Source organism: Engystomops pustulosus, chromosome 5 (genome assembly GCF_040894005.1).
Source record: "Engystomops pustulosus chromosome 5, aEngPut4.maternal, whole genome shotgun sequence".
Taxonomy (NCBI): Eukaryota; Metazoa; Chordata; class Amphibia; order Anura; family Leptodactylidae; genus Engystomops; species Engystomops pustulosus.
Window position 1 is genome coordinate 55,322,355 of NC_092415.1, and position 288,358 is coordinate 55,610,712.

The following is a 288,358-nucleotide window of genomic DNA, read 5'->3' on the forward strand; positions in this document are numbered from 1 at the left end:
GGTTGATTAGTGCTGTCTGGACAGTTCAGGCAACTCTTTTATGAAGTGAAGGCTACATTTAAGGCTACATTCATATCTATTTTTTTCCCTCTGTTGAAAGAATACTGGCCTACATTTATCAAAAAAAATCAAACAGTTTGCCTGTGAAATGTTCACCAGATTCATGAATTGTGATGGATGTTCTGCATGAATCTGGCACACCCTGCACTGCTCCGACACAGTGCACCATTTTTATTTTTAGGTGCATCTTTGACATTTTGCATACAACATAATTCTGTTGAACGATGAACAATAAATGTGGCACACGGTCCATTTGTGCTCTGGAACATCCCTTTCAGTTAAGAATTTTGTGTTGTGTTGGGTATAAATACATGTGCAAGCAGTTTGCACTGAAAAGTACATGTAAAGTCAGATAAAAAACTGCTGCAGTGGATTTAATAAAGGTGAACCACTTTTTGTCAAAAATATTCCCTAACCATTCTTACAACAGAGGGCAGCAGGGTATCCTAAAGTATATTCATACAGTCGGATACGTACTTTGGTTTAGCACTTGCCCCATTAAAGCTCATGCTGAGACAGTTACATCACTGGGGAATACTCGCAGAATACTAGGCCCAATGTATACTAAGTAGACAGAGGATGCCTCCGCCTGCCTGTATAATTTTATGAAGACATTTAGCATGTACATCGGGAGCTTTCCTGGCATTTATGCTGAACATGTGCAGAAAACATGATTTCAATGTAGCCTGATATCAGTGTTTTTATAGACTGATATCACTATATTCATTACTCCTGCTCTGTGACTTCACTGTAGTTATTATTATAGTATTTCTATGTGGTGAAATCAATGTTTTCATCACCACTGTAGTGTGACATCACTGTGTGTATCTATGGAATCCCTATGTGCAAAAGTCTTTTTGAAGTGTTCTGTGACAAGTGTCATGTGACAGTGGGGACGCCATGATTACTACTTACACCTTTGAGTAAAATTAAGAATTACAAAATTGTGTATGTCTATTGTATTTGTCAGGGAGTTCTCCTTAGGGAGACTTGTAGGTAGCCATTGATGATGCCCAACTAGAGGGATTCTGGGAAATATGCAAAAATGTTTTCCAAGATTGAACATGGAAAACCATGCCTCTTTTGCTACCTTGTAGGCAGCCCCCTGATCATTAAGCATGACTTTCAGGAAGGCTAATGGCATAATATGGGATTAACCCTTTACAGACCTGTCCCATTTTTTGTTTTTTTCATTTCCATTTTTCACTCCCCACAATCAAAAATCTATATCTTTTTTTTGACAGCTCCTTTTCTGCGTAACAAATTGCACTTCATAGTGATGGTATTTATTCTTCCATGCCGTGTACTGGGAAGTGGGAAAAAAAAATCCAAAAGCATTTGCACCGTTTCCTTGTGGGCTTGGATTTTATGGCTTTCACTGTGCGCCACAAATAACCTGTCTACTTTATTCTTTGCGATTACGAGGATACCAAATTTGTATAGGTTTTATAATGTTTTCATACATTTCCAAAAATGAAAACCTCCTGTACAAATTTTTTTTTTGATTTTGCCATCTTCTGGCACTAATAACTTTTTCATACTTTGGTGTAGGAGCTGTGGCTGGTGTCATTTTTTTTACAACTTTTGATGAAGTTTTCAATGCTAGCATTTTAGGGCTGACCCCTTTTTTTGAATTTTTTATACTTTTCAAAATGGCAAAAAAGTGTAATTTGCATATTCGGGCGCTATTTTCCATTACAGTGTTAAACACGGTGAAAAAACGTTATCTAATTTCTAGAATGTCACGGGGAGCGATGATCTCCAACAAGATGGCAGCTTTGCCGGCGGTGATGTGTGGGCTAGCACCGATCATGGGTGTTACCAGTAAGTCTTTGCTGTGATATGCAGCAAAGACTTACTGGCTATGGAGAGGGCTCAGCCCGTGAGCCCTCTCCGTGCATCCGCAGCCGACCTGTGACGTTCTATAACCTCACTATTACCTTGTTAAAGGGTTACATCACACCAGTATATTTATTCCAGAAGAAACAGATTCACTACTGTACACAGTTTTGACATCTTCATGTCTCTTCAGTACAGTGTAGGGAACTGGTTTAGCTGAGTGAGAGGCTTTTGACTAGGTTCAGGGAGTAAGGGTTCTCTTTATGGAGCAATCATATGTATGTCTTAGTCAACCCTTAAATATGCAAAAGAGTGATTCTGCTTCTAATCACTGTTCTTATTCAGAAAATTGCACTATGCAGGCTGCAAATGTGACATTGAGGATAAGGATAAGCAATGCAATGCAATCCAATGCTCTACGTGAATCAGTACACCCCTCTTGCTACTGATAGCTGGTCATACAAAGTCACGGCCATTTAAAACACCCCACATAAAGGTTCAGGTAGTGGATATGAGTTTATTGGTCATAAATCGCTCATCTTATAGCCTAAACATTTCCTCAAAAAATACAACTATGTGTCTCTTAAATGTCCATTTGGAGACTAATTGCAAATCTATGCATTGTATGTCTATTTGTTACCTTATGTGATGTTATAGTTGTGACTTCTATGCAGTTAAATATATTATGCTCAGGTCTAAACATATCTATGTTGTTTTATTTTTGGCACATGAACCATACAACACACTGGATAGCTGACAAACCATGATCAAATAAATAGTTGGACAGCTCCCCCTAGGATGAATGTTTTTATCACATCCATTGTCCGACATTTATCAAAAAATAGTGCAAACTGCATTATGTACAGTGTGAAGTGTGTGACAGATTCATGAAATGTGTCACATGTTCTTCATGAATCTGGCGCCCCCTGTACTTCTCCGGCGGATTGCACCCTTTTTTTCTGGTGCACTTTCTTAATGGTTTAGAATTGTGGCGCATGATCCAACTGTGCACCAGAACGCCCCTATCAGTGCACATTTTTTCTCTCTTGTCGGACACAGTGAAGCTGTGAAACAAAACTGGTGCAAACCCCTTTAAATACATGTGCAAGCAGTTCTTTATAGTCCAAAATCAGACAGAAAACTGGTGCACATGCTTCAGTAAATATTGGTAATTATCTCTACCTTGATCATAGAGGTCCCTACCTGATAGTTTAGCCTATCCAGCTTGTAGGCTCATCTATAGGATACTCCTAGTGGTAATTGAACATTATATGAAGCAAATATTCAGTAGTTATTAGGGAGATATATACCCGTCGATTAGATCTAGCCTAGAAGAGGTTGTAAGTTTACATCTTGTAGTAGCCGCAACCAATAGAATCCTTCCAGTTAATAGGCTGGTATTACACTTTCACTACATGAGATGTAAATTAAATATACCCAATAAGGGTTTGGTGGTGAATTACAGACACTTCATTAGTACCTCAATACCACAGTTATATTTTGGACCTATAGCTATCCAGGTTAGAAACAGAAAATAGAAAAAAAAAGAAAAAAACAGCAGCACAGTAGGCAATCACAGCAAGGAGTAATCCAGAAATCCACTGTAGTATAGCAGAAAGCAGGCAGCACTCCAATAGACATATGGTGACGCAAAGTGGCTTTATTCACCCAATATAATGCTCTGGAATCAGCTGACATTTTATTTACACTAATGGTGCCTTTTTTACGTATGTGTATGTATGTGCAGCTGTTCTGTATGTGTATGTATGTGCAGCAGTTCTGTAAGTGTATGTATGTGCAGCAGTTCTGTATGTGTATGTATGTGCAGCAGTTCTGTATTTATGGGCAGCATTTCTGGATGTATGGGCAGCAGTTCTGGATGTGTATGTATTTTCAGCTTTTCTGTATGTGAATGTATGTGCATCCGTTCTGTTTGTATATATATGGACAGCTGTTCTGTATGTGTATGTATGTGCAGCTGTTCTGTATGTGTATGTATGTGCAGCAGTTCTGTAAGTGTATGTATGTGCAGCAGTTCTGTATGTGTATGTATGTGCAGCAGCTCTGTATGTGGATGAATGTGCAGCAGTTCTGTATTTATGGGCAGCATTTCTGGATGTATGTGCAGCTGTTCTGTATGTGTATGTATGTGCAGCTGTTCTGTATGTGTATGTATGTGCAGCAGCTCTGTATGTGGATGAATGTGCAGCAGTTCTGTATTTATGGGCAGCATTTCTGGATGTATGGGCAGCAGTTCTGGATGTGTATGTATTTTCAGCTTTTCTGTATGTGAATGTATGTGCATCCGTTCTGTTTGTATATATATGGACAGCTGTTCTGTATGTGTATGTATGTGCAGCTGTTCTGTATGTGTATGTATGTGCAGCTGTTTTGTATGTGCGTGTTTAGCAACAATGCTGTAAGTGTATATACTGTATGTGCAGCAGTTCTGCATGTGTACGTTAGTGCTGTATGTGTATTTATGTGCAGTGTTTAATATGTATTTTTGTGCAGCAGTGCTGTATGTGTATGCATGTGCAGCTGTTCTGTATGTGTGTGTTTGTGCAGCAATGCTGTATGTGCATTTATGTGTTTATATGTGTAGCGGTGCTGTGTGTGTATATACAGTATGTGCAGCAGTTCTGCATCTGTATGTTAGTGCTGTATGTGTATTTATGTGCAGTGCTGTATATGTATTTTTGTGAAGTAGTGATGTATGTGTATGTATGTGCAGTAATGCTATATCTTGATGTATGTGCAACAGTACTGTGTGTGTACAGGCAGTCCCCTACTTAAGAACACTCGACTTACAGACAACCCCTAGTTACAAACGGACCTCTGGATATTGGTAATTTATTTTACTTTAGTCCTAGGCTACAATAAACAGCTGTAACAGTTATCAAATGTGTCTGTAATGAATCTATAGTGTTAATCCTGGTTCTTATGACAACCCAACATTTTTAAAATCCAATTGTCACAGAGACCAAAAAAGTTCTGGCTGGGATTACAATGATAAAATATACAGTTCCGACTTACATACAAATTCAACTTGAAAACAAACCTACAGACCCTATCTTGTATGTAACCCGGGGACTGCCTGTATGTATGCGCAGCAGTGCATTTGTGTATGTGCAACAGTGCTGTGTGTCTGTGCCTATAGTAACACAGCCAATAATAATAATAATAATAATAATAGTAATCTTTATTTATATAGCACCATCATTCCGTAGCGCTTTACAGATTCTGGGGAAACATACAAATAAAATAAGACCTTACAGAGTAACAACAGTCATGTGAAACAATAGGAGTGAAGGCCCTGCTCGCAAGAGCTTACAATCTATGAGCATGTAGTGGGTGACACAAGAGGTATAAGAGCTTGTAAAATGTTCCAGCCATTTTTAAAGGAGAAGAAATTAAAATAATTTCATAAATAAAAAATGACGCTGCTTGAACCAGTCATCAGCCACATCTTATATATATACAAAGTCCAAGTTAGTGGGACTGCAGAGAAGCATTTTCCGGATAAAAGACAGGAGGAGTACTCAGAATTGGTTAATAAAGAGTTAAAGTTGCATGCGGTTAGTGAGTGTGATAGGCCTGTCTAAATAAATGAGTTTTAAGAAAACGTTTGAAGCATTGGGGGTAAGGTATGATCGACTGGGGTAGGGCATTCCAGAGAATTGGTGCAGCTCTGCCAAATCTCTACACTCCTAAGGAAATACCACAGGAGGTAAAATGTTTTCTGATTTATTCAATTTTTTGGAGTAGTAACTATTTCATATTGTAAAACCTTCCGTATTGTAATAAGCTATTTCTGTATGTACATCTTTTTTGGAAAGACCTTAGCAGAACAAAATTAAGATGAATGTACACATTAAGCAGAAGTAGGTTAATAGTTGTGGAACTGGTGAAAGAATCATATTCTGATGACCGATCACCGGCAATAGAAATTTTAGATCATATAATTGTTCATTATAGATTTTCAACATGGTGGACTTTAAAGAAAAGTGTTCATAGCCTAAGGACTAGATACATAACATGATCAACTTTTATTCCAGACTCTTCTAGTTTGTTGTTAACAGACCCATTTCTCCCACACGGCGGGGTGGGCACTGGCCCAGTACATTAAAAAAACATGTGTACGCTCCCTGCAATTACTCTTTTCCCCTCTTCTTGCGTCTGTCCGCTCTACTGGTATAGAAGAGGGGAGAAGAGGAGCTGCAAGGTGCGCTGCAAGGTGAGTACTGAGATTATTTTTCTTTAAGTTCTGGGGGCAGTGTGCTGGCTACCTATATACTGCGAGGGGGGCAGTGTGCTGGCTATCTATATACTGGGCGGGCAGTGTGCTGGGCTACAAATTAGTTGCAAAATAGAATAAAACATATAGTACAGACATTGCAAGGTTTGAAGTATTTTTTTCATTTGAAATAATCATTTTCTCCTCCAAACTTTGCTTTCATTAAAGAATGTTCCCTACAGCAATTACAGCATTGCAAACCTTTGGCATTCTAGCTGTTAATTTGCTGAGGTAATCTGCAGAAATTTCACCCCATGCTTCCAGATGATCCTCCCAAGTTGAATTGACTTGATGGGCACTTTCTACATACCACATGGTCAATTTGCTCTGACAACAGCTAAAGCAGTTGAGATCTGGTGACTGGACTGGCCACTCCATAACAGATATAGTGGCTTATTTACTAAGGGTCCCGCGGCCGCAACTCCGTCGGGTTTTCGGGGATCACGCCGTTGGGACAGCTATTTAGTAGGCAATTGTGTCGCACGTGATCGGATGTAGTTGCAATCGTGCTGACTTACATGCGACACAAATCGGGGGGAGGGCCATCGGATGATCTGACGGAGTCGGACAAACCACAGGATTTAACTCCGTGAACTCCAGCGGATCTGAGCAGGTAAGCGACACATGCAGGATAACCGGCGCACAATCTTCTTCATCGGGATAAGTAAATGTGCCCCATAATGTCAGATGCCTGCTTCTTCCCAAAATATGTCATGCATAATTTGGAGGTGTGCTTTGGGTCATTGTCCTGTTGTAGGATGAAATTGGCTCCAATCAAGTGCTGTCCACAGGGTATGGTAGGGTAGGGTATAGTGTTGCAAAATGGAGTGATAACCTTCCTTATTCAAAATCCACTTGACCGTGTACAAATCTCCCACTTTACCAGCACCAAAGTAACCCCAAAGTAGACCATCACATGACCTCCACCATGACAGATGGCGTTGGGCATCTTCCAGCATTTTTTTTAAGTTTCAAAGAACAAAAAATGTGATGCTCCTGATTCTCAACCAGCTCAAAGGAAAGCCAGTTTTATAGCTTCTCTAATCAGCCAAACTGTTTTTAGTTGTGCTAGCATACTTGAACAAGGAGGCAGATTTATCAAGCTGCCTAATAGTAATAATGTACTTACTTGCCCATGGCAACCAATCACAGCTCAGCTTTCATTTTACCAGTGTTCATGAATATTTTAAAGGGGAGCTGTAATTGGTTGCCATGGGCAACTAAACACATTCTTACTCTTAGGTAGCTTGCTTAATCTGCCCCATTGTACCATTAAACCACTGGAGTGGTGGTTGTTGGAAATGAGCCTACATAAAGCTAAGTAGATATTGCATTAAAAAGCAGATGTTTGAAGCTACAATAGTTATTTACTACATTAACAATGTATACAGTGTATTTGTAATTCATTACATAAGCTTCATTGAAAGAAAATGTGCTTTTCTTTCAAAAATAAGGAAATTTCTAAGTGACCGCAAACTTTTGCAAGGTAGTGTATATAAGGGGAGGGCCCAGCGCCGGACTGGCCACCGGAAGACCAGGAAACCCTCCGGTGGGCCCCAATGCCACTGGTCATGTGTCTGCCGTGTCAGGGGGCAACCACCTTATCAGGTATTACCCCTGAGCTCTGGCGCGGAGTGCCGGCGCGATCATAGTATCATAGTATATAAGGCTGGAAGGAGACGCAAGTCCATCAAGTCCAACCTTTAAGAATTAAATAAATGTTTTATCCCCATAACCCATGATATTTTTTCTCTCCAGAAAGTCATCCAGGCCTCTCTTGAACATGTACATAGAGTCCGCCATAACAACCTCCTGCGGCAGAGAGTTCCACAGTCTCACTGCTCTTACAGTAAAGCACCTTTGTCTATGGTGATGGTAAAATCGCCTCTCCTCTAGGCGTAGAGGATGCCCCCTTGTCCTGGTCACAGGCCGAGGTATAAAAAGATCTTTGGAGAGATCCTTGTACTGTCCGTTCAGGTATTTGTACAATGTAATGAGGTCTCCCCTCAGTCGTCTTTTTTCTAAGCTGAATAATCCCAAATTTTTTAATCTGTGTATTCTAGTGTATTCTAATTCCCCCATTCCCCTAATAATCCTGGTTGCTCTCCTCTGCACCCGTTCCAGCTCTACTATATCCTTTTTATACACTGGTGCCCAAAACTGTACACAATATTCCATGTGTGGTCTGACCAGGGATTTGTATAAGGGCAAAACTATGTCTTTATCATGAGAATCTATTCCTCTCTTGATACATCCCATTATTTTATTTGCTTTAGCAGCAGCCGCCTGGCTCTGGTCACTAAAATTAAGTTTACCATCCACCAATACCCCCAAGTCCTTTTCAGCTTCAGTTTTACTAAGTAATTGACCGTTTAGAACATAATTATTGTCACGGTTACACCCGCGATCCTCGGTACGGATTGAGGGTGTACCCGTGCCTGCTGCCGCGGTCCCCGCTCCCCCAGCTCTCACTTACCTCTCCAGGCTCCGGCCTGCACTCTTGCTCCCAGCGTGTAGGCCGCATGCTGCTTCCATGCAGTCGCATGCTCCTGCCACTAGAGGGAGCGCGCGCGGACTTCTCCCAGCCTTAAAGGGCCAGCGTCCTCCTTATTGGCTCTGGCATTCCAGGCTCGGCTATATAGCCTGGCGACGCCCAGCATCCCCTGCCGGATCTTCAGCTCATTCTACTGAGGAGAAAGCCTTCTTGAGCGTTTCCAGACGCCTCTGAGTTCCCGTGTTCCCGAGCGTTTCCAGACGCCTCTGTGTATTCTGCGATTCCCGGTTTCCTGTGTTCCGTGTTGTTCCCCTGTTCTGTGGCATCCCGTGGTCCTGCCTGCCTGCCTTCCCGTGGTCCTGCCTGCCTGCCTTCCCGTGGTCCTGCCTGCCTGCCTTCCCGTGGTCCTGCCTGCCTGCCTTCCCGTGGTCCTGCCTGCCTTCCCGTGGTCCTGCCTGCCTGCCTTCCCGTGGTCCTGCCTGCCTTCCCGTGGTCCTGCCTGCCTGCCTTCCCGTGGTCCTGCCTGCCTGCCTTCCCGTGGTCCTGCCTGCCTGCCTTCCCGTGGTCCTGCCTGCCTGCCTTCCCGTGGTCCTGCCTGCCTGCCTTCCCGTGGTCCTGCCTGCCTGCCTTCCCGTGGTCCTGCCTGCCTGCCTTCCCGTGGTCCTGCCTGCCTGCCTTCCCGTGGTCCTGCCTGCCTTCCCGTGGTCCTGCCTGCCTGCTTTCCTGTGGTCCTGCCTGCCTTCCCATGGTCCCCGTGTCCCTACCTTGGCTGCCACCGTGGGCCTAGTCGCACCCGTGGAGCGACCTGGTGACTCCCCGCCGCAGCAAGTCCATCCCGCTTTGCGGCGGGCTCTGGCGAAGACCAGGAGTTCACTTAGACTCCGCTCCCGGGTGTGGCTAAGGTGGTTATCCCCCCCGGTGGTCCAGGGAGTCCACTTACTTAGTCCTAAGGGACTAATCCCCATAGACTGTGACAGTAAGATCCGGCCATGGACTCCGCCAAGGTCATGATCTCTGCCAAAGCCATGAACAGTGTCAAGGATCCGTACCAGCTTCTGGGTGACTTTCCCAGCACTATTGCCCAGCAGGCCCAAGAGATTGCTGCGCAAAAAGAACTCTTGGATAAACTTGCTGCCACCCTGCGGATTATTGCCTCCCAGCAGCAGGCTCCTGTGACTCCTCCTGTTGTTTCTGTCCCCCAGCCATGTTTTTCAGTAGCAAACTCTGGATCAGATTTTTTGATGCCAAACAAATTTGATGGCAACCCCAATTTTTGCAGGAGTTTTGTCATCCAGTGCTCGTTGTACATCAAGCTGACGTCCTCCCAGTCCACCCCCGAACGCACTAAGTTGGCATGTGTTTTTTCTTTGCTCACTGGTGAGGCGCTGAACTGGGCTACTCCTCTATGGGATAGTGGTCACCCGGACATGGTTACCCATACCAAGTTCCTGGCAAAAATCAAGTCCAAGTTTGAACCACCTCAAGTTCTACCACCTCATCTGTCCTGCGTGGTTCCGGTGGCCCCAGTGTCTCCGCAGCTTCCCATAGCTGCTCCCGTGGCTCCGCAGCTTCCCAGAGTTGCTCCAGTGGCTCCGCAGCTTCCCATAGCTGCTCCGGTGGCTCCGCAGCTTCCCATAGCTGCTCCGGTGGCTCCGCAGCTTCCCAGAGCTGCTCCCGTGGCTCCGCAGCTTCCCAGAGCTGCTCCCGTGGCTCCGCAGCTTCCCAGAGCTGCTCCCGTGGCTCCACAGCTTCCCAGAGCTGCTCCTGTGGCTCCGCAGCTTCCCAGAGCTGCTCCCGTGGCTCCGCAGCTCCCCGCAGCTGCTCCCGTGGCTCTGCAGCTTCCCAGAGCTGCTCCCGTGGCTCCGCAGCTTCCCATAGCTGCTCCCGTGGCTCCGCAGCTTCCCAAAGCTGCTCCCGTGGCTCTGCAGCTCCCCGCAGCTGCTCCCGTGGCTCTGCAGCTCCCCGCAGCTGCTCCCGTGGCTCTGCAGCTCCCCGCAGCTGCTCCCGTGGCTCTGCAGCTCCCCGCAGCTGCTCCCGTGGCTCCGCAGCTCCCCGCAGCTGCTCCCGTGGCTCCGCAGCTCCCCGCAGCTGCTCCAGTGGCTCCGCAGCTCCCCGCAGCTGCTCCAGTGGCTCTCCAGCCTCCGCAGCTCCCCACAGCTGCTCCAGAGACTCTCCAGCCTCCGCAGCTTGCCAATGCTGCTCCAGAGACTCTCCAGCCTCCGCAGCTTGCCAATGCTGCTCCAGAGACTCTCCAGCCTCCGCAGCTTGCCACGGCTGCTCCAGTGGCGCCCCAGACTCTGCAGCTTGCCACGGCTGCTCCAGTGGCGCCCCAGACTCTGCAGCTTGCCACGGCTGCTCCAGTGGCGCCCCAGACTCTGCAGCTTGCCACGGCTGCTCCAGTGGCGCCCCAGACTCTGCAGCTTGCCACGGCTGCTCCAGTGGCGCCCCAGACTCTGCAGCTTGCCACGGCTGCTCCAGTGGCGCCCCAGACTCTGCAGCTTGCCACGGCTGCTCCAGTGGCACCCCAGACTCTGCAGCTTGCCACGGCTGCTCCAGTGGCGCCCCAGACTCTGCAGCTTGCCACGGCTGCTCCAGTGGCGCCCCAGACTCTGCAGCTTGCCACGGCTGCTCCAGTGGCGCCCCAGACTCTGCAGCTTGCCACGGCTGCTCCAGTGGCGCCCCAGACTCTGCAGCTTGCCATGGCTGCTCCAGTGGCGCCCCAGACTCTGCAGCTTGCCACGGCTGCTCCAGAGACTCTGCAGCTTGCCAGTGCTGCCCAAGTGGCGCCCCAGACTCCGCAGCTTGCCACGGCTGCTCCAGAGACTCCGCAGCTTGCCACGGCTGCTCCAGAGACTCCGCAGCTTGCCACGGCTGCTCTGGCCACCCCTGAGGCTGCTCCGGTGTGCATAGAGCCGACCCAGCCTGCTTCCCAAGTCTTTCCGGTGCCTTCTCTCCTCCTAAGGTGTCTCACCACCAAGAAGAATTGGAGGAGGCGAAGAAAGAAGGACAGCGGGCTGAAGAAGAGAAGAGGGGCCCTAAGGGGAGGGGTACTGTCACGGTTACACCCGCGATCCTCGGTACGGATTGAGGGTGTACCCGTGCCTGCTGCCGCGGTCCCTGCTCCCCCAGCTCTCACTTACCTCTCCAGGCTCCGGCCTGCACTCTTGCTCCCAGCGTGTAGGCCGCATGCTGCTTCCATGCAGTCGCATGCTCCTGCCACTAGAGGGAGCGCGCGCGGACTTCTCCCAGCCTTAAAGGGCCAGCGTCCTCCTTATTGGCTCTGGCATTCCAGGCTCAGCTATATAGCCTGGCGACGCCCAGCATCCCCTGCCGGATCTTCAGCTCATTCTACTGAGGAGAAAGCCTTCTTGAGCGTTTCCAGACGCCTCTGAGTTCCCGTGTTCCCGAGCGTTTCCAGACGCCTCTGTGTATTCTGCGATTCCCGGTTTCCTGTGTTCCGTGTTGTTCCCCTGTTCTGTGGCATCCCGTGGTCCTGCCTGCCTGCCTTCCCGTGGTCCTGCCTGCCTGCCTTCCCGTGGTCCTGCCTGCCTGCCTTCCCGTGGTCCTGCCTGCCTTCCCGTGGTCCTGCCTGCCTGCCTTCCCGTGGTCCTGCCTGCCTTCCCGTGGTCCTGCCTGCCTGCCTTCCCGTGGTCCTGCCTGCCTGCCTTCCCGTGGTCCTGCCTGCCTGCCTTCCCGTGGTCCTGCCTGCCTGCCTTCCCGTGGTCCTGCCTGCCTGCCTTCCCGTGGTCCTGCCTGCCTGCCTTCCCGTGGTCCTGCCTGCCTGCCTTCCCGTGGTCCTGCCTGCCTTCCTGTGGTCCTGCCTGCCTTCCCATGGTCCCCGTGTCCCTACCTTGGCTGCCACCGTGGGCCTAGTCGCACCCGTGGAGCGACCTGGTGACTCCCCACCGCAGCAAGTCCATCCCGCTTTGCGGCGGGCTCTGGCGAAGACCAGGAGTTCACTTAGCCTCCGCTCCCGGGTGTGGCTAAGGTGGTTATCTCCCGCGGTGGTCCAGGGAGTCCACTTACTTAGTCCTAAGGGACTAATCCCCATAGACTGTGACAATTATACTTTTTGTTTCCATGGCCCAAGTGCATAACTTTACATTTATCTACATTAAACCTCATCAACCATTTCTCTGCCCATCCCTCAAGCTTCCACAAATCCCTCTGTAATGCTAAACTATCGACCTCAGTATTTATTACTTTACACAGCTTAGTATCATCTGCAAATATTGAAACTTGACTGTGTAAACCCACTACAAGGTCATTAATAAAAATATGATGATTGAGTTCCGGTGCGGATGCTATTTCCTCTGCTGCCGGAACTCATAATTAGCTCTCCCATACCGCTCCATCGCCGAGTTCCACAGAGTGCTGGCACGGGTACCATGACTTGCGACGTGTGCACGATTTCCTCTGCTGCCGGAGATGCTGCTTGCATCTGCCTGCACACCTCGGCCTCTGCACACCTTGGCCTTCGTTCCGGAGGAAAGTATAATTATTTATTTTTATGGACCGGGACCATACTGAGCTGCTGGACTCTGGACTCTGCTGGAGGAGGGGGGTCATATGAGCTGTCGGAGGTCTAAGACTATACTGGCTGCTAGGAGGTGGGGAGGTTAGAGGGACTGTGACTGTACTGGCTAATGATGTGGGCCCTGTGACTATAATGGCTAATAATGGGTGCCCTGTGACTATACTGGCTAATTATGGGGGCCCTGTGACTGTATTGGCTAATGGTGGGGGACCTGTGACTATATTAGCTAATAATGGGGGTCCTGTGACTGTACTGGCTAATTATGGGGGCCCTGTGACTATACTGGCTAATTATGGGGGGCCTGTGACTATACTGGATAATGATGGGGGCCCTGTGATCATACTGGATAATTTTGGGGGCCATACTGACTAATTATGGGGGCCCTGTGACTATTCTGGCTAATTATGGAGGCCCTGTGACTATACTGGCTAATTATGGGAAGCCTAAGACTATACTGGCTAATTATGCAGGCCCTGTGACTACACTGGCTAATGATGGGGGCCTTGTGACTATACTGGCTAATTATGGGGGCCATGTGACGGTACTGGCTAATTATAGAGGGCCAATGACTATACTGGCTAATGATGGGGGCTCTGTGACTATACTGGATAATGGTGGGGGTCCATTGACTATACTAGCTAATGGTGGGGATCCTGTGACTATAATAGCTAATGGTGGGGGCCTTGTGACTATAGTGGCTATTGGTGGGGCCATGTGACTATAGTGGCTAGTTGGCGGCTTTGACTATACTGGGGGTGCTTTGACTATACTGGCTACTGAGGGGGCTGGTACTATACTGGGGGGTGGGCTGTGAGTATACTGGTTACTTTGGCTACTGGGGGTGGGCTGTGACTATAGTGGCTACTGGGGGGTGGGCTGTGACTATACTCGCTACTGGGGGGGAGCTGTGACTATAATGGCCACTGGGGGTGGGCTGTGACTAAATAATGGGTACTGGGCTAATGGTAGGTCCCTGTGACTATAGTGGTTGCTGCATAGCTGTGACTATACTGTATGTTGGGGGTTGAATGTACTGCCTGCTGGGGGGCCCTGTGACTATGTTGGCAACTGTGGGGGCCCTGTGATTATAATGGCTTCTGGGGGGGGGGGTCATGTGACTGTACTGGGCTGCTGTGATCCTTTGCAATAACGGCTGCTGTGGAGCACCTTGTCTAACTAATGCCTACGACTAAAGTTATAGTAGTGGCTACTGTAGGGGCACTATGCCTAATTGAGTACTGAGTGGGCATAGTGATTAAATTGGCTTCTGTGGGGGCACTGTTAATGTTTCAACTACTGTTTATATAGAATGGAACCTAAAATGTTTGCATTGCAGAGAGAAGTTGTGGCGACTTCAATATGCTAACAATTAAAGTATATGCTGGTATTTCCCCAACACTCACAATGCTGCAGCATCTCCCTGTGCTGTGACTGCTATTTTCTCCTATGAGGAGAAGATAAGTCTGTTACTTACAGAGCTACAGCAGCAGTACATAATACATGGAGCTACAGTGGCAGTACACAGCCATACACAGAACTACAGCCACAGTCAACAGTCATACATTGAACTACGGCAGCAGTACACAGCTATACACAGAGCTACAGTCACAGTACACAGCCATACACAGAACTACAGCCACAGTACACAGCCATACATGGAACTACAGTCACAGTACACAGCCATACATGGAACTACAGCCACAGTACACAGCCATACATGGAGCTACAGCTGCAGTACAAAGCCATAAACAGAACTACAGTCACACTACACAGCCATAAACAGAGCTACAGTCACAGTTCACAGCCATACATGGAACTACAGCAGCAGTACAAAGCCATAAACAGAGTTACAATCACACTACACAGGCATACACAGAGCCACAGTCACAGTACACTGCCATACAAGGAACTACAGCCACAGTACACAGCCATACATGGAACTACAGCAGCAGTACGCAGCCATACACAGAGCTACAGTCACACTACACAGCCATACATGGAACTACAGTCACAGTACACAGTCATACATGGAGCTACAGCAGCAGTACACAGCCATACCTGGAGCTACAGCCACAGTACACAGCCATACATGGAGCCTCAGTACACAGACATACATAAAGCTACAGCCGCAGTACATAGCCATATATGGAGTTACAGCCTCAGTACACAGCCATACATAGAGCCACAGCCTCAGTACACAGCCATACATGGAACTACAGCAGCAGTACAGAGCCATACACAGAGCTACAGTCACAGTAGACGGCCATACATGGCGCTACAGAGGCAGTACACACCCACACATGGTGCTGCAGCCACAGTCATACATGGCGCTACAGCCACAGTACACAGCCATACATGGAGCTACAGCAGCAGTACACAGTCATACATGGTGCTACAGCCGCAGTGCACAGCCATACATGGAACTACAGCCACAGTACACAGCCATACATGGAGCTACAGCCACAGTACGCAGCCATAAACAGAGCCAGAGTCACAGTACACAGCCATACCGGGTGCTACAGTCACAGTACACAGCCATACTGGATGCTACAGTCACAGTACACAGCCATAAACAGAGCTAGAGTTACAGTACACTGCCATACCAGGTGCTATAGTCACAGTACACAGCCATACCGGGTGCTACAGTCACAGTACACAGCCATAACGGGTGCTACAGTCACAGTACACAGCCATACATGGAACTACAGCTACAGTCACAGTACACAGCCATACTGGGTGCCACAGTCACAGTACACAGTCATACAGGGTGCTACAGCAGCAGTACACAGTCATATATGGAGCTACAGTCACAGTACACAGTCATACATGGGGCTACAGCAGCAGTACACAGCCATACATGGAGCTACAGCCTCAGTAAACAGTCATCCATGGAGCTACAGCCGCAGTACATAGTCATACGTGGAGTTACAGCCACAGTCTAGAGACAGCCGGGGTCCAGAATACCGGAGTGGCTGGCAGTTGCGGCCTAGGCACGCTGTGGTCACGGTGCTTGGTATGGGGACCAGAGGGCTGTCCTACAGCCTGGCAGGTCTCCAGCAGGTGGTGTGTGCAAAAAATATGGAGGGAGAGGCTGATGTACTTGATCTCCTTGGGGCAACCCCTTAATGTCTCTAATATATGTCCCTGGGTAATTGATGGGGAGCCCTTTGTGGTACAGCCATATCCAGGGAACAGACGGAGGCAACATTGTGCAAAATAACTCATGGTTCTTTATTAGAACAACTGCGGGCCAAACGATCTTGTAACACATGCCGGATTGTGGGATATTCCGGATTACTGGAGTGGTCATGGAAAGTGATCCTCAGGAGAAGTTCACTAGCCTGGTGGGAGATGCAGACTGGGATGTAGCTGTGTTCAATTGTGGAAGCTGCAGCTTGTGTCCTGGGTGTTGCTGAGTTCTTTGTACAGAGCTAAATGTGTGCTACACACTATCTCTCTGGTCACTGTCTCTGATGACAGACCTGTGCTCTCTAGGGAGAGCTGGTGGTAAAGAGCTGAGGGCTAAGACAGACTCTCTGCTCTGTAGAAACACCTGGGGCCTAAGAGAACTAGTCCCTCCCTGTCCAGGGGTTTTGTGAGTTCCTGAATGACAGTAAAGGGGGATTCTAAAATTCCAGAACCATATTGTCACAACCTGAAAGTTTTGAGCAATGTCGGTGGATTATGTTGGCAATGTTAAGGCTCTGTGAGTTGTAAGTAATAACCAAAGGGATTCTGTCAAATTGTTTTGTTTCCTTCTTAGAGGTCAATAATTCTGATCTATCCATCCTATCTACTTTGTGTAAATTATTGTCAATAATTTTTTTAGGGTAACCTTGTTGTGTGAACTTATTTGCCATTGCTGTCACATTTTTCTGTAATTTTTGTGGCTGGCTGGTTATTCTTTTAACCCTTAATAATCGACTGTAAGGTAATGATTTAATGGTCGTATGTGGATGGCTGCTCTCAACACCAATGTGTTCCTGTCTATTGTTTTTGAAAATATGTCTGTTTCAATGAGACCCCCAAGTATCATGACTGAAACTTCTAGAAATTGTAACTCAGTGTTTGAAGATACCACAGTGAGATTAATGGTATCATCGACCGTGTTAAAAAAATTGTTTGGTGCCAGTCCACAGGAGGAAGACGTCATCTATGTACTTTCAACCCCTCAGACAATGGGGCACATGTACTAAGGGTACGCGGACCGAATATTTCCGTTTTGCGCCGAATTGCCCCGGGTTTGTGACGCATCGACGCCGGTTTGCATGCATCAAAAGAGGGGACTGCATGTATTAATCCTTTATGGAGGTATTGTATACATGTATACATATGTTAAAGGGGTTGTCCGAGTTTTGAAAAAAAACTATATGTGGCCGGGAGCGGGCTGCCTAAAACAATAAAGATGTATCCAGCGCTGCTGTCACTCCGGTCCGGGCGCCATGTAAACAAACATGGCCGCCGGAGCAGCGCTGCATTCAGCTTCCGGCCGGACCCGACAACCTTCCGGCCCCCATACACAATGCTGTGTATAGGGACGGATAGGCGTACCCGGCCACGGCCGGCCGGAAGCTGCATGCAGCTGGATACCAGAGGGCACCGGAAGGTAAGTACATCTTTATTGTTTTAAGCAGCCCACTCCCAGCCACCTATAGTTTTTTTTTCAAAACTCGGACAACCCCTTTAAATCATTTGGGATACTGTATATATGGACTGGAACTGTTTCTGTATGAAACTTGGTTCTAGTACTGTACTTATGTATTCAATACACACGTACCAAAAATACTTTATCATACTTCACATACTGACCTTTTTAAGAAAATATATTTTTTCAATTTAAAAACTAATCTCCCCATGATTAGAAATCTCCAATCAATAATCATGGTATTTTAAGTTTTGGGGAGAGACATTCCTGCGTCTGTTCTGTCCCCTCTATATTATTATGACACAATGAGAAGAAGCTCTTTTCCTGAAAACTTTGCTGTGTTCATTGACGTCATATTTCAAATCAATCATGTCACATATTTTCCATGTTTATTTACTAGTGTGATTTGAGGAGGGTTGTTGGTGGTTCTGGCATAAAGACTATGGCGGCACAGTGGCTGAGTGAGTAGCACTTCTGCCTTGCAGCGCTAGGGTCCTGGGTTCAAATCCCACCCAGGTCAACATGTTCATGTTCTCTCTGTGTTTTCTTGGGCTTCCTCCATGTCCTCCGGTGTCCTCCCACACTCCAAAACATACTGGTAGGTCGATAAGATTGTGAGCCTCATTGGGGACAGGGACCAATTTGACATTCTTTGTGTAATCTGTGTGCGCTATATAAATAATTATTATTAAAGTCTAGGGGGATGGAGCATGAAGTAGAGAAGTCTGAGGAGGATCATTTGTGACAAGGACGAAGTATTGAGGTGGCAAACTTTTGTTCTACACTTTTCTTGTTTTTGTTAAAATTGTATCAGACAGATGTTGAGTTTGGATAAAATCTGCTATTTTTATGAACTTTATGCTAATGGTCACAGCCACTTTTACTGTGAATACTTTATGATACTATATGAAACGGCACAGATTGACATTTTTAGGAAAATAAATGATTAATTTAAAAAATGTCCTCCATTCAAAAGGCACAATATCCGTATAATATTTCATAAGAATCATGTATTGATAGCAGTTCCACGGCCACCATGTTTATTAGTATGAGGAGGGCAATTTCTTATAAAGTCTGTAGGATGGATTAGAGGGGTGTAAGGAGGATTGCTATGTGAGGAGCAGGATATGTTGAGTTTGGCCAAGTCCTATAGTTTTTTTTTTTTATATTGCATCCGACAAATGTAAGTTTTGGATAAAATCTGCCAATTTTACAAACTTTAGACTAATGGACATCTTTATGAATCTGTCACATACTGAGATCTTTAGGAAAAGAATAATTAAGAACCAATCTCCTCCTGATAATCCATCCACTAAGATATTTATAGGGTAAGACCTGTGTGCACCTGTTCTGTCCTCACTATATTACTAGGAGAGATTCTCCTGGTGCGGTCATTGCCGCCATATTTCATATTAATCCTATATTGATGGCAGGAGCCCAGCCACCATGTTTATTGATCGGTGTGGTAGCGCCTGTCGGTGGGGGATGGAACATGTAGTAGAGGGGTGTGAGGAGGACGAGCACCTCACTGACTTGTATGTGACGAGACGGTGACAGGGGGGAGGAGGAGCCGCCGCCCGGGACTCCTGCAGCCAGCGCCTTGTATTGTTATCAGTGTGTGAGGAGCAGGAGGAGGAGGAGGGAGAAGGAGTGCTCCTCCGTGTGATGCTCTAGCGGGAGAGCAGCCTCGGCCGCGGACTGACTGCCTGCCATCTCTGCACAGCACAAGTGCAGCCATCCTGCTGGAGGACAGACAATAGGCAGAGCATCTCTCTCCAGCGGACTCCTCCCGGGATCTGCAGGATTGTCTGGGAATCAGCCAGTGTGTGTGTGTGCTGGGCACAGGGTGCACGGATCAGCAGCACCTCCTCTGCCTGCTCTACATCTCTGAAGCCATCACCTCCCCGGTCCTCATACACCATGTGCCGAAGAGTGTGCTCCCTGCTGGCGGCCCTGCTACTGCTGCTGCACCAGGTAATGGGCTGCCCCCTGCTGCTGCGGCTCCTACAGGCCTCCTGGGGTGGGTGACTGGTCCCCATGGGATTGGGATGCACCTCCCATGCACCTGTGTGTACTGGGCTGTCTATGGCATGGACCTGACACTGGGTATCATGTGTCCTGCCAGTCTCTCTCTGCTGTACACCAGATTTCCATGATCCCTAACTACCCACATGGCACTTGTAGTCATTGCGGTGCCCACCACATGTGTTATACCCATGGGGGTAGCCACACACCAGAAGTGCCCTTGTGTCACCATGGCGAATGAAAGGATTACAAGACAATCTGGTGCCGCTGCCCCCCGGGGATACATGTGCCTGCAGCTACTTTACAAGCTCCTTCCTTCATGGGCGCCTTTGGACTGTTACATTACAAGTAGCAGAGGAGGATAAGCTGGTACCTCTGCTAAAACGCATGAAAAGGGGGCAAAAACGCTGGCTGTTGGCGACTGCAGCACAGATGGTGCAGATCATCATTGCTTAATACTATTTGTAAGGAGTAAGGGGGCAGATCCTCAGTCCCTATGACTCTTGTGCATCTTTCCAATGTGCACCTATTGCTTGGGGTATTATGCAGCGAGAAGTTCTCATGATAGCGGTGGCCTTTCCCATTTCTATGGGGCGGAGGTCTTAAGGCTAAATGACTAGCTCTTTGTGTGGCAGGCATGTTTAGCGTTTCTTTGTGTGATTTTACATGGTGACAATAAGGTGGTGGGAGTGGTGTCTACTTACCCCCTCCCATCCATTATTTAGTAATGCCCATAATAAGCTTTATTTCTATACTTGCTGCATTATTTTCTTGCCTTTTTGTGTGCGGTGGTTCTTTTCGCCTTTGTTTTCTATCAGCCGAGCTCCGGCTTCTGTGCTGAGTACTGTCCATGGTGTTTAAACTGGAGCCAGCCGAGCCGTGGGGATTACTTACAGTCTGCCTCCAGGTTTTACAGTCTATAAGCCATAATGTGCTGACTGGCTTCCTGCTTTTATGCTCTCTCCACGCTGGGCTTCTGCAAAATGAGAATGATAGGGAAAGTCACTAAAGTCACTGGTGTCTCTCCAAGGAGACACCATAACTCAGCGGCTACCCTTGGAGGTGCACACTAGTCCCCAAATGAGAAGTGATTAAAAGCAACCACTCTAGCCACAGAGTAGTCACTCGTCTAACCCACTAACCCCGACTATTTCCCACATGAGGAGGGAATAAACTTCTTTACTCCTGACTGTCGCAGCCAGCGTGATAAATGTGCTCAGCGTTGTGTGCGCTCCAATCCGTTACATGAACTTTTCTCTGGTTTATGTAATATTACATCCACACTGATCGCTCTTATCTCATTCAGATCCCTCATAGACAGTAATCACCCCATAACAAATCAGAAACTTATTCAGGTCCTATAGGCGTCTCACTGGACACAGGCTGGACATGTTCTTAGGCCCCACTCGTCAAAGCAAGGCAGATTTTTCTTTACTTACTATGAGAAAATGTCCAATTGGATTATAGTAATCTCCTAGACTCCATAGAATCGTCCTTTCCCTGATGAGTGAGGAATAGGGCTGCAACGTTCAAGATTTTACTCTAATTCCATTTTTTCTGCACCAGAATTAGTTTGTGTCTGATAAGGAATGATGTCTATTTGTCTTCAATAAGAAAGGACGTGCACTCCTGAGCATGTGACATTTTATTTCTGGGGATTTAATGTGAGAAGGTGACAGCTTGTTGGGAGATTGTAGATAAGCTCTTATGCAGGGTAAGTTTAACATTTGAAGCCGAGCAAACAGGAAATGGACTTGTGTTTCATCAGTATCAGGGGCATCAGGACGGCTACAGCTCTGGAATTTCATTTCCCCTTAGTGGTTTCGCTCCACATCATATTGGCATGTGTCATGTAACCATTTTATTTCCCCCTATACACTATATATGTTTATTAGGTCTTTTTATTACAACACATTTCCTAAATAAATGTCATAAGTCAAGTTTATCGACAAGGACACGATAAATCCTAAAATATTTGCCCTTTTATAAATTGATGCATTTTACAGTCTGGGGCCTTCAGTTTATTCACATGAGGTTGGAGGAAATACATTGTAGGTTTTTTTTTAGCTTTCTTTTTGGCAATGTGCTAGAATTGAAATACATGCACTGCAAGATTTCCCTGGAAATAGTCCACAGTTGACGTGCAGGGATTTCTGTTCAGAGCTAAAGAAATGAATTATTTTAGTATCGGGGAGAAAAAAAATAAGCATGGAAATAATAGTATTATTAATAATAATGAAACAATTTTAGTAGCAGAAAACCGTAATGAAATTTTAGTAATCACAAAAATAACGAATCATATAATAAATGTTAATTATTAAAATAATCATTAAAAATATGTATATAAGACAAGAATAAAAATAGTAGAGGTGCAGCAGTGCGTGTGATTATGGGTGGATTACTTGCAATTGGGCATTGAGGTCATACAGGGAATATGTATGTAGTATGTAGGTATCACTTACAGTCATTGTACCCTGTCACAGACAGGTTTTGGGTTGCAAATATGGTCTACTTGATATGGAAATAGAAAATAGGAAATGTTTATAATAAGTTTCTATTATGTGCTAAATAAATAGTATGGGTAATACAACACTGCAAGATATGGATTAACCCTCCAGCGAAGAATCATGATAATCATAAACTTTAGCAAATCATAAATTTACTGCTAAACCGATGACTGGATTATATAAGAAAAACAAGTAAGTATTCTAAGTATTAGTAAAACATAAAATAGGATATGGCCAGACAATAATTCTTCCTTCAGTACTTGTGCAGCAGATGGCAGGGGCTAGCAGCAAGCACAGAAAGGGATTATTGATCCATATGGAGTATTGGTCATTGTGTGTACACTGGTTTCCTGGCGAATGACATTACTTACGAGCGCAAAGAGAAGACATTTCTTCTTCTATTTCTTCTATTTAGCTACAGACGTGCAGTTTATTAACTTTTCTTACCTAAATTGTGGGTTTCTTGATACACAACCACCAATTGTTCCTGACAGTAGGACACAATGCATGCTGGTAACTCCAGTGCTCAGAGACTAATCATTGTTACAGAAGCCATGTTTCATTCATCAACAATGGGTAAAACATCTATTTTTTTTATGGATAACAGCTTTTTCCATCAGAAAGTTTGGTAAAGCAGATAAAATTTACTAACATTACACATAAGTGGATCAAAGTAATCCATACGATGTACCACAACTTGGCAGAGCCCCATAGTAAAGATGTTCTTCTCTGTAGCCAGACTCTCTTGTAGCTATCACACATTTTTGTTAACAAAAGTATAGAAATGTATTTGAGGCAGAATGTTTTAATTTACTTTTTGTTTTTTATTTAAAGAATAACTGTCACCCATGTACACACCCTTCCCCCGCAAACCACTACCAGTATGTTTTAGATGTCTTTATAAATGTTCCATTTATGTCTCTATCCATTGGCTTAGAGCCACCATTCTTCTAAAAAAGACTTTATTGATGTCCTCTTTTCCAGTCCCAGGGGCAGAAAAGTGCAGTATACAGTCAAGCTTCCTTGCCTCCTCACTGATGCTGACATTGCTTTCCTGGCTGAAGAGAATTCCTGATGGTGGGGGAGCAGGGAGCTTAGTGTTAGTAGGCTCTGCTCCTCACTTCTCCCTAAGGAATTCTCTTTAGCTGGGTTAGCAGTGTCAGTGAGGAGATGTGCAGATCCCCTGGAACAGAGGACATTAATGAAGTTTGCTGGTGACAGGTGCGCTTGAAATTGAGTCTATAAAACATACAGGATATGTTTTGTATATTTTTTTATTCCTAACCGATCCTTGTCCTATCTTTTCTCGGCATACGGCGTCGTGCAGAACTCACCGCCTTTTCCCGGCGCCGCCGTGCTACGGTGCGGCGGGCAACGGCAATGTTAATGTAGCCTTAGACTTTTATATTCAAGTCATTCTAGCTGATCTCTATGGGTCAGACTACCTGCACATGAACAGGATCGACAGTGGCCATTGTGTCATTAGCATGTGAGGTCCAGCCATGTACCATTGACAATAGTAAAAGACTTCCCAAGTTACTAACCCGGACAGGAATAGGACCTGCTTCAAATGTGCAGCTCTCACACGGTGCCACGGAAACCCACGGCACAATATTCGTTGCTGTGCAGAAAGCTGCAGGATTGATTATATTATTGCATTTTGGTGAATCAAAGGAATGACTGTCTATGTAATACATTCACAGGCGGAGTCAGCCAAAGAGACAGCCACTGTTACATCTATCTACATGGATGGCTAACAAGTACAGATAAGGGAAATAGTCTATATTATTGAGCATGCCTAATAGAGGCACAGAATGAAGAATGCCTAAGAGCAAGAAAACCGCCTGCAAATGTTCTAGTTCTATGTTGGATGCCATGAGCTGCACTGTAAGGTCTGATAATCCAAAATTGGACTCAACCTTTGTGCACCTTTTGCCTCTGAGTGATTTGTAGAAGTGTAGGTGACAATGTCTGGTCGGATACCTAGAGTAAGACACTTTACAGATAAACAGTCTGTAACTAGATTGAATATATAGGAACATGGCTCATTTACTGGTGGCAGTGATTGTGAGGGGGTCCATTCTTGTGTTCAACCCCCTCCCCCCCTTATACATTATTGTTTTGCATCATATCCCCACATACTAATTTGTAATTCTTATGGCAGCAGTTTTATTGTTATTTTGATCGCCCAGTTCCCGTACTCTGGGCAAGGATTGTGGTGGTCATCTCTCAAGGTGACGGGTCCATATTGGCCAGATCAGACAATAGTTAGCCAAGGACGACCCATTGATGTATCAGAGATGTATTGCGGTTCCATGTACTAGACAGATATTACTCCTAAAGAACAGAATACGACATTTCTGAGCAGGATTTTGCTGGTTGATGAAGCTCTTTTTCAGGTGGGTGTCTCCCTTTCCGCAACAGTCTAAAATATTTTGTCATATAATAAAAAAATTATATGAATCCTTCCACTATATTCCATAATTTAACAAGTGTAGGAGAAAAGACTTTGCCTTTCTTGTCATGAAAGGATGTGAGGCATGGAGATTGCAGGCGTCCCTTTGTCATCCTAAGTACTTGGGGGAAAGTAAATGTAAGTGAAAAGCCATTGTAAGGTTGCTGCTTTCTGGATTCAGGTCTTGCTCTGGAGATTTCCATGGTGATGTTAGCAGGGGAGGAGAACTGCACCTTTTACTTTCTGTGGCATGGAGAACAATGCATTCCAGCAGCTAAGCTGTATTATTACCTCTTTGTATCATGTGCCACAATCTACATTGCTTTGTGTTTGCTTAAACAGGATCTTTGAGAATAGGACAACTTTTTTTCTGTACAGTAAAGCACTTTCTATTTTAAAGATGTGAACAAAACCTCAGGGGGGCTGGGGCCAGGGTTAGAAGAAGAAAAAGAAGGCATATTTCCCCACTATGGCTCCTGATTCCCGAATCTCTGATACTTTCTGGCCCTATGACACAGCTCTTGTGACTCACTGGAACTTTTGTTCAGACCCCGGGCCCAGATTCCAGAACTACCACAGCAACGCAGGAACCAGGAGTCAGAGCAGGGAAAATACGTATTCTTTCTTTCTCACTCCTGGCACCTGGAAAACCCCTTTAGGAAAAAGTTTTGTGGGACACAAGAAGTATATTAACATTTAGTTTTTATAAACCGCACCACCGCTGTCCATAGGTAACTGAGTCCAGCCATATTCAAGTGCGGCTAGCTTAGATTTAATACAAGCACAGCCTGTAAAGAAGAATAGCACTCTTATTTATTATTTATAATTTCTTATAAAATATTATTGTAAAGACTTTTCCTTAATTATAAGGTCAAAAGTCGACATAAACATCTACTTTCTAGCACAATTCATTCAATCTGAAGACTCAAAACCAGAGGCCTGCACTGGGACTAGCAGTCACAAGACCCATGTGATCTTGGGAGAGGTCTTGGTGGCCCTATACTGTATCTTTACATGTAAAATCCAAATAATCCTCTGTTCGTGCCTCATAGTTAAAACTTTATCTATCGTTGATGATTTTCTATCAATGAAAATATTGTAAAATATTAATTGATTCCATTTCATATTGATGGTGTCTTTTAATTGATAAAATGGGTGGCTCTAGTTCTCAGCCGCTCTTGCCTTTGCCCAAATTTGATTATTTTAAGCATTATAGAGTATATCAGGATTTTTAGGAAAATTGGAATGGGGGGTTATTTTGGCTAGTACTGGTGTGCCCTGAAAAAGTCACAATCCCTGGTGCAAGCCTAGGAATTGAAACCGAGGGGTGTGGAGTGGCCCTTGCCAGGCTGTGGAACGGGCCCGTGGTGGCGCATTTGCTAAATCCTGTTCCTGATGTGGGCCATAGTGCAATTCTACACCAGGCAGGACCTATTTTTTTACATTTACTTCAAATATAGAAAATAGATAAATTAGATTCAAGTTGCTTTGGAACACAAACACAACAGGTAATCACCTCAATCACATCAAGACATAATGGGAAAACACCTGACAAAGGTACCAGAAGTAAATTCCTAGTTGCATTTACTACTTCACTGATGGGGTTTTATGTAACTCGTGTTTAATAGTGATAAGAGGAAACAAAATAATAATCATTATATCCATTCTTTAGTTTATCTTCTGTACTCATCAAATGCCTGAATTCACTTTAGGGATTCCCATGCAGTGAATGAAATAAGTATATGTATTATCAGTAGGTACAGCGCTGTGCCCACCAGCCCCTAGTCATTCATTCTTTGCAGGAGTTGTATTATAGGGTAAAGGCTGACTTGTATTTATCACACTAACTGCGTAGGACCATCTTTCATCCTCACATGAATTTAATAAGTGATTTCTGTAGCAGCTGTCACGCTAGTATATGACAGCAGGGAGAAGCAAAGGCAATCTTGGTGCAACAAAATGGCTTATACTAGACAGCAACAGTTGTCAATGTTTCATATAGAAGTTCTTGTGCGATAAATTCTTATTTCTTTGTATGAATATAATATTGTAGCAAGCATTCTAGAAGAATGAATTAGTTTCCCCCCCCCCCCATTTGGATTAGTTAAAAAGAGTTTTTATGTTTTTGCAATAAAACTTTTTAACTTTAAAGGCTCTGGTTACGTCCTAGGTTTACTGCGCGCACCTCCACTTCCACATTGTTTGTGTTACATCATTTCATAAAACATTCTCTGGGTAAGTTGCCAGGACAGCGATTTCTAAATGAAGAGTACATGGAACTCATTTTTTGGATTTTTTTCTCTGCAGCGTCTTGTGACAATGTCAAAACTGCATTTGGCTGTGTCCACATATCAGTCTGCGTCACTCCAGTTGTTTTATGCCCAGGCTGGACATAACTGATTACGTTTTCATGAACTCTGTGCACCAATCTGGCATCCGTGGATCGGCAGGAAAACAGTGTATGCTGCATTTTTCTTTCCATTTTCTTGCCAAACATTCGGCATAAAGACTGATGATGCCAAAACAATCTAATAGGAAACTATTGGATCAGCTCTGGCATCAGGTTCCTTCTCGTGTTTCACAATATTGCTGGAGATGGTTGGATTGGTAATAGATTGTCTAGTCAAATCTATGTATCCATCTATTCTTCTGTCTATCAAAAAATGAAAAAGCATGTACTGTACTGAAATAAGGCAGTCCCTGGGTTACGTACAAGATAGGTTCTGTAAGTTTGTTCTTAAATTTGTATGTAAGTCGGAACCGTATATTTTATAATTGTAACTCCAGCTCTTTGTGACAACTGGATTTTAAAAATGCTGGATTGTAATAAGAACCAGGATTAACAATAAGGCTTAGTTGCAGAGACCTTTGATAACTATTACAGACGACTAGGGGTCGTCTGTAAGTCGGGTGTTCTTAAGTAGGCGACCACCTATACTAAAATATTGCATCTGCAGACAGAATAAGCTTCACTTTTTCATAGATTGTGAATACTGCCTTTTCAGTTTTTATACACTCTATCTATTTATCTATATTTCATAAATAATTTAGCTGCACTAGTTAAGTGGGTGCCCAGTCAAGGATTGATCAGTCCCTTGAATTATATAAAAGAATAAAAAGGTGGCGCTCCAAAATTTTTTTGCTGTAATCCCAGCAAGAACTTTTTTGGTCTCTGTGACAATTGGATTTTAAAAATGAATCAGGATTAACACTAAAGCTTCATTACAGACACCTGTGATAACTGTTACAGCTGATCATTGTAGCCTAGGACTAAAGTACAATAAATTACCAATATCCAGTGGTCCGTTCGTAACTAGGGGTCGTATGTAAGTAGAGTGTTCTTAAGTAGGGGACCGCTTGTATATAAAATTCCATTATTTAACTTGATCTTGGATCTGGAGTGGTGCCTTTTTCTTTGGATCTAGCCATCTAGCTAGTCAAAGGAATGGGCAGCATACGAGTGCGGAAAAAAATCCCATAAAATTATTTACTTACAGAGATGACTTGATGTCTAGGTTATTCAAATTGAGCCTTTCTCAAACCTTTTTTTAGTGAATCTACCTATATGTATCTATGGTTCTGTCCATCTGTCACTTGCCAGGTGCAATGTACAGTGGCCAAATTTAGTTTCTTGGAGTTTCATGGAGCATCTGTTAGCATTCACTTTCCTAAACCTTTCTGGTTGTTATAGAGCTGCCTTTTTAGAGTGCCTGTGTCCCATGACATTCTTGCTTAACAATGTGGAGCTTAATTGGATTGATATTTGGCCTTTTTAAGCAGATAGGTCTAAAAAAAAAGTGAATTTGAAGTTTGTGCGATAAGACACGGTGTGTGTGTCTGCAAATGTTTCTCAGCTATGACATCGTTCCCGCTATTACTAGGGCAGGGGTAAAGATGTCACAATTAGAACTTGCTATTAATTACGGTCTTCTTAAAGTTAACATGAATGTTCTGTACTATGGAAACTTCTGTTTCTTCATCTACATCACAATTTTCTGTTAATTGGTTCCGTGGGGAGAATTTGGTTTCTATTCCATATGTTGGACTTAGTTTAGAAATTTTACGTAGAAAACTGTCATTAGTTTAAATAATGTTCTCTAAATTCTATTATTTAATTTTTTTTAATATCATATTCTGATTGATACTTCAAAATTGAAAATTGTTCAGAATTAATACTCTGCCTTTAGTTTTAGTTATGGCCCCTTAAAGGACTACTGATACGTACTTAGTTGCCATCAATGTATTTTAACATTTTTTACCTTTATTATATAAAGGATTTTTAAGGCTTTAGATATTGATAACCTATTTTTATTGTGCATTGCTGGGGGCCATACTAGGTTACTAGTATCTGATCTGATATTGGTGATCTATCTTAAAGTTAGGTCCTCAATTTCTGAAGCCTGAAAACTCCTTAAAGGACATCTACCACCAGGCACACTGACATACTGGTGTGTATGCCCCTTCTGGGAAGGCTAAAATTATGCAAATGAGACTGAGGGGCTCCATTAACACATATGGTGCCCCGAGCCCCTCAGGCTCATTTGCATCATTTTGTAAATTTTTTTTTTTTTTGTAAAACAAGGGCATTAGAAGCTAAAAGAAGGGCAGATCCTGCCAGAGGGGGCACACACCAGTATGTCAGTGTGCTTGGTTTACAGACCTTGTTCCTGGGGATCCTGGTGGTAGATGTCTTTTAACCTCTTAACGCTCAAGGATGTATATTCCTCATGGTGTGCTACTTAAATATGCGGAGGGCTAGCATTAATCAATTAATGTTAACCCTTTGATTACCGCCAGCAAAGCCGCCATCAGCATTCAAAAGCTGGGCGCCCCCATCTTTGTTTTGACATCATGGGGAGCAACAATCTGTTGCTTACTTTGTAAAACCTGAGGCTGGCTTGTTTTAACACATCTATTACAATGTGCGATTTGCAAATTGGAATAGATGATGTGGAAAATCCTCATATGCTGCTATAGTGTAATATGGCAGTATATGGTAGGATCAATCAGACAACCTAGAGTTAATGTATCCTAGGGGGTCTGAAAAAATAGTAAAAAATAGATTAATAAAACAAGTAAAAATAAACAAGTAAAATCATCAACATGTTAGGTATCACTGGGTCCCAAAATGTCAGATCTATCAAAATTTAATAATGGTTATTCTCAGCGTTGAACCCAGTAACGGAAAATAGCGCCCAAATGTGCGAAACAACACTTTTTTACCATTTGGCAACATGTAAAACATTTACAAAAGTGATCAAGTGGTTGCACAGTCTTCAATGAAATGAAAGGCAGCAAAAAAAAGTCAGCTCATTTCGCAGAAAATTACACCTTACACAGCTACGTACACCAAAGTATGAAAAAGTAATTAGCGTCAGAAGATGGCGAAACTTACATTTTTTTCATACACAAGGTTTTCATTTTTTTAAAGGTATTAAAACACTATAAAACCTATATAAATTTAGTGTGCCCTTGATTGTAAACCAAAGAATAAAGTAGAGGTGTTATTTGGTGCGCACAATGAAAGTCATAAAAACTGAGTCCTCAAATGCATTTTTTTTTCACTGATTTCAGTGCATTTGGAATGTTTTCCAGCTACAATGTATGGGATAATAAATATCATCACCATGAAGTACAATAAGCCCTCATACAGCTCTGTACATGGCAAAATGAAAAAGTTATAGATCTTTGAAGGTGGGGAGCGAAAATGAACAAAAATACTGCCCCTTGAGGGGTTAAGGCCAACCACCTTGGTAAAAATGGAAGAAAAAAATTAGCTCTTTCAGGTTGAGCTAAAAATGTCATTTTCTGGTGCACTGTGGGATTTGCCAACATAAATGTTTTGCACATAAATGAACGTGCAACAAGTTTGCATATGTATTTATGTGCATAGACGGGCAGAAAACTGGCGCAAGCCATTAAGTATAGTATTTGAGCTCTTGACAAGAAGGCGGGGCTTAATGAAAAAGTTGTGTGGATTATTAAAAAAGTTTTGTGCATCAAGTTGCGCCAAGCTTGCAATAAATTGTTAGTGTCACCTTTAAAGATGCTCTAAGTGTATTACTGCATGAGCTACTTTGATGATCTTTGTACCTTTTTGGACTTATGGTTAGGCTTCTAAATATTAGTCAGGAACTCTACTTTTGCCTTTTTTAAATTTTTATATGAAAATGGCAGCCATGCATCATAATTCTTATCTCTGAAAATAGGTAGAGTAATATATCCATTCCTTGGTCTTGGTTATGCACAGTATAATAGTATTATATAAGACGGGCTTCTGGGTAGCTCACTAATGTTGTTGCTATGAATTATCATTTATATTTTCCCTTGTTTGTTTATGCATTTTTGTGTTATTAATAGTTTTTGCAGTTTCAGTTTAGTGAACAAGTGATGTCTATCACATGTGAACAATTTTTTTTTGATTTCTACTCTCTACTCCTATAAATTATGCATCAGAAAAAGTGCTTATCTTTCCAGAGCTTTTCTGGTTCCATGAAGAATCCTAGTGGCGCCTCTTCTTGACTTACTACTTCCTTAATGGACCAAGGCTCTTTTTCCTTGTGCAATAAGCCATGGAAGAACCACAGAGATGTCACTGGATTCTAATGAATTCATGACTTAAGTAATGAATGGCTCATCCAACAATATGGCTCCTTCTCTGTATTGAAGACCCTTAGCATGCATCTGTATTCCCCTAGAACATAGCAAAACACAACAGAACAGAAATTGTCTTATTGCTATATTTAATTTTCAGTTGTTAATGTGGATTTGAAGGAAAGCAGATGTTGTTTGTGCATTTACAGTGCATTGGCTGGCTTCACGCGTTTTACTTTATCTACATATGTGAGTGATTCTGGTAATATCAGTGGAAGGAACCTGTTCTGTAAATGTCTGTGTCAGGCGTGTTGAAACACTTGGAGGCGATGCAGTTTTTAAGTAAAGTAACAGACAGTGTGATAGACAGACCTCACAAAGTAGCTGGCCTCAAGAGCTTCTCAAAGGCTGTTATCAACAAGCAAGTCTGGAATAAAGCCAACGTCTCCGATCCTTCGTTTATAAACTTGAGACGTGGGATGTGAACATTGATGGCCACTTTATATCATGTTTTTTGTAATGTGTGTGTGGGGGGCAGGATATTAGCTAATTTACAATTATACCATATTTTTCGGACTATAAGGCGCACCGGATTATAAGGCGCCATCAATAAATGCCTGATAAAACATCTAGGTTCATACATAAGGTGCACTGGATTATAAGGTGCACCTGATTATAAGGATGAATGGCCAGCAGGTGGCAGACCTGTGCACAGTTCAAGGCAGCTGTTGTCTGTCAGTACGGTTCATATATAAGGTGCACTGGACTATAAGGCGCACCTTTGATTTCTGAGAAAATAAAAAAAATTGTGTGCGCCTTATAGTCCAAAAAATATGGTACATCTATTAATAGTTCTGCTCTGCTTTCTTCATATGTAAAGTGAAGCCTCCTATTTTTTACCTTAACAGCCAGACATCTCTGACCATAAAATGGCTGCAGATAGAGGGTCATGTGATCTCTTATTCTCAAGTATATACGATATATATATATATATATATACACACACACACATACCGTATATACTCGAGTATAAGCCGACCCGAGTATAAGCCGAGACCCCTAATTTTACCATCAAAAACTGGGAAAACCTATTGACTCGAGTATAAGCTGAGGGTGGGAAATGCATTGGTCACAGACCCCCCCAGTATGAAGCCAGCCTGCCCCCAGTGGTATACAGCCTGCCCCCAGTAGTATATAGCCTGCCCCCAGTAGTATACAGCCAGTCCCCAGTAGTATACAGCCAGTCCCCAGTAGTATACAACCTGCCCCCAGTAGTATACAGCCTGCATCCAGTAGTATACAGCACTGCCCCCAGTAATATACAGCCAGCCCAGCATTAAAAGAAAATAATAAACTTATATACTCACCCTCCGGTGGCCCTGACGCGCAGCGCTGCTCCCCTGATGTCCGCGCGGGTCCTCTTCCGGCTTCCACACCCTCTTATGTCTTCTCTAACTTCGTGCAGGGCGCCGCCATTGTTCTGCCCCGGACGGCACCTAGTATGACGCGCCGCTGCTGATGTCATACTAGGCGCCGCCTGGGAGAAAAACAATGGCGGCGTCCAGCACGAACTTAGAGAAGACAGAAGACGGCGCGGAAGCCGGAAGAGGACCCACGTGGACATCGGGGGAGCAGCGCTGCACGTCGGGGCCACCGGAGGGTGAGTATATAAGTTTATTATTTTTTAAATATTTTTTAAGTTTAAGTATATGTATATTGACTCGTGTATAAGCCGAGGGGACGTTTTTCAGCACATTTTTTGTGCTGAAAAACTCATCTTATACACGAGTATATACGGTAATACTTGGGGAATTTGTTATTACATTGTGTGGTTTCTTTTATTACTCTTTAATACTGCAACTGCAACAAAAAGTCTCCAAAAGTAGCACAAGAAACCAGGCAACGTGGTGATAAATAGGATTTAGGACTATAGGATTTAGGATGTAGTAATAGTTTTAAGTAATAGGATTTATATAGAAAACAAAATATGGTACAAAAGCATATTGGGCCTTTAGAGTTGATGTTCTCTGTAATCATTTCATGTGGGTTGGCCATCTCCAAGCACATGTATACGGGAAGTCCCTGGGTTCCGTACAGGATAGGTTCTTTAAGTTTGTTCTTGAGTTAAATTTTTAAGTCGGAATTGTATATTTTACAATTGTAGCTCCAGACAAAAAAATTTTTTTTCTCCCAGTGACAATTGGATTTTCAACATTTTTATGTGTAATAGGACCAAGGATTATCAATAAAATGTCATTATAGACATCTTACAGTGGGCCAGTGCAGCCTGGGCCTTAGTGAAAGCATCCAGAGAGCTTCCCCAGAGGTCACAGGTGGCAGAGAGGTCCATATGTAACTAGGGGTCGTCTGTAAGTTAGCTGTCCTTAAGTAGGGGACCGCCTGCATTTTGTAGGACACTTTATAAGGTTTCCAGACATTCCTTTCCTGTTGGCCAGCAATCTGTAATTTTTACACAAAATGCAGTTTTTATTCATATTTTATATGCAAATGACCTTCTTGGTGCAAAAGACCTGGGCTGTGTCTGGTGGCGCACAATTTTTCTTCTTTCTCCCCTATTTTTCTGCAGCGGTATCCATCATTATGCAAACGGAAGGTGTTGCTTTCTCTAAAACAACCAATCCCAAGGATCCAGGAAAGTTATCTCTGGGAGGCTTATAAAGTGCCATACACAATCCTGCTTTTACCGAACGATGAGTGCAGAGGTCATAGACTTCTGTAGCCAACTACAGGCGGTCCCCTACTTAAGGACAACCAACTTACAAATGGCCCCTAGTTAAAGACAGACCCCTCTGCCCACTGTGACCTCTGGTGAAGCTCTTTGGATGTTACTATAGTCCCAGGCAGCAATGATCAGCTGTAAGGTGTCTGTAATGAAGTTTTATTGATAATCCTTGGTCCCATTATAGGAAAAAATTTTAAAACTCCAATTGTCACTGGGGCAAAGAATTTTTTTGTCTGGAACTACAATTATAAAATATACAGTTTCGACTAACATACACATCCAACTTAAGAACAAACCCATGGGACCTTGTAACCTGGGGACTACCTGTGTCAGCTGTAGAAGTGTCTTTGGTTTTGTTGAGAGGTCGTCATTCACCCCAATAGTCTGGAAATAGTCCTGGTGGGATTACTAGGAGCAGAAGCCTCTGAGTAAGACAACTCCCTTAATAACCCCCCCCCCCTCCTGCCCAAAGTAATTAGTGTTTTGTAGTAACATGTAAAAATATTACAAAATGTAGGTTTTAACAAAAATGCTAACTTGCTATATTCAGCTATCATAAAATATAGCTTTACTGGTGGAATTTTTCACTTTGGTGGTTAACGTTTTCTGACTATGAGGAACCCATGAGTAAGGGATATGGTGATAGTCCAAGGTCTGGTGTACAAATTGAGATCTTTTAAAGCCCTGTATAGGTATGACTTCTGAAATGGTATTAAAGCAACATAACGTTATGGTAAAGGTATGGGGGTCCACGTCATGGATGCATTTATAAGTTGTACATGTTTTTGTGTGCTCCCATGACATATTTGATGGAGTTATTTTAATTTGAGAAAAATGTGTGAAAATGAGGCTTAAACCTCAGGGGGCTGGAGCTAAGGTAACAGGATTTATCCATGAATTAGTGTTAAATAGCACAGTAGGATTTGCTGCTGGATAAAATGAAAAGCAGCCTTCCACCTACATATTAGTTACTACAAAACGCTCCTAATGAACGTACTGCACAAATTATTAAAGATAAGGGGCATTTGCGGCTCTGCTTTAAAACCCCTTTGATTTATTTTAAATCTGTTTTCATTGCACTTATTTAGATAATGAATGAACAGCGTGAGCAGAGGTCTGCAGTCAGTGCCTTTAATTATATAAGATCTTGTGCTGCCTCAGCTTCCTCTCAGTCTCACAAACACACTCATCATTTTAGAAAGGTTCTCAGTGTGGATGTTACTCTTTACCAGCAATATTCCGGCCTCTGAAATCAGTAAACTAAACGTAGCCTGGGTTCACATCATGTCTTTTTGAGATGCTCAACATATATGCCAGGAACATATACAGGGCCTTATACTGACAAACAGAAGCATCTTTTTTACCTTTGTCTCTACAGTATACGTATTTTGTGCAAAACACAGGAAAAACCCAACAAACTACGTCTTTCCGTCCTGCTGAGGCCATTGGAGGCAAAGGGGGACGGATGCAAAGTATTGCTTCCACCCCAGCCTCCGCTGAGCATATATATCACTGAAAGAAACAGCCTGAAAATTAGCAGCAACAATAAAGCCCCTTCTACACTGGCGTTTTTCACGCGCGAGTTCTGCGCGTGCATTTGACGCGCAGAACTTGCATTGCACTCTGTCCCATTGTATTCAATGGCTCTTTCTCCATTAGCGTTGTTTTTGATGCGCGTGCTTGCGTTCGTTTGCACGCGCGTCAATATCGCAGCATGCTCTATTTTTGCGAGTCACGCGCAATTTTCACGCCCCATTCAAGTCTATGGAGATGCATCAAGAACGCATTGCACTCGCAATCATTGCAAGTGCAATGCGAGTGCAATGCGTTTTAAACGTAAGGGTTGCTAGGTGACCAGAATAACAGTATTTCCCCTGCTCGCGAACGATCATTTAATTAAAAAAACACAGTGAAGAACAGTGAAGAATAGAATAAAACCAGTGAACACAGTGAAAACAGTGACCACAGGATCATTTAAGAGAAAAACACAGTGCAGAACACAGTGCAGAATAGATTACAGATGTTCGGCACATCTGCTTACTTGTCAGGAGATACGCGCGGAACGGTGCGGCCAAAATAGCATGTGAAGAACAATATATATGTGTGAAGAACACATTGCAGATGTATTTAAACATCTGCAATGTGTTCTTTACACACATATATTGTTCTTCACATGCTATTTTGGCCACAACGTTCCGCGCGTATCTCCCGACAAGTAAGCAGATGTGCCGAACATCTGTAATCTATTCTGCACTGTGTTCTGCACTGTGTTTTTCTCTTAAATGATCCTGTGGTCACTGTTTTCACTGTGTTCACTGGTTTTATTCTATTCTTCACTGTTCTTCACATCTGCTAACTTGTCGGGAGATAATATACACGGGGAACAGTGAAGAATAGATCGCAGATGTTTGCAACTTATCAGAAGACATTATTTTTTAATTAAATAACCCATTTTAATCCCAAACCATGGTCCCTTTGAAAAATGCTCGATTCTCCCATTGACTCGCGCGTGAAAAATGCGCCGAAAACGCAAAAAAAACGCTAACAACACGCGCGTGAAAAACGCAAAAACGCTAATTACTCCAAGGAAAAATGGAACAAAAACGCAGCCAAAAACGTCAGTTTTTCACGCATTGCACCCTGACGTGAAACGCAACGCTAGTGTGGAAGAGGCCTAACTGGTTAGTGTTTGCTGCTCCTCCTGCCTTTAGGGGCTGAAACAGGACGATGTACCGCACTGTAAGGGCACATTGGGAGTACGACCAATGTATCCTCATAACAGAGGACACAGTGGGGCACATTTACTTACCCGTCCCTGTTGCGTTCCCCGATGTGCATTGTCCGATTGGAATGCACTGTGCCACAATTCACTAAGATCGTGTGCCCGATATGCTGCATGTGTCACTTACCCGCTCAGGTCCGTCAGAGTTCACCTTCTTCTTCCTGGTGCATGTAAGTGCTTGTTCTTGTGACACAATTTAAATGTTAAATACCGCGCTCGTCCAAATCAGTCGTCCCCCAATTTCTGTCACATGAAAGCCGGCGTTGCTGCGCCAAAATCCAATTACGTGCGACACAATCCCCTTCTACATTCCTGTCCCAGTGGTGCAAATCCCGAAAACTTTGGAAATGCGACCCCCGTACCCTTAGTAAATAAGCCCCAATGTGAATGCAGCCTTACAATTCCTTTACTTTCCTTATTTCTTCATAAACTGGTCCTGAATAATGATTAGTCTCTGAAAATTTACTACCCAGTTCCAAGTCCACAAATTCTGCTTTCCGGCACTTTCATGTTCCTGAACAAGACAAAATCTTGTTCATATCTATAGTTATCATGTGGCCATTCCCGCTCCAGTTACTATATTTAGGAACACAATCTCTTCCCTTTTGCCTTGTACTTGTTGTTAGCTCCACACTGAGATGTGATGTAAATGATGTTTATGCTTTTATTTTTATAAAGTCTGTTAATGGAACATTTCTCTGGGATTTGTAATGCGTTGGGTTTGTAATGTGTCGTTACATATTTAGTTGATGTAAAATACTTGTCATGTTCATCCTTCCTCGGGTCTGGCTGCTTTGTTTTTGCCATCTGCTTATATTTATTTTTGTTGGTTTTTTTTTCTTATGAAAAAGTACATTTATTTTAGTATCAGTTGTTATCATTTTAGCTAGAACGAAGGATAACAAAAAAAAACAATAATTTTCCAATTAAATTGGCAGCTAATAATTGCTTATAATGGATCCATGTTATTCTTTTGTATATTTTAGTGTTATATTATACTATACTATACATTTTGCATAGTATTCTGTAGTATTTACTAGAACTGAATTATGTCTCCATCTGCAATGGAGTTTTTGTTCCTGATGTTTCCTGATCACAACATTTTTTATTTTTTTGATGGGTTTTCTAAACATTATACTCTATTATGCAGGTGTTTTTATTCCTTCCAGGTTACAAAAAAGGGTGTGACCTTATCCATTTTAGGCTTTTCTTACATTACAGTGTCATCTGATCCTTTTTTTCTGTAATATATAATTTTATAGAATAGATATTATTCTGAACCTACTGAACAATGCAGTATGTGGTTACCAAGGATGACTCAAAAGTGGTGAAAAGCATTCCATTACCCATAATGCGATCCATTGTCAAATGACATAAGTATGTTTTTTTTTATGGAAGAGGACTAAGTACAGCAATAGAGACTCGGAGAGAACTGATTGGATGATGAAAGAGCAGAACTAAAAAAAAACTTTCCAGGAATAACATTTCTCTAACAATATTGTATAATGTCATAGACATGTATTAATCTACTTACTGTAGGATATTGTAGTTTTCTCCTACACCCAACAGATTGAATTGGTGCCACGTAAAATTATCTATAAAATTATTTCTATACAGTAATTATGATTTTCAGTCTGTTTCTGTGTACCAAAGGAATATATAAAAATAATATGTTAATGGAGAGCAGTTTTAGAGAAGAACAGAAATCCCTCTCTTTCTTAGAGGACACAAAATTGTCGAACCATTTTTCCATCTTTATGTTTTTCTCGACTATTCTGTAGAAGTGAGTGTAAGTCATGACCATGGGGCTTGGACCACTTATCTCCATAGTGCTGCTCATGTCCATTCTACAAAGTGCACTTCCAGCTCGCTATGTTTCTGCCCACTAATGCAGAGATGCTGTAGTCGAAATGGCTTTCTGTACACTTCTTCCAGATGTCCTGCAGAGTTTTTCAATGTAATGAGAGACTCCTAAAGTTTTAAGTACAATAGAAAAGAAAATAGAAGTAAGAAAGTTGGTAGTATTGATTTATGCGTGGTCACTCCACTGTGGTCAGGATGCAATCGCAGTTGCCTTCGGATCTTTTTCATCATTTTCCAGTGCAGAAATCTTTTTTCGTTTTCCGCTTCTTACTGATGAAAGTCTGTGAATGCAACTGTTGAGAAAGTTGCAATCGATACTTTAGCTCGAAGCAGCTGATTTTCTTGCACCCCCTTTTCTGAGTACTGTTCTGTTCTGCTGTGTCCCCCAGAAACCCAGACTCTTATCCGGGATATTTCCTTTTTTATTTCATTTTTAAGTGAAGTTGACATTTCCAGAATGACATCCTTCTAGTCGGTATTGTAGATACAGTTTTTACAAAAGGAGAAAATCTTCCATTTAAAGATCTTTTTTTTTATATTGTATTCTTTTTAAAATTGACCCTTCTTGAGGTAAAGATGAAGCAGGACACTTAATATTCATTATTGAAGAAAATCGAAAAGACGTTTTTTGAAAACTGCTCGTTCACTTGTTTGGAAGAATGAATAGACACAATTTATATTGTTGATCGGTCTTTGGCAGTCCTGGTTGCTGTCAATTTCCTTTTAGCCTCTGACTGTATGGGTAAATGTCAAATCTATTTTCCCTTTATTTGTGTTTATTACATTTTCTATGCTGTTTTGCAACCTTCAAATAAAGTCTTTCGTATTGTGCTTGTTTACCTTAATTTCCTCTCGTTTTCTAAGACTTGCGGCCAGGAAATGGGAAATTCTTTCTAGACTCTTATCTTTTGAAAGTTTTTTTTCCCCCTCCATGAAGTCTTAATGAGGGATTGTATAAGGACATAGTGAGGTCTTTTGTTTTGTGGAGACTGGAAGCGGAGCAAGTGAAAAGAATTGAGTGAGATTTTTATTTATGCCCATGAGCCTTTGTTTTTGTGAACATTGTGTGAATTGACAATGGCAGTGGTTAGTCATTTGCAAATTCTGTTAAAATGAAAAAAAAAAAAGACAGAATAAAGAAAATAAATGGCTATACACCATATATATTTATATAAGCCAGAGTTGTGTCTATTGTAGTTATGCAATGAACAATGATTTCAATTCATCAAAATATTTTAAAGGAAAAATTCAGAAAGAGAGATGTTAGAACAATTTACTCCGTGAATAATGCCCCTGTTTTTTTCTTATTGTAAAACTTCTGGTAAAATAAAAAGATATTTTTGTTTTAGAAGTTTCTTGCAAGATATTCTTCCTTTTACATGTAGGACGTCCATGCCTTTATCTTGGAACCCAATGGGATGTTATGTGTCATAATACACACTGTACACATCATAATGCATATGACATTTTCTAACGGAAACTTTCTGAGTTACTGCTGCTTACTTAACCATTCCACTGTTGACATTGGAAGATTTTGGAATATGTTTTTCAAAATCTTCAAAAACCAGAACATTTCCCAAATAAAAACAAAAATGTAATGGGAACAAGGTTAAAAAGTTTGTTGTTTTGGCTTTTGATTTTTGCTGTGTAAGTTTTTGAGTTAAAATCTTCTTTCCGATGATAGTGGCACTTGGGCTAAATCTCTCCAAATACCAAGTTCTCTCAACAGTCTTTTTGTCTGACACAAATACCTACCGTATATACTCGAGTATAAGCCGACCCAAGTATAAGCCGAGACCCCTAATTTTACCACAAAAACCTGGTAAAACCTATATTTTGTTTACTCAAGTATAAACCGAGTTTGGGGTTTCAGCACATATTTTTGTGCTGAAAAACTAGGCTTATACTCGAGTATATAAGGTAACTGTTCCTTTGTTATTCATGCTTTTTGAAGGTAAAATATTTGGATTGGGGCCTCATGCACATGAGTATCTGCATCAGGACCACATCAGGGCTTCAAACAACGGGCCATGTGCAATGTTTACGGCCTGTATAAAATCGGTGGTTGACGCCTACTCACACCACGGGCATCCATCAAAAGTGCATGCACTGAGCCTTACCGCACCATGACCATTGGGGTCTGTGCGGCTAGCCGCTATTTATCTGAAAAATGTGTACATGAAGTCTAACATCTAATCTTACACTTTTTTGGGTCAAATTAAGCTTCCTCATTCCACAAAAACCTTTATTTTCAGTTTGACTTTTTTTTATACCCAATGTTAGCAATTACATAGACCTTGGGATTTGTCAGAACAAATAATACTGCAATATATGTTCCTATCTTATACCATTGTATTCCATAGAGCCTTATATAAACTTCCAGAATATTATGTAGCTGGTGGTGTAGATCTTACAATCAAAAAGATATAACCCCTGTAGGTGTTGCTGACAAGATGTAATATAAAAGTAATTACTTTTTAGAAGTATTTACTTACTGAAGAATGTATTTCTAATCATCTTATATCTGGCTTTCCCGTGCTTCTCCAAGCTCCTCTTATTGTTCATGGAAATTGCTTTCACATTAATTTAATATCATCATTGGCTCAGCCAGCTTCTGTCTAGATTTGGAAATCTTTTGTCTTATTGTTAGCATTTGCTCTCTGTAGAAGGGCCTCCAATTCCTCTCAGGTGGAATTTAATCACCATGATCCCAGTTCTTTGAAGCATTCCCAGTGGGGAAGCAAACCACTAGAGCTTCTCAAATCCACTTTGGCAGTGAGAAGGCGAAGCCAGTCTGCATTAAGCTCAGCTTGCTCCTACTAACTAATTCTTTGGCTTTTTGTACTTTAACCTGTTAGACGAGGGCATAAACTATTGTGATATTTTTTTTCCAGACATTTTTTTATATAGAGTCTTATTTCCTTGTTTTGAAACTCTGAGTATTTAGTAACAAGCAACGCGTCCTCGGCCTTCAAACGTTGAAAGAAATGTATTCTTCCTAATGGTTTCGTTGCTATAGATGTGCACGTAGTCTGATTCCTGGTATGTATGAAAGGAAGAAACTTTATTAGAAACATTATTAGGGAGTTGGAGACTCGGTGTAACTGCAGCAAAGTGATTTGTGTGGAAGATAGAAGAGTAGTAGCTCAAGGCATAGGGTTGTGCTCCATTATGTTGCTTTGTACTAAATAAAGAAATACACAAGGTTTGAGAAGCTTCTCTCTGCTAATAGCTTATAGTGGCCCAGAGGCATGAATTTACAGAATAATATAATGCTGGTTTCTGTGGGGCTCCAATGCAAAGTGAGAAAATATGTCTAGGTATCAGGTGAGGTCAGTCTCATTAAAGTTACATAGTCGGGAGGATCAGGATGAACCTCTTTCATCAACCTTCATTTTTCTCTTCTATTAAAGGGAAATAACTGATTTCTCTTTCTATACATAAAACCGAGAATAATATGATAATAAACACAGCCCCTCCCAGCACATACATGGTAAATAATACTTGTATAATGTCATTTAGAGCTCTGCTAATTACTGCAGACATTGCAGTAGGAGATATCTAGGTATTGTCCTGCCAGGACCTTTTCTTATTATTGACACTTAAGAAGTGCTGTTCTCTGCTGTCCTCGCCGAGCTCTGTAACCATTGATTTACAATGTGGGATCTTCTGGTTCATGAATAAGTTGCAAATGTCTTGTTGTATCCATTATGAAGCAGAAGCGAAGAGCGATGTGAACCAAGAAAACGTATTTAATCGCCTCTTAGTAATGTGAGAAAGGCAAACCCTCATAAGCCCCTCCAAAGAATAAAGAAGACGCATGGCTCTTCTGACGTGTCTGCTCTACAACATAATTGTATTACCTATAATAGTAGAATCGTTGAGCATCTTTTTATTAGAACGTTGTGTTGCTCCCCATTTATTCTTCATAGTGTGACCATTGGGGGGTGTCTATCACATTTCCAATCAGAGCTGGAAATCTGCTGAAAATAGAATAAAAAACTGCAACGGAGACTAAATATTTAGCAGGAGGATAATAAGATATAAAACATGAGAGGTAAATAGAACTTTGCAGAATGCTGCAGATTTTATGCTATACTGGGCATGTGGTCGGACTAACTATTATTTAATGCCAAGTTAAATGTAGGAATAGAGTAAGTATGTATTCCAAGAGAAATCACTATAGCACATTGCTTGCAGCTTTATTGCGCTCTTCCATCTGGATAGTCTCTTTTTTAAAAAAGAGGACCTGCAGCCAGTCATTTGATCACCACGGGTTCGGCAGCCGGACCCTGGACTGTTGGCTGCTTTTGCCAGGGCCAAACGATGGGTGACTGCACATTTGTGCTGTAGGAGAAATGTGAAAATTCATAGAAGCCATTTAGATGAATCAGACATAATCTGATAAAGATTACCTAAAATAGATCACATTGATGAAATATCAATTAACTATCAGAAGAGTGAAATGCCTTGTCTTCTTCAGAGCTCGGGTATTTACAGCTAGGGTATATTTTGTAGCAGCTGTTTGTGCATTTCCCTCTCACATGGATGGAGCCTGCAGTACTGGACACAGCCACTATAGATGTCTAACACTATGCCTGCGCCTTTTAGATGTTTCTATTTACTTGTGTTTTAATAGTATTATGATCATTTTTAGCTCTCTCTTCATTTGTTATGTGCCATCTGTTGAAGCCTTCATGTGTAATAAGAAAAGTCCTTTGATGTAAAACCCAGAGCTTTGGCATATAAATATTGGCTTAAGGGACTTGGATTTTTACCCAAAAGTTGGCCACAATCATTGATGCCAGTTCCAGAATAACGGTGCCATTCCAGTTAAATGTAAGGAATTGCCAGCTATTCATAGTTTGTGATGAAAGCGTTAAAACATTTACTATAAACTATACCGGATTGAGTGACCATCATCAATTGTTCATGTGCCCATACCGATGATAGCGCCATGTACAGTATATTGAAGCAAAAGAGCGTCAACTTAATGTATCATTGACTGGTTCTTATTATGGGCATGACAGGACCCTTACATCGAGGAAGCCTTTATAGCAATGGCTCAGCACTAAGGTGGTTGGAAAAACTATTCAGAGATGAATCTTGTGAATTAATGTAAACCTACCAATTGATTTGATACATTATGAAGCAAACGTAGCTTGAGACTGCTGTAGCTACACTGATTCAGGAACATATCTGAGTGGTTTTGCTGATAAAACAGATATAACATTATAATAATGAACCTCTGTCTCTTCTATGGCTGGTTCACCGCTTCTCCTAGCAAGTGAGTTATTCACTGCAGGAGAGGATGATGTAATCCCTGGGTTTTGCCTGAAGGCAGAATAATCAGTTGCTGCACCATCCCCCAGCTGCTGTGTATGAGTCATCCAGCTCAGGTTGATAAGTTATGTCTTGACTAACCTCCATTTGTGATTACAAGCTCAGTGTCTAATGTGTTTATATAGGCAGCCAGCCTGACCCAGCTGTACCAAGGTCCTGAATGATATAACAGTTTTTTCAGCAAAACCACTCAGCTCAGGAATCCAACCAGGACATAATGGTGCTGCATCAATCTAGCTACAGCATTCTCAAGGTATCCCCGAGCAGGTATCATTTCCACATTTCAATGCCACTGTTATGTAATGCTCCTGTGCTGGTGACAACAGCAAAAGACTGTTTGGGCTGCAAACTCAGTCATGTCAAGTTTTTAGTGGGAACAACAGTTGACAGTCTGGCTTGTCAGTTGACAGTCTGGTCAGAAATGGTTATTGGTAGGAATTCTATTGGTAGAATTATCATAGGCCATTGTCATTTATGCTCCAAAAATGCTGATAACATATACAGGAAGCTCATAGGAAGTTTGTAATTAGGGTCATTGGTCAAGTTCCAGTATTTTGTCATGCTGGAAATGAAGTGACAGTGTGCAGCGATTATAGTCATTGTCAAAACAGACTTCTTCCCGCGAGAGACTCCAGACTGTCCTGTCTAGAGTCCGGTCACTGGAAAGTCTCAGGCCCATCACCTGCATTCCTCCAGTGACAAAGAGCAGGCAGGACCAGACTCCCAGAGAGAGCGCAAAGCTGTCACTTTTCTGTCTCATCTCGCTGACAAATTGCACAGAATTCTTTAAATATTCAGCATTTTGTTCCTCAATAAGCAAGGACATACTGATTTATTTTTTTATATACATCAAATCTTCTCCGGTAAATTGCCGTTCCCGTGCTGCATGGGTGTCATCTACTGAATTACATTTTTATTGACAAAGCCCGCAGCTAGGTTTCGATAGATTTTAAGCTCTTTTCGTGCCCACACATAACCTTTTTTGTGCTTTATTGTTTATCCAATGACAGAATAACCATTAAAAGCTTTTGCTTTCTTAGCTGTTTTCGAAACCCCTATTCCAAGGCCAATCTTCTTTTAGATGTTTTCTCATGTATTGTGCTTCTGAAAGGTATGAGTGTCAATGCCAGAGATTTTTGAGCATTAACAACACAAAAGTCCCTAAACCACTCTTTTTCACTGTGTTGAAAAAACATGGTTAGAGATAACCCCAAAAGAGTTTAATGCCATTTCGCCTTGAAATTAAGTAGAACTGAGGTAAAATGGTAAAAGTTCTATGTTGGCTGGGTAGCACGTTTCAGGCAATTATCGGGTTTCCTTCTGTCTCTTGTTCATTACCTTTTTGAGAACATTTTAAGATGCTTGTCCGGAGTCTTTGGCTCTGGCTTGACATTTAGAGCATCCTTGTCTGATAATAAGTTTGTAATGGTGAAATGGTTTCTGCTAGCTATATCTCCTCCGGAAGAATGTTTTTGCTCTCCCCTATGATTCCACTTAAGGCTCAACAACTGCTAAGTTCAATTGTTAAAAGAAGCAAGATTGTTTAGAGTTTAGATCTTACCAGACATGTGGGATTTGTTTCTTCCATTCCAGTTATCAAAAAGTTTAACCCTTTGCCCCCACATTTCTAATTGTGAACCTTTTAGAACCTAAACGAGCCGTTTATTCGGAGCCGAAGCGAAAAAAGGTTTTTTTTGTGGAGTGAAATGTCTGTTGATAATGGTGCGTGTGTTTAACAGACGCTTTCTGTTACATTTCAGGGACCAGCAGAAGCACTCGTGGGATCCAGAATATGCAAGACAGGATTTCTTGAGGATGTTTATCACGCTAGTGTGTTCAGGAGCGTACGTGAAGGGCAGCCTCTCCTAAATGGTAAGGTCACCTGGAAGAACATCTTTATATTTTTACAGTTCTACATTATATTACAGGGAAACTAACATTCCCCTACTGTAAGTACAATCGCTATATATACAGGCAGTCCCCTACTTAAGAACACCCAACTTACAGACAACCTCTAGTTACAAGCGGACCTCTGGATGCTGGTAATTTACAGTACGTTAGCCTTTGACTACAGTAAAGAACTATAATAGTTATTAAATTTGTCTTCCATGAAGCTTTATTGTTAATCCCCGTTCTTATAACAATCCAACATTTTTAAAATCCATTTGTTACAAAGACCAAAAAACATTTGGCTGTGGTTAAAATGATAAAATATATAGTTTTGACAAACCTACAGAACCTATCTTGTATGTAAACCAGGGACTGCCTGTAGTCAGAATTACAGAATATTTTGGAGGAGTAGATGCTTTAGACCACTGTCCTATCCTTAAATTTTTATACAGGGGGTAGGGTCAAGTCGATTGTTGCTACCAAAATGTAGTTAAACCTTTTGGGTTTATTCACCAACAATTGTCTCCCATGGGTTTACACTTTATTGAGTCTGATTGGACAACTTTTTAAAGGCTGGTTACAACGTGGCGCATGATCTGCCACAGTCACCCAACCCTCTCAACCCTACACATTGTGGTTTTATCTGTTTGGTGGACACAGAACCCATAATGACCAATTACCTTTTGCTAGATGTTGGACTTCCGTCATTGGACACACATTTAAAATGATCTAAATATTATAGATGTTTGTCTTTAATTTTCAGTATTGACTCCTGTCTCTCCATGGTCGTAGTCCTGGCTAAATCAAAAAATTCAGAGCAGAACCTATTCCTTCCCATGTGTGTGGCTCAGGCCCTCTTTTTTACTGTCATGGGTTTGTGAGTGGACCTCAACCCCCATAACACATGGGCCGCAAACAACAGACCGGAGGACTTTTTTTGGCCCAAGTGCAGCCTATGGTCGTGGGCATGTACACTTACCACAAGTTACCTACACTAACTAAAGGTCTGAAAATATTTCATTGTCATTTTGATGATGAAGGGCTCAGACAGACTATTGTGTATGATCAATACAATGCTTGGGTAATTGTTACCATGCTGAGACTTTATAAGGTTGAAGATTGTTCATTCTTTAAATGGTGGTTAAATACTGTAAATATTTCTACCTCCATAAACACAATTAAATAAACAATAGTTGTTCCATTGTCTCAAGTACACACATAATTCAGTCTTATTGAAAGTATTTCAGGATTCTCCATGTACACAAACACATGTAGAGCAGTTCACTATAGGAATCTACACCTGTAGCTCTTTCTTTGTTTATGGATTTTCCTGTAACAAATGAGTAAAGGAATCGCTGAATGTTTTGCATAGCATTTCCTTGTCATAACCATGAACTGTATTATCTGACACATCTAGAGTGTCTGCAGAGCTCAATTTGTTCATGTTGTCATATTAGTATTTTTTTTTACTATCTTGTTTGCAAAAATAACATTTTGCCGGTATGGGAGTGTAGTTAGGATATACATCTTGTATCTAAGATTGTATAGAGCATATATGTATAAGTATAACATGCATCTTAAAGCGTAACCGTCATTTGAAATCATTTTTTTATATAGTGTCTGGGAGGATGTAGTGAACATTTTTCTAATGGACTTTATTAACAAATTTTGATTTGTTTGTAAGAAAAACAGGCTACTCTTTCCTATAGAGTTGTGTATTCCAGCCTGTATATTGTGTGTCTATGGAGGCTGCATGGGCTCACATCAAATCTCCCTGTGTTTGGTTAAACAGCTCTGGTAGTGAGGATTAACCCCTTCTCTTTCAGCTTGATGTTTAAAAATTATGCTCATAGTATATTGCAGATAGGGAAAGAGATGAAAGGGTTTACACTCACAGAGATCAGTCCTGTAGACAGATTTTCCCTAGCAACGTAAAAGTAACATTGTAACTAGGTGGCACTTTGCAGCCTGTTACTTTACAAACTAAGGAGAGTTTGTTAATGAAGTATATTAGAAAAATGTTCACAACTATCCCTTCCCCACAGTATCAAAAATCATAAGAAATGACGGTTACTCTTTAAAGATTGAAATGGGTATTTTGTGGCCCAATTACAGTTATTTTATGATTACTTTGGCTAATAGCTATGAATGATTTAATTGCCTTTAAACTACTTACCTATGTGTATTCTAGAACATGTTAAATTTCAATGCAGTTCTGTGTCTGGATCCATCTGGAATGTGCTAAATCTTTGTATCCAAGGGTTTTTAAGATGCCATTTACATCTGATGAAAAATTGTGTAAGAATCTCCGGTGGAACATAACTTATTTTGCTTAAAAATTAAGTTCTATCTATTATATTAAGTGTAGCAAAGTTGATGCTCTAGCGAAAAATCCATAGCAGAAAACACTGGGTAGACCTTGGATAGCCTCAGTGTTCAGACCTAGTGATCAGAAGCACAAGGTACCATTGAACTGAACTGTCCGTCCATCACCAGAAGCCATTTTTCAGATTATCTTTTGATTTTTTGGACTATGTCGGTTTACTCTTTAGTTTGATTATGCAAACACGTCTTATGGTTATTTCTGTTATGTCTGTGAGATTGTTGCTGCTTAGTTCATTTAGATGTGGTGGTGCTGATAAAAAGGTTCAGTTTCCTGCGCTTTGAAGTAGATTATAAGGACCAATCTCTCTTCCTTTAGCTTCCTATCTTGCATATAAATCTTGCTAGATGGATTGAGAAGGTGCCAGAGGAATGGATTCTTGAAACAAAAAGCTATAGACTTGATTTACCTTGACTGTGTATAGCTATATCTCACAGTAATGATATTTTCACGTAGCATTTTGCATTTTTCAACTGTAATTGAAACTTAAATGCAGGAGGAAATGATGAACGGAGATGTTTTCTGAATTAAGGTACTCAGTTCCTCCACTGCTTTAATCGCTTAATGCATACATTTATAAAGGGTGATCTGTTTGGAAAAAGAAGTGAATTTCCTATGAGACCGGATCTGTCAGGTTTTTAGGGAATTAAGGATAGATAATTCTATCCTAATGCAACAGTCTATCCTAATTTAGTTTTTACTTTGTCCATATTAGAAGATAGAACTCAGGTCTTTTTTGTCAATTACCAATTCTTTTTAATTAGGCAATAGCATGCAAGTGCACTTCTTGGTAATAAGCTCCATTAATGGCCCAGAAAAGCATTTTGTTTCATGACCACAAGTGACATAGCCCTCCATTATAAGGCTCGCATTAATGAAACACAACTTTCATTTAAAGGGCACTAATCTAACCACTACACTCGTGATGTCAGGGAGTTTTTTTCTTGTGCAGCCCCTTTTACAACCCAACAAACAAGTGGTTTTTTATGTGGTAAAGACCAGATGTGATATCAGAATATAAAATAAAAATTGTATTGTTCCACACACAAGTGTCATCTCATGTTATAAAAATGTGAATGTTAATATTCCGTGTTAAATTGTCCTGCACTACTTAATGCCCAACTGAAATCTTTTTTTAATATAGGTGGGAACTTAACATTTATCAAATTTATAAATGAATATTAAATCGGTGTCCTCTAAATAAATCAAAATCAGGTAGTCAAAAGCTAACCATACATTTTAATAGCTTTTATAGTGGACTCCCCCATATACATTTTTGGCTCGGTAGCAGCTTTCTCCCATAGTCATGCATGCCTGAGATCATGTGTCTTGAAAAGGGAGAGGTAAAAAAGCTTATCCACCTGAGAACTAAGAGATTAAATGGTTGAATCCCAATTGTCCAATCCTCATTCCAATATACATCAACATTCAGGCAGTGTCCAAGTACATAAGAAACCCTCTTTTTACTTGGATACTGCCCGAAAGTAGATGTATTTGCCAACCCAGAAAATCCTTTGAACATTAATGGCTAATTGACTGCCAATACACATCTAATATGTTTGATCATCTTAAAGGAGTTATCATGGATCAGCGGTATCTAAATACAGGGTTCAGAAGATATACAATTGGCAAACACCCTATATTTACTCCTTTCAAGGGTAGACGTCACTTCGACAGGCTGCAACTGCTGCAGGAGCAGATACGTGGCTTTTACAAAATGACACCTCGTAAAAAGATAGATCGGCACTCACTTTATCCGGTTAAAATCTGGTAAAGTTTTACTCATCCAATGAAGAAGGACAGCACAGGCACCATACAGTCATAAAGATTAGGATGACATCGGATGTGTTTCAGACCTCAACAGGTCTTAAGTCATAGATACCATAGAAGAAAATAGTGCAGGCTGATATGCCGGTGAGGGACGATGCAACTCTGAAGCAGAGATGGGGGGGGGGACTGTATAGGTACTAAAAGTAGGAGGCCCATAGTGGTATTTCTGCTCACCACAAAATTTAAGATGGCATGTGATTGAATGTAGCGTGAGCCGCTGCTGCAATCCTTACTGCGAGGGGAGGGTATAATCAGAAAGTTGCAAGCATCAGGAGCGCTGCTGCCACATTGATTTATAAATAGAAAGTACATGAACACAGGCAGCTGAATGCAGAAGAGAATAATAAAAAACTGATAGTAGTTCTTATGGCAGGACAACATCACTAAAGTCATGGAGAATGGGTGGTCTGCACATCTTCATGCTTCAAACTTCCCTGTGTGTTGCTAAAATTATACTTTGTAAGTTGTCAATCAGCTTAGTTAATGAAAAAGTAGACCTGGTAAGCCAGTAATGGAAAGCCGGGTCTAGCAACAAGAATATACAGCTAATTTATTGGAGCTGCAAGTCGAGTTTAATCCCAGCCTGCCTGCCTGAATTGTCAGTAATCTTCATTGGTGCTTGGAAACAGCGCTGAGCAGCAGATAACCAACTAATTAATTCATTTCTAAAATAGAATTGCCATCAGCAAGTGAATTTAAATAAAGAAAGAAGAGTTTAAGTTATGTGCCGGCAAAACATACCTTCTACAAGCGAGCAGCCATTATATATCTGCACACAGGAACATTTCTTCCATTAACAGGAAAAAATGACTATTCTAACACTACTTTTTATTAGTCTTGCAGGATATTGAAAGAACTCATCAGTTTCCACCTTTAGGGATATTGGATAGTTCAGCTCTGTATGAAAATGATAGCCCAGTATTTATGCCACTATATCAAAGAGACCTACCTGTTGAGTTCTTTTAAGAAGATAATCATCTACAAGTCTTTTATCTGGAATATGCTGGGGAGTTGCACCACTGGGATGCTGCCATATCCATATGTCGTTTACATAGTTTAGATCTGCTACGAATGAAAATGTACCTAGTTATTAGGCTGTACTTTAGAGTTTTCCCTTTCCTTATATTTTATGCAGCATCTAGATCTGCACAAGCCTTTGTTTAGGAACAGGTGTAGACTGATGCAGGCAATGCTGCTTTAGTTCTCTGCCATTCCCACCCAAAACGCCTTAGAAATTGCTGATCAGAATTATGTCCTTACAGATACTAATTACCACAAGATCCTTGGACAGAGGGCAACAAATCACAATAATATATAGCAATTTTAAATAAATATATAATTTAGAGAAGTTGACCACCCTTGTCATTCTGAGAGGCCCATCACCACTTTCTTCTGATACAGCTACTTTAGTCTTTGAAGTGGTCATTAGCCCATGAGATAAGGAATTTAAAATTCCCTATCTGATACAAGACGCTTTTATATTGGAACATTTGAATTGTGTAGGTATCAGACTAGTTACAATATATGAAGTAACTAGCAACAAGGAAGATGGTAACCTTTCTAAACATGGTGTCCTACTGTCACTGTGCCCCCATGCAGACAGCCACTAACTAGATGCCATTGTGACAATAACCACTATAGAGATGACCTTATGAAGACAACCACTAACTAGATGCCATCATGAAAACAACCCATGTCCAGATGCCCTCATTAAGACAGCCATTATCCATTGGCGGTTATACACTTTTCATGTGACCTTCAGAAAGACAACTTGTCTTATTGAACCTGGTGGTCTCTTGGATAGCCAGTCACCAGTTAAAGGGGTTTTCCCAGAAGACAAGTTTCTTATATGTACTCAGGATAACAAAAAACACATTCTCTAATTTACTGTAACTTCAGACTTAGGGTTGGGCGCCATCTTGGATTTTTAAGTAAGATCGTGCAGATGAGATTTCTGTGTCTTGTGCATGTATCCATGCAATCTAATGGATCTCATGCATCTCTGATCTGTCTCATCTCTCTCTATGTGTCAGTGTGTTAGTACAATCTCAGAAGCCAGATAAAAGTGTTTATACACCTGTAGTCTGATAATCTAACCGCATTTTCACCTCACAGAACTAGATGGATCATAATGTGTCTGCTTAGAGAGGCCCCTCCCACGCCCTGGGATTTTGCACTGACCAGCATAGAGAGGAATAGGAGCTAAAACAGCAATAACACTGAGTAACATTGTAAAGTTAAAGTTATCCGGGTTTAAAAAATTTTTTATGGCCGGGCTGGGGAGGGCTAGTTAAACATAATAAACATGGACTTACCTCCTCCGGCGCCGCTGATGTCCCGCGCCGCGGTCCCTTCGATCCGTGCCCCTGTTTGTTTACAGGGGCACAGAAGCCGCGCACAGGGAGCTTCCGGTCCGCGATGTGGACGGCTCCTCCCATCCGTCCCTATCTCTCAGCGTTGTAAGCGCTGGGAGATGGTGCGCATGGGAGCATCCGGCCGGCCGGAAGCTCCCTGTGCGCCGGTGTAATGAAACCGGCGCACAGAGAAGACCGGCCGCGGCGCAGGACATTGGCAGCACCGGAGGAGGTAAGTACATGTTTATTATGTTTAAATAGCCCATCCCAGCCCGGCCAGAAGAAATTTTTTAAACCCGGATAACCCCTTTAAAGTTAAAATGCTCTTTATTGTGTTAACATCACCAGGGGGTTTTGAGATGTGAGAATTTTCTTTCGTGGGGAAACCCCTTTAATGGCCACCATGTGAAGCTACATTTACCGTGTGAGCTACCATGAGAGGCTCCTGTTGGGGCTCCTGCTTCGCTGTCCTGATAAGACAACCCCTTTAATATCTTATGATGCTGAAATCTTACCATATTACTATCATTGTATAATCATCCCCTGCGGCAGTGACGAACGATAACACTATAACTAGTAAATGTGAGGGAGATCTAAAGAACTTACAAAGGTAATTATTATGCATAGTATATGCAGATGAGCAATCCATCACCGAGCAGTTTTTCCAACCTATATTTAATTAAACCGTCATTACAGAACATTATCTTTGCCAGCAAAATATTTTTTGCTTATTCATCATGTGAATACCAATGACACAAGACAATGGCAGCCTCTTTCTTGGCACTTGCTTCTCTGCCGTGAAGAAAATGAAGGGCAAAGCTTTCCCTTGAACTTCCTGTTGTAAAAGCTGTATGATTTGTGTGAGAGGAGATTCTTGTGAGAACGTAGTGTGCCGTGCACCGCTGCCGGACTGACTGCTTAGTAGCCTTTTCTTTTACCCAGCGTTCTCCAGTCATGATCTGAATGTAATGAATGAGCCTTATGTGTAACGTGCAATGACTTCCTATAATCTAGCGGGTAAATATGCCTGTGTTATCTGCTGTGGCATCATGGCTTCCGCTCATAACACAGCCTTGATAGCTATGCCCCATCTGCTTTCTAATGGCTCACGACACACACTGATGGATACCTTTGATTTATAATGAGGTCTGTCAGGGTTTCATTGTTTCCAGGTATTTTTGATGGCAAGAATAGCTACAGCGTATACTGTTATTACCATCATAAAGTGAAGGCATATTGCTAGGATATTCCATTACTTTATGATCAGTAGAGGTCTGTCCGCTGGGACCCGTGCTGATTCTGAACTTGAAGGGGCTACAGTATTAGTATATCATTGCATCCCGCTTTAAAGTTTGTTAGGCAGCGGTCTGGACACCTTGCCTTGTGCCGCTTGACAAATAGAGGCAATGAAAAAATACAAAAGTGGCTTTTATGAGTCCAGTGTATTCATGGGGGATGTGCTCACTCTGCCTTCACTTGGCCCCGGCTGCTGTGTATATAGCAGTCACTAAAAATTCAGGTCAGGATCAATGTTAGCTAGGGCTTTCTTCTCTTTGGCCCTCCTATAAACTGCATGTGCTGCTTTTACACATCATTGCCTGTGAGCAACCAAAGCAGCGTTTTCAAGCCACTGAAATTTCTTATGTTATCTTCCCATGCTTGTATCTTACAGAGAGAAATAAATTCTTTCTGTAATGTCTACCTCCTGTAGGCACACACTGATTATTAATAGACTATTCTGTTACCAAAGTGGAAAAAAAATTATCTGAATTGTTTTATTCTATTTCCAGTTGCATAACCTTGTGGTATAGTGATTTACTGTATTTCTTAATTTTTATCATTTTTGTATCACATTTGCTTGAAATATATGAACAGATTTTGCATCAATTTACAATTAGCAACTTCATAGCTTATATTTACATACAATGTAGGTGGACCTTGCCAGAATGCTCACTTGAGTCACATGGTGTCTCCTGTCTTCAGTGAGTCACTGAGTTACTCAGCCAATGTCTCCAGTAGCTACCTCTTCCACCCCCCCCCCCCATTCCCCTTTCCCATCTTTAACACTCACTTCAGTCACAGGGAGGTCTCCTATCTTCATTGAGTCACTGAGTTACTCAGCCAACGTCTCCAGTAGCTAACTCTTCCACCCCCCATTTCCCCTATCCTCTCTGAAACACTCACTTGAGTCACATGGGGTCTCCTATCTTCAGTGAGTCACTGAGTTACATGCTCAACGTCTCCAGTAGCTCCCTCTTCCACCCATTCCCCTATCCCCCCTGGAACACTAACTTGAGTCACGGGGGTCTCCTATCTTCAGTGAGTCACTGAGTTACATGGTCAACGTCTCCGGTAGCTACCTCTTAAACCCCCCATTCCCCTATCCCCCCTGGAACACTCACCTGAGTCACATGGGGGTCTCCTATCTTCAGTCAGTCACTGAGTTACATGGCCAATGTCTCCAGTAGCTCCCTCTTCCACCCCCCCCCCCCCCATTCCCCTATCCCCCCTGGAACACTCACTTAAGTCACATGGGGGTTTCCTATCTTCAGTGAGTCACTGAGTTGCACAACCATCATCTCCAGTAGCTCCTTCTTCCCCTCTCCCTTCTCCATTGTGCAGAGAGCAGAAATCTGTCACTAGTGATTTGAAAGAGGATGACCTAAGGAGAAAGGAATTGGCAATGGTGGAGCTGATGGAGACGTTGGCCCATTCACTTGCAGAAGATAGAAGACGTCCCCTGTGACTCGAGTGAGTGTTCTGGCAAGGTTCCAGCTATTTTTTAAAACTACATTTTATGTGAATATAAGGAAAGCAACTCTTTAAACCATTTGATGACTTTCTGCAGGAACCTGTCATTAGGTTTAAATGTGATAAGTTCCCTTAAAGAGTTCCATATAATCTGTCTCTTGTGAAATCTGATGATTGTCCAAAATTATTATTAGTCATTTCCTACATCTTTGTCCCACAACCATGATTCATCATTCTCTCAGCATATCTGATTGTAACCCTTATGTGGGTTATGTTCACACACTGTGCTTATTCTATTGCCTTCTATTGTTTATTTAAAGCATCTTAAATCTGCATGCGTTTCTATTCATTGTAATGACTCGCTTGTTTTTACTATGCACTTTGTGTGAGAACGGACAATACATTGAACATGTCAGGTTTTCAGAACTAGAAGTTCCAAAATTAGAAACTTCCCCTTCTCTACATTTTGGCTGACTAATATTTATCTAGTGTATAACTCATGTATTATGATGCATGTTCTTTTTCAGTTCTTTTCTTGCTGCGCTGTCACAATTGACAGGGGATCAGAACATAATGTTTTTGCTATTATAAACTATTTTGTTTCGTGGTGGTGGGGCTGAATCCCCACTTCCCGAAGGAACAAGAGTGGATTTATATTAACCAAAGTTTATTCACATGGCGTATAGTGAAGCAACAACAGAGTATTCACAGGGAATATTGTGACAAGACAACAATTACAGCCAATTATCATGGTTAATTGCTGTAATTAAAAAATCATTATATTGTATAATAAATTGGGTCTACAGCAACTATAACGCATACCACTATAACAAATCCTACCTGCCAGATTTTGTAACAAAACACTACAAAGTCATGTTGCTACTGGCAAAAACACATCGCAGTGGTGTATCTGATGCCATTCCTTCAAGGCCTTAAGGTACTATCCAAGTGCTGGAGGACCACATGTCAAAGCTTACAGTTTTACAGTTCAAAATTTGGCTTTTGTATTTATTTTACTGTCATTTTTGTTGCTATCATTAGTAAGGTCTAATATGTTGTTTGCAAAACAACCCAGTGGGAATAAACACCATTAGCTGATCGGCTCCAAAGTCAGCTCAATATAGAATTGTCTTCTATTGGACTGTACTTGTTGGCTTACGGTAGTTTAATCCAGGTAAATATGGCTAAATTCTCTGGAATTGTATAATTTTTTCTCCATGTCCATTTTTCCCCAATAAATCGCCTCTCTTTTATTACACCACACACCTTTTGCTATACTAGTCAAAACTATCTTGATAAATCCAGCACAAGGCATTTTAAAAAATTTTCTCAGGCCTATGAGCTGAGTGGCCGCACTGCTCTGCTTTGTCTCTCACTGTGTCTCACCGCACTGAGACCTCTATGGGTGCCATGAGCTGGCCACAATTTGTGCCTGCCGGCAGATTACAACCCCCAATAGGGGTGCATGAATGGAGCCGTAACCTGACAATGTCATAAGTTAGGTCAGATGCACAGAACAGTGGAATAGAATGGACGGCACACGCTATTTTACTGGACCATGTGACCAATCCGTTAAGGCGTGTTCTAGTCAAAAATGTGTTTCAAGGATCAATCATAGACTATACGACATGAGGATCCGTGAAAAATAAATGCCAGACAGATGCAAACTGGCTGTAAAAACGGCAGGTAGCCCTACATATCATATAATGGACAGGACATTATAACCTGTATACAGCGAGTGTAACAATGTACAATGTATTGGCTATGTTTTTGCAGTAAAAGGTAAAATCAAATTCCAGTTTTTTTTTCTAGCGTACAGATTTTTGCAAAACTAAATGCAAATCCAGCATCATTGAAATGTTAATTTAGCCAGGTCTTTCCCAGTCCTTAGAACACTCTTGCGTATTTCTAGTGCTTTCATTTATTCTACAATCTGTCAGTGTGATATTTGCATACAGCCTGTCAGGTGAATTTTGTTTGCATGTATAATCAATAGATACTGAAATCCTGGTGTCAAGAAATGTTAGGAAAGAGACGCAAATCAAATGAAGTGCTTGTGCTAAATATAGAGCGGGCTATCTTTTCATATTGTTTACCTAGTCATCCATGTTCTGCGATTGTTTTGAACATGTTGTAGAAAATAATACACCTTTTAGCTGTTACGGGATTTGTAGGGTGCATACATGAAAGAGGAATCCCTATAAACGCATAAACAGAGCATTGGTTCAGTAAACATCTATTTAGGGTGATGACAATATTATCAGGATGCTGATCATTAGACTGGTTAGAGGACCTTGTGTCCTACAAGCCACATAAAGAAATTACATAATCATTTCAATTAATTTGACATAACTGTAAGTTGTTGTAAATTTTGTTGTAAATCAGTACGTATAAGGCCGATGTGTCCTTAAATCATACGGCACATACGTATCCCATTGTATGCTTATACGGGACACGAGGGGTGGAGTAAACAATGGCAGCAGCTGGTGATTGGCTGCTGCTGTTGTACAGGGTGTGTCCCACCATCCTTATATGGGCAGTGACATCATTGAAGTCCTCCCTCCTGCTCAGTGGCATATTTAATGAAGCTGGAGGAGCAATGAAATGCGCTACATCCGCTCCCCATAAGCTTCTATTGCCTCTGCTAAGCGTATACCTTGCTCAGCAGGGGGGAGCTGGATGGAAAGATGTAGCTTGCAGCATCTTTCCATTCTGTGTTTTTAGTGGACCTTTAGTGGTCAGATGGAGGAAACAACTGTGCCTCTGTCTACCTGTATGTCAATGTCAATGTGTACGCTCAATGTTTTTCAGTTTTTCCTTTCTCTTTTACTTGCTACCTAAATATGGATATTTCCTATTTGAAGGATCACAAAGGTTACTTAGGGTAAGGTGACACATTCTGTTTTTATGCCAAAACAGGGAGTAGATTGAAAATGAATGGAAGTATGAAAAATTGCACCAATTCCAATATTCTGCTCATTTGGAGCCGCAGGCCACAAAATTGGAAGCCCCTGGTGCATGGTATAAGAGCCCACAAAGGTTGCCTAGAGCATGCACAAAAACTTGCTCTACCTGTACATATACCTAACAGGTTTTATATTATAATTAAATGTGAATGCAGAGAGTTTGTGGTAGATACACTGGGGCACATATATTCATGTGTTTTGCCTGTTTTTGTTGGGCAATCCCAGGGTTTTTTTCTTTTGCACCTGTTTCTTTTACCCTAAAAATATTTTTCAACACTGGCACCTTTTAGATTCCCCCTACTGTCTTTAGCCTGCCTTCCAAATATAGCTGTCACAGGCATCCCCCTTCACGGAGGCTGGTCAAGGTGAAAATGATGCATGGTCTGTTTTGACACACTGATCTATAGGTGATGGTCAGCTGTGGTCTCCTGTGACATCAGGTCGTGAATACCATAGAAATCAGTGATCCTTGTAAAATTGACATTTTGTTCATGTGGAGAGCACAGAAGGGTTGTGCTCCTCTTACAAATATGCTCTTCTAAAACCGTCCTAAACCTTTCCAGGCAATCCCCAATCTACAGCAAATCTCTGCCATACATGTGCCATCTCCGGAATCTATAACTCTCTGTGTTCTGTCTATACTCAGATCTAAACCTGTATGTATGACTTCATATCTAAGACTCTGCCTCCTGGAAGATAAAGTCATAAAAACCTAGAAACAACAGTAAGAGTAAGATGACCCTAAGCAACCCTTACAACTCTTACTGTACTTTATCATTAATGAACATATGCATGTAAAGATACAGACAGATGATGCCTTCCTTTTCCTAGCACTGTATAAAGACCGCCGTAGCCTCTAAAGGAGCACTTAGCTATCTGCCTGTGTATATCTGCGCTAGAAGCCAAATCATAGCCTCCATTTAGGTAGTTATTAGGCCCAGAACTGCTGTGGTGTGCGGATGAACAAAGCCCTCTTTGGTGGAAAATCCTGTCGAAGTTTGCATTTTATAGCAGCTGAAAGTGTTATTTCACTGTTTTTATTCTGGTTCTCTGCAGCTGACTCTGCTATAAAAGCTATTTACAAGGTAAACAGGTCAGGAGGGGAACAAGTCTCACATTAGTTAACTGATAGGGAAGGGAATGCAGCAGACGAATCAAGACTTTCTTCTTGGCCGGAATATTCCGTCTTCTAATAGGCAAATCCGTGCGGTAAATAAGCCAGATTTATCAACACTGTCGCTAGGGACAGATTCCAGAGCGTTGTAAGATTTCCCATTGATTTGAGCCTTGCTTATCACATATTCCATACTGCTAACCAATTTCTAATGTGACAGATGCAAACATTGACTAGCTATGACCTTTTGTCCAGGCCATTTGCATAGGACACACCTTTAACTACAAGAATTACACCCATTTGACATTTTTTTTCTCAGGTTTAAAAAGGCCAATTTCATACCTGCATTTGGCAGGTTCCTTTAGACATATCCTTACCAATAGCGGAAAACAAGCTCCTGAAGCTCTATTTTTCATAGGTTAAAATACAAGGTGCATAGTATTACAGCGAAGTGTTATGGGTGCAGTGCACTCTTCATCTAGACCTGGATCTACATATCGCTGCACTCAAAACGTGTTACTGCACCTTGTATTTTAACCTATGGAAAAGTTTTAGAGAAAAAGCTGGATTCCATAATAAATTGTTTGGAAAAGGAATGAGGACCCTGCCCGCAAGAGCTTACAATTTAATCCAATCCTTTGTGCATTTACACGACCACTCAACATAAATGTCTCAGTAGTTATGTTTTTCCTCTCCTTCTATGTCCTGAAATAGAGAATGAGGGTCAACCCATTCTCCGTGGACTGCCTCTACGTTACATGTATCTATCTGCAAATAGTTTACAGATAGTAGATGTGTCCCACAAAGAGGTCCCAGTGATTGCGGAAATATAGAGTTCTCAGGTCACGTCACCCAAGCATCTCAGGGAGCCTCGTATTTTAATTTATGTAGCGGTCCATCCGGTCACCTGCTCTATGCGTCCTGGGAGGGTGGGAACGCTAGCGCTACAGGGGGAGTACCTCCGGGTAAGTAGCATAACCCTAATAACTCTATACTTTTTTTCCTGGCATATAGGTTCTTATTGGGACACATCACTAGACTGATGGTAGATGTCCTTTAAAGATAATGTCCCCTTTTACAATACCTGACAGCATGATATTTTTAATGTATTTCTCAGTGATAGAGGTGCAGTTACTGTACTGTAGGGGGTGAGTTTCTGGTGCACTTCAGGGATCCTGGATACTGGATTCCTGGGTATAGGAAGACTTATGACCTCTGCCTACTGCTGTCCAGGGGGTCAGCTTTTGTCTTTTTGTTTCTTTTTTGGTTAATTCCCAAAAGTTAAACTGTAGGGAAATCTTGGTTGGGGATATGTCTACCTTGCCTGTATTGCACATTCCCTAGGAGCTGTTTAGTAGTATAATAAAGGCTCCTTTGCTGCTATTATGAAGCAGACGCCTGCTGACTAGGAAATGAGTGTCTTTAGTCTTTCAAAACAATCGCAAGGAAAGGGGATAGATCACAAAAAGAGGTAGGGAGCCGCAGCCATAGCGGGGTGTGTGATGGCTGCATATACTTCCTTATTATTTCTAATCTATGTAGGTTAAAATTGTCACACACATAATAGTCATTCTAGGGCATTTTTTTAGTGAAATCCTTTATTTCCAGATACTTGCTCGTAGACACTTTAATGGTGTCTGACAGAATAAAAGTTCAGCGAAATGTCAAAATACTATTACAGTAGATGAACTTTCTGTCTCAAGGTTGTGACATGTAGGCACAGAACTTTCTATTAATACCTTGTATGCGTTTGGAGCTACACGAAATCTTCAATGATTTATTGTGTTATCCTATCGCAGATAATGGGCCACAGAGCTTACTACATTACAAGGAAATTGTTGTCTTCAATGTTGTCCCCTCATTCATTCGATTACATTCACATATATACAGCACAGGTTGGAAGACAGATTCTTTACAGTTCATTTTTTAAAAACTTTTTTCTTTTTTCTGCATCCTGATGCTACTTTAAGGCAGTTTCTTGGACAAAAAATGATGACCTTTGCTTATAGGTCATCAATATCAGATCAGTAGGGGATCTGACAACTAGCTGCCAGATAATCGCTTGTAGTTTTCAGATAATCTCAATGTACTCCAAGGCCGGCTACACATGACGGTAGTCAGTCTGTCATAATGGACTTAGTGCTGATCAGATTTCACGGACCGTGTCCAGGACAGGATGTGATTTACGATGCAAGGATCCCCACAAAGCAGCAACACCAGTGGCATTTTTCAGTCAGTGTAATTTCTGCTTTACAATGTCGCTTGTTGCGGGTATCACATTTTTCTAGAAGGCTAGTTTAAGCCGTCCGGAGCAACAATTGTACAAACTTTTACTAAATTTACAAAAACAACATTTCCTATGTTACATTTTAAAACACCAATCTATGATACTTAGTTAAGGAGCCTTTACACTGTGTTCACACATGTTTTTTTTAACCTCATAACCACAATGTGTGAACAAAACCCGCAAACACACGGCATCGGAGAGACAATGCAGGGTAGTCTGCTTTCTCACCGCTGCAGAACGCCGCCTGATTGAACCTGTTTTCACAGCAAATAAGGGGATGTTATATCTGAAAATACCTCTCAGGCAATATGTCTTGTGATATGTTCTCACGTATATAGCGTGTTGTCAAGAATCCTGTTTGCATGGATTTTTTTTTTTTGCCGTAAAAGTAGGAAACAACAAATATGTTGGCCTTTAAATCCTCCGGAGAGAATTGTTATCTTCCCATTTGTGACTGCTGGCATCTAACTCTTTGGTGGCTGTTTTATCTGTTGAAGTAATAAGATCTTCCCTGGGCAGAATTAGAATGTAAATAGCTTTTATACGATGTAATGTGATAGCAGTGAACTCTGCAGCCATTGTGTAAGTGGGGACAAAGGAGTAGAATATCTGAGATGGCCATACCGGGGCTGGAGATAGAACGTAGCATCTGCATTGTTTGTGGAAGTTCAGAAAAGATCTAGGAGAACAGTGCTTTCATAGTGTCCAGGGGGCCCTGAAATTCAGTGATGTTTTAGAGGTTTGACATGTTCATGTTATTATGTTATTATTGTCATCTTATTTTCCATTTGTTCAAATCCATTTTGCTTTTCTGTCGCTGTTCCTGACTTGGGACTCTTTTATAAAGTGTCTCTATGCCCTAGGATTCTCAATAGAAAATAAGTCAAATTTGAAGGGTTTGTCCAAGGTATCAGGAAAGGTGTAGTCTCTTCTTCCCCATCCACACAGGAAATGTCACAGCTCAGGGCACTCAGGGTTCTTCTTATAGAGGACATGTCACCTATAAAAACGGCACTAGCAACTGCTTACTAAAGAAAGCAGCTCCTAGTGCTAAAACAGACGCAGCAGTGTTATACTGCTAGCATTATCGGAAAAACCTCCGATAACGCTAGCAGACGCTGCCCGATGTCCATCGTGCGTCAGTCACCGCCCCTTAACCCACCCCCAGTGTACATCACAGCAGTGTCTGCTAGCGTTATTGGAGGTTTCTGATAGGTGTAACACTGCTGCGTCTGTTTTAGCACTAGCAGCTGCTTACTTTAGTAAGTAGCTCCTAGTGACGTTTTTATAGGTGACAGGTCCTCTTTAAAAGACCAGGAGCATCACTCGGATATCACTTGATTAAAGATCACTCCTTTTGTTTATTTATGTCATTCCCAACTTTTCAAAAATTCTAATAAATATACTCCCCGGACATCCCCTTTAAAAGCTAAATTGTTGACTTTCTTGATAATTTCACATATTTTAATACAATGCACATACCACATTATGGATGATGGATGATGGATTCTGGGCATGGCTTCCCTTACATATACCAGGAGCTGGATAACTAATAAATATGCAGGACGCAGCTTGGTTTTTACCGTGTTGGGTTTCATGGTCCTGAGCACGACAGAACATACTGCATTTTCTTTGTTTTTGCTTCTGACGTGTGAGACTGAACAGGCCGCTCTGCATACATGGCTGCTTTCTTTAATGCACTTCTTATCAGCACATATGTTTTATTGTAGGTCATTACGTGCTCTGGACAATTTAGTAGGATAGCAGCGCTCATTTTCCAGGCACCACTGATTTCAGTCATCCACAAAACATTTTTTTTTTGCCTTTTTACAAATTAGAGCTCATTGACCTGGCCTTAGGGGACTGGTAGAGATCAGTGCTCTGCTTGTTGGATCAGTCTCTGGCTTGTTCCGGCTTTAGTGCCTCAGTATGTTCGCTTTTGTTTCTGAGGTCAATATGTTCATGTAAATCATGAGAAAAGCCTCCTACCCAGAACCCTTGCTCAGTGAAATCTGAAATTGCTACATATTTTTTTTTCAACCACACAGTCTCACATGGGAATTCTTTGTTCCACTGAGGAATGTTTATTCTCCATTGATATGAAGGATACAATGTGTTTTCCTAACCCAGTGGTTTTCAAAGACTGTGTACTGGAATATAAATTATTCCTTGGTAGTGACATGGGTTGGTATCCCCTTAATATATAAATATGTGTAGTATATACAGGATCTCAGTGGTCATTTACCATTGGAAGTTATATAAGTAGTTACTCGCTTTGTCAGAACCATGGAAATGACTTACAATTTTAATGGCAGATAGATACGCTATTTTGTTTTTTGAAAAACCGGCCTTTTTCTTTGTGTAAAACAAAGTAACATCAGTACAAGTGCTTCAGTCTACTGCTGCCTTCTTAAAGGGGTTTATCCAGCACAGCAGTTAAATATCATGACTTCTTTCTTCCAAAAACATTGCCACACTTGGCCATGGTTTATGCTGCAATTGCAACTCAGCTATATTGAATTTAATGAAGATTAGTTGTAATACTATCCATGGTCCTGTGTGAAGCTAGTTTTGGGAAAAAGCAGCCATGTTTTTCAACCCCCTTGAACAAGCCCTTTTTCTCGTTCATGTTAACATTCTTCTCCTTCTCTGTGACTAATAGATCATAGACATAAACGCCTCTATTTCATGTTCAGTTTCTGCAGAACCTCTTTTTCATTGGTCACTTATTTATGTAACAAAAAAGAGTTAATTCCGATAACTAGCGTAAAAAAAACATAAAAATAATAAAAATATATTTCCTTGTAATGTCCCGCTCAGCACCACTGCCCCATCCCTTCTACTTCCTTTTCCAATGTCTTCTTGGTGACAGTGTTACTTTCACAAATCATGTGACCATGTAGCCAATCAGTGGCCTTTATACTTCTGCTGAGGCCAATGATTGGCTGCAGCTCTCACTAGAATGATGCAGGTTAGATGATGGGACCTGAGGAAGGGGGGGGGGCGTGAGACCAGCAGGGTATTTAATAGATGAGTATTTTGTAAACTAAATTATTTATTGATTTTTACATATGAATTGGAAGATAAAACATTACATAGAAATGTACAAATTAATTGTTGTCAATGAAAGAAGTATATAAAATAAAGGAGGAACGAGTACAGGTATATAGTACACACCAATGACATTACAATTCATTAATCACAAGCTTTTTACAATTGTACACATATTGAGAAGGAATCTGCAACTAAATATAGCAGCACATCATGTGACCCATGTCCAAGATGATAGGGGATAAGGAGAACAGGGAGTGGAGGACAAAATCTGAAATATTGGTATGGAATGGGAGGTAGGCTCGTTCAAGCTGCTGGATAATTTTTCATGATCTGATATTATTCTTGCTCGTAGAGACTTTAGTATACTTCTATATTGTAGTGTATGAGTCAGGGAGGTACTGCTAAGCAAGACTCAGTATGAATACATTGCCACACATTGGCACTAGTCCCAATATCACGACGTCCCCAAAACCTGCTGTGCTCAGGAAATAGAACAGATCCGTCTGCATTCCTGTAAATTAAGTTACATCTGAAAATTACACTCCAAATGACTCCAGATTCAGTTTTAATTGTTTGTGTGGTGTAATAATAATATCTGTAAATTTTATGTAAATAGCTAATTATCTATCTAAAATAAGGATGCAAGCCATTAGCATCGCGCTACGTTTACAAAGCATTATCATACTTTGATTTCCCACCGGCAAACGTTCAGAGGACAGACACATTACCTAGAAACACAAAGATAATTATTTAAGAGATTGAGAGATGTCCAAGCTAAGTGCTATAATCTAGGTATTACGATAAGGGTTTAACATAGTTGTCATGATTACAAGGTCTGTTGTATTAATATTGTGTGGCTTTAAGTTCTCCCTCAGCCTCCCCAGCCAGCTGCTTCTTACTCCCCCTCACTACACATTTCTCCGCAATGACAGGATGTGGAAATGTGGTTTGGTCACACACTGTACACACTGGCATTTGCACTCATTTTATCTCGCAGACTGTCTTCCAGAATGTGTTTAGCACCCTGACTAGAAGAAGCTACGTTATCAGCCACATTCCAAGGCTTCTTAGCATTCAACTTTTGACTTCCATTTCTCATTCCTCGCTCATGTTCCTTAGATTAACTGGGAAGGAATATTAAAGGAGTATGTATAGACGAATAGATAAATGATACAAAATAAAGAGATATCTGTAAATATGGCATGTGTACGGCCATGCACAATATATAGGAATAACCTATAGATATTCTGGTCAGTAATGGCTGCACAGATGCTCAGTGCTTAGTCTTGTTGTCTCTTAGGGCTGGAGCCCGGTGCTGGATCTGACCAAGGACTCTTTCTGTATGGTGTTTTTATGTTGTCTGTGTCATGTCAGCTTGGATTTATTTTGGATGCTTCACATACTCCCATGCTCCAATATTATACTAAAATTGATATAAGTGGGCATTGGGCACAAGCATTCTCTCTGAGCTTGTCCCTGGCATCAGTGTATTACTTTACTATGTCCATTGCATTTTGTGTTACATCTCTCTCTACATGTAGATCATGCCTCTGCATGTCTATTCATCAACTTTATTAGCTGTTTAGCTTTTTGGGGAAAGTTATATAAAGGTGGTCATAATCAGTAGACTTTTGAGCGGCAGGTTGAGCATGCATCCTATCGGCTATCTCCGACCCTCCCATTTATGAGCTAAGTGAACCAGGTTCTGATATGTTTTTCCAAAATGTAATGATCTCGATTTGATCTTTAAGGAGATTCATTAAAATGCGATCATAGGCATCTGGCAACCTCTCATTTCCCCCATAGTTGGCAGGGAGTGGGGATAAGAAGATGTTTGGTTCCTAGCTACCTTGTGCCGTGGCTTTAAGCCAGAATTGGTCTTTTCCATAACGTTTTCACCAGTTACAGTAGGTTAGTTACATTTACAATGTGAACAATGTAAAAACAATGTAGAAACAACGCCAAGATGTTTAGGTCATACAGTTAATGAAGTGTCATGTGGACTGATATTCCTGATGACATAAGTGCCTAACATGGAAAATGTGCAGATAACACTTATCAGCATATCGCAAATCCGTAAGCTAAACCTCAAACACTGTGTGAGGTGATAATTGGGTAGGTTAGTACAATGAATACTGTGACATCTCTTGCAAGTGAAACATATATTAATTTGTTGATCTGGGTATCATAAACCCTTTCTTCATTGAGCGTTGAGGTGAGTGTAACAGTTTGTCTCACTTCTTCCAGAAAATCTAACACAAAAATGATCCCACTACTTCACGATTCTTCCTCAGGTTCTTAGAGTAAACAATTATAATGTTTTGCTATAGACAATCGGTGAATAAACTCTAATTTTTACTAAAAAAGAGTCAAAGGAGGAAACACAAGAATCCCAGCAATCTCAAATAACAAATCTCCCTCTTCATTCTATATAGGTTGACGGTAACAAAAATATGTGAAGAAACACCAATATTGTTAAGTATTTACCCAATGTACTGTAGAGGTCGGAGTGTCCTTCACCTTAGTCTAAAAGCCTCTATACTATTAGTAATGTGCAGTTGCCTGTCTGCCTTGGCTTTTCATGGGCTTTTCAGTGATAACATTCCCGTGCCATACTCAAAACGAAATCCTGTTTTCCGATCAATTTTTTGTTGCCGTCTTGATAGTCATACAATAACAGCCCTTCTGATGGTGATTGCAGATCTAAAACAGCAAACTGAAGGGATGGAAAGCTTCATGTGGTCATTTTTTAAAATCTGAATTAGGCTCAAAAAATTGGTGTTTGCTACAATAAACAGTTATTTTCAATACAGATTATTCTATGAGAAACCTTCCACCTTCTAATGTTCCCCTGTCTTTTTTAGTTAGTTGGATGTCAGTGTTTTGTTTGTATCTTTGCGTCTTTGTGTCACATTAGTGTTTTTCCTTGTATTTCGCCTTCTTCCAGATGTTGGCGCTTAATTTACTATTTGCTTGCACCTAAATGGTTGTCAAATATTGCACAAAAACTGCAATCCCCACCAGACTTAGGAAAGACATGGGTTTTGCAAAAATTTTCCCCCAATAATTAGCAATATCATTACATACCTCATAAACCCAATGTTTCAAGCAGTCTAAGCCACTATGGTACATCTGACGGGCTGTGGAGCTCTCAGGATGGTCTCAGAACTGTGGCAGCCCCCCATAGCTTTTACACTATCTAATGTATACATTGTTTAGATTTTTGCTCATATTGTGTATGCAAAGAAACATTTACAAATATAAGCTGTTCCCCAATGCTACCTAATGGCATTTGTCCATCGCTAATATGCAGAAATCTATTATCTTTATACATAATCACAGAACTCCCCAGATACAGAACAAGTACAGCATATTGTATCTTGTGGTAGGATAAGGATTCATATTTCACGTGCCATATTTAACTCCCTGCTGACCCATGTGTGGTTCCCTCCATCCCCAGCTGACACTTTCCAGACCCACTAGCTACATTGTATTTGTGTCTTATCTGTATGCGTTCTCTCATAAATACACTGTTATGTGACACAAAAGACGTCTGTTCGGCACCATTTGCTTTTTAATATACTGCCGTTGGCATTTCAGTTTTGTCCCTGCAAATACTAGTAAATACTACTACTAATACTAGTAATGACATATAACGTGGAAAGTTACCATCTGACATTTATCTGCGGTGCATCAACAATCTTAGAGAATTATGCCTGACTTGGCAAAAAGGGCATCTGTGTGAAGTGATCAATAAAATGGGAGCCCTTTGTTTGCGAGATCAATACTCTGTAATGAAGTATGCGCTCTATTTCTCTGGTGTGGATCAGTGCAAGAGACAATAGTATATCCTCTGTCTCTCTGATCATATAACAAAGGGATATCTACAGTATCCCTACTTCTTCTTTATTTCAATCTACAGATGTACGCTATCTATATGTCTATCTATCATCCATCTATCTATCTATGGTTATGTATTAGAAAAAAAAAATAATATATATATATATATACCCATCTTTGCTAAAACATTACCAGTGACTAATGTCATCATTTGCACATTTGCTATTTAGTAGTTGTATCCCGGTTTCCACATCCAGTATCCACCTTGCTTTCTGTATGACAGGTCATTCATCTTAAATCAAGTTAATTGCATAAATTCAGCGATTTAGTGTTAAAGCGGATCTAAATCTGCAAGATTGTAGTATGAATATCGCAGGTATGAGGCGTAATGAATATTGATGCGGATATATGGCATTCTTCATTTCATTTCAGACAAAGCTATAAAACATTCTTCTGCCACGACCATGACATCTAGAACAGAGGACTGTTATATACCTTTGTATTCAATCAGAAGTCCAATATATTCTTAGTTATTTTACCTTTGCCATAGCCGCAGGGCTATAACTTGTGGGGTAAAGGTGTTGAGGTTGATTCATAAGGTTTATTTTTCTCTTATAACACCAGTGTTTGGGGGTCTGGTACAGATTTTGCAATGATTTTGCAAGCTTCATTAGGTCTCTGTATAGCAGAAATGTTTTGTATGAAGCATACAGTACATAATCATGGACTAAAGGAAATTCAGGACATAATGTTACCCAGTATATGGGTTTCTTTTTTTGACTGCAATTGATATAATTTCAGGGTCTCCATTTTAATTGTTGTGATTGGCTGCAGTGGTGACCTGAGCACAAAGTGTCATCTCTGCGATGTGTGGACCCGAGAATGGAACTTGAATTCTGTGCTGTTCCAATTTGAAACTGTGCTGCCCGAAACTGCCCACCAATAGGGCCTGTGACTGTTGCTGGCACTGATCATGGGTGTTAACCCATTAAATCGGTTTCAGGGCATTTAAATCCCAGCGACATGTGGACAACGCTATTTTGGGGAGTATAATAGCTCCCTGTAATTTCATCGGTGAGTTATGATCCTTGCTAAAATGGCGAAGCTGCTATATGCCGATGGCGGATGTTATTGACAGGGAGGTTGAGATGGATCTGAACCCAAACTTCTGACTGAGGAAACAAACCTGCAACGTTCCGCCCGGGCCTAAACTTTGTGCAACACTGAGCATGATTTCTAAGGTTAAGGGAACATGTACGTTTTATGTTCGCGAGGGATGTCAGATTTAGACCTTTTTATTACAACAATGAGCGGTTTTTTGGTATGACAGTGAGGCAGACGTGATCATGTGGTATTTGGTCAATGTTCTTCTTACCACACAAATGATCCACATCCCTTCAGTGGAAATACACAGGGAGCAGACATTATTACTCAACTTATGGTATTGACATGAAAAATGTCACCTTCTGCAGACCAACCGTGTATAATTATAATTCATACATGTCTAAAGTACTGTGAGATTTATACAAACTTTATACAGTCTTCATTTTGTAGTTATCTTATCAAAAATGTTATCAAGCAGTAGTTGGGTATTCACCAAATCCACATGAACCCCTATGAAGTCAGACACAACGAGCAATTCCAGTCCTGTGGTTTATTTTCTCTGTATAACAAGATCCTCTGGTCTAGCATTTAGGAGTATGGGGCCGTATAGCTGGGAAGTGTTAGCATGAGATCATTAAAGGCGCACCAGATTGTTGGTGTGAATAATGTTGAGGTGCTGGGAATGTATAGGTCTCTTGTCTGATCTGCCTTGTTTCCCACTGTAATTTCAGTGTGAAACAAAATGCACCAGAGCTTTCCTGGCTTGTCTGCTCCGCTCAGAGATGATCCGTTACGAGTCAGCTATTGTTTCCAAATCTCCTGATGAATGGTCTGTGCCTGCTTTTTAGCATTATGCCTGGAATGCTCTGATTTGCCTCAGCTCTTTGTAAAAACCAGGTCATGTGAAAAACAAAAAGAATGACAAATCTGAGTGAATTCTCTTATGTTGTTTGGGCATTAGTGACGTCATGGAACTTTGTGTTTAACAGGTCTGATGTTTTGCTGAATGTCCAAAGTAATTGGCATAAAAGAAACGTGTTGTGGGGTGAACAGATCTGTTCACAATTTAAAAGGGGGCGTCCTATTCTGCTTGTGAATGAAAAATATTGTTCACAAATCTTTGTGTGTACCAGGAACTTTTTAGAACTGAACCTACCGTATATGATTGTTGTCATCAAGGGGACAGTTTTTTCAGACATTCCAATTACTGAATGACCGTTATTTTGACCTGGCTGATTACAGAGAACAATAGATCACATATAACCGTCAGTAACACACATAAGATAGACTATAGTCTATAAGATATAGGGCGAGAATTAGAGTCTCAAATGCCTGAAAAGTTACTAAAATTAGGAATACATTTTCAAAAGTCAAAAGGTGTGCTTATAAAAAAATAACGTAAAATATCATTGGAAAAAAATCAAAAAGAAAAAAAAATATATATATTGAAAATATTTTTTTTTTTAGTACCATGAATAAAAAGAAGATACATTATGAATGGCAATATGTTTGTTCTTAGAACCAGGACTACAATACAGTTGTGGTAGAAGTTTTTAACAGCGGATATTTGTTTATTTTAAATTTTTTTATAACATTATCCTGGCATCATCATTTTATCATCGTGCCCGATGAATACCTCCAATCATAGACCTGATGTTTTGTAGCTTAAACACTACATGTTTAACACTAGTGGCCTAGTCAGGAAAAATGTACTTTCCTTTAAACTTTAAACTTTGTTTCCCGAGTAAGAATTTCATTGAACAGACGTTGTGATATATTGCATGGAATCTAAATCGATTTTTCTCATACGCTAAGAGAATAGGAGTATTCATATTTCTTGTACTACCATTAAGTAGCTACAGAATTGTGAAATTGCAACAAATTACTGATAAAAGCAGCAAATGTATTCCATGGAGTCTGCAGCACTAAAACTTTATTTATTAACTTTCATAGGAGAAACGAAATGTAACTAATATGCATTTTAAAAGTACTCGCAGCAAAACCCTACTTATGGAATCAATAAAGCATTTTAAAGAGACGCGGACAGTACAAAACGCTCGAAAAGAAATGTACAAATTACTTTCCATCAAGTTCAATGATATTGATGGGAAACAGGCGCTGATCGCTGATGAAGGAGAAGGGGCTTTAGAATACTTGTGTTTGAACTTTACTAGACATAACATTCTGTTTCATTGATCATTTCCACCCCGTGTGATCCGCTGAAGGTCAATGTTAATTGCATGTTGCAGTTATTGGAAATGTTAATATGGTCACTAAGTTTCTAATCATAAACACATTTGATAGTTGCTTTTTTTCTCCCATTTCTCTTGTGTGGGCAGAGGCTGGTAAAATGTCTCTATATTATACTGTCATTATAATGACACTTGTCTTGGATTTTGGATTTTTATACTGGCATTAGAAGGAATTTAATAACAGCTTTATGTCACTTTTTTGGTGCAGAAAAGTTGCACGTTATGGCTCATAACGGCTTTTATGAAAAATCATGAGAATGTACCGTGTGTAGGGTTTAGCTGTTACAAATATCACCCGATCCTGTCGGTCCAGAGTGCATAGATTAGGTGATGGCAGGACTGAGGCTTGTATCGGAACAGGGAAGAGGGGGGAGTGAATAAATTAAAAGACAAAGCACTCTGAGGAGCTCTAGCCGATGTACCCCAGACTAATTAGCATAATTTTTATACCTTTACATTGACACAATCGAGTTATAATAAAAGAAGTTCCTGAGGAACTTTTTGGTAGGACACGTCTACCGTCAGATGTCTTTTAATCGTAACGCTATAGTGTTTGTAACATATCAAACTATTATGCAATACTTGGGTCCTTCTATGGTGGGGAGTCTATTCAAGGTGGACCATTATTATTCAAGTCATGTAAACCTTCCTCAATTTCCTTACACATTGTTATACTCTTCTTCTCTTTTTCTGATTAATAATCAAGGCAACAGAAATAAATGAATTACAAAAGCGCTACTGCCTATAATAGTGTGTAAAAGGGGAACATATAAGCTAGGTTTGCCCTTTGGGACATTTATAAAACATAACTTTTTAGAAGTCCTCTGTGGACAAGTTGGGAAACTAATGATTTAGAGTACATAAGCAGTGGAAGTATACACCAGAGCTCGTCTTCTGCGCCGCCTTGTATTCTGTTGATTAGGTAAATCATTTCATAGCGCCAGAGGGCATTTCTCCATTCCAATTGAATAAACTAACTGTAGCAGCCGCAGGGGCCTTTAAAAGGCAGAGTATTAGCAATAAATGTAATTACTAGATGCAATACAGTATCACCATTATGAGTATAGCCAAAAAAGAAAGTTAGAATTTTGGGTAATTTTTCTCATGTAAAGTACATCTTTTCATGGATTTGAATCAATGTAAAATCTTTATTTGTTTTAAACACATTAAGAAGACCTGCCAATCTCACAGTACCTTGTACTCTATATGTAAATAAAAGATTTCTAGTTTGTTCATCCTCATGAATACAGTCACAATACCACTTGCTGAATTCATTTTTACTCAAAGATATTCCCTTTTCAGAAATATGATCATGGTTTAAAAGTCCTGGCCCATGTTTGGCCTGAATTTTACAGTTTTGGAACCATAGATGTTTCAGCATGTTGTGAAAAGTACCAGATTGAAATACAGTGCATAATGGACAGTATTTTTATTAGATTTTTTAGCCCATTAGCACCATTTTAGCTTGCAGTTCCTGATCTTTCCTTAAACATACTGGAATGGGAAGAGGTAGAATGGGAAAAGGGGAATTAATTGATTGCCGACACTGATGGTGTTAGTCTCTCTTGAGAAAATGTTTGGGCACAAAGTAATTCTCCTCCTCATAGGCTGGTGAATAGCTCTGACACACATTAGAGTAGGCTGGTACTTCCAAAATCAAGAGGTTTGCTTGGCACAGGCAATAAAACAGGTCATTACTATTATATATATTAAAAGAATAATAATTTGTGACCTATTTGTAGGACAAGCCATCAATAATTGATGGGAGTTTACTCCTGGTCCCCACATTTGGCTCTGTACTCTCTGTTGTGGCTAAAAGATTTTACTACAGCTTTGGCTCCAGTAGAAGTGGATGGGAGCGATTGCTGTTCTTACAGATTTTGGCCACTACATAAGGCATGGAGCCAACTGGTTTCAGTCCCATGCTATTAGTTTATGATGGTCAACTCTATGTCCTGTGTTCAAAGGGAGTGGGGAGCCATTGTCTGCCCCCACCTCATCAGAAATGATGACCTATTGTGTGGATCAGGAAGGGGTTTACCACATCTTTTTAAAATGAAAGCAAATTTTCTAATTTTTGAAACCAATATAAACAAGATTATCCCGTTTTTGTATGTAGGCACATAGTAAATCCTTTCAAACTAAATCAAAGCTCAATTTATCTGGGCATGAGCCTTTGCCTATTTTACTATTTGTTGTCAATGGTTATTTTAAGATAAAACATTATGCTACATTTGTGGAGTAGTGGGCAGCATTCGGGTGTCTCTGGATATTCCATGTAAATTTTTTATGGATGCATTATGGATCGTGTTGCCAACAAGAAGGAGAGAAGAAAAGATTAAAATGTAAATCTGTAAAAAGGTTACCATTTGCGGATCTAATGGTTAGGATGATGTATGGGTAGGTTTTATGCGTTAGTAAATCATACGTCGTAAATCTAAGCTGACACTTCCACTTTAAATAATATCCTTGAAAATAGAAGTAGCATTTACTGAACGCAGCTCCATCATCTCCATATATATACTGTAAATATGGCCACCTTTCTCTAACTCAGCAATTTTGCAGATTTTCCAAAAGCTTATGTATGCCTCAACGACTACAACAGATAGAAAGCTTTCCCTTTCGACTTCCCAGTGGTAAATGACTCACTTTAGACCATAAGGAAGGGACATCAAGAGTGAGAGCTTTCGTTTACAATCTCGAATTCGGGTTTTCAAATGCGTCTTTGGTCAAGCAGTTAACAAATGTATTTTAAGGCAAGTGTTAAGAGTTACTGAGCTCTGACCTAAGTGATCGTTGTCTTGGAAACTGAATAAGTTCTGGAAACGCCATAATAACTGGTTTTCAGTTTATTGTAGCGTATTAAACAACTATATTAACCATGTGTTAAAAGTAATTATGAGCTGTTAAAGAGACATTTTCTGCTTTCATGTAACCTTTCTGTTTTAAGTCACTGCACACTTCATTTTCTATGAATCAGACCATGTGGGTCATCTTGTGAGGCTGTTGTATTTATATCCATATACATACAGTATATATCTGCTTTTATAATTAACATTACTGGTTCCACTTTTATAATTAATATTACTGGTGTCACTAAAAGTTCAGAAAAGTATACCTGGCTCCCTGCAAGCCAACTGCATCGAGTCATGAGGCGTTGGAGTCCCTAGTGTCATCATCATTATCTCCTCTACGTTCTACTATCTCTCCCTCCCCTCTTCCGTCATGCAGATGTGAGCTGACAGAGATTTGCTTGGAGCACTGGGTCAGCTACTGGCTGCATGAGTGAGGGGAAGGTGAGTGGAAGGAGGGAGTAAAGAGGAAGATCCAAGAGAGCAGATGATGATGATAATAATTACAGCCTTGTAACAAACACCTCCATGACAGGTTTGGTTCAAAGAAAATCTGTCATCATGGAGGTCATTTTTACCTGAAGACATGCTCCAATAGCCGTCGGCATGTAAATTTTAACTATGCCTTTGTCTGAAATATGACTAAATTCAGTGCGTTTTAATCAATTATCTTTACCTGCCTTCCTGCCAGCAGCATGTGGGAAGTCCCGGGGAAAGAGATGGGGTGGGGCAGTTCAAATGGCACAAGTCATCTTTTCCTCAATCCCTCCTCCCCTCTTCCCCACTCAGTGAACAGGAGAGAGGCCCATGAGTGAGGAGGAGGGCTTGAGGAGAAGACAGTTTGTGCCATTTGAACTCCTCCCACCCCCCCAGGGCTAAAGGCATTTTTGAAAAGAAAATACCATAGGCTACGGGAACTTGTCTACCTCCCTGATGACAGGTTCCCTTTAAATCTCTTCATTCTGGGTGGTCCTATTCCATAATTGACAGAATTCCCTGAATAAGTATGTATACAAATATAGTTGTCAATAACTGAAGAAGATACCTATTGGACTTTTAAAGGGGTTGGCCACTTTATCTCATGTTTTTGTAATGTGTATGTAAATGTGGGGGGCAGGCTATATAGCAATATACATCTATTAATAGTTCTGCACTTCTTTCTTCCTATGTAAAGTGAAGTCTCTGGTCTTGTACCTCATCCAGATGGAGGGTCATGTGATCTCTGTCCATGAACAATCACATGACCCTCCTTCTGCGGCCATTTTATGGTCAGGAATATTTGGCTGATGAGGTAAAAGACAGGAGGCTTCACTTTACATATCAAGAAAGCGGAGCAGAACTATTAATAGATGTATATTGCAAAGTGGCCAATTCCTTTAATCTCAGATTGAAAAGATATAAATGCATAAAGGTTATAGTTACAGTAATACTGAATGTTTCCCCGCCAAATGTATATTTCAGATGTTATCATTGCAGACACTGGTTATCATTGGTATTTCTGATGGCATGAAAACCGCAGCCTGCAGTACTGATCATCAAATGGCTGAACTCCAATTGACTCCATAAAGAGTCCATTTGATTCCTCAGGATTCAGTAGCATCAAAGTGAAAATGGGTCATCAGAGCTGTGGCGGTTGCCATATAAATGTAACCCATAGTGGTAGTGTGAACAGTATGTAAGATCCTTTATCCATTCATTTTTTGAAATGTTTTGTGTGAAAAGTATGGAGCAGATTGTTGGTAAACACTAAATGTAGCAGAGAATTGTAAGCGGCCTGGTAAGCTCTCCAAGTGACTAAATAGATATTGATTGTCATCCTAGTGTCTATTATAGCTCTGACTGCTTATTATCAGATGAATTATTGGTGTTTCTGTGTCCACCACATGGCCGCTGGAAAGTATGTACATCTGTGCTATCACATCTATGTTCCAGCTATATATTCCTAAATATAGACAGATTGATTTGGTTATTGTTGTACTCTACATTCAGTGTTATCCTTCATAGTGCTTTAAAAATGAAATCATAACATACTTTTTATTACGTGTTTTGTTTTCTAAAAAAATTTTTTAATATGAAGTTCATTGTATGTCACAGAACTGCAGGGTAATCTAAAGTTTCATGATTGGTAACAAAAGACTTTAGGGCCCCCATACAAACTAGAGCGAAATCAGACCAAATCCTCCAATCTTGACAGGACTATGGTGCTGTGGCTGGACTGATTTCTGTTGAATGTGTTTGTCCTGGTTTACTAGAGTTACACATTTAAGGCTCATTCATACTGGCGTTCATGGGGACGTACATGCGGCCGCAAATTTGAGGCCGCATATAAGTCCCCATAGACGGCGGTGGCGGTACTGTGGCACCGATCCGCGCCGTACACTGCAAAAAGATAGAGCAAGCTTTATGTTTCTGCGAGTGTGCGGCTGTGCGACGCTGTTTCCATTGGAGGGAGGAGGGGTCACCTCCTCCTCACCTCCAGCACACGGCGGTATGCCCACACGGCAGGCATACCGCGTGTGAATGAGCCCTTTCCAGGTTAGAAAACAAACTGATAATGCCAATAACTATGTACAGTAAATATGTTCTATGTGTTATTGTTTTTTTTGGAAAATCTTTTAAGTAAGTTTTATATATCTTTTATGACCTCCAATTGAGCTTCAAATCCATAAATTTTAACATGGCGAACATAATTTTCCTTCTAGAAATACACTATAAACTAAGTACGTATATAACCTTTGTGGATTGTCCTGCGCTCTTTTCTTTACATTAGGGGTGCCCTTGTGCTGGTTATGTAAACCTCTCTGATACTTTTACACTGAAATCCATAGTACTTCTCATGGTATTAATTGTTTAATGTCACAGTTAAACTCATCAGTACATTATGGGGTTGTTTTTATTTTTATTTATTTATTTATACTTTTTATTATTATTATTATTATAACCTCTGGGACCAATTGGAAAAAAAATATAATGAAACTGTACAACCAAAACCAAAAAGAGCAGTGATAGTATCCTTTATTCCAAGTTATTATAGTTGATGGTACATGAATGATGCAAGTGACTGGCTGCTGTAGAGGGGAAGGGGGATTACTAAGGTAAGCACTGTTCCTTTTTTTGTCTCTCTACCCTGTATATAGAATATATTTCTTAAATCCAAATAATCCCATACACATTCCAACATGGAAACAGCTCTGCTTTTGTCACATGTCTAGTTTTACTGTAGACTGTAGTCATATGTTATGCTCATAGTATTCATGGATATAGATTTTCATCAGTGGCCATTGTTCAGTTTCTCTTTTACCATTTTTAGTGATTGGAAGTTTACTACAAGGTCTTGGCAACGAGGAGCCAATAAAATCCAGGTTGGATTGTGATCCATAATAACACAATACATCAGTAACTATTAGATTATGGAGAGCTCAGATTTCATTAGGTACACTGTTTTGGTTTCCATTTTTCAGATTGTAGACACAGCAGAAATTGGCAAGAGATCATTACTTCAGCCATCCTGCAGTCAGCACAAAAACATATTATCAAAGTTGCGGAGTATATTCCAATGATAAGAGATGCATTGTAATAGTGAAGATAAGCCGGAGCTCACAGGCCGTACAGGAAGAGTCTGGATACATTCATACCCTCACATGTTCGGAAAAGCTCTATGACAAGTCAAAAAAAAAAACCCACATCATTATGGCCGTCTTATAATTACCGGTGACAGCCGAGCTGTCTGTCCCTAATCACACATCACTCAATGTAAAGAGCCGCTGCAAAACAATGGCTATGTGATGATAATGTAAACCACTTGCAATTATGTTATCTTTCCTTTGCCTTTCTGCAAACCTGGTCATGCATTGCAGAATCATTTCTACGTGCGGCAATAGTACATTCTCAGATACCGCACACAAATCTTCCCTTTGTACTGGAGTAAGTACAATGTGCCGTCAACGCCATTCAGATTGTCACACTTAATTTCCTTTGCTTGCAAAGAACAGCAAGGAATCGAGAAAATTTCTTGGTAAATTATACCCAGAAAAACACACATGCATAGATTTGTATGTATAGGGCAGATAGCAGTGCGCTGCTATTACTGTTCTTACAAAGAGGGTGAAGGTGGCAACAAGGATTCTCGACAGATCGGAGTATTTTGGTGGTTTAATAAACCGTTTATTGTTAGGAGGACAATTATTTTGCAGGCACATTTATACAGATTTCCCAGTCATTCAGACTGGATATAAATATTCAGTGACAGCAGGCGAAAGAAGAATGATCCTTTTAGGAAGATTGGGTATATATTGAGGCCACTTTTTGGCTGGCAATTACATGCATTATGCATGGTGAGTGTACCGTGTGCCACTGCACCGTGACGGAGCCGGGCGGCCAGGCCACGCAGGATATACCCCTCCCATCTTCACCTGGCCGGAAACTTCCCCTGGTTTTCAGCCAGTGAGAAGCACATGGTAAAGATAAGATAAGATAAGATAATCCTTTATTAGTCCCACAGTGGGGAAATTCACACTGTGTTAAAATAAAGTTAGATAGGATAGTTTTGGGCTCTATCAGGTTTGTTGGTGTCTAATGCTGGATGAAAAATCCAACATATGATTAGACTGTGTGGTGTTCTAAAATATCTAAAACTCATTTTGACATGTTTATTAAAGTGTAATTAAACCTTTGATGCTGTTATTCATTTATTTCAGTAGTGAATTGAGCAGTAAATGTCATATGTTTTCTGGGATGGGCTTAGGAAAACTGTGCCTTTAAGTTACCTTTAAGGCAGCCTCCTTAACATCAGATATAACTTTCAAGAAGCCTAGTGACATCATCTGGGGTAAAGAAAATCTACCATTTCATTTCATGCATTATGAACCAAACATACCTTGAGAATGCTGTAGCTGATGCCACTGATGTAGGCACATATCTTGTTTAATGACTGAATTGAGTGGTTTTGCTGAAAAAACAATTATAACATTCAGGATAATTAAGCTCTGTCGCTCCTGTGCCTGCTCCTCCCTTTTCCTCTCACATTAGTTATGCACTGCACCAGAGGATGATGCAATTACTGTATTGTGCCTGACAGGCAGAGGTAATCAATCGCTACACCATCCCCTTGTTGCTATGTATGAGTGACCCAGCTCTGGTTGATTACTCCTGTCTGTACAGTTAAGCAAGCTCCATGTGTAATGTGTTTATGTATGGCATCCAGCAGCACCCACCGTTCCCAGAGTCCTGAAGGTTATAATTGTTTTTTAAGCAAAACCACTCAAATCAGGGATTAAACAAGATATGATTCTACATCAATGTAGCTACAGCATTCTCAAGGTATGTTTGGTTCATAATGCATAAAATCAGATGGAAGATTTCCTTTAATAACTAAACCAGTGTATCTATTCCAAAGAGAACAGACTCCCAACTGTGGACCTCTCTGTCTTAAATGTTTTTGCATCTAAAATCCTGTGCACAGCACAAACCTAAGGAGAGGAGTCTTATAGTTAACCTTTTCCATACCTACAGAATATTTCCCTTGATTCATCTAGATGAATAGAATAGTTTTTAGACACGTTTTTGATGTTATTATAATTTGTGTAAAAATGGGCTCGTCTTGCTATTAGACAGTATTAGTACATCTGCTCCTCTTTGTCTTTAGCTATTGTAGCACATGTATCTAGGAGTCCAGGTTCCCTACTCAGGTCATTCATTCCGAAGCTAAAATGAAGAAGTAGATCTAGAACTATAGGACAGCAAGATCTGTGGATTTTCTAAATCATTGTTCTGTCATTCAGAAAACTGTTGAGTGGTGCTTTTCCGGTGGCAATGCACCATAGATCAGTGCTACAATACAAAGTTCCATGTTTAGCTTAGTCTTGGCCCTGTTTATTTCCTGGATCAGGCAACATAAACCATCTAACATGTAGTTTTCAGTGTTTATCTTTGAAGATTAAGTTCTCCATGTACCATGTTTTATGTTTTTTGTCCTTTTTTCTTTTTTTTTTACTTCAAAGGAGATGCTAGTCCTTAATAAGTAAGAAGAGTAATCATAGCCCTGGGTTGTCAACAGAAAAAGGAAAGCAGTGTGTTGCCATCACTTTGTCAAAGAAATTTTTTTTAACGCCACAAAGCAGACAGTATAACAACGCAATGGCTTTATGAATAATAATGACATGTAAAGAGCGAGAACAATGGCAAATGAAGAAAATATATGCAGATGGCAGACTCAATCACTCCCATCGTATTCAGATGGTCACATTGTAGACTTCTTATACTCATCTTCTATCCAGACCTGAGCACTGGACGTCATCTTTCATTCTTTGTCTTGGGGGTAAATATGAAACTGCTGTAGCTTCTACCATCAAGAAACCTCTCCTAGGCTTGAAATGTGTAATAACAATGTGACCCTACCTGCATTATCGGGCTGTAAACATTGTATGTCACCCATGTATCATTGGTCCATGTCTGACTGCAAACTGCGGCAGGGATAGGACCTGCTCTGAGTTTCGGCTCTTGGACTGCTGGCTCACCCAAGGAACTGTGGAAGCTATAAATTAGCACAGACACAAATGTATTTCTATGGGCTCACACACATGGCTCCACTGAACATGTATGTGAGCCCAGTGCTAGAGCTGCAAAACGGAGAGCAGGTCCTTACAGGTGATGAGATACGGTCTGCAAACGCAAGTCCTTGTGTCTTGCTTGTGGGCGCCATTTTAATTTTTCTTACAAGCACCATGTAAAATCCCCCAGTGCTGCCTCTTTAAATAACGCTTCCCCTTCCTGTGACATTGCAAAAAATAGCTGAAAATCCGGAATCTAGAATTTTACTGTGTATCATTTTAGTGTTTTGACATTGTGATACTAAATTACTGAATGACTTTAAATTTTATTAGAATATTCATCCACTTAACCAATTTATTTAGTCCTGCCAGGGTGTCATATAAATACATTGCTTGTAAAATAACGTAGAGAAAAAAGTGGGGCAGCTGTCTATTTATCAGGAAAATGATTTACTTGCTTCTAGTCTTTAGAAGGAAAGACTTCGAATTAGAGAACTTGAAGGTCGAGCAATGCTTCCATCTAAGAGGGAGTGGGAAGAAGAGAGCTTCAGTAAACAATGGCTGTTTCCATGAGAACCAGGGATGATGGATTAGCAAATCTTACATTACAAATAGTCACATTTGCAACATAGAATACTGGAACATTTAGCGATAATTTATGAAGATAGCATCTTGCAGATTCATCCGTTATGTACATTTCAAGGTGAATGTTTTTTACTAGATGCATTTAATATTTAAGTTGCTTTAACATTGTGTTTAAATGAATTTTAGTTGGTATTAAAAATAGTCAATGGAATAGCTACATGTGCTTATTTGCTTTGATATTAGTTATAATCAGAGATATTTGTGTGTTACATTTGGTCTGTAAATAAATGAGAGGAAATTAAAGACTATTGACCCGATAAGCCGCCATTGGTGCAGTGCCCTAAAATGGCCACCGTATATAATTAAAAAAAGGAATTTACAATATGTGCTGGAGTTGCAAGAGTTAGGAATACTTGCCTCTAGCTGCTTATTTAGATGATAGGGAAAATCCTAGGTCTACTTAGAAAGTCAGAGTAGATATCAGGCACATTTATCAGGACTCTTATGTCTGAAATCTGGCGTACAAGTCCTGAAGTAGGCGCGCGGCCATGAATTGTGCCTATTTCCCCGATATGTGGGCATGACGGGGCACAGCTGAAGTGGGCCGGGATCCTACCCTGCTCCTTTGCACCAGTTATAAGTGCAGGCTATGGTGCAGTGTTATGTCAGCCGGGGAGAACATCTTATGCTGGTGCACTTAGTGCCAGTGTATGATAAAAGTGCCCCATAATGTTGTCACCCAACATGTTGAGACATATTTTGTTTTTCTTTTGTTCACAAAATTTATTACATTGAATAACTCATTTTGAAGGAATCATCAGCAACGCTCCCCATGTGCTAAATCTGGTTGTGACATTGTGTTTTTTGGATAAGATGACAACCCTGTTTTGTATAAAACATATAGAAACATTTTAAGGAACACAAAAGTGTTGGAGGCGTAACATAATTCAACAACAGGAGATGGTATAGTCTTTATAGCACACAAATAAAAAGGCCTGGTGTGGGTTCTGCAATGTAATGCTAATGATATGTTTTCTCAAAATAGTATCTGTTCTCTAATAATTTCTACCTCTAAACAAAACATGTTACCTGCTGAAAAGATCAGAAAGTTAACGTGACTTAAAGAAGAGATTGCTTCAATGAAAGCATTTATATAAAAAGTAATGTGGAAAAACGTATACAGTCCATTGTTTATGGAGACGTATAATCTCTTAAAGAAATAGTCACCTCACCGATCCCTTACCACTCTACTGCTGGCCCTTACTATTTGGTCCTTCTCGATACAATGGATATGGATTCTCATCCGATGAGTGACCTCCGATCCATGGCATCTACTGATTGGCAGCATTTCCTGTCTCTCAAGTCGGAACAGGAAGTAGAGACCCAAAAGGCAGTGGTGCTGGATTTTCCCATCAGTACTGAAGCATAGATCATCCACTGCATTTTTCATAGATATTTCTGCATTTTTCCACCCATGTAAGTGGAAATCCTGTCTAGTTGACATTCCCTTCTCCCTGTCTCCAGTTTAATGTAACAGCCATGTTAATGAGAGGAATTAGATGGGTAAATGACCTGGAAAGGGATATTTTGCGTACAAATGGTGGTGTAAGCCGTGCAGGGTTTTTATACAGGGGTTTAGCAGTGCAGAAAATGTACTATAGGAATATATTAGTTATTATGGCATTCTCTATTTAGCTTTTAGTATTTGCGAGAATCTATTAAAAGTATGTGAACTTGTAAAACAAATGTTAGACGTGGTAAAGAGGCTTTTGTGTAATGAAGAGCTTTCGCTTTTTTCCAGGTCTAGCTTGTTGTTAAGTAGCGCCCTTAATGATAATTGTTTTGTGGGCTGCTAAGTGGCACTTGTGCTGGAAATGAATGCTCCACTTTATACTTATGTTAGTGAGCCATGTAGAAGGGAAGGTCAGTGAACCATAATCAATTGATCCTGCAAACAAAGTTCAGAGACCCATAATGTGGTTTGATTCTGTTATTTAACAGATATCTTTTCAGATTTGTGGCTGAGGTCATGGAGATGAATCGGATGAAGTTAGCAGCGCTGCGTTGCTAATGTAATTTTATTACATCACACACATGACTAAAATATCCGAGGGCAACAAAGTTATGCCAACGAGCGGGCTAAAAAAAAACCACACACAACAAAACTATTGCTTTAATATTAACATTCTTCCTTGGCAAATTGGAAAGCTGTCTCTTCACAGATGCTCGGAGTAAAGATTATTGCCAATGTAGTCAGAAATTCTGGGTAACACTATGCAAATGAACACTCACAGCTTATTACTTTATTTCTCCTAGTCACCATTAATCTCTGGCTTTTATGCATGCCATGCTGATACAGCTTAGAATACAGCTAAAGGAAATTTGCATTTGCTAGAAAGCTTAATATACATTTCTAATCACTACTTCTTCCTGACAAGAGCGACCTTGGGGTCCCGATGACTGGAACGGGCTGAGGTTCCTTTTAATTCATATAAAAAAAACAAAAAAAAAAATAATTTTTGTAAAGCAATTCACAAGCAAAGAGACAAATCCTGTGCAATTACAGCAACATCAAATAATCATATATCAGGGATAATTGGTATATGTGTTAAGTCGAGTCTAAAGAGAAGCCTAAGCTAAGTCTAAGCTCATTTAGTAGCATTTTGTCTTATGTAATAGTATTTGGACATCAAAATCAGGTATATTGTAGCCTCGTAGTTTCATGCCATGGGGAGAGGAAGCCGCTTCCAGACAGTGGCTTATCTCTCAGAGAACAAAGGGATCGGGCAGAAAAACCCAGCTGCCCCATCCTTATCTCCATGGAGGCATATATATATAGTTCTTTCCGCACCAGCCACTTATTAGAAGATTAGCTTTACTACAATTTGCATATTGCTCCTTCATAAAACAAACATGACGAAATTCTTGACTTTTCCAGCTATACTTAGTTCTACACCTGTACTGCAGGAGGCGGAATCCTCTCTTATGGGCAGTTGTTGTGTTCTCCATGCTCTCCATTCCCATAGGGCATGGTAATACACTATGCTGTACACTTTTAATACAGTAGATTTAATGCTAAATAGTGTTATTTTCTCATTAACAAATAAACATGTAGGAAATACATCCTACGGGTGGACAATGAAGCGTTGTGATCTAATCTTCATATCGTCAGGAGGTATTACACATACATGTTTCTAGAGGGTACTCAGCGCTCTTTATGGCTGCAGCTGTATCATTTAACAGACTGCTCTCACCAAACAGGGGCTATAAAACTCAAGTTTACTTTCTTTGTTGGCTTTTTGCACCTAAGTGATATCCCCCCAATTCACTGTAAAGCTTGAATGCATCCTTAATTCTCTTTGATAGCACTCGCCGCAATAAACTATGCTACACGAAGGTTCAGGGCTGTAATTGAAATGAACTTTTATTATACACATTAGTTTCTATGTGCATGTAGATGTGTGGCATTACACAGGCTTCTCGTCTGTTACAGCTGCCCCTTTAAGAGCAGCTCCATGAATCTACAGTCCTTTTCCAGTAGACGATGCATTTATATAGTGTGTTGAAATTGTTTCCTTTAGTGGAGAGAATTACAAGTGGACATAAGGTTTAAGAATAGCTGAAGATCCTAGATTTTGGATGCACTTTATGTTGTGTTGGGTATAGCATGAAATTACCACAATTTTGGAATAAAAAATGGCGCAATCTTTTACAAAATCCTATTGCCCTCAGCTGTCTCTGGCACACTCATAGGGGGGCATTTATCTTATCTCTGTATGTTTTTCTGTCTGCTTCTTTGGTAATTTATCAATCTCACTTTTTCCTTTTGTTTTTTTTTTCCCTCAGATCTCTTTTTGAGACTTGTGTTACAAACGTCGCAAAAATGTCACACAAATGTCGCAATTCATTTCTTTCCATTTTCTAAGTTTTCCTTAAGTATGCTTTTTTGCGCCAAAAAAAGTTGCAAATATTAGGCAATTTGAAATGATAAATGTCATCTGCGACATTTAACACATCTGGAATAGAAGATAAATGTGTGTTACTGATGAAAAACAAATGTCCGGATGACATTTCAAAATGTCCCCAAAAAGGTGCAAAAATTGCAAAGTGCCCAAAAAAATCTCATAAAAAAGGAAAAACAGGAAGAACAGGAGTGAATGGGAGCGCCAGAGATACCTTAGTACTGTGCTCTACAATTTCCCAAACTCCCATACTATTGAATGAAGCGGAAAGACACAATGGGGCACATTTACTTACATTCCTGAAGGAGTTTCTAACGATAACGCCCTGTGCCGCTATTCACTAAGATCATGCACCCGATATCCTGCATGTGTCGCTTCCCCGCTCAGGTCTGCCGGAGTTCACCTTCTTCTTCCTGGTGCATATAAGTACATTGTCTTACGACACAATTTAAAAGTTAAATCCTGTGCTCAGTCCAAATTAGTCGGATTGTCCGACGGCCTGCCAATTTGTGTCACAATCCCAGCACAGATATCTGTTAAATACCTGTCCAAGCTGTGCAATCCCCGAAAAAGGTGCACAGTCTGACAAAAGTGAGTAGCGCGACCCTTAGTAAATGAGCCCCATTCTCTACCTGCTGTAAGTGAAAACTGAGGATTTTTTGGATCGCTTCTAATGATCTTAGGGGTCCTAGTTGGTCCATCAGATTGTTACCCCCAACCTTGTTGATATGGAATAACATGCAGCCTCCCAAAAATTCGAAACCATTAGTAGTAAACGAAAGCTTTTGGAAACGTGGATGATGGCGTAGTCTTATCCTGCATTACCTCTGCCAGTGTTATTATTTTGGATCATTGAATAACAATATACATGTGTTTATTTAGCAAGAATATAACTTTATTTTAGAATTGGTCTACATAGATGACTGTGAGCAGTAAATAGTAAACTACACATGATCGCCACCTACTAGTCTGATGCCCGGTAGATTACAAGTAGTGTATACACACTGGCAATTCTTCCCTGTGCTGCAGCGTTTGTACATGTGCAACTTTTGTCTCGTATAAGAGCAGACAGCAGACGCTTTGCTCCAGGCTGATAAAAGCCATCACTAGTATTTTACATTTTTATACTCTGGATTCCTATTTTCATAAATATGTATTAGTGAGTATATGTGAATTGAACATGATTTTTATGAATATCCTGGTTGCCGCACTTGAATTTCCTGCCCGAGACTTTAATCTCTTGCAGCAGAAGCCATTGAAATGTCACATGATGAATGGCACAAATACATATCAGCGTGTTTCTGACTCCTGGCGTAGACATCCCTTTACTGATCGGCTCGTTTTATCTATATTTGATCTTAAGTATATTTATTAGAGTTTAGATTTACCTTAATATGGCGTTCTATGGGAAGAGGCATGTATGATGAGATTTATGGACTAATGTATCAGCAGTAAAAGCAAAAAATTCTCCACACTCATCTTAAAGATTGTAAAGATAGAGAATGAGACAGAAAAAAGGTTGTTAACCCTAAATATGGTCAGACACTCACCAGAGATGGAAAAAGCGAGTTTGGAGGATTAGACGTAATGCTTGAGGTATTTAGCATTGTGGAGACAGATTTGTCGCTTAGGTGTTTAAGATGCCGGAGAATGTGCACGCGGTGCGTATTAATATGACCATCATGCCTCAGTGCAGAGGTCAGCCGGGCCGGGCCCCTTCTACGCTGAATGGTACCTCCATGTGAAATTCCTTGCACTCTTATCATGAGCCCTGGCCTCCAGACAATACGAGTAGACAGTGAGTGGGCACTTTAATCTTGAGTTTTACCAGAAACCTCATAGTTAAGCTCTGAAATCATCAGCCATTGTACAAGTGGAGCCGGTTGACACCGTTATCGGTGTGACAGGATTTTACAAATACTTGAATGTATAGATAGTGAATCACCCTGATATGGTTCTAAGTTTATCCCGGGGCTTAGAGGTGTCACATATTTCATGTATACTACACAGAAGTTCAAGTTGAGCTTTAATGCTATTTTCTATTTGCCGTTATGTCTAATCTAAGGCATCTCTGAGCTACAGAACAAAATGAATAATAGTCAAAAGATTCAGTGTTGTAGTAAATTTGGCGGGTTTTTTTTGGGTTACGAGGAACATTCTGCATTTTACTGCTGAGCCAAACCAAAAGGCTGATTTACAATGACCTTGAAGTAGAGATTGTGCCATAATGAATCTGTAGACTTGGATGTCACCGACTATATTGTAGTAAAGTATGGCTATCGTTTCTAAACATGTCTAATACATTTTGTACACAATCATTTTGTTACCCCAGACGTCTGTGTCATCAGTCTATCTATAGGCAGTACTCCTAAGCAGAAATCAGGTGAAAAGAGGTGGTTTTACTTCCTTACACTACACAAAGATCACATCTTTTCACCTGTTTGGCGGGCTACTTACCTCTCTTCATATAGGTCTGTTTCTCCGGCCCTATTGTAACTTGCACCCACTTTTTCCATTTTGACCTTCCAGTGCTGCTTTCTTATTTGTATGTATCTATCTTTATTGTATAAATAATGATGATATATTTATTGAATAGGTGATCACTTTCTAGTGGTGGTCATCGGTCATTGAGACCTGATCTGACCCAAGAACTGAGCATTTCCTCCAACTCTGTTGCTTTAAGGGAAACCTTGTTCATGATTGATTCGGGATCTTGGTGTCATCAAATAAAGCTGGTTTATCAGAAGAATTCATTTAAGTGTCATAGACCTAATACACAAGGTAATTCATAGAGAAAATTTATTTATAAATACTTGTTTAAATGGGATGAGAATAATTAAAAAAAACAAACATGGCAGCTTTCTTCTATAAACAGCCCCTGTCCTGTCCATGTGTTGTGTGTGGGGTATTCCATCTTTGCTCCATTCATTTTGACAGAGCTGAGCTGCAATATTACACACAACCAATTAACAGGGGTCTTTCTGTTTATAACAAAAAGGCGGCCATGTTTTTATTATCCTTTGTAACCAATATTAATGCAAATCCCCATGTATGCCTTCTTATGCAGGATTTCTTTTGGTTTTGTACCTTTGTAATAAAATATAATGTAACAAAAAACAGTATTGGTACCATGTTATGTATTTGTGGGCCTCCGGACTCCCCTGGCAGTGGATGTTGGAGGACATAAGTGCTGAGTATGCTGCCAAACACCTGCCGCTTCCTCTTGCTCCTGTTTGGCTGCAGATCTTCTCAATTTATCTGTGCTGAGCCTGAATTTATGTAGGGGGTAAAGGCTTGGAGAGATAACAGTCACCCAAAAAAGTGTCCATCTGACAGCTTTCTAATATTACGTAAATTATATGACCTATTCCTTCTCTTTTTCTATCACCACCATCAAAATAAAAGAAAAACACATGTAAAAATAGAAACTGTGTTTTATTAACATGTGGTACACCAATGATGTTCACTGCAGACTGCAGTACTTATGTGTTTGCTGCCACAATGCTGTAGAAACAAGGTTATAGGGCATTGTTTTCTGCATCTGCTCATGACTTTACCTTCACCCTACCTGACCCATGAACTGATTGACCTTATGTGTAGTATAGTGTACATGCACCTTGCGCTTGACATATGGAGGAGTAAGATCTTTGTTATGTCGTCTTTAAGCATATCCTTATTTGCCCTGAGGTTCTTCACATTTGTATGGCTCTGGATAAACAAGCCCTGGCTGGGAGATCTCCCGTCCCATGGATTCTTGCTTGTTCAGCAGTGCAGCTTCATGGCAACATGTGACTGCGTTAGCTGACTGCCTATTAAAGTGATACTGATTGATGTGACACGGCCATCCCTGGGGCTGCAGAGTGCAGCAATGCAGAGACAAAAGGAGCAAAATAGTGCCTGTTCTTCTTGTGCTCAACACCACTGTTGGACAGATTGAAGAAGACAATAAGAGCTTTGAGTTCAAATAAACTGGCCATGATATATGTGCACATGTTATGCACCGAGCTAAGGTGCACTGCGGCTTTATATTTCCACATCAATTCTCATTGATGGTAGAAGGCGGATGTCCTAATTCCTTTCCTGTCAGATAAATCCCACAGAACAGAATGCGCATTGATGACTACTCTCAATATTAACAGAGTCAAAGGCTTCCCAATGCTGGGGGACGTGGGGGGGAGAGATAAAGTTTGACATGACCGATACACATTATCGTTGTGTTGTGAGCGTCTTAGCAATTAGCAGTGAAGGATCCTGTTTAGAAGGCGCATCAATATTGTCTAGTCAGTATGGCAAGCGCTAGTGCCAGGGAATATCTTAAAATGCACGATAATGTGTTTAGCGGGGGGAACCATTGCGAATTAACGCTATGAAAGATACATTCTCTGCAATGTTGATGTCTTGTTAGTCTCCATAGCAACACATTGCACAATTTTGCGTTTGCCTAATCCAATGTAAAGGTTATTCTGTCTGTGATCTTAATCCCTTTGAAATAGAGTTCATATATGCTGCAGAAGAGGGAAATGTTAATGCATGTGTAGTATTTATATATACAGATCTAAGAAACAGGTGAAGAGGTAGAAAATTGGATAATACCTGGATTTATGCACCAATATTTGTATATATAGAGGCGCCACCATTGACTCATGGATGACATCACTACAGTATACGGATCCTCTTTGCGCTTATGATGAAGTTTTACTCTGGATTTGTAAATCTTTATTTTCTAAAGATGTATACATCCCCTTACACTGGAGGGTAGGACGTATCCCGCTGTAGGCACATACTGTAGGTTACGTTTTCTGTTCCTCCCCATGAAAGAGGCAGCTCACGATGTTCAGTGTGGACATTTATATCATTGGGGTCCTCCCAGAGTGTACTCATATAGGTCCTCCCAGAGTGTACTCATATAGGTCGCTCAGCAGGAATGAGCATGATGAAAAGATGTAGCCTGCTGCGCCTTTCCATCCAGTATTTCCTGCAGTTTACGACAAGTACTACTCAGACCGTGGCACAGAAGATGTGGAAGTCATGCATGAAGAAAACATGGTGGAAATGTAGTCTGCGTTTGTCTGGATGGTGCTATCCCTCTAGCACCACCTTTTGGAAGGGTTGTTGTTTGACTTTTAAAGGAAATCTACCATTAAAATCAAGCCTGATAAACCAGGAACAGTTACTCATAGATCCAGCACTGTGACTGTGGTGATCTTCTGATATGTGTTATCCATGGCTTCCTTGCTTCTAAAATCAACTTTTATAATTATGCTAATGAGTCTGCAAAGCTATTGGGGGGATGCTCCCAGAGCCCCACCATGCTTCAGATTTACAGGCTGTTACAGTGTGCAGGAGCCCCTTTCACTGTGTGCTGGAACTTCCTCTGCTGCAGTGAGATTACATCAGACAGCGGGAAGGGAGGAAGTGCTGAGGGGGTAGGGAGGGATTGTGAAACAGTTTAACAGTCTGTGAATCTGCAGGATGGAGGGGTTCTGGGAACCGCCCCATAGTCTTTCAAACCATTAGAATAATTTTAAAAGATGATTTTAGAAGGAATGAGGCCATGGATAACAAATACAAGAAGATTATCACTGACCTGGGATCTATGACTTAGTGTCCCTGGTTTATCCGTGCTTTATTTTGATTTCCTCTAAAGAACCTTGTGAATCGGGATTGAGCCAAACCAATTCTAGAGAGCAAATGATCCACATTTTTTAGGTGTTTTGTTGCTTCTTGAGGGAATTGATAAGTGCGAGGGCAAGGATTTGGATCAAAACTGAAATGAATATGAGTTCAAGCAATCCCTTGAAACCATTTTTTTGGAGAAATACACATTTATTTTACTCCTCCATTATATGTCTCAGAGCTATGTATTAAGTGTCAAAAATGGGATATGATCATATCAAAGCATAAATGCCTTCCTCAATTATTGTATAGAATAGGCCTTGGGTTAGGTTAGAATGGTTAGTGCAATATCTACATTTGTACGTTAGTAAAATCATATTTGATGCTGTCTAGATAAAAAAAGTACTAGGAAATTCAGAAATACACAGACTGTTTACCAGCCAGGGAAATCCGAACATTAACAAACACATCAGAAGTGTCTGCACTGTGATATGTGCGGTGACTGGCAGCACTAGACACAGGATAAGTTGTTAAAATGTTTTTACATACAGCAGTTTCTGCCTACAACAGCCATTTACTTGTAGTTAGAAATTCAGAACCTGGGGATTGATTTGTGAAAGTCTGAACATTTCACCAGCCTGTAAAGCCTGTGCTAGCTCCACGCTTTTTAACACGATGCAGTGGAAACAAGAAGGAACCACATAAAAAATAAGAAGAATGTTCTATTGTAGAATCAGAAATTGGACATATCATGTGAATTATAAATTATGCTAAACAATTGCAAAAAAAATAAATAAAACATTTCTATGTGTGTGTCAAAGCTGTCCATATCATTGCAATTATTTTTCCAGTTGGAATATTTAAAGGGAGCCTGTCACCAATATTTCCCCATTCCCCACAAACCATGCACAGTACTTTTTAGATGTCCGTATACATGTTTCACTGATACTTCTATTACTGTTCTAAAAAAGACTATTATTGGTGTCTACAGTCAAGCTACCATGCCTTGTAACTGAGGCTACTGCTACACTGCTACCCATGTCCCCCTAAGGCAGTGGTGGCGAACCTATGGCACAGGTGCCAGAGGTGGCACTCGGAGTCCATTGTGTGGGCACTCAGGCCATCCTCCCAATTTCACCAAACAGGACCAAATCCACCAAATCTTCCTGCAGTCCCAAGCAACTTAAGAGATGCTGCTCTCAGCGCTATTTTAAAGCGACAATTCATTGGCTGTTTGAAACTGCAGGAAAAGTGAGAAGGTGTTGAAAGAATTGCATTCTCTTTGGAGGTTATCCTGCTGGACCCACCATCATTTCCCCACCTTCTTTCAACTGTAATGGTGGCCTTAGGAGAGCCAATACAATTGAATGATTTTTAAGAACTTGTAGCAATAAATAAGTGGATTTAGGTTGTAGTATGGGCACTCAGTCTCTAAAAGGAATGAGGGAGTAGAGCAAGAAATTGGCTGTTGGCTCACTGAAGAGAATTCCTAAGGTAGGAGGGAATGAAGGAACTGATTTCTCTTCAGCGAGTCACACACAGCCATCATTTTTCTCAACTCCTCATTCCTTCGGGGGTCAAGTATTGCGGTGTCAGCCTCAGTTAAAATGCAGGGTAGCTTGACTGTATGCTGCAGCTCCCCCGTCTCCATGACTGGGTCTTTAGTAACAGAGGGCATCAATGTCAAGACATCTAGGTACTGTATGCGAACTATGCCTAATCTAATGACACCCCCCCCCCATATTATTCTATCATTACATAAATATCCATGCTTATAAGTTTATTTACTATGTTTTGCTAATTATAGCAATAATTCGAGTTGGCATGTTGTTATCGGCCATTACATAAGCACTTGTAGAGGTCAGGCTCAAAGTTGTAATTGAGCGTGCAGGTGGATCTGTTTCATTGCACGGGGCAGGTTTAATTTGGATAACCCATATCTGGCCATACTGCTCCAATTAATGAGCTTTGGGCATGTCCTGAAGCAGCTGTGCTCCCAAATAAATAAATAAAGCTCCAGTCTATCATGAGGCATCCATGTTGGCACCGCACCAAATGTGTGTAATTGCATTTCATCTGTTCCTTACCTCGACAGCTGGACCTGTGAAGTTGGACACTTGCACAGTTTGTCCTTCAGCATCGGCTGAACAATTCCAGTGGCTTAGATTGCAATTAGTGGATACAGTTAATGAGGACATATGCTGTGAACAAATAAACACCCTAAAAGGAGTTAATATTTACAGACCTGATGAGTCTCTGGCTGGTTGCTCTGACTTTATTGGTGGGTAGCATTGTCTCAATTCTTAGAACTTAAGAAAGTCACCTACATGGTCACCTGCTAAAGTGGCCAATGCTTTTAGCTGAAAATAGTATTTTTCTTCAATGGCCTACTAGGCGGAGAACAACTAGTTAGAGGGCTTACTATATCAAGCTGAGATATTTCATGCTGTTTCTCTACTAATTGTCCATGTCTGGGAAGACATTCGACTGAAAAAAGAAACTTTCTTTGAAGACAAATGTAATATGGACTATGCTGGAAAGTGAATGAAAGGTGCTATTTTTATTTCCCTCTTGGAAGAAACAGGAGAATGGTCTTCCGAGCGCGTAAGAGGAATATTAAACAAAGAAAATAAAAAAGCATCCTAACCCTTCCTTCCTTTATCTTCTCCATCTTTTCCATAGGTTCTATTTTGTCCTAGATTTAGGACTGAGAAATATTAAATTAACCCATCTTTGTGTGGCTCAGGAGATTACAAATAAAGGCTGTAAGACAACTGGCTGGAGCCAAAGTCTTTCTGTTATGCTTTGTATGTAGAAGGGTAAAACAATTGTTCCCTCTCCCTTTGCTAAGCCCTAACTCGACTAGAAGAATAGATGAGCTATCCCTTGCGCATACATAATTGCCGAGGGCATGTGAATGTGTGATGTATGAAGAGAAGTGCTTCTAGAGTCTTCTGGCAGTGACTTATATCGATTGAACAAAACATTTGGGGAGTTAATTTCTAACTGACCTTATCTTGTTCTCCCTCGATATCTGCCATTGTAGGAGAGTTGGGGGAAGTCAGTAGGCATAATACACATTAGATAATTGCCTAAATCCCGGTTTTCATCCGTATGTGTACGTATGACAATGTATCTGTACCGTGTCCATATAAATTATGTTGGGCTGGAAAATTATGAAAAATTAACTCCTCCCTCCTCTGTGGGATTTTTACAAGGTCATTTATGTTTGGATTGTGCATAAAATACTATCATAAACTATATGGGCAATTATTTTCATGTATAATTTTAGTATTTATTTTAGATTTTGTCTTCTTTTTAATATACCTGCTTCCTTCCCCAATATATTAGTCTCACAAGTGCTCGGCACAATTCTGGGTGCACTCAGTAAATGGGATAGTACGGAGACTTGGAACCAATTTAAATGCAGGGAGATAAACCTGTATGAATATTGCTCGCACCTATATGACATCCTTACATTGGCTGCTCCTTATGAACATTTTATCCTCTTTACATCTATAAAATCACACTTTAATTCATAAAGCTCCCAGGTTTCCCAGTAGTGTGCAATATTTTTTCCTACAAGAATTATGCTGATATAATTTACATTTGCTTCACATGTGCCCAGAGAGAAGGCGCCCTGATGCACGCTCACCCAAAGTAATACCCTCCATCATATGCATATTATCTTTCCTGATGTATTGAGCCAAACATAATAAGTGAAACCAATTGTATGATTAATATAACATGGATTAATCAATGAATGTATACAACATCGAATTCTTAATAGGCGCTAAATATTCAGACATGGAAAGTATTAATGGATTGCACAATAAAACGTGCTAATTCTTCGCCACCATCATCCATCATATTATTGACCGGCGTCTTCCTTTAAGTCTCTTTGGAGCTATTTCTATAATATGAACTCATGCTACATTTCCGCTGAATATACTCTAGGCCTCATGAGATGAACATTTGTAATATGTTTCCTCTTTTATTAAGGAAGATTTAGTCTGTTCTTCAGAAGCTTCCCATGATGCCTGAATGTTAAACTGCATGACTGGTGAGCCTGGAGATGGACATTCTCATCATATGTCGCATATGAAGCACATGCTAATAATAACTACTATAGTTGCCACATAAAAAAAACATCTAAGACTTTCCTCCCCTCAGGAAGAATAGGGAGTGCTACTGTTAACTCCTAGTAACTGGCAAATGCTTTGCAGACAAGTACATTGAATACCTCTTTAGTATTAAGATTAATCTTGTGGAGCTGACACTGATCATCTACTAATCTATGAAGATTGATAACGCTGGTGTAGTTCCCAGAACACATAATAGATAAAGTTTTGAGATAATCTATGAAGTAATAGCAGAACGAGTAATTTCATCTTATAAAAGCAATGATGGGTAGCAGAGCTTGTAGCTGTGGAGGAGCTTAGGACTTGGCTATAGCTGCCCTTTACTACACTGACTGATTTTTACAAAATATACCCTTATATAACATACAATAGTTGCACAACAATTTTTTGAAAGTGGTAAATCAACTAATATGTATCAGGGACTCTTTAGCCCCATGAAAGATTGTGCCGATGGATTGAGATATGCCCATTCCTTTGGGCATAGTCTACCCAACTCTACTGAGGATGTATCACTGAAGTATCTCCTCACTTTTAGACTTCTCTACATCCCTTATCTACTAGTATCCTTTCCACATTCCGTTGACGTTTTGATTCTGAAATATGAGGTTTTCCCCATCTTTTCAGCACAGTCACTTGCATAAGCCCCTATGGCAGTGGTGGTGAACCCATGGTATGGGAGCCAAAGGTGGGACTCAGAGCCATCTCCTTGCCCAACCAGGCAGTCACCCAAGCACATAGTTTGCCACACAGGTTGAGTGCCTAAAGGCATCATCATGCTCTACTGGCCATTCCAGCATGTGCTGCATTCAGCACTATTTTAAAGCAAAAAATCCTGGGTTGCATGAGGAACAAGGGGGTATGGACAGGTCTGGATTATCATTGAAGATCCTGCCTGGAGGTACCCTGGAGGGAAGATACAATGATAATCTGTATTTCCACTCCTTCTTTCAACCGTATGGATGTCCTCAAGACACCAATACAATTGAAAGCCATGGCAGAGCAGGGAGCAATATGTTGCTGATTTAATAGTTGTGTAGTCACTTTGTGATAAATAAAGTGTTTTGGGCATGTAGTTTGGGCACCTGGCCTCTAAAAGGTTTGCCATCATTTCTCTAGGGCAATAAACACATACAATGTCGGAGATTGATCAAGTGAACAGCTTTTTTTTAAGTCACATTCACTGTATTCTTTATAGCTGTAATTTGCTAACTTTTACAAAAATAGGAATTTTGTTTACTCTTATCTTGCCATGGAATGTTATTCCCAATTATGTCTAATGCGTAATTCTAAAGATATGGAAAAAAAATATGCGAGGACACGGACAATGTGTACAGCTAAAATAAAGTGTTTCTTAAGATCAGAATGGTTAACTTCTATAAAACTTCTACATCCCAGAATGCTTAGTGGCACCCTAAAAATAGCCTAGAAGAGGTCATTAGGAAAGTTTATAAATCTGAGGCAGTAACTCAATTTCAAACTCTAAAGCATCTAAAGCTGTGTACAACGATAAAGTAAGAAATGTGACGCGTGTTGACATTACTGCTATACAGCTTATCTTCTTATTTACTAAACACAGCACCACGAACGGGAGAGGGAGTTTGCTTCCTTATGGAAGATGGGAAAATAAGCTTTTTCTGGGAAAGGAAATGAAAGGTGAAAGTGTCACAGATACACTCTTGGGGTCCGAGTGTTGAATTGCTCCCTTTCCCATCAATCTGATGTGATAAATCCCAAGAGAATTCAAGTGGAAGTGAAACTGTTCTTATGTAAATGGGTGTAGAGGGACTATAGCACAGTATGACTGCACGGGAATGACCTTTCAGGCTGTAGCTGAGATACACGCTGCATACTGTGAATTTAGAAGATGTTATTTTTTACGTTGATGTTAACAACTGTTATGTTGCGAAACAAGCAGCAATATCTAATATACTACCTTCAAGGAAAGGTCATGTTATCTTATACATCCAGTAAACACTTCATGTACATGTAGAAGTAAAAAGTTGTAAGAATGCTCGGGAAGATATAAAGCTAGTCTGAATTTAGATGAAGGTCAGTTCTAGTAGGTTGTTTGCTTCTGAAATAAACAGAGAGGGAAAACCCAGCAGGAGTTCCCTTTAAATTAAAGATTAGGTTTTAGATTAAGTTTTTTTTGGTTTTGAAGGCTTAGTGCAGGGGTAGGGAACCTATGGCTCGGGAGCCAGATATGGCTCCTTTGTTGGCTGCATCTGGCTCTCAGACAAATCTTTAATACATAGTGATGGCTGCTGTGTGTCTCTTAGACTGATCACTGGACACAAGCAGCGATGTTACTGCTGCCTACGTCCTTTGCACAACCCAGGTGCCATCGCCGCCATCGTTTAAGCTTGGGTCAAAGAGAAGACCGTGGGAGCGATGATGAGCTGGCTGCAGGGAGCACTGGTAAGTGAATATTCTTTTTTTTTTTTTTTGCTGTGACTACCTGTCTACTGGGGGGCCATGTGCTCTGGCTACCTATCTACTGGGAGTATGCACGGTGGCTATCTATCTAATGGGAGGCATGTCTACTGGGGGTATGTGCTCTGGCTACCTATATACTGGGGGCATGTGCTGTGGCTACCTATCTACTTGGGGGCATGTACTGTGGCTAACTAACTACTGGGAGTATGCGAGTACCGGCGCACACGCGCTGGCCAGCCGGGTCGAGAAACCGGTAAGTGGTGAGTGGAGAGGGGCACTGGTGGGGCACGGGTGTGCCTGCTATCCAAGATATAGATCGCAGAGGCACCACTGACACTGGGACTACCTATCTACTAGGGTTATTTGCCTATGGTACAGCTCATACGGAATAACATCTTAAAATATGTGGTGTTCACGGCTCTATCAGGCAAAAAGCTTCCTGACCTCAGGTTTAGTGCCTTAATCTCACATAACTTTCAGCAGACACTAGTGCTCTGTCCATATCCAGTAATAGACACGAGGAAAAATCAGGTGATACCTTTTTGAGACTGAGTATATCCGATGGTGAAGGTTTTATGTTTTTTTTTATATTTTAATTTGCCTATTGTGTATATAACTAGCTAAAAATAAAGCTCAACAGCTTCCATTACAACTTTTTGTTCCACATTCAGAATTTAAAAAGTGTTAAAAAAAACTTTAGTGTTTTGGGTGATAATTAGGGCGATATTTAATTAATATTCCTATCATGAATTGACAGCTGGTTGTAACATTCCTTACATATACTTTAGGTACTGAGTAGATAGGAGTATATAGAGATGAGCCGGGGTAGGTGGGGTCATCAACTTACACCCATTTGTCAATTTATTGTTTTCTATGAATGACAAATTAACCTAGTAATGTAAAGTACTTTAACCCTTTGTTGGGGGATACAGAGCTTTGTGTGAGGAAAATGCATTTGCAAAAGGACATTGAGTTTGGTCACTTAGTGATGCAGTTGTTATGAAGACACATAGTAGGTAGCACAACATGCCCTTTACGTCCAGATTGAAGGAAAACCTCAAGGGATGGCATTGTGAGGCACAGGAACGTTAGTCTGATTATGGAGCCAGAATTGCTAATTATTGTTGTTTTAACCCACAGTAATCATTTGACCTTCACAAGTAAATAAAAAGGGATAAACACATTAGTGATGTTTATTCTAACAATATCAGCTTAATGTTCAGTCCAATTCTGAAAATCAGAAAGCAATGTGCCTAGCGCTTTATGGTTTCCAAACACAAGGTTACAAAAACATAGTTATTTCAATGCCGTCAATTAGACGTCTTCTATTGAGTTTGCACATTAAGAGCAGTGTGGGGTCTGGGGACGTGATCTGTTTAATGTACGCACTTGTGCCAGACAGCTTTTTCCTTGGAAACAAAACGGTGTCATTTTCTATGTAGTTTGGTCCAATTAGAAAATTTTGGGTTTTAATGTGGTTGTTTACAAGAATCTTACCATAAGGCAAAAGTAACATCTAGTTAAGTAGGGTTACCCAACATGATTGAAATCAGATTATAAACCTCATACACACACTTAAAGTAAATATTATTTCAAAGAGCGATGCTTTACTTGCCAAATGTGGTCCAACTGTGTATCTAGTGATTAACTATTTCTGTCAGCAATGATGGTGGATCAGCAAAAGTTTTGTGTGGAATGTGTGGGCTATCTGCAATGCATGAGAGATATAGTCCCTCAGTGAATTTGCCAAGCGTTGTTGTTTTGTCCATGGAAAGGCTAGAAACTGCCTCATCATGTGGTCTGAATTTGGGATCCCTGACACTAGACTAAAGTATTGGCTGTACTTTCCTTTATAAAACTAATTATGCAGCTGATCCTATCCGTGTTTGCAGATCACGCAGTCTTTTCTGCGTGAGCAGATCTCACATGCCGATGACACACGGGCCACAGACAACGGACCCCAAGTCTTTTGTTTGTGGCTCAATATTGTACATACAATTCTCCATCTGTTCCAAATATGGAATAAATGGCACTCACCACCGCTGATATCTTCTTATCTTTATTTCATAATCTTGGTGCTGTACACTGAGGGATACATAAAGTGATGGCTGTCGCATCCCTCCCTAACCCTGTACAGCACCAAGATTACAAAATAAAGTTAAGAAGATATCAGCAGTGGTGAGTGCCATTCTTTGCTACCAAGTTATATGATAACAACATAACCCACAAAAAAGTTGTTACACTCCGGTGTAGTGAGCAGTACTAGCAGTGACCACCCTTACTATTTTAATTTTGTTGTATTAACCTACAGTAAGTGTACCAGAGGATAGCCCCATGCATGCTCAGTGACCTCTTTACCTACATGTAGGGTCACCACTTTGGCTTTGGATTTTTCCGGTGGATGCACTGTGGGACAGGCCATAAAGACAGGCACCACTAGCTCAGGGGGACCGTAGCAAGTGGGTATTACCAGTTCAGAATATAGTAAGTCACATTTTTCTTTTAGTATGAGTTTAAAGAATGGTAGACAACTCATTAAGTTGAACTAGCGACCCCACCTCAAACTGTATCTCCGGTAAAAGGAATGTAATATATGCTGTATTTATTTTTTTCAAAAAGCCAACTTATTATTTCAGCACAAGTAACATTCATAGGCAAGAAATTTCCAGTATTGCCACAAAGCCCGGCCTAAATGAATTAGTTGTGTTCAGTCGATTACTCGGCAGGGTAATAGTTGGTTCTTGCAGTAGTCATTTTCATAACTACATTATATATGGATAATTTGATTTGAGTCAAAATGTGAAAGCAGAGTCCAGCTCTCCCCTTCAGTACGGTTACAGCTCGGCTCTTGCTTTGAACTTGAACGCTGCAAATACAACTTTCCTATCATAAAATTCAAGGGCAGCTAATCCAAGGAAGAATCCCAGGCAAGGGCGCAGCCATAAGAAGGACTCGTTCTGCTATAATCACACATACAAACAAAGGCTGGGAATTAATTTCACTGCATGACAGGAATAAGAAACCTCCATATATAGGCAAGGCAATCTCACCTTTTTGGAGTGCTGCCTGCCTTGTGTTCTCTAATCCCTAATACAAGAATAATAATGAAGACCAATATGTCATGTTTATTAGGTACAGGGCTGCAGATCAGTATTGGCTCCAGTACAATTGGCTCCGGCTAGCGGTGTGAGGGCGTTTCTTAGTTTTGTTACAGTAATTTATCGTGCTATATTCTAACAAGACAGAGAAAGTGATTCATAGAACAATGCTTGTGTTTTATGAAATGGAAATGCTAGTGCGACACAGTTATCTTTACTTTCAAGCATGGGAGGGGAAGTTTACATCTCCATTTGTTATGCTGATATAGCACACTCAATTAGAGAAGGGCTTAACCAGGGCTTTATATTTCACAGTGCAGAAGTATAGATAATTCACTTGTTTTTCCTCTGGGATGGCTAGTGATACATGTTCTGTCACCTGACACATAAAGATTGAGCAAGACATCTCCTAGTACGGGAAAAAAAGACCAATAAATTAAAATATTAAACCGTGTTGATGTGAGGAGGACCTGTCGTCACTTCTGATTAAATAAATGTATTTGCTGTAACAATTCTGTGGCATATCTCTGAGTTGACAATAAGGGGATGGGGATGGGGACAATAAGACTATAAGGCACATTTACCGTATATACTCGAGTATAAGCCGACCCAAGTATAAGCCGAGGCCCCTAATTTTACCACAAAAACCCGGTAAAACCTATATTTTTTTTACTTGATTATAAGCCGAGTTTTGGTTTTCACCCCTTTTTTTGTGCTGAAAAACTAGGCTTATACTTGAGTATATATGGTGCTTACCTTGTCCGGAGGAGTTCACAGCAGCGCAAATCCGAAAACATCAGAATGTCCGACGAAAATGCGGTCTGCGGGATCCTTAGTAAATGAGCCCCTATGGGTCAGCTCACCCAATGACTAGTGGAATGGTAACAACCCATTTTTCAAATTATTCATTTTTTTTTTGGGAGGACTAACACAGGGAAGACACAGCATAGGGTTCTAGGAAATTATTCTCCAGAGCTCATATTACATGTTTGATATGTACAAACATGGCAGAAGTGGTCACAAGTCACCCTTATTGGCCAATATTGAATTCTATAGGGATTTTCGGGGGCTATAAATATAACAAATGTACTACACTCACCATCCAAATCCATCTGGATCTACTAATAATTGTTTAACAGCTTTGGTCCTTAGCACTAAATGTGAACACCATAAAATTGGCTATGCAGTTGAATATTATAGCACAGAATCTTCCTTGAAGGATAAGAGACCATTTTATGCCATGGATATGTTGGGAGGGAAGGCTGGAATCCATGCGCCTACCCTGCTTATACTGCTGTAAGTGCTGTTCTGGTCTCCTCATTTACAGGTATCGAGTTTTGCCTCCTCTGCCAAGACAAGGTTAAAACATGTGTTTTTAATATCATTCCATAGTTCTGTTAGGTGCATATCATTTTAACCTGCATAATAATATTTCTCTAATCTCCCTATTGAGAAATGCTGCATTGTACACAGGTGCGGGCGTGCAAGGCTTTTTCTCTGCTTCCTAGATGTGGAGAAAAGAGGAACAGTGTTTTCAAGGTCAAAATGTTCTTTGGAAGCTTTCCAAAGTAGAAAATATACTGGAAAGTGATAGGACAGATAGAGAGGTATTCCCATTAAGTGTTATGGAAAATACTGCTCCAGCTTTGTTATAAAAAGTTCATTTATTACCAATAGTACCTGGTTTAATCTCACAAGGGATTTGTGTTATCTTTTTGATATCTGCTTATGTAGCTTTATTGTCGCTATACAGTTTATTTAGTTTGACCATTACTAGATATAAGAGATTTTTAAAGAAATGTCATCCAGGACCCTCTCAAACATGTACAAAGTATCCGCCATAGCCACCTTCTGGGGTGAGAGAGTTCCAAAGTCTCACTGCTCTTACAATAAAGAATTCCTGTCTATGGCGATGGTAGAACCTCCTCTCCTCTAGGTGTAGAGGATGCCCCCTGTCTATGGTGATAGTAGAACCTTCTCTCCTCTAGGTGTAGAGGAGCCCCCTGTCTATGGCGATGGTAGAACCACCTCTCCTCTAGGTGTAGAGGAGCCCCCTGTCTATGGCGATGGTAGAACTGCCTCTCCTCTAGGTGTAGAGGATGTGTTAGGATTGGTACACAAAAGACAGGGGATAGTGTGCCCTGAGCTTGCCCCAACCTCTGTCCCTTCCTATAGCCCCCCCACGCTAAACCGTGGGGCGACTACTTGAAGACTCGAAATATTCTGGGTAAGTGTGGGAAGGGGAACACAAACAGACTGACAAACATAAAACATAAAAGAATCGTAAACAAGCCGGAGTCACAACTAGAGGGTACGTCAAAAGCAGAATCAGTAAGCAAGAGTCAAAGTCCAAAACTAGCCGAGTTAGCAACAATATAGATACAGATACAGAGCAATACAAACTAGCAGCAACCAGGTGGAGAAAGGGATTTTCAAACACTGGCACTGGTGACTAGTGAAGCTGCAATTTATGCAGCCAGAACTCCACCTCCAGAACCTGATAGGTGCTGGACAGCATCTGGGAATTAACCCCTCATGGTGCAGAAACAACCAAGCACCAAGCAGAGGTTCAAAGTCCCAGCCACTCCTAGACAGCGCGAGATCTTAGCAGCCGCTGCCCAGGACGAGAGGTGGAGTTTGCGCGGATACGCGCCGGGGTTCGGAGAACGCTGCTGGTACCACCAGAAGAACCAGAAGTCCCAGCAATCTCCCTAGCGAACCTGACAGTACCCCCCCCCTGACGGGGGGCCTTCGGACCCCTAGATCTTAAAGATGGCTTCTGAGGGTAGGTCTGATGAAATAACCTGAGTAACCGTGGAGCATGAACATCTCTAGCCGGAACCCAAGACCTATCCTCAGGACCAAAACCTTTCCAATGGACCAGGTACTGCAGGGAGTTACCTACCCATCTGGAATTCACCACCTTTTCCACCTCAAATTCCAGATTCCCCTCCACAATAGATGGAGAAGGAGGGTCAGAAAGAGGCAAAACAGGCTCAACATAGCGCTTCAGAAGACTCTTATGGAAGGTGTTATGGACCCGCCACCCTGCTGGAAGTGTAATCTTGAAGGAAACCGGGTTAACAATATGAGTAACAACAAACGGACCCACAAACCTGGGCGCAAACTTCAAAGAGGGGACCTTCAATTTAAGGTTTTTTGTTGATAACCACACTTTATCCCCCACCACAAACGTATCAGATTTAGTGCGCCTTCTTTCAGTTTGTTGGACCATAGAATTTTGTGCCCTCTGAATATTCTCCCGAACTTGTGACCAGAGCGAGCGCAACTTGGATGTAATGGCTTCCGCTCGAGGAATATTAGAGACAGGCACAGATGAAAAAGAGAAACGTGGATGAAAACCATAATTGCAGAAAAACGGAGATACCTGTGTGGACGAACTACAGTGGTTATTAATAGCAAATTCTGCCAACGGAAGGAATTTCACCCACTGGTCCTGACTGTCCGAGACAAAGAGTCGCAGATATTGAATCATCTCCTGATTCATTCTCTCGGACTGACCATTAGACTCAGGATGAAACGCTGAGGAGAACGACAGATTAACTTCCAGTCTAGAACAAAATGCTCGCCAAAATTTGGAAACAAATTGTACGCCCCTATCAGACACAATATCATCTGGTATACCATGGAGGCGTACAATGTTCTGTATAAACAAATCAGCCAATTCTTCAGCTGAAGGTAACTTTTTTAATGGAACAAAGTGTCCCATCTTGGAGAAACGGTCCACTACCACCCAAATCACTGTATAGCCTTGAGATGCTGGCAGATCAGTGACAAAATCCATTGACACTTTAGACCATGGCCTGGTGGGAACTGGAAGCGGAAGAAGAGGCCCCTCAGGACGTCTCCTGGGAGTCTTTCCTCGCGCACAGACCTGACAGGCTTGGACAAATGCGTGCACATCATTAGTCATGTGAGGCCACCAGTAACTTCTCTTTAAGAGATCCAAGGTACTCCGCATTCCCGGATGACCTGCCAATACTGAGCAATGCGTCTCCTCCAACACTCTCAAACGACAAGAAAGAGGAACAAATAATTTGCCTTCCGGAAGGTCTTTGGGTGCAGATTTTTGTCCTGCTAAAATTTGAGAGGAGAGGTGGGAGGAGACAGCTGCCAACACAACACCTGGAGACAAAATATTACTGTCCGTAGTCGCTGGAAGCTCAGGAGTCCCGAAGCTACGGGACAAGGCATCAGCCTTCACATTTTTTGACCCAGGTCGGTAGGTGACCACAAAATTAAAGCGAGAGAAAAACAAGGCCCACCTAGCCTGACGTGAGTTCAAACGCTTAGCAGTATCCAAATATACTAAGTTCTTATGATCTGTGAGCACAGTTATCGGATGAAGAGCTCCTTCCAAAAAGTGTCGCCAGACTTCAAATGCCCACTTAATGGCAAGGAGCTCTCGATTACCAATATCATAATTCCTCTCACAAGAGGAAAACTTTCTAGAGAAATATGCACAGGGCCTAAGTCTGGTGAGAGTGGAGGACCCCTGAGACAACACTGCACCTACTCCTACCTCGGAGGCATCAACCTCCACAACAAACGGTAGAGAGAGGTCAGGTTGAACCAAAACTGGGGCTGACGAGAATGCCGCTTTTAAAGTTTCAAACGCTGAGCAAGCGGCAGGGGACCAGTTGTTTGGATCAGCACCCTTACGGGTTAGATCCGTGAGGGGTTTGGCGATCACAGAAAAGTTCTTTATAAAGTTCCGATAATAGTTAGCGAAACCTAAAAATCGTTGTAGGGCCTTAAGATTGGTAGGCCGAACCCAGTCCGTGAGCGCCTGAACCTTACTCGGATCCATCTGTACATCAGAGGGAGTCACAACATAACCTAAGAAGGAAACCTTCTGGACGCAAAAAACACACTTTTCCAGCTTAGCGAAGAGGTGGTTTTTGCGCAACCTGGTAAGTACTTGGCGGAGATGTTGCTGGTGAGAAACCATATCAGGAGAAAAAATCAAAATATCGTCTAGATACACCACCATAAACACACCGATGTAATCATGAAAAATGGAGTTCATAAAGCCTTGAAAAACCGCTGGGGCATTACTCAAACCAAAGGGCATAACCAGGTATTCAAAGTGCCCCAAAGGTGTATTAAATGCGGTTTTCCACTCATCCCCTTCTCGGACCCGAATCAGGTTATAAGCCCCTCTGAGATCTAATTTAGAGAAAACTTGGGCCCCAGAAACCTGATTTAAGAGATCCGGGATCAAGGGGAGGGGACCTGAGTTTTTTACCGTTATCTTATTTAATTCTCGATAGTCAATACACGGCCGTAAACCACCATCTTTTTTCTCAACAAAAAAGAACCCGGCCCCAGTGGGCGACTCAGAGGGACGAATATGTCCGATTGCCAAACTCTCATCAATATAACTCTTCAGTGCCTCCCGTTCTGGTACCGACAAGTTATATATACGACCCTTTGGCAATCTAGCATCAGGAAGAAGGTCAATTTTACAATCAAACTCCCTGTGAGGAGGAAGGACTTGGGACAAGGGTTTTGAAAACACATCTGAGTAGTCCGAGAGAAAACCTGGAAGACCCTGATCTTCCGTCACTACTGTACATAGTGAAACTCTGGTCAGGTGCTCCTTACAGAGAGGACCCCAATGAACCAGCTCCAGAGTTTCCCAATTAATTACCGGATTATGGATCCGGAGCCAGGGTAGACCAAGAATGACATTTTCAGACAGGTTTTCCATAACTAGAAAAGAACACCATTCTTCATGCATAGCTCCTACCATAAGCTTTATCTGCGGGGTTCGGAATTTGATCAACCCTGCCTGTAGAGGGGTCAAATCCGCACCCGACATCTGGATAGGAGTGGACAATGGAATCAATGACATGCAAAACTGAGAGACAAAATTATAATCGATTAAATTAGTCGCAGCACCTGAATCCAAAAAGGCGCGACCAGTGCAGGAAACAGACTGAAACTTAACCGTACAAGGTAAATACATTCTAGACACAATAGGGAGTACCTGAGCTCCTAAGCAGTCCCCCCGACTACTGCTTAGGAGCGGAAGTTTTCCTGCTGCTGCCTTTTGGAACAGGTGTTGATCTGATGATCAGGACTTCCACAGTAGAAACAAAGATGGCGTCTTATTCGATGTTGCTTCCGCTGTGCAGGAGAGTCAGGTGGGAGAGAAAAAGCCCAATTTTGCGGATCCCCACGCAACAGGGAAATTACCACGCCCACCCTTTGAATCTCTGTGCCCGATGAACGAGGGCGTAAAGAAAAGTAAAGTTTACAGCCCTCCCGAAATGAAAAAAATTTCTTACGGTCACCAAAAAACACGTCAGGGAGAGGAACCTTAGGTTCAGGCGTGGGTGGCAGTGGATCCTGCGGTGATGTCTGCCGTGGAACCTGCATAGATTCCTGAATTTGGAGACGGGAAGCTAGATCCTGAACAAGCTGAGTTAGGGTCTGGACCTGAGCGACCACAGCTGACAAAGGCTCCATGGAAGGAGAGAATGTAGCAGGTCGGATACAGGATGCAGACCTATGTGTGGCCAGTGTTTCTGTTAGGATTGGTACACAAAAGACAGGGGATAGTGTGCCCTGAGCTTGCCCCAACCTCTGTCCCTTCCTATAGCCCCCCCACGCTAAACCGTGGGGCGACTACTTGAAGACTCGAAATATTCTGGGTAAGTGTGGGAAGGGGAACACAAACAGACTGACAAACATAAAACATAAAAGAATCGTAAACAAGCCGGAGTCACAACTAGAGGGTACGTCAAAAGCAGAATCAGTAAGCAAGAGTCAAAGTCCAAAACTAGCCGAGTTAGCAACAATATAGATACAGATACAGAGCAATACAAACTAGCAGCAACCAGGTGGAGAAAGGGATTTTCAAACACTGGCACTGGTGACTAGTGAAGCTGCAATTTATGCAGCCAGAACTCCACCTCCAGAACCTGATAGGTGCTGGACAGCATCTGGGAATTAACCCCTCATGGTGCAGAAACAACCAAGCACCAAGCAGAGGTTCAAAGTCCCAGCCACTCCTAGACAGCGCGAGATCTTAGCAGCCGCTGCCCAGGACGAGAGGTGGAGTTTGCGCGGATACGCGCCGGGGTTCGGAGAACGCTGCTGGTACCACCAGAAGAACCAGAAGTCCCAGCAATCTCCCTAGCGAACCTGACAGGATGCCCCCTGTCTATGGTAATAGTAGAACCTTCTCTCCTGTAGGTGTAGAGGATGCCCCCTGTCTATGGTGATAGTAGAACCTTCTCTCCTGTAGGTGTAGAGGATGCCCCCTGTCTATGGCGATGGTAGAACCACCTCTCCTCTAGGTGTAGAGGAGCCCCCTGTCTATGGCGATGGTAGAACCGCCTCTCCTCTAGGTGTAGAGGATGCCCCCTGTCTATGGTGATAGTAGAACCTTCTCTCCTGTAGGTGTAGAGGATGCCCCCTGTCTATGGTGATGGTAGAACTGCCTCTCATCAAGGTGTAGAGGAGCCCCCTGTCTATGTCGATGGTAGAACCTTCTCTCTTGTAGGCGTAGACCATGCCCTCTTGTCCTGGCCACAGGCCTAGGTATAAAAAGATCCTTGGAGAGATCCTTGTTCTGCCTATTCGGGTATTTGTACATTGTAATGAGGTCTCCTCTCAGTCGTCTTTTAAACCCAACTTTTGTAATCTGTCATATGAGTACATTTGGACTTGGTTATACATTATAGTTCAGTTGTACCATGCTGTAAACAAAGGTGAATGGCGGATGGAAAGCTTTTGGATTCCAATTTGTAATAATAGTACTGCAATTGTAGGGGCCGGTAGGATTAGTCTGTCCGTTGTGACATAGAATCAAGCAGAAGCTACTTTTCGGTAAAAAAGATCACTAATTACACGGCTAGGGCTGCTCAATGTTATATAAAGACGCTTTATCGCTTTTACCCAGTGCGGAAACTAGATCTGTCATGTCACTCTGACACCAGGGACTTGCTTCTTACCATTAATAAGGGCATTGTAGGGAGCATGGGAAAATAAGTATTAAGATCGAAGAAGTCAAGTAGTAGATTTCATTAATGCTATAAACACAAGCTCCGCAGTATGTAGTGAGAGTTGTATCTGACTTATAGCAAATTAACTTGAGAATAGCGCAGCAGGGGCTTTCATTTTCTGTTACCTCTATGTCCCTTTCTAGCTAAGAGTCATTTATCTTGGAGGTAAACGTGTGTACAGGGTAACAGTGTGTCTTCAGGGACATTGAATGAAGGAGCCACACATAGAGGGTTGTGCCTGGCATCCAGCTGTGCTGGAAACCACAGCTGGTCCCATTTACTGGACTGAAGGTATATTGCAGCTCTCTGTGTAGCAGGTTGTGGATATGTTGATGTGAACCATAGAAGGGTGTTGTCGTAATGTCTTTCCTTGATGACCATTACATAAGTATGTTAGATCTGTGTGGCTGCCAGAGTTTATTTATCTTGTATTTATTCCATAAATGTATCATAAAATCATCTTTTATTCCTAGGATTGCTAGATGTCTCAGAGGTGAGAATCCCACCAATCACAAAGTACGAGAGATATTCCATTCCATTGTGTGATGCAAAGAACCGTTAGACGGGCAACTGGAACTGGGATTTATACAGTGCTCAAATTCCCAGATTCATTACTGGTGACCATTAGCTACTAGACCAGCACTTCAAGAAGGTGACCACATTTGTCTCTACACAAGAGTAGAAGTGGGGCTTGTTGCTTGACAGCCTCCCTCATTTAAAGTCTACAGAGACTAATGATTAGTGAGTCCAGCTTTCATTAGTTCTATATCTTTTCCCTTCCTTGTATCTGCCCAATCACCCCTATCTGTTTCAGCAATTATTATGAGCACACCCTTTGACACATATCCTATTGAGGTCAGCAAACACAGTCCCCTACAGGTTACCAAGACGGAGGAGGCAGTGTGGCATCAACCTTTTCGCTCCTGGTTATTTCTGCTCTTTTACACAGTAGGTCCTTATCTGTATGTTATCATAAGGGTTATACAGATATTTTTTTCAACGTCCATGGTGTGTTGGCAAAACATAGCTTTTGACAAAATGGGGCACATTTACTTACCCGTCCCTGTGCATTCCCCGAGGTGCGCTGTCTGACGAGAATGCACAGCACGTAAATCAGCGGAATATCCGACAATAGTGTGTTCCGCTGACCCTTAGTAAATGCGCCCCAATGTGTGTACTACAAGGAATTTCAAAATACATTTTGGCATGGTTTTCTGGTTTGCAGAAGAATTCTGAAATCATAGAAGTAGCCAGAAGTCTTGGTAGTGCTCAGGCAACCACTTGTGAACAATTTTGGTAGCATCTCGTTGTCCATTCCATGGGCCTAGTGAAGACAGTCAGTATGTCTGAGTGCACTTTGTCTCCAGAGATGGATGAATACCACAATTAAATGAGAGTCTCTTCAAGGGGTATCAGTGGACCTAGAGAATACTAAAAAAAACCTTTATCATAATGCTGCTGCAAATAACTGGTGTACATCTAAATATGGTGGTTGAGTGTCAGAGATTTAAAGTCTGATAAGCAACACCCATCCAGTCGTGGAAGCTCACAATATGATGCTTTGGATAAGTTAAACCTTTGTCTCAATGGCAGATGATGCCCCATAGATACCACGACAAGTAGTTGAAATGGTTTAGTTTGTCCATTTATGGGAGAACATCAATGACAGAAGCCTATATGAACTGTGCTGCGTCCAAAGCACTGCCACCCTTGGCTGATATCCGATGATCATACCTTATTAAATCTTTTCCTCTTGACTCAACTGTTGATATATGTGCATTTTGCTGACATCCTACCTTGTAACTCATGCAATTTGCATATGACATGTGGATTTGCTCATTGGCTCCGAGTGCCTGACATGGACCCTGTATTTATATATATATTTATAAAAATATATATAATCTTCTGTTGATTCATCCGTATAAAGAAATTCAGATCCCATTGTCCCGCAACCTTTTACTCGACAGGATTATTGATTGATAGCTCAGGCCTGTATTATAATTTGTATGTTTTCCACCACTCGGAGGCATATTAGTCGGCTCTCCGGATTTCTCCAGCACAGATATACCAAAGGAAGTTGATAGAAAAGGCTTGTTTTGATTAAACAGAATAGTATGTGAAAGGATGTAATTTCATACCGGTATGCCACATTTAATGGGAAAAAAAAAGTCTGCTATATAAAGAGATTGTATCCTGCTGAAAAGGAAGGTCTGCCCACTTACAAGACCTCTTGCACAAATCAGTATGAGGCAACCTTTTATACAATGAGAAGCACATTCTGGCCAACCTGCTAATTTGAATAATGTGTAGTTTCACCTTTCTGACTACTGACTTGTAAGTGCCACGTACCGGAATAGGAAGAAAACGTCCCCACTCATTCCACCATCATTAACTTAGCAAAATGTTGTGTTTTATTTATCTGCAGATTGCAAATCTTGTGCTTTTGTTGCCTGCTGATTTTGATTTTTTTTTGTTTTGCTCAGGGTTTCAGGAAATTCTAGAAATTTTGGATGCACGTTTCATCCTTTAGAGAGAAAGGTTCCATTCTGCCCGCTGGTGCAACTAAGCTCAAATTATGCAAGCTGGCTAGCACTGATCGATTTGACACAGTTTAAGGGCTTGATGATTAAAGTACGGGGGATGGGCACAGCTTTGTCGAAACTCACGGGACGCTATACTGCAGAATCTCACCTTAAGTGTATTTTATTGGATGAGATTGTCTTACAGCAATTTCTTTTCCTGCAGAATGTTAAAGAAAACACGTCCTGTAATAAGATCTCATTCTAGTGCAAGTGTTTGCTGAGTGGAGAGGAGGTTATTGTTGATTTAGGCTCGGCAAGGATTGTTTTATTTTTATGCTGGTGTTAACATAGTGGCAGTAGGCTTTTACTGTCAGCTATTAATGATTTGTAAATGAATGTCTTTGTTTATGTGGGAAATTTATTATACAGTCATTTAATTTGTAGAATGGAGACCTGCCTTGGCAGCCATCACAACACACAAATGCAAAATGCCAACGCGTCTTGTAAGAGTTTATTTTCCTGTTAGCACATATTACCATATTGATGGGTTATGAATATTTAGTGGGAACTCGATTGCCCTCAAATTCCTAAAGCCATTCTCACGATTGGAGGTCAGGGGAGGACTGGTATAAGAGGGCAGGGTGACAATTATGTTATGGGGCACAGAGATATTGTAGACATATACCACTATGAGGGTGGGGCTTCTACTACATATATATATATATATATATATATATATATATATGTGTGTGTGTATATGTAGTATGTATACAAAATATCTACTACAGATATTTTAAATAAGGAACCTGTGTCGTTGAGTCTCAGATATGAGAGGCACATTATTACTAGAGGTATGGGCACTTTATCACTAAAGGTATAGGCACATTATTACTAACATTTTAGGCATATGAGTAAAGGTATAGGCACATGAGAAGAGGTAGAGGCACATTATTACTAAAAGTATAGGCACATGAGTAGAGGTATAGGCATATTGTTACTAGAGGGATAGGAAGATGAATTGCGGTATAGGCACATTATTACTAACATTTTAGGCATATGAGTAGAGGTATAGGCACATGAGAAGAGGTAGAGGCACATTATTACTAAAAGTATAGGCACATGAGTAGAGGTATAGGCACATATGTAGAGTTACAGGCACATGAGTAGAGGTATAGGCACATTGCTAGAGGTATAGGCACATCGCTATTAGAACTATAGGGGCATGAGTGGAGATATAAGCACATTATTACTAGAGGTATAGACACATCACTAGAGGTATAGGCATATTGTTACTAGAGGGATAGGAAGATGAATTGCGGTATATGCACATTATTACTAGCACATCACTAGAGGTATAGGCACATTAAGGCCTGGTGCCAGCACTGGGCATACCTGGGCAAGTGCTGGAGCCCAGAGCTGCTTGGGTGGCCCACATAAGGCTGTACATAAGGAAACCATGGGGTTATGGAAGCTGTATCTAATGAATCCATAGGACGTGAGGGGGAAGGGCTTATATAAAATAACCATGAGGGGACTGTTTGGTCTGATAAACGAGGGAATATTTTAGGACAGGAGACTGTTTTAGTTTCTGAATTTTGAATGCTGCCACGTAAGTTCAATTCAAAGGGGCCCAATGAGTCTCTCTCGCCCAGGGGCCTTCTAAAACCTTGAGCCAACCTTAGTCACATTACCACTATAGGTATAGGCACATTACCACTATAGGTATAGGCACATTACCACTACAGGTATAAAAACATCACTAAAAGTATAGGCACATTATTACTATAGGTATAGGCACATTACCACTATAGGTATAGGCACATTACCACTACAGGTATAAACACATCACTAAAAGTATAGGCACATTATTACTAGAGGTATGGGCACATTATTACTAGAGGTATAAGCACATTATTACTAGAGTTATAGACATATGACTACAGTTATGGGCACATTATTACTAGAGTTATAGGAACATTATTACTAGAGGTATAAGCACATCCCTGTGTTATACGTGTCTGCTTTAAATAAAAAATGAGCAAGGATGACAGGGAAGAAGAAATATAGTCCCAGCTGAGAGCATCCTCTTTCTTTTCCATTCCTAAGTTATGGCACAATAGGGCACTAACATTGATTTTCCTGATTTTGGCTTTCTACTAATGTGTGTTAATGGATAGTGGCAACAAGCAGGGGGTCTAACTCAACCGGGCTTGACATTTGTAAAAATAAAGTAAATTACATTCAAAAAAGATTTGTACACATTGATGTTATGGCTATTGTATACAACATAACCCCAAACATCTATTATTGATTCAGTTCCAAAAGGACAACAAATGCTTAGAGTAAAATGAGGATTGGAAGAGTTCTGATTGGTTGACGACAAGAATATGTTTGTAGATTACTCTAATTATGTTATCAAAAATGCCAAAGAGTAGTGACGGAAAACAATGCAAGCATAAATAGAAAATAAAGTATACGGCATACCCCTGGGCTGCAACACCTTTTCTTGCTAAATCCATGCAGTTCACCAGGTCTGGTAACAAGGTTGTAAAATTTGCCAGATAGAAAGTAGCTTTAGAACCTTCAAGATCCTTCTATGTGCTTCTCACTCCACCCAACATTATACTCAATAAAAAGTAATGACTTGGATGACAGAGGATCAAAAAACCACATAGACCATTGTAAATATTTATTATACTCACAAGATAAACATGTAGTATGAAAGGCACCTTGAATAAAACATACTCACAACCAACCCCACAAATGGCTTCTATGCATGTCATCAAAGCCTAAAAGATTACTGAACTCCCCAACTATGCTTATAATTTAAGGGCCTTCTTTGGTATGAAAAATTGGAAAAAAAACTTTTGCTAAGAGCAGGAAGGTTTGAAAAAAAAAACCCTTTCCTATTCAGCCCCAGTGCGTCACTTTGTCCACCTACCTGCATTGATAAGAAAATGTACTGTACACACACACAAGCACAGTAGCCCACCACTAGGATATTGGCTCCACTGGTTACGTGCATGGATGGCATGTGAGACTTGCCTGCCTCTAGAACTCTGTTGGTCAGAGAACAATAACTCTCGGACACCCCTTTGACTGTTTTAAAATATTTAAAAAATATTCAGATCCAGTAGTTTATTGGTTTTGTGCCTAAGTGTTTTAATTCATTGAAAGCCAGTGATGCTTACTCCCTAATTCCGTTGCCGTAATGATATCTGACTTACTACTGTCACCCTTCGTGTTTTTGTAGCAGTAACCAATTTCCTTAATTATGTGTCAGGTTCACTTTGCATTTTGACAGATCCCTTACATCTACTTCTTAGCCCTTATTGTGTGCAATCTAGCCAATCAGGCATGTAGATATTCCTGGCTCTCTATGTGTTGCTTTGTCTCGCACCTTCGCAGCTGTCACTCTGTCCTTTGCTGACTCTACACAAGCCTAATTCAAGTGTCTCAAGTTAACAACTGGATGTGCCAATAAATGTGCTCTGTGTGAAGAAAGAGGTTTAACTTTTTGTAAACACGTTAAATTGAGGAATAAGGAAATTAAAGGGGACCTTTCACTGCTTTACTGACTTTATTACAATATTTGTAATGTGTTTTCTTTTATTCAGCTACATTATGACTAGATTCTAGAACTACAATTTTTTAAAATAGACATTTAATATTTGTTATGTTCCACATAATAGGGGAGATTTATCATACGCTGACATTCCTGCTCCGGTGTATGACAAAGTCTCTGGAGCCACTGGATATATCAAGAAGCTCCAGCTTTTTGAGGTATCTGGCAGCCGAGCTGCCCAGCGTGTATTTCTATACCAGGTCCAACCTGGCATAGAAGTGCATAATTAATTATCGACCCTCCAGCTTGCATGCCCTGCGCCGGGCCACTCCACCGCTGCCCACAACCTCTTCACACCATCGCTTTGTGGTTCCCTAGCAATTGTGATTATTTCAGGACATCTTAATTTCTGACAAAGAAGCCCTGATAAATGTCCCCCAATGTCTTCATCTGTGAGCCCGTTTTGTGGAATACACCACATGAAAAAGTTGCAAATCTGGTCGCAAGCCATGGGTTTTTTGACTTCTTGTCCCTATGCTCACTTTTTAAAAAGTGGGCAAAGTGGGCCCAGATTTCAATTCTGGCACACAAGTTCTGCGACAGAATTACTAAGAGGAAACTCTTGGTAATTCCGGGGTCTTACACACCAGGAGCATGATGATTACAACTGGCGCAAAATGCTTCATTATTAGTACATGGACCCAATTTGTTTGCCTTCTTTGACAAGAGTGGGGGAAGTGAGGGAAAATCCAAGGACTGTAGATTATGATGTCACAAAAGTCTCTTGAAAAAAATCTACAAATCGTCCAAAAACAACTAAAAGATGTATAATCTAAGACTCAAAACAAACTCTGCTCCTATTTTGGACTATCATAAAATTTAGGATTATGTTTTAGGATAGCCCAAGATACATAGCCCAAGTACTGTGCAAGGACGCTATATGATAGGTTATGTAATGTATTTCTACTTGACAATAAAGCTGATAATCCCCATATTAAGATTCCTTTAAGTAGCACTTGTTCTGTGGTCAACCCAATAACTATTCCCAGTATGTAAAATTCATGTATCCACTCAGTAACTCTTGTAGTCCTTAGTAATCCCGGACACCGGTATACACTTTGTGCCCAACGAAAAGTCTCCGGCTCATGAATCTGACTTGCATGTAACAAAGCATTCAGTTACCGGAGTGATTTACGCAGAGATAAAACCACCGGGCAGCCGCTGCCTCACACATGTAATCATTTAGTTTGACATTTTCCTGTAATGGTGAAATTAACTGATATCCATCATGAAATGAGTTGTTTGCCAGATATTAAAGATAAGGCAAAGCTTGATATATTATTTGTTTGACCACATCTGAGTTCTGTGCTGCTTATTAAAAACTCTTTGATCTAAGAGCTTTGCAGCGTGTGCCGTATTGTAGAAGCTTCTGTAAAATTGAAATCCAAATGCTGTACATTACTATGGTGCACAGTGTGAACCTGCATCTCTTGGCTTTACATCAAGTCTGTGGTTTGGGCAAATATGTGGAAATCACTTGTAATTTTCTGCCTTTATCTTTCATTGTAACGGTCTCTCGCTGACTTCTTTGTAACAGAAACTTCATGTTGGGAATGTCTGAACCCATGCAGGCTAAAATAGTCAGTTTAAGCGTTTTACCCCCAATCATGAGTATACATTGTGGAATATTACAGCCGCAAACAAATTCACCTTTAATAATGTATAACTATGGCTGTGGAATTAAGAGAGCGCACTAAACTCAAAGAAGTGCTATTAAAGTTGGCCACAAATGTAACAATATGAATTGAGAGTCTTTCGACACCAAACTCCACATTGTTGGGTCCCAGTGTGATTCTGATTCTGTTCCCTATTTTTACTCTAGGTGCTTGGTCATTTTGTAGGAGGACAGTACATCCAGAGAAGCTATATTTTTGGACAACTATTTTTTTAGTGGTTACCTATGAGTGTGGTGTATCTTTCACATTACTATACGTCTATGCTGTCTTTTTTAGAAACACATTCAGAAAGCCCAGTACGATTGCTGCATTCTTCACAATATAAAATTTCCCTGAGGGAGCAATTTCAAGAATGTCAAAGTGGCACTACTTTCATTGGTACACATGGCACCAGACATATTTCAAATGTCTAAGAGTTCTAGGATAAAACGTCTTTCTGTGACAATTCAAAGCTGCCATATTAAAATAACAGGATTGTCTCTGTGAAGCGCAGCAGAAACTGCACTGAATTATCCTTTGGGGTACCTGAATCTTCTTAAAGGCATCAAACAACCTACAAAAAAGTATATGTCTTAGCTCTTCTCCACAAGAAAGAAAATGTACTCTATAAATGAAATCTACCATCAAAATCCATCATAATAACCCAGGGACACTTACTCATAGATCCAGGCACTGTGACCGCGGTAATCATCTTCCATTTGTTATCCATGGCCTCCTTCCTACTAAAAGCAACTTTTCAAATTATGCTAATGAGATTGTAGGGCTACTGTGGCGGTTCTCAGAGCCCCTCAGTGCTGTAGACTCAAAGGCTGTTACACTCTCTCACCTCTCCCTCTGCCCGATGTAATCTCATTGCAGCACAGGATGTTTCAGCACAGAGCGAGAGGGGAAGTGCTTCTGCACACTGTCACAGCCTGTGAATCTGCAGCACGTAGGGGCTCTGGTAACCGCCCAAGTAGCCTGTTAGGCTCATTAGCATAAGTTTAAAAGTTGTTTTTACAAGAAAGGGGGCCATGGATAACAAATATAAGATTAACACAGTCATGGTGCCTGGATGTATGAGTAATTTTCCCTGATTTATCTGGCATGATTTTGATGGTAGATTTCTTTTAAGAAGTTACCCTACTAGTCATTTATTTTCTGTATCATGAAAGGTTTTCAGAAATGTTTCCAGGCTCTTCATTTAGTTGAAAGTTTCCTTGAAAGGTTGCTTCCTGTACAGTAGATGGAAATAGAGAGATGTTTTTCTTCCTTGTGGAGGAGAGCTAATTTATAAATTTTTACTTTTGAATCATCCATGGACATTGTTACTGCCAGCTATACATTATATTGGGGCGGGGGGAGTCTATCACTTCCCCCAAGCATTCTTAATGGTTGGTAGCATGTGAAATTCCCATTTTAATCATTATGCTAATGAGGCAGTTGGTGTACCAAGGTCAAGTCCTCAGCACAACGAGCACTGTTATTCCCACCCGGACCACTCTCCTCTCCATCAGATAAGCAGGAGATTTGTCTTGTGAGAAGCATAGGAAGAGTCAATAGCAGGATATAATGTATATGATGTGGATCTTCTAGGTGTTGCTGGTGGGACAATACTTCCAGGACCACCAGGAACAGTCTCTGGGAGTCTGAGAAGTATTATGGTCATTAATATTGTCTTATACTTATTATTAAACTGGTTTTGCTGTAAATGTCTGATCGTTAGGGTGGTCTCCCCCATGGTTGTCAGAATGGAGGAACGCTGTCCTGTGGATGGGGGATAAATGTCATTAATATCTTGTCTATGTCAGGTTCTTTCTTATTCCTACTTTCTGGTCTGCTCATTTTTGTATATCTGAGGCATGCAAACTTAAAATAGACCTTCACAGTGCTGTGAAGAATCCCACGCTTATCATGCATGGGTTTCTCACATTTGTATCCTCATTTCCTTTCTTATTGAAATGGAGTAAGACATTCACAGACCAAATCATTTTCTCTCTTTCCTCTAAATATTTGAGTCCTTTCTACTTATCTGATCCTTGTGCGTTTTATCATTACATGCTCATTCTCCACATCACATCAGCAGCAGATCTGCTTTATCATGCTTTTCCTTACGTGGCTGCACATCCTTTGTATGCAACGCTTTGCCTCTCCTTTCATCCTGGTCTTTGTCTCTGCTGCATGGAAATTGATCCCTCATAAAGCACAATATCAAATTCAGCAACCGGCAAAGGGATAACATTTCAAAGGTACGGTGCAGGCTGGAGAGAGGGCTGCAGGATGAGAAAGTTGTCTTGCTGACTTAAACATGGATGTTTAGCTAAAATATGAAAGCTGACGACACGCTGTTAAATCCCATTGTTCATCCCATCTAAAGAATTTCACATTGTGGATAACCTCCAGACCTCTGACTGTATGCAAAGCAGGAGGCTTCAATGCCGCCATTGTGCTGCCAAAGTCTGGGATGAACAAGAGCAAAAGCCCAATCTTACTGGTTGTGTCAGACATTCAAATGGAGTCCGGGAGAGAAAGGCTCTTTGTGACTCAGTTCCGTTAATTAGACCTAAATTACCATCTTTAGTGGGTAAATACAAAAGATAGTAACTGGACCTCTGCAAAGCCACCGAAATTAAGAATTCTGATGTGATGAGAACATGTGCTGAGGAACTGAAACTAAATACTGCTAACACTGCCAAAATGCCAGCACTGGAGGGTTTTTTTTTTCTTTTTGCTAAGTGGTATACTATTTCTTTTTGTCTCAAGAAAAGAGAAAAAAAAGTTTGCTTCTTTTTTTAGAGCGGTGCTGTACGGCAGAACTGAGCCTCTTCATTTTTCATGTAGAGTTACTCTTGCTGCATTTTTTACTTTAATTGCAATCACAAGGGTATTCGCTGTCTGGGAGTGTGTGACAAATGTGCTAGTCTGCTTTATATAAGAACACGCGTGCGGACGGCAGCGTGCGCCGACGCAGTCAGCTCTTTATTCTGCCACATACATTTTCACATGCCTTTATTTGTTTAGGTGAAAACTAAGTGCAACATCCCCCACCGGGGCCTAGCCCTTGAGGTGAGGCCTGGAGACAGCCGGGGCTCGCGGTACCGGAGTGGCTGGCGGTTGCGGCCTAAGCACGCTATTGTCACGGTGCTTGGTACGGGGGAACCGGAGGGCTGTCCTACAGCCTGGCAGGTCTCCAGCAGGGTGGTGTTGGCAAGAAAAGATGAGGGAGCGGCTGCTATAGCGGATCTCCCTGGGGCAACCCCTTAATGTCCCGAGTGTGAGTCTCTGGGTGATGGACAGGGTGCCGGTGATGAGGGTAGTTGTAGTAGCAGGGACCAGACGGAGACAGAAGTTGAAGAAAACAACTTACAGTTCGTTTATTGCAACCGGCAGGAACTGCAGAAAACGTGTCTTTAACAGGTGGAGTACTGGAGAGGTATTTGGAGGGAGCCACAGGATGTATTTCACCAGCCTGGATGTAAGAGCAGGCTGGGAGGCAGCTGTGTCCTTAGAGGAGGCTTCAGCTCGGTCCTGGATCTCTTCAGGTATCACCCTTGAAGGTAGGATGATACCCCTTTTCCTCACTACACTAGCTCTAGTCTTATCTTCCACTTCAGGCAGGGGCTAGGCTCTTCCTGCACTGGTCTGGTATGCTAGAGACTCTGAGCTGCTGCTCAGCTAACTACTCTCTGCTTGCGTCCTGCAGACCCAGAGGGCCTGACTAGGACCGGTCTCTCTCCTGAGAGAGATTTCTCTCTTTCTCCTCAGAGAGATTTCTCTCTTTCTCCTCTAGAACATTCCAGGCTAGGGGGTTTTATTACCTCCCTTTGGTCAGGTGGTGGCTGCTCCTCCAATTACCTCTCAGTGCACAGAGACAGGATGCAACACATATCATTGGATAATAGAAATTACATCACATATTAACATCTGCCTTGCCAGGCAGGATTAACCACTGCAATTTCCCCTTTGATCCTATAAGGACCATGTAGTGCAATGTGGTGTTACCCACAGGTGGGACGTATTCGCAAGCACTACCTCGCCATTGCATCGGCGAGGGTGTTGCATACCCCGGGGGCAATTGAAAGAGCCGCCCTCGGCTCGACTACAGATGTTTTGGGGCACAGAGGGGGCTAAGGGCACTTCTGGGAAGTGCAGGCTGTGTGAGGTGTAGGGACAAACCGCCCATGGTCCTGGAGACAGGCACCTGGGTTGGTGTCGGACTAAGACAAAAAAAACATGTAGCTGTATGACAGTTGGTCGCTGACGCCATTAAACCGAACTGTACAGTAGGAAAGGTGTGGTGTCATGTCCTGTAATCCACTCCTTGCACCAAGGCCTGTATATTTGTTTGATCAACGCTTCTTCCCTGGCGGCAATTATATGGTGTCTATCTGCATACATTGGCATATGCGACACGAGTACCTCCTGACTGGCATCCTTACCCATGTATGGGTGGCATCCAGGTGCTATCGGTGTAACACCCCCGGTCCCCTAAAGACCCGCAGTTTACGGACTACCCCCACGTGCAAACCTCAGTTTGAGGGATCAGGTAGCGGTCAGTGTTTTACACAAAAAGACGGTCCGACACAGCCACACTACAACCTGAAAAGCCTATAAAAGGGTTAATGCAAACTACTGGCATATATGACAGTGTGCAACAGGTTAGCAAAATCACATTGGCTTAGCAGCCCAATGGGTACACGTCTTATAACATAACGTTACAGAGGTAGATAGGCTACTCAGGGTAGCAAGATAGCAAATGTCTCTTTTCCTGCAAAGAAAAGGCATGGAAGTGCAAGCAGAATGTCCGTACCTAAAAAGGAAGGCATTAAGTGCAATATAGTAGTCAATAGCAATAGCAACTTTTCCCTGGAGTATCTGGCGAAAGTCTCTCAGAAGGTCTCTAGTGACAAAGTCCATCTTCTGGGTACAGCCCTTGATGTGGGGGAAAAGTGCAATGAAGAAGCAAAGGGTCTCCTCTATGTGTAGAGGGACAGAGTCCTTTGAAGAAACTCTCTGCTGTGGCAGAGGAAGGGGTGCTATCATAGCACATGACAGTGTATAATCTCTTGACTGAGATAAATAAGGGTAAGAGTCTCAGGACAGTCTCTGGCTCTTTGGGGAAAATGGAGATAAATACACATATATTTACAATGGACAAAGTACCTGGAGAGGGCTACAGCCCTTCAGGGATTAGTCAGTATCACTGGGTTCGGCAAAGGCAGGATCCAGCTCCTGCAGGGAATCCTGTACATCCTCAGCGGGAGTAGGTACCGGCTGGGGACACCCGGTGGCAGCAGTGGGTACTGCAGGTGCAGCAACATCCTCCGGACCTTCAGGGGAAGGAGCGCTGTCGCCCGGGGTGTCGGCTGTTCCAGCCGGGGGCTCAACTGAGCCAGGGACCACAGAGGGGTCCAGGAAAAAATAAACGGAGTCCAGCGGCCGCGCCGCGGCTCCTTCCAGCTCCGGTTCTTCCGGGGCCGGGTCATCACCCCATTGGTAACCAGCCAGGGGAGATGCGGGCCTAGATGGAACCTCCGGACAAGGTTCGCTAGCTGGGATGTCTTCTCCCACAGAAGAGCCGTGGGACCTGGCAATGCTCCCGGCAGGGGAAACGGTGGGGGTGGCGCCCTGTATCATGCCCGGCCCATGGATGGCAATGGGACCCGTACTCACAATTACTGTGGATGGGGCATTCACGTGGGTCACCGCCCGGGGACTTGCAGCCGAGGAGGAAGAGGTGTTCGGAGACTCCGGCCACTCGTCGTCCTCATACCAGTCGTCCTGCGGGAAGTAGCGGTCCTCGTCGGAATCGGGGATCCGGATCACGCCAGCCGCCCAGGGTCCTCGAGGTCCTTCCTGCAGGGAGAACTCGATGCACTCTCCCGGCTTCAGGTTGTGCAGGCTCTCCGGCAGATCAGGTCTCTTGACGGACCGGCGGGGTATAAATACTTCCCGTCCGGTGTAGTCCTGGGTGGCGAAGCCATAGCCCTTCCGCTTGTCGAAGAACCGGACCATGCCGGTGGTGCGGTTCTTCTCGACCCAAGCTCCAGCTGTAGATCGACCGGCCATGTACCGCTGGGCCTCCTTCTCTCGGCGTCGCTGGTCCGAGACAGCGTCTCGGAGTCGCCGGCGGGCGGCCTCACCTCGGCCTTGAGGCTGCGGAGGTTTCGGTGCTGGGGCTCGTGGCTCCGGTTCAGGTTCGGATCTCCTTGGACGACAGGTAGGTGCCGGAACAGGAGCAGGAACCACCGGAGGGTCAGGAACCACTACAGCGGGGCTAGCAGGCCGCGCAGCAGGAGTAGTAGGCCTCGGAGCAGGTGGAGCGGCCACACTAGGCCCAGGCGTTGGCTCAGCAGGAGTCGGGGCCTCCCCACGTGGCGCCTCCACGTGGACCCGCGGTACCGGGATGGTAGCCGGGATAGGGACGAGGAACCGCCCGGGTGGGATTTGGTACTGCGTCACCGTTTGGTAGCATGTCCTGGTGACGAAGGCCCGAGTCAATCCTCGGTGCAGCCGATGTCCAGCGGAGGGTCTTCGGACGGGCTGCGCAGAGACCACCACCATAGTCTCTAAGACCTCATAAAACTCCGGACGCTCCACAGGAGGGAAAGGCGGAGGACCCCACATGGCGTTGTCCTCTCTGTCCAAAGTCCACTCCAGTTCTGGCGCTTCTCTGAGGCAGGGCAGGAAGTCCGCCTCGAGCCAGTGGGAGGAGTCCGAGTCCTTCCCGCCAAGAGCTGTGGCGGGCTCTAATTTTTCCTGCGCCACAGGAGGCGGGGTTCGCGCGCTTCGCGCGTGGGTGGAGCTTGATGCGTCATCTGGGTTTCCCGCCAGTGAAGGTTTTGGCGGGCTGGAATTATTTGCTGCGCCACAGTTTCTGAGGTAAAAATCTTCGGGCGCGGCAGCGCCGGATGTAGCAGAGCTGGTACAGTTCTTGCCAGGATTAACCTCTGGAGTGCGGGAGCGGCGCTCGACCGCACGTGGCAGCAGTATAACACAGTTCATTCCAGAAACGTACAAGTCCTTAGGCCTAAACCCGGAAGGCAGCAGGGTTAGGCAGCACAGTCTTTTAATAAAGGAAAGTCTTTAATGCCGTAATAAGGCACAGAAGTCTATATCCTGTTCGTGACGCCACTTGCAACATCCCCCACCGGGGCCTAGCCCTTGAGGTGAGGCCTAGAGACAGTCGGGGCCCACGGTACCGGAGTGGCTGGCGGTTGCGGCCTGAGCACGCTATTGTCACGGTGCTTGGTACGGGGGAACCGGAGGGCTGTCCTACAGCCTGGCAGGTCTCCAGCAGGGTGGTGTTGGCAAGAAAAGATGAGGGAGCGGCTGCTATAGCGGATCTCCCTGGGGCAACCCCTTAATGTCCCGAGTGTGAGTCTCTGGGTGATGGGCAGGGTGCCGGTGATGAGGGTAGTTGTAGTAGCAGGGACCAGACGGAGACAGAAGTTGAAGAAAACAACTTACAGTTCGTTTATTGCAACCGGCAGGAACTGCAGAAAACGTGTCTTTAACAGGTGGAGTACTGGAGAGGTATTTGGAGGGAGCCACAGGATGTATTTCACCAGCCTGGATGTAAGAGCAGGCTGGGAGGCAGCTGTGTCCTTAGAGGAGGCTTCAGCTCGGTCCTGGATCTCTTCAGGTATCACCCTTGAAGGTAGGATGATACCCCTTTTCCTCACTACACTAGCTCTAGTCTTATCTTCCACTTCAGGCAGGGGCTAGGCTCTTCCTGCACTGGTCTGGTATGCTAGAGACTCTGAGCTGCTGCTCAGCTAACTACTCTCTGCTTGCGTCCTGCAGACCCAGAGGGCCTGACTAGGACCGGTCTCTCTCCTGAGAGAGATTTCTCTCTTTCTCCTCAGAGAGATTTCTCTCTTTCTCCTCTAGAACATTCCAGGCTAGGGGGTTTTATTACCTCCCTTTGGTCAGGTGGTGGCTGCTCCTCCAATTACCTCTCAGTGCACAGAGACAGGATGCAACACATATCATTGGATAATAGAAATTACATCACATATTAACATCTGCCTTGCCAGGCAGGATTAACCACTGCAATTTCCCCTTTGATCCTATAAGGACCATGTAGTGCAATGTGGTGTTACCTACAGGTGGGACGTATTCGCAAGCACTACCTCGCCATTGCATCGGCGAGGGTGTTGCATAAGAAATGTAAGTTCTGTTTTGTAGACAGTAGGGAAAAAATGCAATAGTGGGAACAGGAGGGCAGAAATGCTGCAGTACTCTTGAAGACTCCATGCCAAGGCCATTACATGGAACCTGTATCAGGTTTTGACCTTTTTCTATCTGATGATAGGTTCCTATAGCTTACAACACCCAGAAACCAAACATATACCGTGCTGTTGAGTACAAAATAAAGTTTGACATTGTACCTTGCTCATTGTCAAAGAAGAAGGGTGGCCCACAAAGCATCCGAGTCATCAAGAAGGGGGGCGCATTGTGCACCAGCGTATGATGAAAACTCCACCAATGTATCTGGCAAGCGGCTGCGCTGGAAGACAACTCTACACCAAACTATGCTTGGCATAGACATGCGCTATAAACCTTTGTCGGAAGAGGTGGCAGAGCCCTCTTTACACCAGGGGTGTAAGGGGGAAATAGCAAGGAATTGCAACTATTTCAAGGCTTGTATATAAAAAAACTGGTGTACAAGCCTAGATAGATGTCACCTATCCTGTAAATTCTTCCATACATATCCCTCCTCTCCCCCTTCCTTCAAGTAACATAATTGACTGAGCTGTTCATATCTGCCTCCGGTGCATGTGCATCAGGTAGTGGAGTACACAACTAGGCCTATATGTATAGAGACAGTGAAACCGAGGTTTAGACTCCATTGCTCATTGCACATGCCCTACAATGTATGACTCTATTCACACTTGCTCTAAGGTTTCAGTTTTTCATCATGATGGAGCCATCATACATGTAAAAGGGTTTGTGAGGTAATGAATACTGCTGGAAGCTCAGCTGTCAAAAAGATAATATGCAGTTGTGAACAGAGCTACAAACATACTGGGCAGATTTATCATTAGGCAGGATTATACTACAGTATTTGGAGCTTTTTAGAAGCCTTTTGCTCATCAGTTTTATCAAAGAAGCTTAGACAGTATGAGGTGTGTCTGCAGTGGATGTGTGACTTTTTGGTTAAAAAGTAGCAAATTTATTGCGACAAGTACTCATGTTTTTCCTATTCCGATGAGTGATTGGAGTGGATTTGGGGGTAAATCAGTGTAGTCACACATCTGTCTAGAACATCTGTATTCACTGGATAAATCTGAAGTATAAAGTTGAGTGAGGTGGAAAATTTGGAGCAAATCAGAACAATCAGACAATTGTGAGAGATTCTGAAGACAGAAAACTGAAGTGCAATGATATATTACAGCCCCCCCCCCCCTCACCACCACCACCACCGACAAGTCCATTTATCCGCGCAGCATAAGCACAAGGCCGGCACACTCTCACTTGGAAGTCTCTGCATGCTGGCATTATATATATTACAGCAAAGATGTAATGATTAGAAGCTACAAGTAACAAAACCATCAGTGAGAAGAAGATTATCATGTAATTGCCACACGAATACGAAGCCAAATGAGCTTCAGGAAGTGGGAGCCCGGGGGTCGCATACTCGGCAGCAGGTTAATGAGGCTTTTAATATAAAGAGTTAAATGATGTTTTTGTTTCACGAAATTTAAAGTAACTGTGGATGCATTTTAGTTTTGAAATCCTTATATATATATTTATACTTTCTCCATTCTGTATCTTGGTCAGACTTTGTTATCAGAGCTAAATGTTCAGTCTGTTGTGCTTGTGCGGGTGACATTATTCTTCTGCCAGGGAGACGCCCTTCTGTTATAGTTCCTTGTCATTGACAGAAAGCAGCGATTAGTACTTAGTACGAGACAAGTATGCTTCCTTATAAGAATTTTTTTAGCGTGAGACGTATTATAAGCCAAGTTAATATTGATGAATGAGCCCTTTTGATGTAACGTTTTCATATATCTCTTAATAACCTCACTTAACAGACCTTCTGATGAAGCATTAGTAGAGTCACGCTGCTACATTAAGCCGTGATATCCTCTGAAGCCATCCCGTCTTCCTTATCTCCAACATCTTCAGCGTGCACACATTGGTAGAAGGAATATGTGCGTTTCTGTTGGCCAGCATAGCAAGTAGAACCTCAATTGTTGCCGGAATCTCTTTGGAGGCTGGCTGTCACTTACCACTCGGCTTCCAGCAGGCAATCCAAATTATGGGGTGTGAGTTAATGAAGTAGAACAGCGATTTGTAGCTTTGCTTCCCAAGAGGCTCTGCTGGAGAAACATTCCTTTTACTGCACGACCTCCCATGGTGGTCCAGCTTATTACAATCTCTCCAGGTCATTCTGGCCCGGCTGTTAAACTGCTTATATAGAAGAAGATAGGAAAGCTCTTGTCTATCACACAGTAAAAAAAACTGCCTTCTACAATTTACTGATAAACACATACTTTACAGTCTGGAAAAAGGTGTTTTTTCATGATTTTAATATACTTTCTAAAAGTTTGTAAACTTTTCCAGAAACATAATTTCTTTATAATAATAATTACGCAGCGCTGCACAGAGTTTGTCAAATCGTTCCCTGTTCCCAATGGGGCTCACAATCTAATCATATGGCATTGGCTTACTGCAAACTGTTTATATGTATACTGACCAATTGTAATTTAATATACAGTAAATATTTGACCTATAGCAATAATATAAGCAGATTGAATACATCACTTCTGTTAGGGACTCATTAGGGTTTGCACAGAATCTATGATTCAGGCTATTTTTTAAAACATCATAATTTCAGAAAGGTTTTATTAACAAATGTGATACGCACTTGCTCAGTTCCCTGACATTCTCTGTCATCCTTGCCAGTCTAACTTTATAAAATCCGTAGCGTTCCCTACATGGCTGCAGCAGTCACATGTGTATGTGTAGGAGGTAGCTGGAAAAGGAGCAATGCCACGTGTGGTGTGTACTTATCATGACGGAGAAACAGGAGTAGACAAAGAATCCGCACGCCCCACGTTAAAGGTGCACCAGAAAAAGTTGGTGCACTCTGGCGGAGAAGCGCAGGGGGTGCCAGATTCATCAAGAACATGTACTAGAAATCCTGAATCTGGTGCCTCTCACACTACACAGGTAAACTGCACATAGTACATACTGCACTGGTTTTAGTAAATGTGTCCTAATGGGTTTTGGCTCTGGACATGGGCCTTCATCGGGTTCAGTAAATCAAATAACTAATAAGCTTTTCAAAGATGTCTATGCTATTTGATTTACTTAACCTGATGAAGGCTCCTCTCCACAACTGAAATGTGTCATCACCAAGTAAATAATACCTCCAGACATGTGCATGTGTGGTGTGTCATCATTGTAGGAAGTAAGAAGAGACTGATGAGGACTATTAAAGCCGCAGCACTTGAGCGGCATGTAACCAGAGAAGTTTTTATAGGGTTTCATGCCAAGTCATGCATGTGTAGGACACTACTTCAGTGTATGAAGTAAAGGGAGAACTACTATTACACTAGAGCAGCATGCCATTTAAAGAGAACCTCCCATGCAAATTAAGAAGGTTTTGACTTATGAAATCCTTTATATATATATATCTATATGTTGTCCAGTCTGTATCTTGGTCAGAATTAGACCAACAATTTTTAGCTAAAAGAAGGCTTTCAGTTAGTTAATAGCAGCACAAGGGTTCTGGGTTCAAGTCCCATCCAGTTTGCGTTGTATTTGTCCGGGTGCTCCAGTTTCCACCCACACTCCAAAACACACTGGTGGGTTGATTAGATTGTGAGCCATATGGGGACAGGGACTGATTCGGCAGGGTCTGTGTAGCACTGTGGTATATATTGGCGCTATATAAATAAAGGAATTCTTAATAGGGATCTATTGGAACCTGTCACTAGCTGTATTTGTGAAAATGTGCCGACCCCTTTAAGAAGTAAAGGTAGTGTCCCCTCTCCCCTTTTTACCGATTTTACATATCACAAGAATCTAGAGGATACCCAACAATTTTATAATGTACAAAGTTTTGGTTCTTCTGTCTAAAGCTGTAAAGCAGATATATTCTTATTTGTTTACTCTTTGTTGCCTTTGTAATTATAAGATTTACTTATTAAATGAGTCTTGCTGTGCAGTACTGTATAATCTCCCCCCATGCTGGGTAGTCACACCTTAATTACGGGGTGAACGGCAGCAGTTGTTTCGTCTCTTGTGTTTCTTCTTAGCCCTCCGTGTCCTTACCACTGAAGTGTTTCTGCTGAAAACCGGTTATATAGTGCTTTGTATAGACACATGAACCATCCGTCTTTTCTAATGAATAATTAAATTTCCATATGGCAAGTCCAGCATTGCAGCAGATGCAGCAGTTGCTGAGTGCATCGTTCATTAGACTGGAACAGTATTTCTCTTCTTCAGACCTAACCATTAAAGGAAATCTAACACCAAGCAGTTGTAACAAGGGATGAGCGATTATTTATCCTCTGAGACCCTTCTGCCACCATGCTTTAATATACTAAAATCAGCAAGCATCCTACCTGCTCTCTGACATGGAATAAACAAACATACAAATCATCTTACCAACAGCCCCACCCCTTGTCTGCAGAGAGTCTACTGGATTGGAAGAAAATGAGAGTTTCAATTGGCGAATATATGGCTACTCTGTTTCAAGCAACTTTTAATCTGATACCAGCTCTATATTCCTATACTAAATGAGCAGTAAAAGTCTTAAAAACTCCTTTCCTCCTCCCTCAGGTTTCCAAGAGAACTTTAAAATACAAAATACTATACATCCTCTCAAAGTGCCCGGTTAACGTAAAGAAATAAACCTGATCACACGACCACCTGTTGTCTCAATAGTTAAGCTTTCACTGTTATATGATAGGTCATTAAAGGGGTTGTGTCACTAATAATATTCCTCCCCTATCCACAGAACAGGCTGTGGGCACTCTCAACTGTTGGACCAAACCGCAATCATCAGACAGGAGGATTTCACAAGTTCCCTTAATCTGCTCCGGACTTCATCCATCCTATTAGCAACTGCCATAGTGTGATAGATAATTCTGGAATTTCTTACAGGGCCAAAGCCCAGAAGTCCCCGAGTTGTGGATCAGGTCAAGAGTACTGGCAATCCCCCATTCTGTTGATTATGGGAGTCCAACAACTGAGAACCCTTTATGATTATACATGTATCCCCTATGCTGTGGAGATAAATCTTTTTAATGATACAACCCTTTTAATAGCTGATTTCTATTGCTTAGCACTTCTGATGATCTTATTTCCGGTATGGACAGAAGCGTAAGTAGACTGCTATCTATGTGTTATAGTGGTCCTTCTGGTGCACTTTGGGCACAGCTTTCATTCAACTTAATGAGAGAAGTCCTTGAGCCAGGGCTCCACCCCATGTATGGAGCTGTCTGTAGGGTAGCACCATGGACGTCATGAGTCGCACCTCCACTGATCACCTATTAGTAATCTATCCTATGGTTAGGTCGTTAACAGAATCATCCAGAAGAAAACAACTTAAAAGGCTCCGTAGAGCTTCTAAATTCAGCACCCCTCTAGCAACACAACATGTTGACTCTACCAGCAACCAAGAGAATTGTTAATGTAGCCTAAGGTTATAGCACATCTTACAATTTGAGATTAGAACAAGATACATAGATATAAGATACATAATAGATAGATAGATGATAGATAGAATGAACAGTCTACTCATTTTAAGTTTATTTTGTAAAGTGGATATTTTCTCTGATTATTCGCAGAATTCTGCTCATTTCCATTGTTGTCAGGTATATATTTGCATCAGTTCTCCTACTATAATAAATTATTGAGTGCGGGTTACATGCTGAAGGCAGCCCTAGGGGGCCTCACCACACACATAACCCTCTCTCTCTTATCTCCGAAAGTAAGACAAGGTCTTGAACTTTGAAAGTTTTAAGTTTTGGTTGCTTTTTAATGAATTTGTTAGCAGCTTGTGATTTTATAGTCATTATTAATAAAATGCAATGGGGTAATCTTATTGGCATAGATGTTTATAATTTTACAGATATATATATAAAAATTTCTGTTTCTTTTTAAGTTTAACAGAGATTGCACATACGTTTTACTGAAAGCCACTGTCATAATATAGTGTAGCGGATTATTGTAGTGGTCTTGTCATGTGGCATATCAGGGTTTGGCTATGAGATGCTATGGCATGCAGTTTCTCAGGGACAATACAAGTCTGGGATATTATACACCGCACCGCCTCCAGCACAGAGCTCTAATCCATGGGGCCCTGGATTATCATCTGATTGGAGTTAATATGTTCTCTCTCTGTGTTTGTGTGACTTTCCATCCCGCACTTCAAAAAGAGGCTGAAAGGTTAATTTGGAATTCTAAAGGTGATGACAATCTCTGTGCTGCGCTGCAGAATATGTTGGTGCTATATAAACTAATAAAAGAGAGGGTCAGCTAATAGCTAGAGAAGACTCATCTATATGTTTACTGTCAGAATACCAGCATTTGATAAGAACCAGGAGAGTAACCACAAATGGCGGGGGGGGGGGGGATTTAAGTCTTAACAGGGTTGTCTGGGATTCAAATTTTTTATATATGGCTTGGGGGACATAAAAATAAGAAAACAAACTCCCACTTACTGTACACCTGCCCTTGCTCCTGTTCTCCCGTGGCGGCTGTCACTCCTGTTTGTTGTGTTTGTATACAGAGGCCATTGGCAATTTCACGTCTGCAGCAACTGTTTACATGCGCATATACAGCTACAATCCAACTACTGTACAGAAACTCATGCAGGAGCGTGGCTGTATATGCACATCCCCGCCGGGCTCTGCTTGTAGATATATACAAACACAAGTCGGCAGTAACTTATGCAGCTCTGCAGGAGCAGGGGTAATTTTTATTTTTAGAGAACCCCCTACCATATATAACAAATGTAATAATCCTTCACAACCCCTAAAAGTGCAAGGTGTGCTGGATATGCTATGAGGCTCAACCTGATAGTATATCTGGGCCTGATCTCTGCCACGTCAGGACTATATACTACCACATTACTCTGGTTTTGAAAAGTAGTATTCTCACATTTGACCCTTTTCTAGTGAGTCTTCTGGTTGGCCTTTTAGGAGTATTATAACAATGAATAGATTTAAGAGTCCTAAACGTTTAGCTCTGTGCTGTTCATAGTGGCCAAGAACTGAAACTACAGCCATTACTGGGTCATGAATGTCCGTTCCCTGTATAACTTGTCCTTTCATGATATGTAAGGGAACAGACAAATATTTTGATGCCAATTATGAAACATGCCTAAATAAACAACAGCGTTATTATTTATTTCCATCTGTGACAGCGCACATTTTTTATGCTTTGTATCTGTAATATATGATTGACAATTTAATAAGGGTTGGTTCCACTGGAAACCTTATTTTGCAGACAGATATCATCATAGGAATAAACATTATTATCATACATTACCTTAATATCCAGAGATACAGAGATCATTTCCTCATTTCCTACATCTATTTCTAGTAATAAACGGAGTAAATATTACAAATACTATGTATGTAATACGTATGTGACGTATACGGTCTCTTCTCGCATTGGTCAGTGTATCTAATGACACAGGAAGTGCATCGAGGTGTTCTCCGAATGTACAAATCATATCATGTAGTCATTACTATGTGTATAGCATAGCGGAAAATGCTGACATCCCAGAAACAGAAGATTCCTACACATATACAGTTGCATGAAATATAGGGTTTAATCTGACACTGCCTTAGGCCCAGTAGTGATTTATTATAATGAATATCTTGGATCATAAAGCCCTTAATCCGTCAGGATTTGTGAAGATACAGTAAATGTTGCCCTCAGTCAAATGGTCAGGTTCTGTGACATTGATTTTGTTAATGAATATTGCAATGGTGATAGAATATTGATGGTGAGATATTCCATGGAGGCTGCTGAAGGAATATGGGAAGAAGTCTTTACACTAAGAAGATGCTAGAGACATGGGTAAAGGTTTCGGTGTATTCGTCTAGGTTACATGTTTAGGATTATATACATAGAAATGTAAAAAAATATATATCACAGGTGCAGATGAGCGAATCTTGCAAGATTTTGGAAGATTTGATTTGGGTCCAAACTGATGTTGCTCCAATTGACCTGGAAATTGATATATGACGCCCACCCCCCCTCCTTATTCTAACACCTCTACAGGCAGTCCACGGGTTACGTACAGGATAGGTACTTTAGGTTTGTACTTAAGTTCAATTTGTATGTAAGTCAGAATTGGTTTATGGAACTGGTACTGGAACTGGTGTATGAAGTGGTTTATTTGTAACTGGAATATATTATTACAAACACCTTAGGGCTTATCATTGCAAACAGATAAGCATCCAGAGAGCTTCCCCAGAGGACACAATGGGCAGTAGGGCCCCTCTGTAACTAGGGATTGTCTGTAAGTTGGTATTTCTTTATATAAATGTCTATTTTATTTTATTTTTTCAATTCCCTCAGTTATGAGATGAATGGCAGGTTTGTCCAAAGCAAATCATAAAAGATACTCAATTTGGTGCATGGAAATTCTTGGAACCAATGAATAAATTAGCTCATCTCTAGTCACAGGTTACGTCAGTGCACATCCCTGTTCATGATTTCTGTTATGGAGGAGGAAAACGCAAAGCAGAAATTGACTCTAGCTTATGGTTATTAAACTGAATATAGGTGTGTCCTTTAGAGATGTCATAAAGCTCTCTAGTTAGGTGATGATTACTTAAGGGTAATGCATTGTTTTTAGAGAATCCTTCTCTTTTCTCATGTCTTCTCAGTAATACGGACAATTAAAAGCTTCTAGATTATGTTTCTTTGATGGGCTTGTGTGGTGGCATCATCCAGAAAATCAGCTTTGAAGTTAGATGTAAATTGGCTTTATGAAGTCAAGGAGGTGGAGAGTTTAACACTGAAGTCAAGCTCTCCCTGCTTCTGAACGCCTTCTCCCCTGTGATTGACATCATGTGCGACCATCAATTACAGTGGAGGGTGCGTTCTGAGGCAGGGTAAGCTTGACCTCAGTGTTAAAATCTCTGCTTCCTTAACTTCATAAGCTGGAGGTGCCTTGATATATCCAGAGGGGTGGGGAATTGCAAATGCACTAGCATATAATACATAACTCCCATAAAATTTATGAAATAGTTGTGAAACTTTATTTTTCAGTACATTTTCTTCAGAAACCTCTCAGTGGTTAAAAAAACAAAGCTCACTTTACAAGTCCCCAACAATCCTGTTCCTAGGCTCTAACTATTGTTTTTCTACATGGAAGAAGCTATGCTGCTGCACAGGCCCATTCCAATTCTGCCTGGGTCTCATGCTGGTTTTTATGCAGACCAAAAAAAAATAACCCCCATCTGAATTAGCCCTACAGCAGACACACATCCATGAGATTCACACTCTTATTCATATTTTTCTACTACGTTAGCATTTTGTTATCTGATTTAGTATATTTATAGATGACTCAAGTACAGCGCTTCTTATCTTGAATTTACAATGGTGAAATAGGGAAAAAATATGCAAACAATAGGGGAGATGTCGCTCCCCCCATAGCAGTAAGGACTGCACATCCTACTTGTCCAGCCAAGTCCTACAAGGAACATTGCTGGTTTTCTTTAATTACAGAATATCGACTGCAGTCAAGTGCTTTGTGTTTCTGACAGCATTTTAATTGTCCTAGCATTTAGGTGGCCTCAACTGGTAGCAATACACAAAGATAAAAAGGTGACGTGTGTCAGGATCGGCGCTATTGTTTCAGCTCTACTGCGGTGCACACTCAGCATGACAACGCTACATTGATTTTACAGCTGGATAGCTTTCTCCGAAGCTGCCCTGGAAAGGATGACAATTTTTCATTATTACTAAAGCTGGAATCATTGGAAAGCCAATTCTGCTTGTGAATATGTGAATATACTGTGCTAATATTAGGTATTGGAAATTTCTTCCCTTAAAGGGAACCTTTCACTACCTCAGAAATAAAGGTGACATATAGGTTCTATACATTGGTTACTATTAGATGCAGGTATCTGAAAGAAGGATAGATAATTCCTGATGGGACTCCTTGTAAAGATATTGAGTCCTTATTACCCCGCCGAACAATATGGAGAGCAATGTGTTGGGCTGGGTGTTCAGGACCTTTATTGACTGTCCTAGAAGCACTGTCGGGATATTCTTATTTTATCTTTTTATTCTCTCATGTGGGGCAGTATCACTTTATAGGTTCCCTTTCAAATTTCAAGTTGTGAGATACCTGACCACATCTTTAGGGCACTACCATGTTAGTTCAACACATAAAGTACCATATTTTTCGGACTATAAGGCGCACAAAAAATCCTTTGATTTTCTCAGAAATCAAAGGTGCGCCTTATAGTCCAGTGTGCCTTATATATGAACCGTACTTACAGACAACAGCTGCCTTGTACTGTGCACAGGTCTACCACCTGCTGGTCATTCATCCTTATAATCAGGTGCGCCTTATAATCCGGTGCGCCTTATATATGAACCTAGACGTTTTAGCAGGCTTTTATTGATGGTGCGCCTTATAATCCTGTGCGCCTTATAGTCTGAGAAAAACTGTAGTATTCTGGACAATGAAGAACTTCTGATTATACCTTGAAAAATAAGATAAACCCAAAGTCTCATCAACTTTATGTTTTGAGCTGACCTAAGAGAAATATGTGGCTCATGTTTCAGACCAGGACTAATAAAAAGATGAAAATCAACTTCTGCCGTTGAAAGCGCTAAGGATTCAATGAACATGATCTTTCTTATTCATGAGTTCTCTTCAGAAGTGCACAGGGATGGACAGAGGTCTTACCACCCACTGAGGCATCTTCATCTCCAGCCTTTTTACATCTCTGTAACACAATCAATGTATCGTTGTCTATCATATCTTAGGATGAAAGCTATGTATATGTCAGGCAGATTCAAGATGACTTTTTTATTCCTAAGCTGTTCACACGTTGAGATAATGTCAGCCAAAAGCACAGAGCTGGATGACTAATCTTTGTGGGGTTTGAAGACTCTTCCCCAAATCGATAATGTTGAGCGAAATGAGAATAGGGATTATTATTTTTTACATGGAATTTATCTTGAAAGGTGACACATCTGTCAGCATCTTACCCCCTGACCTCTCGCCGACAACAAAGGTTGAAATGAGCATATGTCTCTATAGGGAGGGGGTGGGGGTGGGGGAACTTTCTTCCACATGAATGCTTGCGGAGCAGCCATTATGGATACAGGCGGTCCCCGACTTAAGAACACTCGACTTACATACGACCCCTAGTTACAAACAGACCTCTGGATGTTGGTATTGTGCTTTAGTCCTAGGCTACAATAATCAGCTGTAACAGTTATCACAGGTGTCTGTAATGAAGCTTTAGTGTTAATATTAATTCTTATGAAAATCCAACATTTTTAAAATCCAATTGTCACAGAGACCAAAAAAGTTCTGGCTGGGATTACAATGATAAAATATACAGTTCCGACTTACATACATATTCAACTTAAGAACAAACCTACAGACCCTATCTTGTATGTAACCCGGGGACTGCCTGTATATGGACATCTTAAGTAGGTGCACCCTGTCTTCTGCCAGTGCTAAACCTTAGATTTCTGTAGCAACTCAACTAGACCATAACTATTTTATGATGGTTTCAGAGCTGGAATAAAAGTAGTAAAGTGTAAGTGTTGTGAAGTAATATGTATATATAGGAATGGATTATCTTATTTATACTGATGTGTGTGGGGTAAGGAGGGGGGGCAGAAGACACATCCGTCTCTACCCACAATCGGTCTGTGGTTGGAGCGGGTGGACACGGTCAGACGTAGTTGGCCATGTGTTTATGTTCAGGAGCTGTCACTGCAGTCTTGACTCTCTTTCAGTAGGAGCTATGGCTATAATATGGACATGGAGCCAAGTGCTTATGGCCCAGTGTTTTGGAAGCGCTCTAGTGTCCCCCAAAGCACTTCAGACAGATTTTCACATTTCTAAAATGAAGCTTTGGCATGAAGGTAGTTGTGTCATGTGTGGGCATTACCCTACATACAGTAGTTTGTTATGGTAGGTAAATCATGGTGAGGGATACCTTTTAGGTCAGAACCGAATATTTATGTTTAAAATGTAAAAAATGAATGAATCCATAAAAATACCTCAAATAAAGGATGTCCTATAAGGGTCATATACAATGAGGGACTAGATTAAGACAAATTCCATATGGTCATGCTACTTGGCATAATTAAGTTGGTGAAATGACACCTAATGAGATGCTACGGTAGTCAATACCTTGTTGTGACCTTGAGTTGCATTTTGCTGATTGGGGCTTTTGTGGGTTGGGCTGTCATGAGTTACATGCAGAATCTCCCAGCTGAATCGGTGAAGGTTAGCTCCCAGCAATGTCGAATCCTGGAAAATCTGTCTTTTTGAGCCCTACTTTACCTTACTTAGTCATTGCACTGACAAACAACTTTAAACCTGGCTCTGTCGCCACGCCAAAGAAAGTGAGGTTGAGTTCAGCACATTAAAGAGTTGCCATAGCAACACCTAGAGTTTTCTAATCCTTTTTAAAATACTTTATGTGATTAAGAGATTTATGGGCAGATATAAAAGACGAGTCTGTTTGTTTTTGTCATTTCGAGTACTACATCACCCCACTTAGATTGTGCTGGTAATTTTGCTTCTCTAAAGCGGCTCAGCCTATGTCTCTGAAATTTTGTTAATACATGTTATTGTTCCACCAAATTCTGGGCACTTATGCGAGTATCAAGAATATCCATGGCAACGTCATGCTGTAAAGGTTTGCTTGCTGTGGAACCAGCCTTTAATGTTTTTTGGCTAGCACGCTCAGAAGAGATTTGGTGCGTCAAATATATTTTTGATGCATGATTGATGACTTCATCCACTCAATTTCAGGCTCCACTAAGTGAACAGATGTAACGAATATAAAAATGGCCGAGCGTTTGGAACCCAGCGTGTTTATGTATATTTCTTGATAAATGATATCACCCCCTTAATGGGAGGCCAGCTTCTATCTGTGCTCTGGGATTGATGCATCGGATATAGAGCCAGCTAGCAAAGAGGTATGCAGGTATGTATAGTGCTAGATTTATTATAAAGCGGGATGAACGGAGCACAGGATAGTGGAGCGAGGATTTAATCAAGCTGGCACCGAAAGACGGAGGTATGAATATCATGTCTCTTCTCTGCCAGTACAAGATATTAATGAAACTGTTTTGTGGTTGACAGATCAATAAATGTACTATCCTGTCTTGGCGACTGCATCGCCTCTCTTGTTTAAAGGGGTAGTCACTGCCAGGATATTTTGTAGGGGACTGATGGCTGAGAAGGTGCAGAAGTTCTTTTAATAGTTTCTTTGTGCAGTCTATGCCCTGGGTAACTCTGTTTAAATGGATAGGACTTTATTAAATGTTGATTCATCACTGGTCAGGGGACGTTGAGTGCAGAGATTAGTGCTTAAAGGGGTTGTCTCCCTATCCATTAGACGGTGGATAAATGTCTGCTTGCTAGAGGTCTTACCTGTTTAAACTGCTTTAGTCACAAGATCATGGGCTCACAAGTCCTCTGAAATCTGGTGTCTTTACCTAACCTGTGCTTCATTCACTTGTATGGGACCTCCAGGACACCCCTCCTCTTCAGCCTCACAGCAGTGAATGGAGCACAGGACATGTGCATTTGAATTCCAATACACATGCCACACTTCTGGGGACTTGTATTACCCAGTAGGTAGGGGATAAGTTTAACTTGTGGCTCAGACTGGCCAACTGGTAAATCCATTGGTCAGCCCTTGAGCTAGATGGGGCAACCCCAAATGAGCAGTGCATGGCAGAGGCCTATTACTGTAGCATTTATACCTGAGACTTGAGACTGTCAGCAGGATCCTGATAAGCCCCCAAAGACAAGAAGAGTCCAAGGCAAAGCTAGAAAGAAAACTAAAGATTTGATATTAGCTGTCTGGCTGTATTTGCATGGAGCGGTTTATGGTGGGCTGCCATAATGGATTTTACAGGTGACCATAAGGCATCCCAGTCCAAAACTGTGTGGGACAACCTCTTTTTAACTACTGCCCCTGAATGTGGATTAATGTAGTTTCTGTAATTATGTACCAGATGTTTGATCATTTAGCATGGTATAATAACATTATAGTATTTATTTGTGCTTACAATGGACAAAGCATAAAACTATCCCAGGAGTACCTCTACAATGTGTACTAATGTCTTATACCCTTATATCCATTGCTGATACTGTGTTTGTTGGGAATCTGTTGATGGTTGTTGGCTTATTGGGTAGAGGTTTTTTTCTTATAAATCTTTTTGTTTAGAGCTCTTTCTGACGCCAGACTTTTTCTATCCTTATTGGAACATTAAAATCTGTGGGGCTGTGAGTAATAATAATACATGTGATGCAGCTTGTGTTATTGGAAGACTCATTATAATTGCTGGATCTCAGATCTAGTTTTTTGGGGGCCAGTTGCCCACTCCAGGCCTTAACGTATCATCCTAGTGCTTTCATGTTCTTCCAAGAAGCAGCTTATTGTCCTGTACAAATTCCGTAATGAGCAGAACATACTCCAAATAGCTATTTAAAGAGAAGGCAAGGCATGTTGTTTTTGTTAGTCGCCTATTCATCATTTCAGAAATCTAATAATTTTTATGTATAGAGCCAGAATTATCTCAAATCATAACTATTACAAAGAGGATAAAAATGGAACATAAGACAATGACACACAACCTTCTTCATTGTATATTCGATCTATTAAGGCTTAAGATAAACAAGATGCAACATTTTTTCTTTAAAAAAGGGATCTTTATTTTAGAGTTTTGTTCTTTTAAGTATGTTTCCCTGATTATTGATGTCTTTCTTCACAACTGGCTTCACAACAGAGGTCTTCAACCTGTGATCTATTCACACAACCGCTGTTTTACCATTAGTGTCCTTTTTTTTCGAAGGACAGAAAGTTAGAGACTTCATTCTGAACATGACCTTATACTACAACTCTTTGGTGATTTCTTTAACAGGAATCATTAAGGTTAGGGCTACTTGGCCAAGTAACCCTTCCATTTCCCTTCAGTTGCCCTTTCTTTGAGTTTCCTTTGGCTACCTCGTTCCTTATCCACAGATAATTCTACTGCTGCTTCGGAGTGGTACAGTACTATTGCCCCATAGCCATATGTGTCTGAAGTTGTCATTCTGCCCTGACGATAGTTAAGAAACTTAACTAGAAATAATATACCGTATATACTCGAGTATAAGCCAACCCGAGTATAAGCCGAGAACCCTAATTTTACCATCAAAAACTGGGAAAACCTATTGAGTCGAGTATAAGCCGAGGGTGGGAAATGCATTGGTCACAGACCCCCCCCCCCCAGAATGTATACAGCCTGCCCCCAGTAGTATACAGCCTGCCCCCAGTAGTATACATCATGCCCCCTTTAGTATACAGCCTGCCCCCTGTAGTATACAGCCTGCCCCCAGTAGTATACAGCACTGCCCCCAGTAGTATACAGCACTGCCCCCAGTAGTATACAGCCAGTCCCAGTAGTGTACAGCACTGCCCCCAGTAGTATACAGCACTGCCCTCAGTAGTATACAGCACTGCCCCCAGTAGTATACAGCACTGCCCCCAGTAGTATACAGCACTGCCCCCAGTACAGCTTGCCTACAGTAATATACAGCCAGCCCAGCATCAAAAGAAAATAAAAAACTTAAATACTCACCCTCCGATGGCCCCGATGCGCATCGCTGCTCCCCCGATGTCCGCGCGGGTCCTCTTCTGGCTTCGGCGCCCATGTTCTTTCTTCTCTAACTTCGTGCTGGACGCCGCCATTGTTCTCCCCCGGACGGCGCCTAGTATGACGCACCGCTGCTGACGTCATACTAGGCGCCGCCTGGAAGAAAAACATGGCGGCGCCCAGCATGAAGTTAGAGAAGACAGAAGACGGGCGCGAAAGCCAGAAGAGGAGCCGCAATGACATCTGGGGAGCAGAGCTGCAGGTCGGGGCCATATAAGTTTATTATTTTTTAAATATTTTTTATGACTGTATGACTTATGTATGACTCGTGTATAAGCCGAGGGGACGTTTTCAGCACATTTTTTGTGCTAAAAAACTCGGCTTATACACGAGTATATACGTTACCTTTAGTATCTTTTGGCAAATCCTCTCCGCCTTTGTTAGCACCCAAAATACATGCATCCTTGGCCGATCACACATAAATTGTGAATGAAGTGTGCTCCTGTAGCTCATCTATCCTGAAAAAAAAGATCCTAGACCCTTATTCTCTCTATTGTCATCATTGGGGTACAGTTTGATCACCCCCATACACATTGGGAACAACAGGTGTGAGCAAGGATAATCTAATGTTTTTTTTATTTTTTACCTAAATATATCCGATATTTATCAGTGTCTTAATTCTTTAGATGTTTTCCTACTTAGAAGAAAGTTTCTTTCTCACCCCGCCCCAGTCTTTAATTAAAGGGCATTTTGTAAAATGTCATGTGTTTGTATTAAAATTCATATTCTATTGATTTCTGACAGTCTACTAATTCCATTATTTTATGCAGTCTGGGTCTTAATAGCCTCTGTTGGTTGACTGTTCGGAAATATAAAGCCTGTTTTATATGAATATGCATAGCTTAACATTAATAATGTCATGTCACACATTACCACTTCACATCCACAATAAATCATTTGCTCAATGTGCTTGTACTGCTCCTCTTAATCACCAGTGTTGTGGGCATACCATCCCATAATTATCAAGACCTTAACTATAGCGGGTCACAGGGAAAGTAAAAGGTTCATTTTCCGAGATACTTTAAATGGTTTAAAGTTTACAAAGATTTACAGTGTGAACTTGTGTTACTTTGATGTTAATGATCCTCATTCTAAATGCTGTATCCCATCTTTAAGGGAACTTGTCTATAGAGTTTATGTGGTCAAACCCTATCAGTATTCATGTGCTCCTATGGAAGTAAATGGAAGCTGAGATGCAGTAGCATGACATGGCCACTGCACAGTGTAGTAAGCCGTCTATTTCTGGTGTCAGATGCTGTACCGATGGTCATTGCTCTCAATGCTGGTGTCACAGGGGCGTCAATTTGCCAGATTGGCCACACAGCCTCCAATCCAGCAATAGGTCCATGTCGGGACGAACCTGAACCCCCGACTTGAGCCTTAAAAAAAGCAAGCCCATTCATCTTTACACATGACCATGGACAGAGTTTTTTCCACTGAAAGTAAGCTTCCTTTAGAATGACATCAAGCAGAGATCTTGAAAACCGGGCGTAAATAATACAGAAAATATATAGGAATTTTGTATAACTTTTCACGACACAAACAATATCAATTAAGTGCTGAAAGTAGACAACCTCTTTGAAGTCCTGTAAAATCTTTTTTATTACTGTTTTTCTTTTTAAGTAGAAAATAAAAAGAAAACATCCTGTGCCATTCACCCATAATCATGTGTGCAGTATTAGAATCGTGAATATTCTCCCAGGGTCCTGGCTATGACTGATATCCTGCTTGGTGCCAGCCGGATTGACTTATAGGTGTTATCCTTATTTAAATAGGATTTCTGAAATAGTTCTGAATGTATTATAAATCTGGATTTTCTTACCTGGTTGGGGATTATATCAACATTCGATAATCGGTGGGAGGTTGTGTGTACAATACAGCTAGGACACAGCAGATACACATACCGGAAAGTAAAATAAATAGACGATTAGAAGCGGCAAACACTGAATGGATTAGATAGAGACCTTTTGAACTGGTATTTCATTCACTTGTTTAATCCCAAAATGAGGGTTAAATCATTGCACAGTGCAGGCAGTATGGCAGCAGGACCATGATAACGCAGAGCAGGGTGTCCATGAATACTCTTGTTTCTGATCGGCGGTGTACCGTCTTAACACGAGGAAGGCTTTTCTTCCCAAGAATATTTTTACTTTCTTTACTTTCATATCTCGTAATCTCAAAATATTGTGATTATCTCTACGGTCATAGAAACTGCAAGCTCTTAAAAATAACCCAATTTATACCCATAGCAGAAGTATCGTATCACTTTTTTTACGTTGTTGGTTAGAGGTGCTTAAGTAGACATTAATATTTATGTTTGGTAGGAAAGGTTCCAAAAATCCTACGTGATAGATGACAGCGGAGGAGTTTGTTTTCAGAAGTTAACATTACAAGATTATACATAATGTTTTTGGCATTTCCTGAAGTGCGAAGTGTCTGTAATTGTTCCCTGCAATGCCCTGAATTATGATAGGCCTATTAAGGCTTAGTTACTGGGGTTTTGTCAGTCTGTTCCTGCACTTCTAATTTATAAAGCGTTGGCACTGAATATATTACTCCAATTTAGACTCGATTAATCCTGAAACAAATTTGTCAGGTTGGGTTGCAAATTTGTACTAACTGTCATAGTAGGGTCTCTTTTACATGTGGATGTTATGTCTTCAGGAGCGCTCTACTTTCTCTAGTAAATGTACATTTGTAGGTTTTTAAGACACTCAGACAGACAAAGGTTAGTAAAAAAATGTTCTTGAATATTTAACAGTTCTATCGTTGGTGTGTCTGGTCGCCTTCTTACATCATCTCCATGGTTTTGCTGTGTTGCTTGTTTGGCGCAGCGTTTGGGTGTACTGGGTTAATAATGGAGTGGGGCTACAGGGAGAGCAGTGGCCCATACCAAGGCCCTTTCATTTGCCTGTAGGTGTTCTTACACGGGTGCTTGTGGTGCCATTCGCAGTAGTTTGCAAAAAACCCTATGGTATTACCTTCAAACCAATTACATAATTTGTGGCTTAGTATTCATAGCCAGTGGTCATACACCAATAACAACTTGTTAAATTAACGATTATTCTTAGGTTGTGTTCACATGTTGTTTTTAGAACATATGCAGTGTGTAAAGCAGGAAAGCTCCCAGTATATGCACTGAATACGTCCATAAGCTTATACCGGCAGATGGGGGCTTCATTTTGGTCCCAGTTTGGTCCGTACATGTTGCGGGAAACACAGATTAAAATAGCATAGTAGACTTCATGTAGGAAAATACAGTGCTGTATATGTTCAGCTGAGGCCATAAGAGGCTATGCGGGGACGGATTCCACTATATTGCATTAATCCCTGTTCTCCACTGAGCATATTTGTGGGTGTTCCCTCAGTGATATCACTGTGTAAATACGAAGAAACCCTGAATATTGACAGCAGCAAAACATTGCCCGATGCTGATGTCTGCCATTCCTTCAGCTTTCAGGGGGAAGGAGCTGAACAGGAGGACATATACCACTGGAAATGCTTACAGTATAACCATACAATATAAACATACAGTATAAGAATAAAATATGAGCATACAGTGTAAGCACACGGTATAAGCATACGATATAAGCACACACTTTAAGCAAACAATATAAGCATACAGTATAAGACTACAATATGAGCATAGAATATAAACATACAGTATAAGCATACAATATATGCATACAGTATAAGCATACAATATAGTGTAAGCACAAGGTATAAGCATAGCAAAATAAGCATACAGTATATGCTTACAATATAAGCATGCAATATAAGCACACAGCATAAGGACACAGCATGAGCATACAGTATAAGAACACACTATAAGCATAAAATATAAACATACAGTGTATGCACAAGGTACAAGCATACAATATAAGCATACAGTATGAGCATACAATATAAGCACACAGTATAAGCATACAGTATAAGCACACAGTATACGCATACAGTATAAGCACACAGTATACACATGCAATATAAGCACACAGTATAAGCACACAGTATGAACACACAGTATAATCATACAGCGGGACATACTGCTGCCCTCTGATGTAAGCATACCTCTGGAATTCTTCTGATGCATTCTTACAACATAGGAAAAAGACAAGATGTAAAAGTCCAAACACGTTTTTGTCTATGAAGTCATTTAAAGTGAAGATGACTTTGTAAAGGCACTGATCACAGCAATCTTTTCAGATTTATCTTTTTATGGATCTTTTTTATTTATAGATAAAACCAGCTAGATTGTGATGGTCGGCTAAAAATGTTGATTTCTCCTCTGAGCATTTTCTTTGGTGGAAAAAGTACATTTAGTCGAGTGTATATGGGCAACCCTAGGACCTTGACCTAATATAGGGAAAATAGCATAATAGTGGGGTAGTGTATGATAGTGTTTTATTATGACTTTTCAACACACAGTGCATGGAGTAAGGGCTTGTCTCTCACTGTATCCTACTTGCAGTATAAAGGTGATATCTTACGTTTCCATGGCTTGTAAATCCTACAAAGTCATGGCACAGAATGGCTTGGAGGCTGACTAATGGACACCGCTACAGATTTTGTACTACCCACTGCAATAAAAATGATACAGATCAGCTGCAAACTAATTTAGTCCATTTTTTTAGGAATACAGTACTTTCTCTGTGGGATAAATGAAAGTGTATTGAAACATGGTGAAAGCTGAAACAAAAGACTGTGGGTGATTTATGAGAGGCTGAGTATAAACCTGTATCGGTTTCGCTGCATACATGGAGGACATTTAGGAAAAGCAAAGCATAGAAAAATCTAAGGAGTCACAGAGAGAACAGTTTGATCCTTTGGTATAACATTGAAAGGGATTTCCAGGTTATAGCTATTAATCCTTAGAAGAGGTCTTTTATATGAGATCAATATGGGGTCGTCATTTGGCACCCCCACTAATAACACAGGTGATGGATCTGAAAGCACATGAGTTTTCTTATTACAGTTCCCCTATAGTCTGGTATAGAGTCCTGGGTCATAGTCATCTGCTAACTATGAGTCCATTAATGTTCTGAATAGCAGCCTGTCCTGACACACAGTGGCGTAACTTGACGCTGATGGGCCCCAGTGCAAAGTCTATGCCAGGCCCCCCCAACTATAATGTATGGTTCATAGTACTAGTCTTCTCTTATGGAAAAGTGAGACCTTATGGGCCCCCCAAAGCCTCTTGGGCCAAGTTGCAACCGCATCCTCTGCACCCCCTCAAGTTACGCCCCTGCTGACAGATGGATAATCTTCCCACCCACTCCAAAAAATCGGAAGAGGACCTTGATGTTGTCTCTCTCTCTCTCTCTCCACAATGACAAAAAAGAGCTACTACGTCTCCCCACCCCAAAAATATGATGAGAACATTGATATTGTTTCTCTCTCCAGGAAGGAAGAAACTAACAAACTACTTCTTCTCTGACTAATAGTTGCATTCTCCTGCCCAAAAATAGTTTTCTTGATGTGGTTGTCAACTGGTCTTCGACATGTAACAAGCTCAGTAGAGGGCACCATGTCTTGGCTTTTTGCTATCTGTACCTGCCCAAAAATAGGACATAGTCAGCAAGATCCATTCCCTTCCAGACAAAGCCCCATACCGCATTGTTAATGTCATGATTAATGTATGATGGCTATGGCGTTCCATGTCTGTAGCTGCGCCTATTAAATCTCTGTCCCTGTACAGTAGTTACAAAGTTGTTTGCAAACTGCTTCATAATATATGGAGGAAACTTTAGCCTCGATCCTTGTTTTTTTTTAATACACACATTAAAAGAGAAAATGCCATATTGAATTATTGGTTACAAGTGAATGTTCTGTTTTTGTTCTGTTTGGATAATAAGGTTTTATAACAACCTCCATCCAGTGCAGTTTTTATTTGATTCCAGCTATATAATCCTGACATACTTGTGGCTTGTAATTACCAATTAACGCACTGCCTCGTGCCAATCTTTCTCCAGAATTATTGCTATAAACATACAAGGAAAACAAGTTTCACATTGCAGCCGTATACAGCATGTCCAATTAATGTCTCCCGTTATGTGCCTTCTGCCGAAATGACTATACATGAGATGAGGTCAATGTTTCAGAGACTTCCAAGGCTTAGCCTGATAATGGCTGTGGTGTTTTCATATTCCGCCTCACGTCACTTTCATCTTTAATAATTCTGTGTCTACCAGAGATTTTGATATGTAATGATATGTAGGAACTGTATAGGTAATTTTCTCGCCCAGTGTAGCTGTAATCTCACAAAGTGGTGGCTAATGGTCGCCTTATGATTAAAACCCATACAGCTGTTCTGCTGTGTTTTATCTTCTCGTAATACTTGAATATGATGTGTAAAAACTAGTGAAGACTAAAAGTATTCCTGATGTTCCTACAAATCACTTCAGATCACAGTTTTTTTCCATTGTACATTACATCTGACAGCTGGCATCTGATTGACTTAGAGGATATATACAACTTTTTGTATGCACTAGTTTTAGAAATGTTTTCAAAAACATTGTCACCAGGTTTTACTTGATTAAACTTCCAGCATCCTCAGGTAGGGTATAAAATATTCTTTCTACCAATCCCTATTTTTTGATAAATTTTGCTGTTTTATCTGTAATCAATTTCACAGTCATAGAGCTGAAGAGAAGCTGAGATGAGTCACTTTAAAGGCTGGAGGGCGGGTAGGGGTGTCCTATCTTAACATCTATAGTGCCTATAAATATGGTTCATGATATACCATATTAAAGATAAGAATCTCTTCTTTCAAATCATTCCAGGCATATGGTTCTGTGTTTTACAGAACACGAGACATAGTTATGAGTGCGAATTGCAGATCTGGTTACAGCCTTTTGGTTTTCTCTATCAATCATTCAATCTATCTTCAGTTCTGTACCTCAAATAACCAAAATAATAATAATAATAATAATAATATTAGCCTGATCTGAAGATGAACATGGTTTTAGGTTCTATTGAGCCCAAGATAACGGCATCTGAAGTGAGGTCCTCCCTTTAGCCTCCAAAAGTGACTCATTACCATATGACTTTGTAGGTTATTTTTTTATAGGTTAACTGGCGAGATTTAACAAGAGCGAGGGCATTCTAGAAATGATATATCATACCCTACCTGAGGTGGGGGAGGGTGATAGTAAAAGCTATTGAAAAATTCCATTAAGGGGAACAGTTAAGTGATCTGTCCTGACAGAGAGCCGCTTATGATAGAGGGAGGAATGCGGAATTCTCCGATATAGTTTTTTTTTTAATTTGGAGAAGATTTACTAGCAAAAAAAAAAAAGGAAATATGAACAGGACTCCTAGGAGAGTCATCAAGAGTCCTGTCTACCCCGCCCACAACCTGTGAATGACAGTGACTGTCCTGACCCACTCATACACAGTACTCAGCCGCCTTACCTGTAATTGTGCTTTGTATTACCCCAAGTAAGCTACAGTAGGAATATAGGACTCTTACTGTCTCTCCTAGGAGTCCTGTCAGGGTTTCTTCTTCTTTTGACTGCATATAAATCATAGAAAAATATATATATACATTTCAATAAAATATAAAAGAAAACTTTATACATCAGTGCTCCATGTCTCTCCCTTAATCGTATGTTTTATCATTGCTCTCAAGCAGAACAGAAAAGATCATCTGACATATTCAAGTTAAAGAAACATTACATAAGTATTTGCTGGCAGAGTCAACCAATATGGATCCACTCAATATTTCATGTCAGTGGAGGCCCATAGACTTTACATCATCAGAAGGATGGAAGAGCATTGTTTGGATCTGTATATCATCTTTTTGATCACCTTTTACTTTGACTTTTGTGAAAACTCCAGGAGGGATGTTGTGATGATGTATAATTGAAGACAGATCTGCAGCGGAGGCGTAGAGTGTGTTTTCTTTATGGCGCTGCATTGTGTCTTATACAATCCTATAGTAGCTGGGGCTGTTATACTGTAATACGCTACATAGTGGGACTGATACAAACACCACAGTGTCTGCTCAGCATCACAAATATACAGACGCCTACTGGAAATATGGGGCAAGACAGAGAAACAATATACCTATATACCGCCCTGAACCATAAGCCTTGTTATTATAGCTCTTTTATTACATCATCAAGTACATTTAACAACAAGTCCCACCTATCAGGCCTCCTGGATGCAAATCACCGTTTTTAATTCAAAATAAAATAGGCACCATACTAATGTAAAATATGTTATGTAAAATAAGGTAAAAAAAACCCAACTTGATGTTTAACCAATGTAATAAAAAGGTCAATGCTAAACAGGCTAGCTGTATACTACATAGAATCATTAAATACATGAAGCTTCGCATGGAATCGGCTTCTCCGTCCATTTTCATTCATTATTCTGTGTTTTCACTCACTTGATAGAACATGTGGCCTGACATTGGATAGGCCTTGCTTTCAATTTCATTAACCAAAAAACCCCAGAATATAAAACTTTTATAGCTTGTTAGTAACAAACACCGTTCAGTGTCAACAGTCTATTAGGGTTTTCTCAGGATTTCATCCTGCTTCCTCTATGGTGCCGGAGCATTATGGGCATAGTTAAATATAGGATGGCTGGGATTTAGGAATTCTTGTGGCTGGGAATTACTTCCACTTTGTGTGGCAGATACACATTTTTGTGTGAATACGTGATACTTAACAGTTTTGGCTTTGTGCTAGGCTCACCACATGCAATCCAGCATAGCCTAGCTGGCAGTCAGCCATTTATAAAGAGCTTAAGCTACGTCTTACACTGCCCGTCCATTGTACAGCTATTGTAACTCTACAGGACGTGGCTGCGAGGTGTCGAGGAGCTTGGCGTGCAATGAAAAACATATCTTCCCCTAAAATACTTCTAAAAAGATGATAAAATAGTCAACACATAATTATCTATTATATGCTAGCACTTGCTTTTATATGGAGACATTTTTCTTGTTTTTATTTGGGTGTTATTTTTCTTATAATTAGGCTGTTGTTAAGTAGAGTAATTATAGAGACTGGAGCGTTTTTCTGTAGATTTATAGGGATACTGTACTATATAGATCTTCTGCAGCTAAATGATGATCCCTTTCAATGACAGTGAGAATCTCGTGTTAACAGCATATTATGGCTTAAAAAATTCTCCATAGATTTAGGTTAAATGTCCCAGTGGAGTGCCTGGTCCTTCGTGATCTGTGCCGCACACTTACTGATTACGTCCTATCATCTTTGTCATTTCCATGCCTAGGGTATGTGTCCTAATGTCTAGAAGAAGCCATCCTTGTTGGCAGCTCGCTAATACAAAGTTATTAATGAAGACTTGTTCATTCTTGGTTGAAGAATTTCGTGCCGGCCCTCGGCAAATTTACTTTATTGTTCTTATATAAATTTCTCAAAACAAAAAATGCATTTGTTGCCAGCTATTCTGCTGCGGCACGCAAAGCTCGCTCTCTGACATTCACTTGGATGAGCAGGTGAGGGCTCTAAATTATATCTATTTCCGTGCCATTAAATAAAAACAAATCTGTTCATTGGATGCACAGAGGACTGCTTTATTGGTTTATGTTGTTGACTATCCCGTCTCAGAGCAATTTCTTTGGAAAGAATTGTATGAGTGTGTGTGTTTTATTCCTTCGTAAAGTGCAGCGCAAGCCTTTTTAGGAGTAAATTGGCTGGAAGTGCTGAACCAATATTATTAGTCTGTAATTTTGGGGGGGAAAAACTACACATATAAATATATAGGGAAAGACACAGACATTTGTGGAGTGGTACAGATTTTAAGAGTTCCATTATGTTCATGGGTTCTGATGAAATTTTTCTTTGATTTCTGTTGAACTGGTGAATTTGTTTCTGCAGTTAATATAAGACATATCACACATATTGCTCCTCTTGTGATATTTTGTGCCGAGGTGAAAAAAAAGGTGTCAGTTGCGCCAAAAAACTGAAAAAAAAATGTTTTGCACCACCTTTATCAAGGCTTTTAGAGAAGATTTTTGACACGTTCTAAATTTTCCGCTGAAAGTTAAAAACTAAATCTGTATATAGGACTTGTTCACTTCTCATCAGTTTTTTGTATCATCATCTGCTTCAGTTAGTGTGAGGGGAGAACACACAGGAGTGGAGCTTATCTTCTCATTCTACCTTGTCTCTGTGTATTGTTCATACTTGGTTTTGGTTCAGGCCTTTAACGGGCCAAAATTCAGTCGCATCATTTACATATTGTGGATTTTACAATCCACGTAATAGGTCAATTTCCGAACAATCTCTGCAGCCTTGGAATTGGATTTTGTAACCACTTGCCTGGTCCTGTAACACTGCGGATGTAGACTTACTGTATTTATTTTTGTTTACCATTGCAGTCAAATATGTCAACCATAAATTTGGGCAAAACTATTTGTACCACGTTCCAGCAGAGATAAATAAGACAGAATCAGGCTTCACTGCCTAGGTGCTCCCATCTTGTGGACTTTGTTGTGGCGCCTTTGTCTCCGCTTACTAATAAATACTGCTGCATGCACCACATTGTCTTCATCCGTTCTTCCTTATCTTGTACTTCCATCCTGTATTTACCTGCTGTAAATCTGCACCCAGCTACCAAGAAGCCTATGCAGTTGTTCTATGGAGGGCTATACATAAAATTGCCATGGTGATAAAGTGAAGAGATAAGGACAATGACTCAAAACACAATGACAGCTGACACATTAAAAATGAGAAGTAATAAAGGACACGAAAGAAGATCAGGAGTAAAGGGCATACATTTCTCAACTGTTATATATATAAAAAGTGTATACTTTATTTAATATGTAGGTTTTTTCTTTCTGAACATTTTTTTGCATTTCTTGTTAAATTAATGAGAAACTAACTCCCCCTCCCATCTGTATTTATCTCATTCTCACTTTTCTCAATATTCATCACATAGCTCTGAGGGTCAACGTCAGTACACTTGATAGACTGTATGGAAACCTGTGCACGTTTCTAGATGTGATACATATGACAATGATATTACAGAGGTAATGTATGAGCCCAGGCATAATTAAAGAGCAGTTAGCTGTGAAATTATTGACCAGGTTTCCAGTGAGTAAACATGAGGACTGTGATTCCTTACTTTGGACTCATAGATGGAGGCCTTGCCTTATTTATTTTTGCTCATGGTTTCTCCTGGATGGTCAACCAGTAGAATACAAAAGAGTAAGGTTGGCCAATCAACCTAAGTATGAAGTAACCAGCCAAGTGTGGTAATGTGCCAGACCTTTCCCAACAGATGATGTTGAGGGAAAGAAGTATAGCCCACCTTGTTGGGTATTTCAGCACACTTGATCTGAGAGCACATACAGGTTCTCCAGAACATACTGTATAGAAGAGTGAGGTCCAAGAAGCCTTCGATATTACATCTGTAGAAAGCCATCTGAATTCCAGATTGTTCTGTAATTGCTGTTATAACCAATTCAACATTGCCAAGAAGTGTTCACCTAAAACGGCATTTTCCAAGACTAAAATTCATAGAAACATTGAATACATTTTTTTGCATTAATATCCAAACAGAGCAAGTTTGATTTTGGAAAAATGTATTTGGAAAACTGACTATCATATCTCTGGCAAGTAAAATCCTCCCTTGAAGTGCTAGCTATCAATGAGTGGGAAGAGGAACATTGCATGCGAAGATGATGGATATGAGGGCACTTGCATCATCGGAATAAAAAGTCCAGTCTTGGGAAGTGAAATGTTCCATTGATTTTGGCCCACTGCCTAGTGGCTGAAAAATGAACAGCTATACTTTCACATCCAATTTCAGTAGTAGAGAATCTAGCAATGACTGAAGAGGCAAAACTGAGTAATCTTGTTTGATCAATTGAGTAGTTAACATTCCATGATGAATATGTATTCGCACATAACTATGAGAGAGCGAGTGGACAAGATGTGCGTAGAAAAATGTCGAAGGCAACAGGTCGATGGATGGACATGCTTACAGTCTTTAAAAAGTCATCTTCAATACCGGTATTAAGAAGACGGATTATTGGTGGTACGCATTTCTGAGTCAGTATTTTATTCTAATATAGCTAAAAGTTTGGATATATCCATAAATGATATTGCGTCTCTAATTTTGGTCCATTGCTAGTATATAATTCATCACAATCCAAATTGAGCGAGCTCTACATTGGTCAGTCAGTAAAGCCCGAAAAATCGAAGCATCCACTATCTGCACAAGAACAGGTTTCCCTTAGAATTGAAATATTTTTAGTGAATGACCCCCTGCAGATTCCAAAAAAAAAAAGATTTTTTTAATGGAGATAAAGGAGAACAAGTTGAACAGTTAAATGAATGTTTGCTGAGTGGCACGAAAATAACAATAAAGAAAGTACAACACTTGCGTTGCCAAGAACCTGTCAAATCTTGTTTTGCGAACCGACAAATTTTATAACATCAAAAACCGTGCGGAGTAGAGAGGACAGACAAGATGACTAACATACTGACTACAGCAGGGAAAACAATAAGGAAGCCGCGACGACAGAATAATGTGTTTAATAAATGTGTGTGCGTCCCATCCTGTGTGTAATCTGCTGCTTCTCTCTGATGCTTCAGTCACTCATTTAATAATTACATCCTCCTACATGGGGCTTTGTGAGATCTGTTGTGAAAGGCTGTATTATATAGTATATGGCACATGCTAAGGAGACGCTAATGCATTTCTACAAGGAGAAAGCAAAAAATATACTGTCACTTGGAATGGCCATTAGTATGTATACTGTATACTCTAGAATACATGAGTTTTCCAGGTAAAAATATTAATAACATATCCATGGAGTAGGTCCTAAATATTGTTATGGTGGGAATCCAACACCCAGCACCCAAATTCACTATTTGCTCTGACCAGATACAGCAGATCAGCTGTAATTCATTTCGAAGCTGAAGTAATTCACTTTAGCCGCGACACGCTACCTATTCTTTATTTTTTAATTAAACATTTTTATTACATTTCTTTTTCCATACAAAATTATTTTACAGGTTTTACAAAGTAGAAATAACATTAATATTCATACAATATCAAGAGTTCCCCCCTTTCCTTTACACGGTTAGTGCATGCCTCATGTAAGTCTCTTATTTCCCGTACACATCTCATTAAAATTATATTACCCACCCCCGCCCATTGTCTGCCAAGGTGGGGGGGTGGGGGGGGAAACTATGTAACTGTCTTCCAAATTTGTTCCCACCTTTCCAAAGACCCTATTTTCTCAAAATATATTTTTTCACAATTCCTGATTTTACCTCTCAGGCCGCTCCATTCCCCAATAGTTATATTTTACCTATTCTTAGGAAAGGCCATTCATATTTTATCCAAGAAAACCACTTTAAATCTTGTCTGGATCCAAGGACTCTCCCACACCCTTGACTGGTTCTCATTGAAGAATGAAGGGGAATAAAATTCTTCATAATACTTCCCAATACATACATCTGCTATCTGTTACACCAAATTTGGAGATTTGGAGAAATTCATACGCTTGAGGGTTACCAGATGACAACTATGGGGCAGGCTGATCTGTCATAGTCATACATGGGACACCAAACTACTAGTCCCTTATTTTACTGATACATTCACTGTAAGGAACTATCACCTATTATAGCAATACAATTCTGTGACAAATAATACAAAGTTGTCAGAGGACGCTCGTCATGGTGCACTGCATAGTCTTCCCTATATTCATATTCTGTTAATGATGTAGCATAAATGAGAGCAAGATCTAGAGATGTAATAGATAACGGCACTGACTAGTAATTAAATAACACTATATACACAGCATAAGGTGGTCGCCTCCTCTGTGTGGCTAAGCACACCCTTCTGATTGATGGTAACATGGCACATAATTACGTTTGTGAGGTTCTTCTGGTGCAGGTATATGTGAGGTGCAGACAGCTGTCTGCCTGAAGCCTTGCAGAGCATTGTTATCTCCGCTACATAAATTAATGTGTTGGAACCCAATAATGAGATTACTGCAAAATTTTGATTCCTGAAATAATAGTCATTTGCCTCGACCTATATTGTGAAATCTTATAGAACCATACAGCATCCATTAACACTTGACAAGTTGAAATGCTTAAAGTCCCTTTTCTACTTAATGAATTTTCTTATGCTCCCCAGGCTCTGTATGTAAGTAGGATCATTGCCTTTCCATCATCTTCTAAATAAATGGGAGTTTTCCTCTTTATTTGATACAAATATAAAGATGGAATGTCAGGATTCAAGGAGATTGTGTGGTGTGAGTGGCAGGGCCCTGATTTCAAAGGGATCAGTGAATCAAATGTAATGCAGGCTTTGTTTGAGTCACCAAATCTATGTTTTGCTGACGGCCAGTATTTCTATATAAAAAGCTGCATAGGCATTTCCATTAAACTGAAGCAACAAAAAGCAGCATCTCCATTTTCATCCTGGCTCGCCTTTGTGACTTTGCTCAAAAGGGAAAGGGTTATTGTAGGAAGAATACAAAAAAAGACAACTGCTACTCAAAGAGGAACTATTCTGACCCAACAACACCATTTATCTTAGATGTGACATTTCCCCTTTAGGGCACATTTGTATTCTAGTCGCCTATGAGTCTTTCACATTAATAATGAATTGTAATATGGGCTTGGAGAAAAAAATATTTAAAGTTTAGAATATAGAAAGATGTTTTATGTTAAAAATTGGCATGGCTAAGTATATATCCATGTGTGTTATTTCTAGCAGAACTTAATAGTTAATCCATACAGGACTCCTAAGAGAGATATTGACAGTCCTGTCAAGCCCATCCATGTGCACTGGGTGATGGATCTCTGTGTACACATTGTTCCTGGAAGAGAACTGGGGTAAAAAGGACCACTATCTATCTCTGTATGTGTGATGGGGAATCAGGAGCCCCGTCTCCCATCACTGTATATGTGACAGGTAAGCAGGAGCCCCCTTTCCATCTCTGTGTGTGTTATGGGTAAGCAGGAGCCCCCTCTCCATCACTGTATTTGTGAGGGGTAAGCAAGGACCCCCTCTCCATCACCATGTGTGTGATGGGTAAGCAGGAGCCCCCTCTCCGACCCCCACTGTCTATCACTGTGTGAGTAGCAGGTAAGCAGGACCCCCAATGTCTATCCCTGTGTGACGGGTAAGCAGGACCCATACTCTCTATCATTGTGAGTGTGATGGGTAAGCAGAGACCCCCTCTCCATCACTATGTGTGTGATGGGTAAGCAGGACCCCCACTGTCTATCACTGTGTGAGCAGCAGGTAAGCAGGAGCCCCAATGTCTATCCCTGTGTGACGGGTAAGCAGGACCCATACTCCCTATCATTGTGTGTGTGATGGATAAGCAGTGTCTCACTCCCTTTCACTGTGTGGTGGTTAAGCAGGACCACCACTGTCTTTTCCAGGTTTTATTCTGCCTTTTACTATTTCCGCTATCATATGGAGCTCCCCATTGGAACAGCATAAATCAGGAACCTTTTCCTCTTTAAAAGTTCATTACCACAGTGTATTTCCCGTGTATATACATAGGTCAAAACGTCTTCTTCCTTCTCAAACCTATAATCCAATTGGTTTTAGTCCTGTTCCTAGAGAGGTGTCAATATCATTGCACATAGGCACCAGCGGTGGTCACCTCACTACCTCATGAGCTTCTGCCAAGCTAAGACTCCAGTGCTAAGAGCAAAATTGGTCCTTAAGTAAAAGAAAGTGCTATTAGACGTAGCAACAAGGGCACGAACAGATGTTGAAAAATTAGACAGCATTGTCCATTAAAGGCTGAGTGAAAATGTTCTGTTTTTGAAGCTTTTTATCGGCGTTATGTTCTGCAGGGTCTATCACTCGGTATAGCAGCAGTGTATCTATGCAGGGCACGTCATTTCTGCATTTTGGGATTTTTGCACTTAATGATAATGTGCCATCTGGTGGTGGAAATACTTAACCTGTGCTATAGGCAGCGTCCTGATACATTTACATCTTGTGGTAGGAGGCAAGGAAAAGAAAAATGATATTTCTGACATTTTCAGGCCCAATACATATCAGTTATGACTTTACTACTCTGTTTATTAAAGGGCGATGCTTATTTTTGTTATTACTATGGGAATACATAACCAGGGTTTCCATATGTCAAGAAGCCCTGGGTCTTCGAGAGATCCAGCTAATATCGCGCACCATCCATTGTTACCCCTTTATTGTCCTTCTCTCAGGAGTGAACAACATTTGAGATGGTAACATTAAGAAGAACTTGGTTCACTTTTTAGTCTTTTGGTTTTCCCCACATGCACCATAGAAAAACTCCAATCTTCAAATAGAAAAGAGAAAAACAAAACCATTTGGGAAAATGTGAAGAGACTTTATGATGTGTATTTTTATAATGTGTCGCCCTGCCTCACCGCACTAAACATAAAATGTTGTAATTAAACATTGCACAGCCACAGCAGATCTTGGGATCATAGATTTTACTATGGCATCCAGTATATAATCTGCATGCTGTGGTATCTGTAACAACACGCTCCTTCTAAGTTATGTCGCTATTATGGCTTGTTTTGGCCTCGGCTAATTATAGTTTCAAGCAACATTTTAATGACCTCCATTTCGACACAGAACATTGTGCTTAACATCTTGTGTTTTTACCCACAGGCAAATTATGATATTTTTTTCCTCTAGAGTTAACAGTCGGTGGTTCCTAAATGGGATTGAAGAAAATAATGGGAATATTGTTTATTTGTTAGGACATTTAGCTGGTCCTGGATGCGGGGGTAATAAGGCCATATGGGTACACCAGCTGCAGTAAGGAAGACGAGCTCAGTATAGCGCTCCGAATACCGCCAGATATTCTTCACATGTTCAGATTAAGCTGCTACAGATGTGTTATTCAGCACCTGTAAAGGACGTCCCACAAACACATCTTTCTGGACACTTTGAACTTCTATGAGCTATCGATTTGTTTTGCTTTGCTCCTTTCTGATGTCCCTGTCAGGTGAAGGAAAGACCTTTAGAATTCATGTTTTGCATCACGACATTTCAGAGAAAAACGGAGCTGCATCATTAATATAAATAAGTATAGTCGTCTGCCTGCTTAAAGGGATCCTCCAGCCGGAAGAAAATCTGTTGTATGCCTGAAAAATTGTGATTGCTTTGTGTCCTTACCAAAAAAAAGCAGACAGGGTTTAATACAAGATATGTTGGTCATGGTAAATTCTTATAATCTTAGCCTTGCACTACAACAGTTTATCCCTATGAAGGGAAAAGATGTAACTTTTATCCCTGTAGGAAAATACAGATATCGTGTTTGAGTCTTGAGAATGAGACCATTCTATGACAATGTTAGGACAGCAGTGCCTAATGTTTTTTTTCTGCAAATTTCCTACATATGAGGGCTAAAGGGAACGGTATTTCATGTCTAGTAAAGTAATATTGGTCCCCACACAATTACGGTAACATTGCAGCTCCAATTACGGAAAATTAGCTCCAAATCTGGTTATACAGATGTATCAAATACAACTTGTACCTTAAAATCTGCAAAAGTACGGTATCAGAAAGAAAACATTGAAAAACATTATCTGCAATCTTAAACTTTGCTACATTTGCACTAAAGACACCTTTATTTCCAGCACTTGTGCTTGTATTTTCAATCTGGAAGATACTGGGGGAGATTTATTAAGCTGTCTGAAAGTCAGAATATTTGTAGTTTCCCATGACAACCAATCACAGTTCAGCTTTCATTTTACCAGTGCTCATGAATATTTTAAAAGAGAGCTGTGATTGGTTGCCATGCGCAACTAGAAATATTCTGACTTTCAGGCAGCTTGATAAATCTGCCCCACTGTCACTAGTGGTCCATGGCACGTGACACATGCCATATAATACAGTGCTAGAAAGTGTCCATTTACAAGCATCTCCTGCCTAGAATTATGGAAAGTATGGGAAATTACAGCATAAATGGCATAATTGCTACATATCTAGTCCGCTGTTTACACAACAAAGTGCTGAAACCAGTGGTCTCCATCTCTACTTATTGCTGCTTTCTCCATTACCAGCCTCTTCTTCCGGCACATAACAATCTAGGACATGTTCTGTACAAGATATTGATGCAACACCAAAAAACACACATTTTATACAATGTTGAAAATGGCATCAGGTTATAACTACCACTCCTCAAGCCTAGAAAAGGGAAGAGACCAAGGTTTGTTACATGATTTCACTCAATAAAATATAGAAAAAAGCCATTGTAAAAAAAATACAAAGCCATTTATCAAAATTCAACAACTGCTGCACACTCCCTTGGCAGACCACAAATCGGCACATTTATTATAGAGTTTAATAAGTGACAGCCTCCTCTGTGCTCCCCTGAGCTACACATTACAAGCTGCAATATATATATATATATTGCAATACAGGCAGTCCCCGGGTTACATACAAGATAGGGTCCAGAGCTTTGTTCTTAAGTTGAATTTGTATGTAAGTCGAAACTGTATACTTTATAATTGAAGTTGTAGACAAATTTTTTTCTTTTGCCCCAGTGACAATTGGAGTTTCAAAATGTTTGCTGTAATTGGACCAAGAATTATCAATAAAGCTTCATTACAGATACCTTACAGCTGATCATTGCAGCCTGGGACTATAGTAAAGCATCCAGAGAGCATCTGTAACTATGGGTTGTCTGTAAGTCGGGTGTCCTTAAGTAGGGGACCGCCTGTATATATATTTTCTTAAAAAGAAAAAAAAAAGAAACTGCAGCTACTGTTCCTAAAAAAATTGGGAATAACAGTTCAGTAAAGCTGGTTGTGATTTATCTGATGGAATGTAGGTGCCTCAAATATGTCCACAGCCAAGGAAAGACTTGAAAGGGTTGTCTGAGTTAAGAACATTTTTTAATTTGTTTCCCAAAATATACTTTCCCCTTGCTGATCCAGTGCTGCACCTTCCTCACTTCACATTTGCCAATCAGGGCAGAGCATTGACTTACCGTATCCAGGCTTAACCCCTGTATGCAGCCCGGTGTAATTACAGTATGTGACAAAAATAAAATATTGTTGCTACAGACAATCTAGGTCATACACAGAAACAATGCGTAGGGTTTAATTGGCACCCAAATGTCTATAGGGGAATAAACGACTCTTCGCGACCATGCATTGTAAGCCGGTTGTGACGGTTACTTGTTGTTGGTACATTACATACTAATGAGTTCCAGTGAAACAAGTTGTGTTCTCTTCTTGTTTAAGGGTTCCAACTTATTAAAACCAGTTAACACCTGCGTTGGAGAGTTCCAGTTACTGTCTCCAGTTTTGGAGACCTTAATGGAAACAAAAATGGAAGAAGCTATTTTTTTTCCCCTATAAATAGCAGAACCTGCAAAATGCAGGTGTGAACTTAGCCTAAGATAACTAGATGGGACATTGATGGCTACTGTTCCTTGCACAAGTTCTGCCTACATTAAGAAGAGAGGGCTGATAGCAATAAATGTGACCACCTACCTTTATAAATAATATCTGTTTTTACACTACGCTTTGCTCTATAGTGTTGGAATGTGGCCGTGTACATAGCCTGTCATATTAAGCCTGTGATGGAGTGGGAGAGTCTTTGGCACGTAACAGGTTAAACCACAATTCTTCGGGTTGCTCTGGGAGAAGAGGAGAGCAGTGGTTGCAGCACAACCTGTACTCTGTCAGAGTAATTTAATTATGGGTAGTTAGACTTCTGTGTAATTTGTTAATGGCCATTCCCTGCACAAAGAGCATAATTTTGCCAGGGCACCGGCAATTTGATGCATTTTTCGCAGGGTGCTGTCAAATGAAAGAGAGTTTTCATTGAATTTCATATTGTGCTTTAGCCTAGAGGGAGAATATCAATGAAGCAGTGAGAAGTCCTCGTTTTTTGGACTTATTAGAATGCATGCAAGAGCGAATGGCAGAAATCCCCTCTGTTTTGAGAAAAGTCTGGTATGAAATTGGACATCTCAGATCAAGACATGCAGGGATTTTTTTTTAACTCTGATAAAAATGTTTTGACGGCTTATTACTTTTTACCACAACCACTTTTTCTTCTCGGTATATATATATATACATATATATATATATATATATATATATATATATATATATATTCCCTTCTTTGCTTTAAAGCTGAACAGTTTCATTGTCGCATTTCTCCACTTCATTAGCTGCTGGCATTTCTGGTCTAAGCTGCTTCTTCAGTTCTACATTATGCCTAACGGGCTTTATGTATTCCAAGCTTAATGAACTGTTGTCTAAGGATTCTGAAGGGAAACATTCCAGGAAGCAAATAAAAAAGCAAACCCTTTGTAAAAATCTTTTAGCTTCTTGATCTATAAACAGTGCATTTGCTTAGCTGTTTGCGTTTGGTATTTTATCTTTATTTTTCAGCTTTGGTAATTGTTTTGTGCTGTCTTGCTTGGTTGTTTTCATATATCGCTATTTTCTGTATGTGTTCTTTTTATGTGTCGGGTAGACAGTTTTGTGCATGTGCAGATCTACCAAAGTGACAATAAACAGGCAAATGGAAGTGAAGGAAAATTGTTTGTTATGCAAGTGTGTAAGATTAGGATCATTTTATACATTTTGTGGGACGGCATAGAAAAATATTATTAACATAGTGGCCATATAGCTTAGAAATCTATCAAACATTCTAACACTCTTTAAGAAGACAGTGATTCCTTCCAAATACATGACTTTCCCTAAGGGATCACTAAGGAGGGAACAACCTAGGCAGCAATTAATCTTCCTTATGACAAAGGATCACTCATGTTGTAATTCAGCATGTCCGAACCTATGAACCCATTCATACCCCATAACAAGGTCAGTCAATCTTGCCGAAATTCCCCTTATGTGTATTACACTGTTTTCTAGGGTGAGAAATGAGTCTTATTGTCACTGTGTCTGTATGTAGAAACATATTTCAGTTGACTACACATATGATATATGTTGTTTTTTAGCAATTATCGGTAATGGCAGAAGTCCTACTGCCCCTAGTATAACAAGCTGATGATTGTTAATAACCAGGTATTCATATTTGTTTCTATGGAGTGATGTTGCAGAGCCGATATGAAATATTAATGGCATGACTGATCCATCCTCTTGATAATAGCCCAAAGACAAGGCCAGCTAACCCATATAGACAGTAGATTGATGGTAGATGTCACTGACAACTAGTTTGATGCTTATTAATGGCCTGCTACATCACTAAGGAGTATTTATTCCAAACCCCACTATCAGTATAAAGCACATGTATGGACCTTAAATCTGTTCCGACAGTATTGTAGCTCTTCATATGTCTTTGAGGGTTAGTTAATTTCTTGCTCCAAGAGGAAAGGCCCAAGAGGCACTTGGCAACCTGCATTAAGAAGGAGCCTTCATGTCCTTCATTCATCATTCACGTTTGGATAAATTCTGTATGGAAATATGTTTAATAATATAAATAATTGGGAACAATACACAATGGCATTCTGCAGGAAGGTTGCTTAGAATTATGCTCCTTTTGTCAATGTTTCCATGGAGCTATGTACAATATTTGTTTGTTGGGTCGGTCTCAAGGTATTGTACTCCTTTGTTCTTTGCCATCATTTCTTGTTGTATTATGAGCTTTCTAATCATGTAATGACTAAAGACAGATATTCTTGTTACTGTAGCAGGGCATTCTTCAGAAAGAGCATCTCCTATCATAAAATAAAGGAACAGCACATGTATACATAGGCTTCTAGATGACTTTCTGGGACTTACCATACAAACAGCAACTTAATCAGCAATGAAGCAACAATTCACATCCAGGATGAGTGTATTCCAACACCGGTTTTACTCCAATATGAAACATGTGGTGGAATGAACTCATCTTGGATTTGGAGTGCAGTTTCATTGCTCATTTTGTTACTGTTTGCATCCTGTATCATATTGTACCTATCCATATACTCTTATCTTATTTAGTTGGCCGTATGTATGTTTATAGATACTGTACCTATCCATATACTCTTATCTTGTTTAGTTGGCCGTATGTACGTTTATAGATATTGGACCTATCCATATGCTTTATCCTGTTTTGTTGGCCTATGTATGTGTATAAGCATGTATCTGCATTGCCTATGCCTTAGCATTGAATACCTTTTATTAGCCAGAGAACTTATTTCGAGTTGGGCTCAGGTTCTTTGTGTTCTTGTTATATGTTTTATATTGAAGGCTTTTTTTAATACGTGGTTCTCTACTGTGACAGAATTAAACATTACATGACTTGCAAACGTTATATATCTTCTAGTTCTATGGTCAATGCAAGATGGGGCAGCATTGAAGCACTTGCAAAAAGCAAGTAATGGACACGTCACAATATGTGTCAGATAACTATTGTTTCCAAAGCTTTTCCTCCTTTTGAGTGCTTTTTAGATAGCACATAAGATTACTTAGTGACAATAATAATGATAAAGCCATGATCTTTTCTTTTCTTCCCATTGCCATGCTTTATTAAGTAGGTCAGTACACAGTCTGAAGCGATGGAGCTAATAGATGTAGTTATTAGACTTGTTCAGGAGTCACTTGTATGTGCCTATTGTTATATGGCCCTGAAATGTTTCCTGATATTCTGTCTCATTGCTGATCTGTAACATACAAAACACAAAGAAAGATGTTTCCAAGCAGAAACAAAACCCCCCACATGGCGCTCTGCCACCTGCCTTTAACACTGGACAATATCCTCTCTTGTCAAGCAATTTTCTTAGCCTTGAGGGTTTTGCTACAAGTCTATAAACTGTATGTTCTTTGTTCACATAGTAATATGCAAATAAAAAATCCATTGAGCTAAAAAATACTTTAAAATTAGTGAGCCTGACATAAATCCATTCACTTCTTTTTTTAGAAGGAAGCAGATTTTTGTGAAACACTGAATATTAGAAGAATATTGTATTCCATATTGTATTGTGTAAAATCACAATAATTTAGGTACAAATCTGAAAGAATACTTATATCAAGCCTGGCGCTTGCTTTGCCGGAGAGAAGATGCGCTGAATTAATTATGAGGTATATTCTTAGTGACTCTGCATGAGGGTGCATCTCCTGTGCCTGAACCTCACATATATGCCTGCTATTTCATGGTGGAGTACGTGATTGTAAGACACCCAGCTCAAAGTGGTGGTTTTTCCATTGGGGAAACCCATTAGTCAAAAATTAGAAAGGCACAGAAATCATCATCCCTCTCATGAGGACTTGCAACCACCATGAATGATATGATCACTAACTTATTTGAATGGGCATCTGTAAAAAAAATTTGATTTGGTTGTTAATACACCTGTTTTACAGCAGGGTGGTCGCTCTGTAGTTGATACTGTTGTATTGTATCACTGGGGTCTTGGGGTTGTTGTTAACGGAGGATAAACGTCAAAGCACCATAGTAGCGTATTACTCAAATTCAGCTTTAGGTAGACTACAAAAGAGATACAAAACCATCAACAAGAGGTGGCCAAAGAGGAGATGGGTACTAAAGAGAAAAACTCCAAGGAGAACAAGATACAATTAATAGTGCTAAGGAGGAGAAAGTTTGGAATCTATTAGAAAATCTATATCCAAATATCCTCAAATAACTTACAGGGATATGTCCCTTCTGTACAGACAGCTGCCCTCACAAAACCATTACTCGAAAAAAAGTTTTTGTAATAAGGTGGAAGAACAAAATCACTTGTATCACTAAAAGCCATAGGGTATCATGAAAAAAGGGAGAAATTGGTGTTGGACGGAATAGAGATGAATAGTCCAAAATCTATTTAAATATTTAAAGATTCCCTCTGCTTTATACAAAACAAGCAAAATTACCCATTGTTTAATTTTGTATATTATGTATCCCTTATATTAGGGCTACTTAAATATTACACAAACAGGACCAATTCTGCAATCTGCTAATATAATACTGGAATATGTAATATCAAAGTAAATGGGGTAAAGTGTAGTATTTGATGTACGGTACACTGACTTTGTACGTTTTTTCCTGCAGTAAACTATTACAAGACGTGTTTTTTAGCTGCGTCCAGTAGTTAGTTAATCTACGATGTAGTTTCTCCATTGCTTCTTCAGTATCATTTGAAAGAGACTTGTATATCCCTTCTGGCTTTAGACATTAAAGGTTAATTCATGGTATTCCATATGTTTCCTTACCCGGCTGCTGAATTTCAAAACATGCCCTTGACAAATGGGGTCACGGTGTAAGGTCACATTGTTAAGGGAATGGAAGTCACTTACTGCAGTATGACACTTTCAACCGTCTATTCCATTTTAATGTTTCCTTATGAGAATGCATTGTACATTAAGTACTGGATACAACAAGCTTTTTTTTCCAGCTGGGAGCAGATAAAGACAGTCACTTAGGCTCCATGTATGAGAGGAACTCTGGTTACTATTAGAGATTATTCTTTCAGAGCCATTCTCCATAAGAGGTTTCCTGAGCTTCACAATAGTTTCCCGTATAAAATGATAAGTAGTGGTAATATGTTGAAGTAGGCCATTTGGGTAAATATCCCTTTGCTCATAAAAATCTCAGAATTGTTTATATCAAAGTCATTTTGTGGGAAGTCTCGAGTTTTGCTGTTCTCACAACGTTTCCTAATTCGATTAAAATGTCTATTTCCTGTGCCGGATCGGCTGCAGCCCTGTAATAGTGCGTGCTTCAGCATTTTTATATAATACTTTTGTATATTGAAGTGTTAAAAACCTGCGGCACTCATCAGGGTGTTTTACATTTTACCAACAAACACAAAATGTTGTGAATATTTTATACCGTAGATTTAAGTGTAAGTACATTTACAAAGTAAATAGAAAATACCTAATTATGGCGACACTGTGTTACCCGGCAGGAAAATCTAAGGCAACAGTACACAGAAGCTGGCTGTACATAGGGGCTATAGATCATGTGAGTGCCTTGAGGTTACATTTTTTGTTTTTCTGTTGTCCTAATGACTTGGGGGATGAAGGGTTAAAAGGGTTTTCCCTTTTTCAGTGATTGATTATCGTATCTTATAGTTGATATTAGAAGTCTGATTTAGTCCCCATTAGTCTCCCCAAAAAAACAATGAAATGAATGGAGCGGCAACGTGTAGCCGCAACTTTTGTGCAATTCATACAAGGACAATCACTAGTAATTGGGTGAATCCATCAACCCAGCACTAAACATATTTTCAGAGGACAGATACAATATACATATTGCCTTTAGTTAAAGGGTTAGACCACTATCACTAAACTTAAGTACAAGACCCTAAAAGGGTCATCCATGTAGTACCTACCTCTGGCAAAGTTTTTGACAAGCTGCAGCAACCCATCGGCAGCAGGACCTGGGACTTGCTGTCACGTCTTTTTTAACCGGCTGGTTTCCGGTGCATGGAGGTGGGCATTCTGGTATTATTGTACGCTATCTATGATGACCACTCCCATATCAGTGGTTCGATAAGTTTTGATCCATGCAGCTTTACACAAACTTTACCATGTACTATATGTATGTACTATATGGGGGACCCTATTAGGGCTTGTACTTACCCTTGTAAATTGTAATGATAGTGACCAACTCCTTTAAAGGAACAGACAGCTGAAGTTATAATAATTCACTGGGGCACATCCAGCTTATATGTTTGTAATTTATATATTCTTATATATTATTTAAATAAAATAATTATCTGTTAAAAGTTCGTGGATTTGGCCGGACTTAAGAAGAGTTATAAAACATGATTTCCACCAACAACTTAGAATATTGGACCTAATATTATGAATGATTCATCATGTCCGATTCACCAACCTAGCATATTCATGATGAAATTGTAATGGCAGTATCTCTGATTTTTAGCATTTATTCTTCACCTTACTCCAGATGAGTTAGTGTTACACTGAGAGGTGATGTGAGAGCAGAATAGCTGGCAGTATGTAGGTAGGATATTCATTGAGGAATAGTTTAGAAACCATCAGTTAACGATCCTCCAATCCACTTGTGGTTCTAAATGCTCCATCTCAGGCAATGATTCTGTCGATAAACATGTCATCTCCCAGCCAGCATTATCTCATTTTTTTTTTTGTTTCACCTGAACAGATATTATTTTCTGCATTCCAGTGGAGTATTCCCCCTCTGCTTTCTCCATTGATTAAGCGATTGTTTTACTGCTATCTATAAATGCCTCTGGTTCTGACTCCTATTCTCTGCTTTTTTTTTCCTAGTGATGTTTACAGATTGCGGTGCACAAAGACGGATAAAGTATGCAACTAGTAACCCGACTGATTTTCGGATCGATGGCGACGGGGTGATATTTGCTGCAAGAACCTTTGACATTTCGCCTAAAGAGACAGAGTTTTTGGTGTATGCCCAAGATGAAGAAACCCAAGAACTATGGCATGTTACAGTGAAAATCATTCTGCGACCGCAGAATGCTAAACATCCTGCACCGGTATGCAAACGTATCTTATAATATTCCATAAACTATTACCTAGACTGATACTTACTAGAGTAGAAATGTTGTATCTCCATTTAACAGGTGCATCATAAAAAATCATATATGGGAGTAAAACATGTGGAGAGTGGCTAAAAGGTTATCAACTTTCAAGTATCCAAAAAGTTCTGTATTCAAATTAAATGCAGTTGTGCAGTTTGCCTGTGTATAGTGCAGAGTGCGCCAGGTTCAGGATTTCTGGCGCACGTTCTGCATGAATCTGGCAACACCTGCACTGCCCCAACAGAGTGCGGGACTTTTATTTTTGGTGAATCTTTAAATCTGGTGCCAGTCCAACTTTTATTCTGTTTTAATCATTTTTTTAAAACTTTTTTACTGTTTTATTTTGTCCCAGGGTGGGATATGAACAAATGATCATTCGATCACTTGTTCATTGTAATATACTGCAATACTAATGTATTTGCTTTCTGCATAGGCTGACATCTGCACTGTTAGATCGCGCTGTAAGCTCAATCCTAACAGGCTTCCACTGAAGGCAGTCCTAGGGTCCTTATCGGACTTCAGGATTGCCATGGCAATGATCGGCGCCTCCATGCCCTGCATGGAGGGTGCCCATCGGCGCACCAATGTACTATAGACGCCGCAATCACAATGACTGCGGCGTGTATAGGGCTAAACAGACAGGATTGCGATAGTCATACTAAGGCCCAGCTTCTGAGCCCGGGCGATCGCCATTACGTAATTCTACATCAAACTGTGGGAACTACCCGCTAACCTCTGACGTAGAATTACGTCAGGGTGCGGGAAGGGGTTAAGGTTATGTGAGAGCAGAAAATTGCTGTAGGGATCTCCACAGGTCATTTGATGCTGTCAACCTTTGCATTTGGGGGGGGAGGGGCTTTTAGCACTAATTTACATGTTGCTAGTTAAAAGCTCGAAGAGGTTTGGTTTCCAATGAAGATTATGGTCGCAATATGTGGGTTAAATTAAAGGAAATCTACCACATGGTCGCAGTATTGTCTCTAATCATACTTACAAGCTGTTGGGTGCCCCATGAAACAGGATCTGTTCTTTCTTTTTTCTTCTAATGGTGGCATGCATAATTATCAGATGAAAGAGCCAGAAGGGGATTCTGACAGGAGCCCCAGAGGCTCATTTGCATATTTTTAAAAGATGATTTTCTCCAAAACTATGCTATTCGAAGATAAAGGAAGAATGGCTCCTGAAAGGCAATGGGTCCTGTTGCTTTTGGGGATCATTGTGGTGGCAATCCTCTTGGGTAAACCTGCCACATACACTGGCATGCTATAATGCAGGCTAGATTGCACTGTAGAATTGCAACACATATATAGGATTCTTGATTTAACTCAACTGAGGACTAACCATTTGCATGTAAAAGCTTGGTAAAGGCTTTAGTTTCATACTTTGACCAACAATTGTAAAGGTGGAAAATAGTTGTTCCAGATCTCTGGTAACGGCACATCAATAACAGGACATTAAAAGTGAAGACATTTCAGAAATGAGGATGCGGTCAGTTTGGAAGATAAAAAGAACTTCTATCTAGCACCAGCTAAGTTCTTTTCTTTCAGACTGGAAATTCTTAATTTGATGAAAATTCTCCTCCATCAAGTTGTAATGAAATTTTACTACACCTCTGCAGTCCTCTGTGTGAATTGAGATCTTAATTGCAAATAGACGTTTCTGTGGGTCAATACACTTGTTGGTTATTGATTTAACTTTTAATTAACTTGTGATTTAACTTACATTGTGTCTTGTGTGAAATAGCATCTTATTACTTCTTATAGTTATATATGTACTGATATACACGTACATAGAAATTCCCTAATAGAAATATATTTTCATATTGGCCTGACCAGTTAGGAAAAACTCTGAATTTCTCCTTGGGAAATTGTCCTGGTGTAATGCAGGGATCATGGCGCCTGATATTCCTGCCTGCATTCTACTTTTTGTATCCCTTTTCCTGCTGCTTTTAATGGAACCAGTGTGAATGATAGAGGCATAAAAGTGTCTCATACAAGATAGACAGACAGCCCTCCACTGGGGCCGATATATTAGTGTTTAGGGATAAATCTGTGTACGCCATTTTTCTTGATGCTCAACACCGTTTTCAGGGGGCATGTCACCTTTGTCATACAAGTCATTGAAGTGTCTAAAACCTTTGACAAATATGGTAGTGATAAGATTTATAATTAAGCGCCTATCAGTCAGGTCTCCTCTATGGCTGGCCTTCCTTGGGGCACCCTAGTAAGCAGGGTTTGGAGATATTGCCTATTTTGCCACCACCTGTATCTGGGCATGTTTGCATGAAGCCAGTGTGAATATTGGAAAAATTTGTGACCTCTATGCCCATATTCCATTACCAGTACCGGAGGAATCTGACTAATAGACAACCCCTAGTCACAAAAAATACCCTGGATGCAGTTAACTTAATGTACTTTAGCCCAAGGTTGCAATAATTAACTGGAAGAGTTATCAAGGTGTAAGAGTTATACAATTAAGGTTTATTGTTTATCCTTGTTCCTGTGAAGAAACTATTTTTTTTTTCATTCAATTGTCACAGAAATAAAAAAATTGTCTGCAGTTACACTTACAAATATAACTTATCTGACTTCAGCTTAAGAACAAACTTACAGAATCTATCACATAAAACTACATATTAACTGAAGGAATGAAGATATATCATGAGGGGGATTCTTAGTCAGTTTTGTTGAAGTCTGTGTTGCCACATTTTACAGTATACTTTCTAGATGTTGAATGATGTTTAATAAATTTGGCACATCTTTAAAGAAGATTTGTCACTTGAATTTTACCCCTCACACCAGTGTTACCTGATGGTAAAGGGTTAAAAGTCCTGCACATATCACCTAAAATTATCTGCCACTAAGCACCATACCTTAATTACAGCCAATTTTCTGATATGCAAATTAATAGACAAAGAGTAAAATTCTGAATAGATGAGTCATGTTTCTCTAGGCTACCCAGTGAACCCCTCTCCATCTTTTTATTGACAGTTCAATGTCTCGTCATGTGTCGGCCCAAGCAGATAGGAAGTCTCCTCCCAGTCCTAACCAAAATGCTCTCCCTTTCAATGCATGGTGAATTCAGAAGTGAGCACTCTCAAATGTAGATCCTCTCACTTTTCACACACCCTGCGATGGATGGGGTCAATTTAACGCGGGACGAGCCACAGTGTGCAGATCAAACATAGATAAAGGCAGAATAAGTTTGGGGAATTATTTTACTGGTGGGAGGAGACAGATTTAACCTGGGACGCTTGGATACGCCATACTTCCTTCCAAACTTTGGTGGGTTCCGCCTTGTGTGAATATGAATTACTTCATATTACAAGATAAGGTTAAATAAAGGCACAGGTCTATAGAATCCAACCAATAACCATAGGATTAGTATTTTGCTTTTATGTTTTTTTAATGTCTGCTTAATACAAAAATGTCTGGTGCTTACAGCGCTAATATAAACCAAATGGCATAACAGTGAAGCATCAAGATAAATGAATTCAAGGCATTAGATCCCATGGTGACCAACATCGCCACAAGTAATAGTCAGGGACAGTGAGATGAGTTTACTAGACAGAATGTTTCAGGAATCAAACAAAAACTAAGCTTTTTTCCCTCTCTATGTGTCTTCAGGACATTTTACCATCTTATTGAGATTTCACTAGTCCTTTTTCAAGGAGATATGGGAAATCCCCCCTGTCACTACATGAGACATAGCCCCTTCTATTTCACATTCCGGTTTTGATGGGATTTCATGTAGGAGACACCCACTTCCTATAAGAGAGAATTGTCTGATGCGTAATCCATGAGTAGAAACCGAGAGGAGCGGTGGCACCCACAAAAGATTAATGATCAATGTGCAAAGTGGGTCATCCAGAGCATCCATCCTGCCTGACATAGGTTTAAAATAATTACAGAATTAATTCTGTGGGATTTAATAGGGTCATAAATATTTGAGACATTTCTTTACCAGTACATATTTAATGTGGCTTTGGAACTTGCATGACAGTTCAGCATACCCAAGTCTGATTTAAGCTTTCTGCCTGGATTGTGGCAGATTTCATGATAGACTATGATATAAATCCTGCAAATCTCTTCACTTATTCAGTAATCAGGGTGAGGGGCTTTATGGAAACCTGCTGTGCCTTCATGGGTCTGGTATACACATTGCTTTCTATTACAAGTCCTGCTGTCTTTCTGTTATTACATTCTGCTTCTTATTCAAGCTCCTGTTTAAGAAGTCATGAAAGCTCTAAAATAGATAAAGAACTACAAACACTACCGTATTTTTCAGACTATAAGGCGCACAAAAATTCCTTTGATTTTCTCAGAAATCAAAGGTGCTCCTTATAGTCCAGTGTGCCTTATATATGAACCGTACTGACAGACAACAGCTGCCTTGAACTGTGCACAGGTCTGCCACCTGCTGGTCATTCATCCTTATAAACATGTGCGCCTTATATATGAACCTAGACGGGTTAGCAGGCGTTTATTGATAGTGTGCCTTATAATCCTTATAAATCAATGTCTTTACTAGATTTCTTGTACCATTAGACTTTTCTAGTATGGAAAACACACAGGGTAGAGGTGGGCACTGGTGGAAATCGTATGGTACGCACTCATAATTCTCTGAATATTTCTTTTAGAAAAAAAAAACAAAAAAGGCAAACATTGTCCATGTAAATTTTGTTAATAAAAAATCCCAAATCAAGTCTTCTTATCCAGAAGATGCGTTTTGTTACTCACAACTTATTGCCAATATTATCCATCTATTTTCAGTTTACATTGATGAGTTGTCCTATTAAATTGAGAAGTAAAATCAAGATATAATGTAAACTGAAAAACGAAAGCTTCCTGACCTTTCAGATGTGTCTCTGCATTGGCGGATGCCCTGACCCTGCCAGGAGCCGTGATGTTTTGTTTGTGTACAGGTCACCGCTGCAGTCGATCACCAGCCTCAACGGTGACCTGTACATAATCAATGCGTCACCGGGGACAGAGCATCCAGCACCGCGACACAAAGGTGAGTAAACTTTACGTTTCAGGTTTAACATAACCTGCTTTTACCTGATTTTTCTTTGTAGTCATAATTGATACAGCCCCAGAATCTGACCTGATAAAACCAATCCCACGCCAAGTGGCATCTGGATAGGATTTAGTTTTTTTGGGTAAAGTGTAAAACTAAGCTATATAAGACGGAGTAACTTTGCAATATGATTACCTTGTATGTTGCTCTAGATTATAGTTATACACATATCTGCAGAGAAATCTTCCAGCACTCCCTGCTGGCTCATTGTCTGCACAGAGCTTGTGTAATATTTATAGCGGTCCCTATACAGACATCCGATCAGGAGAGAAAGTAGGTCTCCCAGCATGCAGTGCAGCTGATATCTCAAGTCTCCGATACTGACCCTTAGTAAGTGTATGCTCCCGTCTCCAGTATTGGGTAACAGACTTTCTCTTGGAGAGCCTGGGTCCATCCCCTAATGAGGTAATGACAAATAACTTTGGTACACAAGTTCCTTTGCGCAGGTGTTAGATAAGACGCTGGGAGAACTAGTCCCCTCCTGCCGGCTGTAGTCATCCATCCTTTGTTATGGATGTGGTACCGCTGTGTGGTTGTGGTTGGCGCTGCTGCCCTCTACTGGTGGGACCGGTGCAACATTGGTGTGTAGGACCATTAAAAAGCACCTCTAATATTTACCTCCTGAAATGCGCAGATTCATTGGTTTTTAGTGAAATTATCTCTGTTCTTCGTCTTCCTGAGTAAAGAATTGTATTTTTATCCTCACTTGTATTGGTAATAAAAATTGCACAATTAAGTTTGTACTAAAAGTTATTCTAATGAGACGCATAACATACATGCTCATATTTTTATTTTATTTATTATGGGATTTGTGTGAGGATTTAGTTCAGGTTCACGGGCGTCATTAAAGGGGTGCAGAATAATAATGCTAATAGATTACCGTAAACTGATCACTTCATGTTCTCCAGTATTTGGATACTGATGCCCTAGGCTTGTATCATATCAATAGGGGGTCAGCTGATATCAAAATCCCCAGTACTACACAGCCAGATGTACACAGCTCTGCACACTGTGTAGTGGCCAAGGCAGGTTACTACAGCTAATCTCTCCTACCATCCAGTCCTGATGTCATCAGTCGTCGGTTCAGTCTTTTTCATCTTGTTAAGTAGCGTAATGTATTCCTTACCTTTTGTTCAGCCCTGATCATGTCAGGAAGGCAGACAGTATTGTAGGGTGTAAAATATCCCTCATTTCCATACCTGTGGCTGTTCTGTACATGACAGCATTAGCCTTATCACATTTGTAATACATAATAAGCTGTGAATGCACCGTACGCTGCGCTGCTTACACAGTGTCATGGAAATCTTGTAAACAGATGGAAATTTCCGTCATGAATAAGATTCCATCACATTTTTGCAGTAATTGTCACATGCAGTGTACTAGATGATGTGTTTATGTGAAATATTTAGCTTCTATTTCATCTGAGGAGCAGCAGTGCTGTAAAGAAGGAGAGTCTCCGACTAGAAGGCATTTCTTTCTCTGCTATGGGCATCTTGCCCAAATACTTACCAGCATACATTCGACACTTTTCTGGCGCTTCAATTTTGCAACGCATTTTTGCACGCAAAAAAGAGCAGCTAGAAGCAGGTCTAGGGAGTCTATTTCATCCTAATGAATGATGAAACAGTTCTAATACATTTTGGTCATGTGCCAAAACAGTAATCCCTTGTGCCACAAATTTAAAGGGAATCTTCCACCAGGATGAACAACTGTATGCAAATGAGCCTGAGGGGCTCCAGGCTTTATGAGTGTCAAGGGAGCCTGGAGCCCCTCAGGTTCATTTGCATACAGTCGTTCATCCTTGTGGTAGATGTCCTTTAAATCGCACTGAAAATGAAAGCATGCTTCCTGCGCTACTCTGTGCCCCAAATAAATAAATGCTCCCCAGCCACTCTTGCTATACAGAATATTTTAGTAGCCACTTTTTATCCATAGTATTCCATCACTTGTAGATGTGGTATCATATTTACATTTTTTTCCTTAAACCACAAGGAGTAATATTTACCAGTCCACTACTGTTTTGGTGACAATACTTCTCCAATCTCTGTTCCTGCACCAAAGATGATATGATATATGGCCCCTTATATGGCCCCCAGATTTATGGCATGTCAGACTCTTTGCTCGGCTAGTCAGATTGGAGCTATGCATTAGTAAACCACAAACCCAACTTGGGTTGAGTTTTCTGAAATACGGGATCCACAATATTAATGGTGGATGATGAAGAACGTAGACTGGTGGGGACCGGGAAAGTATTGGCACCAGTGCAGCAAGGTAGGTATTACTGTTTTTAGTTGTTTTACACAATTTTAAACTTTTTTTTTAAATGTGTTTTGACGGGCGTGTCCACATGGGACTGATATGCTATTGAAAATTTGTGTTGCCTAAGAATGCCTTTATGGTTTGGTTTTAGACCGGTGAAAACCTGCAGCACCAAAGATTGTAATGCAATGCAGTCCCTTAAAAGGCTGCCATTGAGACAATAGGTGTGTATGACTGCTTGTGACATTTATGGAGTGGGTTATAATACACGGGCTCATGTTGACTAACAGAACCTGCTGGTGCTGAAGCCTGCTACATATTGGGCACATTACAGACACAGTCATATGCATAAATATTATAAGGTGTTTTTCTAATCACAACATTAGTTGAACCTATATACACCATAATCTGTGTCAGTCTTGCATTGCTATCTGGTGAGAACCCATAGTATTGGAAATCATTAGTGGAGATGGGAAGGGAGCTGTGCCTAGAATTGTTAAACCAGCTTCAGAACGTTTGAGATGCAAATATATAGTGTAGCCCATAGAAAGAATGGAGATGATGCTATATGGTTCCTGCATTGTAGTGTTACACAGCGGCAAGACCATTCCCTATGTAGAAAAGCAGGAAAATGTTCTGTGATGAGTGACTGGTGTGACCTGACCGGGAGATGGGGAATGATTTTCAGTGATTGTATTAGGATCGGCTCTACTTGAATGTCTTCTAATCACTGCAATGATGAAGGGCATCATATTAAAGTGAACCTTCTCCTCTGATCTCAGCAAGTGCCCAGCACGTACCTGGGCACCTTCACAGGCTCACCACGCCTGCCCTATCCTACTGCACCGTCGGCAGCTGGGTACTTTCTAGGGCAGTGGTGGCGAACCTATGGCACGGGTGCCAGAGGTGGCACTCAGAGCCCTTTCTGTGGGCACTCAGGCCATCGACCCCTTCACAGAGTTCACCAAACAGAAACAAATTCACCAAATCTTCCTGCAGTCCCATGCAGCTTAAGAGTTGCTGCTTTCAGTGCTATTTTAAAGGGACACTTCATTGGCAGTATGGAACTGTGGAAGTGAGAATGTGTTGATAGAACTGCATTATCTTTGTAGGTCATCCTACTGTACCCACCATTCTTACTGTATAGAGAGACCCTGGTGAGAAGCTACAATGATAGTCTGAATGTGCCCTCCGTCTTTTAACTGTATTGGTGGCCTCAGGGTGCCAATTCGATTGAAAGATGTTGAAGAACAGGTAGCAATAACTTACTGCTTAAAATGCAATGTTGGCACTTTGCGGTAAATAAGTGGATTTTGGTTATAGTTTGGGCACTCTATCTCTAAAAGGTTCGCCATGACTGCTCTAGGGTGTAGCTGAGATGAGATGAGAGGAGCAGTGTGCCTGAGCAAGTACTACAGCAAGCAAAAGAGTGACATCAGCAGTAGGGGAGGGTGGGAGCGCAAACAGCCATCAGGAGGGTTGCTTGATTGGTCTCCCACCTACATGATGAATAAAAGTACTTTTTTCCAGGCATGCTACAACATTGAGAAAGTATAAGAACACTTTTTGCTGACTTGCAAACTGCAGGTCCGGGTATTAGTTGTGGGGGTAATGGAGTAACATTGCATTTTTTTTATGCAAACAAGGTCAATACAAGGAACTAGCATCTTTTTCATCCATTTAAAAAAATGATACAACCAGCTTTGTAGAAAAGGGTTCTTTACAATTAAAGAAGCCAAAGTATGGTATGGCTTATTACAATGGGAAATTATCAGATATCTCACCTTTACCGGCTAATAGAATTTCTTAGTATTGTAGTAGATTGGTTGAAAAAAATGCATCAGTCCATCAACTCCAACCCAACTTCTACAGTTACGATCCATCTCAAGGCGGATTACAGTTGGCCCATAGAAGGGAAAAATTCCTTTGCAAATTCCAAATATGGTCGGAATAATTTGCTAGATCAACATCAAATTAACCAAATATTTTGTTCTCCTATCATATGATAATTTTGTTCTTAGGAAAGGCATCCAGAAGTATAAAATGTTTAGTAGAGGTTACTATGTATATGTATTATGGAATAACCTACTCATGCAATGTTTTCTCCCCTTTTATGCTATGTTATTTGAAAATACCAATGGGGATAATACCAATCTTTATAATATACATCATTGAGTAAAGCAGTATCGTTGCCTTGTTTCTGCTCTTTCTCCTGCAGTGAGCACTGTATCCGAATGCCTTCCCTATCCAAATGAGATAGATAAGAAGGCTATTGATTAACTCATTCCATACCTGGAATATTTCACTTGATAGATCAATTCTCAGGACAGAAAAAGGATTTTGTATTCTTGATGTAAGGTAGTTATACACATAACAAAAAGGATGGTGAAACCCACCAAATCTCTTATGTAATGTCTGCTAGGTGTGTCTGCTAAGTGATGGAGGAATTCCTATTAAGAGACTGCTACAATAATATATAAAAGGCATCCACTACATGTAGGATACCATAAGTGAACCAGTATCTCAGCCATGATTAGCATATGAGCCTAGTTCCTTTGCCTGTGCTTGTATGTTAGTGTTTTCATCCTACACTGGTATAGGGAAAAAGCACTAATGGTCTTAACCTTAATTCACACTGAAGGCGGAACCAGAACCAGATGACACGAATATATTTGAATGAATAAGTTACCATAGCCATGAAGACAGCAGACCAATCCTCACCATCTAATACAAAGACTATAGCACAAGCAAGGTGGGAAAAATTATGTATGTAAAACGTAACTTTTACTTCTTATTCATTAAAATATCCCTAATATTAACTAATTTCTGTATTATCACAATACTCTTAGAATAAAGGTTCAAATGCACGAATGATAAATATAGGTACATGTAATTAAAGATGTATATTACTCCAATACTATAGACTATGTACTAAAACTGGAAAGATCTCACCCATTAGGGACAATGATGTGGGAACCAGGGATATTAAGCATAGGCACTGACAGGTTTCTAGACTTTACTGCTGAGTTCCTGACCCCGAATGGGTGAGCTCTTTCCAATTTTCCTACATAATGTATAGTATTGGAGTGATATACATCTTTAAGTACATGTATCAATATTTATCGTTCATGCATTTGAACCTTTATTCTAAGAGTGCTGTGATAATACAGAAATGAGTTTTTATGAAATAAGGCCCTTGACAATTAGGGATATTTTAATGGATAAGAAGTAAAAGTTATGTTTTATAAATACAATTTTTCCCATCTTGCTTGTGCTATACTACACTGGTATAGAAAGCTATTATTCCTTCCTTCCTCTTATGTTCCAAAGAAACATCTCTCTAATTTATGAATCCAGAATACGAGACCACTTGAGATTTTGTGTGTTTTGTAAGTCACCGTGGCACAAGACACAGCAGCCTATAGATGTGTATTTCAGCTTGCACTCTGACTTCTGGTCTTGTCTTCTTCCTCTTGCACTCCCCCCATTCTCATGCATTTACTTACCTAGTTATTCCCTGGATAGTCACATTATTGATCCCTTTACTGTGGCCTCCACACATCAATCTACCCTCCTCTCCCTCACCTCTGTCTCTTAGCATGACACTCTCATCAAGATCTATGTTTTCTTCTACTCCTGAGAGCTTCCCTCAAGCACTTTTTTCATGAGCTGCTGAAAACACCATTGAATGCAAGCTTACACCTATGGGGATCATGTACAAGGTATACGGATAGGTTCATAGCTATTGCATGGTGTATCGCATCAATCTAGCCCGGCTTCCCTTATTTTATCGGGTTATTTTAATTTAACTTCCTCGGATGCAGCCTCAGGACCTGTAGAAAATAATGCAGTTTCACAGATGAGATAACACAGTGGCTCAGGCTATTATTTTATAACACAAATCGCAGCAACGGTGATGTTGACCCCATGCTTCCCAGTAAAGCTGGGAAACATCTGATACAGGTATGAGCATAACCTTTTATTTCAGAAATAAGCATAATTAATATTTAAATGGGTCATTAAAATCTAAGCGAATATGTAATAAGTTGTTATTTTAAATTTTACACCCCTTAGCAGAAAAATGCTTTGGCAATACACTATAATGAGAATCAAATGCCACTGGCCCTTTAATCAGTCCTGTGACTGTCCCAGTGCATCAGGTACAGGATGCATGTCCTCATCACATGTTCCTGAAAGGCTCTGATGGGTGTTTCCAGAAGCCCTCAGATTTGTAGATTCACAGTGAGCAGAGAAGGTTTCACCTCCCCCTGCACCTCTTGCTGCTGCTAGATTACACAGACAGGGAGAGAGCAGGGTCAAACATGTTCCTGTGAATATGCAGCACTCAGGGGCTCTGGTAACCTCCCAGTATTATAATATTGTTCGTAACACTATATAGGAAAGCAGAACCACCAGATAAACTATGTTAAAGGTCTCCTGACCTGTTTATCACCATGACTGTGGTAATCTTGTTTAAAAATATTTTATATTATATTTTATATTTATTATATTTAATATTTCTTATATAAAAATATTTGTTATCAATGACCTGAAGAGCTATGGGGGGTGTTACCAGAGCTCCTCCGTGCTGCAGCTTTACAGGCTGCTACACTGTCTTGCCTCTGTTCCCTGAACACTTCCCTCTCCCTCTGCCTGATGTAATCTCACTACAGCAGAGGAGGTTTCAGCACACAGTGGGAGGGGGAAGTGCTCCTGCTCAGTGTAACTACAGCGCAGAGGGCTTCTGAAGAGCCCTTCAGGCTCTTCAAAATCATTTTAAATGTTGATTTTAGAAGGAAGGAGGCCATCTATAACAAATATAAGAAGATTACCACAGTCACAGTGCCTGGAACTGTGAGTAAGTGCATCTGGTTTAAGTTACAGGAAATCTACCTATTCTCCTCTTGACGTTGACCCCAGAGGTGCTCTTTGATAATCTGACACGCCAGTATCATCTAGAAAAGAAATGTATAATTAGCAGCTCGGAACGCAGGGATGAGATGTCTGGCGCTTCGGGCTGCTAATTATGCGTTGTGTTAAGAACCTTACTACCGCTTTTGTCTGCCCCGCCTGCCTCTGTGTCCTGGAAATGACATTGGATCTAGTTTTTCTAAAGCCGTAAATCTCTAGTGATCTAGTCTCCCAGGATAACTGTAGCTGGAATAGTTGTCATATAGACACTGCAGAGAATATGTAGCCTTACACCGGACCACCCAGAATCCCTTCTTATACATTAGGTTCAATGCCGGATGTTTTCAGATATTCTCATATATGTTACCACATTGACACTTTTTATTATATTATAGAGAAACTTTGTCAATCCATTATCCTAAAGGAGTTAAGTGAGAAAACATCCTGGATATAAACACGCAGCTATAACTAGTACTCGCTAGAAAGTAACACATAGTAAAAGTGCAGTTGTGCAGTGACAGCTTGTCAGGTGTATTCTGCTAGGAACAAATCCCAGGCAGACTTTCTGGATGAAAGGAATTGCTATGTGTATTGCCTCAAAGCATAGTTCACCTTTCCCTCAAGGTGATTCTGGTATATCAGAGTTATTGAGAGGAACTGCAATGTATTATGTACAGTACATTATTCTCTGACGTCTTTGTGTTCCATATAGTAATACCTGACTTATTTATAAGTACATATACATGGCGGGGAGCCGCTCTGCCCAATCCATCCCTCCAGCAGGGGTGTGCCTATACCTGAATCAGAGATAAGTGGGCTAGAAGAGCAGCATGGCACAGTGATCTGCACGCCTCGACCTAATGTACCAGGGGTAACATCACAATGATGCATGTCCCTTATAAGCAGATGTTTTATTGTGCAATGAACATCTTTTACGTAGCCAAGTTCTATTGCATGCGTGTATCACACAGTGAGGAGAGCAGTGAACGGAGACTAAACTAGAGATCATTTATTTGGAGAATGGAATCACTATGCACACAGACGTTATCAGAAAATCGATAATGGCCCTTCTATGGAACAAGCTGCAGCTTTCTCTTCTTTCTCCGACCCATCTGTTTTCTGAAAATTCCCCGTAACTATAAATTGGATTAAGCTTTTTGACTGCCGATTTTCGGGTACATTTACAAAAGATTGTGATTGCTACTTGAGTATTTTTACCATGTTTTCTGCAATGAAGCCAAATATAACAGATATTTCTACCTTCCATTTTACAGGGTTCCTATGAAGTCAGAGAAATTACTTTCCCCCCACAACGTAAGCACAATGGCTTTCTACAACGGCAGAAAAGAGACTGGGTTATTCCGCCAATTAACGTACCGGAAAACTCGAGGGGAGCGTTTCCTCAGGAATTAGTACGAGTGAGTATTAAAATGAAGAACTTTTATTTTCTGCATTTCCCCAGTAACCACCAACATCATAGCATTAATAGCGTATAGCAAATTCCCATAACACTTAAAGAGCTGCATAGACCTTACCAATTCCTTAGCTGTTCCAATAATAGCTAATGGCACTCCATGGATATTCAGTGGGAGGAGGGTATCAGGGATGGAACAATAGGGAAAGGAGGATATAAAAAAATGATAATTTCCTACTAATTATTGTCAAGGAAAGGGCTATGAAATGTTCTGCAGTGGAAGCTGTTACAATCATTAACCCCGGCTAATCAGGATTCCATTTTAATTGATTCAGTAAAAAAAAACGCTCGGATACAGTAAATAAAATTACATAGCATCGTACTGTGTGCTGCCTGTATTCATTTATTTCCTACATAATTGAAATGCAAAGTGCAGTTAATATAAAGGCATTAATGTTTGTTGCGTAGTAACACAGTTTATATATAGGGATCTATATCTCTAGGGATAGCTTTATATAAGTGGGTTTTTTGGACTTTGAGAACCAATTAAGTAACTAATTCTGAAACCTGTGTGGTCCCGTGCCCTGGAAAGTGGTGTAAAAACCATGAAGGTTCCCATACATCATTCAGTAATAGTCAATCAAATACTGGTTTGTCCAATAGCTGGTCTTCCCATCCTTCCATATATAAGCAACAATAGGGATAGAAGAGAAAGACACTATGGAGGGAATTTACAAAGTCTGCCACGGATCTCCGCCAGGTCAGATCTGTGTAGACCAGGTATGATTTGGTTGGAGATTTCTGCTGTAGTTTCTACTGGTTTTCTTGCATAGACTATAGTAAATGCTGCCGTAATATATACAGAGTCTATGACTGAAACAAACAATCTTAAAATGCTATATAGTTCTAATAAGACGTGTGTCAAAAAACAACAAGGGCGAGTCAAAGCTTACCCGAAGTCCCCTACCCCCATACTATTGTCCAGAATGCTTCTATACGGGTTGCCAGGGCTACAGCCAGGCTCATGTATAAATGCATACATACAATGATATACTCTGCTAAAGAAGACAGTATACAATATATATACGTGATGTTTTGCTGCAATACGAAAAAATAACATATATGTATGTATATATTCCTGCAGTCCATGATAAACTCGAGTTGTGGGGGACATGGAGATAGGAAAAAATAAAGAGGGATGGGGTATGTGGATATAATATAGTAATGGGCCTGACTGCTATTTCAGGGCTTCTTATACAGTAAATTATCCTAGTATTTCCACTTTATCTCTTGGTGGCAATTACTGTAATTACTTGCATCCAATCACAAATTGGTAAAACAGGGACCCCGATATCAGATCCCTATTGGAAATGCTGATAAGATTTTATCTCATGTTGACTGGATATAGCAAACAAGTATATGAGCCACAATTTGCCATTGGTGGGGGACATCACAGGTTAGTGGCCATTATACGCTTCGGGCGGCTGCAGAGCTACTGCAAGATATATTATTGTTATATTATATATATTATACTGAAATCAGGACTATGAACTTTTCCAGGCTGTAACAGCAGTGAAACATCTTAATAGGGCCCAGAGGGTTAGTTGTTTTTATAGCAGCCCCCTCCCTCCTCTCGCAGCTGATGAAGAAATATTACAGACCATAATCAACACTGCGCACTGTGAATATCAGGGCATTGTTCTGTATTTCCTTGTGTTCCTCTTTGTTAATATTCACACTAATTTAACTGTTTTGATTCACAGATCAGGTCTGATCGAGACAAAAGCCTCTCCCTGCGATACAGTGTAACGGGTCCCGGAGCTGACCAACCCCCTATTGGGGTTTTTATTATTAATCCCATTGATGGAGATCTCTCTGTTACACGGCCTTTGGATCGAGAACAGATTGAGGTTTTTCATGTAAGTATTGTGCCGTGATATAAGTATGTATAAGGTTCTATATTATAGTATGGAGACTATATGTAAGCACAACACATATGTATGTCTATATATAGTGCTATACCTAATGTTAAGCCTTTGATTGAAATGGCTATTTTTGCTATTGACCCCTGGTTATCCCCTCCAACTATAACTATTACTTATTTAAAGGGGAAATCCAATCCTAAATCATTTGTATGACATATCATATAAACATGACAGACGATTACAGTCGGAACGGTCAGTGGAAATCTCGGATTCAACGTTTGGAGTTAAGTGCCATTGATTTTCTGGAGCCAGGAAATCGTTCAAATCTAAATGACAAGTCAGGAAAATGATTTAGGCTGTTTTTTCTTTTCTTTTTTTTTTAGAACACATAAGTACAGCACAGAATTGTTAATGGAAAATCTTAACATGTCATCAACTCTACAAAAATAAGGGTGCATTCCACATATAGTTCTAGTGGATGGAGCGATGCAAAATACTTCTGTATACTTTTGTGACTGAGTGTACAGGGCTACTTATCTCGAATTATATACAGCCATTTCGGCCTTATTAAAGGGGTTTTAAAATATTAAAATGATGTATTAATGACAAGTCCTTTGGACAAATCCTTTAAGGTGCTCAAACAAGAACAAAGTTAGTAGCCTATTACCTTGTATAGTGTATAGTGTGCGCTGACTTTCCCCTGATGTTAGGTATTGTTTGGACTATTGTTTAGGGGGTTACTAAACGTAGTTGGTATTCTTTCCTTTTTCTTTATTTGCACGTTTTAACCGATTTGCACCTTTTTTATGCCTATTCTATTGGTTTTAAAAAATTGGAGAAGTTGTTTTCTATGTGTGGTTATCCCTATACAATATATCTTAGCAGGACAGTTGTGCTTCTTTGATTTGCACCTATTTGGGGCAAATTATCTGAATTCTGCCACAAATAAGTGCAAATTTGTGCCTGCAAAACCTTGACGTTAACAGGATTCTTTCATGTAAGAAGGAAAAAAAAAGGTGCAAAAAGGTTCAAATTGCGACTTTTTTTATCTGAGGACTAGTAACTCTTACATTAATAAAAATAAAACCAAATATTACCGTAAAAGATTACCGTAAACACATTTAACATAGCAACAAAAAATCCTTATACGCACCAACAAAAAGGAAAAGAAACAATAACAGAGACCAGTATATGATAAATGACCCCCACTGCATTTTATCTTTCCCAATCCTTTGGCACAAATTTATCATTAGGCAATGTCTTACTCCAGTTTTAGGAGCATCTTAGGAGCTCTTTAGATATCTTTTGCATGTTAGATTTATTGTGGTGGCTTAGACAACTTGGTATAAGTGACACAAGAGATGTCAATGTCTGCAGATTTACCATAACTAGTTCCTGAGTTTTTCCTACGCCAGGAGGGGACTGGAGTGATTTTGCACCTAAAATTGCTACTTTTTCAAAAGCCGCACTTCATGAATCAGTCTAATACATCTGGGGTAACTTGATAAACGTGGAGTAAGTAGAATGTAGTGATAACTGGAGTAGGTTAAAAAAAAGGATGTTCGTGCCCTGCACTTGTGCACTACCAAGAATTGCCCAGCAACTCAGCCGTCAGCAGGATTTGATAACGGACGTAGCGTCCTGATATACCCGGCATCACAGGAGAGGCTCCGGCATATGACAAGTCCCCCCCCCCCCGCCTATTGCTAGGTTGGCATTCACAGTTCATCTCGAGTGCCATGCAGCTGTGTGTGATTTTTTTTTTATGAAACACATCAACAAAATTGTACTAGTATAAAAAGTAGCAAGTGGCAGCAGCTGGCAATTTTGTTTTCTTAGAACTCTGTCCCCTAGAAAACAATTGTTATTTAACCAAGCCTTAGAAAAAGGAATTTCTCAGTGTCAGCGAGGCTGTGCTAATATAGAGTTCACATTACCCACTTTCTTCCATTGCTTCCAATCATATATCATTTAGCTTAAATTGACACTGGATCTAATATTGATTATATTCCCGAGCACCGAGCGTGAAAAATGAAGCTGTGACATCGACCATGGTTCCATCACATCTCCGCGAGCAGTCAGTCTTCAGACGCCGTGTATTATATATGGCATACATGTTTCTGCTTTCCCTTCCAATTTCTCATATCACCCTCTCGTTTCAGCACATTGTTTTCCTTATCATAAAATCCCCTCGTGCAGTGATCATACCAAGCACAAAATGACAATACAATAGAATACAGCATAAAAGGGGAGATTTGTTTCGGAGCATCTCCTATCCAGTCCTGTGGTTACTGTGCTTGAATTGACAGCAGATTCACTGATATTTCTAAATAACTCATCTGGGACAGGATATAGCAATGTAGCACTGGGGAAACCATACGTAATGTGTAATCTTCTCCATCATATCTCTACCGTAAACTGCCATATAAAATTGTTTTTTGCAGCTGAGGGCACACGCAGTCGATGTAAATGGAAACCAGGTGGAAAGCCCTATAGACATAGTGATCAATGTAATAGATATGAATGACAACCGACCGGAATTCCTGCATCAGATATGGAATGGGAGCATCTCCGAAGGATCAAAGCCGGGTAAAAAAAAACTCACATTTTTATACTTATTTTATTTTTCAGTTCTCATTTGTTTGTTTTGTTTTTTTAAATATGAGCATTTAACCTTACATGTTATATGTTATATGTTATATGTTGCACTTCACAGTTCCTTCTTCTGAATAAAATAAAAGACATTATAATATTTAAAATATAACAAAAAAAAATATATGACTTAATAAATCATCTCTTGTGGGTTACTCTATACATTTTAAAGAGGGAGAATGTCCATTTAAAAGCAAAAATGGTCAGTGTACATAATGGCCATCCTTCAGGTGGGCATCATAAAGGATATGGACTTGAATAGAAGCTAAATCAGCAGATTGTCGATCCTGGGAGTAAGTGTGGGGGAAAGAGAGAGCGTTAGATTCAAATGTAGGGTATACACTTGAGTTTACAAACAAAGCGATAGGTCAGAGGCTCGCCTTATAGGTGTCTTGCGAAAAGACATATAGTAAATATGGGAGGAAGTGCAGCATTCAGTTCAGAGGCGACGGGGGATGCTATGTAGCAGCCCGCTAGTAACTACATCAATGGAACTTGGGCAAGAATACTCCGAGGAGGCAGCACATCTTCTGGATGTTATTTACTAATACAAAAACAGTAAAATTATGCATTTCGGTTCTTTACAAGAGCCTTCTTTCGGTTGTTAAGGTAAAAAAAGACTTACCTGCATGCTGCACGGGTTACTAATGAAAGTTGTACTAGTCAAGTAAAATTCATTGAAATATACTACATATTTTGTAACATTTCTTTTTAGGACCACATTTCTAGTGGTTATCTAGTATTAAATCATTTTATGAGGTCTTATATTATGTGCGTCATGTTTATGGATCAAGTTCATATCTTGACACAAAGATAGCAAAGAGCGTATTCAAGTTGTTTAAGCAAAATACTGCTAACAGGCTTTTTGTATGAGTGATTTAGATATGACTGGGTGGGGGTTTATAAATTTCACATAAAGCTACTTTATTAACCGGAATTATCAATCATGACAACTTCACAATTCCTTCTCTCACACACTTCAGCGTTGGCAGGTGATAACATAAGTGTCACTTGCTAATTATAGTCTTTAGAAATAATGCCATCCTTCCCTAGTTAAAGAGAAACTGCCACCAGCGAACCACGCTCAAACTACACACGGTACTTTTATACATGTCTTTATACATGTTCCACTAATCTATATCCATGTGATTAGGACCACCATTCTTCTAAAAAATACTTTTATTATGTCCTTTGCTCCAGTCACGGAGCTGAGGAGCTTCAGTATACAGTCAAGTTACTCCACCTCCTCACTGCCGATGACACTGCTCACCTGGCGCTAGAGAATTCCTGAGGGAGAAGCAGGTGAGACACAGCAGCTTCTGTGTGACTTAACACTCCCTCAGGAAGGAGGGGTTAAGAGTAATACTGGACATTTGAAGAGAAATCAACCTTGCTCCTCACTTCTACCTCAGGAATTCTCTTCACCCAGGTTAGCAGTGTCAGCCTCACTTAAGAAGGCGTGGCAGCTTGATAGTATACTGGAGCGCCCCCACCTCCAGAGAACATCTAGGAAAGTCTTTTTTAAAAGAATGGATAGAGGCAATACTGAAACATGTATTGAGACATCTAAAAAGTACAGTGGGAGGGTTGCTGGGGGCAGGTTTTCTTTAAAGAATAACTGAATGTAAATACTATATACATTTTCTAAAAATCATTGTACTTTCCTTTCAGTTACTATAAATACTATAAAGCAACTTCCAAACTACTAGATGGTAACTTGCTGATTTATCCTGATATAGCAAGTTTTGTCATGTTAAAGGGGTTATCCGAGATGAATTAATGAATTAGGACCGGGCTGAGGTGGGCTTTTTAAAAAAAAATAAACATGTACACACCTCCTCGGGCGTCGCTGATGTCCCGCACCGCGGTCCGTCTGATCTGTGCCCCTATTTGTTTACAGGGGCACAGAAGCCGCTCACAGGGTGCTTCTGGCCAGCCGATGTGGCCTGCCAGTCCCATCTGTTCCTATCTCTCAGCACTGTAGGGCACTAGGAGATGGTGTTGGATGGGAGAGCTGGAGGAGGTGAGTACACGTTTATTATTTTTTTAAAAACGGCACCAGGTTATTTATTAATCTCGGATAACCCCTTATAGCATACTTTATCCTTTATCTGTAGGCTCGAGCTGTAATTTTCCATTGCCCCCCAAAGTAGAGCTGAATCTGCTTTACAACTCGGACTGTGGTAATCTTCTAATATTTGTTATCCATGGCCAACTTTTATAGTTATGCTATTGAGACTGAAGGGCTCTGTGGGGTGTTACCAGATTGCATCCATCTTGCAGCCTCACTGGCTGTTACACTGTACAGAAGGTGTTCTGGTAACAACCCCCTTCATTGTCATTAGCATAATTTTAATGCAGGGAAGCCATGGATAACAAATATAAGATTTCCACAGTCACTATGTCTGGTTCTATGAGTGCCTCTTGTTTATCATGCTTGATTTTGCTGCTATATTTCATTTAAAGAAGAATTTTTCACCTCTATGATATATTAGAGTCTCTTATATTTGATTATACTACTACATCATTCAAAATGTGTTTACAATAAAGTTACCACTTAAAGGGGCTGTCTACCTCCTGTAATTGTGGCTATGTTGCTTAGCACCTATGTCTCCCAGAATCGATGTACCAAAGAATCATTTGAATAGAATTTTTAATTTCTTGAGTGTAAATTTTCCTTTTGTAAACTTTTATTGATTCCAAAAATTTTTTTTTGTCACTTCATCCTATTTTTAGGATCCTACGTTATGACCCTTACTGCCATTGATGGAGACGACGCTAGACAACCGAATGGCATGCTGAGGTATAAAATCCTGTCGCAGACGCCAGATACCCCTTCCACAAGCATGTTTACCATCAACAATGAGACAGGAGATATTATCACTTTGGCAGCAGGACTTGATCGGGAGGTAAAAAAAAGTTTTGACAATACTGTATCAATCCAAATTTCACAACCATTGTATCACGGTTTGTTTCAGCGAGACAGATGAGTGGAGGTCTTATGTTACCGGGTGCCGGATTGGTTGAATGGCGTGGTCTCAGGTCCGCTTCTTCCCTTATCAGACATGTACTGCATTTTGGTCCACGGGCATTAATTGTGTTGTTTGCTATAGACTAATTGAGCTATATTTACAGCCCTTATACCTTTCAGGCTCATGGACTTTTTATGTAATAATTATGTTTATGTGTTTATTGCTCTGTAGCTATTCATCACTGTGTCGGCAGTTTGACTTTTGTGTTGTTTCTGCCATCCAATTTTGCTTTTTCTTTTTCATCTAAGCTTTTCTTTTCCTTTACTAAGAGAACATAGCATTTTTCTTTCAGAAAAATAACACATGTGACTTCAAGGTGATATCAACAGTAATAATTGTGTAATTGAATAGAAAAATAACAAGCCTTCGGGGCTCCAAGGTCCTCTCTCTTCATGATTACCGCTTTATATTTGGTTGAAAGCCGAATTGTCTCAACAGAATTTATTCTGGCAAATATTTTCACTAGCTTATAGCTGTGTGGTATACACTCTACATAAAAGCAGAAAGCCTAGCAGGTATCATCATGGCACAGTGATTAAACATGTTTAGGCAGCTGGTATTGCTGGCATTAGCCGTCATAACTCAGCATGTTAATGATACACAATTTACGCCGTATCGTACTATTCTTTTAAAATGCCGACTCGATCTTAACACGGTTACTGATGCTATTTTATGTCTTGTAGAAAGTGCAACGATATACATTAATAATTCAAGCCACAGACATGGAAGGAAACCCAACATATGGTCTCTCGAACACAGCAACTGCTGTCATCTCTGTGACAGATGTCAATGACAACCCTCCAGAGTTCACGTCAATGACAGTAAGTATAGATTAGATGTACCAAAAAAATTCAGAAATGAGGCCAAGACAAAGTTATCTGTTCACCTGTCTGGCAGGTGTATATTAAGAGGATTTACCTTTGTGCTGAGTTTTATGTGTTCAGTAATAGAGTTATTACTTACTAGGTAACACATTTCCTATGTGTTCTTTTGTTTGTAATGTTTAAGATGGAATGAGTGTATTATAATTCTGCAAAACCAGCAAATGTATTTACGCTTTATTCACAATGCATTTGGGCCTGCAATCCAAATATGTGACCAGGCCTTTTGAGAAACACTTCGTACATGTATATGTGTATCCTTTTTTCAGTTTTATTGAAATGCAGGGTTGACACAGCTTCAGAGTAGTAGAAGATTATTACCTGTCACATGGCCTCCAACAAAGCAGCCTTCCTAAATCATCTCCTCAGCTCCTTTCTAAGAATTCTTGGTCCGGTGTAGTAATGAGGAGATGCTCCGGGCATACCCCTATCCTCCTCTATCTTTCCTCCTTTATGCTCCCTTTGACATCAGTTCTTGCGTGTGCGCGTTGGACAATGGCAATGCTGCAATCCAGTTAGCATCTCTGTGTATGGCTGCCCGCCTTGAGTCTTCTGTGACGTAACACACAAACCACAGCTGGTGGCGCATGCACAGCCATAGAGAGGAGCAAACTGGATACTGGCAATGTGAGAACTGGCATCATATGGCAGGGTAGGGGGGGAGAGACACAGGAGAAGAGGGACCAATAGTAGCTAATTAGAAATTGACAGAACACACATATAAACATAATGCATATGCTTAGAAAAGGGGCTGAGGAGATGGTTTAGGAAGGCTGCTTTGTTGTGGGCTTTTATTTCATGTGACAGGTGTCCTTTACGGGCACTCGACTTACAGATAAATCCTACAGACAGACCTCTCTGCCCACTATGACCTCTAATGAAGCTCTCAGGATGCTTCACTTTAGTCCCAGGCTGCAATGATCAGCTATAAGGTGTCTGTAATAAAGTCTTATTGATAATCCATGTTTCTATGATGCTAAAATCAAGTAAGAGCAAGGAAGGGTCCAACTGGGGTTACATAGGACCCCCATTCTCGTGATCTGTGAGGGTCCCATCACTGAGACCCCTACTGATCAGCAAGTTAGGCCCTTTCCACTAGGGCCTAATTTGTTTCATGAGAAAACCTGAAGAACCTATCTTGTACGTAACTGCCTGTATTCCATTTCATACAGTAGTTGGATGTATACTTCTGTATCATATGCAAGCATTAAGAAAAAGAAAAAGAAAAAAAAAACAAACAATAAAAGATATATACATGCATGCAGTATTTATAATGTGAATAAAAAAGATAAAAAAAAATAACAAAGCATACCTTGTTTAGTACCCGCATGTTTGTGCTATAAAAGTAACTAAAACTGTGAATGTCTTAAGAAAATGAAATACAGCTTAATACCAGGACAGTGGTAAAATAAATAGCAGCCCCTGCCCTGGCTATTCTTTACTGATCACAATTTAAGCTTTGTTGCTATAGAAAAGCTGAGGAGCAACTATTGGTATTTTAAACATTATTTAGCAAGACTACATGTGTTATTAAGTGACTTTATTACCTGTTCACCAATTTTTGGTCCCCTCTTTGTTTCCATACATTACTTTTGCAAGAAATAATATTCTTATACATCTGTTTTCCAGAATTTCCAGTTTTTTTCCCTTAGCAACTGACTTTGCTTTAGCCTTTACTACTAGCAGAGAAACACCATAATAAATTCTCACAAAAGAAAATCCCCCTAAAGGTAGAAATTTCCTTTAATGCAGTCACTTGGATATAGGAATTGAAGACGAAAGATTTGTGTTACATGGGTTTTTCACACTTTGTCAAGGCAGATTCTAGATTTATTTGGCTGTGATATCCAATATACTGTAACGTTGATATTACCCGTAGCAGCACATCTGTGCTTCCATACTGTAGACATGCTAGACTACACTACTAATGTGACACTGCATTGAAAGCTATACTGGGAGTGTTACAGAGGCAGGAGATGGTGCAGGGGCTGGGCTTGCAGTCCTATGCCAGGAGGATAAGTGCATGGCGAGTCCGGCGCATAGGCACCTACCTTCTTATATGCACCTTATAGTTAATATAATAATAACAATAGTACCATCATATTCTGCAGCGCTATACAAATCACTTGTCATAACACAAAGCTCATACAAAGATGCCATGGTCAAATCTTTTTTTGAATGCGTATAATATTCCCTCTTCCTACACAGCGATTTCTATATTTATCCCTGTAGCAAACTTCAGTCATCATCCATCCTCCCATTGAGGTTATTGCACTATTAAGAATTTCACATTTTTTTATTGGATTGCAGTCCAATCTCTGCAGTACTCGTAGTATGTGGACATCACAGATCACCAGGAATTCCCTCACTTGTTAATTATAGAAGAAGAAAAGCTGTTTTCCCCAATGTATATTCCTGGTGGAGAGGCAAATCTGAGTCTGTTACAGTAATGTCACATATAAAAGTGTGATATAAGCATTCCTCAGTAGTCTATAGGAGTACATATGGATAGATAAGACACCCCAGGCGATGGCCTTTCCATATGATAGAACGTCAATATCATGGAGTTGGAGTTGTAATAGCTGTCTGCCTATTTCAAGTGCCCAGAACAGTGCTTCCATGGCATTGCTTAGCAGGCACAGCTCCTAACTTACACTTCATGATGTTGTTTTGTGTTATAATTTCTTCTGACTTTTATTATGCTATTGCTGTAATGAAGACTTTTTGACAAAATGTGAGTAAAATTTCTATGCAGATGTGAACACGCACTTACATTCACTTCAACTGACTTTCATCTAACGTGTAATGGCACCTTAACACTAAGAAGCAGGTCCACTTCTGGATTCTGCTTGTGTCTGTTATTCATTGTTGTTGTAGGAAATAAACTTGCATAAACTCCACTGTTTTGCTGTTTGAGGCAAATATAATAGAAATTCATCATAGTAGATAAGGTTGAAAAATGTATTTATCCCTTAAGTCCAACCTATAAATCCTGCAGTGTTGATTCAGAGAAGGGAAAACCTACTGGTTTGGCTGATGTCAATCTGTCCAAAAAAGGGAAAAATCCTACCCAACCCTAATATGGCGATAAGAATAACTACCTGTATCAACATTGACTCAATTTATGATGTCCAGAAAGACATCTAGACCCCAATTGTACAAATTATCACAACAGAGATAATCTGCGGCAGAGATTTCCATAGTCACTGTAAAGAATCGCTGGCGATGATAAAACTGCTTCTAATCTAGGTGTAGAGGATGCCCCCTCTTTGTGGTGTTGGTAGAAGCACCTCTCCTCTAGATGTAAAGGATGCCCTCTGTCTATGGCTGTAGTAGAAATACCTCATCTCTGGGTGTAGAGGATGTCCCATGTCTATGGCGATTGTAGAACCGCCTCTAATCTAGATATAGAGGATGCCTATTGGAAAAAGCGGGCAGCACTCCAAAGGTAGAATTCAAAAGTTGGTGAACTATATTGAGGCAAGTGGCAACGTTTTGGTGTTGGACACCTTTTTCAAGCAATTTGACAAGTAAACCACACAGGGTATATAAAGGAAACATGGCGTGCAATGCATATAAATGGGTGTGTCCTTAAAGTGCAAGTGCAGTTGAGATCATGAACATACATTGTTACGTCATCATAAAATTCATATACAATAAAGTGCATAAGTAATACAGATGTATATAAACATCCCCATATGTTATACATACAATAATAAAGTGCATCATAATTAGAACAAAGTGCAAGTATTGTGCTACTGAGTGTACACAAAAGGGTTCAAATTACCCAGTAATGTGGGAGAGATCACCCAGGGTGGAAGTGTTGATTTCACCTCTAATTGGATATCCGCATCAAGATCACACCGCACATGCGCCAAAAAAGGAGCGCATGCGCAGAAGTGACTGTAGGCGCGCCAAAAAGTGGCACATGCATATTAATGTTCGGCAAGTGCCAAACAAAAATGTTTACAGAATGTTTACATATGTTTACAAATGTTTTTGTTTACAAAACCAAACATTTTAAAAAAGGAATGAACAACAGAATGTCCTTGACAATGTTTGAGGAATACTTGTATTAAGAGTGAGGTACCACGGTGTTGGTCCTCTGGCAGTCTGTACAACTGCTAGTGATATCGTCGCTTCCCCAGCAACACGGAGTAAAGGCGGACAATAGAAATGCATCCAAAAGGTGTCCGCAAAATATCTCAGAACCAAAATGCAGCACCTCCTCCTTAGGGGTTGCGGACTTGAACTCTACTTTTTGTATAGAGCATGCCTCCTATCTATGGTTATGGTAGACCGCCTTATTTCTAGGTGTAAAGGATGCCCCCTGACTATGGCGATTGTAGAAGCGCATCTAATCTAGCTATAGAGGATGCCCCCTGTCTATAGTGATGGCAGAACCGCCTCATCTCTAGGTGTAAAGGATGCTCCCCGTCTATGGCTGTGGTAGAAATACCTCATCTCTGGGTGTAAAGGATGCCCCCTGTCTATGGTGATGGTAGAACCACCTCATCTCTAGGTGTAGAGGATGCCCCCTGTCTATAGCGATGGTAGAACTGCCTCTAATCTAGGGGAAGCGGATGTCTCATGGTCCTGGCCACAGATCTAGGTATAAAAAGATCTACAGAAAGATCCCTGTTTGTTCATTCAAATATTAGTAAATTGTAGTGAGGTCTCCTCTTTGTCGTCTTTTTTTTAAACCGAATAACTCCAGGCTTAGTAATTATAAGTCATTTACAAATTTTGTAAAATGTATTTATAATATATCATTATTTTCCATAAAACAAGGATTGTCTTTCCAAGGGTTAAAATGAAAGAACAGCAAAGACATAACCATCGTAACCTTCATTTTATAAAAGGTGAAGTTCTGCTTGTTTAAAAGTTTTCAGTCTTGCCGTATAGACAGCAAGGCACAATATTAGCAGCTCTGTCCCCGAAGATCCGTTCTGAGGAAAACTTTGGCAAGAATGTGCAATTGAAAGATCTTTAAGATGTTGTTTCTGAAATTTTGCGGTCCGTAGGTGTCATAGGCTTCAATGCAGACTTTGCCTCCTTTACTTTTTCCCCATGATCAGCAGCCATTAGGAAGTAGCAGCACGCTGTGTTTCCTGGCAACGGTGGCAGTAATAGCCCTTCCTAAAAGACGGCACCATAGGGCTTTATTCAATCTTTAGTGCAGTTTGTGCTAGTCATTTTGAAGTATGAGTGATCTATAAAACTTTCTCTAATGTCACGTACGTCTGTCCGACCTCTGTCACTTTGCTGCTGCACACGAGAAAAAAAATGGAAGCTTAAAATGACGGAATTGCATAAATACAATAGTTTCTCACCTTATAGAACTTTCTACACAAACCGGCTCTGAGATGCTTTACTGCAGCTGTAAATTATTTCCATAGATAGTGCATCAATCCTCGGAGAGTGGATAATATTTCTTTACTATATGGTCCTAAAGTGAGTTTATTCAATTGTCATTCTTTTTATAGCATGTTGGATTGAAATGTGTTAAAGTGCCATACAGGTGAACCACACATGTATTTTATTTTCTACTTACAATGAGATCTTTCAGCTCTCTCCCTTAACAGCTTCTGGCTGTAAACAGAATAAGGGAAAAATCTAGACATAAAGATTAGACCATAATCTCGGACCTACAAAAATTGTTCTCTCTTTAATCATCATCCCAACTTCTTTACTATGTTAATACCATTTATTATGAAATATTTAGCATACATTCTGCCGCCCCCTGAATTACTCCTGAATATTTATGAATAAGTTGACTAGTGGTGTTCCTACATAGATCAGTATTGGTCAGCACTGATTGGATGGTATCACACAACCCACCCAGTTGCCAGTGTATTCATATAAATCTAAGAGGCTTGAAAAAGAAACAGTATCCAAAATTTTTATTTCTGAATTATTTATTTCTTTTATGTCTATTTTCTAAAATAGACCTATCAAGAAAGCTGACAGGTCATCTTTAAACACAGCAAGGGATGACTCCATGGACAATGTTTTGGAGTGACAGCTTTATTGAGAATCTAGCTCTGAGATTTCATACAGACTGTACATGAAGAGATGTCACTTTAATTTGTACGAAGATTATATTATATGCAAGTTAGAAAATTATGTTCAAAAGGGGATCGACTGTTTTTGACAATTGTTTCATTTCAGACAAATAGTACAGTCATCTGCCCTGTACAGTAGTAATAACAAAAGAGGGAGCTCAATGTGTCCCAGAGGCTGAGCAGTCACTGTTGGGTCCCCTAGCGCAACAAGCTGTGATCACTAGGGTATCTATCCATTATCTTCTTTGGAAGCCCTCGGGAGAACAACTTCCTCCAAATGTAAAACCTGATCTAAATGAGGAATGTTCCTGACATATTTTTGTATAGTATATTTCTGCAATAAGGAAAAATGTAATAAAAAGACAATAGTATGATAGAAATACAGGATGGTAGTGATATCTGTTACTACACCTGGGGAACCCCAAATGCCATGGTTTGTCGTTGTATTGTGAGGAACCCATTATCAGGGGATGCAGAATGGATGATCTCTTATGGAAACAAAAACAGTTAGGGATTAACAATTAGGGATTAGCAAGCTTTTTTTTAACTTTTATAAATATATTGCCAAATATATTAAACCTAGGAAAATGGCTCCTTCGTGTAAATAGTAATTAAAAGAAACTGATTTTCCGAAAAGCACAGAAAACCATTTAATTGTTAAATAAATATATTTTAAAGCCTTTCTTTCCACGTCATTTTTATTGGATATGGGAATGTTATTTGCTTATTATGTGGTATATATCCATTATTTGGGGCATTTGTCTTAAGAAACTCTTTAGTTTGTATTGATTACAGAATAAAACCCACTGTTACCAGAGACTGTCCTATTCACCTATGAATCTAATTTCCAACGGAAACCTATTGAATCATATTTAGATGGTGGCTCCTCCAGAGAGGACATTACAGTGAATTGAATTAGAAGACCGGCTCAGAGCCTCTCCCCATTTGTTAGCACTCACCTCCTTCAACCATATTAAGTGCACCAATAACTAATGTTTTACAGACTAGAACAGACATTGAGGGCCGGTGTGAGGCTTGCTCTTCGACTTTAATAAAATAAGAAGCCCTCAATCAATAAACCACATCTAATCTGTCTGATCTCCGAGACAGCCAAACAGAAGGAGACGGACTTGATTCTTCCTCTTCAGTCCTTTATTTTTTTTACTTATTTGCTGTACTCTCTCAGTCAAATCCATTCCACAGCTGGTCTTTTTAAGGGTCACCCTGTTTAAACCTCTAAGCTGCTGATTTCAGGGTTTGTAGCAAAATCTGCTTTCAAGTTTCAACCCCTTGAGTGCCATAGGGATTATTATTATCCCTGTAAAGCTGTAATATCTTAGGCATGGACTTCCGATACTGCTTTAATGTAAGATTGTGTAGAAAGAGTTTAATGTTCTTTATATATACATATATATATATATATATATATATATATATATATATATATATTTATTTATTTATTATTTGTTTTATTTGTTCTACAATAAAAATTAGTAGTCAATAGATTTCCCTGCAGATCATGGAAGACAGATGCCATTAAGCCATTGTGACATGATAATGAGTTATGTCAGATAACAGTGGCTGCTCTGCTACCCGTATATATGTAAGCCTCCTTTCATGCTAAGGTCTATCGATGGATTTCCCAATTAAAATCAAACAGCACAGCCTGCTACCATGCTCTATACAGAAAAACATAGTCCCCAACCAACCCTTTACTGCCTGGCATTAGCCACAAAAATATTTTATTGGCCTCCATTAATTTAATGGAAGTCCATGGGGTCCCTCTAATGTTTGTGCTTTCCAGGTATATAAATTACAGGAACACTGCAGACAATGGGCTGTAAGATTTTTTTGTAATTTTAGAGGCAATGATACACCTACTAGAATTATAGTATAACACAACTATAATTATCATTTAGTAAAGTCCTAGTTCAGAAATGGACCAACCATTCAGGCAATGAAACATTGCTTCACCCATAGGGATGCCCGTGATGGTTCAGCATCTAATGGGCAAATAATCTTACAAATAGTCTTACTAAAGGAAAATTAATTGCCTTTGTTTTTAGCTAATTTTATGTTTACTTAGAAAAATACTAATATAAGTATATTAAATAAATCATAGGCCTTGCCGGCTACACTTATTGTTATTCAAGCTTTATTATACCTTTGTTTCAGATTGGAGCGTTTGTAATGATTTATTCATTACATGACAAACGTACTTCTTTCCCCTTGGAGCCTGTTTCTTACGCTGCACCACTGCTATACACAATAATCAGCTTCTTCTCTATTTACCTTCACTTGCATGTGTTTAGAATTTTAAACCTGTAGATCTGTCTAGTTTTTGACACACGTCGGCATCACCACTTTCAGCTTTAAAGTTTCCTCCGTTTGAGAATATAAAAGAAATTCTCTTCTGTACAACAAAGCACAAGAGCGAGATGGTGAATCACTCGTGTCAGTGGGATGATTATCCACAGCATTAGCAGCATTATTACCTTCTGTAATTAGGTATTTCTCTTATAACGTTTTAGCCACAATACATATTTTACTGAGTGGATACACACAATATGCAGTTGGGGTTAGTGTATTTTATAATTTTAAAGTATATATTTTAATTATTTTTAAAATCCTAACTCTTTGCACCCTGTGTTAGACATCCCATTTGGAGTTTTTGTCTTGTCTGCTTGGTTCCTGAGCATTTCTTACCATTGTTTTCAGCACCTATTAAGGTTCTTTACTTGGAGCTCCCGAGCTGTCTGCTCCAGCCCAGGACCGTCGAGCTACACTAGCGATATATTTATCATATTGAATGGTGAAACATATGGCACTAATTCCTTGGGCGTGGTGGAAGCCAGTGAAAAATTTGAATTGGTTCTAGAAATTATGAAGAGGCACCTATGACAAGACGCTGTTAGAACTGGTGGAGGTGATGAAAGGTTCTTTTTAAGTATCTGAAAGGGCATTTCAGGAAGTTTTCCAATGACTTTTTTATACCAAGACCACTAGGTATATAACTCCACGCCTGGAGCTGAGGCGGTCCTACCATCACCATAGCACTAAGACTTTTACATCCATTCCCCAGGATGTTGTGATGGCTGATGCTTTGTACATATTCAAGAGGGGCCTGGATGACTTTCTAGAGCGCAAGAATATCAAATGTTATGGAAAAAAATATTTTGTATTGGGGTTGGGAAGGAATTTTTCCCAAAATAGATTTCATTTGTTTGCACAGCCATAAATTGCAACTATTTCTTCCTTTATGCCATCTTCCTGCCTAGTGGGTCCGGATTGTCCCATTGCAGGGTGGGATAGCCCGAAGCGCTCTAGCAATTCTACACCAGACAGGACCAACGGATTATGTCCAACAGGGCTGGGTTAACATCCAGTGCAGGCGCATGGTAATTGATGGATGCCCCCAAAGCCTTTATTTATTCCCAGAGCTCTATTTACAATATTGCTGGACTAAAAGTCCAGCTGAGATAGGAGTGTACTTCTGACACTGCTAAATAAAGCACATGCTATAACTGTGACTACCATATATTGCTAAATATGCATCTCACGGCCCTGTTAACTTTTCTTGTAGTGCAGGTGACATGTAGATATGCTTGTTTTTTTCCTAGGATTAACAATTGATCACAGAGGGTATAACCTGCCAAACCATCAATATTCTTCTTGTAGGGGGTGCCCTTTTATCGTCAGAATATGTTTTATAATGTAGATTAGTAATTATCATTTTACTACTTTGGAACCTTTCTGCCACCTAAGGGTCATTACTTTGAGGGCACCATGTGTATGCCATCCTTGCTAAATCACAAACAGTAGACAATATCAGTATCATATTTCTGCAGTGAGAAATCCGAGGCAAGTTGTGGGGAGGAATCGGTAACAAATCCCGACATTCGCCTCTACTAGCCCCATCAATAACTGCGCAACAATAGTGTCTGAGCCTCGGCACATAAGCTGCTCATCACATACAGCCCTTTGTATCCCTCCCCTAATAAGTCACGGCCATGAAGAGCCTGTATTCTCATCAGCAGGCCTTTGTGTGAGGAAAGTCAGCCGTCACAAAGAAATAACTCTTAAATGTGTAAGATGCCTTTATTCCAAGCTTCACTGTTTTAATCATTCATGTATTTATTTAATGCTATTCATCCCATCCACATTAGGACTTTATTATCACTAACTTTTTAGCATGAATGAAATAGAAAGTTTCAGGAAAAATTACCCATCATTGTTTGATTTACCCATCATTTCAAGGTGGTAGCAGCAGAAATGGCTTTGTCAAATGTCTTACAAGGTGATGTTTGTGCCTTTCTATATCTCCTAAGGGTTAGTGAGTCTATGTTTTATTTAGGGGGTTGTTGAATCTTGTGTAGATGAATATTAGTTTGTTGTAGCGAACAGGTTTCCAACTTTTTATGTACAGGCAGTCCCCTAGTTAAGGACACTCGACTTACAGACAACCCATAGTTACAGACAGACCCCTCTGACCTCTGGTGAAGGTCTCTGAATGCTTTTCTATAATCCCATGCTGCAATGATCAGCTGTAAGGTGTCTGTAATGAAGCTTTATTGATAATTCTTGGTCCCATTACAGCAAAAAATGTTTAAACTCCAATTGTCACTGGGGCAAAAAAATTTTTTGTCTGGATCTACAAATATAAAATATACAGTTTCGACTTACATACAAATTCAACTTAAGAACAAACCTCCGGACCCTATCTTGTATGTAACCCGGGGACTGCCTGTACTTTGAGTTTCATAACATATAAGTAATTTTTTCCACATCTTATCTTCCCCGTTCCTGTGTCCACTGAGAACTAAATACAGCAGCTAAAGCACCAGTACTGTCCCGAAGGCGGTCTATAGCTTCTATTCCATTAAAGCAAGCAGAAATATTATAGCAGGAAATGAATAATATAATTGAAGTACGTTGCAAAGTTGACACATATTTTATTACTCAATAATTGTCTTATGAGATAAGAAGGGGCAGCTCCTCCATCTGAGCGCCGACCCCTGTCTCATAGGCCTGGTCCCACAATTTAGTTGTAGGGATCTGTATTCTGCAGTGGTATATTTAAGCCAAAATCAGACTTCTCTAAAGAGAATGTATATTAGGATTTGTTTCCAATTATTTAGAATCTGTTTACAGAGAAGTGGAATTTGCCTGACAATATGGCAGCCACTGTCTCCAATTAGAATTAGGAAACAATGGCCGGTGTAGGGAAATCTATCCCGATAAACTTTGAGCTAACGTTATCTAAAGAGGTTGCCAAAATCCATTTTCCTAGACCTATGGATTTGTGTCTTCACTAGCGTAATCTTCTTTACCTTTCTTGACTACTAGTTACAGTATGTTACATGTTTGTCAAATTCATTAGTTATTGTGTAATACTACATTTCCCCAGTAGAGGACGCTGCAGTTAATACGATCATGTGCAGATGGGACTAGAACAATGCAGTAATGAAGAAAAGACGATTGTTTTATTCCTTGAAATACCAATGATCTTTGTCTTCATTTCTACATTTCTGGAAAGAATGTAAATAACGTTGGACTTTGGGCTTTCGTCGATTGAAAACCTGAACTGCGTAGACCGCTATTGCCTGCCTTGTAATTACATTAGTTTATAAAGGAATGAGCTGTAATGGCCTTCATTTTGTTTTCAGTGCGTTGCAATGCTATGCCGGGTCTTTCATCTGGCGCTACCTCAGATATTTGTGTTCTGCTAAGGAATGCCGCTTCATTTCATGACTTATTTAAACATTTGTGATGCTTATCCTGTCTGTTCACTTCATATTATTACACATAATAATCTTTACCTGCAAGTCAATGCCATGTGGAATGAGATAAGTGAGGCATTAGTTCTGAGACAATGCACTGCTCGGAGGAGATAAGAGTCCATGACAATGCCATGCAATGACAGTCAATTAATACTTTTGCCTAAAGCGATAATCACTAGGAATTTTCTTCGTTTATTTTCTGATTATGTTCCTATGTAAATATTATTGGAGCTCTTCCGAGTCTTTCAATCTTATGTGACATTTTTCTTCTCTCTGGTGCAGTTCTATGGAGAAGTGCCTGAAAACCGTATTGATGTTGTAGTGGCCAATCTAACAGTGACTGACAAGGACCAGCCGCACACTAATGCCTGGAACACCGTGTACAGAATCATCAGCGGGGACGCCACCGGACGTTTTACCATAAGAACAGACCCAAACAGTAATGATGGCTTAGTCACTGTAGTCAAGGTAAGTGATCATCACCCTTGTTCATGTTATCCACTGTGGGTACACGGACAAACCTGATTATGCTTGGTTGAAATGATATCTAATTAGTTTCTCTTTAGTTTTAATCATATGATTGTGGAAGAGTGTTCTAACCAGTGTTTTCTTATTTTTTTTTTCTCTTGATTTTCTTTTATTTTGCTTTAAGCCAATTGACTTTGAGACCAATAGGATGTTTGTCCTAACAGTAGCTGCAGAAAACCAAGTGCCTTTAATTAAAGGCATTCATCATCCGCCGCAGTCCACAGCCACAGTCTCCATTACAATCATTGATGTCAATGAGAGTCCATACTTCAACCCAAATCCTAAGCTTATACGTCAAGAAGAAGGTTTGATGCCGGGAAATGTACTTGTAACATTCAACGCACAGGATCCAGATCGCTATATGCAGCAAACAGTTAGGTAAACTACAAAGCCTGCTGTTTTTTCCATTTATTTCTATTTTCTCTTGGTGTTAGTGAAGAAAAAAAAAATATATATATAATACACATCAGTTGTTCGTTCCCTCTTCCTTCCCCATAAACGCATTTGTGAGTCACCACAATACAGCTCTGGGAGTGGTTCATCACCCTGTAAATAAAAGCATTTGCAGATGGATTTTCTCTTATCTTCCCCAACATGGTCCAAGTTCGGCCAATAATTATCTAATGTATATGGTGGCAGCTTAAAGGGGATTTCTGCTTTTTGGACCCCTGAAACCGAGGGTTTCCTTAACAGAAGGAGCATAACTACCTGTTGAGAGGTACCTCTGCTACTTAGGGCTGATTCTGGTCTGTTTGCTGCTTGAGGTGAAAAGTGAAATTATGCTACACAGACTGACACTACACAGGCTGATGCTGTCTCACACACTAGGAGTCAGTTACACAGACATTAGTGGCATCTAGTACCTTACAGGGTAGGGTTACAGGGTTTAATTATGACTTCTTCTGGCTGAGACTTCAATGCTGAATTCATCGCCACATGTCTTCAGCACCATGCAGTGAACCCCCCACACTGTGCACCTAAAACTACCACAGTCACTTACAGTATAATGTCACCTGGATAACAATCCTAAATAATTTATATCCCTAACACAACTGACAACACAAATAAAACATCCAATGTACAGTATTTAGTCCCCAAATAAATTATAATATGTACATCACCCACAAGTTAATATATGTACCAGAACCCCCTACCTAAAAATTTATAAATAGCATATACAGCTATATGAGCTGGAACAGGTGTATTTTACATTTGTAACTCTAGACAATATTTGGTGCTGTCATGGGAACAAGGATTAGCAATAAAACTTCATTACAGACACCTCACAGCTGATCATTGCAGCCTGGGACTAAAATATAGCATCCAGAGAGGTCACAATGGGCAGAGAGGTCCCTCTGTAACTGGGGGTCGTCTGTCAGTCGGGGATCGTCTTTATACATATACATAAAATCTATAAGATCTTGATAAGTAGACCCTATTTTAGTCATCCTTTGAGTGGGTTCACTTTTTACAACAAATTTTATTTGCTTTTTTTTAGGTATTCTAAACTTTCTGATCCTGGAAACTGGCTCAAAATTGACTCCATGAATGGACAGATCACTACTATAGCAGTTCTGGACAGGGAATCCATGTATGTGAAGAACAATATGTACAATGCTACTTTTCTAGCCACAGACAGCGGTATGTAGCAATATACAGTATTTCTTGCCTTGTTCTATATATTTTTTATGCATTTCTTCTATTGACGGGAAGGATATGATACATCTTGCTTTGTGTTTTAGAACAAAACACATTAAATCTCATATTTTTTTAAGGGACCAATTAATCATATGTTAATTCTTCTTCGTTTTCTGCTGCTTTTTCTGGAATTAAAAGAAGGAAGCATAAACATTTTCCCCTCATATTTAAACCGTTTCCATGGAAACAGGAAGAGGTTTTGATACATTGTTATCTCTGTAGAAGGATCTTTGGTTTTCAAATGTTTTGCTAATTTCTATTGCCTGTTCTATGTAATGCATTTATGACAAATCATTTCTAAATGAATGTGTTATACTGCAGCTCTGCTCAAGTGGATACAGATAGTTTATGAGAATGCTTGAGAATATATTGCCTCATCATGAACGGAATTATAATAAAACCAACTACAATCATATTGTGTGAGAGATGTGGGTTGATGGGTTCAGGAAAGGAGAAAGGTTGATCATTGCTTGTTCACATTACCCCCAGCTTTTTTCCATCATACAGTAAGTGCGGAGCCACGTAATCTCATTAGACTGCTCTTTACAGTGACACCATCTTATTAGATATGCAAGGATCAAGGGATTCATATTATGAGAGATCATGAAATTGTAATGTTTTCCAAATATTACATTTAGACGAACGCATATCATAGGCTACTAATAAAGGCTGAGAATTATTAGAAAATGTTATGAATGTGGATATTACCATGAAAATTCAACCATAAATAAAAGAATGAAAGTCAACTGCTTTGTAATGAAGCCTTAGCACCATTGGACTCCTGGAATGGGCCTATAAAATGAAATTGCCATATTTATGGTTTTCTCTCTTATTGTTTGGTTTAGCTGATTGTATGTGATGATTATGCACAGTTTTATGTGTGACTGGTATCTCAAGGCTTGGGCTTAGCCAAACCGTGTGTTGTTACTGAGATCATTGAAATGGGATTTCCTTTGTGGCACAAGCAGTGATCAATCATTACCGTATTTTCCAAACTATAAGGCGCACCGGATTATAAGGTGCACCATCAATAAATGCCTTCTAAAACGTCTAGGTTCATATATAAGGTGCACCTGATTATAAGGATTAATGAGGTGGCAGACCTGTGCACAGTTCAAGGCAGCTGTTGTCTGTAAGTACGGTTCATATATAAGGCGCACTGGACTATAAGATACACCTTTTATTTCTGAGAAAATCAAAGGATTTTTTGTGCGCCTTATAGTCTGAAAAATACGGTAGTTACTATTTACTCAACCAATAAACCAGGGGCAATTTATTACATTCAATGAGGCACCGATATATTAATAAGCACTGATCACTAATGATGCCTTGGCCGTTACTCTGCCCCTATGGTAAAGTTAATGTAAAGATGTGTTTGTTTGTCATTCTAGGGATTCCTCCAATGAGTGGCACGGGCACACTGCAGATCTATTTACTGGATATAAATGATAACGCTCCCCAAGTCTTTCCAAGAGAAGTGGAAATTTGTGAACGACCAGATCCAAATGCAATTAACATTACAGCAGTAGATGCTGATATAAGCCCAAATGCAGGACCATTTATCTTTGAACTTCCATTTATCCCGTTGGACATTAAGAAAAATTGGACTATTACCCGTGTAAATGGTATGTATTTATTCTGAGGATTTAACACCAAGTAACGGAGTATCGTGCTATGGGTATAGACATGCCATGTCACATATGTTATCATACACATACATCAGGGCGCTAGCTATACTAATAGTCTACAGAGCCTGGAGATGCTGTAATGCATAAATATACTTACAGCAACATATTGAGGTGTATGTTTATAATTGATGTTCTAGAGAGAAAAGAAGTATCTACCATCTAAATCAAGCATGATAAACCAGGGATAATTACATATAACTTGTTATATTTGTTATCCAGGGCCTCCTTCATTCTTAAATCAACCTTTAAAATTAAGCTTGTGAGCCAGGAGGGCTCTGGAGGGCGTTAGCAGAGCTCCTTTCTGCTGCAGCTTCTCAGGCTGTTACAATGTGGAAGGAACACATCTCCTCTTCCCACTGTGTAAGATTACAGCAGGTAGAAGGAGGGGGATGTTCCAAGGGAACTGTGTAACACCCTGTTAATCTGCAGCACAGAGGGGTACTAGTAAGGCCCCCACAGAGCCCTTCTGGCTCATTAGAATCATTTAACCAGTTCGCGACCGCGAACGGGTCGCGCTGCATGGAGAGGGCTCACGGGCATATTGCAGCAAAGGCTTACCCGTAACACCCGCAATCGGTGCTAGCTCCGATCGCGGGTGTTATTACAGCGATGGGCGCATGGGCACCGCCATCTTACCTAGGATCGCCGCTCCCCGTGACGTCATCGGGGAGCGGCGATCCGTCTCCATGGTAGCCTCGGGTCTTCCAAAGACCCGAGGCTATTTCGTTTTAACCCCTTCATTACAATGTGCTGATAGCACATTGTAATGAATGAGGAGGAAAATCCCCATATACTGCCATACTGTAGTATGGCACTATATGATAGGATCGATCAGACAACCTAGGGTTAAAGTACCCTAGGGTGTCTGAAAAATAGTAAAAATAAAAATAAAAAAAAGTTTAAAAAAAAAATTATAGTAAAAAAACCTAAAATTTCAAATCACCCCCCTAGAACTGACATAAATAAAAATAAACAGTAAAAATCATAAACACATTAGGTATCGACACGTCCGAAAATGCCCAATCTATCAAAATATGTTAACGGTTTTTCAATGCGTTTAACCCCGTAACGGAAAATAACGCCCAAAGTCGAAAATGGCACTTTTTTGCCATTTTGAAAAATATAAAAAAAATCTATAAAAAGTGATCAAAAGGCCGTACAGTCCTAAAAATGATATCATTGAAAATATTATCAAATTTCACAAATAATGACACCTACCGCAGTTCCATACACCAAAGTATAAAAAAGTTATTAGCGCCAGAAGTTGGCAAAATCAAAAAAATAATTTTTGTACAGGAGGTTTTAATTTTTGTATGAAAACATTATAAAACCTATACAAATTTGGTATCCGCTTAATCGTACCGACCCAAAGAATAAAGTAGACATGTCATTTGGGGCGCTCAGTGAAAGATGTAATATCCAAGCCCACAAGAAAATGGCGCAAGTGCGTTTTTTCACCATTTTCACTGCATTTGGAATTTTTTTCCCGCTTCCGAGTACATGGCATGGAATATTTAATACCATCACTATGAAGTGCAATTTGTTACGCAGAAAACAAGCCGTCACACAGCTCTTTACGTGTAAAAATAAAAAAATTGTAGATTTTTGAAGGTGGGGAGTGAAAAATGGACATGAAAAACAGGAAAGGGCCTGGTCCTTAACCGGTTAAAAAGCTTTTTTTAGAAGGAATAAAGACATAGATAACAAATATGAGAAGACCACCACACTCAGTGGGGGATATTTATCAGGACCTCTGCACACCGCCAGTGGCGCAGAGGCCCTGAAATAATCGCAAATGCTAGCTTATTGCTAGCTTTTGCGATTATTTTCCCCAATCCGCCACCTTCACGCCAGTGGGGCGTGAAGGGGGGGCGCGGCCGGACGGGAGTGGGCCGGCGCGGGGCGTTACTGTCCCCGTGCCTGCGCACTCGCTGCTGCGTTTTTTTCTACGCCAGGCCCTGCAGAAGCCTCTTGATGTATCGGGCTGCGAATTCGCAGCGGCGGGGCGATCATACGCTGGCGCACAAGCACCAGCGTATGATAAATATCCCCCAGTGTCTATAAGGTAAGTGTCCCTGGTTTATCATGCTTGATTCTGATGGTAGATTTCCTGTAAGGGGTATAAATACTTCTACAACCCACTGTATCTCATGAATCTTTACTCTTAAAGCCATAAATTCAGCAGCTTTAGATTTATCACATGCTCTAGCATTTAAACTAATACATCTGTTGGACCACATTTTACCTCCATCAAATTTTCTGTATGACAAAATTACAGTGTAGATTTATAGTGTCATTTTAATGCCACACATTTGATGAGGAAAGCTTCTAATCTACAGGTTGTCTTCCTATTGGGATCTAATGGAATATGGGACTTCATCCCTTGCCCGATCCAACTCCTTTATAGTTGGTGTATTTAGCTGAAAATATGTTGTAGCTTTCCACTCACTCTGAAGCCTTCCAAAAGCTGCCACATAGATCGGACTTTGGAAATGACATTTCCTGACTTTTCCCCTCCACCTATGAGCAGGACTCAGATCATAAAACTAGAGCCCTAAGGCATAGTAGAAGACCTACAAAAACAGCTCCATGGGTAAATTCAGCTACATTCTGCTACTGGTGGGGCACTATATTAGGTACTGCAGATATTCACCCCATTGAAGCTGAATATAGTATATTTGTCAAATATAAGCAACCAAATAGAAGTAAAGAGCTAAAATCTAAGTTCTTCAAATAATTCTGTTTGTTGTATATGTGATCCAGTAACTAGTTTTCTTCCGTAGGCTTTGTCTTTCAGCCTGCCTCTATTCAGACAAATTGATCCCGCTGTTACCGTTGTATTCCCTCCCACTACTATTAGTGTTATGAACTGTGATATTGTTGATTGCTTTGTTGCCTTGTCTTTTTAATACAACATTGTACACATAGCTGTGAAAAATGATCCGCTATTGTTACTTTTATAGAAAAAGCCTTTAAGTGCAACCCGGTGCCTTTACTTTGTTTTGTTATCTGCAAAATATATTGCTGAGGTTTATAGAGGAATGTGCTTTCCATTTTGCAAGAGGATATTATAGCTGGTAAATAGTTGTTCTTTTTCAATAGAACTTTGTAAAATCTTTTATGTGCTGAAACTTTCTCATTTAAGATCTTTGCAGTATAACTCGCTGCGTTACTAAACTAAGAGAAAGGATGCTGTGTTCCCAAATAAAGGATCGCTACCAGAGACCTGTTTTCTTCTAAGATATAAAACACAGAACATTAAACGATTTTTGCGGCATTGTTGTTTTTGTGATACATATGAGGCGAGGCAGTAGGCAGCTCTTTGATGGTGCGGTTATCATTGTGATAGCATATTATAGACCCTTATATGAGCTCGTTATCAAAAATCTACACTTTTTGGGTTCTTAAAGGTTTCACCTATGGTATTTGATAGTCCTGCAATTCTCATACTTTAATAGTTGTTTCCAAAAAAGAACTTCACAAAACAAATTTATGGTAGGATTATGCTACTTTTATCTTGTTTCAGACTTTAGACACCACTTAAGTTGTACTTGTTCGTGCAGGTTTGTGTTCTTTACTCAGCACTGCAATCCAGAACGTTACATAAGTTATATAGTATCTGTGGGATCCCTGTGTTGATGAATGAATTAAAATAGTTTAACTATTATTTACAATATTCATGTTAAGCCCCTTTCACACAAATGTATGATTTCTCCAGACCTGTATTTCTGTGGCACATGAATCTGTATATATGACTTTTTCATCCGTATGTGCACTTATGTCTTTGTATCCTTACTGTATCCCTAAAAAGAACCGTGGGCTTGCAAATGATGTCTGGCTGATGGATGATTGACTATTGGATGGCTGACAGAATGCACCTCCCACTGGTTCTGGTCTCCCTGGATACTGCATGTATATACGGCAGAATACGATGCACAACCACATCCCATAGACTTATGGAACAGAAATACTGCAGAAAATAGGACATACTGGGGGTCATTTACTAAGGGCCCGATTCGCGGTTTCCCGACGTGTTACCCGAATATTTCCGATTTGCGTTGATTGTACCTAAATTGCCCCGGGATTTTGGCGCACGCGATCGGATTGTGGCGCATCGGCACCGGCATGCACGTGACGGGAATCGGGGGCGTGGCCGAACGAAAACCCGACGGATTCGGAAAAAACGCCACATTTAAAAAAGGAAATTGTGTCGCGGAGCTTGCACTCACCTTCATCCAGGATAGGATCGTGAACTTCAGTGCATTTCAGGGAACTTCAGCGCAGCAGCGCCACCTGGTGGACGTCGGAGGAACTACCTTGATGAATCCCGGCCGGACCCGAATCCAGCGCAGAGAACGTGCCGCTGGATCGCAAACGGACCGGGTAAGTAAATCTGCCCCATTCTATATTTTTTTTACATCTCACTCACGGTGCAGTATAGTATGGAAATGGATCGCTGTATTTACCATTGAAATTAATGTGGTAAGGACGGGTAGCATACGCCTCTGTTCATAGATTGGAAAGTGGAGACAATTTACATGAGTATTTACCAAATAGCAGTGGTGCAGCCTGTGTCCTGGAGAATAAAATGATCAGACATTGGAAATGTCCCCCAGTTATATAGTGTGGCCTGCCAAAATCTGTATGTTTAGTCGACATACATTTTTTGCGTATGGCCACTTTTATAGTTTAATAATTGTCTACATCTGATGGAAGCTGTCTGTTAATTAACTGAATCCAATTATCCATAGAAAATTAATTTATTGCATTCTTATGCGATTATTCACTGAAAATATTCATTCATTAATCACAGAATTTTTTTTTTTTAGGTGACCATGCCCAGCTCAGTCTGAAAATAAACTCCCTCGATGATGGGATCTATAACATTCCTATTCAGATCACAGATTCAGGAAACCCCTCATTGTCAAACACTTCATACCTCCGCGTTAAAGTCTGCTCCTGTGACATGAATGGCTATTGTAGTGGAGTGGCTCCCATCATCGGCACCGGTCTGGGAACAGGAGCCATCATCGCAATTCTTCTGTGTATCATTATTTTGCTGAGTAAGTACACCCCTCATTGAAGTTCAACATTAATTCAGTTGGCGGATATGTTTTACTGTCACATCCCACAGCGAAGGGACTGCTCTACTGTAAGATCCCTTCCCTTTCCTTACTTGGTTGAACTTGATGGACATATGTCTTTTTTTAACCATACTAACTATGTAAGCTCCTTGTGTGAAAGGTCCTGGAAGGGTTGTAGTGTAGTTTTTCCTCTTATAGTATTTAGGGTACATGTTTCCAAGCTACTTGTCTTCAATTCTTTCAAATCATATTCTCAGATAGGGTAGCAAGGAGACTCGGGGGATCCAGTTACCTCTACAGGTGATGTGTATTTGAAATCTATAGTTTTGTTGTGTGCAACATCTCTTTATTAACATACTATAATGGAAATATTCTGAAAGAATACTGGGTGATACACTACCTACCAAGTAAGGACACTCCTTCGGCTGCTGTCCAGGGGATGGAACCCTATGGATACATTTGACGTATATGCTGTGAACTTTTCCTATCGTATACACAAAATTACAGTTTCTAACATAATGTTAACAGGATGGGACCCAGAGGAAGGAATTAGAAGTTACACTGATGAATAAATAATTACTTTACAAAGTTTTGGTTTCTTTGCACTAGGCAATCTACTTAGTGAATACTCTTACCTTGTGATGTGCCGATATTCCAAGAATAAGAATGAGGCTCGTCTGAGTGATCAAATAGGAAAAGAACAGCCATGCTGCCAGCACACTGAGGAAGACACATGTAGCACAGCTAAAAAGAGCAATGCACAAACCACATAAATAATTCTAGCAGTACTGTATTTTCCCCTAGTACTCCTAAGATTGCTGCAGTGGTGATGGATCTCATCATCATCTGAATTCATGTCATGTATAATGGGAGAAACAGGCTGCGATTCTGTATCCACTTATTGTTTACATATAAAGTCAGGTTAAGAAACAATTCTAATGATGCAAGTGTCAAGCATAAAAAGTTTAATAAATTATCATAATGACAGACTACATTGAGCATGTCAACGGGCACTTTCTAGCTAGGGTAGGCAGTCAGTATCTGTTTAAGTGCGATATTTCAGTAGGAGCCTCTGACAGCGATGTCTCAGATAGTGGTGTGCAATTCCGTTCTGCTATTTCAACAAATATGACTGGTTAAAAAAATTGTACAATGGATGAGAATTGTGTTGGCCAGTATTCTGGGGAGGAATCTGCCTAGTTATGCTACAGCAGAGATCCAGCAATATGACATGGAGCCCTAGTATCATATTGTCACCTAAAAGATATGGGTGTTAAAGGACTCGTCTACTCTTCTCTAAAAAATAAGGCGCTGATTGTCTACAAGAAAGAAAGAATAGAGGCAACATATAAGGCTAGATTCACATCTAGTTTTTCGCATAATACCGATGCATACTGTGAGATATCCATCGAAAAAATATAAAAAAAAAAAGGATGATCTTTTGGGTATATGGTTTTAGCATATATGTTCTATCCGTTTAAAAAAAAGTTTTTTTATTGAAGGAAATTTGGGCAAAATCTGTATAAGACAGACAGAAACATACATTGTCCATATGTTGCCCATAGACTGCCATGTTTAAAAAACACATATACTTTCCGCATACGTTTTTAAAAAGTACAGCTAAAAACGCAGCAGCCCATGTCTTAAGGGACCAAAAAAATAAAGGGTCCAGACGTACAGGAAAAGAAGTAATGCACAAAGTACCCTATGGGGCACATTTACTAAGGGCTATGGGCTGCACTTTTGTCAGACTGTGCACATTCTTCTAGGTATTTAAGAAGTTTCTGCGATGCTATTATGTATCACGTAACCCTTTTGTGATGCAACTGTGCTGGCCTCCATGCGACACAAATTAGGAGGCGTGCCGTCGGTCAATCCGACTGATTCGCACCAAGCTTGCCCTATGTTAAAGGTGCACCACAAAACAGATGGTGAACTCAGTCAGACCAGTGCGGGGAAGCGACACAATTTACGATTTCTTGCGCACTATCTTAGTGAATCGCAGCACGCATCATTATAGATGGATATAGCACTTTTAGTGCATTTTCTGAATTTCTAAGTAAATGTGCCCTTATATTTGCATCCGTCTTGTCCATATTCATTGAGGCATACGTCTGAGCACACATTTGGATGCTATTTTTTGAGAAAAAACATGTCTACTAAAATCGAGATGTGAATGTAGCCTAAGTCTGTTCATTCATGAATGGAGCCCTTTCCCAACCGAGCTTCTCATTTACTATTTTTTGCCAGTCGGGAGGGATAGGGGAGCATTCTATGTACTCATATACTACCACTATATTCCCTGCTTGCTCCTATTAGCCAAACTATCTTTTTATGCAATTTTTTTAAAGGAAAGCAGGCTCATCCCTTTACATAGCACAGCATAGTCTGAGCAGAAGCATAAAAAGACAACTCAGGCATTTTGGGGGAAGATACTCTGAAGAAGATCTTCTAAAATGCTGCATATTTTAAATATTACCATAGCAATAGAATCCAAGGGAACAGACAAGAGCTGTAATCTCTCCAAATCAAATAACGAGATCAGAATGGGTATTGTGCGAAACATCTGCAGCACAGATGATTTACGGGCTTTCAGCTTGTTTTTATGTTGCACAGATTTGTTTTACAGTTGTTAAAACCAATGTCGAAGGCAAATTGATTTACTTGTTCAAGTTAAAGTGTATTAATATTTAAAAGCCTTAGTTAAACTAATTGCCTTACTTAATTTGTCTACAAGAGAAATCAGATATGTTTAAAGCAAGATTTGGAAATAATTGGGTGAAAATTCCATTATGGGCTCAAGCCAAATATCACATTACTATTAGTCTTCCTTTGTACCGTGCAAATTAATGAATCTGCTGGTGTCTTAGTCACAAATTGCAATCATTAAATGGACGCCTTTAACTACAGTTCTTTCTATATTTGACTTAATATTATTATTATTTTATTTTAACAGCTCTGGTATTGATGTTTGTGGTATGGATGAAACGTCGCGATAAGGAAAGACAAGCTAAACAGCTTCTTATTGACCCCGAGGATGATGTCAGAGACAATATCTTAAAGTATGATGAAGAAGGTGGCGGAGAGGAAGATCAGGTAATAATACTTAATATGCAAGAAATTCATTTTTTCATAAAAGTGCCATCATCTCCAGGTTATTGGAGCTTTTTATCATTCTGAATATATAACATGCCTCCAGCCACTGCCTAAGTGTAAGAAAATCCATTGTAGATATTTTACTCATCGGTAACAGATTGGCTTGCATGCTTCTGCACATGCCAGAGAGATCAGATTTATGTCTATGACGTAATCCTCCTAATACAGAAAAAATACATAAATAACTTATAAAAATATAGGTTATCAGAATATGTACATGCAGATAACAGGAGCTCCCTCTGGGTCGTGTACAATACCCCTGAAGTTAAAATGAAGCTGCTCATCCTGGCACAGTATAGTAATAGTAAGGGCCAATCTTTTAAGCTTGGGGTGTCAAAATTTGTAAAAACAAAATAAGCATAAAGTAGACAGTGTGTCCAGAAAAATCTTAAATTTTGTGATATTTGAAACTCTATTAACAATATACCTTCTCTCTCTGTTTTGCTGAGCGGTACCTGTGGTGGGGACACCGACAGCAGGGTTAGATTTTGGTAGCTGGTTTAAGATAATGACCAAGGTGTACAGAGCACACACATCTCCTAAGCCCCCTGTATTCACTGGACTTTGGTCCTGCCGTCTGCCGCTGATGGCAACTGTGGGAAACAGTTCTAGTTCTCCCAACTGCCTGGTTGTAAGTATATGTATCCTGGCCACTGTTCATTTCACGCAGAAGAGATGCCCTGCCTCCATATTCTGACGTTGTCAGGTAATGAAGCCATAGCAGCAAGCAGACAGTGTCAGGATCTGTTGGTGGGGCAACTCTCCTGTTGAGAACGCTGCACCGAGACAATCATACCTCCGTTAGTGAAGGGCAATGAATTGCATTCTCTTCGGCTGAGTTGCCCTGGTTCCGGTTACTGACACTGTCAGGTAGTAAAGCCATAGCAGCAAGCAGACAGTGTCTGCATCTGTAGATGCAGAGCAACTCTCTTTTTGAGAGCACAGTGAACAGCAGATATCTTGCCGTTGTTAGTGAAGGGCCCTGTGCTGCGCTCCCAGCAGAACGTGTCAGCAGAAACATCTCATTGTGTCAAGGTTAGCTATCATTGTCTTCCCAGGTAAGATGGTTGTGCACATTAAACACTTCATCATCTATGCAGAAAAATGGAGATTAAAAGTTAGTTTATTTATGATGGAAATAGCTTAATAGCTTGGAATAACATGTTCACACTTAAATCATTGTCAAAGCCATCATGCGCTACCTTCTATTTGCTCTTCAAGCAATACAATGGAAATGCTGTATGGTCTGGAGTCCTTGAATACCTAATGCCATGATACAAGTATGTTATGTGGATTATTGTGTAGCATTATAACACTGGTATGCAGACAGTGTATTTGTATTACCATGTTTTAGCATGGACACATACATGGAATGGCAGGCCATTGTATGAGAAGGGATAGTGAAATGAAGCAGGCTTAGATGATATCCCCTTCACAGCTGTGTGCTCTGATGTGTAAGGTAAATGTTACATCTTGTAAAATGAGAAGCACAACTTCCGATTTCTCACATAATAACTTGACAATTTTTTTCCCTTAAGGTGTTGATTGCATCAGAAAGTTCTGAAGTGTTTTATCACCTTTATCAAACACCTCCCGTGAGGATTGCATATTATCCTTTTCATTATTGCTCATAGGTGAAGCGGGGGAGATCGCTCTGCACATGGCCACATTAGCAGATTAGCATAAGAATGTCATATAAAAACCGCTAATTGTTAATTTCATTGTTTTCTCCATCACAACACTTTTTTTTTTTTACTTTTAGGACTATGATTTAAGCCAACTGCAGCAGCCCGACACAGTAGAACCAGATACAATTAAGCCTGTGGGTATACGGCGAATGGACGAAAGACCAATTCATGCGGAGCCTCAGTATCCTATCCGATCAGCCGCTCCACATCCTGGTGATATTGGAGACTTCATCAATGAGGTGAATTATAATGGACGCCCACTGATACACAGAATTATTTATAAAAAATGTTAAATATTTTTTTTAAGCTATCCCTACACAGGACCTCATTAACTAAACTGATATTTTGTTGTGGCTTGTGTGTCCAGTAGTGTAGCGTTTTCTTTAATATCTGATGATATTTTATTTTCATATACCTGTGAAATGAAAAGTTAAAGGGCTGTTCCATATGCAGCAAATTATTATAATGTTTATATGATGAAAAGTTATAAAATTTTCCAAATTACTTTCAGTATCAACTGCACACAGTTTTCTACATCTCTGCTTGCTGTAACTATATAGAAAGCTTCTATGTTTACTTTCAGTGGATAGAAATCTTTCCATGGTCATGTGATATCACACAGGTGCACAGCTCGTTAGATCACGCAGCTCTGATAACTCTCTGTGATACTAACGAGCCGTGCACCTGTGTGACCATAGACAGATTTGTGTCCACTGTAAGAAGCAAGCAGACATCTAGACAACTTTGGGGAACTGAAGTGTACAGAAAGTCCATAGTAATATTTTATAATTTTTCATCATTCCAACAATATCATTTGCTGCATAGGAACACCCATTTAACGAAGCCCATCCATCTTAATGTTTTGGATACTGATAATGTAAAGTAAATTAATGCAAAGTAAAATGCAAAGAAGCTTGAAAGGATTTAGACAGCTGACCAGGTTACCCACTTCAGTAATAAAATGAAATTAGAATACAGTTTAAAACAAGTAATAACAATCTAGCACCCCTGCACTGCTCTGGAAGTGTGCACTAAGTGTGCTTCTGCTCATCTTCACCTTCCCGGGATCACCAAGAAAGGGCAGATATAATTATTAGTACGGAGTTTGGGGACAAGATGTCCGGCTAACTATGCACAGCCTCACCACCTCCCTCTCTTATTCTCATAGCATGGGAGAATGAGGTGACGTCACGCGAGAGGCGGGAATTCACTTAAATAAATTTTGGCCATAATGTTGTAAACTTGTGAAAAGCACAACCAGGGGGTAAATGGAGAGAGCCATTCTTAATTATGGCTAAACCAAGGGACTCCTTTTTATTCAGAATGTCCAAATGCCCTTTGATATTGTTCTGTCCCTTGCCATATCATTGGATGAGTGTCAGGATACCCTCAAATATATGACATTTTCCGCTGATCCTGCTGACATTTATGTTCAGATGATGATAATTTGTGGGTCAAAACGGCAAAGCTATTAATCGCATCAGGAGTCTTGTACTTGGCTTATCAGGTTTCCGGCTGTGGTTATTTTATCTATATGCAAAGGAGGTAGAGCCATTTCAGTAGGTGGGAAGTAGAGTAATGATGACAATAACTTTCTTTCATTTTTTTCTTCCATTTTGACTCTTTGAAAACTCTTACAGTCATAACAAGGCCTTTAAGTATTGAACCCGCTTGTTCTAATTGACATGCCTCTAGCGAGCTCTAGTGAACGCCCACTTTTTACCCATTTCCCCTTCCACAAGTACATTCTGCATCTGCAACATTTAATTGGCGATAAAGGCATCAGCTCTATACCTTGATGCTAAGGAAAGAACTGGCTACTGTATTCGCAGGAGGAATTAATTTGGCTGGAAAATAATAGTCTACCAGTACTGCATTGTCTCTTAAATTCAATTATAAACCAAATTTAATAATAGTTAATTTTTATTTCCCTCACGTCTCACCCTTTCAGTTGGTGAGAATGGTTGAAATTCAATACCTTTATAATTACCAAGAGTTGTTTCAAATAGGATTAGTGTATAGAGCAGCCAAATTAAATCAATTATGTAAGTGCTTTATACACTTGTCTTGTGAAGCATTTTAACAGCCCAGTGAGTTGGTTTTTAAGTTATTCAGGCAAAGCAGGCAGTGTACATTATAATAGTGAAGGACAAATGTCTTCCCTGATTCTCATGGCTAATGCTGTGCTCTCTAAATGTATAAGACAGAATATGGTCAATGTCATAGCTATATAATAGAGATGACTTCTGTACATTGTTCGTTCATCCGGGAGCGATACCCTTCCATTAAACCTCTAATCATTGTTACAAGCTTTTATGATATTCCACGTGAGTTATAGACAATAAGTACCGGAACAGAATTTAGTTACAAACTTTTTCTTTTTGTTTCAAATATGGTACTAAAGTTAAGCATCCAATTAAAAATCAAAGTATTTCCAAAGTTATAAACTGAACGAACATAGTGGTCAGGTCTATTTTTTTAAATTTGAGGGAAAAAAAGTGTATTGTGCAACACCTCATAGAGGCAATATTTCAATGTAGATATTTATTAAAAATATGTCATAAAAAAGTAAAATACCATCAAATTTACTTGCGGGGCCCACACATTATTATAGTAAGACCTCTATAGTTAAAATATACAACATACAGTAATAATTATTTGGATTTGGCATCCCCAGTCTGGATTCAGAGCCCTGAACCTGAACTTTTTTGTTACATAATTTTTAATAAATATCTACATTAAAAACATTCAAATATTGTCTCTATGATAACCATATTTTCTAATCGCATTTTACCCTATGATCATAGTAGTATCATAGTAAGGTTAAAATAGACATCAGTCCAGCAAGCCCAACCTATACATTATAGTGCGTTGATACAGAGGAAGGCAAAACCCTGCCAGGCTGACTAAAATTGTTTTATTCCCATATGATGTGATATTATTGCTCTCCAGAAAGGCATCCAGGCCTCTCTTGAACATGTTCAAATTATCTGCCATTACAACATCTTGTGGCAGAGAGTTCCACAGTCTCACTGCTCTTACAGTAAAGAATCCCTGTCTATGGCGATGGTAGAACCATCTCTCCTCTAGGCGTAGTGGGGGCCCACATGTCCTGGTCAAAGGTCTAGGTATAAAAAGTTGTCTTTTTTCTAAAATGAATTACCCCAAATTTTGTAATCTCTCATTGTGTTCTAGTCCCTCCATTCTTCTAATAATCTTGGTTGCTCTTCTCTTCACCCATTCCAGTTCTACTATGTCCTTTTTATACACTGGTGCCCATAACTATACACAATATTCAATGTGTGGTCTTACCAAAGATTTGTATAAGGGTAAAACTATGGGGGATATTTATCATATGCTGGCGCTCGTGCGCCAGCGTATGATAGCCCCGCCGCTGCAAATTCGCAGCCCGATACATCAAGAGGTATCGGGCTGCCAGCAGCGCAGCGTTTAAACTATGTCTGGCCGCGCCCCCTGCTCGGACGTCCGCGCCCCCCATTCACGCCCCTTCACGCCCCACTGGCGTGAAGGTGGCAGATTGGGGAAAATAATCGCAAAAGCTAGCAATAAGCTAGCATTTGCGATTATTTCAGGGCCTCTGCGCCACTGGCGGTGCGCAGAGGTCCTGATAAATATGCACCTATGTCCTTATGATGAGAATCTATTCCTCTCTTGATAAATCCCATTTATTTGCTTTAGCAGCAGATGCCTTGCTCTAGTCACTAAAATTGAGTTTACTATCCACTAATATCGCCAAATATTTTTCTCAATCAGTTTTACCAAATAATTTATCGTTTAACACATAATCATAATTTCCTCAACCCAAGTGCATAACCTTACATTTATCTACATTGAACCTCAACTTCCATTTGTCCGGCCATGCCGCCAGTTTCCTCAATTTCTTCTGTAATGTTATACTATCTTCCTCCGTATTAATTACTTTACAGAGCTTAGTATCATCTGCAAATATAGAAATTCTTCCTTGTAAACCCACTAAGAGTACTGACCCCTTTGGCACCCCACTGGTTATGTCCACTCAGTCTAACAATGTGCCCTTAATGACAACGGTTTGTTTTCTATCTGTAAGCCATTGCATACCCAAATACACAGATTTTCTCTTAGTTCCAGCAGTTTCATTTTATATACCATACTTTTATGCGGCATTGCATCAAATGCCTTGGTAAAAGTCCAAATACACAACATCTACAGCCTCCCCCAGGTCCAATCTAGAACTTACCACCTTGTAGAAGCCAATCAGATTACTCTGATTAGGACAGATCCCTCACAAACCCATGCTGATGCTGGGTTAAAAGGCTATGCACAGTGAGATACTCCGGGATAGTATCTCTAATAAACCCCTTAAATATTTTCCCAACAATCTGTAGTTTCCAGGATCACTTTTTGACCCTTTTTTAAATATTGGCACCACATTTGCTATGTGCCAGTCCTGTAGAACAGAAACTGTCCTTAAAGGAAACCTACCACTTGAAGTGGTAGGTGTAAGACGGCAATACCGAGCACCAGCTCAGGGTGAGCTGGTACCAGAGCTTATTTTTGTTAGTGTTTTAAACCGCTGTATCGCGGTTTAAAACACTTTTTAAACTTAATGGCCGAAGCTGCTTCGGCGCACCATGCGCGCGGCTACATAGGAAGTGAAGGAGAGCCGTGTGCATGGTGCGCTGAAGCAGCTTCGGCAATAAAGTTTAAAAAGTGTTTTAAACCGCGATACAGCGGTTTAAAACACTAACAAAAATAAGCTCCGGCACTAGCTCACCCTGAGCTGGTGCTCGGTATTGACTTCTTACACCTACCACTTCAAGTGGTAGGTTTCCTTTAATGAATCTTCAAATATTAGAAATAGTTTAGCAGGCAGAAGAGAAGTTATACGAGGAGACAGATGAATTAAAGATGCATTACAAAGATCACTGAGATCCCCACTGATCTGCAAGTAAGGTCCTATCCTGTGGATAGGGCCTAACTTTTTTCATGGGAAAACCCCTTTAAGTTTACTTTAAGTATTTTCCGATTAGCTGCTGGACTTGTTTTTCTGAAATCATGTTTGGCTCTGCCTTTTCTTTCAGTCATTAGTCTCAATGGCTTACTAAGTTCAGGCATATTCCTCAGTTAAATATCTCTCAAATTCATTCCTTCTCACTTAATTCTACAAACATTGTAATCCACTTATAAATTATATCTCCGTTTGACAGCTGTGCCCATTCCAGCCCATGCAAAACTCTTTATTTACAGATTTCTCCATCTATAAAAAAAAATCTCTTGAACAGCCACTAATCTTCACACTGGTCTCCTATCTCCATGAAATTAAGAGTTATAACCCTTCCTTGAAAATGCTGTAGTCATTTTGTCATCGATCATGTCAGTAATAAAATATTTTCATATTTTACCTCTTCATTTAATAAGTAGTCTTCAGAGATTTATAGATGGCTTCATTACATATTTTCTTTTAAGAGGGATTATTTTTATATATATATATATATATATATATATATATATATTATGTATATACAGGCGGTCCCCTACTTACAGACTACTACCCGACTTACAGACGACCCCTAGTAGTTAAAGACTGACCGCTCTGCCCACTGTGAAGCTCTCTGAATGCTTTACTATAGTTCCAGGCTGCAATGATCAGCTGTAAGGTGTCTGTAATGAAGCTTTATTGATAATCCTTGGCCTCATTACAGCAAAAAAATGTAAAAATCCAATTGTCACTGGGAAAGAAAAGTTTTTCGTCCGGAGCTACAATTAGAAGGCACTAAGAGCACATTCCGACAAAAGTACTATCCGCGACCCTCAGTAAATGAGCCCCATTGTGTTATTTCTAAATGAAATATACAGCATAACGATATAGAGCGGTAATCTCCTATAGTCATTCTAGCATTGACTGCAGGAAAAGGGAATTTACAGTTACTGTATCAGAAGAATAAATCTGCGATGGACATAAAAAATGAAAACAATAAAATAAATTTGAGCTTATTTAGAATAAAGAATAAATATATAATGGCATTTATTGTTTATGGTCATGGCAATCCATCACATGGCCTATACTGATCAGATTTCACATTTCATTTCAAGAAACTATCATTGAGATTCTTATTTTTTTCTTACAGGGGCTGAAGGCAGCAGACAATGACCCCACGGCTCCACCTTATGACTCTCTCTTAGTGTTTGACTATGAAGGTAGTGGATCTACTGCTGGCTCTCTAAGCTCCCTGAACTCATCAAGTAGTGGTGGCGAGCAAGATTATGATTACCTAAATGACTGGGGCCCCCGCTTCAAGAAACTTGCCGATATGTATGGAGGTGGAGATGATTGAACTTTGGAATGAACTTTCGTTTTTGTGGACAAGAACAAACATTTGAACTGATATTCCCAAAAAGCGTAACGAAGCTTGGCTTTAACTTTGTAGTCTACTAGCACAAGTGCTTGTTTGAAGGCTTTGGCATAGGCTGCAAACCAATTTGGGCTCAGTGGGAATATCAGTCATCCAATACTGTTTGGAAAAAAAATGATTGAGCTCAGTTACACTTGAATTTTACAGTACAGAAGCACTGGGATTTTATGTGCCTTTTTGTACCTTTTTCAGATCGGATTTAGTTTTATGTTCAACGCTTTAATGGTACTGATTTCTGAAAGGGTGAAAAGACAAGGTATGTTGTGGGTGGGGTGGCGCAAGTAATTACAAGGATTTTCATCATGCCTTTTTTTTTTCCTTTTTTTTTTACGTTGTGTTGCTTTTGTTATAATCTGGAATAAAGAAGACATTTCATTAGAATAACTTTATTAGCTGCAAAGAAAACCATGTGATTGACATGTACAGTGCATTATACTTAGTTGTAGGTATTAGGGTTATTTCATTGGAGGTCTACCGGATTTTGCAGGAAAAGGGAGTTGTCATATCACCAGTTTTTTTAGCTTTTTTGTAGCAGAATTGATTTTTCTTTCACAGGATAGGCACATTTTGGTCTTAAATCAATGTACACTCTTTTTCATTTGGGTATTTTTTTTTCACTTCACTGTAAAAATGGTATGTGTACATAATGTTTTATCAACATAGTCTATAAAGAAGTTTCCAAACTTCCGAAACATGTGTATGTATTATTTGGACTATGGATTCAGGTTTTGCATGTTTATATCTTTTTTTTCTTTATGAATAAAGTATTTACAAAACAGGTGACAAACATAATTATGTTAACGCAGACAAACTGTAGAATCCGTACACCATTTTCTTTTCTATTATGATTGATTTGGGAGGGCGAAAACAAAAAGTTCTTAGCACAAATGTTTTACATAATTTGTACCAAAAAATAAACAAATCAGAAAGGGGCAAACTGACGTCGGTGGCACTACTAATACATGTTTAAAGGGGTGGGAAGCTTTTAAACTGGAGAGACTTTGACAACGGCTTTGCCTCTGTATTGTGTACAAGAATATAAATGATGCACCTCTGACCCCACGTTCTGAATAAAATGCTAATTTTGGATCTGGTGACTGGTTTGAATTTTTTTTTCGTTTCCACTTCAACAATTTTGAACGCTCAGAAAAATCCCAAGATGCCTTGAATTCAATGAGAAAAAATGAAAAAGTGTATTACTGGCTTGCAGTAGCTGTTACCTACTTCTTATGTGTTCTGCTGAAAAGAAATCTGATTTCCCTTTTGAATATTGAAGTAGAAAAGTATATGGTGAATTTGAGTGGTTGAGGGGTTGCTTGGGAATCCATGTCTTCTATGTGTGGCAGTTGAAGGATACAGTGCTCATTCACTCATGTCTTGTAAAGAAGGAACATTTAATGAAACCACAAGTGGAACCTGCATTTTGCATTACACCGAACGCTGCTGTTTATTACTAGTAACAAATGAGAACAAACCTAACACAATAATTTACAATAATTAAAACTTGCCCTTTCATTGAGCCAGACGGCATGAAAACATAATACATTAGCTCTGTTCGTTCCTTTTGGTTCTTGCAGACAGAGCTTTTTGCTAATGATTGGATTTCTGGTCATTAAGTGGTGCACTGTACCTGGGGATTTCTGTAATGGAGCTTTACATTTGCCCTTTTGTGTCCTATAGTTCAGGCAACAGCAATAAATCTGTGTGATAATAAACAATAAAAGCCACACTTGTTGTGGGTAATTTTAAAAACAAAACTAGTTTTTATTTTAGTTTTCTTTGTCATTAGTCGAATGTTTGGTTTATTTACTTATTTAGCAGCATAAATCTAACTTTTATAAATCTTACTTTTAAACAAACCATAGCTATAGACATGCAACCAAATTATATGGCTTAGATATGTAATGGGTCATATTCATATTTCTCTGCAATTTTATCATTACATCAAACATTTGGGGTAAAAACACGTTTATTTTTTTAAGTTTTTAACTCTTTGAAGCAAAACCAGGAGTGGAGTTAAAAAGAAATATATGTATGTTTTTATCACCCATACCCTGGTGTCCTTGTCACACAGGAACATAGTAAAAGCAAAGACATAAGCTATAAATGACAAGTTCTACCGAATTCTTAACCAAAAAGTATCAGTCTGCTCTGCTCTCATTATGCTGCCTGCAGATCACACTAAAACACAACTCAAACAACCAAGGAAGTCAAGTTTAACTTTATTGTAACAGGGTATTCAATGCCTTTGGTGTCAAGTTAAAGGGTTTATCAAGATTTGTTAAAGTTTTAGACTACTCCCACCCTCCAAAACTGGTAGGTTGATAAGATTGTGACCCCCCCCATTGGGGACAGGGGCTGATTTGGCCAGTTCTGTGTAGCGCTGTGTAATCTGTGTGTGCTATATAAATAAAGGAATTATTATTCTTATTAATAAATAATAAAGAAACAATAAGTCTGTCAGTGCCTCCATTCCAGCACTGCTACTCATGCAACCGCAGGCTTCTTGTGATATGCAGAGGCTCAGTTGTGACTTTGAGATTACAGCACTCTCCCACTACGGCCTAATACAGGCCACAGTCTGTAGGGGGAGCACTCTTTCGACATAATGAAACCGCTGATCCCTTCGGTATACCATTAGAGGGCGTGAACAGAAAAGCTGGAATGAAGTCACAGACAGAGATCAATATTACTTCATTCTTATTTTTACACCACCTTGGCTAATACTATAAAAAAAAACTACAAAACCTGACAGCCCCTTTAAAGCTTGCTTAAAGAAAATCTACCATCAAAATAATGATAAACCAGTGTAACTTACTCATAAATCCAGACATCGTGACTATAATCTTCTTATTTTTGTTATCCATGGCCTCCTTCCTTCTAAAATCAACATTTACAATTATGCTAATTAGCCATAAGGGCTCCGGGGGTGTTACCAGAGCACCTCTCCTCTGCTGCCTCTGCACTTTCGCCTTCCCACTGCATACTGTAATCTGACCGAGTGAGAAGGGAAAATGCACACTTCAGCACAGTGAAACACCCCTAGAGCCCTTCGGCCTCATTACCATAATTTTAAAAGTTGATTTTAGAATGAAGGTGGCCATGGATAACAAATATAAGAAGATCACCACAGTGGATGTGCCTGCATCTAGTAGTAAGTGTTCTAGGTTAATCCTGCTTGATTTTGATGGTAGATTTCCTTTAAGTGTGAGTATAAATAGAGAAGAATATGAGGTCTGTATATTAAGCACCAGCGGATTTGGAACCCCCACCCCCAATCCACTTAAAATTTTTGAATTCACATAATCCATTCTTCATTTATTCTATTGTTATAACTGTTCCTACTATTACGGTCATAGAGAAATAATAATAATATGCCGGCAACAGGCATACGGCAAGTAACAAAGTCATAAAAATATACACGCTTTTGTGTTTTGCGCCTCGAGAAAACCACTCAGAATAGATTTTTTAAATAATCCCTATATGGATGTGTTTTATATGGCTGTGGCTGACGTGTTCATAAGTTTAACATATGTTGTCCTTCATGAATATACATTATTTTTCCTTTGGGCTACTTTGTGCATTGAACTTGCCATAATTGAGAACTATTTACAAGGCAACCATTTCATGAATTTAATTTAATTACAGGAAGGCTATATAACATCCTTACAAGGGCCATCAAACAGAAGTCAATTCTTGGTCGTCTTTACAAGGGAAAAACATTTGTTTATGTAGATTATGAAGTAATCAGAAGCACTCAGTGCTTTTATGGTGAAAGTGTATAAAATTATATGGAGCGATGGTAAAAGCTTACAATAAATATTGATGTACTCTTTGGATTGATAGCTTTTTCTATTTTAAGTTAGAGAATATATAAATTCCGCGCATTGCCAAATTATTACATAAGCTGTAATTGTCAAAACGGCCGGCTATCTCCTAGGCCAGAGAGTGCTGCGGTACAGTCAGGGAGCAGCAGTAAAAAGTGCATTAAACCAAATAAATAGCAATACATTACGCCGAGGCTGAGATTTATAAAGCAGCTAGGAATTTGCAATTAGAAAAATTTGCTTCAATTCCCTCTGGTTTGCGGAAAGGCTGTGAAGGGGATTTTAAAAATGTCGCTCATTTATATTGTCATTTCTCATTAAACCAAGACATTTTGTTTCATTTCGAAAGTTCACCTGTCATGAGAAAAATTAAGAATACGTTGTGCCAATCTATGAAACTGATGATGCCCACATTATGGCGTTTTTTTTTCTATCTATTTTTGGATAAATAAGACTTGAATAGTCATTTAAACATTGACTGACATGTATGTAGCTTGTTGTTTTATGTTTTCAGTGTTGTTATGTTATACATACACCTTTTTGGTCTCTTTTTTATCCACATTTTTGTTGCTGATGGACTGAACCAAGCCAGCAATTTTGACAGATTTTTTATTTCATTTCATTTTTTGTGCTGAAAAAATTATGTGATGATATTCTTATAACACTTTACATGTACATAATATGAAACATATTGTTTCACTGTTTTGACAAAAACATTTCTAATGGGAAACAAGCTGATTTTTGGGTAATGTAAGTGTCAAATTGGTGCACTGATGTATCATGAATAAAGAGAGAACTGCTCTTGATGTATGCCCCCTTCCCATTCCTTTCTGTCATGTGTGTACCCTACACACTATATTTAAAAATCAGAAGAAATAGAAAATCCTCCGGCACTTCACGTCTTGGTAAAATAATTCTTTATTGGAGCGTTAAAATCCACAGGAAAAGGGACTGACATGTTTCGAGCTATTTTTGATAACTGCTACTTATTTCAAATCCCACTTAGTGCACATTTACTTCACATATTTGCATTTACTCAGCATATACCCCAGGAAAGCTCTCTGAATATATGTTTGACATATCTTTAGACACATACTGGCAGATGGAGGCATCTTTTTTGCCTCTGTCTGACCAGTTTATGTGTATCCTATGGGAAACACTTGATGGAAAGATGCAGCAAGCTATGTCCTGCTTCCTCTTGCTGAGGATGTAGTAATGTATACTCTCAGTGGAGGCCATTGAAGCCTATGACGGATTCATGCAACATTTCGCATCCAGCCCCAATCCTCTGCTGAGTGTATGCTTAGGAAGGTCCCCAGTGATGCCAATGCCCATATTAGGGCAGTGACATCACTGGCGGAAGTTCCCCCAAATAGTGATTAGCTGATGATGATGTTTTCTCCTCCTCCCGCTTTTAGTGTGGAGGGGGAGGCAAAAGGGCAACTTACCCCACCATATACAGTGTGATATGTATGCAGGCACTGGAATCCTCCCAGCGTTTCCTTAGATCGGAGAGAGCAAAAATATGGGGTAAACCAAGCTTTACAGTAACAATGTATTCAGTAAAGTAATTTCTCTCCAGGACAGGCGGTATAACCATGAGTTTTGGTGTTATTACCATATTGTACAGAATTATGCATACTATAGATATCAACATACCTTAAAAGAATTGACCAAAAATGTCCTACTGTGTCTATTTTGTTTTTTCTATTAACTGCTTTAGAATAGCAGCTTATTTATTCCATGTTACAAAATCAGCAATAAGCTTATGCCACTGTACAGTATGTCATGGAGTTGGACACCCTTCAAAGACTATAAAAGAGCTCTCTGTGTAGATCAGATTGCTGCTGACTGGGCTCATAGAAATCTGTGTCTCTTGATGTGCATTATGAAAAACCTAACCTGCAAGAGATCTTCAGTGTATATTCTCTTTCTTGAGGTCCAAGCTCCGACAAAAGCTCAGTATTCAATAATGAACAGTGCTGGTTGGTCATTGAAGTGCGTGCATTTGTCTTTTATAGAGATCATAGGAGCTTACAGAATAATACAGTGATTTAATAAAAAATGAAATGTTCCAGAAAAACCTCAATCGTGGATGGAAGGACAGCATGCAGGGTGCACAGAAGAAAATAATGTTATCTTCCACTTCTTTCCCATTGTGTGTCCAATTACTACTTTCTACATGTTATATGTTTCAAACTTGGGAACTAGTTAATTTTCATCAATATAGATATTTAATGATATTATAAATATACATTGTAATTTATATATTTTTCATTATCTGTGAAATTTTTCCATGTTGCATAATATAATGATAAACCTTATATATTTTTTATAATCTTTATCATGTCTATGTCTGCAGGAAATTCATAGCTGACATCCACAAGTATTGGTGCCCCTGACATTCTGTCTGATAATACTAATTTGCAATCACAAATTCTTTGGTATTGATGTCTTCATTTATTTTGCTGGCAATGAAAAAACACTAAAGAGAATGAAAAAAAAGGCAAATCATTGATCATTTTACACAAAACTCCAAATATGGGCTGGACAAAAATATTGGCAGCCTAATACTTGGTAGCACAACTTTTAGACAAAATAACTGTGAACAACTGCTTCCAGTAACCATCAAAAAGTTTCTTACAATGCTCTGCTGGAATTTTAGACCATTCTTTTTTGGCAAACTGTTCCAGGTCCCTGAGATTTGAAGGATGCCTTCTCCAAACTGCCATTTTGAGATCTCTCCACAGGTGTTCTATGGGACTCAGGTCTGGACCCATTGCTGACCACTTTAGAAGTCTCCTGTGCTTTCGCTCAAACCATTTTCTAGTGCTTTTTGAAGTGTGTTTTGGGTCATTGTCTTGCTGGAAAATCTATGACCTCTGAGGAAGACCCAGCTTTCTCACATTGGGCCTACATTATGCTGCAAAATGTGTTGGTAGTCTTCAGACTTCATATTTCCATGCACACAGTCAAGCTGTGCAGCAAAGCAACCCCAGAATATCAGTGAACCAGCCATGTTTGATTGTAGGGACCATGTTCTTTTCTTTGAAGGCCTCTTTTTTTCCTGTAAACTCTATGTTGATGCCTTTTCCGAAAAAGCTCTACTTTTGTCTCATCTGACAAAAGTCTGTCTGTCTCATTAGATCATTCTCCCAAAACATTTTAGGCTTTCTCAGGTAAATTTTGGCAAACTCCATCTTGGCTTTTTTATGTTTCTGTGTAAGAAGTGGGGTCTTCCTGGGTATCCTAACATACAGTCCCTTTTTATTCAGAGGCCAACCGACAGTACGGGTTGACACTGTTGTACCCTCGGACTGCAGGGCTGCTTGACCTTGTTTGGATTTTTCTTTTCTGTCCACATCTAGGGAGGTTAGCCATAGTGCCATGGGCTTTAAACTTCTTGATGACACTGCGCTCGGTAGACACAGGAACATTCAGGCCTTTACATTGTGATAGACTTTGGTATTTTCAGGGGCACAGTGTGGAGAGGCGTTACAAAATGAGGAAAATAACATCTGGGTGGTAAGTTTTACAGTGATAGTTCATGGCTGGGAGACATTATCATGAAGTTCAGGGCCTGATGGATCGAAATTACACCTGTCATGTCGAGGATGACTATATCTGTGTATGGTCAGTACTGTAGTCGTATTTCAACCTTCCAGTTTTGTGGACACCTCTAAACTTGTTTTATTGTTCTCAGAGTAAAAAGTAAAAACTCTGTTGTGGTGTGTGTGCTTTATTGACATATGTCTGCTACACGGACAATAGACCCAAGTGTTTGTACAAGTGTATATTGTGATTGATGGTCTTCAGAAGGTTGTACTATTTAAAGACCTCCTATAAGTGTGCCAACAGAAGGTGCTGCCGTGAAATGGCAAGGAATGTGGCCAGCCGCATTCAATTAAGGAATTTTGCCAATAATTTATTACAAAATTAAGTTATTGACTGTATCATGTACTGTTAACATGATACAGTCACTAAATAATCATTTTGCAATAGGCCAAATTCACAGCCACACTTATTTGTATTTTTTTACAATGGAAATCACAAACATAACCTTAGCAATATTGAAAATAAGGTAATGTTAGTCATTGCCATTTTTACAGGTAAAATCATTTTCTGAGAGTGATTTTGATTTGTTTTATTCAATTTAATACCTGATCAGACCCAAAAAAATATTCATACAAAATTCCCATACAATTTTTCACAGTTGCTCCTCAAGCTTTTGTTATTGATGTATCTTCCTTTACTTTTGTAAATTTACTAACTTTTCCTTCTGTCAAGTTCTATTCTATTATTAATGCTGCCATCTGGTTTATCCACCTCTCCTTTTACAAAACCCAACTGTGCTATTTTACCTGTTTCCAATATTCCTTTAGGGAACAATTTGTTATCATGATGTGAGGTTCCCCAGGTGATAATTGTGCTGTGGTCGTATTGTGTTACATCACGGTGTGATACATTGCTTTTAAATGAGCTGCCTGCCACATAACACTTTGACAAGTGTCGGACCAAGTTGTGTGACAAACTTTTACATTTAGCATTAAATGTTTTCAGTACAACCTACTAATCACAATCAGATCATTTGCAAAGGTGATATTTTTACACATTTGATCAATTTAATTCCAAATCTGTTTACATCGATTTTTAGGAATGCAATTTACAGATATAGAATAAAAGCAAAAAAAATTGAAAAAAAACACAACATGATAAAAAATTAATAGTTTGGTTTGTCATGAAGGTCCGTGGAGGTATATAGCAGGTAACTGGTGACCTTGTGTGGTGATGTACCCCAAAACCCACCCTATTTCCCAACATAAAAGACCTTGGAAATCATGGTTAAGACCATACTATACTTGCAAATACGTCATCTACTAGAGGGGGTTAACATATCTTTTTTTTTTTACCATTCTTTTGTTATTTAACAGCTTTGCTCAAGATCATTCATGTTTGCTACCATTTGTTCATGGACATCTCACCAAATCAGCATTTCAATTGATTTGGGATCTGGCCTACGACTGGGCCATTGGAACACTTTGATTCTTTTCTTTCCAGATATTTTGTTGTAGATTTGCTGCTATGCTTGAAAACATTGTCCTGTAACATGACCCAGTTTTTACAAAGCTTTGGCTGTCAATAACCTGATATTTGCCATTGGAATACTTTGGTATACAAGAGGAGTTCACAGTCTACTCGCTGAATATGAGATAAACATGTGCTGTAGCTGCATGTATAGGTATTTTTACTTTACTTTTACTTTATAAAAAAAGAGAAAATGTATGTTATTTCCACTTTGGAAATGTGGTATGTAATGGTAGGTGTCCACCTAGGACTCCACCCCCTCTACAACTGGGGGCAGAGAATAGTTTAATCACATTTTTTCCACAGTTCCTGGTAAGAGTATGGTAATGAAACATATGTGCAGTAAACTCATTGGAGCCTCTTTGCATTTTGGAACAATTGGGAGACAAGGACTGCAGGTGAGAGAGAGATGACATGGGCTGTAGACTGATGGAGGGGATTATGGGGTGTAGGGTGAGGAAGAGGGTAGACTTGGGCTGTAGATTATAAAAAAAGAAGCAGTAATGGGCTGTGAGAAAAAGGGAGAAATGTGTTGTTGGTTGTAAAAAAGAAGATATGAGAAGGAAGCAAACATTGGGGTGCATGTTGTGAGATAGAGGTAGATATAGGGTGCAGGTTGTGAAAAGGAGAGAGACATGGCTTGCAGTCTGTGTGAGGAAAAAGGTAGTCTTACATGCAACAGTAAGAAAACATGGAATTACTGAGTTTGTGAGATGGCAGGAATTAGGTCCTGAGGTGTAGGACCTACTAAAAGAGGAGGACATGAAGGTGCTAGCTGTAAGAGAAAGCAAATTATAAGGGGTACAGGCTTTGTAAGAACGAGAGAGACATGGGAACTGCAGGTTCTTTGTGAAAGAGGAAGAATATGTGAGAAGAATGGGGGTATATTAAGTAGGCTGTGTGAGGTGGGGGATGAGGATTAGATTGGTATGGGGTTACTGGCTTTGTGAAGGCATAATACTGCACATGGGGATTCAGTTTTTGAGAGAATGATGCAGAGGAAAGGAACAAGCCAGCAGATTGTAGAGTCTTTGTGTGTAGGTATTGGTGGAAAAACATATTTGAAAAACATATAAAACAAGTGAGTAGGGTACAAAGATCCTGGAGGGAACCCAACCCATAGACTCTTCTCCAAGTGTCTTTCTGTGTAGTGCTTTTAAATGCATGCAGCATGGGCATGCCAGTGGTTGAACATAGCTTATTCGAGAGGACACAATGTTATAGCATCGCTGGTGTTCTGTACTTAGACAGGGGTAATATTATATGAAAAACGTGATTGTTGGCTTTTATCAGCATAAAGATGGTAATGAAAACTGAATGTGCTGATGTTCCAAAATGGAACTTGTACATGATCTAGGACTGACCCTGAAGTAGGGAGGAAGAGAAGGAGGATATATACACTGAAAACTGGTGGTCCACAGAGTTGTAGAGACATCCAGAGGATTAAGTAACAAATAGTTATCTTTAGATTTTTGTAGCATTTAGCTAATTGAAGACTTTAGAAAGAGCATTTTGACTTGAGTGCATAGGGTGTAAACTAAACAGTAAGCAGGCAAATCTCTGGATAGTATAGGTATAGGGTCAGTAGCCCAGGATGGCTAACTCCTAATTTCTAATGAGGGATCAGAGTTCAAATAACTTTTCCAGTCCAAGCATATTGTTGGCCTGTGGCCATTGGTCTGTTCATTGGAAGCCTGAAATGGAAGCTGGTTATATTCAATATGATTGATGTGTAATGGAAACTGCTAGTAGCTGTGCACTCTAACCAATCAGATGCAGAGATATGCTCTCCGAAATGCTCCCAGCATTGCCTCTGGCCTCTCGCCAAACAGATCTTCTTATCTGACAGAAGGTAGTGGTTCAGGCAGGAATAGCAGTGCTTTGGGTGCTGGAGGCATCAACTTCCTAATTATCAAAAGCCTTTAAAACAGGAATTTCCCAGAAACTACATAATGTGCAGAGATTTAAAGAATAGTATGTAACACACCGCCAGTAGATTAGAACACTGTGGGTGCGGGAGGTAGACTCTCTTTAATGGCTAATAAAATAACCTATTAAACACATCAAATATTAAATGGCAAATCTGTGAAAAGAAATATTATTTTCTTACAAAGATAAGAAGAAACTTCATTCAGTAACAAACATCTTGTTCCTTGGTGCATAGCATGGATGTAGCCTACAGCGCAATGTTAAAGATGATCTGTCAGCATTTCTACCGGTATTGTGAGTATTGCCAAGAGGCAAGAGCATCTATATATATTTAGGGTATAAAAAGAGAAGAATCCTACTGTCCCCCACTGCTCTGCTGACTGCACAGGGAAACACTGAATCCTTGTTTGTTCTGTAAGATTGCTGTTTATTTACAGGTCATGTCTTTACATTGCAACAACCAGATATTCTGTTAACATACACCAGTAGATTATAGCGTAAATCTAAGTGGACCTCACATGAAATATTACAAAGGATCCAAGAATAGACAACTACACCTTACTCCATATTTTATTTGGCATTACAGAAAATCACGATATTATATTAGATATATACTATACCACTTTATGTGTTATCTGGAGACTGTTTTTGCTTGTCAAATGACTAGAAGACTGCGGATAACTCACAAATGCAGCCACCGGTAAGATAAGCATCATAAGCATGTATAAGTATATATCATTGAACTTTTACTGTGTTACTTAAGGAGTGAGACGTCTTAAATCAAAACTACGTAGGAAGTTCAGTCTATTATACCAAAGATCAACTGATCTCATGTCAGTGTAAACTTGTGGGACAAAGTAATAAAAAACTGTAAAAAAAACAAACAAACAATAAAGCCTCTAAAATAAGAAAAAAACACAAAAAACTTACCCCTTTAAAAGAAAACAAAGCTACAACTACTACAAAATTATTAGTATATTTTTTAAACATACATCACACAACCATAAAAAAGGATTTTAAAAGCTTTTTGAACAGTATGGTCCATAATACCAAAAATATTTCCTCACACTGCTACATTTACAAGAAATTTCAAAAGTTATGGCTCTTCGAAGGCAACAATACAAAATTTTAGACATTTGGCATTGCTGTATTTATATTGACCAAGAGAAAAAAAAGTTTTTATGCTATTTAGGTTCCACAATAAATGCTAATTAACAGAAAAAACAACTGATTAGCATTCTCTTATTTTTCAAATACAATTTTTATAGTTTTTTTTATCATTTCCATATGGGAAAACAGAACACAAAACATTAAAACATGTATAACATCAGGCATATCATGAATGCCAATACATTAGATAGATAGGACCACAGCATATATGAAACTCCATACACAGAGGGACATGTAGCTTAGTTTTTTTTTTCTTTGGTTTTTAATTGAGACTTTTGGCAGATCTTTTTTTTGCGCCTTCTGTTTTATCATGTCTTTTTATTTGTGTTAAGGGTCTAGTTTTTGTGGTCCTGGAAGGTGCAACTTTTGCCTTTTTTGGAGACTTTTTGTTGCAAATGTCTCAAATCCACATGGACACAAGCCACGTGATGTGGTTATATACAGGAGAGGACACTAGCCATGTGAGGGGGTTATATACAGGAGAGGACACAAGCCATGTGAGAGGGTTATATACAGGAGTGGCCACAAGCCATGTGAGGGGTTATATACAGGAGAGGACACATGCCATATAAGGGGTTATATACAGGAGAGGACACAAGCCATGTGAGGGGTTATGTACAGGAGAGGACACAAGCCATGTGAGAGGGTTATATACAGGAGAGGATACAAGCCATGTGAGGGGGTTATATACAGGAGAGGATACAAGCCATGTGAGGGGTTATATACAGGAGAGGACACAAGCCATGTGAGAGGGTTATATACAGGAGAGGATACAAGCCATGTGAGGGGGTTATATACAGGAGAGGACACAAGCCATGTGAGGGGTTATATACAGGAGAGGACACAAGCCATGTGAGAGGGTTATATACAGGAGAGGATACAAGCCATGTGAGGGGGTTATATACAGGAGAGGACACAAGCCATGTGAGGGGTTATATACAGGAGAGGACACAAGCCATGTGAGGGGGTTATATACAGGAGAGGATACAAGCCATGTGAGGGGGTTATATACAGGAGAGGACACAAGCCATGTGAGGGGGTTATATACAGGAGAGGACACAAGCCATGTTAAGGGGGTTATATACAGGAGAGGACACAAGCCATGTGAGGGGTTATATACAGGAGAGGACACATGCCATGTAAGGGGTTATATACAGGAGAGGACACAAGCCATTTGAGGGGTTATATACAGGAGAGGATACAAGCCATGTGAGGGGGTTATATACAGGAGAGGATACAAGCCATGAGAGCGGATTATATACAGAAGAGGATACAAGCAATGTGAGAGGGTTATATACAGGAGAGGACACAAGCCATGTGAGGGGGTTATATGCAGGAGTGGACACTACTGTAAATTTTGAATTTGAGGCTATTTCCTGCATTTTTAAGCATTGTAGTCACACCCCAGAGAGATGACGACAAATGAGGGTGGAGTCACATGTGGAGTTTGCGAAAGCATCACAGAAACGCATGTGTTTTACATTTTACTATGCGTTTGGTTGGTTTGAAAGTGTTTCTCTTCATTATTGTAAGTGAAAGCACACCTGATAACATTTTCCAGCAATGAAGAAAAAATGCTTTCAAATCAGCCAAATGCGTAGTAAAATTTAAAACGCATGTGTTTCTGAAATGCGTTTAAAAACACAAAGCAAACGCCATATGTGACCACATCCTGAAATTTACTTAAGCTGGAAATTAAAAGTTACATAAACACATTTAATTGGGCCAGTATAATGCAGTATAGTGCAGTATAATGCACCTACGTGACAAGCAGCTCAGCAGCTGTACTTTAGTAGTGGACACATTGGGGCTCATTTCGTCTAACTTTGCATCTTTTTGGGGATTGCATGGCTTGGACAGGTATCTAACAGGTGTCTGTGCTGGGATTGTGTTGCATGCCATCGTTTTCTGTTGCAGCTGCGCTGACTTCCATGCAACAGAAATTGGGGGGCGTGCCGTCGGATGATCCGACTGATTCGGACTGAGCACGGGGTTTAAAGGGGCTTTCCCACAAAGGAAAGTGGGTGATCAGTAGGGGACTTAGTGCTGAAACCCTTGCAGATCGCGAGAACGAGGGGTCCAACCGACCCTACGACGCTCCACAGACTAATGGAGCAGACGGTCGTGCATGACTGTTCTGCTCCATTAATCTCTATAAAGCTGACGGAGATCTACCTATCTCTTAAGCTCAATTTGCATTTTAGAAAGGAGCGTGGATAATTCAAGTTGTATATTTATTTCATATGGGATGACACCTGTGGCCGAATGTAAGCTCTGCATCTGACAGAGGTTCCCTTAATGGCAGAAGTTCAGTTTTGTCAACATTGATCACAAACCCTGAAAAGCAAATCTAAGAGAAAGCATAGAACTGGCCACATAAAACTTAACTTTTACTATTATATCTGACAAAAAAATACAAACACAAAAATAAGCATGATAATCTTAAGAAATGGAGCAGTCTTACCAGTTCGGGCGACGGGCTTCAGGATATACACTCACCGGCCACTTTATTAGGTACACCTGTCCAACTGCTCGTTAACACTTAATTTCTAATCAGCCAATCACATGGCGGCAACTCAGTGCATTTAGGCATGTAGACATGGTCAAGACAATCTCCTGCAGTTCAAACCGAGCATCAATATGGGGAAGAAAGGTGATTTGAGTGCCTTTGAACATGGCATGGTTGTTGGTGCCAGAAGGGCTGGTCTGAGTATTTCAGAAACTGCTGATCTACTGGGATTTTCACGCACAACCATCTCTAGGGTTTACAGAAAATGGTCCGAAAAAGAAAAAACATCCAGTGAGCGGCAGTTCTGTGGGCGGAAATGCCTTGTTGATGCCAGAGGTCAGAGGAGAATGGGCAGACTGGTTCTAGCTGATAGAAAGGCAACAGTGACTCAAATTGCCACCCGTTACAACCAAGGTAGACAGAAGAGCCTCTCTGAACGCACAGTACGTCGAACTTTGGAGCAGATGGGCTACAGCAGCAGAAAACCACACCGGGTGCCACTCCTTTCAGCTAAGAAAAGGAAACTGAGGCTACAATTTGCACCAGCTCATCAAAATTGGACAGTAGAAGATTGGAAAAAACGTTGCCTGGTCTGATGAGTCTCGATTTCTGCTGCAACATTCGGATGGTAGGGTCAGAATTTGGCATCAACAACATGAAAGCATGAATCCATTCTGCCTTGTATCAACGGTTCAGGCTGGTGGTGGTGGTGTCATGGTGTGGGGAATATTTTCTTGGCACTCTTTGGGCCCCGTGGTACCAATTGACCATCGTTGCAATGCCACAGCCTACCTGAGTATTGTTGCTGACCATGTCCATCCCTTTATGACCACAACCAACATCTGATGGCTACTTGCAGCAGGTTTATGCGCCATGTCATAAAGCTGGAATCATCTCAGACTGGTTTCTTGAACATGACAATGAGTTCACTGTACTCAAATGGCCTCCACAGTCACCAGATCTCAATCCAATAGAGCATCTTTGGGATGTGGTGTAACGGGAGATTCGCATCATGGATGTGCAGCCGACAAATCTGCGGCAACTGTGTGATGCCATCATGTCAATATGGACCAAAATCTCTGAGGAATGCTTCCAGCACCTTGTTGAATCTATGCCACGAAGAATTGAGGCAGTTCTGAAAGCAAAAGGGGGTCCAACCCGTTACTAGCATGGTGTACCTAATAAAGTGGCCGGTGAGTGTATATCCCTTGATCACAAACCCTGAAAAGCGACCAAAATCCTGTATTGCTTTTATGAATCTCTAGAACAAAAGCAGGTTGTCAGCAAAGCTTCACCGACTGGTACCCGACTCTGATCCCCTCTTAGTTGGCATTCTTTTTTTGATATAAAGAGAATGTTGAGAAAAGTTCATCACTATGACATATTAAACACAGAATTGTGTTAATAGCCTGGTCGTTTAGGTTGAAACATACTTAACATTCTTATCAGAAAGGTACATGCCCTTTTATGATTTTGGCTTTAACCTTTTTCTTAAATGTGTTAGAGGTTCTACTTGAAGCCTCTGTTGCAGATTCTGCATACTTTGCTATTCTGTTCAACAAGATGCAAAGTCTCCTGATTGACTGCCAATACATGTTTTTATGGCAGTCACTAAGGAGTCCAGGCATAGGCTGTCATGTTTCTACAATGGCCTTATCTAATTTTGCATAGGTCTACCATGCCAGGAAGAGCATTATTGGAGTGTATTATACATGTGATCCCATAGTGAAAATCCTGAAGTAAATAAAAAGTGTCAATTAAAGGGGTATTCCCAAGATGACAAGTTTCTTATTTGTACTCAGGATAACAAAATAAAACATTCTCTAATTCACTGTTATTAGCAAATATACAACATTTCACAGATATAAATCCAACCTGTCTCAGTTCTGGTGTACACAATTTCAGTTGCCCCTAGACACGACCCTGTAACTTTTGACTTAGGGTTGGGCACCACCTTGGATTCCTTTGTGAGAGCCGTGCTTGCTGAGTTTATGTGTGTTTCTGCTCTTTCAGCCTGTAGCCTCGCCTCCTGCACTGAGTACAGAGACACTCACTGATTCACTTCCTTCCAGCATATCGTGAGCAGAGAAGAGCTGAAAACTACAAGGAGATAAGTGATCTGGGGAAAGGGGGAGGCAGGCACATATTTGTGAGAACAGAGCTGTAGCAGAGCTGACTGTTTAAAAGTCTGTCAGTGTCTGTCTGTCATATCTCTGGGTAATAGACATCTCTCATCTGTTTCCTCTCTCTTTCTATGTGTCAGTGTGTTAGTACAATGTCAGAAGCCAGAACATATGGATCATAATGTGTCTTCTTAACGAGTACCCACCCCCACCCTGGAATTTTGCACTGAGCAGCCTAGGGAGTGATAAGAGCTAAAACAGCAATAACACTAAGTAAAATTGTAAAGTAAAGGGTTAAAATGATCTTTATTGTGTTAACATCAAAAGGGAATTGAGATGTGAGAATTTTCTTTCTTGGGAAAACCCCTTAAAATGTAAAATAAAAATAATACCCAAATAAAAAAAAATTTTGATATAAAAACAATTATAAAAAAACACAGAATATGAATCAATGTATCCATAAAATTACAACCAAATCCATTGTGTTACGTGTTCTTAACATTAGACAGATGAAAAATGTAAAAAAAAATTTGTGCATCCATCTCAGGAAATTAAAAATAAAAGGTTATCAAGCTGTCTTATGTATAAGAAATTGGAATGAATTAAAACAATTCATCCCACAACAATAAACCTTCAAACAGCTCAATTGGTGGAAAAATTTAAATATTATGGATCTTAGAAAGGGGTGACACATAAACATATTTCAGCACTGAGGAACCAATGACTGGTTTAAGATGTCCCAGAACAAGAAAAAACCCCAGCCTGCTGGCATAGGAGATTGTCCATTGATCTGTCACCACAACATCCATTTATTATAAATGCTTAAATACAAATCTAACACTTTACAAAGTATCAGCGTCAACCGCATTGACAATGGGAACACAATGTACAGAAATCAGGGATTCACTAAAGAAAAAGGGAGCATGTAGGGAATATTAATGAGTTCGCAATATTTCTTCAGTATTAAATCTTCATTTTGTTATTTTTGGCTTCATCTGCAATTTTACTTTGGAAAGTTTCCCTCTACTCCCCAAAGTCTCCAAAGTCAAAGGCTGCATTCACACGACCATAGGGGGGCGTATATACGGCCGCAAGCTTGGGGCTGTACATACTTCCCCCATAGGTCGGCAATGGGCACAAGGAGCTATACAGTGATATGGGGAAAAGATAGGACATGTCCTATTTATCCCTGTGTTATCCATGGAGCCCGATGTAAGCCCGCCCGGGCTTAGCCGGCCTATGTAATGTAATGCATGTTTAGTTTAGTAAATGTTTTTTAAGTGTCACTCCTTCATCATATTACCTCCAGAATCAGAATTATATTATTATACATTTATCCCTATTCCAGGGAAGGGGAAATGGATTGCCAATCCCACAAGTTCTGCAAGCTGAACCCAAAAGTCCCAGGAGTAAATTTTGAGCAAAATAAAGTGGTGTCCTGTGATTTCCAAAAAGTCCCTGTGTTATGGAGCAGGTCAGAGGGCATTGCAGTCCCCACTCTATTATACAGGGGTCAATGTAAATTGATACAATCCCTTTAAGGGACACTGGGGGTCATTTACTAAGGGCCCGATTCGCGTTTTCCCGACGTGTTACCCGAATATTTCCGATTTGTGCCGATTTTCCCTGTATTGCCCTGTTTTTTTGGCGCACGCGATCGGATTGTGGCCCATCAGCGCCGGCATGCACGCGACGGAAATCGGGGGGTGTGGCCGAACGAAAACCCCACAGATTTGGAAAAACCGCCACTTTAAAAAAAAAAAAAATTGACGCTCGGCACGCGCTTACCTTCACTCAGCCCGGCTCGGTGTACTCCAGTGCATTCTGATGCTCTTCAGCGCAGCAGCGACATCTGGTGGACAGTGGAGGAACTACCTTAGTGAATCGCTGGAAGACCCGAATCCACTGCAGAGAAAGCGCCGCTGGATCGCGAATGGGCAGGGTAAGTAAATCTGCCCCACTATGTTTTGGCTTAAATTGCATGTCAGAAATCTGTCCAAAAGTATTTTTTATGTAGAATTTTGCTGATGACCCCATGTAACTATTGCAAACATTTACATTTGTATGACATGATAAGGATTAACACATTTCCCTGTCTTATTATAAACAGCGTTATATTTACAGGAACAATATGCATGGCTAATTTTATATATTTTCGCAATCATAAATATAATTAATATAAAATAAAACTTAATCACTAAACTCCTGTATGTAGAACACCTACAGCAAACATGAGAAGGCAAAACTTCTCCCGCTCCCTACATTGCGATACAGGGTTAACTGCTGCACCCGGATCACCTTTAAAATAATTCCTACTAGAATATTTTGACCATTGTGCTGTTCTTACCATCTATCTAATAGCTCTGTTACTACGGTTAACTACTGTCTGCAATGTTCTTATAAAACACTTACCGAATGCATAAATATTTGAAGAAGCAAGAAATGAATGTGAGTCGTCAAAATGTAATAACGTGAAATAAAACTTTCAGAAAGCAAATAAGAAAAAAAACACCAGATGAGTATGTGGAGTAATATAGTCCCCCTAGCCATGTCCATAAATGTAAAAAATCATGTAGGCAATGCCTTGCATAGTGCTCCCAAGATGGCTGCCTCAATTTCTCTATTTACTATAATGATCTTTGAGCCCTAGAGAAAAAGCCTCTATATTAAATTACTTTTTTATTAATGTTTCTAAGTTTGATAGGGGTATTGGGAGTGTTTCAATATTTCCTTTAGCAACAAATGCCCGATCGGTTATTAAAAGTCAAAAGGCTGTGTTTTCCAGCTACAAAATGAAAATATCCAGACTCCAGGATGCAGAATTGGCTAAAAAATATCAGCGTAAAGTTTACTTTCCAATATGGTAAGCAAATCCAGAATGCTGCAAATTGTTTCCTTGTATAAGGGAATGACTTGTGTGAGGCTCAGTCTGCTATTATTATCACGTAGAAGCCAACCTTTGCTTCAAATACCTATAGGACTCATTCTCACGATGCGTTGCGTCATGTTTATTGATGCGTTTTTGACTCATTCAGTGGCTTCAGCCTTGATCTCATGCTGAGGAAACATTGGGGCAGATTTATCAAGCTGTCTGAAAGTCAGAATATTTCTAGTTGCCCATGGCAACCTATCACAGCTCAGTTTTCACTTTACCAGTGCTCATGAATATTTTAAAGGGGAGCTGTGATTGGTTGCCATGGGCAACTAGAAATATTCTGACTTTCAGACAGCTTGATAAATCTGCCCCATTGTGTTTCCACTGCATTAATTAAAACGCAGCGTAACCTCAGAATGTAATCAAGGCTGAAGCTTTGGAATGCGTCAAAAATGCACCAAAAAAAGTGACGCAACTCATCGTGTGAAAGCGCTTTTAGAGGGGTTGTCCAAGTTACTGTATTTTTGTACATGTGCCTCAAAATACAGGCAATGGACACAATAAACTGTATACACCTTGTTTACCCCTGGAGATACTCTTGGAGTCGGACCTGGCTCCCAGCCTCTCTAGTGTTTGTCTCTGCTGACCACAGCACCGCACCGGTACTAGGAGCCATGTGTGAGGTACGGAGATGGAAAACCAAGGGATAACTGAATAGAATTTATTATTTGTTTTGTTTGTGATCTATGCAGCCTAAATAACATTTTAACTGCGTTCTTTGACTCGGTAGGATTATAGCTCTACCAGATATGTATATTTGTTAATACCCTCTACATCCCTCAGTCCCTGTAGACCTCAGTACAGCTGATAACAATGGATATGGATCAGCTTGTGATCCAGTGCCATTCTTATGAATTACCATTACGTCAATTGATCTTAAAGGATATTGTCACAATTTTTTTAGCTCATTAACACCTTAATGATCTCTGTATCGGCTTTTTAATGTAATCATTAGGTGTACTATTGCTTTGACGCCTTTCTATGGCTCTGCAAAAAAGTTTGCAGGATCTAGTGTAGGCATCCTGTGTTATCCCATAGCCTTATATGATCCCAGGTGTTTAATCCCTTAGACACTACAGTCAAGCAACCACCGCTAAGGGAACACTGGGCTGCCTGTAGTATCGTTGTATTAGGCAATGTCAGAGGTCTGGCCTACTAGAAGCTTGATTGTCAGTATGTGACTGTATAATGAATGCACTTCACTGTAAGTGTTAGATAAGGTGATTTCATCTCAGTGTCCCCTTGTAAATAAGTAGTAAATAAAGTAGTAGTAAATACATTTTTAAAAAAGTTTTATGTTAAAATAATAAATTTAGCCCCCACTTAAAAAAAAAATCGACCACCCCGCAAAATTGTGGCACAACTTGTGAATCCAACACTTTTCTGGTGCATCTAATTTTCAGACTCATGTCGGCGCACATTTAGAGCTGTAAAAAGCTGGTCTAGGGAGTTCTATTTCACCTTCACCTTGATCTAAATCTTCTTGTTCATGCGCCAATTCATTAATACCTAGTGCCACAAAATTATTTCCCACTGAAAATTATAGCACACTTTCTGTGCCACCCTGAGCCCAAAATGATAAATACCTGCCAATGTGCCTGGTTTGGGATATGAATTTGATGGCTGGTGCCCAGAAATCCCCTATAGAATTAGTAAGCATCAGTATATTATGAAGACTTTATATTAACTACAGATAATGTCATGGACCACTTTTTTAGGAAAAATTCCATCAAGTAATAATAGATGCAAGGACCATTCAGATTGTAGTGTGGGGACGTATATCCGGCCGCTTATTGCGTTCTGGCCTATTCTATTTGTTTATATGGAGGAAATCCTATTGACATCAATATAATAAGTACTGCAGCCACCGTCGTTTTTTTTCGTAAAAAAAACCTAATGTATAACGATGAATTGCCTAAACTGAACATAAAGGATGACATAAAATTTACATTGATGCCAATGGGATTTATGGGAGGTAAGGAAGGATATTTGGATGGTAGTGTGAACTAAGTCTAAGGCAAGGAATGAAATTCTTTCCCAGGTGAATGAAATTCTGCCTCTAGCTTCATCTTTAGTTAAAGTATTATTTTGGCAAAACTAACTAAGCATACATTTTCCATTTTGATAGTAGTAAATAGCTAAGTACTGAGCTGTTTCGCAGTTTATAGAGGAGTGTGATCTGGCATTGCTGAGAGGGACCTACATTACTTAGCAAAAGGTAGAATAGAGGCCAATACAAGGATACAGAAGTCTCAGCAATTCATAAATATTTATTAAATGAAACAATCATAAAATTAATATAGATCATTCTGTGTAGTTCTGCTGCCCAGATGCCAGGAGGTTGCCAGGTTTCATCAGGCTGCAGCTTCTACTGGGAATCACTTACAATTGATGTTGATAACAAAGCACAATCTTGAGTCCTGTAGAGTAAATTGTAGAGGTAGCAAATTATTGAAAAATTGGTCACTTTGACTATATTTGCAAAACATACTGCAAAAAACCTGGAAATGTACCCATACTGACCAATCAGATTCCTTGTACAGGTCAAGCATTTGATGCTAAGCTTTAATATTTCCAATAGTCTTGTAACTCCTGTTGTTGTGACTAATTTTCCTTCCATTTTTTACATAATGGTTATTTTTTTAAAGCATTTTTTTTGGCAAGGCGATGAGCAGATAATTTGTCCGTGATTACACACATCACTTAAGTGAGAAACTTAATGGGGAACTGAGCAAGAGAATCTGAAATACCGTATTAGAGAGAATTCCATTGACGATGGCCAGGAAATTTCATGTAGTGTTAATTATCACAATTAAAAACAGTATATATCAAGAAGAGAAATTTAAATGATTCTAGCCGGTGTTCGGAATTTGTTTGTTGGATGTTTATGTGAAATTTAAAGTTATTCAGGTTCTAGCAATTATACTCAACGGCAAAAAAAAGCATAAGAAAGAGTTGGTGGAATGGAATGAAATTTTATGTGTGAATGCAATGATATATATGATTTCAATATTATTTTATTGGTAGGTGGGTTTATTGGGGCTTCATTTTTGAAATTGAGATGAGCCTCGAGTACTCTGTTGAACTGCCTTCAGCCCGGAGAAAATCAGGTTCTGTGTGGCCTGTGGCACATTTGCTCATAGTTACGTTTGGACCAGTGAATACTGTATTCATAGGTTACCAGCTGGTGCCATAAAATACCTGAATGGCTGTAAATCTGGACTGGACAGGTCAGGTAAGTGTTGCAATTTAGTGTAGACAAAACTAGGAAAACCTTGCTGTCTGTAAGTGCTATCCTGCTAAAAAATGCCCGTTGGAAGCCTTGAGAGAGTCAACACATGTGGCCACTATGTGCATTGCAAACATTGAAGGGCCATTATTATAGTTATGAGAATCTACGACTTGTGTGTCCATCACATGATCAAGTAAGGAAAAGTAATTTCTATTTAACACTTGGAACCCTCCACCATACATTTATGTCGTTGATACAATACAGTAAATGCCAAACACCATAATGTGCAGCAGAGAGATTTTTTGGATAGAGGAGTCCATATATTTAAAGGGGTTCTCCAAGAATACTGGAGGGTTACTGGGGTGCCAATAAAAATCCACAACTTTATTACCCTACTCTTTATTTTTGGGTATTGCTGGTTTTCTGCTCTCTTGGACTGACACTTCAACCAGAAATACTAGGGGTCATCATTTCAAACAATGTCTGTCCTATTTTGACCAGAGAATGTCACTTAATACATCACAAGTGAAGTCTCCTGTGACGTTGTGAAATCTCCTGGTCCTGATGGAGCACAGATATCACCTTTGAGTTTCTAGATGCCACCTTCACCTTCACCTCATGGAGGGGCTATAGATATAAAGATGTACAATGATAATGCAGAGTTATGTTATAGCATAAGGATAATAAACAAAAATATGTCAAAGCACAAGGATGATGAAAACTGTGATGTCACAGCAGCGGTATAATACATAGAGTGATGTATGTAAAGTGAGTCTTCTCACATCCTCAGGACTAATAAGTATAAGGTGTTGTAAGGGAAACGGCATAATATAAATGATGTGGAGTATCCTGAGGCACTTTGGGGGGACTGTGCCTGCCCACAATATAGAGGCCGTTAGCATGGCATATGAGGGTTATTCTAATTTACTATTTCATTTTGTGCATTTCTAGAGTAATCACTGTTGGATGGATTAGAAGCTACTGTACATCCAGCACAAAGATATTTTACTTAAATGGTTTATTCTGATGTTATAACTACATGTTATTTTAGTCATTTTAGTAATTTAGAAGACGGACATTTAGGTAGTAGGTAATAGTCAATTGTAAAATATTAATTTTGGTACATAAGACCCAAGATCCTGGTACATATTGTTTATGTTTCTTAAATATCAGATCCTCCGAGGCCGCACATGCAAAATATACTTGATCCTTTTAGATCCACACGTTGCTATGAAAGACTTTGGCTAACACTTACTAAGGCCCATGCTCCAGTTTTCTGTCAGACATTGCACATCTTTCTTGTACAAACTGCTTGCACATGTATTTAAAAAGTCTCTGCGTCACATATGTGTCGTGGCTGTACTATTCTTGATGCAACACAAATTTCTTCACACAATGGGGCGTTCCGGACCGTGGGACACATTTTATCATTTATCAGAAGTTGGTGCACTCTGTCAGGGCAGTGCAGGGAACGCAACTGCACACCTCAAGGCAAACTGCACATAGTTCTGTGTTTATTTCCTGCATTTGTATACTACTATTATACCTACTGTTTAAAGCTTGGCCCGGAGTTGACTCAAGTTCTGAACCTCTTGTCTTTTTATAAAAATAAATTTAATAAATATAAAGTTTAAAAAATGGACCCAAGAGGCGGCGTATTCTATCCAAAGATGTTTAAAATTATGTTTCCAGTAGTTTTAAATGTTTCCTAAGCAACCTCTATAAGGCTTAGCCATCAGAAATGTATCTATTACATAGAGCTGATGGTAGGTGAAATCCTCATCTATTTTTACCTAATCCTAAAATACTTTGTAAACTACACTACACTTTATTATACTACTATGCTTATTATCATCAGAGGTTACTGGGGCATGGAGTAGCTTCTCCGGACAGTGGGAGCAAAGGCTACTCCTCGTTCCAGTAGCCTCCAACAATAGTTAGCATAGTGGTTAGATAATGTACAGTTTAGTTTAGAAAGTATTTTTGGATAGGGTAAAACTGAATTTGGGTTTAGGACTTTACTAGCCACCTACCATCAGATCTACCTTGGTTTCCTTTAATGTTGGAGGACAGAAATCTGATTTCAGTAAGCCTATGTCAGTAAGAAGCTTATACCTTAAAAAAAATTAAAGGCGTTTGCCACTTTACCTCATGTTTTTGTAATGTTTGTGTAAGTGTAGAGGGCCAGATATTAGGTAATTTACTAATATACATTTATTTAAAGTTCTGCACCACTTTTGTAATCTGTAAAGTAATGCCCCTAGTTCAGAAATGTATTTTACCTATATAAAGATATTTTTGAACCAGGGGCTTTATTTTACATAGCAGTGCAGAACTTTTAAAGTGGTAAAGTGGCATTCCTATTTAACCCTTTACCGATGAAGCCACTTTTCACCTTCCTGACACGGCCCATTTTTTCAAATCTTCCCTGTGTCACTATAAGTGGTTATAACTTCGGAATGCTTTAACATATCCAAGTGATTTCAAAATTATTTTCTTGTGACACTTTTTTCTTCATGTTAGTTGAAAAATTTGATGGTATTTTTTGCATTTATTTATAAAAAAAAAAAACCTAATTTTGGAAAAATTCTCAATTTTTGAAATTCCAAATTTTAAAATTTTCACATATAACAGCAAAAAAAAAACTTGATTACTACCATTTACCAAATGTTTTCTTTATGTTGACATGGCTTTTTATGCATCTGCATGTATTTGTATGCATTTATGTAGGAAGTTATGGGCCTTTAAACTTTAGGTGCAATTTTTCACATTTTCATAAAAAACACAAAATTACGCTATTGAGGGACCTGCTCAGATTTCAAGTCACTTTGAGAGGCCTAAATAATAGTAAAACTAATTTACCCCATTTAATAAACTACACCCCACAACATATGTAAAACAACTTTCATGAAGTTTGTTAACCATTTAATTGTTTTACGGGGATAAAACTAAATCGTGTTAACTTTTTTGGCTAAATAAAAGAAAATTGTGAATTCTTCTTGTATGTTTTGGGGGCCATAAACTGTACCATAAAAATAACATATTGGGGGTCATTTACTAAGGGCACAATTTGCGTTTTCCCGACGTGTTACCCGAATATTTCCGATTTGCGGCGATTTTCCCTGAATTGCCCTGGGATTTTGGCGCACACGATCGGACTTTTGCGCATCGGTGCCGGCATGCACGCAATGGAAATCGGGGGGCGTGGCCGAACGAAAGCCGGACGCATTAAAAAAAAATGTCACATTTAAAAAAAAAATGTGTTGTGAAAATTGCACTTACCTTCACTAGGAATAGGCCGGTGAATTTCAGGGCATTCCAGTGGACTTCAGCGCAGCAGTGCCACCTGGTGGACGGCGGAGGAACTACCTTAGTGAATACCGGCCAGACCCGAATCCACCGCAGAGAACGCGCCGCTGGATCGCGAATGGGCAGGGTAAGTAAATCTGCCCCATTATCTTTATTCTATGGATCACTAAGATTACAAACCTAACATAGATAAAATCTAATTTATTTTTGCATCGTTGTCTTTTCAGAGATCTTTTGACAGAGATGGTTTAGGGCTTATTTTTTATGTGTTGATTTGTGGTACCATTTTGGGGCTCATAACTTTTTTGATCAATTTTTAGAACATTTTTGTGAAGGGATTTTATGATGTATCGGTAATACCAAATATGTGGGGTTTTTAGGTTACTTTATTAGATTTGTACAGGGAATGTTTGTGTTTATGGGACTTTAACTTTAATTAATTTGTTTTATTAAAAAGTATTTTTATTAATTGCTTTAAACTTGAACAAGTGATGCTGTGATCAGCTTGTTCACTTACCCGGTCCTGTTGCGATCCCACGGTGCATTGTCCGACGAGGATTTGGGTCCGGCATGATTAGGTCGTGCATCCAATTTCCTGCAGGTGTCGCTTCTGCACCGAGGTCCGCTGGAGTTCACCTTCTTCTTCCTGGTGCATGTGAGTGCTTGATCTTGCAACATATTTAGTTTTTAAAATTCTGCGGTTTTTCCAAATCTGTCGGGTTGTCCGATGGCCACGCCCCCCCGATTTCTTCGCGTGCAAGCTGGCATCGGTGCACCACAATCCGATCACGTGCGCCAAAAACCCTGGACAATTCAGTGCAAAACGGCGCAAAACGGAAATATTCGGGAAAACCCGATGGAATCACGGTCCGTGGACCTTTAGTAAATGTGCCCCATTGTCTCTACAATACTAGAGAGATCAATACTAGATTGTGGAGTGCCAGTCTCCATAAACCTGCCTCTATCTGTTATCCTCCAGCAATAGTCTTTCTGGAATAATAAATAATAATAACCTTTAGCTTGCCTATTTCACTTTGATTGACCCTTCATTGACCAAGCAAAATCAGATTTAACCATACCAAGCAGGATGAACATTGGTGAGTGGTTTCACCTTTGGAACACATTAAACTATGGTATACGTTTAATCAACAAAGATGAAAAAGCTTAATAAGATAAGATTTGGCAAAATACTTTTCCTGATTAAGATGTAAAAAGTAAAGTGTAAACCTTGGGGAAATCAAATGATTGTTATAGGCAAACAAACTTGAAGGTGCCGGTTGTGAACATACGGTAAGTAGTTTAAGAACTTGGCCCCTCCCTTAAGTGCAGTCAGTTTTACCATTATATAAGCTCTAATGATATCAACACAGCAGCCTGGAAGTGAGCACTAAGAAAGCTCATGATCTTCTGGACCTGCACTAAATCCTGCCTTGTTTAAATTTTTAATGAGTCGGCTTAATAGACATTCAGGCGCAGAACAAAGTTACTTAGAAAAGTTTTCATTCCATTATGCACAATGAAGAGCTTTTAGTCACCTTTTACCCCAGTTCACCTGTTCATCTTTTACACTGCAATTGAAAAGAACAAGATGAAAATACATGAACATAGAAAGACCTAAAGTCATTTTTACCTTTTCATTTCCTGCCGTGTTTTGCAGTATGGAAGCTTCACCAGAAGTAGAGAAATGTTCTGGACTACACTAAACGCTTGACATACATTTGATTAGACCCCTTTTAGTTACCTAGGAACAGAGAAAAATATCTATTTTTTATTGCATGCTGGATGTAACCTTCTGATTGCTCCTGATTTAATGTTGTTTACTTAAAAAAAAACATTTAAACCCGACACTTGTTCTTTGCAGTAGTAAATTCCTAATAGCAATGCAATGAAATGATGTCTATGTATTCCTTTATAAAGTGGACAGAAGTTATTTATAGAGTTTTTATACCACATCTTACTTACAATAAAATAGTTTGATTGATAAAATATTAGAAGAGCTTTTACTTTAGATTGGGAATGAAAAGCCAAAATTATATTACTGGTACTGGAACTTGTCTTACATATACTTGGCTTCATTTTGGCTCCTTTGATAATAGATGAGAGTGAGGTTGTCACCAAGGTTGGTCTTTCTCCATCAGTCAGAAAAGTGAGAAAATATGAGCAGTGTAGCCAAAGGTAGTTTAGGATCCAGACTTGGCATTATAGGAGATGGAATACAGTAGACGGCATCGGATAGAGATCAAAAGATATCAGTATCAGCAATCAGCGGCAGACCTCTGCCGTGACAAGGATAAAGACCCCCCCTTTTACTCTTTGGGTCAGTAGAATCATGAAGATATTCTGTGACCTTTTGATCACTTCTAATTAAACTATTTATGTGTGTAAAAATTGCTGAAAGTGGCCATATGGTTATTTGAATATTTTTCCACTTTGTTTCTGTTACAGTGTTATTCATTTTAGATTTTCATTTATTTTTAGGGAGGGATGTGTTATTTAGGAAGCATCTGTGAAACCAGTGTATTCATCAACCCACAAAGCATCTCCAACAAAGGCTTAGATTTGTACCTCAAGCCTGCCTATAATGCCATAACAAATTTAAGATTAATGGAAACACAATAATATAATGTTAATTGTTTGCCAATTGTGCATGGAGGTTTAAGAATACAAAAATGCACAGAATGTGATTTGACCTAGTCTGAAGATTGGATAATGCAGTAGAGCTTTATTTTGCAGCTGATGAAATATCAGAAAGTATGGGTGCCAATATTTCAAAACCTTATGTACTCATGCAACAGTGTCAAGGCATAAACTAAATTATCCAAAGCGTGGAAATCTTGTAGATGAAACCAATTTTACAACAATGGTCAAAAGTGGATGTAAAAATGTTGATTTGATAAACAGGCAAACCAATTGCAACTGAAAACAGTGCTGATACTCCAAATAACTGATACTACACTATCCAAATATAAAGTCAAGCATGGATGGAGTAAAACAAAAGATGAATAGCTTAGGACATTGTTATCTAAAAAAAACTGGAAAACAAACATTGGGCTAGTCAGCAGTGTGAAATAAATGGATATATATATATATATATATATATATATATATATATATATATACTAGCTGTAGCTCCTGGCATTGCCGTGGTGCCGTGGATAGTAAATAACTGCTATTTGCTGTAACAAAATAGAATACGTTAACAAAAATTATTTTATGCACATCTGTAGACTGTCTCTGACCGTCTCTGTCACTGACCCTTTTTTATACCTTCCCTATACCTTTCCCTCTGGCAGTCTCTTTTAGTGACTGTGTGATTCTCGCAGTCTCTTTCAGTGACTGTCTGTCTCTGGAAGCATATTTCAGTGACTGTCTATCTTTTGCAGTCTCTTTTAGTGACTGTCTGTGTGTCTCTGGCAGTCTCTTTCAGTAAGTTTAAGACACTCTAATTCAGTGACTGTTTCTGACACTCTCATTCGGTGACTGTCTTTGACACTATCATTCAGTGACTGTCTCTGACACTCTCATTTGAGTGACTGTCTCTGACACTCTCATTCTAGTGACTGTTTCTGACACTCTCATTTGATTGTCTGTCTCTGACACTTATTCCAGTGACTGTCGCTGACACTCATTCGGACACTCATTCGAGTGTCTCTGACACTCTCATTCCAGTGACTGTCTCTGACACTCTCATTCGATTGTCTGTCTCTGACACTCTCATTCCAGTGACTGTCTCTGACACTCTCATTCCAGTGACTGTCTCTGTCTCCGACTTTCACTTTGTTTATAGGGAAATTTATCAAAAGTGTCTGAGAGAAGAACTGCTCTAGTTGCCCATGGCAACCAATCAGAGCTCAAGTTTCATTTTCCCACAACTGTTTATAAAATTACAGCTGAGTTCTGATTGGTTTTCATGGGCAACTGGAACAGTATTGCCTCAGATATTTCTAATTAATCTTCCCCTTTCTCTGCCTCTATCCATCTTGCCTCACACATAAGCTGTCTATTGCTAATTGCCTATAGTAACCAATCACAGCTCAGAGCTCATATTAATCACCTGTGGCAGAATAGCAACCAATAAAGGCTTAGCTTCTAACTGCCACAGCAGCAGCGGACAATGGCTCCTGTAAATGGTGGTTAATAAGTCTATTTTGGAAAGCGCGGGGTGAAAATTGATTCACAGGCAGCAACTGTGCGAAATTTGGTGACTTTAAACGTGATGGTACAGATTTTTTTAGCAGACATACATACACACACAAACACACTCAGCTTTAAATATTAGATATATATTTTATTGCACTGCTTATAGGAGTCTGGTACAAGCAGCGGGAAACAATGAGCCATTCCTTTCAGGTGTCCACAGTTAAGGCTGGTAGTGTAACGTTGTGGGGAATGTATTTTTGCATATCTTGGTACATTCGACATCTGTAGAAAGATATTTGAATAGAAGGGTTTAGTAAAAAACGTGATGACCCAGCTGGAAACTGTTTACAATATGATAGTAGGACACTTTCTGCAGAACTGTGCACCATACTCCAAAAGTCATAAGGCAACGACTTCGTTACAGGAACATGTCACAATGTTTCCCTTCCTCTCTGCCATTCATGGTCTAATTCCCATATTTTAATCATATTAAATATTTTTGGAACAAGAGAATAATCTATTCTATAGAATAAGCTATTTAGAGAATGTTAACATCTCATTCAATGTTGTTTCAAGGTTTGCGAATTGAAGGCCTCAGTTGTGAAGGTCAGGTAACATCCAATGTGGTATTAGATGCCCCAGATGATAGTATGATAACACATAAACTGTTATACCATCCATGTGATTTATTAATCACATTTGGTGACTATTTACTGTGCAAGGAGCATTGTGAACCTTCTGTAGTAATGAGTGTTCAGAGAGATAAATGGCACAAGGCTTGTAATTAAATGGAAGAGCTTGGTAGTTTGGATTCACAAATGCATTGCCTGTATAGGCACACCAACCCTAGGTACGATAAATATGTCCTTCTTAAGAAAGTTTGGTTGGTGTGAACCATGAGGCAAATCAACTTTTGAAAATATGTAAGCCATAAAAAGCACATAAACATTCCTAAAGAGCTGATTGCAATATTTATCCACAATCAACGACAGCAACAGGACTTCCACAATATTAGTAAAATATGGTTATAATCACCCCATGGTGCTTGATGTTTTAGTTCGCTCTGATGCTTGATCGTTCTGTTGTGAACGCAAACGGTAAATGCTTTGTGATTATTAAAACACATTTATTTCTACTGTTCTGGAAGCCAAAACAGTACATTACAATTCAAATAACACATTTCTGAATAATAGAATTATATTCTTGTGGAGCATTTACCAAGTAAATTCTTCAGTTTGTAGATATGATTGGTATTTACTAAGAAAAGTAGAAGACAATAATTACCCTAATTGGAAAGTTGGACCAGTCGCTGTTTTTGAAGATGATACATGTAATCTGCACATGACCAGATGTTAGAGAGGTGTGCTACAAGTAGCAACAAGTAATAAAGCAATAAAATCTTTACAAATGAATGTGGAGGAAACACACTGGACATCTAGCACAGCGTATTTGTGTCCCAGGGTTATTTAATGTGCTTTAGTAGTTGGGAACAGGGGAGTTGGGGATTTTTACTTTTTCAATTAGATTGTTAAGTCTTTATTGATAAATAGAATAGTAACAAAATTACCGCTAGAATGTCTTAAAACCAATTCTTATGTGTTCATTATTCAAAACCATTGCACAAAATTGTGCTCATAGATAGACATTAAGTGGGCCACAATTTTTCGATAGAAAATTTTCTATGGACTTAACTGGTAGAGGACGAGATAACTCGGCATGATTAGCCAGCTTATATGGCAATTAGATCATCTATATCGTCATACAGTTAAGGTATCACCCTGTGTAAACACAAAGTAATACAACAGTGGTGAAAGCTGTCACAGATGGCTGATCATCAGGGTTATCACTCCCAAGAACTCTCACAGTGATTGCTGTGATTGGTCAGTAAAATCTAACTGACCAGTCACAGCTAAAAGGTTAAAAATAAGAAAGCATCTTGCCAAAGCAGCACTAATCTCTTCATTTCTTCCAGGAGATCGAAGATAAGAGCTGCCTTAAATTATTTGTTTCCATTAGTCAAAACTACACACAAAAAAAACACACATACTTGTTAACCCCTTATGTTTCCTAGTTAATCCCTTCTGGCAGCTGTTACCTGCTGTTTGCCTCCAATTTTTTACTGCAAAACATACTACTACAAAACAAGGGTTGACAAACAACTTATTTTGCATAATTTAAGGGGGTAGTTTGACAAATTGGGGGGATTTAGGGAGGTTTCTCATATATAATCTCATATTTAAATTTCTTTGAAACTTTATATGTAAATGTTCCTGAAAATTTCTAAATGTACTATTGAATTTGTTAACCTTCTAACATCCTAAAATATTAAAAGGATCTTCGGTGCCCTGACTCTTCCTCTGCAAGGCAGAATAATTGAAAAAGAAAAAAAATTTCCAAATTTTTAGTAATTTTAAAATTTTTCATAAATAAACACGTTGAATATTGATCAAAATTTACAACTGTAATAAAATAAAATATGTTGAAGCATTCAAAAGTTAATACCACATAAAGTGATGCATGTCAGATTTGGTAAATGTGGCTTGAAAAAGGCTAAAAAAAAGGCTGAATAACACTTAGTTTCACCGAAAAAAATATCATGTGGGCCAACACCATATCTGTAAAGCATAGTGGAGAGTATATTATGTATGCTTTGTTGCCTAAGGGATTCTTTTTCATCATTTAAGGCACAATGGGGCTCATTTACTAAGGGTCGTGGATCACACTTTAGTCAGACTGTTCGTCTTTTTTCGGGGATTGCATGGCTTCAACAGTTATTTAACAGGTCTCTGTGCTGGGATTGTGTTGCATACAATCGTTTTTTGCCGCAGCTGCGCTGGCTTCCACGTGACAGAAATTGTGGGCGGCCTTCGGACGATCTGACTGATACAGACTGAGCGCAGGATTTTACTTTCAAATTGTATCGCGATCCAATGCACTTACATCTACCAGGAAGAAGAAGGTGAACTCAATCGGACCTGAGTTGGGAAGCGACACATGCAGAATATCGGGGAGCACGATCTTATTGAATCGAGGCAGAGTGCATTATCGACAGACAATGCACTTTACGTGAACTCCAGCGGACAGGTAAGTAAATATGTCCCAATATGTTCTGTAGCGTTTCAAAGAATGTTAGTGGTGAATGTATGGACAGTAAATAATCTGTAAACAAGATTTGTTTATTGCAATGGCTTTTTAAGATATTCACAAAAACTTATTTAGCCATCTTAACTGATTGTTGGAGTTTCAACTGTGCAATGGATTTGTAAAGGATGAGGTTCGCACTCTTGCTTGCTTGTATCAAAAAACTTGAGCTTTATTCATACATGGATACAGCGATTACAAAGTAAAATCTGGCGCGTTTCTGACCTTCTCGGTCCTTAGTCATAGATAAAAGTGAGTATGGTGCGAGAGACACTTATACTCTAGATACCGGAAATGGTAAGGTTATTAACCAGGTGTGTGTGTCTCTATCGCACCTCAGACACTATGTGTTTGTACATATATTTACAATAAAAACATCGTAATGTATAACAAGAAGTCGTAATACATAAAATAACTCAACCAAAGGTATGGGATTTAATAATTGACCAGTAGGTCATTTCTCACATTGAATCCTCTAGGATATATGCAATCCTTAGTGAGGATCCAGAATCCCTCCCGATTCAGAAGTTTTCTTCTGAGGTCACCACCGCTTCTATTCTGTTTAACCCTTTCCAAGCCACAGAAAGTGAAGCCCGATAAATCTCTATCATGATGGTTGATGAAGTGCCTGGCGGCATTGGACGGATTTATATAATCAAAATTGGTGACACCATTGAGGTGTTCTCTTATACGCTCTTTTAATGCCCTGCTCGTACAACCTATGTAGTCTTTGTTGCAAAAAATGCATGTAATGCAATATACAACGTTTGTAGTGTTACAATTTATAAAATCTCGTATAGTTATTTCTGTATTTTTATTTTTATCTAACGTTGTTTTGCAATTACGTGCATATTTGCAACTTTTATAGATTTTAGCCCCACATTTAAAAAATCCTTTAGTGCTAAGCCAAGACCTTGTATGAATGTTTCTATTAATGTCACTCGGAGACAGTATACTGCCTCTGGTTGGGGCTCTTCTGGTGGAGAAAGAAAAGCCTCCTTGTAGAATTTGCCGCAATACATCATCCTGATATAGCATAGGTATAAAGGTGCTGATGATGTTTTTTAGAGCTTTGTGTTCTACACTATATGTGGTAACAAAGGTGGGTTTAATACTTAGTGTAGAGGAAAAGGAAGGTCTATGGGAATCAGAGAGTAGATTTTCCCTGGATCTATTTTGGCTAATGTTTTTAGCTCTTTCTAAGCTCCATTGGGTGTAACCTCTCTTTTTAGTCTTTGCTCAATAGTATTGACTTCCTTTAAGAACGCTATGTCCGTGGAGCAATTTCTTTTTGCTCTAAGCATTTCCCCTACCGGAATGCTTTTTATGGTGTGGATGGGGTGACATGAGGAGCTATGTAGTATTGTATTGCGGGCTGTGTTTTTTCGTTAAGTGGATGTGAAAATATGTTCTGAATAGGTATGTGTATCCAGATGTAAATAGTTTCAACTGTGTAACAGAGATTTTGGATGCATGTTTGTCTCAACACCAAAATTAAGCTTTAAAATTATTTAAAAGGGACCTCCCCCTAGAGGGCTATTTTTTTATCAGGGTATATGTTCCTGAGGACAAACATGTTTTTAGCTCCCTGCCAGATGCTTCAGCCAAGTCCTTGGAGATTGCATTTCAAATCACAATATCCACAATAGCAGATTAAGGGTTCCAGCGGTATGGAGCATGTCAATGAGGATGGGGCCTGCCCCTGTCACACAATCCATGGGTTCTGGACCACTGATATATACTGCATCAAGTATCAGTCCAAGCACTAAAGATATTAGAAACAATTTAGTTTTGGATGAATTCTTACCTTTGCCAAGCCAATTTTGCCTTACCAACCATATAATGACACCACTATACTGTTACCAAAAAATTGACACCCCTATACCAAATATAACTACCATAAGACCAATATTCCAAACAATAGCGCTACAAGTTCCAAATGATCTATCCAAATTGTGATCCACAGCGTTACCACAACATAAAGGCAAAAATACCACCATACTAATAAGGAGCAAAAGATATTCTATACACAGACCAGTATTATCAATAATTTCACAAATATAAACTCCAATTATTGATGATCTTTAACACTATATTGTTATCAAACAAACGCCATTGTGCAAAGGGCAATACCACTGATGATACCTCCATACAATACCCAAATAAAAATACTGCAACTTCCAGAACTGCACTAATAAATCAGCTGTGCATCCAAATATATATGATAAAGGGGAGGGCAAGAACAACTAAAGCAGCATGGAGAGGGAAGTAGAACAAATTTCAAGCAGCTTTGCATTAGAACCAAAGACACAATAAAGAATGGCAAATATGTGAAAGCAAAAGTGGATAAGCAAAGAAGCCTCGACATTGAACATTAATTTCCTACGAATGAACCTGCTGTTTTGGTTTTGATGAATATGGTGTCCTAATCCGTTTAGTGCTCTACATCTTGTAATCTTCTTCTCTATTGTTTTCAGACCAGGTTTAAGCTGGTCCTATTTTGTTCCTATTTTTGCTCCAAAAAAATGTGTAAACTAAAGATAAATAAGGTTGTTTAGAGCAGGGAAATTAAGCTACACACCTTTTTTATGAGGTCACATCCCTATTCCTAAGGTCATGCCCCCTTATTTGGACAGGTTGAAAAAATAACCAAAAAAGGTCTAAAAGCCTTGATAATTGTGGTGCAAGGCATTCTGGTGTAAAAAAAAAAATTAGAATTGTGGCTCAAATGCGTTAATAAATGCCACCCATAGGGTTCGAACTTCCTTCTAATGGTGTCAAAAACACATAAAACATTTGGTTATTCAGGGTCACATAATTCTAGATAGCACTTTTGGGCTTGAGACTGGGATGGCGAAAAATCTTGTAACAGCTCCCAGTTCCTCTACCTGGAGGTTTTAAACAGTCAAAGGTCACTTTTGCCGATGAATAGTCAGGTTGTGGGAAATCAGTTCCTCTAACCATGGGATGTCACATCCTTTGTTTTACCCAGGCCCAAGGAGGCTGGACTTCTAGCTAGAGGCAGGGCTGAAGACTCTAAGTACAAGAGCACCAAGTCAACATGCCAGCTAGGCTTTTCTAGAATTTCTTTGAAAAATACTTTAATTATTTTCTCTTTACTATTGGATTTTAATCCATTGATCTAAAAAAAAAAAAGACATGAATGGTTGAACCGTGATTGTGCTATAAGTTTAGTTTGTTTCTACATTTTTATAAATAATAAAATCCTGGTATTGTAATTCCAAATGGTTCACTTATATTTTCTAGGAACTCTATGTTATTTGAATACTGTTATGTCCCATATACACTATAAATTAAACATAAGATATGTTCATAAAGTACAGCTAAAAAATTACCATCATAAGTATAAAATCGAAAACATTAATGTCCTATTCAGTGTCTTTGCATTAACATAGTACATCAATTCCATGGAAATGATGGATCCCAGTGTATACTGTGAGATATAAAAGCTAAAGATTACTGAAGAAGATGCATATTTCTTAATACACTATTTATATTCTTAGAAGTACAGTGCACAAAACAAGAGCATTATTGTGCCAGCTCTGCCTAATGCCAGCAAATCTGTGCTTTAGGAAATCCTGCAGTGGTTTTGCAGTCATGCAGCATAGAAGCTGCTGGCATTTGTCCATGAAAGCAAATGAACACATGGAAAGCATAATAAGGAAGGAGGGAGTGAGGTTATCCCACAGATGCAGTGTTTTCACATTGACATCTTGCAATATTGCTTAAAAGTATCTGTTCTGGGTGTTTATTATTCATAAACTAGTTTGAGCTGTGAATTGCTTTCTTGTGGTTTTATTTGTTTATTGATACCATAAAACATATAGTTTAAAACTAATACATATATACTTATATAAATATTTTCATACACACATGAACATACGTGTATAACTATAAATATATCTATATTGGTATCTATATCTATCTGTCTATCTACCTATCTAGCATAAGGGGATTCCTATTAGTAAACTAAAAATATTTAGATATAATTTTAACCATAACATTTTATCATATTGAGTGGGACTCTCATTACTTCTCGATGGCCCAAACTGATGTCAAATAAACCAGTATTCCTTACACTACCCTGGAACAGGAAAGATGCTGATCTTAGATCAGAATTGATCTCCGATTGCAGGAATTGACACAGGAAGAGAAACATTTTAGGTAGCTGCTGACTGCTTTCACATACAGAGTAAAAAGCAATGCTTTGCTTATGGAGGAAATAAGGTATTACTATGGCATAAAAGGGCATGTACACATGTAGGGGATGTACACATGTAGTTATAGAAAAAAAGAACATCCTCTTTGAGTTCTATTGTTTCATATACCGGGTACTGAGAATGTATCAAGATTAGCTAGATGCAACCTCTGATGAACACCAACACAAAACTGCTTCTACCACTTTAATAATAATAATTCTTTATTTATACAGCGCACACAGATTATGCAGTGCTGTACAGAACATGTCAAATTGTTCCCTGTCTAAACAACCTAACAGTTTGTTTTGGAGTGTGCGAGGACACGGAGAGAACATACAAACTCTTTGCAGATGTTGACCTGGGTGGGAATCGAACCCAGGACCACAGAACTGCAAGGCAGAAGTGCTACTCACTCAGCCACCGTGCCACCCTACTTTGCTAATCATTTACCATAAACTAGTACCAAATACAGATGTGGTTTGTAAACAAATAAACACCCTTTCTGCCATAGGTATTTAATAGCAGCCTGGTGCTGATAATCCAATTCTCTTGATTATTCAATCATAAGCAAACGTGACCACTGGTGATGATCAAACATGAACGACAAAATTAAGGTTCTGAATTTGGAGGGTTTGGCTAGTTTGGCACCCTCTGGACAGTTGTCAATGTTTGTTCTCTGGAATTTGTTCATGAAAAAGCACCAAGCTGGTTGATTGACTGCTAAGCAATCAATCAACCTGCTGGCAGCGCCTCAGAAACCACAGGCATGTTCTCTGTGGGCATAGCTGTGATTGGCCAGGTAGGACATATTACTCTGGAGTATAGGAGAAGGTCAGAAAGTCCGGACCCCATCACACACAGTAGGCAGAGCTAGACAGAGGTTGCTGCTATTCACAGGGTCAGCCAGATAGGCAGGGACTTCTTAAAAACCAAAAATTATCGTTTTCAGTGCACTTAGGTAGGAACAGGAAGCTGCTGTGGAAATGTGAAATAATTGCCTTTTTAAGGGCACTGTGAAGAACTGCATTGAGATACTAATATACAACCATAGTGCAGGAAAGAATTAGTACTATCTGCATTACAGCATCTTCCAGCAATATCTAACATGTCAGCATAGTTTGCAGGTGCATCAAAATCTGAAATGTGTTGTTGCAGTATAGTTTGTTGGTCCATCAAAATCTGAAAATTGCTCTCACAATATATATCGCTGGTCCATCCATAAAAGGTACTCTTACAGTAAAGTTTGCCATTCCATCAAAATCTGAAAGTTTCTGTCGCATTATAGTTTGCAGTTGCATGAAAATCTAATAAAGTACAGTTGCAGTATAGTTTCCTAGTCTATCAAAATAGAAGTTTAGGCCATGTTATTTATAAGCTCTGAATATAGCACAACACAAATATTGGTGTGTAAATGGCCCAAAGAAATGCCACAAAATAAAGAAAAATTTTATAATGAATATAAAAAAACAAGTATTCTTCATAGTAAAAATGTGTGGCATTTCTTTGGGCCATTTACACACCAATATTTGTGTTGTGCTGTATTCAGGACACGTGCTTTATTCATATTCATGGAGATATGGTTTTTATAAGAAGGTTATTGATTACTTTACTGTGCCAGTTGTGTTTTTCAATGCACAAGCTCTGGTCCAATTTCAAATGGCTGTCCTTTGAAATGCTACCATTCAGTCTGAAGGCCCCGGGTGTCCCATGGTATGAAGATCCCAGCTGCCACTACTTTTCCTGACTGGCCATTCCTTTCCTGCACATACAGGTTGTGGACAAAATTAGGTGTGTACTGTGCAATGCCATTAGACCGGAGGTGCACCTTACAACTCACATGTGAATGAGTAAGCATGGGCAGGGATGGTACAAATGCCCACTGGGTAAATGTTCTTGTGGCTAGTTTTGAGGCAGGAAACACTCTGACTTACATTCTGCCTTCACCAAGGATTATCTATTTCTTCCAGTGCCCTCCTACTCCACTTCCTTCCTCCTCTTCTTCATCCAGTCAGCACCTCAACCACCAGTTTTAGCAAAGCTTTGGAACAATGGCAGCATGTGTGCAGAAACTCATCTGTCTAGGAAACCACACACTGATAAGGAACTGTTGACTGGGATCTAGAACTAAACAGAAGAAAGGTTTCTGCTATAAGACAATGGTCAGAACCTTGTTGCAAAACAGGGGTGAGCCAGGTTGATTCACATCCCTTGCCTTGTGTATGTGCTGAACTTGGAGGTACAAGGGTTCCTGGCCAACAGCCAAAATCTGCCATAGTTGCTGCTTAAGTTGACTGGCCGGTGTTTGCATTTTTGGCATTCACACCCTGCTGCTTCTCACCTATCTGCACTTCAGAGGAACTGTGGACTGCCTAACCACCGCCTCATATGTGATTTTCCAACAAGGTGGAATTCCATTTTCATATACTTTAAAGAGTGTTTGAGCAGCAGCAAGCAATTGTTTATTCCAACTTCAGAATACCCGGGTGAGTAGATGTAGTGACTAGAGATGAGCGAACATACTCGTCCGAGCTTGATGCTCGATCGAGCATTAGCGTACTCGTAACTGCTCGTTGCTCGGACGAGTATTTCGCCCGCTCGAGAAAATGGCAGCTCCCGCCGTTTTGCTTTTTGGCGGCCAGAAACAGAGCCAATCACAAGCCAGGAGACTCTGCACTCCACCCAGCATGACGTGGTACCCTTACACGTAGATAGCAGTGGTTGGCTGGCCAGATCAGGTGACCCTGGGATAGACTAGCCGCTGCCCGCGCTGCTCGGATCATTCTCTGTCTGGATGCCGCTAGGGAGAGAGCTGCTGCTGCTCAGGGAAAGCGTTAGGGTGTTCTATTAGCTTACTGTTAGGCAGGAGTGATTCTAAAAGAACCCAACAGCCCTTCTTAGGGCTACAATAACGTTATAATTTTTTTTTTTTTTATTTGCAGCTAGTACCATATTGTGAGGAATTAGCAGGGGGACTTGCTACCGTTGTGTTTAGCTCTTAGTGACACACATATCCACCTCAAACACCAAAGTGGGAAAATTTATTAGGGGTTTGAGTAGAATTAGGCACAGTCTGCCAGTTTCTTTTTATTTTACGTTTATTTTTTTCATAACTCAGCGTCATCTCATCTGGCATAGTAGTGTGCTGTAATACTTGGCTAGAAAATAGCCATAGGAGAATACAAACGTCTTAATTACGCCTACAGTAGCGTTATATATATTTGATTTCTGGTTGATCTGCTGGTGGCTGTACTTGCTGCAGTGCATCTACTATCAAATTGGGAGCAATTTGGAGTCAGACTTGCGACCACTGTGTTTTAGTGACGCACATATCCATCGCAAAGACCGAAGTGGGAAAATTTATTAGGGCCCGGGGTTGTATTTCAATTAGGCACAGTCTGCCAGTTTCTTTTTATTTTACGTTTATTTTTTTCATAACTCAGCGTCATCTCATCTGGCATAGTAGTGTGCTGTAATACTTGGCTAGAAAATAGCCATAGGAGAATACAAACGTCTTAATTACGCCTACAGTAGCGTTATATATATTTGATTTCTGGTTGATCTGCTGGTGGCTGTACTTGCTGCAGTGCATCTACTATCAAATTGGGAGCAATTTGGAGTCAGACTTGCGACCACTGTGTTTTAGTGACGCACATATCCATCGCAAAGACCGAAGTGGGAAAATTTATTAGGGCCCGGGGTTGTATTTCAATTAGGCACAGTCTGCCAGTTTCTTTTTATTTTACGTTTATTTTTTTCATAACTCAGCGTCATCTCATCTGGCATAGTAGTGTGCTGTAATACTTGGCTAGAAAATAGCCATAGGAGAATACAAACGTCTTAATTACGCCTACAGTAGCGTTATATATATTTGATTTCTGGTTGATCTGCTGGTGGCTGTACTTGCTGCAGTGCATCTACTATCAAATTGGGAGCAATTTGGAGTCAGACTTGCGACCACTGTGTTTTAGTGACGCACATATCCATCGCAAAGACCGAAGTGGGAAAATTTATTAGGGCCCGGGGTTGTATTTCAATTAGGCACAGTCTGCCAGTTTCTTTTTATTTTACGTTTATTTTTTTCATAACTCAGCGTCATCTCATCTGGCATAGTAGTGTGCTGTAATACTTGGCTAGAAAATAGCCATAGGAGAATACAAACGTCTTAATTACGCCTACAGTAGCGTTATATATATTTGATTTCTGGTTGATCTGCTGGTGGCTGTACTTGCTGCAGTGCATCTACTATCAAATTGGGAGCAATTTGGAGTCAGAATTGCGACCACTGTGTTTTAGTGACGCACATATCCATCGCAAAGACCGAAGTGGGAAAATTTATTAGGGCCCGGGGTTGTATTTCAATTAGGCACAGTCTGCCAGTTTCTTTTTATTTTACGTTTATTTTTTTCATAACTCAGCGTCATCTCATCTGGCATAGTAGTGTGCTGTAATACTTGGCTAGAAAATAGCCATAGGAGAATACAAACGTCTTAATTACGCCTACAGTAGCGTTATATATATTTGATTTCTGGTTGATCTGCTGGTGGCTGTACTTGCTGCAGTGCATCTACTATCAAATTGGGAGCAATTTGGAGTCAGACTTGCGACCACTGTGTTTTAGTGACGCACATATCCATCGCAAAGACCGAAGTGGGAAAATTTATTAGGGCCCGGGGTTGTATTTCAATTAGGCACAGTCTGCCAGTTTCTTTTTATTTTACGTTTATTTTTTTCATAACTCAGCGTCATCTCATCTGGCATAGTAGTGTGCTGTAATACTTGGCTAGAAAATAGCCATAGGAGAATACAAACGTCTTAATTACGCCTACAGTAGCGTTATATATATTTGATTTCTGGTTGATCTGCTGGTGGCTGTACTTGCTGCAGTGCATCTACTATCAAATTGGGAGCAATTTGGAGTCAGAATTGCGACCACTGTGTTTTAGTGACGCACATATCCATCGCAAAGACCGAAGTGGGAAAATTTATTAGGGCCCGGGGTTGTATTTCAATTAGGCACAGTCTGCCAGTTTCTTTTTATTTTACGTTTATTTTTTTCATAACTCAGCGTCATCTCATCTGGCATAGTAGTGTGCTGTAATACTTGGCTAGAAAATAGCCATAGGAGAATACAAACGTCTTAATTACGCCTACAGTAGCGTTATATATATTTGATTTCTGGTTGATCTGCTGGTGGCTGTACTTGCTGCAGTGCATCTACTATCAAATTGGGAGCAATTTGGAGTCAGACTTGCGACCACTGTGTTTTAGTGACGCACATATCCATCGCAAAGACCGAAGTGGGAAAATTTATTAGGGCCCGGGGTTGTATTTCAATTAGGCACAGTCTGCCAGTTTCTTTTTATTTTACGTTTATTTTTTTCATAACTCAGCGTCATCTCATCTGGCATAGTAGTGTGCTGTAATACTTGGCTAGAAAATAGCCATAGGAGAATACAAACGTCTTAATTACGCCTACAGTAGCGTTATATATATTTGATTTCTGGTTGATCTGCTGGTGGCTGTACTTGCTGCAGTGCATCTACTATCAAATTGGGAGCAATTTGGAGTCAGACTTGCGACCACTGTGTTTTAGTGACGCACATATCCATCGCAAAGACCGAAGTGGGAAAATTTATTAGGGCCCGGGGTTGTATTTCAATTGGGCACAGTCTGCCAGTTTCTTTTTATTTTACGTTTATTTTTTTCATAACTCAGCGTCATCTCATCTGGCATAGTAGTGTGCTGTAATACTTGGCTAGAAAATAGCCATAGGAGAATACAAACGTCTTAATTACGCCTACAGTAGCGTTATATATATTTGATTTCTGGTTGATCTGCTGGTGGCTGTACTTGCTGCAGTGCATCTACTATCAAATTGGGAGCAATTTGGAGTCAGACTTGCGACCACTGTGTTTTAGTGACGCACATATCCATCGCAAAGACCGAAGTGGGAAAATTTATTAGGGCCCGGGGTTGTATTTCAATTAGGCACAGTCTGCCAGTTTCTTTTTATTTTACGTTTATTTTTTCATAACTCAGCGTCATCTCATCTGGCATAGTAGTGTGCTGTAATACTTGGCTAGAAAATAGCCATAGGAGAATACAAACGTCTTAATTACGCCTACAGTAGCGTTATATATATTTGATTTCTGGTTGATCTGCTGGTGGCTGTACTTGCTGCAGTGCATCTACTATCAAATTGGGAGCAATTTGGAGTCAGACTTGCGACCACTGTGTTTTAGTGACGCACATATCCATCGCAAAGACCGAAGTGGGAAAATTTATTAGGGCCCGGGGTTGTATTTCAATTAGGCACAGTCTGCCAGTTTCTTTTTATTTTACGTTTATTTTTTTCATAACTCAGCGTCATCTCATCTGGCATAGTAGTGTGCTGTAATACTTGGCTAGAAAATAGCCATAGGAGAATACAGACGTCTTAATTACGCCTACAGTAGCGTTATATATATTTGATTTCTGGTTGATCTGCTGGTGGCTGTACTTGCTGCAGTGCATCTACTATCAAATTGGGAGCAATTTGGAGTCAGACTTGCGACCACTGTGTTTTAGTGACGCACATATCCATCGCAAAGACCGAAGTGGGAAAATTTATTAGGGCCCGGGGTTGTATTTCAATTAGGCACAGTCTGCCAGTTTCTTTTTATTTTACGTTTATTTTTTTCATAACTCAGCGTCATCTCATCTGGCATAGTAGTGTGCTGTAATACTTGGCTAGAAAATAGCCATAGGAGAATACAAACGTCTTAATTACGCCTACAGTAGCGTTATATATATTTGATTTCTGGTTGATCTGCTGGTGGCTGTACTTGCTGCAGTGCATCTACTATCAAATTGGGAGCAATTTGGAGTCAGAATTGCGACCACTGTGTTTTAGTGACGCACATATCCATCGCAAAGACCGAAGTGGGAAAATTTATTAGGGCCCGGGGTTGTATTTCAATTAGGCACAGTCTGCCAGTTTCTTTTTATTTTACGTTTATTTTTTTCATAACTCAGCGTCATCTCATCTGGCATAGTAGTGTGCTGTAATACTTGGCTAGAAAATAGCCATAGGAGAATACAAACGTCTTAATTACGCCTACAGTAGCGTTATATATATTTGATTTCTGGTTGATCTGCTGGTGGCTGTACTTGCTGCAGTGCATCTACTATCAAATTGGGAGCAATTTAGAGTCAGACTTGCGACCACTGTGTTTTAGTGACGCACATATCCATCGCAAAGACCGAAGTGGGAAAATTTATTAGGGCCCGGGGTTGTATTTCAATTAGGCACAGTCTGCCAGTTTCTTTTTATTTTACGTTTATTTTTTTCATAACTCAGCGTCATCTCATCTGGCATAGTAGTGTGCTGTAATACTTGGCTAGAAAATAGCCATAGGAGAATACAAACGTCTTAATTACGCCTACAGTAGCGTTATATATATTTGATTTCTGGTTGATCTGCTGGTGGCTGTACTTGCTGCAGTGCATCTACTATCAAATTGGGAGCAATTTGGAGTCAGACTTGCGACCACTGTGTTTTAGTGACGCACATATCCATCGCAAAGACCGAAGTGGGAAAATTTATTAGGGCCCGGGGTTGTATTTCAATTAGGCACAGTCTGCCAGTTTCTTTTTATTTTACGTTTATTTTTTTCATAACTCAGCGTCATCTCATCTGGCATAGTAGTGTGCTGTAATACTTGGCTAGAAAATAGCCATAGGAGAATACAAACGTCTTAATTACGCCTACAGTAGCGTTATATATATTTGATTTCTGGTTGATCTGCTGGTGGCTGTACTTGCTGCAGTGCATCTACTATCAAATTGGGAGCAATTTGGAGTCAGAATTGCGACCACTGTGTTTTAGTGACGCACATATCCATCGCAAAGACCGAAGTGGGAAAATTTATTAGGGCCCGGGGTTGTATTTCAATTAGGCACAGTCTGCCAGTTTCTTTTTATTTTACGTTTATTTTTTTCATAACTCAGCGTCATCTCATCTGGCATAGTAGTGTGCTGTAATACTTGGCTAGAAAATAGCCATAGGAGAATACAAACGTCTTAATTACGCCTACAGTAGCGTTATATATATTTGATTTCTGGTTGATCTGCTGGTGGCTGTACTTGCTGCAGTGCATCTACTATCAAATTGGGAGCAATTTGGAGTCAGACTTGCGACCACTGTGTTTTAGTGACGCACATATCCATCGCAAAGACCGAAGTGGGAAAATTTATTAGGGCCCGGGGTTGTATTTCAATTAGGCACAGTCTGCCAGTTTCTTTTTATTTTACGTTTATTTTTTTCATAACTCAGCGTCATCTCATCTGGCATAGTAGTGTGCTGTAATACTTGGCTAGAAAATAGCCATAGGAGAATACAAACGTCTTAATTACGCCTACAGTAGCGTTATATATATTTGATTTCTGGTTGATCTGCTGGTGGCTGTACTTGCTGCAGTGCATCTACTATCAAATTGGGAGCAATTTGGAGTCAGACTTGCGACCACTGTGTTTTAGTGACGCACATATCCATCGCAAAGACCGAAGTGGGAAAATTTATTAGGGCCCGGGGTTGTATTTCAATTGGGCACAATCTGCCAGTTTCTTTTTATTTTACGTTTATTTTTTTCATAACTCAGCGTCATCTCATCTGGCATAGTAGTGTGCTGTAATACTTGGCTAGAAAATAGCCATAGGAGAATACAAACGTCTTAATTACGCCTACAGTAGCGTTATATATATTTGATTTCTGGTTGATCTGCTGGTGGCTGTACTTGCTGCAGTGCATCTACTATCAAATTGGGAGCAATTTGGAGTCAGACTTGCGACCACTGTGTTTTAGTGACGCACATATCCATCGCAAAGACCGAAGTGGGAAAATTTATTAGGGCCCGGGGTTGTATTTCAATTAGGCACAGTCTGCCAGTTTCTTTTTATTTTACGTTTATTTTTTCATAACTCAGCGTCATCTCATCTGGCATAGTAGTGTGCTGTAATACTTGGCTAGAAAATAGCCATAGGAGAATACAAACGTCTTAATTACGCCTACAGTAGCGTTATATATATTTGATTTCTGGTTGATCTGCTGGTGGCTGTACTTGCTGCAGTGCATCTACTATCAAATTGGGAGCAATTTGGAGTCAGACTTGCGACCACTGTGTTTTAGTGACGCACATATCCATCGCAAAGACCGAAGTGGGAAAATTTATTAGGGCCCGGGGTTGTATTTCAATTAGGCACAGTCTGCCAGTTTCTTTTTATTTTACGTTTATTTTTTTCATAACTCAGCGTCATCTCATCTGGCATAGTAGTGTGCTGTAATACTTGGCTAGAAAATAGCCATAGGAGAATACAAACGTCTTAATTACGCCTACAGTAGCGTTATATATATTTGATTTCTGGTTGATCTGCTGGTGGCTGTACTTGCTGCAGTGCATCTACTATCAAATTGGGAGCAATTTGGAGTCAGACTTGCGACCACTGTGTTTTAGTGACGCACATATCCATCGCAAAGACCGAAGTGGGAAAATTTATTAGGGCCCGGGGTTGTATTTCAATTAGGCACAGTCTGCCAGTTTCTTTTTATTTTACGTTTATTTTTTTCATAACTCAGCGTCATCTCATCTGGCATAGTAGTGTGCTGTAATACTTGGCTAGAAAATAGCCATAGGAGAATACAAACGTCTTAATTACGACTACAGTAGCGTTATATATATTTGATTTCTGGTTGATCTGCTGGTGGCTGTACTTGCTGCAGTGCATCTACTATCAAATTGGGAGCAATTTGGAGTCAGAATTGCGACCACTGTGTTTTAGTGACGCACATATCCATCGCAAAGACCGAAGTGGGAAAATTTATTAGGGCCCGGGGTTGTATTTCAACTAGGCACAGTCTGCCATTTCCTTTTTTATTTTACGTTTATTTTTTTCATAACTCAGCGTCATCTCATCTGGCATAGTAGTGTGCTGTAATACTTGGCTAGAAAATAGCCATAGCAATAGGATAGCATCGTTTGGTTTTAAAAACTAAAAAACACAAAAAAAAAACAAAAAAAAAAAAAAAAGTTAAAAAAAAAATACAAGTTATAACTCTCATTTTCAAAATGTTTAACCCGAGGGCTAGGGGTAGAGGACGAGGGCGGGGACGTGGGCGTCCAACTACTGCAGGGGTCAGAGGCCGTGGTCCTGGGCGGGGTGAGACACCACCTGCTTATGAGGGAGCAGGGGAACGCCGCAGAGCTACACTCCCTAGGTTCATGTCTGAAGTTACTGGGAATCGTGGTAGAGCACTGTTGAGGCCAGAACAGTGCGAACAGGTGATGTCGTGGATTGCCGACAATGCTTCGAGCAATTTGTCCACCAGTCAGTCTTCCACGCAGTCCACCCATGTCACCGAAATCGGCACTCCTCCAGCTCCTGCACCTCAGCCTCCTCCCCCCCAGTCTGCCCCCTCCCAGCAAAATTTGCCATTTGAACCGGCATACTCTGAGGAACTGTTTTCTGGACCCTTCCCACAGTCACAAACCACTTGTCCGGTTGCTGATGAGCAATTTTCCGATGCCCAGGTTTTCCACCAGTCGCAGTCTGTGGGTGATGATGACCTTGTTGACGTAGTGGAAGAAGTGTGTAAAGAGGTGTCCGACGATGAGGAGACACGGTTGTCAGACAGTGGGGAAGTTGTTGTCAGGGCAGGAAGTCCGAGGGGGGAGCAGACTGAGGGATCGGAGGATGATGAGGTGACAGACCCAAGCTGGGTTGAGAGGCCGGGTGAACACAGTGCTTCTGAGACGGAGGAGAGTCCTCGACCAGAACAGGTTGGAAGAGGCAGTGGTGGGGCCAGACGGAGAGGCAGGGCCAGAGCTGGTGCATCAGCGCCAAATGTGTCAACTAGTGAAGCTCCCGTGGCGAGGGCTCCTGCGGCGAGGGCTAGATTTTCAGAAGTCTGGAGGTTCTTTAAGGAAACACCGGATGACCGACGGACTGTGGTGTGCCACATTTGCCAAACCAGGATCAGCAGGGGTTCCACCACTACTAGCTTAACTACCACCAGTATGCGCAGGCATATGAATGCTAAACACCCCACTCAGTGGCAACAAGCGCGTTCACCTCCGGCCGTGCACACCACTGCTCCTTCCCCTGTGTCAGCTGATAGTCAGCCCCCTGCCCAGGACCCTGCCACAAAAACCCCATCGTCACCTCCACGATCCTCCACAGCATCCACCAGCGTTCAGCTCTCCATACCCCAGACGCTGGAGCGGAAACGCAAATATAGTGCAACCCACCCGCACGCCCAAGCCCTTAATGTGCACATCTCCAGATTGCTAAGCCTGGAGATGCTGCCCTATAGGCTAGTAGAGACTGAGGCCTTTCGCAGCCTCATGGCGGCGGCCGCCCCTCGGTATTCGGTCCCCAGCCGCCACTACTTTTCCCGATGTGCCGTCCCAGCCCTGCACCAGCACGTGTCAGACAACATAATCCGTGCCCTGACCAACGCCGTTTCTGACAAGGTCCACCTGACCATGGACACGTGGACGAGTGCTGCCGGGCAGGGCCACTATATATCTCTGACGGCACATTGGGTTAACTTGGTGGAGGCTGGGACCGAGTGTGACCCTGCGGCTGGTCATATACTGCCGACGCCGAGGATTGCGGGGCCTACCTCGGTCCAGGTGTTTGAGGCCTACTATGCCTCCTCCTCCTCCCACCCCTCCTCCACCTCCTCCTCCGAACGACCATCCGTGGGCATGGCGCCATCAGTCGGTAGCTCTAGGCACAGCAGCAGTGCCGTCGCTAAGCGACAGCAGGCGGTGCTCAAACTGCTGAGCCTAGGCGATAAAAGGCACACCGCCCAAGAACTATTACAGGGCATCACGGCGCAGACTGATCTGTGGCTGGCACCGCTGAACCTGAAGCCAGGCATGGTTGTGTGTGACAACGGCCGTAACCTGGTGGCGGCTCTGCAACTCGGCAGACTGACACATGTGCCATGCCTGGCCCATGTGTTAAATCTGATAGTTCAGCGTTTCCTCAAGACATACCCCAATCTGTCTGATTTGCTCACGAAGGTGCGCCGCATCTGTGCGCATTTCAGGAAGTCCAGCACAGATGCTGCCACTCTCAGGGCAGCGCAGCGCCGCCTCCAACTGCCCGCTCACCGACTGTTGTGCGACGTGCCCACGAGGTGGAATTCAACACTGACCATGTTATCCAGAGTTTACCAGCAGCGCCGAGCGATTGTAGACTGCCAGATGTCAACTTCCACCAGAACTGGTAGTCAGGTCAGTCAGCTTCCTCAAGTCTACAATGAGGAGTGGACGTGGATGTCTGATATCTGTCAGGTGCTGAGTAACTTTGAGGAGTCAACACAGATGGTCAGTGGCGATGCCGCCATCATCAGCCTCACCATCCCGCTGCTTGGCCTGTTGAAAAACTCTCTGGTCAGCATGAAGTCGGAAGCTTTGCGCTCCTCACAAGAGACAGGGGAAGAAGATTCCCTTGTTGATAGCCAAAGCACCCTTAGGTCTGTTTCTCAGCGCATATCGGAGGAGGTGGAGGTGGAGGAGGATGAGGAGGAAGAGGAGGAGAATGTTGGCGAGACACAAGAGGGGACCATTGTTGAGTCCTACACTGTTGAGCGTGTATGGGCAGAAGAAGAGGAGTTGGAGGAGTTGGAGGAGGAGGAAATGGACAGTCAGGCCAGTGAGGGGAGTGAATTCTTACGCGTTGGTACTCTGGCGCATATGGCAGATTTCATGCTAGGCTGCCTATCCCGTGACCCTCGCGTTCAAAGAATTTATTCCAGCACCGATTACTGGGTGTTCACTCTCCTGGACCCACGGTACAAGCAAAATCTTTCCACTCTCATCCCTGGAGAGGAAAGGAGTGTGAGAATGCATGAATACCAGCAGGCCCTGGTGCACAAGCTGAAACAGTATTTCCCTTCTGACAGCGCTAGCGGCAGAGTGCGTAGTTCTGCGGGACAAGTAGCGAGGGAGAGTAGGCGAGCAGGCAGCTTGTCCAGCACTGGCAAGGGTACGCTTTACAAGGCTTTTGCCAGCTTTATGTCACCCCAGCAAGACACTGTCACCTGTCCCCAGTCTCGGCAGAGTAGGGCTGATCTTTACAGAAAGATGGTGAGGGAGTACGTAGCTGACCATACCATCGTCCTAAATGATCACACAGCTCCCTACAACTACTGGGTTTCAAAGCTGGACATGTGGCACGAACTGGCGCTCTACGCCTTGGAGGTTCTTGCCTGCCCTGCCGCTAGCGTCTTGTCAGAGCGGGTTTTCAGTGCAGCTGGTGGCATCATCACCGATAAGCGTACACGCCTGTCGACTGACAGCGCTGACAGGCTGACGCTTATCAAGATGAATAAAGCATGGATTTCTCCTAATTTCAAATCTCCAGCAGGTGAAGGAAGCTCAACCTGAATAATTTATCCACTCCTCCTCCTCCTCATTTTCCTCCTTCTCCTCCTCTTTCTACAGTAAAGCAGAGGAAACTGGCTGTTTTTTGACAGGGCCCACTGGCTCTAGGTATAGTACTTTATGCATTTAATTTTTCTGGAGGGCCACCGACACGGTCCTCTGTTTTAAACAATTTTTGGGAGTGCCACATACAGGCACTCAATCTATTCAATTTTTCTGGAGGGCCACCTTTCCGGTCCTCTGTTTTAAACAATTTTTTGGGACTGCCACATACAGGCACTCAATCTATTCCATTTTTCTGGAGGGCCACCTACCTGCTCCTCTGGTTTAAAAACTTTTTTGGACTGCCACATACAGGCACTCAATCTATTCCATTTTTCTAGAGGGCCACCTACCTGCTCCTCTGGTTTAAAAACTTTTTTGGACTGCCACATACAGGCACTCAATCTATTCCATTTTTCTGGAGGGCCACCTACCTGCTCCTCTGGTTTGAAAACTTTTTTGGACTGCCACATACAGGCACTCAATCTATTCCATTTTTCTGGAGGGCCACCTACCTGCTCCTCTGGTTTAAAAACTTTTTTGGACTGCCACATACAGGCACTCAATCTATTCCATTTTTCTGGAGGGCCACCTACCTGCTCCTCTGGTTTGAAAACTTTTTTGGACTGCCACATACAGGCACTCAATCTATTCCATTTTTCTGGAGGGCCACCTACCTGCTCCTCTGGTTTGAAAACTTTTTTGGACTGCCACATACAGGCACTCAATCTATTCCATTTTTCTGGAGGGCCACCTACCTGCTCCTCTGGTTTGAAAAATTTTTTGGACTGCCACATACAGGCACTCAATCTATTCCATTTTTCTGGAGGGCCACCTACCTGCTCCTCTGGTTTGAAAAATTTTTTGGACTGCCACATACAGGCACTATCCAAATTGAATTGTCTCCATAGCAGCCTCCACACGTTGTCTCCATTGCTACCTCCAAAAGTCGTCCATATAGCTGCCTCCATACATCGTCCCTTTATCAAACGAGGTTTGTCAGGCCGAAATTTGGGTTGTTTTCATGGATTCCACATCAAAGTTGTTAACTTTGTCGCCACCCTGCTGTGTTATCCACAAAATACACTGGCAAACTTTTACCATTTACGGATATTATTTCAGCGCTTCTTGCGCATCTGTTTACATTCCCCTCACCCGCCATATCCTAAACTTATAAGAACGCTACTACACTTGATCTTATACAAAAGGTTCTTAGAAGTGCTGTTTGGGGAGTAGCCTAGAGACAGGGGCTTGGATTGGCGAAAGCTCGCCTAGCAGCGGAGTGCCAGCTCCATGCGCATCATGCGCTTCTTGCGCATCTGTTTACATTCCCCTCACCCGCCATATCCCAAACTTATAAGAACGCTACTACACTTGATCTTATCCGAAAGGTTCTTAGAAGTGCTGTTTGGGGAGTAGCCTAGAGACAGGGGCTTGGATTGGCGAAAGCTCGCCTAGCAGCGGAGCGCCAGCTCCATGCGCATCATGCGCTTCTTGCGCATCTGTTTACATTCCCCTCACCCGCCATATCCCAAACTTATAAGAACGCTACTACACTTAACTTGGTGCAGGCTGGGACCGAGTCTGACCCTGGGGCTGGTCATATACTGCCGACGCAGAGGATTGCGGGGCCTACCTCGGTCCAGGTCTCAAAGGCCTACTATACCTCCAAATCCTCCCACCCCTCCTCCACCTCCTCCTCCTCCGAATTACCATCCGTGGGCATGGCGCCATCAGTCGGTAGCTCTAGGCACAGCAGCAGTGCCGTTGCTAAGCGACAGCAGGCGGTGCTCAAACTGCTGAGCCTAGGTGATAAAAGGCACACCGCCCAAGAGCTATTGCAGGGCATTCCACATCAAACTTGTTAACTTTGTCGCCACCCTGCTGTGTAAGCCACAAAATATACTGGAAAACTTTTTTCATTTACGGATATTATTTCAGCGCTTCTTGCGCAGATGTTTACATTCCCCTCACCCGCCATATCCCAAACTTATAAGAACGCTACTACACTTGATCTTATCCGAAAGGTTCTTAGAAGTGCTGTTTGGGGAGTAGCCTAGAGACAGGGGCTTGGATTGGCGAAAGCTCGCCTGGCAGCGGAGCGCCAGCTCCATGCCAAGAACCAACTAACATAGTTTTAACTGCAGCACCTTTAATCTACTACTAGTTCACTGCCTCCATACATCGTCCCCTTATCAAACGAGCTGTGTCAGGCAGAATTTTGGATTGCTTTCATGGCTTCCATGTTAACTTTGTCGCCACCCTGCTGTGTAATCCACAAAATATACTGGCAAACTTTTATCATGTACCAATATTATTTGAGCGCTTCTTGCTCACCTCCTTTGGTTCCTCTCTGCTACCCATTGGTTTGAAGCCTGAGTCCATTTAGGGTATGTCGCCATGCCACTCTCTAGCCTTCCGCTGCTGCCGCTGCCTCTGCATGCCGTCCTCTATAGTGTCAGGGTCAATTATTGGATGTTTTAGATGCTATCTAGCTTCATTCTGTCACTCTGTCATGGCCATGCTGTTGCCCATAATTTTGGCATAATGGTGCATTTAAGCAGCCTCAGAGGCATCCATGCATGCTGCCCCTGCTGTTTCCTGTCCATTTCCGTGGTGTTTCTATCCTTTTCTGAGGTTCCCAGGTGTTTGGCCAAGCTTCCCTGTGCAGAGCCTTGGTCCCCTTGAAAAATGGGGCTTCAATGGGGCTCGTTACTCGAAACGAGCACTCGAGCATCGGGAAAAGTTCGTCTCGAATAATGAGTACCCGAGCATTTTAGTGCTCGCTCATCTCTAGTAGTGACCAATGGCACTGCTCCAATGACTGGACCGCAATGAGGGACATTTGTTCAGTGCTAGACTGCTTCCAATATGCCACCAATATGGCGATTACTAGTGAGCACTATGATAAATATGACCAGGGGGAGGGAGGCCTTTTTCTACTCCCCAACTTTCCCCCAGCGTCAGCTTAATTAGTATAATGGAGCTAACTAACACTACTTATGCTGCATAGGAACTCTGGCTCGGAAGGGGGCGGGCTTCAAAGCATTTCCCAAGTCCCGGAGTCTCCAAAGGCTTGAGCTGATTTTCCACCCATTTTCAAACAGGAGGCAATGAGTCATAAAATCTCATAAACCGATACATTGATTAGGAACATTTATTGAGTTATGGTCCATCTCAGCCCAAAGGCAACTACATTTGCTTATCATCAAGGGAATCATAGTGGTCCAATTCCCAAGGCCCTAGCACCCTTGGATCAAGAGATATAAATATTGCTGCATAGGATCATAGCAAATGGGTCAGGTTTGGTGTCAATGCAATCCAGGGTTTCACCAGGATCCAATGATACCAGAACCCGGACCCTACATCTTCCACTTGAGAAGCTATGGCTCCAAGATGTGTGATGTAATACCAGGTAGGAGGGACCCATGACCCCTCCTGGGGTTGGCCAGAGGTGTGTCTGTACCTCATATAATCAGAAACCTCTGAGCCCACATGGTCTTTGTCTGGGAACCCATTATAGCATCTATTGTGTGAACTGTATTGTCTAGTGTGCTTTTAAGGCACAGAATTTAATTATGTATAATGTTATGGATCAGCGCCACCCACTTGAAATTGTCAGAGTAGGCAGAGATTTAAATGATCAAAATAGAAGTTCTGCTAGATGCTTTCCCCGAACATTGTGTGACAGATATCATATTTCCATCCGGACACCATCTTGTTCACTCATACGGCATCTTTTACATCTATCTCATTATTCAGCCGCCATCTTGTGTAATCTGCCTGCTTGTCCCTGACTCTTGTCTTCCTGCCTGAAGGTCATGTTTTGACTAATGGGGGTACCTTCACAGTATTTTTAGTGATAAGAGATTCAGTTCCCTTGAGAATAGCGCTTCTTATATAAACGATACATAGAGTTCTTCAGCATTATTTTGGGAAAAGTAGCCAAAGGGGAGTTACTCAAAGTACATTCAAGCTAACCTATGGTGGCATTACAGTTTTTAATTACCTTTTCACGGCCTTTGCAAAGTATTTCTGTTTTCTATATACATGGCTACATGCCTGGAATAAAGTGTTATTTTGAGTACAGTTACGACTGGAGAGGAGTTGTGTCTGGTATATTCTGTCATTACGGTACTGGTGGCCATCTTATCCTCTTTCTTTAACAATTAATGTGGAGATCAGTGTACAACTGAAAAGAGTTGTTGGAGCTCTTGATAAAAATCTCAAACACTGTATACCATAATGCTCAGCTCCCCTTATGTTTTTGGCAGATTGGACAACATGCTTAACATAGTAGGACTTGTAATCCTATATATGAAAAAGAAGAATGTGAGGAAAAAAGTAATTAAAGAACAATATTTATTTCTATCAGATAAAGACAAAACAGATACATATACTTTCTAAAAGTCTACCCCCCAGGTCAGGGTCTGGATGAGTTGCCTGCCTTGTCAGACCTATTTCATTGATTATCCACTTGGTCCTTGGTATTCATGTATTTATATGCTCGGCATATGTGGCCAGGTCCCTTGGGACTTGCTTAGGTTACACATTTTATATGAATTTCATCTGTTATCATGTGTTATGTTTGGTTCCTGACTGAATTGTTATAGCTCTCTTGAGACTGGCTCATGTGGCTACTTCTCTAAAAGGTGATCTTTTTGTTGCATACCAGGAATGAGTACAGGCAGGACCCTGCTTAAGAACACCTAACTTGCAGATGACCCCTAGTTACAAACGGACATCTGGATGTTGGTAATTTACTGTACTTTAGTCATAGGCTACAATAAACAGCTATAACAGTTATCAAAGTTGTAATTAGGATTTATTGGTTCTTATGACAACCCAACATTTTTAAAATCCAATAGTTTTAGAGACAAATTTTGACTGGGGTTACAATCATAAAATATACAGTTCCGACTTACATACAAATTTAATTTAAGAACAATTCTGCAGAACGTAATCTTGTACGTAATTACTTGTACATCCTATACAATATTTTCCTATATTGGATACCTATCTATTGTGATTTATTTGCCTGAAATTGATCTGCAACTACCAGACTGTTTTAAAGAGAACCCGTCATGCAAAATAACCCCCCTAAACTAAATATATTTTCATAAACTGCCATTAGAGAGCATTGCCTCTATCCCTTTATTGTCCCTCTACATGCCTGTAAACCTAAGCAATGAGGTCCTAAAGCTGTATGCAAATGACCTGTGAAATGTCCAATGAAGCATTAGCATATTCAAGCTGTCCACTCTATTCATGAGTGGGAGGCACAGCCACACCCCCAGTGCATGACTGACAGCCTGTATAATGATGTGAGGCTGTATAATGATGTGCTTCCTGGTGCTGGTGGCCACGCCCCCTGCAGCCTGTGTGTGCATGTGTGTGTGTTTAGGAGAGATACAGCAGCTCCAGGCAGCCATGTTACAGCAGAACATGTCAGATTCATGTGTAGTTGATGTCTGTGTCTCTCACCTGTATATTAGGAGGATGCAGCATGTCAGCAGATGCAGCACAGACACCAGCCATGCTTTACTATACATTACACACAGACATGAGCAGGGGGAGGGGGAACAGGGGTGACATCACTGCCTCTGACCATGTGACCAGCCTCATTTACATGATAAAGAATAGATGATTTTACAATGATTAATGTATGAAATAACTAGATAAAGGCTGGGATGGGATCCTTGTGAGCTGCTCCAACAGGTAGTAGTGACAGGACAAGTGACACAGACCTGATGACAGGTGTCCTTTAAGTCTTGGACTAGGGGTGGTGGATTCAGTGGTGTTACCAGATCCACTGTATTCCATTTGTGTTGGGTGAATTTTTGAACTTCTTAATTGCTTTTAGAATGTATATGTATCTGTGTTTTGTCAGTATTTGATAGAAATAAAGATTATTCTTTTTATTACCCTTTTGCTCTTAGATGCCACACTTCTTTTTCTTGTATAAGATTATTGGATATTAAAGTGTGTGAGTGTTATTTGTCATTCAGCTGTGCCTACCATCTATTTTTTTTTGGTGATACCGCAGATTCCCATAGAGAAAATTGGTTTAAGATCATTTGAAATCTCTGCTGACAAAATCCCATGGATCACTTCCTATTCAGGGAGAGCACTGAATCAAACTTCTCTAAAAACCAAAGCAATGTGACTACCAGCCATTGAAACTAGCAGTAGTGCTCTGTTACACTTAGAATATGGCATTTGTGGTCAATGATTCTACTGTGTAGTTTCCACAAAAGATATGATTTCTTTGGTGGTTTTTGTGTATATTTTACATTACCAGGCTGTGAATATACATGTATATGAACTATGAAATTATATGTTTGGATCTGTAAAGTATAGTTTATTGCGATCAGGGTTTATCATCAACTGTATATGGAAATATTTATGCCAAGAAATCTTCAGATATATAAATGTATGTTAAAATTGCTATATTTGAGGACATTGGGAAAAAGAAACCACTATGTGCATTTTATGAAAATAGCTGAAAACTATATATTCTCTTTTATTCCACATCTCATATTTGCTTCTTTAAAATGTATGTTTTTTTACCTGACAAAACACTTTCAACACCCAGAGGATATAAGCACTCACCACTGCATATTTGTTTGCTGTAGAATATATTTTGAAATGCATTATACCATACAACTTGACCCCTGGTCATGACTGCAGTCGTATCTATAATACTTATCATTACCTACCGGAGAGGCTGGTTCCTCATTGTGTCTACAGGTTAACGCAGGAATGGTTAAGGGAACATATGCTACATTTTTATTCAAACCAAGTCAGAAATGTAACCGCAAAGGAATTCAAGTTGGATACTGTAGATGAAATTATAAAATGCTGGTCCGTGAAAAATATACACATCTGGTCAATAATATATTACATCAATAAAAGATGATTTATTGTAACAACCAAATCACATATCCACAATTACTTCTCAAAGATCGAAGACAAAATATTTGTAGCTTGTAACTTTAGTGTTTTTGTAACAGAGAAATCTATTAGATATGTTTTCAGGTAGTGTATGCATAGTAATTCCGTATTCATGTTAGCGCCTTACTGTTGTATTGATCCAAACATACATTTCAAAAACCCTCAGACAGCACAGTGTGAAAAACAGAATGCTTGTAAAGGAAAAAGACCAAACCAAATAACAGAGGAGCAACGAAAACTGTTGCAGGTAGAGTAAAAATCTGACCTTTTTATTACATCAAAAGGTCTTTCCTAAGTCAAGATCCTAAATGAAATTAGTGGTGTGATGCGATTCCCTAGTGGTGTGAAGCCCCCGTCAACATGCTGCTTGAAATAAATTCAGCAGTTGACATTCCGCTGGAACTTAGAACTGATATATTATGGAGACTAAATTGCCTCTCACTTTCGGAAAAGATGGTCCCTCCAGGCAAAGATTGATGTCCATGATGGAACAGCAGTGAGGAAACTTGCTGTGCTGCCTGTCTTTATTGCATCTGAATTGAACTGAAAAAAAAAATTTATTAGTCAACGTTTACAGAGATAGAAAAAAAAAGACTTTTATTTCAAGCAAATTTTCTACCTCCACTAACAGAAAAATCCACCAATCCAAAAGGACATTGATTAAAGTGTGTGAATTCACTCTACATGCAGAGACTTTAGATTCTAGTATATTACACTAGTCCAGATACAGAAACTGAATATTTATTCTGCGTATTTGCAAATTCAGAATTTTTTACTCTGCCGGTGTTATAAATAGGAAAGGATGATATTTATGGTTCCTATAATACATTAATCTTTACACTGTTAAACATTTTATTCTAGTAAGCAAACTTTTATACCATTTAAGCTTTTAAATTTCACTTACCTTGAATATATTGAATACATATTAGTAGTGGAGGTCATTTAGATATGCAACGGGGATATGTATCATTTAATTGCAAGGTCAGAAATACATAATGCATATAATGTTCTAGTCCTGTTTATCTTCAATGCATTGAGAATAGATTGTAGTTCATTGGGAGAAAGAATATGTACCATTTGAACCAAATGAAGTATTTAGGCCTAACAAAAGTTCTTGTGTTGGGTTATGTTGTCACCAAGGAAATCTTGATATTTTCCCTTCTCTGTGGCCTAACTAATGTGTTTCCTGATTTTCCTGATTTTCCTAATAGCTTTTATAAATATTTTATAGTTTTGATAGCTGACTTGTTTTCATACCTTTTTAAACTCATTAACATTTTTTAACCTCTAGTCATGACAAAGTCAATAATTTTTGGTCTTTTAAAGATTCTTTTTCTGTAATGATGCCTTTTTAGTGCAGAACAGCAGTTTTAGAAATGGCTTCAGAACTAGAGCCCACAGGTAATAGTATGGAATAGTATGCCTGAATAAAAGAAGCTCTGATCCTTAGAAAATGAAGTCATAGAAGAAGGTTTAACTATTAGAAGAAGTTTGTTAAAGTGATGAGTGGGTTAAATACATTTTAACCTGGTTTCAAAATCAGATTTATTCATTTTGATCAATATAATTACAATTATTATTGTTACATTTTTAAAATAATCTCAGACAAACTTTTTCCATCTTTTCCATTTTTTAATTCTATGGGTCAGGTTCCAACAAATAAAATAATTTTCAACACACTACCATACAATTGTCATATTCCAAACCTTACACCGACCATAAAACCTTGACTGCTGTGTAGAAGGAAGATAATGTCAAATAGCTTCTATCCTAGTTTTTCCTTCTACATGTCTAATGATGGTGGCCAATGTAACAATGTTTTTTCAATACTTTACATTTTTGTTTTTATGACCAGGTCTACACAAGAATGATTCTTTATCAACAAGTAGATATTAGATTAGAGATTTCAATGTCCTTATTTACATTAACAGTAATGTACATTTTCTAACCCTTAATGGAAAATTAATCTGCCGTTTTTCTCATTTTGCCTGCTACCTCAAAGTTTATGAAAGATGTTTTCATCTTGAAAGGTATATTTTCTTATGTTCTATTTAGTCTTATTAATAGTGGCACCACATTTTGTTGCAAACTTTTATGGATTTAAGAAGTTGATCCCGTCACATTCTGCATAATGAGCATCTATTATACAGCATCTTCTGGCTCATTTCTTTAATAATAGTAGTTATGTCAGCTGTCCTTGGTAAGAGTTACCGGAAATCTAAGGTATATTGGCCCACATTTATTAAAGCGTTTGCACCAGATTTCTGTCTGACTTTGCACTAGAAAGAATGTGCAAACTGCTTATACATGTATTCATATGGTGTCTGCGCCAATCTGTGTTGCGACTATGTCAGACAAGTCAGAAAAAATGTGCACCTAAAGGGGTGTTTTAGTAATTAGTCGGACTGTGCGCCATAATTCTGTCCGATGTGTGCCACATATCTGCAGCATTAACAAAGTGTATCAAAAAATAAGTGCAGACTTCTGAAGAACGTGCAACACTTCTTATGTATCTGTCCACTATTCTTGATAAGTGTGGGCCTATGTTTTTTACTTCCCAAGTTCCTGTGCATGTGTCTGTATTCTGTGGGTTGTTCCTGCAGTGTTGATGGGCAAACAGGGAAAAACAGGAAGCAAAAGTAAATAATGGAAAAAACAACACAGATGATGTTATAACCAAGGATAAAGCAAATGCAGTTTCACAGGTGGAAAACCCATCAGTAGTGGAGTCTTAAAACTTAAAGATAGGTCAGAAAATAGAGTACATCATTCATTATCATTGGGATAGTGCACCAAGCTGTTATACTGGAGGTCAGAATTATTATAATAATATCCAAGCACTGGAATCCATTCAATTTGTTCAAATTTTGCAAGGTAAACATTATTATACTGACAAACAGAGCAATTGCTATTGCTAAGTTTGTCACCCTTAACCTCAAATGCATAAGGGTATACATACTGGCATCCCGTGATGAATGGAAGTGGAGACCAGGTAAGGCAAGGCTTTGCTTTTTTAATGGATTTACTCTTGTGGGATTAAACAAGGATCCATCACTAATTAACTTAAAGGACCGTAGAGGTAAAGAATACAATAATGCCGCTCACCTGTTTCCACACTGAGAGGAAAATAACCACGTGTATCCAGCACGTAATGGAAGTGCAGACGCGTTGCCTGATAGGGATGCAGGTTCACATTAAGTGCTCCCGAAGAAAATTTGTTCGAAGCACTTCCTTAAAACAATTTATTCTTTTTTAGGAACATCACAGGCTTAGTAGGGATAAGACCTACGCATTTCGAGAGATGCTGGAAGTGTGTAGGTCTTATCCCTACTGAACCTGCAAATTTTAAGAAGTGTCTAAATAAAGAATATATTGTTTTAAGGAAGTGCAGCAAACAACTTTTCTTCTAGATAACTAAAAGGGCAACTACAACCAGGACAAAAGATTATAAACCAAGAACACTGACAGATTGCTGTGTGTCCCCTAAGACCAGATCTGCTTTTCTTTTAACTTTTTATGCCATTCTTTTTAAGAAATATGTTTTTAAAAATTATGCAAATGAGCCTGAGGGGCTTCAGTCTCCATTAACTCCTGGTGGGCACACACCAATATATCAGTGTGCTTGGTTTACAATTCTTTATCTTGATGGTAGACACCCTTTAGAGAGCTATTACCATCCAATACATTCATGACTCATTGAGCTGTAGGCACCTTTGACTAAAGTCAAAGCCAAAAAGAGTTACAGACAAAGGGAACAATGCAAAATAATTTATCCCCTCTGGATGGTACTTCCATTTTTGTATAGGTGAAATAGATAAGTTAATAGAAAAATAAGTATCGGCTTGCTGGGGTTCGGACTGAATTGAAAGAAAAGGAGACTGTCTGTGAATGAAGCTCCAGTGAATAAGAGAGATAATTGGTCGTCCACCCATAGACACATATAAAATATAACTATGAAAGTGTATACAGTATTGCAGAATAATATTGTCTTGAAAAGCTTTTTATCAAAATACCACACCTTTTTATGGGGGGGGGGGGGGGCATGTCCAATCAAGAAGAAAGGTAAGGAGAATGTCTCTGTAATGTTGATATCTTCTAAAATCAATGAAATGTTAAATCCTATATTAAGCTGAAACTAATGGTTATTTAATCAGTAAATGTCAATTTAATCAGAAAATTTAATCAGAAAACAAGAAAAAAATAACAGGTAGGTTTCCTCTGAATAATTGCTCTCCAATACAGTTTTCAAGCAACTATTGATTTCCTTGTAATTTATGTATTGATATCACCATGACAACAAAGAATGTTATTATAGATGACCTTTCAAAGTTTCAATCCATGTTTTTGTACTTTTGCTATATTGAAAGACGGTGTAATTTAATTGACTGTGTCTGGACTGGGAGGTTGTATTGTAAATAAGTGATGAGAAGTCATTGTTTTAAGAAAGAAATCATTAATACAATTAAAGAGAATACAGGTGACAATGGGCACTGTACACAATGGCTTACCTGGAGTCATAATAATCATGGATAAATGAGCGCTATCAGTGTGGTTGTAAGGCAGCACACATAATATGGATGTAAAATATTGGAGCGCTCAGTATTATTCCCTAGAAAACATGCTTTTAGGGAGAAGTATCTCTGTCTTTAGGCATGCTGAATAAATAATACTAACAAACAGGTTTTTTTTGTCTGAATCAATTGGACCTTCCCTTCAGCAACTTTAATAAAATTGTCTGTTTTTCTTATTGAAGGTCTATGACGTGCTGTTATTTGACAACCAATCCTTTGGGTAATCATAGGAAGAACCAAATGAGGAAAACTGGAAAACCTCAACTTTATTATTATTATTATTATAGTTAGTTATGGGACCTGTATAAGGCTTAATGATTTTACATGGCAGAGGTGCCAGAAAATAGCAGCATGGAAGAAGCCAATTAGGCAAAACTTGAGTTGGATAGTAAGAAGTCGATGTGTTTGATTGCAGGAACCAGCGCTTTTAATGTTTTGAAGGCCTTTTTAGTTACTGTATTTACTCAAGTATAGGCCGACCCAGCCTAATTTTACCACAAAAAACTGTGAAAACTTATTGACTCAAGTATGAGCTTAGGGTAGGAAATGCATTGGTCATATGTTTCCTGACTAATGAAATGCCCAGCAGCCTCCCCTGATTATTGAATGGTCCAACAACCACCCTACTAATGAAATACCCAGCAGCCTCCCCAGTAATTAAATGCCCAACAGCCTCTCCACACTATTGAATGGCCAGCAGCAGACTCCCCCCCCCAGTAATGAAAGGTCCAACACCCCCTAGTAATGAAATGCACACTAGTCTCCCCCAATAGTGAAATGCCCAACAACCTTCCCCAGTGATGAAATGCTTAGCGTCCTCACCTTACTCTGCTCTCCAGCAGCCCTTCACACAGGGTCCCTCGTTGTATGATATCTGGATATAGTATCATGATACGCAATACCAATACAATATTTTCAAATATATAAATATATGTTGACATAAAATATATACATTTCTATATACCAGTGCATTGAACTTGTGTGACAGTGTCACTCTATGGAGGCTCTAGTAAAGCCCTTCATTAGATACAAATCCTTTAGTCAATCTGACCCCAAAATAATAAATTGAATAACATTAAGTAATTTAAAAACCATGTGTCAGGGGAAGCCCTCAGAGATGTATTATATGACAGGTGATGGTATTTCTTCGATTATGTGGTTCCTGCACTGCAGACAATCAACACATCATCCTAAAGCAACCTGACTCTAGTATAAGCCGAGTGGGGCTTATTCGGTACAAAAATTGTGCTAGATGTTATATGAATATAATAAATGTGCTTAATATTTACCTGTGAGTTGAAACTGTGTTGCGCTACTATTGGCACTTTCATTTTTGATCAAGATCTAACCCTGTGAGGGACTTCTGAAGCTGAGTGCATGTTCCTGGGGATCTCACCCAGAAGCTACACCGGTGCATGCAAAAAGAAACTGGGAGCTGGAACTGACTGCTTATAAGTGTATATACCAATATGTCCTTTCAACTGGAGTCTGTAATCCAGGTTTGAGGAACAATGAATAAGTACTGGATCACCTTTTAAGTTTTCTGAGACTGTTTTTAATGTATATTTTGTACAACGACTTCTGGCCTGAGCTCTCTCCATACACATTATAAAACTGCTGTGCACTGCCTGTAATTGTCACTGTCGGCGCTAACACTGATTGCTGCAGTTAACCTGTTAAGTGCAGTGATCAAACCTGTGACATCATTGGAGGGCTTTTATTAATTGCTACAGCCTACAGTGTCATAGAGACTCATAGGCCTACCATGGATAGTGATTTCTTATAGCCTACAGTTCAGTAGTATTGTAGTATATACAGGCAGTCCCCGGGTTATGTACAAGATAGGTTATGTACAAGGTTTGTTCTTAAGTTGAATTTGTATGTAAGTTGAAACTGTATATTTTATAATTGTAGTTCGAGGTACATTTTTTGCCCCACTGACAACATTTTTAGCTGTCACTTATTATCAATAAAGCTTTACAGCTGATCATTGCAGTCTGGGACCATAGTAAAGCATCTGGAGAGCTTTACCTGAGGTCACAGTGGGCTGAGGGGGTCTGCTTTAACTAGGGGTCATCTGTAAGTCGAGTGTCCTTAAGTAAGGGACAGCCTGTAGTATGAGTGATCAAACCCTCCTGAGTTAAAGTACCCTATAGGGTCTGAAATAATAGTAATAAATAAAAATATATAAAAAGGTTAAAGTTTAAATCACCCCCTTTCCCTAGAACACATATAAAGTAAATAAACATTAAAAATTATAAACATGTTAGGTATCGCCATGTCCCATTTTGTCCCATTTATCAAAATATAACATTGGTTATTCCAGTCCGTGAACACCCAAATCTCCAAAACACTTTTTCTTCATTTTTCCATTCATAAATATTTGAACTATAAATGATCAAACGGACATAAAGGTCCCAAACTGATATAAATTAGAACATTAGTGCGTACTGCACTAATGGTCCTCACATCAAAGTATGAAAAAGTTATTGTTTCTCAGAATTTATCAAAATGAAAGTGTCATTTGGAGCGCACAATGAAAGCCATAAAAACAGAGCCCTCAAAAAAGCTGGAATTTATTTCCAGCTTTCCAGTACATTGCACAGACTATTGAATTGTGCCACTAAAAAGTACAATTTATCCCGCAAATACCAAGCTCATATACATCTCTGTTAACGGGAAAATAAAAAAGTTATAACATTTGGAATGAGTCCTGGAAAGAGTAATGAGCAGGATGAGCTGAGAAGATTGTAAATAGTGTCCTATCTGCAAGCAGCATGTTATAGAGCAGGAGGTGCTGAGAACATTGTAAATAGTGTCCTATCTTCAGGCAGCATGTTATACAGCAGGAGGTGCTGAGAACATTGTAAATAGTGTTCTATCCTCAGGCAGCATGTTATAGAGCAGGAGAAGCTAAAAAGAAGATTTTTTTAATGGTGTCCTATCTTTAGGCAGCATGTTGTAGAGCAGGAGGAGTTTAGAAGATTGCAAATAGTGTCCTATCTGCAAGAAGAAAATATTGCAAAATATAGCAACATATTAGTAGTTGCCCATGGCAACCAATCACAGCTCAGCTTTAATTTTACCAGTGCTCATGAATATTTTTAACGGGGAGCTGTGGTTGGTTGCCATGGGCAACTAGAAATATTCTGACTTTCAGACAGCTTGACAAATCTTCCTCATAGTGTCCTATCTGCAGGCAGCATAGTCTAGAGCAGGAGGAGCTGAAAAGATTGTATATAGTGCTCTACCATTCAGCATCAGATGTAGAAAAATCTAGCAAGATTGTCAGTTTTACTATCTGATGCTTATAAAAAATATGGACCATTACTTACTTCTTTGACACTATATGCTGATTCTGTCTGAAGCTACTAGACTTCTATATGTTGCTATCAAAATGTGCTAACCTAGAACTTCCTATATTTTGTTGTTTATTTACATATGCATCATCTATGGTGTAAACAGATTAAGTCTTGTCAATAGTCAGACGTTAATCTGCAGCTAGAAAGATTTCCGATAATGGGAAGAAAATAAACAACAAATGAAAGCATTTGATCAAAGGCTGAATGGCTCAGAAAATAGCACACTAAGCTGCTTTGCCTGGAGACGTTTAAGCTGATATACATTTCATATTTGGGATCTTCAGATGGAAAAACAATATACTCTGTGATGTAAGACTGGACAAAAATCGATGGCACAATACACAGAATGATATACTACAAAAATCAAGTAAACAAGCAAAAAATAATAATGCTACTTGTGAAGAAAAAAGAAAGTGATGGATGAATTCTTTATTTTAAACTTCCTATGCTTTATATATTAGAAATATTAATATATATTATGGAGCTGCAATGCATTTAGTATGATATAGCTTTTATATTTGGATGGATCCGTACTATAACTCTCTTATCTCCCATCTCTCATTATTTGAACATAAATAATAATAAATAATAAAAATTAACAAATACGTAAACAATTAACCAACCAGAACAGGCTATTAATTTCTGATTCAGTGAGGCACACAAGCGAGATGATAGAAGGGGAACATCTATTTGGGGCACTTTAAGCTCCTG

At 40.2% G+C, this 288,358-nt stretch overlaps 1 protein-coding gene across 1 annotated transcript; it reads left to right on the top strand.

The window, feature by feature from the left end:
* Positions 1-19,463: 19,463 nt before the first annotated feature.
* Positions 19,464-222,757, top strand: CDH2 (cadherin 2). Its single transcript, XM_072152028.1, has 16 exons — positions 19,464-19,846; positions 45,945-46,056; positions 167,144-167,370; positions 180,939-181,082; positions 182,842-182,997; positions 185,448-185,592; positions 188,392-188,564; positions 189,371-189,508; positions 201,696-201,881; positions 202,066-202,319; positions 203,440-203,582; positions 205,031-205,264; positions 210,157-210,390; positions 213,368-213,507; positions 215,330-215,494; positions 221,384-222,757. Exons 1-16 carry the CDS (start codon positions 19,793-19,795, stop codon positions 221,588-221,590), a joined length of 2,712 nt encoding a protein of 903 aa, XP_072008129.1. The 5' UTR covers positions 19,464-19,792; the 3' UTR covers positions 221,591-222,757.
* The last annotated feature ends 65,601 nt before the right edge of the window (positions 222,758-288,358 follow it).

Excerpts from the sequence above, each read along its gene's own strand:
- CDH2 (XM_072152028.1), top strand. The coding sequence starts at position 19,793 with ATGTGCCGAAGAGTGTGCTCCCTGCTGGCGGCCCTGCTACTGCTGCTG. Across the intron at positions 167,371-180,938 it reads ATGCTAAACATCCTGCACCG|GGTTCCTATGAAGTCAGAGA; the intron begins GTATGCAAACGT and ends TCCATTTTACAG. Across the intron at positions 202,320-203,439 it reads TATATGCAGCAAACAGTTAG|GTATTCTAAACTTTCTGATC; the intron begins GTAAACTACAAA and ends GCTTTTTTTTAG.